The sequence below is a fragment of the Lissotriton helveticus genome, chromosome 7 (genome assembly GCF_964261635.1).
Source record: "Lissotriton helveticus chromosome 7, aLisHel1.1, whole genome shotgun sequence".
Lineage (NCBI taxonomy): Eukaryota > Metazoa > Chordata > Amphibia > Caudata > Salamandridae > Lissotriton > Lissotriton helveticus.
In genome coordinates, this window is record NC_136068.1 from 1,149,113,959 (window position 1) to 1,149,402,316 (window position 288,358).

A 288,358-nucleotide genomic window follows, 5' to 3' on the forward strand; every position below is an offset into this window, starting at 1 on the left:
CGACGACAGTACTTTCCGCAACGATGGCTTTGGAAGCGTAGAACTTGTTCTCTTAGGCTTTTGTCCTCCTTTGCGTTTGGAACAGCACATGTAGAATACTGTTCTATGAAACTCATCACTAAGTCTTCTGGATCTGTTCCAAATTTAGGTGCATCCTTGATCCACAGCAGCATATGTATATGAGGAGCACCTCTTGCTTGGTACTCCTTTCTCCAGAAGAAATCCAACACCTCTCCAAGAGGTGGATTTCTCTTGTTCATGATGAAAGACATCATAGCTTCAAATCTATGATTGAAGTACCTGCATACATTCACTGGATCCAAAGAGCACAGTTCTCCGGGTGTCTTGAATTCGATATTTTCAATGTTTCCATTTGCCTCTCGTAGAAATTCAAGTAAGTCTTCCCAGCCATACTCGGCACAGCTGAGAGTGAGGAACCATGTGGGAGTTCCTAAATTCCTCAGCATACATTTTAAATCACCATGACGACGGTACCAGTACTCATTAGTACCACGCTGACACGCCATGAGATTAATCAGGTGAGAATCCAAAATACTGTCTTGCACATTGACTTTATCCATAAAGTCACTTGCCGAGATATTTTGCAGCTGTACACCACTTTTCAAGATGTGGTTCACTGCATATGACAGTCCAGACAGATCGCTTTCAAACAGGAGATGAAACAAATAGGGAATGCATTGTCGAAACCTAGGATCTTCTGCATACAATCGTAAAGTCCGGAATTCAGAAGCAGGAATTTGATGAGTTCGCTCATCATATCTTCCTCCTTGACCTGTTGGAAATAGCTGTGGGAAACACCGACCTTCCAAACTTTCCTCCCAAACACTAATGGGACTCCCTTTGGCTTGTTTCATTTGAAACAACTCAATAGCATTCCCCATGACTTCCTTGGAATGCAAAGGATGAACACTATAATGTTCATATATTTCTTCACTTTTAGAGGGTTCTACTTTCTCAATTTGACCAGCACACAAATCGCTATCCTCTTCTTCACTTACTTCCTCTTCTGCAACATATACATTCTTATAGTACTTATTGTTTTTTTTTCAAATACAATGTTGCCTTTTTGACTTTCCTAACATCCACTAAATCTTGCCATATTTTCTTACTCTTTGTCGGAACCCCATTAACTAAGATAACCAGAGGTTCCTCTTCCACTTTTTCTACTCCAATTGTATTAATGTTTTTCTTCAAATCTAGAGGCAAATAAACAACTCTTCCCTTTAATCCTCTCTGTAAATCTGATGGAGGCAATTTCCCTGTCTTTGGCTCCATTCCTACAATAGCCTGAAAGGGATGGATACTTTGAATCAAAATAGATTCATAAGTATTTAAATCCTTCAATTCAGAAGGAATCTCAACCAATTCCAGATTATTATGAACCGCTCTAGCAGGCATCTGGTTTTGATTTAATTTGTTACAACAATAAGTACACACACGTTGATCCAATCCCAAATCAAAACAATTTTCTACCATCAAGTATGTTGCAAAATCCTTCCATTCACTATTATTTTCCCTTTCACTTTTTGCATATAAATCCACTAACTTAGTCTGATTCTTATAATAAGTGCGTCGACAACACACACAAGTGAAATTAGGCCTCTCACTTGATTTCACCTGAAACGTGGCAATTTCCTTCTGAAAATTATCTGTACTGGAAACCTGTACACTATCTTCCACATTACCCTCTTCTTCTGGGTCAATTTCAACATTCTCCTCTTTACTTCCAAAGTAACAAAACTCAATTTCTTCACAAATATTCTTCACATCTATTTCAGAACCATGCAAAAGAGCAGTGCATAATTGTTTAAGCATAACTGCTGGACTCTTAGCATAATACAACATTCTAACTAATTTCCTCACTTTATTATGATGCACTGCTAGCATCCTGAAATGATGAAAAACACTCTGGCATACTCTCCTGGAAAGACAAGCCAGTGAATGACCATGCAAACCTGTCACTTCTCTCACTCTGCAAGGATCTAATTCTAGCAACAACTTCATTTTCTGCTTCAAACTTTTCTTATTAAATGTCCGTACAAAATCACAAAGCAAATTGATGGAATCCTGTCGCACACTGCAAATACTACTACACTTCCAGGTGTACACAGGTCCCTTAGGACGTCTTCCTAAAACCTCATTACCTAACACCTCTTCTGCCTCTGTTGTCACAAGTTTTTCTTTTTCAACTGGACAACCATCTTTCACCTCATAAGCTCGACCACTGATGTCAACTGCATGCACCAAATCATTATCCTGGAAATAACTCTCCTCATTAAAAAATGCCTCACAACTTGAACTATGCATCCATTCTCCTGAAAAAACTTCACAAAAATTACTACGATTAACTGTTCTCTTCCATCTACTATTTCTTTTGAAATCATAAATTGCCTTGTTTAGCTTCCTAATTCTATTGATTATCAAAATAAATAACTTTCGCTTAATTTCAAATGCCTGATCAATAACTTTCTCAATTTTTTTTTTCTCTTATAAAAAACCACTTTCTGCTGACCTTTCTTAATATTTTTTAACAAATTGCCAATTATCCTGTTGCAGAACATTCATCTACGAATGTCCCTAAACTGATTTTTCCTTCTACTACCATGCACAGAGTTATCTCCTGCTCTAGCAGTAACATTTTTGATTGGCCTTCCCTTTCCGTTTAAATTGCTTCTCTTTTTCTGGACTAAAACATTTTCTGTATTACTACTTTTTTTTCTACAAATATTTCTTATGAATGATTTCTTTATCTTACCCGGACCTTTCTTGGTGACTTGACGAGTTTTTATTGTAGAGGTCTGCTGCAATAATTTTTTAAGCTGCTGTCTTTGATGTTTGGTAGCCTTTCGCCTTCTGTCCTTCGAAGGCATTCTTTAATTTTGAAATGATCTGCAGTTGAATCTGTGGTAAAATATAATAAAAAATGTTATTAACCACTATTAGCAAACAGTAAATCAATAACAATCATCAAAAATTTAACACACTAGTAATTTTTAGTGCATTGGCAAATTTAGTATTCACAATAGTAGCAAAGAAATTGAATGCTTCTACATTTGACCTGTGCTGTTTTATATGTGAATCTGTACTAATTTTATGAGCATATTTGAATATTTTATTAAAGACACTACACACAACCTATTTTTGAACTTTTGTTTAATTTTAAATGAAACGGTTTACATTTTTATTTTTCATTTTTCATTTCCAGTAACTTTCAAAAATAAATGTTTATAGTTCCATAGGCTCAAGCAGGTCAGCTTCCCACCCTATGTCATACAATTCTGACATATCGGCATCCTCATCATGTTCTTCATCATCCTCAGGATTTAAATCATCCAAGGGATCTACTTCCACTGACGTTTCAATCACAATTTCAATGATAATATCGAGATCAACGGATTGCTCATTATCACAACGGATTGCTCATTATCACTCATGGTTGATGTTGTCGTTATCTTTAAAGCAAGAGAACAACAATGAGATGTTGCAGAGTAAGAGATAAATCTCAGAGACTATAATATTAAAATTGTTTAACAAGAGTAACATTTTGCAATTATTATTTAGTCATGTCCAGCGATGCTGAGGAGGTGAGGCCTATGTCCAAGTTTTCAGTGAACAGGACTCATCTCTTCTTATCCTTCGATAAGCCTCACCAACTCTTTTTACCCTGCTCATACTTAAATTTAAAGGGGCAGATTTATGTTAACTGGCACATCCCCGGGGATGCACCAGTTAACGTGCACCGCTGCTCTGCCACCCATGATGTGCCGCATTTACAATGTGGAGCACCATTGAGCAAAAACAGCACAGATGCGTCACGCATCTGTGCCGCAAAAGCAGCACATTGCAGGAATCACGTCGTAAGCGCAACATGTCTACTGCAATGCACAGGAGGAAGCCTCACATTGCATGGTGCATCACTCCTTATGCCTGTTTCAAACAGGCGTAAGGATTTGATTCAGCAATGCTATAAAGCTGACTCAGTGAAATCTTCTAAATTTCACTGTGTTAGTTTTACAGGGCTTTCATGCAAATGAATGCCCACCCTGCAACAAAACACCTATATGAAACCTGACGCAGGTTTCATGTGGCACAGGACTTTACAGCATGACACATCTGCCTAGATGCATCAAGTTGTAAATATGTCACAACATAGCAAATCTTTTGCACCGCCGCTGCGTCACAAAAGTGACGCACAGCGGCGCAAAAGAGGCACACACCTATCATAAATCTGTCCCTAACATTTTAAATGATTGATTTAGGATGACGATAAGGTGTGGCCTATCCAGAGGTTTGTTTGAGGTGAGGCCTACTCAGGGTTGCAGATGAAATTTAGGCTTGTTGAAGAATACAGAGGAGATAATACATGTCCAGGCCTACCAATAAAGTGAGTCATGTCCACTGCACTCTTGAACAAAGGCCAGACCTCTTCTGTGTCTGTGGACAGGCCTAAACCTCATCTGCACAATGTCATTCATAAACTTAGGAAACACAGGTGATGTAATTGAAAAATGTGGAATTTCTTTTCCTCAGTTCACAATCACATCACCTGTGTTTCCTTTGCTTACGTATCTCATTGTGCAGATGGAGAGTAGCATATCAAAGACTACGCAGAAGGTGAGAACTGTATGGAACATGGCTATGTAAGTCAAATAATCAAAATCTAAATTTGCCAAGCACACATGGGGGTGTATTTACAAGGACCTTCCACCACGGGGAAATGTCTTTAATTAAAATGGGAAAAATAACATCAAAGGGACTCAAATGCCTTTTAAATATACCCCAAGCAACCTATGAAACTCTAGCACTACATATCAAGAAACCTAATTGATTTCAAAAATCGTTTTTAAACACATCATCTAAATCAATTATATACCTACATTCAAGGGGAAATGACTTAAAATGGCCTAAGACACATGAAAGCGTTTTTTTAAGGCCCTTGCAACATTTTTGGGTCACTTTTAACATGGCTATGTTAGTCAAAGAATTAAAATCTAAATTTGCCAAGCACAGATGGGGGCATATTTACAAGGACCTTGCACCACGGGGAAATGTCTTAAATTAAAATGGGAAAAATTACATCAAAGGAACTCAAAAGCCTTGAAAATATGCCCCAAGCAACCTATGAAACTCTAGCAGTACATATCAAGAAACCTAATTGATTTCAAAAAACGTTTTTAAACACATCTTGTAAAGCAATTATATTCATACATTCATGGGGAAGTGAGTTAAAATACCCTAAGACACATGAAAGCATTTTTGTAAGACCCTTGCTCCATTTTTGGATCACTTTTAACATAGCTATGTAAGTCAAATAATCAAGATCTAAATTTGCCAAGCACAGATGGGGGCGTATTTACAAGGACCTTGCACCACGGGGAAAGGTCTTAAATTAAAATGGGAAAAATAACATCAGAGAGACTCAAAGGCCTCATAAATATGCCCCAAGCAACCTATGAAGCTCTAGCAGTACATATCAAGAAACCTAATTGTTTTCAAAAATCGTTTTTAAACACATCATCTAAATCAATTATATACCTACATTCAAGGGGAAATGACTTAAAATGGCCTAAGACACATGAAAGCGTTTTTTAAGGCCCTTGCAACATTTTTGGGTCACTTTTAACATGGCTATGTTAGTCAAAGAATTAAAATCTAAATTTGCCAAGCACAGATGGGAGCATATTTACAAGGACCTTGCACCACGGGGAAAGGTCTTAAATTAAAATGGGAAAAATTACATCAAAGGAACTCAAAAGCCTTGAAAATATGCCCCAGCAACCTATGAAACTCTAGCAGTACATATCAAGAAACCTAATTGATTTCAAAAAACGTTTTTAAACACATCTTGTAAAGAAATTATATTCATACATTCATGGGGAAGTGAGTTAAAATACCCTAAGACACATGAAAGCATTTTTGTAAGACCCTTGCACTATTTTTGCGTCACTTTTAACATGGCTATGTAACGCAAAGAAACAACATCTATTTGTAAAACACTTGACACAAAGCAACATTTTAAATACACAACTTTCTTCATCATTTTCTCCCTAAACCATACTATTCTCTATCTAAATTAAATGAATCTTTTCTCACCTTAGCAAATACTTTATGAGTTTCAAAACAGTCTCAGAAACACACCAATTTGTCTTTAGCAGAGCAAAAGGTATGCACTCCAGATTCTGCAGCCATAAAAAGCACAGAAAAGCTGTAATTCATCACACATACCTCTCATGTCACCCAATCAAAACTCTTCCCTCACTTTTTTCAAATCAACACCCTTCCCCCCTCTTCCCTTTCTGCCTTTTTTGCATAGCAACCACCTCCTGAAAGACCTCTGATGTTTGCAAGTTCACACAACAATGTTTCAATTGAACTCTGAACTCTCAGTACACCTGCATATCCAGTGCAATCTTTCATAAAATGATTTTTTCTTGACCATTCAAATTACATCTTTCAAAGAACTCATCCATGCACCCTAACTTTCTGTTTTCAGCAATCAAAATCCACCAATCACTGCTACTGCTTCATTAACACAGAAACTCAACAGTTTTTTTCATTTTAAACTCTTATTTTTTCAACTGCCATTTCATTGCCACACTTCATCTGACTGCAGCAGAACCTCCTCTCACCATGTTTTCTGTCTGGATTGTTGGACATAGTTACAACTACTGGGCTCAAAGGTATACTGATAACAGAAATTTACCGAACCTCTATTTACAAAATGTGGAAATTAAGTGGATTAGCCACAGAGGATTAAAATGTCACCAATTGATACCATTGGTGAAAACCTTTATGCATTTGCCAAAACCTGACCTGTTAATTGTGCACTGTGGAGGAAATGACTTGGGCACTTTGACTGGGGTAGGTCTGGAAATGCTTTTAAAGGACACCTTTGACCAATTGATGGCACTTTTTCCTCAAACTGCCTTGGTATATTCAAATATATGCCAAAGACAGAAATGGAGGTGGTCGAACCAATTTTGTCCACAAATTGAGAAATCGAGGAAGCATGTAAATAAGTCTGTTTCAGCTTACATGAGAGACCATGGAATGGGCTCCATGTACAACAATAACTTGCGTTACTACATGCAAGATATCTACAGAGCAGATGGAGTTCACTTCTCAGATGAGGGGAACAGAATTTTCATCCTGAATTTAAGACTGTGCATTGGTACCTACTTGTAGGTACCTAAATCAGCCACAGGACCCAAAAGCTCTTTTCAGAGCTACCCTACATCTGATCACTCACAATTATTATTTTACTTTAACTTTTTTCACTAATTTTCACCAAAGTACGCTCCCCGGAGCGCTACCCGGTACGCGCACCGGACGCTAACCACGCGAATTTTTAAAAAAAAAAGGTTTTTTTTCGCACATATGGGCCTCCTCAACCACCCTCAGAAAACCTAGGGGGTCAGGATACGTGTACCTTGCCCCCTTCTACCCATTCTGATCATTATTTGCCCTCCATCTTGTATCTCAATTATACCGAAACACAAAATGGAGGACTCCCGTAACGCTGCCGGTTCGCGTACCGGGGCGCGCACCGGGAAGCGCTCGCTCAAAAAAAGGTGGGAAAGTAATATACAGAAAAACCACTGGAGACACTTTCACCAAATATAGATTAGCTCATACTACATACCAATCCCTACCATTTTCACAAATTTGATTGAAATTCCATTTAGCCATTTAGCCTGTAGACCTCTCTAAATACCCTGAGGTAAATTACTTCACAAAACACATCTGAAGTGTTGGAATTGACAACCAATTAAAATGTTACTTTCATTTTCTACTTTTTTTTACCTGACATTTGATTGGTTATGTACCTGAATATATATAAAGAAAGAGAGAGAAACACAGCCATTTTGACTACTACTTCCTGAACTACATTGCAAAATCATTTTCACTCACAACTTAAACTTGTTTTTAAAAGGTAAGATGTTATTTTATAAATTTGAAAACATTTTCAGATAGTTATATACTATCCCTCTGTAAGAGTTAGACATTAAGAAAGGCTTGTTTATTATAATTATGGATTGATTTAGGTTTCTGTGGTATAATTATGAATTTACTTAGGCTTTTTCACAGGCACTTTTTAATAGTACTACTTCACGCCTCAAAAGTACCTGTCTGAACTTAAACCCAACAGTGCCCTATCTCTACTGATATATTTATTTTTTATGCAAATTTCAGCACAAAAATGGAAGGAGAACAGAACGTTTCCTTTGAAATTGTCCTAGAGATTAACAATGAGGAAATCATTTAACCCATTGACTTGGAATTCATGGATGAATCACGGGACCATGAACTTCTACAATGTGTAGAATCTGTGGATTTCTTACTTCATTATCAGGACGGTCAAATGTGGGAAGTTATGTTCACTCAACAAGAGGACATATCGGACAGTCAAATGTTAGACGTTCTATTAAATTTTGAAAAAGAATCAGAAAAATAAAATTATATTCAATATTAAAAAATTATTTGAGTCTTTAATCATTTTTATATGTAATTCATAAACTAGTACCAAATTGATTATAATGTAAAGTCAGACTTATAGTATACTGTGCACAATCCCAAAAATAAATTTATATTTAATAATCATAAATACTGCTACTTAAATAAAAAATAAACAACAAAAAAAACAACAAAAAGAACAATCAATAAACCTACAATATTTAAAAATATCATAGTCTATCATTCTTTTTTCCTTATAGTACGCTCCCCAGACCGCTTCCCGGTGCGCGTACCGGGCGCTCCCCACGCAAAAAAAACAAAAAAATGTTTGTTTGTTTTTTGCCCCGCGGGGCCCTTTTAAAGCCTCCACATCAAACCTAGGGGGTCAGGGAGGATCTACTATGCCCCCTTATGGTCATTTCCCCCTTTGTTTTGGCCTCCTCTTGTCTCTCGATCCTACCAAGATGGCGGCCTCTCCGGACTGTTTAGAATGTTGACAGACACCAGAGAGCCAATCAGCTTCGCTTCGCGAAGTTCCGTTACGCGTCAGGTACGCGAACCGGGGCGCTGTCTGGAGCGCGCTTACAGATATATATATTTTTTTGAAGGTTAATTTATCAAAATCCACTGGAGCACCTATATTGAGACCTAGCAAAGGCACATCGGGCTACCAGTCCCTACAAGTTTCGTGCAAATCCATTCAGCCGTTCGGGCTAAAAGTGAGGCCAACCGCCCTATGGAAATTAACATGGGGAAAACGCGTTTTTGGGACCCCCCTTTTTTCTCGGCCCCTCTTGACGAACCCCCCCCCAAATTTTTAGTGGCTGTTCAGAAACAAAATGTTCCATTTTCCTGAAAATTTCAGCCAATTCCGTCCACAAACGCCAAAGTTATTAGACATAGAATTTTCAAAAATCCCATAGAGAAAAAATCCTAACTATATATACCTACTGGCGACCGCCAGTAGGTAATATATATATATTACCTACTGGCGGTCGCCAGTAGGTATATATAGTTAGGATTTTTTCTCTATGGGTTTTTTGAAAATTCTATGTCTAATAACTTTGGCGTTTGTGGACGGAATTGGCTGAAATTTTCAGAAAAATGGCACATTTTGTTTCTGAGCAGCCCCTGAAAATTTTGGGGGGGTTCGTCAAGGGGGGGCCGAGAAAAAAGGGGGGTCCCAAAACGCGTTTTTCCCATGTTAATTTCCATAGGGCGGTTGGCCTCACTTTTAGCCCGAACGGCTGAATGGATTTGCACGAAACTTGGCAAAATTGTAGGGACTGGTAGCCCGATGTGCCTTTTGTAGGTCTCAATATATGTGCTTCAGTGGATTTTGAGAAATTAATGTTCAAAAAAAGATATATATCTGTAGCAGCGGACTGGGCAGCGCTCCGCTACGCGTACTTTTCGCGCAACGGAGCTTTGTGAAGCGAAGCTGATTGGTTCTCCGGCGTCTGTCAACATTCCAAACAGTCCGTAGCGGCCGCCATCTTGTCTCTCGGTAGGATCGAGAGACAAGAGGAGGCCAAAGCGAAGGGGCAAATGACCATAAGGGGGCATAGTACATTGTCGCTCACCCCCTAGGTTTGATGTGGAGGTTTTAAAAGGGCCCCGCGGGGCAAAAAAAAATAAACATAATAATAATCGAACAGCTGAATGGATTTGCACGAAACTTGGCAAAATTGTAGGGACTGGTAGCCCGATGTGCCTTTGCTAGATCTCAGTATATGTGCTTCAGTGGATTTTGAGAAATTAATGTTCAAAAAAAGGTATATATCTGTAACAGCGGACTGGGCAGCGCTCCGCTACGCGTACTTTTCGCGCAACGGAGCTTTGTGAAGCGAAGCTGATTGGTTCTCCGGCGTCTGTCAACATTCCAAACAGTCCGTAGCGGCCGCCATCTTGTCTCTCGGTAGGATCGAGAGACAAGAGGAGGCCAAAGCGAAGGGGCAAATGACCATAAGGGGGCATAGTACATTGTCGCTCACCCCCTAGGTTTGATGTGGAGGTTTTAAAAGGGCCCCGCGGGGCAAAAAAAAATAAAAATAATAATAATCGAACAGCTGAATGGATTTGCACGAAACTTGGCAAAATTGTAGGGACTGGTAGCCCGATGTGCCTTTGCTAGATCTCAATATATGTGCTCCAGTGGATTTTGAGAAATTAACGTTCAAAAAAAGGTATATATCTGTAACAGCGCACCGCTTCGCGTACTTTTCGCGTTACGGAGCTTTGCGAAGCGAAGCTGATTGGCTCTCCGGTGTCTGTAAACATTCCAAACAGTCCGTAGCGGCCGCCATCTTGTCTCTCGGTAGGATCGAACAGCTGAATGGATTTGCACGAAACTTGGCAAAATTGTAGGGACTGGTAGCCCGATGTGCCTTTGCTAGGTCTCAATATATGTGCTTCAGTGCATTTTGAGAAATTAACGTTCAGAAACAAGATATATATCTGTAACAGCGCTCCGCTTCGCGGAGATAAAATTATATGTGTATTACCTAGCTGTTGCTAACACCAGTTAGCGACGGCTAGTAGAAGATAGCGACCATCTTGGGCCCCACTTTGCATGTGAGTGATATTTATCACTAATGACATGCAAAGTGGGCATGCCAAGATGTTAGCGACTGGAAACAGTCGCTAACATCGCTATCTCCTATTATCAACTTTTGGAAATATTCGAGATAAGGGCGAATATCTCCAAAAGCTACCACCTGCCCTGAGCAGTTCTTAGCCATGTTATCCAATGGGAGGTGGATAACATGGCTAAGAGCATTAGCTCGGTAATGCATGAATATCGCTGAGTTTTCAGCGATATTAATGCATTGCGGTCGTTTTTTATCGTATTTCCGATAAACCTTGATAATAGCAAGGTTTATCTGCGATAATTTCTGACGGTAAAAAAATCGTTGCTAAGCATCGTTAGGGATAAATATCGCTTAACTTTGGTAATATGCCCCAACGTCTGTTAACGTTCGATTCGAAGGAAATCAGGAAGTGTTGAAAAACATTGTCTGCGCCATCTTGTCTTTTTTCAAATGCCACACTTTTGTCGTGCACGGCAGCCATTTTAGATGCCTTGACCAGACCCACTCTGTGCACGCTGTCGATCCTTAGCATGGCTCCCCACCCTCGCAAGCATCTCCCCCAGGCAGTGGTCACCCCCGCTCTCTGTCTTATGCATGGGTAATAAACCTCCCCCATCTGCGCTGCTGTTCCCTGAGAATCACACCCTGTGCCCGCCCGACACCTCCCTTTCGCCCTATTCACTACCGCACCCTCTGACACTCCTTTTCCTCTGTGTCCGATTGTCCAGGCTGGTCCTAGGGTATCAGCTAGCCCTGCAGATGTAGTTTATGGCCACAGCTGTAAAGAATCACCCCTCTTCAAAGGAGTTATAGTAGATCAAGGCCCACACTCGATGAGATCCGTCACAGCAGAAGCGTTGCTATTATCTGAAAACCATCCTGTATTGTGATTGGGGAGGGGACCGAGCCTGAAGCGGAAGATTCCAGGGATGACTGTTTGTACATCAAAGTTTTTACAATTATGTGTCACATTAAAAATATATAGCACTCCGACAAAGTAGTAAGATTATAAAACTTTAATAATTTATAAATATATACAAGAAAACAAAAATAGTAATAACATATAAACATTTTTAGGGAAAAACAACGAAGTAGCGGTCGGCTGTGCGAATAGTCCCAACGCAGCACAACGTCCAGATTTCCGGCGTGGGGCGTCGCGGGGGGTGGGTCATCAGTAGCAAACTGTTGTGCGAATAGTTCCAAGGCAGCAGAACGCGCCGAAATCTAGATGACACGAAAGTGATGTCTAGTAAGTTGCCACCCAGCAAATAACGGCATGGGGCGTCGCGGGGGGTGGGTCATCAGTAGCAAACTGTTGCGCGAATAGTTCCAAGGCAGCAGAACGATGGCACCAAGGTGATGTCCAGTAAGTTGCCGCACTGGTTTTGGTATCCTACAATGCTGCTCCGAATAACGGCGTGGAGCGCCCCGGGGGAGGCGGCGTGAACGGGCCTCTCCAGGTGGAGTGTCATCTGTTGTAGTGGGGCGCCCCTTTACCGTTTCAGTTGCCATTCCGTCCGTTTTTGGTCCACTGTGTCAAAAGCCGCAATTCAGCTGAGTTGCGCCCACTCTTGCGGTGCAGCGATAGGCGGCTGTCACAGGACTCTCAAAATGGCGGCAGGCTGTTTCCTTTTTGGGCCTGGTCCACTGAAATGGCCCTGGGACACCTTGGAAATCGGACGCTTGTCTGCTAGGTCTTGGACCCCATTCTCGAAAGCGTCCCCTCCGCCTTGAGAATTCATCAAAAGTTTTGGGGGCTCCGACTCCTGCAGGCTTCTGGTGGGGAGCGGCTGCCATGATTGCTCGCGGAATGACCACGACGGAGCCACGAGATGGTGGTGCTTTCATGCTGACGCCAGCTTCAGTCTGAAACATCCAGAAACAAGGTGGGGCTTTCATCGTTTGGGAAAAAAAAAAAGTTTTCATCCTATGAAAAGTGTTGTTTTTAGGTCACATGATCATGCCTTCCATCATTAGGAAACCAAAAGTAAAATGAACCAATGAAAAGTTTTATAAACAAGTCACATGACCTGTTATGCGGCATAGGGTATAAAATGCGGAGAAAATACGTTGGCACGTGAGGCGGCGTCAGTAGCGGACCGATGTGCGAATAGGCCGAAGGCAACACAACGCGCCAAGATCCGGATGGCACCGAGGTGGTGTCCAGCAAGTTGCAGCACTGGTGTGGCCATCCTACAATGCTGAAAGTCGGCGTGGGGCGCCCCGTTGGCCTGTGAGTTTGCGTCAGTAGCGGACCGATGTGCGAATAGGCCGAAGGCAGCACAACGCGCCAAGATCCGGATGGCACCGAGGTGGTGTCTAGTAAGTTGCCGCACTGGTGTGGCTATCCAACAATGCTGAAAGTCGGCGTGGGGCGCCCCGTTGGCCTGTGAGTTTGCGTCAGTAGCGGACCGATGTGCGAATAGGCCGAAGGCAGCACAACGCGCCAAGATCCGGATGGCACCGAGGTGGTGTCTAGTAAGTTGCCGCACTGGTGTGGCCATCCTACAATGCTGAAAGTCGGCGTGGGGCGCCCCGTTGGCCTGTGAGATGGCGTCAGTAGCGGACCGATGTGCGAATGGGGCCAAAGGCAGCGCAACAATATTTTCTGATTTGAAGACACCACAAGGCGCTGAGATGCCAAGATCCGGATGGCACCGAGGTGGTGTCTAGCAAGTTGTGGCACTGGTGTGGCCATCGTACAATGGTAAAAGTCGGCGTGGGGCGCCCTGTTGGCCTGTGAGATGGTGTCAGTAGCGGACTGATGTGTGAATGGGGCCAAAGGCAGCGCAACAATATTTTCTACTATATTTTCGGAGTAGAAGACACCACAAGGCGCTGAGATGCCAAGATCCGGATGGCACCGAGGTGATGTGTAAGTTGCGGACCGATGTGCGAATGGGGCCAAAGGCAGCTCAACAATATTTTCTGAAGAGAATACACCACAAGGCGCTGAGATGCCAAGATCCGGATGGCACCGAGGTGATGTCTAAGTTGCGGACCGATGTGCGAATGGGGCCAAAGGTAGCGTAACAAGATTTTCTGTATGGAAGATACCACTAGGCGTTGAGATGCCAAGATTCGGATGGCACCGAGGTGATGTCTAGCAAGTTGTGCCACTGGTGTGGCCATCGTACAATGGTAAAAGTCGGCGTGGGGCGCCCTATTGGCCTGTGAGATGGTGTCAGTAGCGGACTGATGTGCGAATGGGGCCAAAGGCAGCGCAACAATATTTTCTGACTGACACCACAAGGCGCTGAGATGCCAAGATCCGGATGGCATCGAGGTGATGTCTAAGTTGCGGACTGATGTGCGAATGGGGCCAAAGGCAGCGTAACAATATTTTCTGTATGGAAGATACCACTAGGCGTTGAGATGCCAAGATTCGGATGGCACCGAGGTGATGTCTAGCAAGTTGGTGTGGTCATCCTACAATGCTGAAACTCGGCGTGGGTCACCCCATTAGCCTGTGAGATGGCGTCAGTAGCGGACCGATGTGCGAATAGGCCGAAGGCAGCACAACGCGCCAAGATCCGGATGTCACCGTGGTGGTTTCATAGTTGAGAGGCACTTCATCTGCAGTGGGGCGCCGAGATCCGGATGGCACCGAGGTGATGTCTAGCAAGTTGCTGTACTTGTGTGGTCATCCTACAATGCTGAAACTCGGCGTGGGTCGCCCCATTAGCCTGTGAGATAGCTGTTCTTTGGATTTGGGCCTGGTCCACTAAAATGGCCCTGGGACACCTAAGAACTCGAACGCTCGATTTTTTTTTCCTTTCCTGTACATGCAAAAAAAGGTAAATGCCCGGTATGTTACACGCTTCATCTGCCACGATGAACTCTCCAGAGGAACCGAAAAAATATATAGTTGTGGTAACTATACCATGCATCGTCATATGGAGAGGTGGCACCAATTAATTATAGTGCTGCATAAAAGAGAGATTTGGAGGAGAACCCCTGACCTGCTAGTACATTCATCAAAGAAGTGGCACTGAGAGCTTCAGAGGCAAGGGAAACGGTCCCAAATATTTAGAAGAACTTTGGAAAGATTAAAATGACATGTTTAGATTGTGGTAAATTAATTTCATGTGGGCAGATGAGTGTTACTCTAATAAATACAGCATATGAACATCATCATAGTCGATGGTTGGTAGAGACATTTTGACTATATCCTGGACCTGCCCGTCCTCGCCCAAAATGGCGCCGGAATAAATGGGACTCGTAACTCCTTGTTGTGTACTGGTTGCAGAACCTTGAAATCACGAGATACGTATGCAGTTTTGAAGCACATGGCGGGCGGGGACGAGAATTGATTGAATATTTCGACATCCCTATTGATATTAAGCTCTGATGTGTTATTGATTACTGTACTGTTGAAAATTCGAATTAACGTCACCCATGGTACTTGCCCGCAAATGTATATCTAGATAATTTTATTGTAACTGGCCCTGTCGTATTTTAATTATAAAATGTACGTCCACCGATTCCGTAACTGTTAGACACCTTAGTTTTTGCAACCTAATGGCCCGCCCGTTACGTTCCTCTACAGTGTAAATGTCTATTCATCATATACGATTACAGTTTGCTCCGTGGCAGGCCCACGTGGTTATAGGCTCGTATTTGTATAATGAAATTTTCACAATAAAGGTTTTTAAAAGAAAACATGGTAGTAGTGTATACATTGGTAAAGTTTTTAATAATAGTCACTGTTTTAGAATCATTAAAAGGCAAGTGAAATAAAGCAGACCAATTACATGAAGGGTAAAAGGTATAATACGAAGGAACGCAGTAAAGATAAATGGTCAAGGGCTGTTGTGTTTTCTATTCCTGCAACATAAAGTGATCGATAAGAATCTCATATTCAGGCGTATCGGCGACTAAGACAGCAGGTCGACCCTCTTTTGCTCAACGGCTCCGTCATGGGACGAAGAAACGCTCTTTTTCTCGAAAAAAGAATATATTTTACTTGCAGGACAGTTGTAAAATTTCCGGGAAAGTACATTAGCCTGGAACATTATAACATATATTTAAGAGAAAATAATGTTCGGAAGTAATTAAAAGCGTAATTTTTAGGTGATATGACCAAGGCTTTCATCATTAGAATAAGAAAAGTAAAATGAACCAATGAAAAGTTTTATTAACAAGTCACATGACTTGTTATGCTTACGTTACGCGCTGCGCGCCCCGGATGACTTCCGGATGCGCTAACGCGGCGCGTCATATGACGCATTACGCGACAACGCAGGTCCAGAATATAGTCAAAATGTCTCCACCAACCAGCGGTCGAAACACAACCCCTTTCAGCAGGCTAAATAGTTCTGTTAAATGACAACAGAAGGGACAGGCAACAAGAACCATCAGTCAAAGAGGGGAGGGCTAGTTCTTCTCTACCGGGTTACATTGGGGCGCTACCGGAACTGATCGAATTGGTAGTCTACAGTGTTTCTGGATGTTTCAGACCGAAGCTGGGGTTAGCATGAGAGCAGCACCATTTCGTAGCTCCGTTGTGGCCATTCCGCAACCAATCATGGCAGCCGCTCTTTATCGTTATTTTGGGCGGGGTGGGTGGCGGAGCCGAGCTGTTTTGCAGCCATCATTGTGTGGAGTTCAGTTCATCTCACTAGTTTTGTATTTGTCATGAGGGGTTGTTCCTAATGTTTCTATTTTAGCGAGGTCAAAAAGAGATCCCATTAGTGGCCTACTGATTTTGCTCGATTCCTTTTCTTTTTTTTTACACGATTTTTCGTTATCTGCAAAGACTAAACAGAGTATTGCGACTCTGTGTTTGTTTGTAAATAGAGAATGAACCAAAGAGAACTAATTCTAAAACAGTAAATACTTGGATAACAATCAATCAAATGGAGAGAGAAGCAGGCACGACGGATTACAACGGGGGCAAAGGCCTGCGTTAACTACCTTTCACTATCTGCAAAGAGAGAGTACTCCTAATAGAAATGAGGGGGGGGGCACCATTCAAAGCAGATCAGTGTGCATAAACACGAAAATGTTTTCACTTACCACGTACTTGACATTCGACAGCTTATGATATTTGCTATTAAAAAACCATTGAAATTCACTGAAAAAACCATAGGTTATAGACCATATATAGTTAGGAATTAGCATTTACAAAACCTTGAAAATTCACTGAAAAAACCATAGGTTATAGACCATATATAGTTAGGAATTAGCATTTAAAAAACCTTATTTTACTCACACAAAACCATTGAAATTCCATATATAGTTAGTTGCACTAACTATATATTGCGCACCCGCAATCCACTGCTGATCATGTCACATATTACATCATTCATGACATGGTCAGTGACATCACTGATGACATCACTGATGACATCTCAAATGACATCACTGATGACATCACTGATGACATCTCATTTGACATCAATGACCACATCACTGATGATATCATTCATGTGACAATACAATGCATCTCCTCACATTTTAATATAACCTCTGTTTCACCCAGTGTTAAATACAGAGTATAATTTTTGAAACCATTGACACACCAATACTAGTTACTACATACGTACTCACTGATTCCTACGTCTACACACACATTCACTCATTCACCCATACAATCATTCATACATACAATCACTCATCTTTACAACACTATCATATGCACTCATACACCTATACAGACACTCACACTCTGCCACTCATCCATGGAGTTACTCACACACCTAGTCAGTCCTGTAAAGAATCAATCACACTTCCATTTTCTTGTCTATACAGTTAAACATAGAGCACCTTACATTTTCAAACATATAGTAACACATACTTACTTTCTTATACAATCATTGATACAAGTACACATTGATCTGCACAGAGTCACACACCTCCCAGCCAGCCACACACACACTCAGTCTCCCATACAAATACTTGGACAATCAATCAATAACCCATATAGTTAATCATATAGCTACTGATCAACACATGCAGTAGTTTACAGAACAACAGACATAATGATGCACAAATTAAGACAGTTTAGTCACTAACCCATGCACTCAGTGAGACATATTTAATCACTCACTCATACATTCAGTCATGCACCTACTAAATCCTTCGTCCAGACAGTTATACATCTACTCATTCTTCAATATCTAAAACATATTTAAACTTTACAGAAACACACAGTCACTGGATGATGTCATCAGTGATGTCATCAGTGATGTCATTTGAGATGTCATCAGTGATGTCATCAGTGATGTCACTGACCATGTCATGAATGATGTAATATGTGACATGATCAGCAGTGGATTGCGGGTGCGCAATATATAGTTAGTGCAACTAACTATATATGGAATTTCAATGGTTTTGTGTGAGTAAAATAAGGTTTTTTAAATGCTAATTCCTAACTATATATGGTCTATAACCTATGGTTTTTTCAGTGAATTTTCAAGGTTTTGTAAATGCTAATTCCTAACTATATATGGTCTATAACCTATGGTTTTTTCAGTGAATATATATATATATATATTATAGTTAGGACCTATTATACATAGGAAATCTGCATCATTCTTTTTGGAATAACTTTAGTGCCGGTTGACGAATCTTCGCGTAATTTTAAAAACTTGTGGGGCCCTCCGGTTTGCGCCTATCCTGAACGTCTCGGGGTGATTCGTCAAGCGTGGAATAGAAAAAAGGGGGTCCCAAAATGTGTTTTCCCCATGCAATTTCCCTTAGGAACCTTTAATTGCAGCTACAGCCTGAACGGAATTACACCAAATTTGGCACAGAGGTAGCCCTTGGTTCAGAGTCGTGCCTTTTGGTTAAATGGTGTATATCCTTTCAGTAGTTCCTGAGAAAATGAAAAGTAAAATCATAATGATATCTATGGCGGCGCAGGATCCGCACACCCTGCCGAGCATGACCTGTATACTAATTGACTGTCAACACTCCAAACCAGTAAGTTGTTGGCAGCCATCTTGTGCCGACACAAGAAACCTAAGAAAAAAACATGCAGAACGCAAAAAGGGGGCAAGGTAGGAACACCCTGACTCCCCTAGGCCTGCCAAGGACCCCCAAAGCGCCCAAAAATGTTATTTTTTTTTTAAAAACTCGGCAAAATCCATGCTGGGTGCGCGGATCCTGCCGATACAAAAATAACAAAGCACCGCCTTCCGCGCTTTGTGAACATTCAGCCCCCATGGGGGGCCAAATCCCGGGGGACAATGTAAGAAATGGGTGGGGGGGCCAAAGGGGCCGCCCAGGCCCGGGGACCGCCACCCCTGGAGCTTTATATTAAAATGTGTGGGGGGTTGATAGCCCACCCCAGCCCCGGGAACCGCCACCCCCGGGGCATTGTAAATAAGAGGGTGGGGTGCTCAAAGGCCCCCCCAAGCCCCGGAGACTGCCACCCCCGGGGCTTTATCAGAATATATGCGGGGGGCTCATCCCCCCGCAGCCCAGGGGACCGCCAACCCGGGGCTTTTTTTAGAAAAAAAATACCCTGTGTGGGGGGCTGAAGCCCCCCCACACATACCCCAGGGACCACTTGCCCCCGGGGCTTTGTAAAATATGGCAGGGGGGCTGCGTGGCCCCCCTCCTGGAGCCTTGTCATGGCCCCAGGGACCGCCACCCCCAGGGAAGCTCCTGCAGTGTCTCGGGGTGCCCAACCCCGGGACACTGTAGTTGCAATGACAGGGTGGGAGCCTAGAGGCAAACTGCTTTGCTTCATTGAAACAAGCGCAGGGAAACCTGCTCTCGCATCAATGAAGCAAAGCAGATTGCTTTTCCACATGGGGAGTAGCAAATTAGCTGCTCCCCATGTGGAAAAGCAATGCTGGCTCCCACAGGACGCAAGAAGCCAACTGGGACCGTGGGGGGATTGGGGACCCCCCCACGGTCCCCAACGGTGAGTCCAGCCCCGGGGGATGGGGTTCTCGGGGCCATTAGTGGGCCGTTAGGGGGGCCATGCAGACCCCTCCCCAAAAGTTTAAAAAATAAAAAGGGCATGCCCCGGGGGATGGGTTCCCCAGGGACTATTAAGGCCTCAGGAGGGGGGCCAGACGTCCCCCCTTCCACATTTTTTAAATAAAAAAAAGAATTAGGGGCAGGCCCTGGGAGATGGGGTCCCCAGGGCTACACAGCCCCCTTCTTAAAAAAAACCGGCATCGCGCGTTTCCAGATGGGGAACAAATTTCCTTTGAATACTGGGGGTCCCTGGGGGCCAACTAGCCACCAGCAACCTCCAGTATGCGCCAGTGGGCTGCGTTGCAGAGAGGTGTTCTGAGGCCATGCCCCTTCTTACACCTCTCTGCAACGCAACTCTGTGGCACTTAGTGGAGGTAGCTGGTGGGCTAGTTGCACCCCAGGGACCCTCAGGATTCAAGGGGAGTTAATCCACCAACTTAAAATGCACCAAGGGGCACGTTTGCACAGTGGTGAAGGGAGGGGGCGGGCCAGAGTTCACATGTGTGCAAATACCCCCAGTGGCGTTGTTTAAGTTGGGGAATTAATTCCTCGTCAATCCTGAGGGTCCCTGGGGGCCAACTAGCCTCACGGAGCTGCGCAACGCAAGCGCAACGGAGCTGCTTTGCAGACTGTTGTAAAAAGGGGCATGGCCTCTGAACACCTCTCTGCAACGTAGCCCCCTGTCGCATACTGGAGGTACCTGGTGGGCTAGTTAGCCCCCAGGGACCCACAGGATTGAGGAGGAATTCATTCTCTAACTTAAAACGCACCACAGGGCGTGGTCACCTCAGGCCACGCACCTTCCTTCACCACTGTGCAAACGCACCACCCCGGTGCGTTTTAAGTTGGGGAATTAATTCTCTTTCAATACTGAGGGTCCCTGAGGGCCAACTAGCCCAAAAGGTATCTCCAGTATGCACCAGGGAGCTGCCTTGCAGACAGGTGTTCAGAGGCCATGCCCCTTTTTACACCTCTCTTGAACGCAGCTCTGTAGCGCTTAATGGAGGTAGCTGGTGGGCTAGTTGCACCCCAGGGACCCTCAGCACTTTCAGAGTACAGGGATGGGGTTCCCGGGCCTTAAGTGGCCTAAGGAGGGGGCAACGCATCTACTCTCCAAAATAATTTTTTATTAAAAAATAACGGCCATGGCCCGGGGATGGGGTCCCGGGGCCGATTAAGGCGTTGGGAGGGGAGCCTTGCGGCCCCTTCCAAAATATTTTTGAAGAAAAAAAATTAGGGGGCAGGCCCTGGGGGATGGGGTCCCAAGGGCCAAGAATATTAGGAAAAGAAGGGGGGCCACACAGCTCTCCTTCTTAAAAAACATATTTTTTAAAGAACGGAGTCGCGCAGGAGGCCACGCCCCCTCTTTTCAGCACTCTGTAAAATGCGCCCCCTGGTGCGTTTGCAGATGAGGAACGAATTTCCCTAGAAACTTTGTGGTACCTAGGGGCCAACTAGCCCAACAGGAACCTCCAGTATGCACCAGGGGACTGTGTTGCAGAGAGGTATTCTGAGGCCACGCCCCTTTTTACACCTCTCTGCAACGCAGCTCTGTGGCACTTAATCGAGGTAGCTGGTGGGCTAGTTGCATCCCAGGGACCCTCAGCACTTTCAGAGCACAGGAATGCAACATTTCTACAATGATATTTTGCATTCCAGTGCTCTCTCCTGCGCGGGCGCAGAAACAGCTGCCATGCGCCGGCGCAGGCACCCTTGCACCATGGTGCAAGGATGCCTGCACCATGGGGAGATTGCTTTTGTGAATGAAGGGGCCCCTTCCTGCACAAAAGCAATCACTGCAGGCATTTTCATTCTACAGCACACATTGAAAGAGGAAATAAATTAGGAGAAATGAAAAAATGTCTCCTCGTTTCGCTTGGCTACGCCACCCCTATGGTGGTGCAGCACACTGACTCATTTCCAGGTTTACGATTTCTCGTAAATGTGGAAATGCATCAGTGGACATGGGTGTTGCGTGGGAACACCCACAGCAACACCCATGTCCCGCCCCTAACACGCAAAGTGTTGCGTGAACAGGGGCGATATTTACAAGCACAGGTTAAGTCACGCAGGGTGACTTTATCTGTGCTTGTAAATATCCTTTAGCAGGCTGCGTCACTGGTGCGTCACGCAACGTGATGCACCGGCAGCTCATGGGGCTTATAAATCTGCCCACTGGTGGGCTAGTTCCCCCCCAGGGACCCTCAGGATTAAGGAGGAATTCATTCTTCAACTTAAAACAAGCCACAGGGCGTGTTTGCAGACATGTCACCTCAGGCCACGCCCCCTTCCTTCACCATTGTGCAAACGCGCCCTGTGGCGAGTTGTAAGTTGGGGAATTATTCTCTTTCAATACTGAGGGCCCCTCAGGGCCAACTAGCCCACCAGGTACCTCCAGTATGCGCCACGGAGCTGCGTTGCAGACAGGTGTTCAGAGACCACGCCCCTTTTTACTCTGCAACGCAGCTCTGTGGCGCTTACTGGAGGTACCTAGTGGGCTAGTTTGACCCGAGGGACCCTTAGGATTCAAGGGGACTTGATTTCCCAACTTAGAATGGACACAGGGCACGTTTACACAGTGGTGAAGGGAGGGAATGGGGCCTAAGGTGACGTGAGAAAACACGCCCTGTGATGCGTTTTAAGGTGGGGAAATACTCCCCCTGCAAACCTAAGATCCCCAGGGGGCCAACAAGCCCACCACATGCTTCCAGTAAGCTCCACTATGCTGTGTTTCAGAGAGGTGACCCAGGCCGTGCCCCTTTTTACACCTCTCTGCAACGCAGCTCTGTGGCGCTTACTGGAGGTACCTAGTGGGCTAGTTTGCAAGTTGGACCCGAGGGACACTCAGGATTCAAGGGGACTTCATCTCCCAACTTAAAACGGCCACAGGACGCGTTTACACAGTGGTGAAGGGAGGGAATGGGGCCTGAGGTCACGTATGAAAACATGCCCTGTGGTGCATTTTTACTTGGGGAAATGATTCCCCTTCAATCCTAAGGGCCCCTGGAGGCTAACTAGCCCACCAGTGCTTCCAGTAAGCGCCACTGCCCTGTGTTTCAGAGAGGTGGCCCAGGCCGTGCCCCTTTCTATATTTCTCTGAAACGCAGTGGGCTACTTGGACCCGAGGGACACCCAGGATTCAAGGGGACTTAATCTACCAAATTATAATGGACACCAGGCACGTTTACACAGTGGTGAAGGGAGGGGATGGAGCCTGAGGTGATGTGTAAAAACACGCCCTGTGGCTCGTTTTAAGTTGGGGAAATAATTCCTCTTCAATTCTGAGACCCCCAGGGGGGCAACTAGCCCACCAGGTGCTTCCAGTAAGTGCCACTGTGCTGTGTTTCAGAGAGGTGGCCCATCCGTGCCCCTTTTTACACCTCTATGCAACGCAGCTCTGTGGCGCTTACTGGAGGTATCTATGAGGCTACTTGGACCCTAGGGACACTCAGGATATAAGGGGACTTAATCTCCCAAATTAAAACGGACACAGGGCGTTTTTACACAGTGGTGAAGGGAGGGGATGGAGCCTGAGGTGATGTGGCGGGATTTAAGATGGGGAAATAATTCCCCTTCAATCCTGACGCACCCTTGGGGCCAACTAGTCCACCAGGTGCTTCCAGTAAGCACCACTGCGCTGGGTTGCACAGAAGTGGTCCAGGCTGTGCCCTTTTTTACACCTCTCTGCAATGCATCTCTGTGGCACTTACTGGAGTTACCTAGTGGGCTACTTGGACCCTAGGGACCCTCAGGATTCAAGGGGACTTAATCTTCCAAATTAAAATGGCCAGAGGGCGCGTTTACACAGTGGTGAAGGGAGGGGATGGGGCTTGAGGTGACGTATGCAAACATGCCCTGTTGGGCGTTTTAAGATGGGGAAATAATTTGCCTTCAATCCTGAATGCCCCTGGGGGCCAACTAGTCCACCAGGTGCTACCAGTAAGTGCCACTGCTCTGTCTTGCAGAGCGGTGGTCCAGGCCGTGCCACTTTTTACACCTCTCTGCAACACAGCTCTGTGGCACTAACTGGAGATACCTGATGGGCTAGTTGGACCCAAGGGACTCTCAGGATTCAAGATGACATTATCCCCAAAATTAAAACAGCCACAGCGCGTGTTTGCACACATCAGCTTAGCCCCCCCTCCCTTCACCAGTGTGAAAACATGCCCTGTGGTGCGTATTAAGACGTAGTTTAATCCCCCTGCCCTATTATGTACTAGGGGCTTACAGAGGAGGTAATTCTAATCACAGGGGTACCATAACGCATAGTGTTCCCTAGTGTATGTAGGTGTTTTAACTGTATTCTAAGTGTCTTTTAGCATAGCACTGGCTCTAAGACTGGTTAGTCAGAGTCAGTTACCACCAGAACCCATCTGAAAAATTGTAAAAACTGCACCAAAACCCCACCACTTATAAATTCACCCAGGCACTCTCCTTGCAGTACTCTAATCATTCAGATAGTACCCAAGTACTCATACACTGAGCCAGGCCTTAGCACATGGAATGCTTCAAATGCCTATCCACTATGCATGCAGTCATCTAACCACCTACACACTTGTCTTTCACACCTTCAATTCCCCAGTCAATATCCATACACTCCAACAAACACCCTGTCACTCCGCTTGCACTCCTCCAGTGACCCATTTAGCACCATGTACTAATCCAATCACTGCGCCAAAACCCAACCACTTATAAATTCACCCAGGCACTATCCTTGCAATACTCTAATCATTCAGTCAGTATCCAAGTACTCATGGAGCGCAGACGGGCCTCCTTGCAGTACTCTAATCATTCATTTAGCACATGGACTGCTTCAAACGCCTATCCACTATGCATGCAGTCATCTAACCACTTACACACTTGTCTTTCACACCTTCAATTCCCCAGTCAGTATCCATACACTCCAGCAAACACAGTCACTCGCCTTGCACTCCTCCAGTGAACCATTCAGCACCATGTACTAATCCATTCACTGCGCTAAAACCCAAACACTTATAAATTCACCCAGGCACTCTCCTTGCAGTACTCTAATCATTCAGTCAGTATCCAAGTACTCATGGAGCGCAGACGGGCCTCCTTGCTGTACTCTAATCATTCAGTCAGTACCCAAGTACTTAAGCCGTGAGCCAGGCCTTAGCACATAGATTGCTTCAAACCCCTATCCACTATGCATGCAGTGCTCTAACCATCTACACACTTCTTTTCACACTTTCAATACCCCAGTCAATATCCATATACTCCAGCAAACACCAGAGGGGGGCGCTAGGTGAGCCATATCCGAGATGGTCACACACCGGTGAGGCTCTGGACGCCCGGTGAAGAAATCTGACATAAATCCGAATATATGCCTGTCCTCTCTTCCTGTTGATGCCTGCTTTTGGTGCCTGAGATCCCCCGGAGCTCATGTAGGAAAGTTTGTTGCCTCTGCTTTTCTGCCTGAGTAGTTGCTGTGCTGCCCAATTCACTGGCCTGCGAGCACTCACTATTGCTGGTACTGCAGCTCGGCCGTGGAAACTACGTTACCCCCCGGTCTCCAACGAGGTGCCAGGCTGCTGCGGCCTCTGCAGGGACTGTACATCTGCCTTGGCGGGCCGCACGGAGCCAACCCGGACCTTCGCCACATTGGCCCGCTTCTAGGAGGTGAGCCACGCACTAGATCCTGTGGGCTCTGGCCTCCCCCCGCATGCTTCTCCATTGCGGCGTGTGCGGCAGCTCTGCTCCGGCCCCCGTCCTAAGTTACAGGACGTCTGGGCCCAGTGGTGGAGGCCCGCCATATTAATATGCTGTGCACTTTCTCCCGCACTTAACTGATCCTCATCGCGCCGGAGAAGGACCAACATTGCTACCCTGCTCATGCTGTGTGCAGAGCTTCGAACTGCCATTCTCCCTCGGCGCCACATTTGTGCCACCAGCGCCTCGGGGTGGATTTGCGACAGCCTGCTGCTACACGCCCTTGCTGATTCTTGATGTGAGGCAGGAGGGGGGCATTGATCAGTTCCCCCCCTGCTTTCCTTCTTATGTGCCTCTAGCAGTGTAGTTGATGCCTCATTGACACCAAGCCTGCACCTGGACACTAAGCCTCCCATCTCTTCTTTACACTGCCGAGGGTGGTGTGGGCCACGTCTTGAGGGGTGTAATCTTGGTGTGGCTGGCCCCAACGCGCCTTGTGGTGCCTTTGGCATTAAGCTGCTGCCTGCCTTTCTGCCAGCACTGTGCCCCCCTTCTATTAGTAGAGGCAGCTTCCCCTAACTGTTTCATCTGGTATCTCAGCTCTGCAGACTATTAGCCACCATCTTAATTTGTACTGGGACTTGCCTCTGCCATCACACTGCTCATATCATGTGCCAAAGACTTCGCCTTTCTGCACGCTATACGCATCTCTCGGCACCCCTCTGCCTGCTGCCATCATAGATACGAGGGGATTTGCCAGTGGTGCCCCAGCTGTGCACGAACAGGTGGGCTGACTAGCCGGCCTGACGCCTCTCCTCCAGGGCCTCACTCAGTAAACGGGAGGTACCGAACAACGTGTCTGGCCCTTAGGATCCTGTGATCTGCTTTCCTCTCTTTGGGCTTCGTGGCTATGGAGAAAACTGACGACCCCCAACCTCGGTTGACGTTTTACTCCAAGGAAGCCAACACACGCTCCACCTCGGTTGACTCCGAGACATCTGACATGGCATCTGGTCCGCCTGCCTCGCAATCCTCCGGGGACGAAGTTAAGTCAGTTCTCCTAGCAGTGCAGCACTGCTTGACAGACTTGTCTGGCAAAATGGACTCAATGAATAACCGCCTTGATTTTCTTGTTCATAAAGTCGACAAACACGATGGACAACTTACAGAGGCCGAACGTCGCATCTCTGAGATGGAAGACACCACATCTCATCTTCAAGCCGGTGTCACGACCATGGATAAGTTGCTGCAGGTTATCGCGGCCAGGAACGAGGACATCAAAGCACACGGACAACACAACAACATCCGCCTGGTTCGCACACCGGAATCGACCAACACAGGCCATCTAGAAGACTATGTTGAACGTCTCCTGAAAGGCTGCTTTGGCGCTGACTCCTACTCACCACACCTGGTCATGGAGCGTGCCCATCGTTCCCTGGGGCCGCGCCCGCCCCTTGGTGCCCCTCATCAACCAATTAGTGCCAGGCTGTTGAACTTTAGAGATCGCGATGTGACACTACAGAAAGCTCGTGAAACAAAACCTCTGCAATTCGACAGCAATGCCATTTCACTCTATCCAGATTTCACCCTCGCAGTCCAGGTGGCGCGTCAGAAATTTCTTCCCATGAAGCAAAAACTACGGAAGGCGAACATAGAATATGCACTCCTATACCCTGCAAAACTCTGGATCTTTCACGACGGTAAACACACCATTTGTGGAAATCCACAAGTTGACGACTTCTTGAAGAAACTGGCTCATGGATCACCTCGGCGCAATCAGGCCTCTGGACCTCCCTCGCCGTCTGACAGTTGAACTTTCACCATGCTGGCGGTCTCCCTGTCACCTGTCGTCTCTGGTCTTGCTCTCTGATCCTGTGAGGCACATGGCGGACTCATGATCATCCACATCTGGCCACCACGCAGGTTAATCCTGGCACGCTCCTGAACTTTTGGCGACGGTTCCTGTTCAGATAAGTGCTCTGGATGGCTCTGATTGTCAGGACTTTCATTGGTATATGTGTTGCAACCAAATCTCTGAACATTGGACAGGTATACTTACTGTTTCACCGGGCACCCCTCCCCCCCAAGCCGATGGTCTTCCCTCTGGCGAGAGGACATGGCTCTCCTCTTCCCCCCTGGGTGTATGACATAGTGTTGCTGGACATGGGAGTGGGTTTGTGCCCACCGGGCGCTCCCCTTATGGGAGCTCCCCACTGCTTGTTAGTCCTATTTATTTATTTATACTGCTATTCAATGGCGTTACGCCTGTTTTTCTGGGATACTGCAGTTTTATTGTTCTATTGGGTTTCTTCATTTGGGAGGTGGTATACCGGCACGTTTGGGGTGCTGCTGTGGGTGGGTTGGGTTTTAACTGATGATGGTCTTCATTGCTCCTGCACAGATGCTTTTTGTGTTTGGGTGGGCTGGGTGGGGGGGTTTTGGGATGGACGTTGATGGGGAGTTGTGGGTTCTTTTGATGTTTACTGCACCATCATGCATGCTGTACATGTATCTTGGTCTGCTGTTCAACACACAGGTACATACCATATTGCTCTACATTTGCCTATGTGACAGTTCCTCACTTCTCACTTTCTTATCAAGACACACTCTAACACCTTAGGCATAACATTGCTTACATGGAATGTTAGAGGTCTCTGTGACCCCCGCAAACGGAGACAAATTTTGGCATATTTGGACCGACACCAGGTACATATTGCACTGCTTCAGGAGACCCACATAGACCCCTGTTTGCCCCCAACTTTTGGCACCAGATGGGCCTCGGTCCGCGCCTTCTCCTCCTAATTCACCTATTCCAAGGGTACCGTCATTCTGATAAAAAAAGAATACACCGTTCATACTGGGTGGCACATACTGCGATGACTCCGGCCGTGTGTGGGGTACTCTATACACACAATCAGTGGCCCTGGCGTGTAGCTACGGCCCTAACCAGGATGACCCACAATATTTCTCCATCTTATTGGGTATGGGGTCTACACATGTGATTTTGGGGGGGAGATTTTAATATAGCATTGCCTCCATCAGCGGACTGCTCCAATCCTTTGCCTCACCATTACACAAGGGCATGTGAAACGCTTCAGTGGATACTGGAGGAACACGGGCTAGTGGATGCCTGTAGGTTTACACATCCTGCGGGGAGGGAGGGCACATACTATACCTCTGGTCAAGCCACTTGGTATTGCCTTGACTACTGGCTGTGCTCCCGGGGTGCGGCGCCTTGGATTCAGTCTGTAACTCATCTCGCCCGTACATACTCTGACCACGCTTCTGTGTGCCTTGAGATAGTCCCCCCAAGTGTAGTGGCCACACCTCGCCTCTGGCGTCTCCTCCCGGAGTCCCTTTTAGATACAGTCTTCCAGGCTGAACTTGGGGTAGAAATCAAAGATTTTTTCGATAGGAACAAGGTCTCTGTAGACCTTCTTTCCTCACTTTGGGAGGCCTTTAAAGTCACCGTCCGTGGCATAGGCATATCCAAGAGCGGTGGTGTCTTCAGGGACATTTGACGTAACTTGCTAAGCCTTGAAGTCGAGATACGGCAGCTAGAGGCTGACATGTGGAGGGAGGGTTCTGGCAATCATAGAGCACTGCTTCGAGAAAAAAATGACTGACTATGTTACTACTGCTGACCGAGGAGTGAAATTTCGTGCCAAATACTTCACGGATCGCCGTTATGGGGAGGGGGAGCGACCCTTCCAGGCTCTAGCTGCAGAGATTAAACAGCCTCGCTTCTCCAACTTTGTGCTGGAAGTGGTTGACAAGGATGGCGTACGACATAGGGACAGCTGTGACATATTGTACACATTCACCTCGTTCTATAAGGATTTATATGACACACCGCACTTCCCCACCAGACTTCATGCCCCCATTCAGTGACATCTATTTGGGATGGTTGGGGGACACGCAACATAAGTTTTTAGCCGCACCTTTTGAGGATGACGAATTAAGGGAAGCTAATATGCAGATGAGGTCGGGCAGATCCCCTGGCTCTGACGGCCGGCCTGTGGATTTTTACAAGTTATACATCGAACAGCTACTCCCTGTGTTGCAGGAAGTCTTCCAGGAAGCCAACGAGACCTAAATCCTTCCGTCTTCCATGAGGGAAGCCCTAATCACCTCTTTGTTAAAACCAGGTAAACCTCCTGACCGTTGCGAGTCCTATACACCGCAGTCTTTGCTGAATACAGATACAGAAATTCTTACTAAGCTTTTGGCGAACCGACTGTTTCTCCTGCTAGACAAATTGGTCCTTCCTGACCAGTCAGGTTTCATACCAGGCAGGGCGACGTCACACAATCTCCGTACCCTTTTTTCCATCTTGCAGACAGTTGTTCCCAAGCTGGCCCTGGCGGAGGTCTTTCTGGACCAAGGCCTTTGATTCTGTAGAATGGGATTATTTATTCGCCGTGCTTCAATGTATGGGACTACCCGTCGGTTTCCTCTCCTGGATTTGCTTGCTGTACACATCGCTCACAGCGAGAGTACTGATTAATGGACAAGCTTCACCATGCTTCACCCTATACATCGGCACCCGCCAGGGGTGTCCCCTCTCTCCCCTCCTTTTCGCCCTCATTATGGAGCCACTGGCAGCGAGAATTAGACAGCACTTCCAGCATGTAGGTCTTCGTTGTTTGCTACGCCCCATATCCCTATATGCTGACAACTTCACCCTTTATGTAAAAGAACCCCGTCAAAATGTGAATCCACTAATGTGTGAATTTGTAAAATTTGGTGGCCTATCAGATATTAACATTATTTGATCCAAATCGCAAATCTTCCCCTTGACGAGTGCTGCTGTTCCCTTTGAGATGGACGATCCAATAGTATGGTGCGAGGAAGAGGTCAAATATCTTGTGATCAAGATCACGACGAATTGCGAGGAACTCATGTTCCTCAATTATGGATGCGCCATGGAATACATTGCTAGTCATAGCACCCACTGGATAGCGTTACCCCTAACTATGGCGGGTCGCATTTCCCTTATTAAAATGATTATATTACCAAAATGTCTTTATCTATTCCTTAATATCCCTGATAATCCTAGGCGCCACTTCTTCTGCTCCCTCCAGTCAGAACTGACTAGATTAGTGTGAGATTCAATCGGACACACTTGCATGACCGTACGAGCAGGGAGGCTTGGACATCCCCAACTTTGAATTGTATTACATCAGTGCACAGGCACATTTTACTCGCTATTGGTTCCACCCTCCCCATTACACCCCTCACATAGCCGCTGAGCATTGGTTATCGGATCCCTTTGGATGGTGTTATACTATCGAGAGGGGTACCTCGTGAGACGGAGCCAACCTCAATTGATTGCACAAATGCAGCCTGGGCTCGTATTCTCACACACACGTCTGCACCCTATCTTTATTCTCCTCTCCAATCCTTGACTTACCACCCTGATGTGGCGTTGCTGCAAGAAGGCATTTTTAGAAACATAGCAAGAACATGGAACATTTGCACCTGGAGGGATCTCTTTGATAAAGGTAAATTTTGCACTCTCCAGCAGTTATGTCATGACCCTCCACCCTCTACCATGGACAGATTTTTGTATGCCCGTCTCAGGAATGGGGTACATGTGTGCCACGCCACGTTCCCCTCAGAACCTTCCACCCTGCCGTCTCTGCATTGTGTGCTTCAAGCGGATGGGGCTAGTCATCTGGTGTCTATACTTTACCGTCCTCTGTATGTCGATCATGACTATCCACCTTGTACTTCCTGCGCTAAGTGGGGATTAGATCTGAGTCAAGAGCTTACTGATGGGCAGTGGACATATTGCTGTCAGCAGACAGAGGGGGTCTCCTCGATCAGCAGGTTACACATTATCCATTACTGTTACCTTCAACGTTATTATGACACTCCTGTGCGGCTACACAGGTACGGGTTATGAGACTCTGACAGCTGTGCTAGGTGCCAGGTGGGACAGGCAGATTTCCTTGATCTTGCCTGGGCGTGTCCTGGGGTATATGACTACTGGCAGCTGGTATTTGATGCTCTTGATTCCATGACCACTGTACCCCTTCCTAGATCTCCACTCACTGCGCTCCTGGGCTATTCTGCACCCATCCCTACCACATACAGAAAGTTTGTTTCTTTCAACCTGGTCCTGGCGAAACGACGTGTGGCCTGCAGGTGAGGCCATGGCCGTGCGCCTAAATTCAAGGAATGGTTGGGAGATAGGATCCTTTAGCAGGACCAAATTTGCACGTATGCTGACTTATTACCTCACTCTTCATGGCCCGGGATATATGGGGTCTGCTGCAGTCCTATTTACTGGAACATCCTCTCACTGTTGATTCCTAAGCCTGCGTGCCTGAGTCCATTGTGCCAAAGATATTCTTGCCATTCTTGTTACTTCAGAGGTGGGACATATAGTCCTGTATTGTTACATATACGGTAATACACTGAGTAATACACCCTCTTTCCTCTATTGTCATCAAATGCCCAATATATGCTCTGCAGCTCTATTGTTGCCTTTGCATCTCATGTGTCGTAAATCTTCAAATGTTTGCATCCTTGAACGATGATAATGTAATTCGCTGTACCTCATGACTGCAATAGTTGTACTCTGCTGATGGTTGTTTAATAAAATATTTATAAAAAGAAGTACAGGCACAGAGGAATAAAAACAAGTCTGGGCAAGAAAGCAAGTACAGGCACAGAGGTATAAAAACAAGTCTGGGCAAGAAAGCAAGTTAGGCACAGTGGAAAAATACAAGATTAGGCAAAAACAATGCAGGCAGAGCCGTGCAGCAGCATGGGGAGTGACCTGCCTGCGAGCAGGGTTAGAGGTCACATACTTACACTCTAATACAATAACTAATACAAGCACACACTGATCCATACAAGCACTCTCACAATCATGCACTCTCACATATAGTCATGTATACAGTCCAACACTCATATATACTGCCTTTCACATATGCAGTTACTCACACATGTACCACTGAGGCATCCATTGACTCACCAAGACACTCATACACACACTCACCCAGCCATACAGCCCTTCACAGATACAGACTTGAACACATATACCCAGTGAATTATCCACTCACACATCTATGCACAGAGTCACCCCGCCCCACGCAGACAGACACTCAGGCACCCATACAGATACTCAGACAAGCAATCAATAGCTCATATAGATCCTCATTTAGCTGCTAACCAAACCATGCAACAGCTCAAACACCAACTGACAACCTAAACTGTGTGAATGTCTGTAGCAGTTGCTAACACATGCATTAAGCAAGACACAATTAATCACTCACTTATATAGTCAGTCACACAGCTACTTAATCATCCATCCCGACTCTTATACACCCATTCATTCTTCAATACACATTGGCATACACATACAAAACATATTTATATTTTATAGAAACACACATTCACTGGATGATGTCATCAGTGATGTCATTTGAGATGTCATCAGTGTTGTCACCAGTGATGTCACTGACCATGTCATGAATGATGTAATATGTGATGTCATCAATAGTGCATTGCGTGGGCGCAAGTTATAGTTAGCTCATTTACCTATAACAGGGGAATTTCTGTGTTTTTCTATGAGTGAAATATCCAACTATCTATAACGTCCCAGAAACCTATGGTTTTTTCAGTGAATTCGTAAGGTTTTTTAAATGCTAATTTCTAACTATAATGTCACAGAAACCTATGGTTTTTTCAGTGAATTTCAAAGGTTTTTTAAATGCTAATTTCTAACTATGCTACAGAGGTAGGACACGTGAAGAAAGAAGAAAAAACACACATAAGGATATGCAGAAAGAAGCAACAGAAATCCTCAAAGACGAAGAAAAGCGCAGGAAGAAGGAAGACGTGCAGAAAGACCAAACAGAGGAGCAGAAAGAGGCCTTGTTGCAATATCATCCTGTATCCTCAACTTTTTCAGATGGGTACTGGTGGTAACTGCCAGTGCTATGCTAAAACACACTCCAAATACAGTTAAAACACATACCTACACTAAGGAACACTATGCATTAGGGTACCCCTGTTATTAGCATGACCTCCTCTGTAAGCCTCTAGTACATAATAGGGCAGGGGGATTAAAACTACCTCTTAAAACGAACCACAGGGCGCATTTGCAAACTGATGAAGGGAGGGAGGTGGCTGAGCTGACATGTGCAAACACGCCCTGTGGGCGTTTTAATTTGGAGATAAAGTTCCCTTAAATCCTGAGTGTCCCTTGGGTACAACTAGCCCATCAGGTATCTCTGGTTAGCACCACAGAGCTGTGTTGCAGAAAAAATGGGCACGGCCTGGACCACCTCTCTGCAACGCAGCGCAGTGGTGCTTACTGGAAGCACCTGGTGGACTAGTTGGCCCCCATGAGCCCTCAGGATTGAAGGGGAGTTATTTCCCCAACTTAAAAACTCCATAGGGCGTCTTTCCACACGTCACCTCAGGCCCCATGCCCTCCCTTCACCACTGTGTAAACGCGTCCTGTGGCCGTTCGAAGTTGAGAGATTAAGTCCCCTTGAATCCTAATGGTCCCTAGGGGTAAACTAGCCCATGGTACCTCCAGTAAGCGCCACAGAGCTGCGTTGCAGAGATGTGCAAAAAGGGGCGTGGTCTCTGAACACCTGTCTGCAACGCAGCTCTGTGGTGCATACTGGAGGTACCTGGTGGGCTAGTTGGCCTTCAGGGACCCTCAGTATTGAAAGAGAATAATTCCCCAACTTACAACTCGCCACGGGGCGCGTTTGCACAATGGTGAAGGAAGGGGGCGTGGCCTGAGGTGACATGTCTGCAAACACTCCCTGTGGCGTGTTTTAATTTGAAGAATTAATTCCTCCTTAATCCTGAGGGTCCCTGGGGGCCAACTTGCCCACCAGTGGGCAGATTTATAAGCCCCATGAGATGCCGGTGCATCACGTTGCATGACGCACCAGTGACGCAGCCTGCTAAAGGATATTTACAAGCACAGATAAAGTCACCCTGCGTGTTTTAACCTGTGCTTGTAAATATCGCGCCTGTTCACGCAACACTTTGCGTGTTAGGGGCGGGACATGGGTGTTGCTGTGGGTGTCATCAGTGATGTCATTTGAGATGTCATCAGTGATGTCATCAGTGATGTCACTGACCATGTCATGAATGATGTAATATGTGACATCATCAGCAGTGGATTGCGGGCACGCGAGTTATAGTGAGTCCAACTAACTATAATGTCCAGCTAACTATAACTGGTGTGAAACCTATGGTTTTTTCAGTGAATTTCAAAGGTTTTTTAAATGCTAATTCCTAACTATAACGAGTGTTAAACCTATGGTGTTTTCAGTGAATTTCAAAGGTTTTTTAAAATCTAATTCCTAACTATAACGATTGTGAGACCTATGGTTTTTTCAGTGAATTTCAAAGGTTTTTTAAAAAACGAATTCCTTTATATATCGAGTTTGTAACCTACGATTTTTAAATAGTTTTTTTTTATTAGCTGTTTTTTATAACTATTAATTATTATTATTTAAAATATATATATATATATATATATATATATTTCAATGTATATTTCATGTTTTTTTTTATCATTTTGTTCTGGGGCACTCAGGGTGCGCGCACCGGTAAGCTTACCCGTATCATTTTGACTTGAAGCACTCAGGAGAGCGCAACGAGAGCGCTATTTCTGCGTTCGTAAAAAAAATATGTATGAAAACTAAATAATAATGCAAGACATTCAGTACCATACTTATAAAAGTAGTATTTTTGATTTACCAAATGAAAATGATTTTGTATTTCCGTAAAGCAACCAAAACGTCATTCAGGCGCGCCGCGTAAGCGCCCCCGGAAGCGCCTACGTTCGTGCCGCGTAAGCGCCCCCGGAAGCGCTCCGGTGCGCGCAGCGTAAGTGTGTCAGGTCATGTGACCTTAAAATAACTCTTTTCATTGGTTGTTAACAGTTTTTTTTTACAACTAATGAAAACCCCACCCTTTTCCTTCACTTCTTCTTTCACTTTGGTGACAGCAAGACCTGTTTTTTTCTGTCCTACCATTTTGTGGAAAGAATGGCTGCCAGAGCAAACAGCAGCAGTGAGGAGTCAGATGGTTTCATTTATGAAGAGCCTCCTCAGCCCAAGGTCAAGGAACATTTTATTTGGAAGTTTTTTTCAATACCTGAAGGATTAAAAGAGGTGAATGCTCCCAAAGTTGAATGTAAAATCTGCCAAACTTTGCTTTCCCGAGGAGACCCCAGAAGAAAGTACAGTTTTGAAAATTCAACCATGATTCGCCACGTTCAACGCAGGCATCCTAAGAACTATGCCCGGGAGAGTGTCCGAGACCTGGCACGTAATCCCCCAAGGGATGGGGCCTCTACATCAACAGGAGGAGCCACAACATCAGGGAGAGGACGTGCAGCGGAATTAGAGATGATTCTGAACATTCAACCTGTTTTTAATGATATTACTATAAAATGCAAGCAATGCGATGAATTGCTTTGCTATGGGGAGCAGAGCATCAAGCTCATTACACGCAAGAGGCAAGAACACCGCTGCCCTCCCCAGCCCTAATTTTTCCCCGTTTTTTGCTCCTGTTGAGCAGTTTTGCATTCCCTGTTTTTGTTTTTGTTGAGAAAAAAAACGAAAAAAGAGGAAAAAAACAGTTCTTTTTAGAACTACCTCCAATTCTCAAAAAAGAGCTGTATTCTTAACAAATTCAAAAGGAGTAACTGAAGTGGAGTGTAGTGAGAGAGGAAAGGAAAATGAGTGAGAAAGCAAAGAAAGGGACGAGAGGGGAAGGGAAGTGAAGTAGGGGGACTGAAAGAAGGTGAGTGTGGGAGGTGAGTGAGGAGAAGGAGAGTGAACAAGGGGAATGAGGATAAGTGAAGAAAATGTAGTAAAGGAACGGGGGTGTTGAAGGGTAAGAAAAGGGCAGTGATGTTGAGGAAAGAATGGAGATACAGACTGGATAAAGGCAAGAGAGTGTGAGACAAGGGGAGTAAGGGAGTGAAGAGACAGAGAAAGTGAAAGAAAAAGTGAGAGTAGAGGACTGAGTGAGGGAGGAAAGAAACATAAGTGAGGGAGTGTGGCTGTGTTATAGGAAGTGAACGTGATAGAAGAGGAGTGACAAACTAAGGGGTCAGAGAGAATGAGGCTAACAGAGAGAGAATGAGGGAAGGGGAGTATAGAAGTAAGAAGACAGAGGGAGTAAGAGAAGGAGTTAGTGAAGTGGGGTAAGGAGAGTAAGGGAAGAGAAAAGAGTGAAGGAGCAAAAGAAGGAGAGAGACAGGAAGGAAAGTAAAGGAGAAGGTTTGAAAAAAGGTCAGTGTGGGAGTATGGCTGAGTTATAGGGAGTGAGTGTGATAGAAGTGGTGTGAGAGACTAAGGGGACAGAGAGAATGAGGCTAACAGAGAGAGAATCAGGGAAGGAGAGTGTAGAAGTAAGAGGACAGAGGGAGTAAGAGAAGGAGTTAATGAAGTAGAGTAAGAAGAGTAAGGGAAGGGAAAAGAGTGAAGGAGCGAAAGAAGGGAAGAGGCAGAAAAGGAAGTAAAGGAGAAAGTTTAAAAGAAGGTGAGTCTGGGAGTGTAGCTGAGTTATAGGGAATGAGCGTGACAGAAGAGGTGTGAGAGACTAAGGGGACGGAGACAATGAGGCTAATAGAGAGAGAATGAGGGAAGGGGAGTGTAGAAGTAAGAGGACAGAGGGAAGGAGTTAGTGAAGTGGAGTAAGGAGAGTAAGTGAAGGGAAAAGGGTAAAAGAATGAAGGAAGTGAAGAGAGAGGAAGGAAACTAAAGGAGAAAGGCTGAAAGAAGGTGAGTGTGGGAGTGTGGCTGAGTTGTAGGGAGTGAGCGTGACAGAAGAGGAGTGACAGACTAAGGTGATGGAGACAATAAGGTTCACAGAGAGAGAATGAGGGAAGGAGAGTGTAGAACTAAGAGGACAGACGGAGTAAGAGAAGAAGTTAGTGAAGTGGAGTAAGCAGAATAGGGGAAGTGAAAAGAGTTAAGCAGCGAAAGAAGGGAAGAGAGTGGTAGAAAAGTAAAGGAAAAGGTTTGAAAGAAGGTGAGTGTGGGAGTATGGCTGAGTTATAAGGAGTGAGCGTGATAGAAGAGGAGTGAAAGACTAAGGGAATGGAGAGAATGAGGCTAACAGAGAGAGATTGAGGGAAGAGGAGTGTAGAAGTAAGAGGACAGAGGTAGTTAAAGAAGGAGTTAGTGAAGTGGACTAAGGAGAGTAGGGTAAGTGAAAAGAGTAAAGGAATGAAGTAAGGGAAGAGAGAGGAAGGAAAGTAAAGGAGAAGGTTAGAAAAAAGGTGAGTGTGGGTGTATGGCTGAATTAAACGGAGTGAGCGTGATAGAAGAGGAGTGAGAGACTAAGGGGACGGAGAGAATGAGGCTAACAGAGAGAGAATGAGGGAAGGGGAGTGTAGAAGTAAGAGGACAGAGGGAGTAAGAGAAGGAGTTAGTGAAGTGGAGTAATGAGAGTAAGGGAAGGGAAAAGAGTAAAGGAGTGAAGTGGGAGAAGAGAGAGTAAGGAAAGTAAGGGATAAGGTCTGAAAGAAGGTGAGTGTGGGAGTATGGCTGAGTTATAGGGAGTGAGTGTGACAGAAGAGGAGTGAGAGACTAAGGGGATGGAGAGAATGAGACTAACAAAGAGAGAATGAGGAGAAGGGGAGTGTAGAATGAAGAGCACAGAGGGAGTAAGAGAAGGAGTTAATGAAGTGCAGTAAGGAGAGTAAGGGAAGGGAAAAGAGTGAAGAAGCGAAAGAAGGGATGAGAGAGGAAGGAAAGTAAAGGAGAAAGTCTGAAAGAAGGTGAGTGTGGGAGTATGACTGAGTTATACGGAGTGAGTGTGACAGAAGAGGAGTGAGAGACTAAAGGGACGGAGAGAATGAGGGTAACAGAGAGAGAATGAGGGGAGGGGAGTGTCGAACTTACAGGACAGAGGGAGTAAGAGAAGGAGTTAATGAAGTGGAGTAAGGAGAGTAAGGGAAGGGAAAAGAGTGAAGAAGCGAAAGAAGGGAAGAGAGAGGAAGGAAAGTAAAGGAGAAGGTCTGAAAGAAGGTGAGTGTGGGAGTATGGCTGAGTTATAGGCAGTGAGCGTGACAGAAGAGGAGTGAGAGACTAAGGGGACGAAGAGAATGAGGCTAACAAAGAGAGATTGAGGGAAGGGGAGTGTAGAACTAAGAGGACAGAGGAAGAAAGAGAAGGAGTTAGTGAAGTGGAGTAAGGAGAGTAAGGGAAGGGAAAAGAGTAAAGGAGTGAAGTAAGAGAAGAGAGAGGAAAGAAATTAAAGGAGAAGGTCTGAAAGAAGGTGAGTGTGAGAGAGGAGTGAGGAAAAGGGGAGTAAACGTGGGGATTCTGAATAAGTGAGGCAAGCGCAATAAGGGAACAGAGGTGTGGGAGCATCAGAGAAGAGTAGTGAGGTTAAGGAAAAGAGTATAGGGAAAATAAATTTTGTACATCCAACTTACCTTATAAGTAATGTAAACTTAATTACATATTTTCATTAAAATTTATATCTGTGAAAGATAAAAAAAAATAAGTTAGAATATTAATAATATATATTTTACAATACACGAGACAAAGTAGGAGATTAAAAGTCATAAAAGGTTAGAAAGAGATAAAGTAGAAGTGAAGGACTCAGAAAGAAAAACAAAGGAATGGTGAAGGTCAGAGAGAGTTAAAAAAAATAGAGAGAGAGCAAATTACTAAAAGGATAATGACATGGATACATTCAGTGACATTGAACAAGAGCAGGAGAGAGAAATACACTGAAGGTGAGTAAGATCCTAAAGGAATATGCATTAGGAAAACTAACGGCAGAAAGAGGAGTAAAGAAAGGGGAGTGAGTGACAGTGAAGCAGGAGTGAATAACGGTGGATTAATGACAATGAGGCATGGAAGGTGAGTGAGGGTGAATGTAGGGTTGTAAGACAGTGAGGAGACAATGGGAGTGAAGGTAACAGAGAGGGAGTGAGGGAAGACAAGTGAGAATATGAGAGAACAGAGGTGAGTCAGAGAAAGAGTGACTAAACATCAGTAAGGTGAGTGAAGGAAGGAGAATGACTGAGGGAGCAAAGGAAGAAAAGAAAGGGAAGCAAACTGGAAAAAAAAGAACTGGGAAAAGGTGAGTGTGTGATGTGAGAAAGAAGAAGGGTAGTTAAAGATGATGAATGAGGATAACTGTAGGAACTGAAGTAAGGGAACAAGGGTAAGGGAGGGTGAGTGAAGGAGAGTGAGGTTGATGAAAAAGGGAATATAAAACAGGATAAAAGCAAGTGAGCTTGAGACAAAGGAAGTGAAGGAGTGAGAACATAAAGGTAGTGCAGGAAAGAGTGGCAGAAAGGAACTGAGTAAGAGAGCAAAGAATGATAAGTAAGGGAGTATGGGTGAGTTTTAGGGAGTAAGCATGACGGAAGAGGAGTGAGAGAGTGAGAGGATCGAGAGTCTGAAGATAAGAGACAGGGAGTGATGGAAAGGGAGTGAGGATGTGAGAGGACAGAGGAAGTGAGAAAAGGAGTGAGTGAAGTGTAATAAGGTGAGTGAGAGAAGGGGAATTATTGAGGGAACAAAGAAAGGAAACAAGGGGAAGGGGGGTGAAGTAGAGTGACTGACAGCTGGAAAGTAGTGGATGGGAGAGAGGGAAAGGGCCGTGAAGGAGTGGAGAATGAGGATAAGTGAGGAAAGTGGAATAAGGTAAGGGAGGTGAGGGAGAGTGAAAAAAGGCCAGTGAGGGTGAGTTAAGAGGAGTGATAGAGGGTGGAAATAGGTAAGTGAGCATAACAGAATGGAAAAATAATATATATTTAATAATACAAAATACAAAATAATTTCAACAACATGTTACATGGTTTATTTTTGCTGTTCTCAGAATATATTGAATTTCACTTAAAACAGTGACTTCAATAGTACTCATCATATAACAGCGGGAAAAAAAACACAATCAAAATGATTGTGTTTAAAAAACCCATACAAACTTTTCTTAAATAATGTAAAATTTTGAAAAAACATATCTAAACTCACTTTTGATCCATCCACTTTTCCACGAGGCCAAATAGTATATGGAAAGTCCCTTTCTTTGGAAATTAGTCAAGAGTCTTCTTAATCTCTCATTTACCTGAGTTTCTGAAAGAAAATCTCCAACATCTTTTACATTATGAAACAATAGTTTTATTTCCACCTCTAGCTTACTTTTTACTAATATTTTCTATAATACTCACAGCACATACTATGTGAAATACATATACTACCGCTATCAGAACTACATGTTGTTGATTATCTTCATCACTGTCGCTTTGAAAGTAATTTTGAACAGCAAACTAAATTTTAATAACTTCTGTAATCTTCATAGGCCAATTACCTTTCCCTAAAATTTCAGTTGTAAGAACACTAGGTAAGAATTTTGTAAGTCAGAAGGCAAACGTTGTTTAAAAGTCAATTGAGTATCATTACAGTGAATCCATCCTTTATGACACTTTAAATAAGCTGTGTAATGTCCTGATGTTGTTGAAGGACCATCATGGTAAATAATTGCTGTAGTTGTAAAGGCTCTTCCTGAAATTGATAATTGAGAAGCCACAATTTTTTTAATTAAAGTTGTCAATTTAGTTCCATCAGGTCTACATCGTTGGAACATTAAAATTACATACTGTCCATATCTTTGTATGAATAATGTTGATAGCATTGCAGATTTACATTGAGTACAGACCATGCTTTGATTCGCTTGTCTAACTAGATTATTAAATGACACTGATTTGCAGTCTGGTAAAGTCAAATATATAAATCTTTCAGTGTTTATTGTAGTACTACTTGAAAAGGAGCAATTGTCGCAGTCATGCTGCCATTTATAAGAAAGGCCAAAAAGATTTTCTACATCTACACCTTCATCTTGAAAAACAACAATCATATACATTAGAAATTCCTGACAATCTTGCTGAATATTCTGTGAAAATTGTTTTTGACCAGAACATATGTCTAAAACATTTTGAATTTCAGAAACACTTTGTATTTTTGTTCTATCACTGCTACATTTGTCAAACACAGAATTTAATAAAGAACAAAATGTTTGATCACGATTTTCAGCAATCTGTTCTTGTACAGTTTGGAGAAAATAAACAACGTTAACCACTACATTAGCATAGCAGTTGACACCAGAACTGTTTTCAAACTGAAATCCAACAACATCTTTACCTGAATCCTTTTCCTTTCTGCTTACAATTACTGGTTCATCTACTTTTTTTCTTTTTGCTACAACTTCACTACAATTTTTATCATTTCTTCTTTTTCGGGCTACCACGCGCTTTTCAAATGGAGGATATTGAGGTAAATTTGGAGCATACTCTCTTCTTAACCTATGATATTCTTTTACACAATTTAGATCTGCATTTATCTTTGTCTCATCAAAATCAATCAAGTACAATCCAGATAAAGTTCTGACTCGAGATAAAGCAAAATATGCCATACCCTACTTGAACACAGAACTTCCAATATTCACCAAAGCAGTATCCATACTTAAACATTGAGATTTCTGAATAGTCACTGCATATGCCAAAGAAACAGGAAACTGTTTTCGGCGGACATATAAATCTTTCACAAGCAAAAATCGAGCAGAACAACAACTGATTTGTTGTACTTCTTCAATACCATCAAATTTAATTTTTATAAATTCAATTCCATCTCTATTTCGGTAACTCACAAAATCAACAACATGACCCATTGCTCCATTTACTAAACCTCTTTCCACATGTAAATTACGTCGTAAAATTATACGACAATTTAAAGATGCATACAGAGTCTTTTCTAATCCAGCAGTTTTAGATATTGTCTTCTCTAAAGAATCCAATTTTGATTTCAACTTTTCAGACAAAACAATAGTTGCTCCTTCATGTTCTATTTTATCAATAGCTTCCAGTTTCACAATCTCTTGATTTTCCAACTTTAACATTTTGTTGTTGAAGATTAAACATTCTTTTAGAGTTGGCATCAAGCATATAACAGATTTGTTTTCAGGAATTTTCATAAAAATATTCTCTGGGAGAATGTTTTCTTTTGGAAACAAATTTGAAATTAATCGTCCATGTAAAGCTTCTTTGCCATGCTCAGTTAGTTTTCCAATTCTTACATCTTGTAGAATATTTTTATAACCTTCATCCTTTGCCTGTCGCATATTTTGAAGCAGTTCTGCATATTTGAAATGTAACCATATGTTAACATTTCCAATGCTTCCTAGGCACTTCCTGGTATCTTCATGCGTAAGCATTTTAAACACTGGCTGTCCTTTCACTGGAGTTAGTTGCAATAGATCTCCAAAAACGATGATGTGTTTGCCTCCAAATAACACATCATACTCTGGTTTAAGAATTTCTTGCATTCTTAAATGCACAAAAGCAAGCATTACATTTGATACCATGCTTACTTCATCAATGATAAGAAGTTTCATTTTCTTTAGGACTCTTGAAACTTCATAACAAGCTTCTCCAGATAGCTTGTGGTATTGTAATTTGTTATCATGCTCCACTGGCAGCATCAATAAGCGATGTAAAGTAATCCCTTTAATGTTGTGTGCTGCCAACCCAGTTGGAGCAGTAACAACACAAGAGAGCAATGACTCCGTTGTTTTCTGCAAATATGTTGCAATCGCTTTAATCAGGAAACTTTTTCCAGTTCCTGCTTCTCCACTCGCATACAGTCGGACAGGTATAAATTATGTACATGAGCACTCTTTTTGTCATGAGATAAACCATTCTCAATGTGTTCTGTGACTTCGTCATATAATTGTCTCTGCTCAACGTTTAGTTCTTTTTCCAAATCTTCTAAGTGAACTTCATCCTCCTGAGCTTGTTCCATGGCTCTTTCAACTTCATCCATGGCAGCAGCAGCTTCATTTTGTATAATTGGTCCCCCTAGTGGATCCTGACTCAATGAAGCAGAATTCTGACTATCTTGAGAACTGTCTCTAGCAATCTCTGCTGCAATTGTAGCTTCTTGCTGTATTTCCTCGTTCAACATTTGCAGATAATTTGAAACAACAGGACATTCTATGGTATCCTTGGTTGCATTGAACAAATCTTCATAAGTAAGAAAATCTCCAAGTAGTTCCTCTTCTCTACGCCAAGGCTTAAAGAGTTGCAAAAGAGCTAAGTAATAAAATTCTCTTTTGTCTGGAGAATCACAACTCAATTTTCGTTGATTAATCAAATGGCCTTTTCTTTGTTTCACTAGACAGCCTTCACAACCAATTACTGCATATACACCTTTATTGATGTCTTCTGTGACGTTGTTTTTAAAAGTATAGGTTTGCAGAACTTCATAAAGACAAACGTTCACAAGGTGAGTACTTCTATTTGGATAGTATGTATCCAACATGTTTGTCTTCAAAATATCTGTACTATCTGGTTCTTTCTCCGCCAAATACTCTATTTCTTGTACAGATTTCAAAACTCGGTTTCGTGTTGCAGCAAGACCTAGACTCACCCAAATGATGGTTCTAGATTTGCCATATAGACTTGCTGATGATAACCGATCAGAACATTCATATGCTCCAATTTCTCGATGCGACAACATCTTCAGACTGTAACTGTATAATTTCTTGCTTAGACTCTTTTCATGTGAAATTTCCTCCCACATTTCTTTCAGTTCCGTCTTTTCTGATTTTGTGATGTAAGACGTCACATATCGAGCCACAGCAATAGAGTTGTCAGCCACATATTGAATATCCATGTTAGCATTCCACATGGACAAAATGACTGGGTTGTAGTCATTTATGTATTTGGATTCCTTATTTCTTCTTAGGTTGTATGTATTTTTGGGTGATTTTCTTGTCACAGTATGTCGCAGAGAAGACATAAAATTGTTGACTCTTCCTTTCGATGTTACTGGACGTGGAAATGCAAAACGACATTTCGTGTAGAACATGTCCTTGGATTTGTATTTTTGACGACAGTATTTCCCACAACGATGGGTTTGAAAGCGTAAAACTTGATGTCTAAAATTATTTTCTTCTGTACTTTTCGGAACAGCACATGTAGAATACTGCTCAGTGAAACTCATCACTTTCTCATCTGAATCTGTTCCAAATGTTGGTGCATCTTTAATCTATAGCAGCATATGTATGTGAGGAGCACCTCTTGCTTGATACTCCTTTCTCCAAAAGAAATCCAACACCTCTCCAAGTGGAGGATTTTTTTTGTTTGTAATAAAAGACATCATAGCTTCAAACCTATGATTGAAATATCTGCATACATTAACTGGATCCAAAGAGCACAGTTCTCCAGGTATCTTGTATTCAATATTTTCAATGTTTTTATTTGCCTCTCGTAGAAATTCAAGTAAGTCTTCCCAAGCATACTCAGCACAGCTAAGAGTGAGGAACCATGTAGTAGTTCCTACGTTTCTTTGCATACATTTCAATTCCCCATGACGACGGTACCAATACTCGTTAGTACCACGCTGACATGCCATGAGATTAATTAGCTGAGATTCCAAAACACTGTCTTGCAGTTTCACTTTATCCATAAAATCCCTTGCCGAAACATTTTGAAGATGTGTTCCACTTTTCAGTATATGGTTTACTGCATAGGAAAGTCCAGACAAATCACTCTCAAACAGTAGATGGAACAAATATGGAATGCATTGACGAAACCTTGGATCTTCTGCATATAATCTTGAAGTCCGGTATTCAGATGCAGGAATTTGAACAGGTCGGCCGTCATATTGTCCACCTTCACCTGTTGGAAATAACTGTGGAAAACAACGAGCTTCCAAACTTTCTTCCCATACACTAATGGGACTTCCTTCTGCTTTTTTCATCTGAAACAAGTCAATAGCATTTCCCCATTACTTCTTTGGAATGCAATGGATGAACAGTATAATTTTCATAAATGTCTTCATTTCTAGAGACATCAACTTTTTCTATTCGCCCAGCAGAGACATCAGTGTCGTCTTGTACAGTTGTTTCCTCTTCTCCCACATACACATTTTTATAGTACTGATTATTTTTTACCAGATACAACGCTGCCTTTTTGACTTTCCTAACATCCACTAATTCTTGCCAGATTTTCTTACTTTTTGCCGGAACACCATTAACTAGAATAACCAGAGGTTCCTCTTCTACTTTTTCGACACCAATTGTGTCAATATTTTTCTTAAAATCTAGAGGCAAATAAACAACTCTTCCCTTTAATCCTCTCTGTAAATCTGAAGGAGGCAATTTCCCTGTTTTAGGCTCCATGCGAACAATAGCCTGAAAAGGATGCACACATTGAATCAGAATAGACTCATAGGTATTTAAATCCATCAATTCAGAAGGAATGTCTACCAACTCCAGAATATTATGAACAGCTCTAGCAGGCATTCTGTTTTCATTTAATTTATTATAGCAATATTTAAAAATAAGTTGATCAGAGCCCAAATCAAAACAGTTTTCTACCAACAAATAAGTTGCAAAATCCTTCCACTCATTATTATTTACCTTTTCGCTTTTTACATATAAATCAACTAATCTAGTCTGATGCTTATAATGAGTTCGTCGACAACACACACAAGAAAAATTAGGCCTTTCACTTGAATTGACCTTAAACTTTGTAATTTAATTTTCAAATTTTTCTGCACTTAAAATCTCTACATTCTCTTCTACATTACCTTCTATTACTGTATCAATTTCTGGACTGACCTCTTTTTCACCAAAGTAACAAAACTCAATTTCATCACTAATGTTTTTCACATCTAATTCAGTTCCATGCAAAAGAGCACTGTTTAACTGTTTTAGTTTAAGTGCTTGACTTTTTGCATAATACAACCTTCTCACTAATTTCCTCACTTTATTATGATGCACTGCTAACATCCTAAAATGGTGAAAAACACTCTGACACACTTTTCTTGAAAGACAAGCCAGTGAATGCCCTTGCAAACCTGTTTTTTCTCTCACTCTACAAGGATCTAACTCTTGTAAAATTTTAATTTTTTGTTTCACACTTTTCTTAGTATATGTCCGTAAGAAAGTGCGAAACAAATCAATTGAATCCTGTCGCACACTACAAATACTACTACAATTCCAAGTATACACTGGAGCCTTAGGACATCTCCCTAAAACTTCATCAGCTAACACATATTCTGTATTTCTAGGCACAATCTCTCTTTTTCAACCGGACAACCGTCCTTGACCTCATATGCTCGACCACTGGTGTCAACTGCATGCACCAAATCATTATCCTGAAAGTAACTTTCTTCATTAAAAAATGGCTCAGAACTTGAACTATGCTTCCATTCTCCAGAAAAAACATCACAAAAATGAGTCCGATTAATTACTCTCCTCCACTTACATTTTGATTTGAACACATTGATTACCTTATCGAGTGTACGAAGTCTATTCATTACTAAACTAAACAATTTATTTTTCACTTTAAATGCTTCATCCACAATCTTAACTATGTTTTTTTTTCTTGTAAAAAGCGGTCTTTTTTTGATACCTCTTTACATTTTTTAATAAATTTGATACTATTCTGTTATAAAACATTCGTCTACGAATTTCAATAAATTGATTTCTCCTTCTTTTGTTATAGAAAATATCATTTCCTTGTACAGGTCTAAAATTTTTAGAAGGACATCCTGTCTTCTTTCTAATTACAGGTGTTTCATTCTTGTTTGCAAAAAAACTTTTTTTTTCTTGATATTTCAATAAGTTCCTGAGAACATTTTTAGTTTGCTTACCAGGAGCATTTTCTTTTTCTCTGAAGATTTTATTTTGGTTGGTTCTTGATTTTCTTTTTCCTTAGACCTTAATTTTCTTTTATAAACTTTTGCACATCTTTCTTTCGAAGGTATTTTTTTCTTTGTTTGTATAGATGATTATAATCTGTGGTAAACAACAAAATAACATATTATAGACCACTACAAACATATTACATAGCAATTACAATAAGTAAACAATTTAAACACGATTATACAACAAAAGGCTGATTTACATTACACGTTCTTTGCTTTGTGTCAAAAATGATTTACTAATTAATGTTATGTCTTGCTTATATATAGGTGGCCTGTTTTTGGCCTGTAGATACAGTGAAATAATATGAGCAGAGACACACATACTGCTTGCAGAGACAGAGATGGTAGATTACATGTAATATTGTGGGCATGTGCCTAAGATCACACTGATGGGTGAATTAAGCTTCACTCACAGTGTGATCTTAGCCAGATTAGCAGGATGTTACATGTAATGAGAAATTAATTGTTATGTGTTGCATATATATATGGGTGGCCTGTTTTTGGTCTGTAGAGACAGTAAAATAATATGAGCAGAGACACACATACTGTTGACAGAGACAGACATGGTACAGTATATCTAACATTCTGATCATGTGCCTAAGATCACACTGTGAGTGAAGCTTGATTCACCCATCAGTGTGATCTTAGGCAGAGACACACATACTATTTGCAGAGAAAGACATGGTTCATTATATGTAACATTCTGATCATGTGCTTAAAATCACACTGTGAGTGAAGCTTGATTCACCCATCAGTGTGATCCTTAGGCAGAGACACACATACTGTTGGCAGACACAGACATGGTACATTATATGTAACATTCTGATCATGTGCCTAAGATCACACTGTGAGTGAAGCTTGATTCACCCATCAGTGTGATCTTAGGCACATGACCAGGATGTTACATGTAATCTACCATATCTTTAAAAAACATGTACTTCCATATTTTTAAAGACATCAACTAATCACATTATTCACCCACATCCATTTAAAATCAAGCTTGACTCACAGTGTGATCTTAGGCAGATGACCAGCATGTTACATGTAATCTACCATGTCTGTCTCTGCAAGCAGTATATGTGTCTCTGGTCATGTTATTTCCCTGTCTCTACAGGCCGAACACAGGCCACCTATATATAAACAAGATATAACATTAATTACTCATTACATGTAACATCCTGGGCATGTGCCTAAGATCACACTGTAAGTGAAGCTTGATTCACCCATCAGTGTGATCTTAGGCACATGACCAGGATGTAAAATGTAATCTACCATATCTTTAAAAAACATGTACTTCCATATTTTTAAAGACATCAACTAATCACATTATTCACCCACATCCATTTAAAATCAAGCTTGACGCACAGTGTGATCTTAGGCACATGACCAGCATGTTACATGTAATCTACCATGTCTGTCTCTGCAAGCAGTATAAGTGTTTCGGGTCATATTTTTTCCCTGTCTCTACAGGCCAAACACAGGCCACCTATATATCAGCAAGACATAACATTAATTTCTCATTACATATAACATCCTGGGCATGTGCCTAAGATCACACTGTAAGTGAAGCTTGATTCACCCATCAGTGTGATCTTAGGCACATGACCAGGATGTAAAATGTAATCTACCATATTTTTAAAAAACATGTACTTCCATATTTTTAAATACATCAACTAATCACATTATTCACCCACATCCATTTAAAATCAAACTTGACTCACAGTGTGATCTTAGGCACATGACCAGCATATTACATGTAATCTACCATGTCTGTCTCTGCAAGAAGTATATGTGTCTCTGGTCATGTTATTTCCCTGTCTCTACAGGCCAAACACAGGCCACCTATATATAAGCAAGACATACCATTAATTACTCATCACATGTAACATCCTGGGCATGTGCCTAAGATCACACTGTAAGTGGAGCTTGATTCACCCATCAGTGTGATCTTAGGCACATGACCAGGATGTAAAATGTAATGTACCATATCTTTAAAAAACATGTACTTCCATATTTTTAAAGACATCAACTAATCACATTATTCACCCACATCCATTTAAAATCAAGCTTGACTCACAGTGTGATCTTAGGCAGATGACCAGCATGTTACATGTAATCTACCATGTCTGTCTCTGCAAGCAGTATATGTGTCTCTGGTCATGTTATTTCCCTGTCTCTACAGGCCGAACACAGGCCACCTATATATAAACAAGATATAACATTAATTACTCATTACATGTAACATCCTGGGCATGTGCCTAAGATCACACTGTAAGTGAAGCTTGATTCACCCATCAGTGTGATCTTAGGCACATGACCAGGATGTAAAATGTAATCTACCATATCTTTAAAAAACATGTACTTCCATATTTTTAAAGACATCAACTAATCACATTATTCACCCACATCCATTTAAAATCAAGCTTGACGCACAGTGTGATCTTAGGCACATGACCAGCATGTTACATGTAATCTACCATGTCTGTCTCTGCAAGAAGTATATGTGTCTTTGGTCATGTTATTTCCCTGTCTCTACAGGCCAAACACAGGCCACCTATATATAAGCAAGACATACCATTAATTACTCATCACATGTAACATCCTGGGCATGTGCCTAAGATCACACTGTAAGTGGAGCTTGATTCACCCATCAGTGTGATCTTAGGCACATGACCAGGATGTTACATGTAATCTACCATATCTTTAAAAAACATGTACTTCCATATTTTTAAAGACATCAACTAATCACATTATTCACCCACATCCATTTAAAATCAAGCTTGACTCACAGTGTGATCTTAGGCAGATGACCAGCATGTTACATGTAATCTACCATGTCTGTCTCTGCAAGCAGTATATGTGTCTCTGGTCATGTTATTTCCCTGTCTCTACAGGCCGAACACAGGCCACCTATATATAAACAAGATATAACATTAATTACTCATTACATGTAACATCCTGGGCATGTGCCTAAGATCACACTGTAAGTGAAGCTTGATTCACCCATCAGTGTGATCTTAGGCACATGACCAGGATGTAAAATGTAATCTACCATATCTTTAAAAAACATGTACTTCCATATTTTTAAAGACATCAACTAATCACATTATTCACCCACATCCATTTAAAATCAAGCTTGACGCACAGTGTGATCTTAGGCACATGACCAGCATGTTACATGTAATCTACCATGTCTGTCTCTGCAAGCAGTATAAGTGTTTCGGGTCATATTTTTTCCCTGTCTCTACAGGCCAAACACAGGCCACCTATATATAAGCAAGACATAACATTAATTACTCATTACATGTAACATCCTGGGCATGTGCCTAAGATCACACTGTAAGTGAAGCTTGATTCACCCATCAGTGTGATCTTAGGCACATGACCAGGATGTAAAATGTAATCTACCATATCTTTAAAAAACATGTACTTCCGTATTTTTAAAGACATCTACTAATCACATTATTCACCCACATCCATTTAAAATCAAGCTTGACTCACAGTGTGATCTTAGGCACATGGCCAGCATGTTACATGTAATCTACCATGTCTGTCTCTGCAAGCAGTATATGTGTCTCTGGTCATGTTATTTCCCTGTCTCTACAGACCAAACACAGGCCACCTATATATAAGCAAGACATAACATTAATTTCTCATTACATGTAACATCCCGGGCATGTGCCTAAGATCACACTGTAAGTGAAGCTTGATTCACCCATCAGTGTGATCTTAGGCACATGACCAGGATGTTACATGTAATCTACCATGTCTGTCTCTGCAAGCAGTATATGTGTCTCTGGTCATGTTATTTCCCTGTCTCTACAGGCCAAACACAGGCCAACTATATATAAGCAAGACATGACAGTAATTACTCATTACATTTAACATCCAGGGCATGTGCCTAAGATCACACTGTGGGTGAAGCTTGATTCACCCATCAGTGTGGTCTTAGGCACATGACCAGCATGTAAAATGTAATCTACCATATTTTTAAAAAACATGTACTTTCATATTTTTAAAGACATCAACTAATCACATCATTCACCCACATCCATTTAAAATCCAGCTTGACGCACAGTGTGATCTTAGGCACATGACCAGCATGTCACATGTAATCTACCATGTCTGTCTCTGCAAGCAGTATATGTGTTTCTGGTCATATTATTTCCCTGTCTCTACAGGCCAAACACAGGCCACCTATCTATAAGCAAGACATAACATGAATTTCTCATTACATGTAACATTCTGGGCATGTGCCTAAGATCACACTGTAAGTGAAGCTTGATTCACCCATCAGTGTGATCTTAGGCACATGACCAGGATGTAAAATGTAATCTACCATATTTTTTTAAAAACATGTACTTGCATTTTTTTAAAGACATCAACTAATCACATTATTCACCCACAATCTTTTAAAATCAAACTTTACTCACAGTGTGATCTTAGGCACATGACCAGCATGTTACATGTAATCTACCATGTCTCTCTGCAAGCGGTATATGTGTCTCTGGTCCTGTTATTTCCCTGTCTCTACAGGCCAAACACAGGCCACATATATATAAGCAAGACATAACATTAATTACTCATTACATGTTACATCCTGGGCATGTGCCTAAGATCACACTGTAAGTGAAGCTTGATTCACCCATCAGTGTGCTCTTAGGCACATGACCAGGATGTAAAATGTAATCTACCATATTTTAAAAAAAACATGTACTTGCATTTTTTTAAAGACATCAACTAATCACATTATTCACCCACAATCTTTTAAAATCAAACTTGACTCACAGTGTGATCTTAGGCACATGACCAGCATGTTACATGTAATCTACCATGTCTCTCTGCAAGCGGTATATGTGTCTCTGGTCCTGTTATTTCCCTGTCTCTACAGGCCAAACACAGGCCACCTATATATAAGCAAGACATAACATTAATTACTCATTACATGTAACATCCTGGGCATGTGCCTAAGATCACACTGTAAGTGAAGCTTGATTCACCCACCAGTGTGCTCTTAGGCACATGACCAGGATGTAAAATGTAATCTACCATATCTTTAAAAAACATGTACTTCCATATTTTTAAAGACATCTACTAATCACATTATTCACCCACATCCATTTAAAATCAAGCTTGGCTCACAGTGTGATCTTAGGCACATGGCCATCATGTTACATGTAATCTACCATGTCTGTCTCTGCAAGCAGTATATGTGTCTCTGGTCATGTTATTTCCCTGTCTCTACAGGCCAAACACAGGCCACCTATATATAAGCAAGACATAACATTAATTACTCATTACATGTAACATCCTGGACATGTGCCTAAGATCACACTGTGGGTGAAGCTTGATTCACCCATCAGTGTGATCTTAGGCACATGACCAGGATGTAAAATGTAATCTACCATATCTTTAAAAAACATGTACTTCCATATTTTTAAAGACATCAGTTAATCACATTATTCACCCACATCCATTTAAAACCAAGCTTGACTCACAGTGTGATCTTAGGCACATGACCAGCATGTTGCATGTAATCTACCATGTCTGTCTCTGCAAGCAGTATATGTGTCTCTGGTCATGTTATTTCCCTGTCTCTACAGGCCAAACACAGGCCACCTATATATAAGCAAGACATAACATTAATTACTCATTACATGTAACATTCTGGGCATGTGCCTAAGATCACACTGTGGGTGAAGCTTGATACACCCATCAGTTTGATCTTAGGCACATGACCAGCATGTAAAATGTAATCTACCATATTTTTAAAAAACATGTACTTCCATATTTTTACAGACAACAACTAAGCACATTATTTACCCACATCCATTTAAAATCAAGCTTGGCGCACAGTGTGATCTTCGGCACATGACCAGCTTGTTACATGTAATCTACCATGTCTGTCTCTGCAAGCAGTATATGTGTTTCTGGTCATATTATTTCCCTGTCTCTACAGACCAAACACAGGCCACCTATATATAAGCAAGACATAACATTAATTTCTCATTACATGTAACATCCTGGGCATGTGCCTAAGATCACACTGTAAGTGAAGCTTGATTCACCCATCAGTGTGATCTTAGGGACATGACCAGGGTGTAAAATGTAATCTACCATATCTTTAAAAAACATGTACTTCCATATTTTTAAAGACATCAACTAATCACATTATTCACCCACATCCATTTAAAATCAAGCTTGACTCACAGTCTGATCTTAGGCACATGACCAGCATGTTACATGTAATCTACCATGTCTGTCTCTGCAAGCAGTATATGTGTCTCTGGGCATGTTATTTCGCTGTCTCTACAGGCCAAACACAGGCCACCTATATATAAGCAAGACATAACATTAATTACTCATTACATGTAACATCCTGGGCATGTGCCTAAGATCACACTGTAAGTGAAGCTTGATTCACCCATCAGTGTGATCTTAGGCACATGACCAGCATGTTACATGTAATCTACCATGTCTGACTCTACAAGCAGTATGTGTGTTTTAATTCATACAATTTCACAGTCTCATTAAATAAATCATATATCAGATTACACACAGGCACAAAGTAAAGTGAGACACAAGCAAAGAATACTATTTAAGCTAATTGAGGCAAACTGTTACAAGGCACAGGTGACATTATTGAAAAATGTGAAACAAACAGAAAGTCAGTGTAATGCTTCTCCAAAATTTAAAAAGCAGACTTTTTTCCAGAAAAGATTTTGCCTACTAAATCGTTTTTTGACACAAAGCACAGCTCATTTAAATGACCACTACAGAAACAAAGCAGAAACCTAACTCATTTTCAAAATACATTTCCAATATGCACCATTTTATTTTTTAAACAACATTAAAAAAAATGACACAAAATGCAAGAATAAAGAAGCACAATATGCTTCTTAATCTTTCCCATAGTGCCTACAGCACTCTATCTTTATTAAAAAAACATTACTCACCTTTAAAAATACTTTGAAAGATGTAAAACAGTGTCAGTCACACTCAACAGATTTTCTTAAACAGAATCTCTGAATAATGCTTCTATCACTGGAGCCTGAGAATAATGGCACAGATTCTTACTCATTTCAGACCCATATTCTTGTACATAACCAATCAAAATTGTTCCCACACAAATTCAAAACCAAACTGCACATTTTGATTGGTTGTACATTTCAAGACTATGAAACTCACATAACATTCACCCATCCCCCCCAGTGCTCATTCACCCTGTAACCATGGTAACTCCCTCCTAACCCAGCACACAGTTCACAAGTTCATCATACTATGTTGCAAAACAATACAGCAAGGGTGTTTGACCTCTCAATGTACTATCTAATTAAGTGCAATGTTTCTTTAAATGACTATTTCTCAACCATTGAAATGACTTCTTTAAAAAAAAAAGCATGCACCCTAATTTTCAGTGGTGAATTTTAAGAAAACACCAATCATTTCTTGTTTTTCAGCTGCACTGAATCTCAACCACTTTTTTCATAATTCCTACTTTCAAACTGCCATTTCATTCCACAACTCATCTGACTAGAAGCACATAAACCTTCAAGATGCCAAAAGTCTGGTTTGTGGGTCATAGCTATGTCTTCTGGAGTAAAAAATTTGCAAGCAACAGAGGGATTTACAACCTTGATTTACCAAATGTGGGCATTGTGTGGATTGGACAGAGAGGATTAAGAAGTCACCAATTGATACCATTGGTAAAATCCTTTATGCATTTACCACAGCCTGACCTCATAATTGTGCACTGTGGTGGAAATGACTTGGGCACTTTGACTGGGGTAGGTCTGGAAATGCTTTTAAAGGACATCTTTGGGCAATTGATGTCACTTTTTCCAAAAACTGCCTTGGTATTTTCTAATATATGCCAAAGGCAAAAATGGAACTGGTCCAACCAATTTTGTCCACAGATTGAGAAAGCAAGGAAACATGTAAATAAATCTGTTTCTGCTTTCCTCAGAGACTATGGTATGGGTTCCATTTACCATAACAACTTGCGTTACAACATGCAAGGCATCTATAGGAGAGATGGTGTTCATTTTACAGATGAGGGGAATAGAGTCTTCCTCTTGAATTTGAGACTCTGCATTGGTACCTACTTGTAGGTACAAAAAACACCCACATAACACAACAGCTCTTTTCAGAGCTAACTTACCTCTAAACACTCTACATTATTTTTTTACTCTATTTTTTTACACTGTTTTTCCCCGTGGTGCGCTCAGGGTGCACGTACCGGAGAGCGTACCCGGGAACGCACCCAGCGCTTACCCCGCGAAATTTTTAAAAATATTGTTTTTTGGCCCTTCAGGGCCCTTCTAAGCCTCCCTCAAAAAACCTAGGGGTCAGGGGGTGTCTAACCTGCCCCCTTTTAATCATTTCCCCCTTTTTTTTTTACCTCATGTGTCTCGATTTTCCCGAGACACAAGATGGCGTACTGTCCGGACTGTTAACAATGTTGACAAACATCATACAGCCAATCAGCTTTCCGCTCGTGCACTCCCGTAGCGCGCCGGGTGCGCTCCCCGGTACGTGTACCAGGGAGCGCTCGGAGCGCGCCTATTGATATATATATTTTTTTGAAGATATATATATTTTTTTGAAGTTGCCTTTCATAAAAACCTCAGGAGCAATTTCAAAGAAATATAAAAAAGGCCCTACTACATACCAGTACCTATCATTTTGCCTACTTTGGTGTAATTCCATTCATCCGTTCAGGCTGTAGCCGTGTCTAAATGTCCTATGGAAAATTGCAAGGGGAAAACACATTTGAAAGTATTGAAATGTACAACCAATCAAAATATTACTTTAGTTTGGAATTTGTGTGTGATGAAGTTTGATTGGTTATGTATATAACTTAAATGAGAGGAAAACACGGCCATTTTGTGATACCCCAGTCTGAGGTACTTTTGACAGAAAATTTGGGTGCTCAATTGCTGGACTTAAAATAACACAGTACTAACTCTCCTACTTTCAAAAAGGTGAGTTGTTAATTTGTAAGAGGAACTATGTTGTACACTTTAAGATAATTTTGAAAATGTTTTCTATTAGTTATTTACAGTCCTTCTGTTATAATTATTGTTTAAGATTGGCTTCATCACATGCAGTGCTTTATATTTCTAGTTCCTGTCTGATACTATACACTGCCCAATTAATTTTAAAGAACTAAATACTTGATTAAGCTACTTTTATGTTATGTATTACTAAAAACGATAATTGAAAGTGATTACTTTTTTCTGCAAATTACAGCTAGAAATTTGAAATTAAAATGAATCCAAATGAGGAGACCAAGAAAATTTCATTTGAAATTTCAACGATGTTTATTGAAATTCAAGATGACATGGATAATTTTTGGGATTAATCTCTTGACGAAGAATTAATCGAATGTTTGGATAAAATAGAATCCTCATGGCACACTTATAATGAGGACATTCCTGATCATATGATTGAAGAGGAAATTCCAGATGAAGATATGCTACAAGTTCTATTAAATTATGAAAATTCTGAACAATAAATTAATATTTACAAATTCAAAATTAGTTGACATATTATTCATTTTTATTTCTAATTTATGAAGTAGTAGCGAAGTGATTGTATTGAAGTGAATTTTAGACTCTGCATCGGTACCTACTTATAGGTACTTAAATCACTCACATAACACAACAGCTCTTTTTAGAGCTACCCTACCTCTAAGCACTCCAAATTCTTATTTTACACTATTTTCTTTCAATGTTTTTCCCTGTGGTACACTTTGGTGCGCGTACCTGTGAGCGTACATGGGAACGCACACAGCGCTTACCCCGCGAAAATTAAAAAAAAAAAATGTTTTTTCCCTTCAGGGTCCTTCTAGGCCCCCCTCAGAAAACCTAGGGGATCAGGGGGTGTCTACCCTGCCCTCTTTTAATCATTTCCCCTTTTTTTTTTACACCTCTTGTGTCTCGATTTTACCGAGACACAAGATGGCGGACTCTCCGGACTGTTTAGAATGTTGACAGACATTCGACAGCCAATCAGCTATACGCTCGCGCACTCCCGTAGCGCGCCGGGTGCGCTCCCCGGTACGTGTACCGGTGAGCGCTCGGAGCGCGCCTATAGATATATATGTGTTTTTGAAGTTAATTTAAAAAAAAAACACTGGAGCAATTTTCACCAAATATAGCAAAGGCACATCTGCGTACCAGTCCCTACAATTTGGCAAAGTTTCGCGTAATTCCGTTCAGCGGTTCTGGCTGTAGACTTGTCAGAACGTCCTATGGAAATTAACATGGGGAAAACACGTTTTGGGAACCCCTTTTTTCTCAGCCCCCACTTCACGAATCCCCCCGAAACTTTCAGGGAAGGAGCGGAGCGGAGCTGGCCAAAATTTTGGAAAATTACACGCAAATTCCTCAACCGGGGCCAGAGTTATTCCCAATAGAATGTTGCGGATTTCCTATGGTAGCTAGGTCCTAACTATAACTATCTACTGGCGACCGCCAGTAGTTAATTTAACAACGAGGCCACAAGTTCTGATAATGCATCTCTCACTTCTAATAGTGGGTCTGAGGATAACAGATCAGTGATCTCTATGGATGCCTGCGACTTGACAGATTTCTCCGTGGTGGATGAGCTGAATTTTGTCAGCGAGGACCGAAGGTATTCCCTGCGCCTCCGCAATCCTCAACAACAACAACAAAGCAGAGCAGCAGCCAAAAACGCCGCAACAGGAGGCGCAATTCCAAAGCGAGGCGCAGCGCGGGGCAATTCCCGGAGAAACTGGAACAACCCCCAATGAGGCACCAGAACACGGTAATCAACCTGACAGACCTCGTATTGTCTAAAGCAGAGGAGTAACTTTTGACGTTAGGCCTCTCTTTTTGCCCGAAGACTAATTTTTCTTACACTCAGGCACGCATAGATGTTTTTAAATTCATCAGGAAGATCAAATTGATGAAATATTTCCAACTACACCCCAAGCCTGATGATTCAGCAAGCATTAGTAGTAATACACAAACAGAACCAACTACTGCTTCCTTGCAAGTAAGAAATCTTGGAGGCCTTCAAGCACTTCTCTCCTTGGCCTACGATGACAACGAGGAAGAAACACCAACTGTGAGTCAAGTTGTCCCGGTTAATAAATCAGTTTCCAGTCCTTTCCGAAGTAAATCTACTTTCCTACCTCTTATGCCGAAAGACGCGGTCGACGTCTTCAGCGACTGAGTTATATCTGAACTGAACAACTTAACAGGACAACTTTGGGAAAGAAAAAACAATATGACCACAATAACAAACAATATTGGTTATTGATAAAGAAAATTCAAAGTGACCAATCAGTGATTGTCAAAAAAGCCGACAAGGGTGGTAACACGGTACTATGGGCCAAAGTGGATTATATCCGGGAAGCAAAAAGACAATTAGATGATCCCCAGTGTTACACCCAGACCACCAAATTTGCCATGCTAAAAAGCAATGACGTGACTAGAAACAGATCCATCAATGGCAAAGACAAAGTCTCGTCACCAAAGAAGAGGCCAAATTTCTCAGTGTTACACATCCTTTCACTCCTGTTTTCTATCTTCTTCCCAAAGTACACAAATGCATCACTCCTGTCCCTGGTCGTCCTATTATTTTGGCACGTGGTAGTATGAATGAAAATCTTTCTAAGTATATTGATTATTTTCTCCAACACCACATGTCTTCACTCCCTTCTTATCTCAAAGACACTACAGACTTTTTGGGTAAAATCAAACATGTTAATTGGTGTTCTGATTTCTGTTTTTTGGTGATGGACATAGAATCATTGTACACGAGCATTAATCATTCCCGAGGTTTGGAGGCAGCGAAATACTATTTAGATTCTCTCAATGCCATTTTGCGCAATCATAACATCATGCTGGTAGAAATGATGAACATCTGTCTAACCAACAATTACTTCCAATTTGAAAATGAGTTTTTCCATCAGGAACGGGGTGTTGCCATGGGTTCGTGCTTCTCCCCCAGCTATTCATGTTTACATGTTGGCTGGTGGGAGGAGCACGTGCTAGGCAAAACTCATATCCAGTGGCTTCCACATCTTGCCCATTACTGGCGTTTCATAGACGACATTTGCATCATATGGAAGGGTTCACAAGCTCAGGCCCAGCAATTCGTTAATGAGATTAACATCAATACTCGTAATTTGAAATTTACTGCTACCATCTCACTAGACTCGGCTGAGTTTTTAGATGTTCAGATGTACATTGATCAGGGTAGGCTCCACACCAAGCTTCACAGAAAAACAACGGCGGGCAATGCAATTTTGCATGCCCGGAGTGCCCATCCCTCCCACACAATTAACAGTATACCATTTGGTGAATTTGTTCTAATTAAAAGGATCTGTAGTGATTCTACTACAGCAGACCATTGCCTGAAGGAATCGACTAAGAGATTTCAAGAGCGCGGTTATAGTCCTGATCTTTTGCAACGCGCCCTCTCGAAAGTATCTTTACTTTCGAGGGATGAATTGCTGGCTCCCAAAATTGTGACCATTCCTGAGGAAAGTGATACCAAGTCAGTTCGTCTCATTACCACCTATTGATCACAACAACGCAAACTGAGACGTATCATTAACTCAGAATGGCCAATTATTCTGATGGATGTTATTCTAGGCCCCATTTTACCTCAGAAACCGGCGATCACCTTCAGGAGGGCCCCCTCTATGAAAGACGCCTTGGACTGGTCCCAACCTGAATTAACATCGAAACGAACTTGGTTAGCTAAAACAGGTTTCTTTAAATGCACGTCTTGTCGTGCTTGTAAATTTGCGGTAAATGGGACACACTACAAGTCAGCATTCACTGACAAATTAATTCTGATTACAGAATATTTGACATGCCGCAGTGACCATGTAATTTACGAACTTAAGTGTACTTGCAATCTTGCCTATATTGGCAGCACCAAATTACCAGCTAATCAACGTATTCTGCAGCATATACGTGCAATTTTTAATTCCGATAGCATTTACCCGGTGGCTTGCCACTTTAAGGCTGTTCATGATAACAGATTAAAAGATTTGCACTACACACTCTTAGGGTCAGTTCCCAACCCCTGATGGGGGGGAGACAGAGAGAAACTCCTCAGACAAGAAGAGACTTATTTCATCCTATTGCTTGACTCCAAGGCACCAAATGGTTTAAACGCTATTGATGAACTGCATAATTACTTATAAGATGGATCTAGTGTTTTTGAGTTTTCAAAGAAAGGTGGACCCCAAATTAGTCTAACTAAGCATACGATGATTAGACAATTTATTGGTTCAGTGCTATTTGAAATGAATGATGTTGATTTTCGATTCATGTGCTTCAGCCTTATCCGTTGAATATCACACGCTGTTTATAACTTTAGTTGTTTTCACCCTTATCACAATAACACTTTTTATCTCAGTTGGCATACCAAAATCATGCTTTATGGTTTGCTTAGCACAGTGATCACAAGGAGTTATACCATCTTCTAAATCATAGTTGGGTCCATAATTGAATTGTTGATATTTCTTCAATTTTTGTATTGAGCTCGCTGTATGATATATTAGACTGGTATTATACTTTTGAAGAAATCAGGCGATGCTTTAGAACTTTATTCTTAGAAATGAATTTGGACTATTTTGTCAATATTTTATACTTGATTGTGGAAATATTCATAATGAATTACAAATCATGTGTCCCAACTTTAAATGACGCTTATGAGCACTATGCTCATATTGCCTTGAAATGTGTTCTTTTTTACCTTGTTTTGTACTAAGCACATTATCTTTATAATGCTGACCTTTTTTCACATCTCGGACTCAAGCACTATGCTTTAATTTGTTTCGGTTGTGCAAATTGTTTCTATGACATACTAACAGAAAGAAACATTGAATTGATGAATTAATGTTATGCCTATTGATTTTGTTATGCTTTTAATCCTGTTTTCACGGGTGATAGAGCTCTTCATGCACTATTTATTGTTACACCTACTTTGGGCGCGTCATGTGACCAAGCTCCTCCCATGGAGCGAAACGCGTCGAGGAGAGCACTTGCTCTGCACTTTTGCAATTAAATTTTCCACTGCCTTTATCTGATGGTGTGATGGCGTTTTGCTTTTGAGCAAAATCAATTCATATTGTGAGGAGGTCTGCGCCTGCTGAGTTGCCGCTTCGAAAGCGGTCAGGAGTGCCGTTTGATATATATATATATATATATATATATATATATATATATATATATTCATATATATATATATATATACACCTTTCATAGAATTGAAGAGTGTGAGAGTATATACTCCCTCACTCTTCTATTCTATGGAAGGGATTATGATTTTCAAACTATTGTACAAGCTTTAGTTAAAGCTTATACAATATTATCTCATATCTCTCTCATATATCTCATAGAGATATATGAGAGAGTTCACAATACATAACCGCTTCTAATTATTTGAGAAAAAGCTCAAATAAATACTATACACAAATAAGTAAATATTTTAAGTGGAATGGCAAATCTAAACCCATCCTAAAGAGGTCTTGCAAAATCACAGGGTGCAAATCACATACCCCAGGTATTTAACATGATGGGTACTAATCCATTAGAACATGTTCTGTCTAATCCCAAATGACAATATGTCCACCAAGGCGCTCTAACACTAAAAATCAGCGATGCCCCTAGATGGCATTATAGCAACGCATACACCTTTTCATAATCAGAAAGGTTAGGCCTACAGACTTTGTCAAGTCGTTCACAATGTAAAATTAGTGACATATTGCCTTTGTCACCATATTTCAAAATGTTGGCTTTAACATGCAATTAGGCACAAGCATTGACAGAGACATATCACACACTTAGGCAGATCCAAAGTGTACATAGAGTGGAATATTAAGTCTCCCTCTTAAAACACCAAACAATTACTATGGCCAGGCCTAAAGATAGACCTATGTACTATAACCCCTCCTGTGGCATCTGTCAGATTTCACAGTAAAAAGTCCTTGCCTATGGTATTTGTCACATAATTGAACATCATAAGCCCCTGCCCATGGTATTTGTCTTGCCGTTCACACTGTAAATTCGCTTTCAATTGTATTTGACAGAGTTCAGAATGTAAAACCACCCTTGCTTTCACTTTTGTCAGAGATTTGACAATTTAAAACCCCGTCCAACTGCATTTGTCAGTGAGTTCACAATATAAAGCAACTTCTTATGGTATTTGACAAAGTTTTCAAAGAGGAAAATCCTTTCGTATTGCATTTGTGACAGAATTCACAGTGTAAAAACCCTTTCTATTGTGTTTGACTAATCCATTCAGGAGGTCCCTTGGCAGTCAGAAGTTACTAGTCCCAATTATATCAATATGGGTAGAGACCTCTGGTGTCTTTGTACCACAGACCCTCAAACTGGAGAGCAAGTGCTCCTTTTAAAACTTGTAACTAGACAGAAGAGTCTGGGCTGGCTCAGGGAGGTTCTGTGGGCTGTAACGGTAGAACACAGCAATGCACAGCATTAACACTCAATATATCAATGGCCAGCCTGCACTTTTGTCTTTTTTATAGGTGAAACTACATCAATGCACACAAAGAACTTACTATAAACAATATGAAAAATATTTACAAGATTTCAGGTGGAATTAGATATTGGAACCCCCGCAATTGCTGGATTAACTAAGGTGCAAATCACATTCCCCAGCAGGCCACCATCCCTTGGAGTGCCAGCCATTCCTTATGGGATCGCAAATACTACCTGATACATGAATATTAATGAGGCAGGCAATTTTGACCCCATTAGGAATCGCTGACAGTGTCTGAGACACTGTTGTAAATTGCATTTTGGGAGTTGTATATTGCAAGCCGCAAAGCGATGCAATTTGCGACTGTACATCTGGCCACAAATGAAGTCTGCGTACCATGTTACAATTTGACCACAAGCAGACTCTAATTATCAAAACAATTATTGGTCCTATATTGACCTATTCAAAATAATGAGGCTTTTCAAAACCAAAACGTTTCAGTTTGTAGGCTCTGTCAAGTCATTCACTGTGCAGAATGAGAGATCTACTGCCTTTTCCCCCACACTTAATAGAAACAAAGCAAGCCTGTTGACTTTAACATAAACATGACCATGTTGTCTCTACCTAGTGTGACCCATCAAACACTTTAGGCAGACCCAAAGTATACATTGACATCAACATTAAATCTTCTCAGGAGTTACCAAACATTTACAATGGCCAGACCTAAAAGGGGATAGGTACTAAACCCCTTCCTGTTACATTTGTCACAAGCTGCCATTGTAAAACTCATTCCTATTGTATTTGTCAAACAGTTCAAAACGTAAAGATTCTTCCAATGGTGTTTATTGTCGGGTCATAAATTAAAGCTGCCTCCGTTCTGCATTTAGCACTCAGTTCACAACATAAATTACCTTTTTATAATATTGGTTGACAAGTTCACAATCCAAAATCCCTCCCTTCTTTATTGGCCAAAGCGTCACCGCATGCAAAGCTCCTTTCTCCTGTTTTTGATCTGGAGCCGGTGTTGTGTAATATGTGGTATCCCCACGATATCCTGTATCCCCTGCTCTTCGGCACTTTTCGGAAATGAAACTCAGCCCGGGCAGGTTCAGACAGAAGCAGTTGATCACTGCTCGGGCTGAGTGCAGGGATACACGATTCAACAGGAAGCCAAACTCGGCTCTGGCAATAAATAATCAGAAACGTTTACACGAAGAGAGACAGACAGAAATAAATAGAATTAACCGTAATGGAAATGGCAATTAAGTTAATAAATGTGAACGCAAAGAAACTATTGCTGAAGCACATCTGTTAACGCGGGGTTTCTGGTCTCTAGTTACCTTACCAGATCCCTAATCATGTCGACTGAATCGTTGGTACCTGTCATTGAGTAAAAGACAATCTACTACTAGGTTAGTCAATTAGGAACTTAAACCACTCTAAAGAACCACTTACCACTGGGAAAGGTTAAAAAGTTTTAATTCAAAGTCAAAAGTATCTGGAGATACAAACATCTCAGAATAAGATTCAAAAGGTATACAGGTATTAGTACAAAAAGGTACTCTCTGAATATTCTCAATCGACAAAAGGAAATTATCAAAACTATCTCAAAAAGCATAAGTGTTGCAAGAATCGCTGTGAGTTGCAACTTGAGAGTCATTTACAGAAAGGAAAAATACAAGTTAATCTGTCCCTACACTAGACTAAGTGACATCCCTACTTAACAAGATCTTTACCTAAAAAGGTGTCAGCAGTGGTGACTTCCAAAGAAGATCACACACTTCCCTTAGTCTTTGTCTCCAAATTGAAGTCTGTTAGTTCTCTATCTGCCTACCCATCCGCTCTCTTAGGCTCCTCAGATCATCTGCCCTAACTCCACCCCGGGGTGCTATCCCTAATACAAAATCACATTTCCAATAGGAACGACCCTTGAGACGCCTCTCACGTGGTGCAGTTTTGAGCGGCAAATTCCGTCCTGGTGCTCCTCTGGACTCTTCATTAAAGTTGACCTTGCTTCCCAGGCTTCTCTCCGTCCAAGCGGTACCCCCTAAAATTCCTGAAGACTCCTACAGGCCTGTGCCTGGCACTTCTGAACAAGGGCCTATTCATTATTTCTGATTTAAGTTCCCCTTGCACCTGCAAACAGACACTCTCTCGGTAGGACCCAAATTCCAGTCTCTACCATATCTAAGAGTCATAAAACATCTTGAACAGACCTATCGTTCGTGCTCTGTGCGACTTCTCCTTAACGAGCTCTTGCAGATCAAAGAAGCAACTTTATCTATTCAGGCCTACTAAAATTACATGAAACGGGCCTCTGCAATATGCACATTTAATTTCTTTGTTTAAACGATATTTAACTAACACACATATACTAAAATATAACACATCTATGTAGAACATATATTTCAATACTATGCCTAATAATACATTTGCACTCAAATGACATTAGAATCCACGTCACTAAAAGTGTAGCAGCATCTTTCGTTTCCTGTGAAATGCCATGTGGCCTACACATTTTCATGGTTTGCAGAATTACATTTCGTTTTCACTTAGTCATCTAACGTGTGACTCCAACATCATTTTAACATTTCTACAACCTCTACATTAGTTTTTCACACTTATATATGCATCTATTCTAATTAAAACAAACACTCATATATTTTCACTATATAAGTTGACACTCTTGTATATTCCACACTAAGCTAATACTAAGTGCTTGTAAATATGGTGTACTTATACATTTTTCAGATTTGTGCTCTCTCAGTCCCCCCTTTGATGACTTTCAGGAGTCGTCACCATCAAAACACCATCTCTAAAATGTAGGATCTTTCAGACTGAAGTTGTTGCAATACCCCCACGTTTCATTGTCTCTAGAGCCTTCAGACTCTTATATTGTGTATCCTGCATCGCAGTCAGTCTTTTCTCCTGTTCCCTCATGGATCTCTGCAACCTGTTTGCTCTATACCATTGGTACAGTCGCACCAATCCCCACAAAGTGATTACACAAATCACAATTATGATGATGGGTTTCAATATGTACCAAATGATACCCTTTCCTAAATTGGAAAACCAACCTCCAACTTTACCCATTCCTTGACCTACTTTTTCCCATACATTTATCTTTGTCAGATCCTCAATCTCATGATGAATCGCAGTAATATTTCGTATGTACTTCTCTAAAGGTTTTGAATTGTCTGGAATGTAAGTGCAACATTCCTGGACCTTCAAAGCCTTACAGACTCCGCCCTCTTTGGCTAACAGAACATCTAAAGCAAGTCGGTTCTGAAGAACCATTGCTCTTATCGATTGCATCTCTCCCTCCACCAGCATTAGAGATCTAGCAGTACTGGCAGATAACCTATCTACGACTGTAGCCAATCTTCTAATTTTGATGTCATTCAGTATCAATCCCAAGAGAGGGAATGCAGCACCGAATACATCCCCAACTACCTCTTCAGCACCTAGATCTCTTCTCCCTCTTGTTGGTATTCCTCTCTTTGTCGTTTCTAAATTCTCAACATGGTATATTTTGGGGAAGACAATTGCTAAATAGCATGATCCGTACCAATTATCTGGTAGCTTCACATATGCATTTCTTCCACACACAAAATATACATTTGGAATTGCTTGCATCTCCTTCAAAAAATCTTTGGAGTAGTACTCCAATTGGAAAGCATGTTCACAACTGACTTGACCTACATACATATTCTCATAATAGGAGTAACTCCTGTGAATGCACAGTTTCCCCCGTGTCTCCTTGTCTAAAGCAATTGGACTAAGGCTACCCTTTCTTTGATGTATCCTTTCTTCCTTGGTCCAATCTGTTTCCCATTGTCCTGAAGCTTTTAGAATCTTTTGCCTCCTGTATCTAGTATCCACCTGCCCTATAAACTTTTTCTCAATTTCTGACACTTGACAAGTCAGATTATTTCTTCGGGCATGTGAAGTATCTAACGTTTTCCATGGAATGAAAAATTTCTGTAACCTGTCTTCGCACTTGTAATAGTCCCACTTATTCAGATGCTTACAATTTGGGACCTCTGGCAATGTCGAGTCAAAATTCGAGAAATAATACTCGAACCCATCTCGTCCATAGAATATGCTCAACAACAAACTACATGTGATTCCATACGTCAATGGAAGATGATGGTATCTGATACCCTCCTCCACAGAAGCTGGTAATTGCATACAAACGTAGCAATTCTTCGCCTCCATGACATCAATGTATTCGTAGAGCAATTTGGCTTAAGCATTTGACCTAAAGTTCCCCTGTGATTCGTCAACATGTAATCTTTTGATCTCAGCATCTAGCAAAGCCTTTTCTTTCTCAGTGTTTTCTCCTTTTACCTCAGCAACAGTGATAGGCTTTTGTGTTGATGCTTTCTTTGTTTCTGATCTTGTCTTTGTTTCGTTCTCATGTCCCATTATATATGATACAGTAACTACTAAAACTATAAGAGAAATAACTACCACTAAAAGTGTACCTACTATGCATTTTGCCCTGCGGTTCGGGTTGCCAGTCTCCATGATCTCAAACAGTGTAGCTCTGTTTGTCGTTCTCAGCAAAGTCCCTTACTTCTTCTCAATGTCCTTTTTGCTTTGCACAAAGACTCCCTTCATTTGAACCACAATGTCTTTCTTTGAACCACACTTGGAAGCTGACAATTCTCTCCCGCAAGAACAGTCATTAAGTTCTGTAGCAATAGACAACTCTAGCCCTTCTCCATCCACTAAAATGGAAGTCCATAGTTTCTGTCTTCTTACATTTGGCACTAGGTTATCCTTTTGATCTGTATTAAAAATATTCTTTATCAAAGTCTTTTTAGCAATCTGAAACTATGCGTGTTCCCAGAAGTTCCACCACTAGCTCAAATATTTCCATACGGAGAAGGACTCCCTCCAGTATTGGACTCCTTGAACAGCAACACGGAAACTCAACAGTCTCAAATATCAATTTTCTTATTCCGCTCAGGAGAGGAGGATAGACGATGTTGAGTGTCAGCAGTCTTTCGACCTCCAATCCTGGCAACAGGAATCTTACTTCCACTGTGATGATTGGGTCAGTTCTGGTCAGGGTCACTTCCCTCACCCTCCCAGCTCTGCGTCCCTCGGACATCTGCAGCGAGGTAGGTCCACTCAGGTGTAGAGTATCTTCTGCTAGGCACTCGTACTCTCCTTGATCTCCTTAGACCCTCCTGCTCTTGGTCCGATACACCTTCTTCCAGATCCGAATCTTCGGATATAGGAGCAAGAGTTTCTTCTCGAGCTAGCTTCAGGCTCGGCCTCCTTCTTCTTTCAGGCTAAGTAGCTGCCCCACTTCTTGTTCTCCTATTGCTTTCCCTCCTGCTCGGTTCCTGATCACTCTGTTCCTGATCTGTTTCCAAATCACATTCACAACTGCTCTCTCCTTCTGTTGCAGCTTCAGTTTCGCTACCGCCTTGCCCTTCTTCTTCTGGATCTGCAACGCTCCCAACTTCTTCAGACACCCCCACAGCTTGACTGATCCCCTCTAATGGTTCACCATCTTCAGCTGGATTCTCATCCGTGAGAGGAGCTGTTTCTTCCAGGGGTGCTGGAACTCTTCGGGTGTGGGAAGCGTGTATCCAATTCGGCAGGCCTCCACACTTGACAGCCGTATTCGTGGTCAGTATGACCTGAAAAGGTCCTCTCCAGCGTACGTCTAGGCAGTTTTTCCGGACGTGTTTCTTCACCAGCACCCACTCTCCTGGGCACAGGTCATGACACAACTCTCTTGAAGATGGGACCTCAGCAGCCTGCACCTGGAAGGACACAGAATGAATGGCGTCAGACAGTCCTTTGCAGTAATCCAGGATCAGGTCATCTGTAATGTTTAATAGTGTCGCAGTTGGTACAGAAGGAAGCCTCATTGCCCTCCCCATCAGCACCTCGTGTGGAGAGAGACCTGTCCTCCGGTCGGGTGTGCTGCGCATGCTCATCAACACTAAAGGCAAAGCATCTGGCCAACTCAAGGAAGTTGAAGAACACACTTTGGCAATTCGACACTTTAGTGTCCCATTTATCTGCTCCACAATTCCTGAAGCCTCTGGTCGATAGCTACGGTGCAACTTCTGATCAATGTTCAATGCGGCACAGAGCATCTTCACAATTTCACTGTTAAAATGTGTTCCTCGATCAGATTCCAGAGAGCCTGGCACCCCGTAGCGCGGGATCAATTCTCTAAGTAACAGTTTTGCTACGGTGAGTGTATCGCACCTACGTGTAGGGTATGCCTCAACCCACCTGGAAAATATGCATACGACCACCAACACATACCTAAGGCGGTTGACTCTAGGCATTTCAATGAAATCTAATTGCATTCTGTTGAAAGGCCCCCCAGACCTCCCAATGTGACTCATGGTAACTGGTGTTCTTTTCCCTACATTCAGTTGCTGGCATGTGACACATCTCCTACAGACTGCTTCTGCTGCAATCCTGAACTTTGGGCAATACCAAGTTTACCTAAATACTCTCAGCATGGCATCCCTTCCTAAGTGTGTTGGACCATGTATTTGTCGTGCCATTGGACTCACTAATTCCTCTGGTAACACTGCTCTTCCATCTGCTGAAACCCAAAAATCCATTTCACTTCTCACACAACCTGCTGCTTCCCAGGACCTTTTCTCTGACTCAGGTGCATTTTCTTGCATTTGTTTCAGATCTTCCCATGTATCTACGGTCTCTAACATCATATTGACTTCTGTTTTTTCCTTTGCCCCGCCTACTTCCACCTCCGTGAAAGTATACCCTTGCTCCGCACAATAGCGGGCAACTTCATCTGCATATCTGTTTCCTTGTGACACAAAATCTGTATTTTTAGTGTGAGCTGTACACTTGACCACTGCAATTTCAGCTGGACCTTGCAATGCTTCTAACAGCAGTCGTACAAATTCCCCATTTCTGATTGGCGAACCAGAGGAGGTCATGTAACCCCTCTGAGACCACAATTGCCCGAAATCATGAACTACACCGAAACCATATTGGCTATCGGTATAGATGGTGACTCTCTTTTTGCTACCTGCTATACAGGCACGTGTCAATGCAATGATTTCTGCTACCTGAGCGGAGTGTACTCCTTCCAGGCAAGCGGCTTCCACAACTCCAGTAATGGTGCAAACAGCATAAGCTGCTCTCAACCGACCAGTATCGTCTCTTAAGCATGAGTCATCAACAAAGTAAATTTCATCAGGGTCGATCAATGGCTCATCCACAATATCTGGTCGGGGCTTCGTGCATAGTTCAGTCACATCTAGGCAATCGTGATCTTCACATTCTTCGCCTTCTATATCATTAGGAAGTGGCATCAATGTAGCAGGATTCAAGACCGAGCACCTCTTAAGGGTCACGTTCTCTGCAGCAAGAATAACTTGCTCATAGCGCGTGAGCCTACTATTGGTCAAGTGCTGCGTCTTGGTCCTTGTCATTAACAATTCTACCGAATGCGGTACATACACCACTAATTGATGTCCCATTACTATGTTCTCACACCTCTCAATGCTGACACCTGTTGCAGCAACGGATTTGAGACATCCGGGCAACGCTGCGGCTACCGGATCTAATGTAGCCGAAAAATATGCAACTGGTCTGCGGGCATTTCCGTGTACTTGCACCAACACTGATAACGCACATCCTTCTCTTTCACAGCAGTATAATGAGAAAGTCTTCTCATAATCTGGCATTCCCAAAGCCGGAGCACGACACAAATCCTCTCTCAGCTGTAGGAACGCCATTAGGCACTCGTTGTCCCATGGTACCGGATCACTCACCTCCTTGTGCGTCAGTTTCTGTAAAGGTTTTGCTTTCAGTGAAAAGTTAGCTATCCACTGTCGGCAGTAACCAACCATTCCTAAGAACATCCTAACTTCTCTCTGTGTCGTTGGCGCATTCATTTTCATGATGGCCTCTATCCTGTCTGGAGACACCTTGCGCTTCCCCTTCTCTATTCGGTGACCCAGATACTGTACTTCTGTCAGACAGTGCTGTAATTTGTTCGGAGATACCTTATGTCCATTCTCAGCTAAATGATTCAGTAAAGCAATGGTGTCTTCCTTACAAGCTTCCTCTGTTTCTGACGCAACAAGTAGGTCGTCTATGTACTGGACCAGAACCGAGTTCTGTGGCAATACCAGACTTTCAAGGTTCTTCTTCAACAGCTGACTGAAGATCGAAGGGCTATCTGTGAACCCTTGTGGGATTCGACACCATGTTAAGGCGCGATCTTCCATTTTAAATGCGAAAAGATACTGACTGTCCTCATCTAATGGGATGGAAAAGAAGGCTTGACAAAGGTCTATCACTGTAAACCACTCAGCTTGGAATGGTATTTGAAACAGTATCACTGATGGATTCAGTACCACTGGACAACATGAAACCACAATGTTGTTAATCTTTCGAAGGTCCTGAACTATTCTGAACTTCCCACTAGGTTTCTGCAAACCCATAATCGGGGAGTTACATGGACTACCCACGATTTCTTTCAGTATTCCCTGTTGAATCATTGAGTCAATCACAGGTTTTATTCCTGCAATCGTTTCCTGGGACAGTTTATACTGAGGCGTTCTTGGAAATTCAGCGTTTGGTTTTATCATGATCTTCACTGGTTCCACCCCTTTGATCAGTCCTATCTCTTCCCCAGTAAAATCCCATACTTCAGCTGAGACAGCATCTCTTAGGTCACAAGGAAGGTCTTCCACAGTCAGAGTAGGATACAGTTCTATACATGTTCTCTCATTGGCAATCTTAAAGGTAGCATCATCATTTGCGGTCTGTACCTCCACACCCTGAGGGGTGCAGTATATGGTGCAATTCAATTTGCACAACAAATCCCTCCCTAACAGACATACAGGACTAGAATCACATACCACAAACTGATGTTCATTTGTGTAATTCCCTATTTTCACTGACACTGGTTCTGTCAAAGGACTAGTCATTCTTCTATTGGCGACTCCAACCACCTGAATTGTTTCCCCCGACATTGGTAGGTCAGGAACCACTGCTGATCTCAGAGTTGATCGAGTAGCTCCAGTATCCACCAAGAATGTCATCGGGCACCCTGCTACCTCTGCCTCAACAAATGGCCCTCTCTGATCTACTTCTAGAACTGCCCCGAGGGTACAGTCCTCTTCTCTGTTCACACGTTGACCGGTCATTGGGTCAATGTAATAACATTTTTCTTCTTCAATAAAAAGAGGCATTTGTTTATAGACTTTTCCCCCTGTCGCGATCTTTGGTGGCTGTGGAAACTGAGCTCGTGGAGCCGAAGTCCCCCCTTTGACCACCTTGCTTCCTGAGACTGTCGCCCTTTGAACTGGAACCTCCTGAACTTCCTGTTCTAATTCTAGTTCTCCACTTTCAGGGTTAAAGGGACACTCGCGTCTCCAATGTCCCACCTGGTGACACTGGTGGCACTTTGTCGTTTTCTTTAAAGTGGCAAAATCTATTCTAGGTCTCTGACTTTCTTCACTATCCTTGTTCTGACCATTCGACTTCCGTCCCATTGTCCCCGTTCCCTGTTTCTGCTGTCCGCCCTTTCCGGCTGACTGCATCTGCACCACCATCAGCTTCTCCTTCATTTTCTTTGTCTTGGAATCTATCTCATCGCTACAGTATCTGGCATACCTTAAAATTTCATCTAGTGGTTTGTTTTGCCAACAAATTAAATGTTGCTGAATCATCAAACAAATATCAGGTCTCAACCCCAAAACAAACTTTGACACAAACTGTCCTATATCTTTGGGATCCATTACATCGAGTCCACTGTATTGTTTGAATGTTTTCAACAACCTTTCATAGAACTCATGAACTGTCTCCGTTGGTTCTTGTCTTGTTCGGTCTATTTTTACCCAATCTATGTCCTGGGGTGGTACCTTATCTTTCAGCCAAGCTATTACCCTTTCATACTTTTGCATGACAATTTCAGACGGTCCATTTGTCTGAGCATCCCTCACTGGTTCAGTAGTTGGCCATTCAACACTAGTCTTGCACGATGTCCACAAGTCAGATGGGACCACAATGTCAAACAAAGTGTTCAAATCAATCCACAATACTTTCGAGATCTTTACAAACCTTTCTACCTGCTTATACCACTCTACTGGATTGTCCCTTAACTTCGGGAATGAGTTGGTAAATGCAGCTAAATCTCCTCTACTCCAGGGCACATGTACATAATTCCCATTTGATATTTCTCTCAAAGGGAATGCCTCCATCTGCATCAATCTTCCCTCAGGAGACGTCCCATTCGCACACCGCCTAACAGTTCCCCTTTTGGACCATCTCTCCTCCCATTTGTCCAGATCCCTCCACGCTCTTATTCCTGCTATTAGTTCCCTTATGTGTGTCTTTAACCCTGTAGTTCTTTTCTCATCTAAGTCTTGATCTGAGTATTGTAACCTATGGTTACTCTGTAGGGTCTTTGTTCTGGACAAATCTACCATGTACCTGTCTGCCAGTTCAGACAGTTTCTCATGAGTCGCTCTCGCCTTTCGAGTAACATCTTTCGCTATGAACAGCAACTATCTTGTTCATACAAGTCGATCCTTTCTAAGGCCAACGTACCATCTATGATCTTATCCAAATCAGATTTTAAACTGGTGACATCAAGTCTTTTTGTCCTTATTGTAGCTTTCAGTATACCATCTCTAGGGGGTCCATTTCCATCTTTCCCATCCCAGCTCTGAGTCCTACGTCTGGGCTCAGGTGAGTTACGTGGAGTCCTCCCATGCTCCCACCCCTCCAGGTCCCATGCTGTTCCGTCCTCTCTGGGTGGATGATGAAACACTCCATTGTGCCTCATAGCCCCACCTTCCCCTTTATGCCTGGATTCTCTGGGTTCATGGTAAGACATTCCATTACTCCCCCTTTCTTCACAATTGGTCTGTGACCTCTGATCACCCGATGTATGGCAAGATCTTTCATTGTTCCCCTTATTCCAGTGTTGCACATTCTCCCCTGGCGCGTGATGAGTGCACCTAAACCTATCTCTGTATGCTAGTACCATTTGGTCTCCACCCTTTTCAAAGAGCCGAGACATCTCTTCACACTCCATGCTTCTACCATCTCGCTCCTGCTGGTCCCTCCCATCATTAGGATGTATTACTCCTCTGTTCTCCTGGCTTTGACCCTCACGTCCCTGACTGCTTTCGCTAGCCCCGCAGTGAGATACTGTCCCATTGCCTCGATTTCCCCACTCAGCTTCTGCTCTTGACCTATTGCTCTGCGTTTCTGCGGACCCATCCCATTCTCTCAAGTCAACTCTTAACTCTTTAAAGGATTTCGGACGTGGTCCCCTTAGGTCCATCGGTCCTCTTTGACCCCCCTGCTCTGTTGCGGGACTCACTGTCGGTTCGAATGGGGTGTTCCACGTTACCGGTCCTGGCAATTGCTTCCAGGCATTTGTCGTGTTATTCCTCCTTTCCATCTCAACCCTTTCTCTGTCTAACCGTATCTGTTCTTCCTCTCTCCCATTCTCTGGGTTGTAAATCGATACTATGGGTCCTATGGTAACGGGTACTTGGAGAGCATCTGGCAATCTACAAGGTTCAGCCCTCTCTGCGGTTGGCGTTTTCTGTACCACAAACCTTCCGACTACACTCTGTGCTGTACTATGTTGAGGTGTCTCCCCACCTTTGATAGGTGTCCATTCCGATATAGGAAGTGGTACATACCCCTCTATGGCAGCCCCATCTTCCCTTGCGAGTCCTCTACTTTCTATCTCCCCAACTCTTGGAGGCGGTCTATCCATCAGTAATCTATTTATCAAGTTGTCCTCCGAGTCGCTCTCCTCATCTTCTTCCATGAGTGTCTTTTCACCTGCCACCTCTCTCACTGTGTACAACTTATCCACCTCAATAGCCTGTACCCTCCATCTCTTGGCGTCCTCATCCCATTTGGAATCTCTCACTGCTCTTACTGATCGCGTCAGCCTTTCTTGACGCCTATTCAGATTCCTATCGTGCGCCGCCCTAATCCATGCGTTAAGGGCCTCAAACTGGGTCGGTCTAGGCGGGGGTTTCAATGCGGACATGGTTGCTTTTAGCCGATGTAACACCTCTAACTTAAACGTCCCATACTTTGGGAACGACATTTCCTCATTCCCTTCCGTAAGCTTGTTCCAATCCCCAATCCATAATATAGTGTGTAGCCCAACATTTGCTGCCATATAATGAGCTGCTGTACCCTCTGGCGGTGCCTCTTGCCCGTAAAAAGACTCTCTCCTTTTTCTTTTAAAAATATCCTTCAAACATTTAAAACACTTCATTTTCAATCTACTAGTTTCTGTTTTCTCCGGTTTGTTTACTTCCTGATGACAATCCACCAATCTCAGCTCGGTTCTCGCCAACTGGCCTATCAGAACGCGACTTCTCACTGACGTCGCACCAGCCGCCCAATCCCGTCGCGGCTCTTGCCGACGTCACACCAACCAGCCTATCGCGTCGCGGCTCTTCACTATCCACCCTATCTCAGCGCGGCTCTTGCCGACGTCACTCGTCCCCCTTCGCAGCAGTTCCCCTCCTTTTTCAGCTCGTCTCCGCGTTTATGCATGCGTCCCATTCATACTTCGAAAAATTATTACTTCCGTCCAAGCGATCACTTTTCTTTGACTGTACGCCCACAGTCAATCTGTAATTGTCACCTTAACTGGCGAAATGTCTTTCCGTTTACGTCCAGACAATCGCCTTCTCTGATAGGTTACTTACACACAGTAACTTTCGACCAGCGTCCGTTACTCACACACTCACTCTTGCACTCCCCCTATCTCGGTTCTGCGGCGGTCAATGGTACCTCATGACCTCCTTACTCTGGTCGACAATTACTCTGGATGTTCGATACACCCGAACCACTTAAGCTCTACCTTGAACTTAAGATTTTTACCAGGTTGCGCGCGCTCACAACCTTCTCCCAATCACGCTACAGGCATTCAACTCCGCAAGACATTACAATACAAATACAACACAAAACACCGCAATCTGTTCACGCATGACCCTTGTTATACTCACTCTCCTCCGATACTGCTGCTTTTCTCGCACCGTCAGCACCCTCTTCGGCACGCAATTCTTCCGCTGCTCATCTCTCGATGTCTAGCTCTAGGGGCCTTGGGGTAAGCTAACCTAGTCTAGATTACCTTCCTGAAGAAGATAACCATCCTACACTGCTACCAACTGTTAACGCGGGGTTTCTGGTCTCTAGTTACCTTACCAGATCCCTAATCATGTCGACTGAATCGTTGGTACCTGTCATTGAGTAAAAGACAATCTACTACTAAGTTAGTCAATTAGGAACTTAAACCACTCTAAAGAACCACTTACCACTGGGAAAGGTTAAAAAGTTTTAATTCAAAGTCAAAAGTATCTGGAGATACAAACATCTCAGAATAAGATTCAAAAGGTATACAGGTATTAGTACAAAAAGGTACTCTCTGAATATTCTCAATCGACAAAAGGAAATTATCAAAACTATCTCAAAAAGCATAAGTGTTGCAAGAATCGCTGTGAGTTGCAACTTGAGAGTCATTTACAGAAAGGAAAAATACAAGTTAATCTGTCCCTACACTAGACTAAGTGACATCCCTACTTAACAAGATCTTTACCTAAAAAGGTGTCAGCAGTGGTGACTTCCAAAGAAGATCACACACTTCCCTTAGTCTTTGTCTCCAAATTGAAGTCTGTTAGTTCTCTATCTGCCTACCCATCCGCTCTCTTAGGCTCCTCAGATCATCTGCCCTAACTCCACCCCGGGGTGCTATCCCTAATACAAAATCACATTTCCAATAGGAACGCCCCTTGAGACGCCTCTCACGTGGTGCAGTTTTGAGCTGCAAATTCCGTCCTGGTGCTCCTCTGGACTCTTCATTAAAGTTGACCTTGCTTCCCAGGCTTCTCTCCGTCCAAGCGGTACCCCCTAAAATTCCTGAAGACTCCTACAGGCCTGTGCCTGGCACTTCTGAACAAGGGCCTATTCATTATTTCTGATTTAAGTTCCCCTTGCACCTGCAAACAGACACTCTCTCGGTAGGCCCCAAATTCCAGTCTCTACCATATCTAAGAGTCATAAAACATCTTGAACAGACCTATCGTTCGTGCTCTGTGCGACTTCTCCTTAACGAGCTCTTGCAGATCAAAGAAGCAACTTTATCTATTCAGGCCTACTAAAATTACACGAAACGGGCCTCTGCAATATGCACATTTAATTTCTTTGTTTAAACGATATTTAACTAACACACATATACTAAAATATAACACATCTATGTAAAACATATATTTCAATACTATGCCTAATAATACATTTGCACTCAAATGACATTAGAATCCACGTCACTAAAAGTGTAGCAGCATCTTTCGTTTCCTGTGAAATGCCATGTGGCCTACACATTTTCATGGTTTGCAGAATTACATTTCGTTTTCACTTAGTCATCTAACGTGTGACTCCAACATCATTTTAACATTTCTACAACCTCTACATTAGTTTTTCACACTTATATATGCATCTATTCTAATTAAAACAAACACTCATATATTTTCACTATATAAGTTGACACTCTTGTATATTCCACACTAAGCTAATACTACGTGCTTGTAAATATGGTGTACTTATACATTTTTCAGATTTGTGCTCTCTCACATCGAATTGTAACGAAATAACATGAGAGGAAGAGAATAAAAACTGGCAGAGGTTCAAATAAGGGGAAAAATAATATCAAAACGAGCGAAAGATTAAAGGGTAAAGGTAAAAAAAAAAGGCAATAAAAAAAGCAAAGTATTAAAATATGGAAAAGAAAACGGTTTAGCCTAACGGCTAAGGCGCTCGACCTCCGACCTGGGGATCTGGGTTCGAGTCTCGGTTAAGACGCTAAAACCTCCTGTGATTCTGGGCAAATCCCTTGATCTCCCCGTGCCTAAAAATGAAAGTGTGTGTCCTCATGTAAAAAAAAAAAAAACGTAACTTGTGCTTTGTAAAGCGCTCTGAAAAAAGTGTTTTGATTTTCATATAATGAATATGTCAGAAGGTGTTAATGACAAACATAACGTGCACAATAAGTTAAATAACAGTGCATGTTTAGTTTGACTCATACAACATAGTTGGCATTTTACCAGCTGCTCTATCTTTTTGTGTCCATGCTAATTAAACAAGCATTGGCAACACAATCGGTCTCATACTTTTGTGAAAGTTAGAGCTAATGGCATTGTAAATGGCAATGTTTTTTACTTATTTTTTAGGATGAGCCTGAGCAGCAGCGCATGCGCTACTCTGTGGCATGATGTATTGGAGCATGGAATAGAAGCCGCGCCCACTCCTCTCGTATTTGCCATTAGCTTTTGTCATTGTCCTTCGTATTGGCTTGTGTCATTGTCCTTCGTAAATGGTGGCTTCTTATTCGTTATTAGGCTTGTAAGTCCCTCCTTAGCACCGCCTTGTCTTCATTTGTAAATTCCCATGAGGACTGGCCCTTTTACTTCAGTTGTTACACGCTACGTCTTTTTTAGTCTTGAAGCTCTATTTTCTTTAATGAGTTTCCCCTACGTCAGGCACAACACGCTTTCCTGCTACATTCAGTGCGCCATGCATGTTTTCACTTTCCGAGCAGCCAGGGATAATAGGGGCCGCTTCTTTGAATAGGTCTTGCATTTACAAGAGTTTGAACTATTGGCATTGTAAATGACGATGCCTTTTATTTATGTGTTAATTAGCAAAACAGATAGATAAAAGTTATTTTCATTTACAATGCCATCAGCTTAAACTCTGGCAAATGCGACACCTACTGCATTGCAAATGCTTGTCATACATGGTTCCTGGTGCACACTGGTGGCACACATTCTGATGTTCGTTTCTCACCTTGCTGGTTTTCTAACCCAGATACTGGCGTACGCTCGTGTCTCAGGCTACACAGCACATATTCTGGGACTAGTTCCCCTACTGTCTTTGTTTGTACACGGATCCTGGTGCATGCTGGGGGCTCACAGCATCAATTCTGGTGCCAGCTACCTACGTGGCAGGTTTTTGTTCAGGAATTCTGGTTCACGCTCATGTCACTCACTGCACAGCACATTCTAATGCTGGTTTTCCACATAGCACGGCAGGTTTTCCTACACAAATCCATGTGCGCGCTTGTGTTGCATGCTGCACAGCACACTCTAATGCTACTTTTCCACATGTCTGGTTTTTATGCACAGATTCTGGTGCACGCTCATGTCTCATGCTGCACAGTACACACTAATGCTGGTTTTCCACAGGGGTATTTTTGCATGCACTTATCATGGTGCATGCTCGTGTCTCATGTAGCACTGCACATATTTTGATGCTGGCTTTCATACACGGATCCTGGTGCACGCTTGTGTCTCGCGCATCACAGCACATTCTAATGCAGGTTTCTCACATGGCTGGCTTTCGCGCACGGATCCTGGTGCACGCTCGTATCTCACGTTGCACAGCACACACTAATGCTGATTTTTCACAGGGCCAGTTTTAATGCAAGGGTCCTGGTGAACGCTCATGTCTCGTGCTGCACAGCAAACTCTAATAATAGTTTCCCACATGGCTGGGTTTTGCATACGGAGACTGGCGCATGCTCATGCCTCACGCTGCATAGCACACTCTAATGCTGGTTTCCCACACAGCTGGTTTTCGTGCACAGATCCTGGTGCACGCTCATGCCTCACGCTGCACAGCACACTCTAATGCTAGTTTCCCACATGGCTGGTTTTCGCACATGGATCCTTGTGCACTCTCATGCCTCACGCTACAAAGCACACACTAATGAAAGTTTTCATACATGGACCCTGGTGCACGCTCGTGTCTCATGCGGCACAGCACACTCTAATGTTGGTTTTCCATAATGCTGTTTTTAAGGCACAGGTCCTTGTGCACACCTTAATGCTGGTTTCCCACATGGCTTTTTTTCACGCACGGAACCTGTTGCGCGCTTATGCCTCATGCTGCACAGCACAATCTAATGCTGGTTTTCAAATGAGTTTCTCCTACCGCAGACAGAACAGGCTTTCCTGCAACATTCAGCGCGCCATGGGTGCTTTCACTTTCCAAGCAGCCCGGGACAATGGCGGCTGATTCTTTGCAAGGGAATAGGTCTCGTATTAACAAGAGTTTGAGCTATTAGCATTGTAAATTACAATATTTTTTATTTATGTGTTAATTACAAAACAGATAAAGAAAAGGCATTTTCATTTACAATGCCGATAGCTTAAACTCTCGCAAATGCGAGACCTATGGCATTGAAAATGCTTGTTTTTGTTTGCAGTGGAGTGATCACTTAGAAAAAGAGAGTTAGAGCTATTGGCATTGTAAATGTAAATATTTATGTGTTATAGAGTAAAGTCAGTGTATGTGGTTTGTAGTGGAATTATGTGGCTACCATCCAGGTAATGTGAGCATTTACGAAGCAGAGGTGCAGTTAGGATAGATGGGTTGGTGGAATGATGGCTATTTGTATAAATGCTTGGATGGATGGACAGCTGTATGAGTACATGCATGGATGTCTGGGTGATCAGTTGAATGAAAAGATGGTAGGTGATGCATGGGTAGGAAAGTTAAAGATGGTTGGTATGGAAAGAAAAAGATGGATACATATAGAAACTATTTATAAAAAGGAAAGTTTTGTACATTATTGGACCTTTGGTCAAGACTGTATGATATATCAGGCTACATTGTGGCCAAGATCTCATTAAACATAAAATCCCATTTACAATTCAGAAGTTGGTGGTGGTTTGGTCCCGTGACGCCGAAACTATGCTTCATTGTCAGCTTCTTGGATGCCTGCTTAATCTGCAGTCTTCCAACACAGTATTACATTTGGATGCTGGTTTAACCCATTCAAATCTTAAATGCTGTGCTCCATCAAACCTTACAAGAGACAGTTACTAATTATGACTGATGAAGTAAAAGTCTGATGACTGGTCCCATTGATAGAACTTGCATGTGGTGTTCTGCAAGTTGCAAGGACACGTTGACAATGCCCTGTTGATGAACACAATTATGCCACTCTGTGGCATTGAGACTGCTAAATAAAGGCCTATATGTAAACTCTCAGGTGCATGTCATGCACACAAAAGGCATGCTACATGTTTCCGGAGCCTTGCAACTTGTACCCGTGTGAGGCCAAAGAAGGGATGGCATGACTGGCACAGCAGGGGCAGCATTACAGTCTTTTTGTTCTGAGGACTGCAACATTTCTGAGTGAGCCTTCACAGCAGCAGCTTCCCAGTATCTCTGTTGCTTACTCGATTGTAAGACCAAACAAAAGATATCATATTCCGGGGCCGCATTACAGATGACTGCGCCAGCACTAATTGTCCCTGTGTGCCAGATTATGCTCCCAACGGCCTTACAGAGGATCAGTCTGTGGGGGGTGTGGCTGGACGCCGATGGAGCGGGGAGCCTGAACCGGAGCTCCTGCCCGATATAGAGGGGCCCTTCACCTAACAAAGTCATCCCCGGACAGGTGAAGATTGGGGGAGCAGGCAGGAATCGAAAATCGGGGCGCAACAGCTCACCTTCACTGTGAAATGAGCTGAAAGGAGGTGACGCGGGATAGCCCAGTTGGTGCTCGCTCTTTGAGCTACAACTCTGAGGGAGCAACGGGTGACCGTCTCCCGCACAATGGAGATTCGAGGGGCGATCTGAGCTGGTGGAGCGCTGGATGAGCAGGACTTCGCGGTCTCCAGAATGAAGAGGCGGGAGCTGGGCTTAGGTAGAGAGGGAGAAGCGGCCAGAGAAAATGACACCGAGGACCTGGGGGTGACCTCCGTTGCGAAGCCAGGTACCGAACGGATAACCGGCGCCAGTTTGGAGCGGGGGCCGCTGGGACTAATGCACGTGCTGGGGGCTCCGGACAGTGAAGAAGCAAGGAGGGGAGGCAGAGGTGCCCTGAGCCATTGAGGGTCCGTGTGTGGAGTACTGCGGGGCAGCCGACTGAGAGCGGGGGCCCACCTACCAGGGTCTAGGTGCCCGGGATACTCAGTGGAGCTGGTGGAACTGGCTGCATATCTGGGAGCCGGCAGTGTCGCTAATGGAGGGAGCACACCTCCTAAGCCTGGGACTGAGAGGTGGGTCGGACCGCATCAGCTGAGATCACAAGCCCCACCATTCAGGCGACTTGACAGATGGAGAGCAGGGGGCTGCTGCGCATGGAGCTGTGAGGAGAGGTGGCAGCGGGAGGTCTAGAGGATATTGGAGTGGCGAGGAGGGCCGGGACACTGTGACTTTGAACTTCTGGTGGAGGTGCTCTCCGACTGCAGCAGGTGACGAGCTAACACCCACACCGATGCGGGCTGAGTGAGGGGAGTAGGCCCAAGAGAGACAGGGACCGGGGTTGGGGGCTTTGCCCGTACCGACATACTGAGCAGCCACATGACCTCCGGCCACTTTGATCGAATGCCACTTGTGTGGAGAGTGGGGAACAGGTGCCAGGTTAGATTGTTCCCTTTTCGGGAACTCCTTGCGGCATCGCTTCTGCGCTGCCCCCGTGCATCGCATTTGGGCTCCACACCCCACGTGCTTGGACTCGACTGCCCTTGCCGCAGGAGAGGACTATATAAACCCGAAGTGGGTACCCGCTGGTGCCTTTACTAATCGGCCTGCTCCACACTGTTCCAGGTATGGGGAGAGTCAACAAAAGACGTACGTGAGGTGGAGCAGCGAGAATCAGTGGGCGAAGACAATTGGGAGTCGTGCATCGCCAGTCCACTGGATAAGGATTGGGAGAAATTACTCGAACATGCAGCCAAAGTCTCCAGAAATGCCCGCTATGACCTGATTAGCTTTTATACATTCCACCATGCTTATCTCCGTTAAATCGGGCTCCTTCACCGACCCTTGTCCTCCAGCTGTACTTTTACCAGACATTGAACAGGTTGCACCTGTTCTATCTAGCATCTGTAATGCTATGTTTATTTCAGGTATATACCCCGCAACCTAGAAGAAAATCATTATAAATCTGTTGCTAAAACAAACCTAGATCCATCTGACACTAAGAATTACAGGCCAGAGTGCGGGGAGGGGGGTGTTGGATAATGTTGATTGGAATTTTTGACCACTATTGCTCTTATATGCTCACTGTCTTTCTGCCATTTTGAAAGAAGTGTTCCTCTTGTATTCTGTCAACTGCCATAAAACTAATAAAATTTGTTCTGAAAAAAAAAAAAGAATTACAGGCCAATAGCCAGCCTGCCTTTCCCAGCCAAAATCTTTGAAAAGGTGATGAATACTCAACTCTCTAAGTACATTGAAGATCATCATCTGCTAGACGACACTCAATTCGGTTTCCGTAGGGACCACGGAACCGAGACTGCACTTATCAAAGCGTCTGAAGATATCAGAATCACTCTTGATGAGGGAGGTGCGCGGTTCTCATGCTACTGGACCTCTCAGCAGCATTTGACACGGTCTATCACACCATCCTGATCGACGGTGTCACCAAAATGGGCATCCAACATAATGCAAGAGCCCGACTGACTTCTTTCCTCATCAACCGCACCCAGTCGGTAAACCTTGGCACTTTTTACTCTGCCCAATTGTCCCTCCCGTGTGGGGTGCCGCAAGGATCATCCCTAAGCCTGACGTTTTTCAACATACATGTGTCTGACTTAGTCAGAGTCATCAACGCACACGGGATGGGCCTAACATCGTATGCTGATGATGCGCAACTGGTGCTGTCTATATACAATGATGGTGGTAAGGTAAGGTAGCAGCCAACTTTCAACAGGGCATGCTGGCCATTAGCAGTTGGATGTCCAGCAATTGCCTTAAGTTGAACTCTGATAAAACAGAGGTTATGACTTTCGGCAAGTTGTTCCCCATCTGGTCCTCTGCCTGGTGGCCGTCCTCACAGGATCCCCTCCTCTTCCAGTCACCAAGGTCAGGAATCTGGGCGTCATATTTGATGACAGGCTGACATTTGCTCCTCATGCTAATTCGGTGGTCTCAGCCTCATTCCATAAACTGTGAATGATCAAAAAGATTCTACAATTTTCACCCTTTACCGAGGGTTAAACTTTGGTCAGTACACTTGTTATGTCCACCATCAATTACTGTAATGGGCTACTTGTGAATGCCCAAAACAAGGTCATTCACAAACTACAATCAGTCCAGAACGCAGCGGCCAGAATGCTCTCAGGAACCCACAAATATAAGCCCATCTCACAAGTCATTCAGAAGTATCATTGGCTCCCTGTGAAAAATCGCATAAAGTTCAAGGCCTTGTGCATTGCGTACAAGGCTATACGTAACATTGGACCTCAGTTTTTAATTGAGAAGCTAGCTACTTATATTCCTCATAGGGCCCTTCACTCCTCTAATGCATTTCTGCTTAGGGTGCCACGTACCAAAACTGCCTCATGGGGCGACAAACGCTTAATCGTCGCCACTGCAAAACTCTGGAACTTCCTTCCATTAAATATCAGATCATGACAGTCTTTACTAGCATTCAGGAAAATGACAAACACCTGGCTGTTTAATCAATAATCCCCTCCGCTCTGGTAGATGCTGCTGTCGTCAGCACCGAGACACTCACGGGTATTTGCGCGCTTTATAAGTCTCATAAATAACTAAATAAATATCTAACCCCAGAACGTATTAACAGATATTTTGCAAGGGAGGACACCCGATGCCAGAGATGTACTACAGTGGGAGCGACCTACATCCACATGATGTGGAGCTGTACTTCTTTAACACATTATTGTCAGGAAGTGACACAGGATACGGCTAGGATCACGGAGAGGGTAATCCAATGCACACCAACACATGTACTGTTGAGTTTGTTTTCACACACAGCCAAAACTAGGACCACAGACGGGTTCCTAGACCTCGCCTTTGTCCTGGTGCAGGGGGAAATCACTTGTAACTGGAATGACCCGAGAGGCCCCAGTGTGCAAGGTTGGAAACGGGAGCTAGTAACGTGGGCATGATGCGAGAGCAGGGTCCTCTTGAGAAATGCGAGGCAAGGGATAGGCAAGGATGAGAGAGCCAGGGCTTGGGAGACGATGATGGGCGACATGCAGTGAGACGGACGGGAGTCTGACGCTTCTACCCCTGAGAGACCACCACAATAGGAGCATCCCTAGTGACCAAGGCAGGATGAGAGGGCACAGGGGGATCCCAGACATTGAGGGATATATACATTTCCATCACAGGGGAGGGTACATACAGAACAGGGGGCACCCGCGAAGGGCTTCCACAGACGGTCAGACACGAGAGAGGTTACCTTCAGAGCTCTAGGGATACAATGGGGAGACAGCAGTGCGGGGCATCTAGTTCACTGTTTTTGATTAGTTGGGTGTGGGGGGGACCACGGGGCCACCGCAACATTATTCCCACAGAAAATGAGAGTAGACAAGGACACATTCATTACAAACTGCAGTGGAATGCAGGATAGGGTGGGGGATACATTGCCAACAACTATGGCCATAATATTTTTGTATCAGGATATGTGGATAACCAGACTGATAATAAATGGCAATGAAGTGTGTTTAAAAAAACAAAAAAAAGAGGATCCGTGTATAATGCACCGTGATGTTGTTGAAGACTTTGAACTCTGTGTTTATAAGTGTTTGCGTCTGTGCGCATATTGTATTAGCGCACAGACGCAAATGCACAGACATAATCTGGCGCACAGCGACAATTAGCGCTGGCGCACTCATCTGTAGTACAGTCCCAGAATGTTTAATGTACTGCTATTGTTGATGGGCTAGGTGGAAGTCCTTATTCTCTCATCAAAAGCCTGACCCATAAATTCACTGAAGCACTACGAAGAAGAAATAAGGCTGCACTGCGCTCTGAAAAAACAATAGTCTAGCCTCTTAAATCAGAAGTATAACTATACCCAAAGCATGCTCCAGGAACATTTTGTATGCCTTGCAAAGATGCAGATAACAGTTTCAGGTGTTCAGCATGTATTGTATTAAAAAACACTCCTACCAAACTTGTGATACTGTACCTGCCCGGACAGCCCACCACCCCTGCCCTACCTGAACAAATGGAGCTCCAAGGCCATGTACGTTGCCTGCTCCAGCTTCGCCAGGCCCAGTTTCACCTGCTGCTGCTGCAGCAGCGTGGGCCCCATGGGCTCTTTGCTGCCTTCAGGGGCCTTCAGCAGCTCAGCAAGCACCGGAGACAGAAGGAAGGCAAAAAGTGGCTTATTTTGACCAGAGCAGCACCCGAACATTGTCCCCCTAAGGGCGCCATATTAGTTAAGATACTATCAAAGATGGAGATAATCAGGTTAGGATGCAGCATCTTTATTAAGGGATCGCAAACTGCGTAATCATGGTTGAGGGGTTGCAAATCTAATGCAGCGGCAGCAACACAAAACAAGTACTAGCGAAAGAAGCGAGACAGCTCTTAGCAGAGGAACTTTCACACAGAGGGCAGACTTCATGCACTTAAGTTCAAAGCATCCAGGTGAGCCTCCACTATTTTATTCTCACCACTGACTGTTGAGAGAAATGGGGGGTTGTGGGCTGGGAATGAGAGAAATGCAGGGGTGGGCGTCTGTACATACGAGCTGGGCTTTACATTTGTTGCACAGTGATAAAGCATGGCGTGCCGCGCTGCAAGAATAAGAAAGAATAGTTCTCCCCAACAACAGATGAAGAATGCAAGCAGAAAGAAACTGTATTTAGGAGGTATATTTCTACTGTTCTAGTTTCATAGACCATGCACACTGCCTTGTGGGCTATACGGCCTACACAGGAGTGACTTTTTGATATTTAAACAAAATGATTTTACCTAACAAAAAACGTTTTGTTGAATGAATGCACAGTAGATTTTTACAGTGAAGCAGTCAGGAATACACAGGGTAGGCCTGAAGCCATATTTGCCCTGCCGCTGTAGTTGATGGCACCATAGGCACTGCAGTCCTCTAATGCCATTACATTTCTGGATCCTGTGTTCACTTTCTACATCATATAGTAGGGACAGCCAATGAGGAATAAGCCAAATTAACCATATCTAAGAGGGGACACAGGCACTCTACTAGAAGGGGTACATTCCACAGAGTTGTAAAGCCAGCAAAAGGAGATATAGGAAAAATCTGGAGGGACGCCACACAAAATATGGTCATTTTCTACAATGATTATTAAAAGGAAGCGTAATTGTTACAAATGAATATAGGGCATTTTACACAAATACCTATTAATGTGTAAACACTGTTTCGGAATAGTAAACATAACCAAATGATATTTGTTTCAGGTGCAGCCCCAGTGTCAAGTCTCTCTTTATTATGAGAGATGTCAATTTTCTCTTTTTAATCTACATAGACATTCTGGGACTTTTAGTTTCTCTTTTAAGATTGACAGTATGGCTGAAAAATTTCAGCATACAAAGTGCTTTTGTAGTTTAAAAGAGAAGACTGACTGGCTTGGGAACACTAAAAGTGCTGTGTGGCAATGAATAGTGTTATGGTCAACAACCCAAAGAGAATCCAGACGTTCAAATACCTGCAGTGCAAGCTTCAGTTTAACACATAAAAGTTACAGTCAGAGTTTATAGGTGTGTTGCTTCAGGTGCAAAGGGAAGGGCAGGCCAATTTCAAGGGGAAATATTGCAAATAAAAAAAAACTGAAAGCTATAAAATATCCTTAGCCTTAATATGTTATTTGGTTGTAGGTGGTGGATACTCCCTATACTTAGTCTGGTTAGTGACTAGCAGCCAATCTTGGGTGCTACTGGTTACAGCACACTCTCCCTTTGCTCTATAGCATTTTGTATTTCACATTTAGAAAACATTTGAAATGGGTAAGTAACTAGACAGTTCCATATTGGTTAAGTGAACACAATATTTTTTTCTAACAATGCGTACCAATCTTTGTGTTTTCCAATATCGTTTTGTATGGGGGTAGCAAACAAAATTGCTCATGCATTAGTATATCTTTGTCCCCACTTTTCAAAGGTTTCTTTTTAGACACTGACCAGTGACCTTTTATTTGTTAGATGCCTACAGTCTTGATATAATTTCACAGCTTTCACATCTGGTTCATTTGGAGTATACCAAATATAATGGCCTGTACAGCCTAAAATATTTGGTAGCCCCTATTTTTATGAAGATTGAACTTGCCAGGATACAATTTGACATAGCCTTATGTAGGCTCCACGAACACATTACTTTTTCGACCAGATAGAATCTTTGCTTGAGTTTTCCAATATCTTTTCCGGAAGTGATACCACATATTACAGCTCATGCATTTCTGTAAAATTTATTTCCCCTACTTTTCAACTCAAATTGCCTTTTATTTGATAGCAGACTGAAGTACCTTTTCATAATTTGTCTTTTCATACCGTAAGCTTTCACATCAGGGTTCTTCTGGGGATATTAAATATAATGCTTTACAAGGGCTGTAATATTTGGTGTTCCCTCTGTTTCTCGGGTTAGAGCTTACCAGGACTCAATTTGACATGGCATATTTTGGGCTAGAAGAACACAGTATATTGCTGCCAAATAGCACCCTTTACTGTGTTTTCCAACATCTTTTACTCTGTGGATATCACATATTACTGCTCCTGCATTGCTGTAATTTCTGATATTCCCTACTTTTCAACAGGTTAGCTTTTAGCCACTGACCAATTCAAGTTACCTTTTATATGATAGTAGATTACGCTAATTCTTTGCATTTTTCATTTGATTCCACAAGCTTTCACATCTGGTTCCTTTCGGGAATACCAAATATAATGCCTTGTTTGGGCTATAATATTTGGTATCCCTTATATTTCTTGGGGTAGAGCTTACCAGGATTGCATTTGACATGGCATTCTGTGGACAAAGTATTTTCCTGCCAAATAGCACCATTCCCTGTGTTTTCCATAATAGTTTACTGTGGGGATACCGCATATTACATCTTCTGCAGTGCTGTAATATCTAGAATCCCCAACTTTTCAAACATTACCTGTTAGCCACATATTAACTTAAGTTGCTCTTTATTTGCTAGCAGACTGCTACATCTTTTCACATTTTTGATTTCATTGTGCAAGCTTTCAAATCTGGTTCCTTTGGAGGATACCAAATATAATGTCTCATAAGGGCTATATAATATTTGGTATCCCCTATGTTTCTCGGGATAGACCTTACCAGAATTCAATTGGACATGACATTCTGTTGTCTGGGTGAACAAAGTTTTCTCCTGCCAAATGTCATCCTTCCCTCCGTTTTCCATATAATTGAACTATGGGGATGCCACATATTACAGCTTCGGCATTGCTGTAATATCTGGTACCATATATAATGGACTCTACCGCCTATAACATTTGGTATTCCTTGTGTTTCTCGGGTAAGAACTTACAAAGATTCAATTTGATGTGGTCTAATGTTGAATGGCTTAGCACAGTATTCGTTTGCCAATAAGCACCCTTCCTTTTTCTTCAAAACATCATTTACTAAGGGGGTACCAAATATTTGGGCTCAAGCCATGCTGTAATGTCTCGCATCCCCTACGTTCCATGGGGTACCCTTTAGCCATTTACCACTTGAAGTTGCCTTTTATTAGATAGCAGATTACAGTATCTTTCCCCATTTTGTATATCATTCCGTAGGAATTGACATCCAGTACGCTTAGGGTATACCAAATATAATAGCCTATGCAGCCTATAATATATGGTATCCCCAGTGTTTCTCCTGTTAGAATTTATCAGGATTTCGTTTGACATTGCCTTATGTTGGCTGGGAGAGCACAGCATTTCTATACCAAATAACATCCTTCCTTTTGCTTTCCAACATCATTTACTAAGGGGATACTAAATATTATGGGTCACACATTGCCATAATATCTTGTATCCCCTATGTGTCAAGGGTTACCCTTAAGCCATTGACCAATGGAATTTGCCTTCTATTTGATAGCAGACTACAGTATCTTTTCAAATTTTGTACATCATTCCACAAGATTTTGCATCCGTGCCCTTAGGGGATACCACTTATAATAGCCTATACAGCCTAATGCTGTGGCGCTAGGGGCCCCTGTACCAAAGTCGTGGCAAGGGGCTGTTATAATTCCTGTGCACAAGAAAGGCGATAAAACATTGCCTTGGAACTATAGGCCTATTAGCCTAATAGACACGGTACAAAAGATGATAGGGAAAATGACCCTAGACAAAATAATGATCTGGGTCGAAGAAGAAAAAATTCTGTCTCCTTTTCAAGCAGGCTTTCGTAAGCTAACTAGCACCACAGATCAGATATTTCGCTTCACTTTACTTCATTGGAAGACGGTCCTGCTAGGGAAAGGTAGCCTCTATGCTGCTTTTATCGATTTACGAGCAGCATTTGACTTAGTTCCTCGGTCCCAGCTGTGGGAAGTCTTAAGCCAGATGGGTATGCCGCTGGAAATTTTATCATTAGTGATGAGGTTGCATGAGTCAAGCCATCGACCGATTTAATTTGCCTTCTATTTGATAGCAGACTACAGTATCTTTTCAAATTTTGTACATCATTCTACAAGATTTTGCATCCGTACCCTTAGGGGATACCAACTATAATAGCCTATACTACCTATAATATTTGGTATCCCCAGCGTTTCTCAGGTTAGAAGTTACCAGGAGTCAATTTGATCTCACCTTATGTTGGATGGAGGAGCACAGTGTTTTCATACCAAATAGCACCCTTCCTTTTGCTTTCCAAAATCATTTTCTATGGGGATACCAAATATTATGGCTCACCCACTGTGTAATATATTGTATCCCATATGTTTCATGGGTTACCCTTTAGCCATTGACCAATTGAATTAGCCTTTTATTTGATAGCAGACTACAGTATCTTTTCATATTTGTACATCATTCCACAAGATTTTGCATCCGTACCTTTAGGTGATACCAAATGTAATAGCGAATACAGCCTCTAATATTTGGTATCCCCAGTGTTTCTCGAGTTGGAAGTTACCAGGATTCAATTTGACTTCGCCATTTGTTGGATGGGGGATAACAGTGTACTGATACCAAGGAGCACCCTTCCTTTTGCTTTCCAACACCATTTACTATAGGGATACCAAATATCATGGCTCACGCATTGCTGTAATATCTAGTATCCCATTTGTTTCATGGGTTACCCTTGAGCCATTGAATAGTTGAAAGTGCCTTTTGTTTGATAGCAGACTGCAGTAGGTTTTCACATTTTGTACATCATTCCACAAGATTTTGCATCCATACCCATAGGTGAAACCAACTATATGAGCCTATACGGCCTATAATATTTGGTATCCCCAGTGTTTCTCGGGTTAGAACTAACCAGGATTCAATTTGACTTTGCCGTATGTAGGAAGGGGAAGCACAGTATTCCTATACCAAATAGCACCCATCCTTTTGCTTTCCAACATCATTTACTAAGGGGATACCGAATATTATGGGTCACACATTGCCATAATATCTTGTATTCCCTATGTGTCATGGGTTACCCTTAAGCCATTGACCAATTGAATTTGCCTTTTATTTGATAGCAGACTACAGTATCTTTTAAAATTTTGTACATCATTCCACAAGATTTTGCATCCATACCCTTAGGGGATACCAACTATAATAGCCTGTACGACCTATAATATTTGGTAACCCCAGCGTTTCTCGGGTTAGAAGTTACCAGGATTCAATTTGATCTCGCCTTGTGTTTGATGGAGGAGCACAGTGTTTTCATACCAAATAGCACCCTTCCTTTTGCTTTCCAAAATCATTTTCTATGGGGATACCAAATATTATGGCTCACCCATTGTGTAATATATTGTATTCCAAATGTTTCATGGGTTACCCTTTAGCCATTGACCAATTGAATTAGCCTTTTATTTGATAGCAGACTATAGGATCTTTTCATATTTGTACATCATTCCACAAGATTTTACATCCGTACCTTTAGGTGATACCAAATTTAATAGCATATACAGCCTATAATATTTGGTATCCCCAATGTTTCTCGGCTTGGAAGTTACCAGGATTCAATTTGACTTCGCCTTTTGTTGGATGGGGGAGCACAGTGTACTGATACCAAGGAGCACCGTTTCTTTTGCTTTCCAACACCATTTACTATGAGGATACCAAATATTACGGCTCACGCATTGCTGTAATATCTAGTAACCCATTTGTTTCATGGGTTACCCTTGCGCCATTGAATAGATGAAAGTGCCTTTTGTTTGATAGCAGACTACAGTATGTTTTCACAATTTGTACATCATTCCACAAGATTTTGCATCCGTACCCTAGGGGGAAAACCAACTATAATAGCCTATACGGCCTATAATATTTGGTATCCCCAGTGTTTCTCGGGTTAGAACTAACCAGGATTCAATTTGACTTTGCCGTATGTAGGATGGGGAAGCACAGTATTCCTATACCAAATAGAACCCTTCCTTTTGCTTTCCGACATCATTTACTAAGGGAAACAAAATATTATGGGTCACATATTGCCATAATATTTTGGACCCCCTATGTGCCATGGGTTACCCTTAAGCCATTGAACAATTGAATTAGCCTTTTATTTGATAGCAGACTATAGTATCTTTTCACATTTTGTACATCATTCCACAATATTTTGCATCTGATACCCTTAAGGGATACCAAATATAACATCCTGTGGGGCCTATAATATTTGGTATCCCCAGCATTTCTCTGGTTAGAAGTTACCATGACTCAATTTGCCATTGACTTATGTTGGCTGGAGGAGCACAATATTTCTATACCTAATAGCACCCTTCCTTATGCTTTCCAACATCATTTACTATAGGGATACCAAATATTATGGCTCATCCTTTGTTGTAATATGTCGTATCCTCGATGTTTCATTTGTTACGTTTTGAGCCATTGAATATTTGAAATTACCTTTTGTTTGATAGCAGACTACAGTATGTTTTCACATTTTGCACATCATTTCACAAGATTGTGCATCCGTACCCTTAGGAGATACCAACTATAATAGCTTATACGACCTATAATATTTGGTATCCCCATCGCTTCTCGGGTTAGAAGTTACCAGGATTCAATTTGACCTCGCCTTATGTTGGATGGAGGAGCACAGTATTTTCATACCAAATAACACCCTTCCTTTTGCTTTCCAAAATCATTTTCTAAGGGGATACCAAATATTATGGCTCACCCACTGTGTAATATATTGTATCCCATATGTTTCATGGGTTTCCCTTTAGCCATTGACCAATTGAATTAGCCTTTTATTTGATAGCAGACTACAGTAGCTTTTCATATTTGTACATCATTCCACAAGATTTTGCATCCGTACCTTTTGGTGATACCAAATGTAATAGCAAATACAGCCTATAATATTTGGTATCCCCAGTGTTTCTCGAGTTGGAAGTTACCAGGATTCAATTTGACTTCGCCTTTTGTTGGATGGGGGATAACAGTTTACTGATACCAAGGAGCACCTTTCCTTTTGCTTTCCAACACCATTTACTATAGGGATACCAAATATTATGGCTCACGCATTGCTGTAATATCTAGTATCCCATTTGTTTCATGGGTTACCCTTGAGCCATTGAATAGTTGAAAGTGCCTTTTGTTTGATAGCAGACTACAGTAGGTTTTCACATTTTGTACATCATTCCACAAGATTTTGCATCCATACCCATAGGGGAAACCAACTATAATAGCCTATACGGCCTATAATATTTGGTATCCCCAGTGTTTCTGGGGTTAGAACTTACCAGGATTCAATTTGACTTTGCCGTATGTAGGATGGGGAAGCACAGTGATCCTATACCAAATAGCACCCATCCTTTTGCTTTCCAACATCATTTACTAAGGGGATACCAAATATTATGGGTCACACATTGCCATAATATCTTGTATTCCCTATGTGTCATGGGTTACCCTTAAGCCATTGACCAATTGAATTTGCCTTTTATTTGATAGCAGACTACAGTATCTTTTCAAATTTTGTACATCATTCCACAAGATTTTGCAACCGTACCCTTAGGGGATGCCAACTATAATAGCCTATACGACCTATAATATTTGGTATCCCCAGCGTTGCTCTGGTTAGAAGTTACCAGGATTCAATTTGATCTCACCTTATGTTGGATGGAGGAGCACAGTGTTTTCATACTAAATAGCACCCTTCCTTTTGCTTTCCAAAATCATTTTCTATGGGGATACCAAATATTATGGCTCCTATATGTTTCATGGATTACCCTTTAGCCATTGACCAATTGAATTAGCCTTTTATTTGATAGCAGACTACAGTATCTTTTCATATTTGTACATCATTCCACAAGATTTTGCATCCGTACCTTTAGGTGATACCAAATTTAATAGCATATACAGCCTATAATATTTGGTATCCCCAGTGTTTCTCGGGTTGGAAGTTACCAGGATTCAATTTGACTTCGCGTTTTGTTGGATGGGGGATCACAGTGTACTGATACCAAGGAGCACCCTTCCTTTTGCTTTCCAACACCATTTACTATAGGGATACCAAATATTATGGTTCACGCATTGCTGTAATATCTAGTATCCCATTTGTTTCATGGGCTACCCTTGAGCCATTGAATAGTTGAAAGTGATTTTTGTTTGATATCAGACTACAGTAGGTTTTCACATTTTGTACATCATTCCACAAGATTTTGCACCCGTACCCATTGGGGAAACCAACTATAATAGCCTATATGGCCTATAATATTTGGTACCCCCAGTGTTTCTCGGGTTAGAACTTACCAGGATTCAATTTGACTCCGCCGTATGTGGGATGGGGAAGCACAGTATTCCTATACCAAATAGCACCCTTCCTTTTGCTTTCCAACATCATTTACTAAGGGGATACTAAATATTATGGGTCACGCATTGCCATAATATCTTGTATCCCCTATGTGTCATGGGTTACCCTTAAACCATTGGCCAATTGAATTAGCCTTTTATTTGATAGCAGACTACAGTATCTTTTCAAATTTTGTACATCATTCCACAAGATTTTGCAACCGTACCCTTAGGGGATACCAACTATAATAGCCTATACGACCTATAATATTTGGTATCCCCAGCGTTTCTCGGGTTAGAAGTTACCAGGATTCAATTTGATCTCGCCTTATGTTGGATGGAGGAGCACAGTGGTTTCATACTAAATAGAACCCTTCCTTTTGCTTTCCAAAATAATTTTCTATGGGGATACCAAATATTATGGCACACCCATTGTGTAATATATTGTATCCCATATGTTTCATGGGTTACCCTTTAGCCATTGACCAATTGAATTTGCCTTTTATTTGATAGCAGACTACAGTATCTTTTCAAATTTTGTACATCATTCCACAAGATTTTGCAACCGTACCCTTAGGGGATACCAACTATAATATCCTGTACGACCTATAATATTTGGTAACCCCAGCGTTTCTCGGGTTAGAAGTTACCAGGATTCAATTTGATCTCGCCTTGTATTTGATGGAGGAGCACAGTGTTTTCATACCAAATAGCACCCTTCCTTTTGCTTTCCAAAATCATTTTCTATGGGGATACCAAATATTATGGCTCACCCATTGTGTAATATATTGTATCCCATATGTTTCATGGGTTACCCTTTAGCCATTGACCAATTGAATTAGCCTTTTATTTGATAGCAGACTACAGTATCTTTTCATATTTGTACATCATTCCACAAGATTTTGCATCCGTACCTTTAGGTGATACCAAATGTAATAGCGAATACAGCCTATAATATTTGGTATCCCCAGTGTTTCTCGAGTTGGAAGTTACCAGGATTCAATTTGACTTCGCCATTTGTTGGATGGGGGATAACAGTGTACTGATACCAAGGGGCACCCTTCCTTTTGCTTTCCAACACCATTTACTATAGGGATACCAAATATTATGGCTCACGCATTGCTGTAATATCTAGTATCCCATTTGTTTCATGGGTTACCCTTGAGCCATTGAATAGTTGAAAGTGCCTTTTGTTTGATAGCAGACTACAGTAGGTTTTCAAATTTTGTACATCATTCCACAAGATTTTGCATCCATACCCATAGGGGAAACCAACTATAATAGCCTATACGGCCTATAATATTTTGTATCCCCAGTGTTTCTCGGGTTAGAACTAACCAGGATTCAATTTGACTTTGCCGTATGTAGGATGGGGAAGCACAGTATTCCTATACCAAATAGCACCTTTCCTTTTGCTTTCCAACATCATTTACTAAGGGGATACCAAATATTATGGGTCACATATTGCCATAATATTTTGGACCCCCTATGTGCCTTGGGTTACCCTTAAGCCATTGAACAATTGAATTAGCCTTTTATTTGATAGCAGACTATAGTATCTTTTCACATTTTGTACATCATTCCACAATATTTTGCATCTGATACCCTTAAGGGATACCAAATATAATATCCTGTGGGGCCTATAATATTTGGTATCCCCAGCATTTCTCTGGTTAGAAGTTACCATGATTCAATTTGCCATTGACTTATGTTGGCTGGAGGAGCACAATATTTCTATACCTAATAGCACCCTTCCTTATGCTTTCCAACATCATTTACTATTGGGATACCAAATATTATGGCTCATCCTTTGTTGTAATATGTCGTATCCTCGATGTTTCTTGTGTTACGTTTTGAGCCATTGAATATTTGAAATTACCTTTTGTTTGATAGCAGACTACAGTATGTTTTCACATTTTGCACATCATTTCACAAGATTGTGCATCCGTACCCTTAGGAGATACCAACTATAATAGCTTATACGACCTATAATATTTGGTATCCCCATCGTTTCTCGGGTTAGAAGTTACCAGGATTCAATTTGACCTCGCCTTATGTTGGATGGAGGAGCACAGTATTTTCATACCAAATAACACCCTTTCTTTTGCTTTCCAAAATCATTTTCTAAGGGGATACCAAATATTATGGCTCACCCATTGTGTAATATATTGTATCCTATATGTTTCATGAGTGACCCTTTAGCCAGTGACCAATTGAATTAGCCTTTTATTTGATAGCAGACTATAGTATCATTTCACATTTTGTACATCATTCCACAATATTTTGCATCTGATACCCTTAGGGATACCAAATATAATTGCCTATAGGGCCTTTGGTATCCCCAGCGTTTCTCGGGTTAGAAGTTACCAGGATTCAATTTGACATTGACTTATGTTGGCTGGAGGAGCATAGTATTATTTATACCTAATAGCACCCTATCTTTTGCTTTCCAATATCATTTACTATAGGGATACCAAATATTATGGCTCATTCATTGTTGTAATATCTCGTATCCCCGATGTTTCATGTGTTACCTTTTGAGCCATTGAATAGTTGAAATTACCTTTTGTTTGATAGCAGACTACAGTATGTTTTCACATTTTGTACATCATTCCACAAGAGTTTGCATCCGTACCCTTAGGAGATACCAACTATAATAGCCTACACAGCCTATAATATTTGGTATCCCCAGTGTTTCTCAGGTTAGAACTTGCCCAGATTCAATTTGACTTCGCCTTATGTTGGATGCGTGAGCAAGGTATTTCTATGCCCAACAGCACCCTTCCTTAAGCTTTGCAACATCATTTACTATGGAGATACCAAATATTATGGCTCACGCGTGGCTGTAATATCTCTTATCCCCTATGTTTAATGGCTAACCCTTGAGCCATTGAACAGTTGAAATTGCCTTTTGTTTGATAGCAGACTATAGTATCTTTTCATATTTTGTGTTTAATTCCACAAGATTTTGCCTTCAGTACCCTCAGGGGATACCAACTATAATAGCCTATATGGCCTATAATATGAAGTATCCACAGTGTTTCTCAGGTTAGAAGTTTCTCGGTTTCCATTTCACTTTGCCTTATGTTGGATGCGGGAGCACAGTATTTCTACAGCAAATGGCACCCTTCCTTTTGCTTTCCAACATCATTTACTAAGGGGATACCAAATATTATGGCTCACGCATTGCCATAATATCTTGTATCCCCTATGTTTCATGGGTTACCCTTTAGCCATTGACCAATTGAATTTACCTTTTATTTGTGAGCAGACTACAGTATCTTTTTATATTTTGTACATCATTCCACAAGATTTTGCATCCGTCCCCTTAGGGCAGAGGTCTTCAAACTTTTTGATGCCAGGACCCCTTGTAAAACCTTTTTAGGCGTAAGGACCCCCTTCCGACAAAAAGTTTAGAAACTGGTACTCCTCATCATCAACAACTATCTACAACCATAAATGCGCCTGTTAGACCTCATCACATCCATCCATCCATCCATCCATCCATCCATCATTCATCCATCCTTCACCCATCCACCCTTTCATCCTTCCTTCCATCCATACATCCATCATCCATCCATCCTTTCATCCTTCCCTCCATGCATCCATCCTTTACCTATCCACCCGTCCATACATCCACCCATTATTCATCCACCCGCCTTTTCACACATCCATCCATCATTCATCCATGCAACCTTTTATCCATCCATACATCCGTCCACCCTTTCATCCTTCCATCCATACATCCATCCTTTACCTATCCACCCGTCCATCCATCCATCCACCCATTATTCATCCACCCACCTTTTCACACATCCATCCATCATTCATCCATGCAACCTTTTATCCATCCTTCATCCATCCACCCTTTTATCCATCCTCCATCCATCCACCCTTTCATCCTTCCATCCATACATCATTCATCCAGCCTTTCATTATTCCATCCATATATCCATCCACCCTTTCATCCCTACATCCATCCTTCATCCATCCACCCTTTCATCCATCCATCCATCCTCCATCCACCTTTTCACACATCCATCCATCCTTCATCCATCCATCCACCCTTTCATCTTTACATCCATCCACTCATCTTTACATCCATCCACTCATCATTCATCCATCCAACTTTTCACACATCCATCCTTTCATCCTTACATCCATCCATCCTTCCTTCATCCTTCCTTGCTTCCATACATCCATCTACCCTTTCATCCTTCCATCCATCCTTCATCCATCCACCCTTTCATCCATCCACTCTTTCATCCATCCATCCTCAATCCACCTTTTCACACATCCATCCATCCTTTCATCCTTCCATCATCCTTCATTCCATCCATACATCCATCCACCCACCCTTTCATCCTTCAATCCTTACATACATTCATCCTTCATCCATCCACCCTTTCATCCATCCATCCATCCACCCACCATTCATCCCCCACCTTTTCACACATCCATCCATGCAACCTTTTATCCATCCATCCTTGATCCATCCACCCTTTCATCCATCCATTCATCCTCCACCCACCCACCTTTTCACACATCTATCCATATGTATATATATATATACATACATACATACATACATACATACATACACACACATGTACACACACACACACATGTATGCATGTGAACAACCCGAATGACAGAGTGCGGGCAGCTAATGTGCGTGTTTATTTAACACTTTTTTATGCACAAAATGCATCTTCCTGTCTAAAGCTACAAACATCATCAAATGCCAGTTTTGAATTCCGAACACAATTGCTGAAATTTCGCATAATTGTGCAAAGGAAGTTAAGCAGACTTTGAACACCCCCAGTTATAATGCGGAGAGGCTTGCAAAAGGACCACACATGTTTCACTCACCCCTTTTGCAGGTAATGTCATGCAACAGACAATCCAAAGGATGATTGAAAGGTTTTCTCCATGTCTGTTTGTTTCAAACGAGTGTTGTCATTCTCACACAGAAATCCCAATTATCATGCGGGCGGGGGGGGGGGCAAAAAATCACAGACAGCGGAGTGCTGGCAGGGGGAGGGTGGTGCGAAATCCATCCAAGGACAGCAGAATGCGGGCAGGGGTGTGCGAAAATGCACAGACAACGGAGTGCGAGGGGTGGTGGGACCCAGGAGAGGTGGCAGAAAGCGGGGGGGTGGGGGGGGTGGGACCCAGGAGAGGTGGCAGAAAGCAGGCGAGACCAGCAGCCACCATTCCACTGGCACACTAAGATACCTACAGGTTAAACTAGCGCTATATAAAACGTTACAAATTAAAATAAACTCCACAGCGAAGTCCATTGAACTCAAAGGGCTACAGCCTCCTCCCCCAGCCCCCCCAGCTCGTGTATGTGAGCCCTGCTGAAACAGCCTCAGGGACATATACAAAGGCACATCAGAGTACTTCACAGGTCTTCAAAAGACCTTTACTTGTTAATGAGGCTTTAATGTTTTTCACACCTTGGTGTGAATAAGGCCTCCGCCGTGAGCACCCTCAATCTGCCCGACGCCAGGAACTGCACTCTGACAGAATCGGCGACCCCCTTCCCAGGACTCCACGACCCCCCTGGGGGTCGCGCCCCACAGATTGAAGACCTCTGCCTTAGGGGATAGCAAATAAAGTAGCCTATATGGCCTATAATATTTTGTATCCCCAGTGTTTCTCGGTTTAGAAGTTACCAGGATTCAATTTGACTTCGCATTATGTTGGATGGGGGAGCACAGTAGTCCTATACTAAAGACCACCCTTAATTTTGCCTTCCAATATCATTTACTAGGGGGATACCAAATATGATGGCTCACACATTGCTGTAATATCTGGTATCCGCTATGTTTCATGGGTTACCCAGTAGCCATTGAATAGTTGAAATTGCCTTTTGTTTGATAGCAGACTACAGTATCTTTTCACATTTTGTATATCATTCCACAAAATCTACCATCCGTACCCTTAGGGGATACCAACTATAATAGCCTATGTGGCCTAAAATATTTTGTATCCCCAGTGTTTCTCCGGTTAGAAGTTACCAGGATTCGAGACTTTATGGACGGTAAACTTGCCGCCGATGAGGTAGCTTTGGCTGTGCGCTCCTTGAATGCTGGAAAGGCGATGGGTCCCAACGGTCTCCCTATCGAATTATATAAGCTCCGCCCCGATATAGTTGCCCCCATTTGAGAGATATGTTTTTGGAGTCTAGAGAGTGTGGTGTTCTCCCCCGAGATCAGAGACTGGCATCGATTGTGGTGATCCATAAGGAAGGGAAGCCGAAAACTAGCTGCGCTTCGTACAGACCGATCTCATTGTTGAATGCAGAGCCTAAGATATTGGCTAAGATACTGTCCAATAGACTGGTAAAAATTATCGGTGAACTCGTCCATCCCGATCAATCGGGATTTATTCCATATCGAAATACGGCCTTGAATCTGAGGCGATTGCATGGGGTTCTTGCGAGAGCACATACCCTGCAGGAGCCTGCTATCGTGGCGTCACTCGATGCGACAATGGCTTTTGATACGGTAGAGTGGTTGTATTTATGGGCTGTCTTGGCTAAGTTCGGTTTTGGTTCGGAGTTCATTAGCTGGGTGCATCTATTGTATACTGAGCCACTCACGCAGGTAGTCGTTAATGGTCGTGTCTCTGTGCCATTTTGTCTTGGGCGGGGGATTAGGCAGGGGTGCCCACTCTCCCCACTTCTGTTTTCACTGGCTCTCGAGCCGTTGGAGGCTTGGCTCCGCTGGGAGCCCTCGACCAAGGGTATTCGTTGGTCTCCTCAGTTTGAGGATCGCATATCTTGCTTTATCTTTCCTCTCCGAGGAAATCTCTAATTGTCCTCTGTGATGTTTTGGCGTCGTATGGCAGAAATTCGGGATTGGTTATAAATTGGACGAAGTCGTATTTGTATGTTTTACATGGCGACGCCCCAGTTTTGCCTTGGAACTGCCCCATTCAAGTTGTACGGGAAGGTTTCAAATATCTTGGTGTTTATATTCCCATGGATCCTACGATCCGGTTTGAGCGAAACCTTCTTCCTCCATTAGCTCGGCTGAAAAGTGACGTGATTGGGTGGCAGAGACTTCCACTTTCGATGTCGGGACGAGCGGCCCTTTTTAAAATGATGTCTCTGTCACGTTTCCTCTATGCCCTCCAAAACACCTTAGACGTAGTACCTGCAGGCTACTTCCGTGAAGTGGAAGCTTTGCAGCGTAAATTACTCTGGGACGGCAGGCCACGTATTGCGTTGGCCAAACTAACGCTTCCGTGGTATGACGGAGGGATTGCCCTCCCCGACATCAGGAGATATTATTGGGCGTCGCAACTGGGGGCTATAAATAATGGTATGTATGGATCTGCGACTGATCCCGGCTATGCCATGGATAGGTGGCTGCTTCCGGGTGTTACTACTTCGCTTGGTTGGAAAGACCGCCTGACTCTGGCTGTCCCACTCTTTAGTTCGGATAGATTTGGCAAACTATGGAACACGAAGGGTTTCGATAAATGGGAATTGATTGGAATAACCACTGTAGGTGATCTCTGGGTGAAGGGGAAGATTAAATCATTTGCTGACCTACAAAAGGAATATGAGATGGGTGGTACGGAGTATTTTTGTTATGCGCAGCTCAGACATGCACTGCGATCGGTCTTCCCCGAGGGGGAGAAGATACCGGAGGCATCCCCCTTGGAGGACCGTATACTAGATGGACATATGCCCGATAGCACCATTTCCCTGGTATATAAAAAACTGATTAATCATAGAGTTGATCTTTTGGTAGATTTGAGGGAGAGGTGGACCCGTGATGGCCTTGAAATAGATGACGAGGACTGGCAATCGGCGATCCCCTCTCCAAAGGAGGTCGCGATCACAGCAAGATTGCGACTTGTCTAGCTTAAGATACTCCATAGAATCTATATTACGGGTCCACGTTTAAAAGATGGGTCTATCAGAGGAGGGTTTGTGTAAGCGGGGATGTGGCCTATTGGCGACGTTCCTTCATATTATCTGGGAATGTCGACATATGGTGAATTATTGGGGCTCTATTTATGATGTTATGCATGAAGTTACAGGGGTGGCTATCTTGCCAGAGGCTAGGAGATGCCTGCTAAATATCTGAGAGCCCACGGATCTGAATACTGCACAGACCCAATGGGTCATGTTGGGGTCCATGATCGCTAAACGAAATGTAGCACAACTGTGGGGTTCTGATAGGCCGCCAATGATAGAGAGATGGAAAGAAAGTATGGATTGGTGTATGTTCCGTGAAAAAACTGTTTACCTGGCACGGGGTCGTCCTCGGAAGTGTAATGATATTTGGGGCCCCTGGAACGAATACAGGGGAAATATTTGTGCACCACCTGCAAATGTAGTCCTGGATGTTCCAACTTCCCCATAACACGATTGAATGTGCGTTTATGATATTGATGTATGGCTCCCCTCCCCCCCCGACCAAGAATTTTTGTATTTAATGTTGACGGTGATTGGCCCCCTTCTGTACTCTGCACCGATGTATTTAGTGATGCCTTGTTTTAACAAAAAGAAATTAAAAAAAAAGATTTTACTGAATAAAGATTTACTAATGCATAAATGTCAGACATGATAAAGTTTTGCGTTGAATAAAAATTAGATAAATGAAGAAGTAAAAGAAAAAAAAAAGAAGTTACTAGGATTCAATTTGACTTCGCCTTATGTTATATACAGTAGCACAGTATTTCTAAACTAAATAGCACACTTCATTTTGCTTTCCAACATCATTTACTATGGGGATACCAAAAATTATGGCTCATGTATTGCTGTGATATCTCGTATCCCCTATGTTTCATTTGTTACCCTTTACCTTTTGACCAGTTGAAATTGCCTTTTGTTTGATAGCAGACTACGGTATCTTTTCATATTTTGTACATCATTCCACAAGATTTTGCCTCCGTACTCTTAGGGGAAATCAACTATAATAGCGTACACGGCCTATAATATTCGATATCACCAGTATTTCTCCAGTTGGAAGTTACCAGGATTCAATTTGACTTCACCTTATGTTGGATGCGGGAGCACAGTATTTCATTCCCAAATTACACCATTCCTTTTGCTTTCAAACGTCATTTACATTGGGGATACCAAATATTGTGTCTCACCCATTGCCGTAATATCTTGTATCCCCTATGTTTCATGGGTCACCCTTTAGCCGTTGACCATAATTTGATAGCAAACTACAGTATATTCTCACATTTTGTACATCATTCCACAAGATTTTGCCTGTGGTACCCTTAGGGGATACCAAATATAATAGCCGATACAGCCTATAATATTTGATATCCTCAGTGTTTCTCGGGTTAGAAGTTACCAGGATTCAATTTTACATCGCCTTATGTTGGATGGGTGAGCACAGTATATCTATGCAAAATAGCACCCTTCCTTTTGTTTTCCAACATCGTTTACTATGGGGATACCAAATATTATGGCTCACGCATTGCTTTAATATCTCGTATCCCTTACGTTTCTCGAGTTACCCTTTAATCATTCAACAGTTGAAGTTGCCATGTATTTGATAGCAGACTACAGTATCTCTTCACATTTTTTTATATAATTCCCCAAGATTTCACATTAGCTTCCTTTGGGGGATACCATACATAACGGACTCTACCGCCTATAATATTTGGTATCCTCTGTGTTTCTTAGGTAAGAATTTACCAGGATTCAATTTGACATGGTCTAATGTTGGATGGGTGAGCACTGTATTCCTATGCCAAAAAGCACCCTTCCTTTTCCTTTCCTACATCATTTAGTATGGGGATACCAAATATTATGGCTCATGCACTTCTGTAATATCTTGTATCCCCTTTAGCCACTGACCAATTGAAGTTTCCTTTTTGTTAAAAAACAGACTACAATCCCTTCTCATATTTTTTACATACTGTTCCCTTAGGAATACCAAACATAATGGCCTATAAAGCCTATAATATTTGGTATCCCCTGTTTCTCAAGTTAGAACTTGCCAGGATTCCTTTTGACATGATCTGATTTTGGGTGGGTGAGCACAGTATTTTAATGCCAAATAGCACCCTTCCTTTTGCTTTCCAACATTGTTTACTATGGGGATACCAAATATTATGGCTCACGCATGCAGTAATATCTTTTATCTCCAATGTTTCTCGAGTTACCCTTCAGCCATTCACCCCTTGAAGTTGCCATGTATTTGATAGTAGACTACAGTAGACTACACATTTTTTATATAATTCCCCAAGACTTCACATCTCTTTCCTTTAAGGGATACCATATATAATGGACTCTACCACCTATAATATTTGGTATCCCTTGTGTTTCTCAAGTTAGAACTTACCAGGATTCACTTTGACATGGTCTAATGTTGGATGGGTGAGCACAGTATTCCTATGCCAAAAACAGCACCCTTCTTTTTCCTTTCCAACATCATTTACTATGGGGATACTAAAAATTATGGCTCATGCATTGCTGTATTATCTTGTATCCCCTACGTTCCATGGTTACCCTTTAGCCATTGACCACTTGAATGAATGAATGATTTATTTATTTGTTGATTAATTAAAACCATTACAACAAAGAACAAAAATAAATAAAAAAACAACACATTACCAAATTAAATATTCCAGGATACAATGCATAATATTGGCCACAATCAATTAACTTTTTCCAGATCGAGATAATTTAAAATTATTATTTAATTTTTAAAATAGACTATAGGGCTTGGCTTTTTTCAGGGATAAAGTGCACGTGTATCATTCAATAAAAATAATTATCATAATAAATAGAACATTGTCTAAAAAATATTACTCTAAAAGCAAACTATTAATACATTAAAAAGAGCCATAGAAATAATTCATCATAACCTAAGAAACAACAGCATCCTCATTTCACTGCCGTAATAAATTTAACATATACTTTGGGTGTCAACCTTACATAATTTCATTTCCACTGTAAGCATAAATTTTACAAATTGGTGTATTATATGGACGTTGACACCACTTAAGCAAAATATTAATGCCGATCTACATGTCCTAATTCCCATTTCTATAAAAATAGGTTTTAAAATTGTTTTCCGTTCCTTCATCATTTTTGGGCATAGTGTTACCATATGCAGCAAGGTTTCATCATATTGCCCACATAGCCGACAAATATTTGATTCCCATTTGGACTTCCATTTGGGGGTTCCATCTTTGGTTGGATAAATTCCAAACCTTAATAACATGAATTTGTTCTTAATTAAGGATTTTTGATGAAAAAGTAAAAAGGGTTGGACCATCATTTTATCGAAGCCATTGGCAATGGTCCAAAAGTTTTTTTTTTCCCAACTCATATTTATCCAACACTTCTGACAGCAAGACAACGGTTGAATTAATACATTTTTTATAAACCATTTTACTCCTTGTTTCGTCTTCCAATTTGGGACATTTGAATTTTAGGAGACACTCGGCTAAGTAATCCTGCCAGCTTCTAGAATATTCGCTTGTTGAGATCTCGATCCAACACATATTGGCCAACGTGCCCTCCTCGGCTCGAGATAATGCCAATAGAGTTTTAACAAATGCAGCTTTACGTACCAGGAGCTGTTGCCGTAAGCCAAATTCCAATCTTAAATTGGCACGTGAAATCTGCCTGGGAATCCTAAATACTGATTTATATGTCCTTGCAACTATGTCCTCCAATACTTTCACGTCTCTACCCTTAAAAATAATGGATCCATAGTCCAGGGAGGGGATACGTTTTGCTTTCATGACTTTAAGTAGATGGTCATAATTGGGGCATACTAATTTATCTCTTAATTTATGAAATGCGAAAGCAAGTGAGGTACCTTTAGCTTCTAAGTTATTAAAATGCTGTCTAAATGATAGTCGATCATCAAATGTTATTCCCAAATATTTATAGATTTTTACACAATCCACAGACAAACCATTGATATTCAATTCCTTTACTCGAGTTACCCTTTAATCATTCAACAGTTGAAGTTGCCATGTATTTGATAGCAGACTACAGTATCTCTTCACATTTTTTTATATAATTCCCCAAGATTTCACATTAGCTTCCTTTGGGGGATACCATACATAACGGACTCTACCGCCTATAATATTTGGTATCCTCTGTGTTTCTTAGGTAAGAATTTACCAGGATTCAATTTGACATGGTCTAATGTTGGATGGGTGAGCACTGTATTCCTATGCCAAAAAGCACCCTTCCTTTTCCTTTCCTACATCATTTAGTATGGGGATACCAAATATTATGGCTCATGCACTTCTGTAATATCTTGTATCCCCTTTAGCCACTGACCAATTGAAGTTTCCTTTTTGTTAAAAAACAGACTACAATCCCTTCTCATATTTTTTACATACTGTTCCCTTAGGAATACCAAACATAATGGCCTATAAAGCCTATAATATTTGGTATCCCCTGTTTCTCAAGTTAGAACTTGCCAGGATTCCCTTTGACATGATCTGATTTTGGGTGGGTGAGCACAGTATTTTAATGCCAAATAGCACCCTTCCTTTTGCTTTCCAACATTGTTTACTATGGGGATACCAAATATTATGGCTCACGCATGCAGTAATATCTTTTATCTCCAATGTTTCTCGAGTTACCCTTCAGCCATTCACCCCTTGAAGTTGCCATGTATTTGATAGTAGACTACAGTAGACTACACATTTTTTATATAATTCCCCAAGACTTCACATCTCTTTCCTTTAAGGGATACCATATATAATGGACTCTACCACCTATAATATTTGGTATCCCTTGTGTTTCTCAAGTTAGAACTTACCAGGATTCACTTTGACATGGTCTAATGTTGGATGGGTGAGCACAGTATTCCTATGCCAAAAACAGCACCCTTCTTTTTCCTTTCCAACATCATTTACTATGGGGATACTAAAAATTATGGCTCATGCATTGCTGTATTATCTTGTATCCCCTACGTTCCATGGTTACCCTTTAGCCATTGACCACTTGAATGAATGAATGATTTATTTATTTGTTGATTAATTAAAACCATTACAACAAAGAACAAAAATAAATAAAAAAACAACACATTACCAAATTAAATATTCCAGGATACAATGCATAATATTGGCCACAATCAATTAACTTTTTCCAGATCGAGATAATTTAAAATTATTATTTAATTTTTAAAATAGAGTATAGGGCTTGGCTTTTTTCAGGGATAAAGTGCACGTGTATCATTCAATAAAAATAATTATCATAATAAATAGAACATTGTCTAAAAAATATTACTCTAAAAGCAAACTATTAATACATTAAAAAGAGCCATAGAAATAATTCATCATAACCTAAGAAACAACAGCATCCTCATTTCACTGCCGTAATAAATTTAACATATACTTTGGGTGTCAACCTTACATAATTTCATTTCCACTGTAAGCATAAATTTTACAAATTGGTGTATTATATGGACGTTGACACCACTTAAGCAAAATATTAATGCCGATCTACATGTCCTAATTCCCAATTCTATAAAAATAGGTTTTAAAATTGTTTTCCGTTCCTTCATCATTTTTGGGCATAGTGTTACCATATGCAGCAAGGTTTCATCATATTGCCCACATAGCCGACAAATATTTGATTCCCATTTGGACTTCCATTTGGGGGTTCCATCTTTGGTTGGATAAATTCCAAACCTTAATAACATGAATTTGTTCTTAATTAAGGATTTTTGATGAAAAAGTAAATAGGGTTGGACCATCATTTTATCGAAGCCATTGGCAATGGTCCAAAAGTTTTTTTTTTCCCAACTCATATTTATCCAACACTTCTGACAGCAAGACAACGGTTGAATTAATACATTTTTTATAAACCATTTTACTCCTTGTTTCGTCTTCCAATTTGGGACATTTGAATTTTAGGAGACACTCGGCTAAGTAATCCTGCCAGCTTCTAGAATATTCGCTTGTTGAGATCTCGATCCAACACATATTGGCCAACGTGCCCTCCTCGGCTCGAGATAATGCCAATAGAGTTTTAACAAATGCAGCTTTACGTACCAGGAGCTGTTGCCGTAAGCCAAATTCCAATCTTAAATTGGCACGTGAAATCTGCCTGGGAATCCTAAATACTGATTTATATGTCCTTGCAACTATGTCCTCCAATACTTTCACGTCTCTACCCTTAAAAATAATGGATCCATAGTCCAGGGAGGGGATACGTTTTGCTTTCATGACTTTAAGTAGATGGTCATAATTGGGGCATACTAATTTATCTCTTAATTTATGAAATGCGAAAGCAAGTGAGGTACCTTTAGCTTCTAAGTTATTAAAATGCTGTCTAAATGATAGTCGATCATCAAATGTTATTCCCAAATATTTATAGATTTTTACACAATCCACAGACAAACCATTGATATTCAATTCCTTTACTCCAAGTTTGCCATTCCCTATTAACATTATTTTTGTTATTTTAATATTAATTGTTAAACCATTTTGGGTTGCATATATATTAAAAGAATGTATTAATCTTTTTAGTCCTATCATAGTTTGGCTAAGTAAAATAGTATCATCCGCATACTGTAAGTATTTAATTTCTTTACCCATTACAGAAGGGGAATGTGAATTTACATCATTAAAATGGCTTGGGAGATCAGACATAAATAAATTAAAAAGACAAGGAGCAAGCACACATCCTTGTTTTAAGCCTAGATTTGTTTTAAGGCGGCGAGTAGTATGTCTACCATCGCCTATTTTGACCTGAACCCAAGTATTTGAATACAATAATTTAATCATTTTTATTAGGGTTTCTGATATACCCCAATTCATTAACTTTTTCCAAAGAATATTTCTGGGTACAGAATCAAATGCGGCTTTTAAATCAATAAAACAGATGTATAATTTTTGTTTCCTACATATGGCTCTTTCTCCTAATAAAGACAATAAAATCAGATTGGTAAGCGTCGATTCTCCCTTCCTAAATCCTGTTTGAAAGATTGGCATCAATTCTTCTCTTTCCGCCCAAGACTCTAACTCCTCTAACAGACAACTTGCGAATATTTTTGCATCTACATCTGTTAGGGTAATTAATCGATAATTTGCAGGGTTCTCCTGGGGCCCACTTTTGTAGATCGGCTGTATAATACTTCCTCTCCATGAATCCGGGATACAACCAGTTATAAGAATTTAATTAAAAAGGGCCGTTAATATCTCTGGCCAATGCTCAATTTTAGCTTTAAAAATAGCGTTCGGCATTCCATTAGGACCAGGTGCTCCATTTGATCTAATTTTAAATAAAACTTTTTTAACTTTGTCTACCGACCATAACTTAGTAGTCCTAGAGCCTGATGTATCCCTTGAGCCTGATGTATTCCTTGTGACGGGAGGGTCGCATTCTTCACCTATCTCCAATTCACACTTGGTGTCAGAACATTCAAGCTCCTTTATCATGTGGCTTTGGGAAGTTAATTTATTATTAAAAAAGTGTATCCAACTTAATTCATCTATATTAGCGCTTGTATTTCTAAAATTACCATTTTCTAAGTTATTAATTATACTCCAAAACATTCTTAAATTCTTAGACTTACATGCGAAATGGAGTTTGGCCCAGGTCGCTTCATAATACAATTGTTTAGCCCTCCAGATTTCATTCTTATAACTCCTCTTTAGATTTCTAATTTTAAGCGACATTAAAAAGTAGGAAGATCCCTTTGCTTTTTTGTATACTAATCTTATTGATTTGTTAAGAGACCGTTTCAAATACAGTAAGTGGTGGGAGAACCAACCTGGGTTCCTAGGATTCAAAATTACAGCCCCAGATGGTTCCCTATTGGGAAATTTATTCAATAGGGAGCCGCATAAGGTGGGCCATAGGTCAAGCATTGGAGTTCCGTCAGAGTATTTGACCTGCGCATCAAGCATTAGAAGAGAGAGAAAGTCAATAATATCTTTCTCTGTTTTCTCATTCCAAATTAACCTTTTTAAATTAAAAGCGACCGGGCCCGTTCCCAATATTTTAGTCTCTGGTAAATACTCGAAGGATAAATTGATCGCAATAACTTGCGGATTGTGGTCGCTCTCCATCCTTGGTACAATCTCATAACTTTGAACTTGTTCTGAGAGTTTATCTGACAATATCGTATAGTCGATTACGATAAAAGATGGGTTTTAAAATCTCCCGAAATAATTATCTGAGCATCCCTATTATCATAATATAGCACTTTCACCATTTCCCATAACTGGGTAAGTTGGAGTGATCGCACCTTTTTTTTCGAGCTTAAATAGACATTTAAAATGATCAACGATTGACTGGCTATTAATTTAACACATTGAATCCATTTAACTTGGAGGTCTATTTCATAATGTTCAACATTAAGACTTAAAGAAACATAAATTGATAGTCCCCCACTAGGTCGACCATATGCAGCGTCCCTGCATGCTGCATTCAAATATTCGTAATAGCCGATCAGCGGGGTGCTGATCAAATTCCACGTTTCTTGCAAAAGTAACAAATCAAACAATTTAAAAAAACCTACGACATTTACTTCTTCTACAAGTGTGTTAAAACCATTAGTATTCCAAGAGCAAATTCTAACTGCTGTCGGTGCATTGGACGAAGTACCCCAGCATCAGTCCATATTTGCTGTCTTTTTTCCAGATAGCGTAGCCGGGAGCCAACTCCAATCATCCGCTGCCACATGAATCTCTTTTAGCTTCTCACACACTCGAGACCCTGGCTGACAGCTTTTGATTTTAATGCCACCTAGCCTATTTACAGCTAAAGATGGACCTGAAGCGCCTTTCAATACTCTAAATTGATTAGCATCGGTTTGTTTTGGAGTCTCCTTCTTCACTATGGGTATTAGTGGGGTCGGATATTGCAGACCGTGAAGTCTCCATACTTTAATTCCCCAACCTTTAAATTTGTTAGAGTTTGCTAATATTTTCTTTACAATATCATCCTTTAACCACGTCGTGATGGTTATCTCCCTATTATCACCCTCTAATTTAAACTCTACAGAGTCCAGGTCCTCAGTTGCAACGTCTTTAAGATCAGAGGTTGCTTTTAGTAATTTCAAAATATTCCCTCTGTTCAAAATATCATGTGAACCGCGGGACGAGTATTGGGGACAGAAAACCTCTTGTCGATTTTCAACCTGCAGTTTGGGGGATTCAATATTACTCCTAGGCCCTTCTCCGGATCGATCAGTATTATTCCTAAGCACTGAATACGATCGATCCATATTCCCGGCAGACACCGACAGGGAGTTATCTTGCAGTTTGGGGGATTCAATATTACTCCTACGCCCTGGAACAGATCGACCAGTATTACTCCTAGGCCCTAAATCAGATCGATCCATATTCCCAGCAATCACCAGCGTGGGGTTATCCGGGCAATTAAAACGATCAGGTTGCTCTGATTTAGGTTGAGCCAGAATACTGGAATCCTTAACCTGTTCATTCTTGTTAGGATGGAAAGGGGAGGGATTTACTAATTTTCCATAAGACAGCTTCTGGTCTTGTACACAGAGCTGTACTCCCTGACTAATTTGATCCTTATATGTAAGGGAAGGGTTTACAATTGTATCATTGGACATATATTGCTCTCCTTTTGAGACCACTCCATCATTTCTAGACCAGACGGACCCTATTTCTTTTAAATCGGTGTGTTTATTATTATTGGACCCTATTAATTCTTGAACTGTGATAATCTCATTCTGGGAAAAGTTTTCGATAAACTGATAAGAGTTTAGATCTTGCATTGGCTTTTCTTGCTCTACCCTGTTTTCTCGGATTGGCAGAATCTGGTTTATTGGCCCCACATTAAGAATAGGCTCTTCCTTTGGCCCTTCACTTCCGGCTTTACCGCATGGCATAACCTTTTTATTAACTTGAGGTGCAATCGAAGGTCTAAAAATTGGGAAAAAAGCTACTGGACCAGAATTCAAGTTTAATGGGCCGCTATTGTTTACTACCCCGGTAACTATTTTTTTATCCCGGGCTGCCTTATTATGAGCTTTTCTCAATCTTTTTCTCGCCCTTTTTGTTAAGACTTCAGGTACTCCTATTTCTTCAGTGGCCAGTGATACTGTTGAGCTGCTCGTATTTGACTCCCGATTTATCTTTAATTTAGGGGAGTGAGATGTCTCTAAAGGTACAAAGACCAGAGGATTTTTTTCTATAGTTCCAGTATTTCTTAATTCTTCACTCCTCCCAACTTCCCTAACGGATAATAATTTTACTTCGTGGACCATAGAACCAACAATTGATGGCAGATCAGAGATTTTATCAATCAATTGAGCACACGTGCAGGATATTAACTGATTTTCTTTATCAGCTTGAACTTTAGAAATCAAATTAGTCAGTTGGAGAAGCTTAGCGTCAATTCCTGCAACGTGAGTTGATAAAGTATTTAGAATGTCAACCTGAATGTCTAACTTATCAGAATGGAAATTAAGAGCTTTTGTTATAGAATCCATTGTATTAAGCAAACAATCCCATACTCCATGCTCAGAATTACTAACAATATTTTCCAAGGTGTCTGGTTTTACCTGAAAATTTCCATGAAACTTTGTTAGAAAAGATAGATCTGCGAAGTTAAAAGAATTACAATGTTCATTAATATCCAACTTAACATTATTGCTCCTACGAGCCGCACCTGGAATCAATACAGACTTATTGATACAAAAGCTATTTTCCAAAATTATACTAGATTTATCCAGATTAATAGGACGAGCCTCCCCAGTTGGGGAAAGATGATCAATCAGGCTTAATACTAAATCGTCTCTGCCACTCTTAATATGTGGCTTAAAAACATTATAATCAGCCTCTACGACCCCATCACTGACATTATGATTCGAACCCGAAGAAATTTCAATTACCGAGCAGACACCAGATCTACTCTCTTTAGATCTTTTGTTTGCCTCTTCCATTCCTAATTTTTGTTGATTCTCCATCACAATTAAATCGGTAGACTGGTCAGTTTGCTGATCCACCGTATTCGGACGGTGAATTTGTGCCTGCGTCTGCAACTTTCCGATGTACACTGGTAAGTTTTCCGACAGGTTAAGCGCTGGGTCTTGTATGAAGTTGTCATTTATTTGATTGCAGACTACAGTATTTTTTCATACTTTGTATATCATTCCACAAGATTTCACATCCGGTTCCCATATGGATACCAAACATAATGGCCTATACCGTCAGTAATATTTGGTATCCCCTATGTTTCTCAAGTTAGAACTGGCCAGGATTCAATTTGACATGGTCTTGTGTTGGATTGGTGAGCACTGTATTTTTGTGCCAAATAGCACCCTCCCTTTTGCTTTCCAACATTGTTTACTTTGGGGATACCAAATATTATGGCTTACGCATTGCTGTAATATATCGTATACCTTACATTTCTTGAGTTACCCATTAGCCATTTCCCAGTTGAAGTTGCCATGTATTTGTTAGCAGACTACAGTATCTTGTCACATTTTTCATGTAATTCCCCAATACTTCAGATCTGTTTACTTTAGGGGATACCATATATAATGGACTCTACCGCCTATAATATTTGGTATCATCTATGTTTCTCTGGTTAGAGCTTATCAGGATTCAATTTGACATGTTCTTATTTTGGCTGGGTGAGCACAGTATTTTTCTGCCCACTGGCATCCTTTCTTGAGTTTTCTAACATCTCTTACTATGAGGATACCAAATATTACGGATTATGCAAGGCTATAATATCTTGTATCCCCTACTTTTAATGGGTTACCCTTTAGCTATTGACCAACTGAAATTGTCTTGTAATTAATAGCCAATTACTGTATCTTTCCGTATTTTTGATTTCCTTCCACAAACATTCACATAAGGTTCCTTTGGGGATACCAAAAATAATGGCCCATACAGGCTATAATATTTAAGGTTCACTGACAGAATATCGATGTACAAAATATAGGGCCCGATTCCTATGTCATTTGGAAGGCTTCCTAGTCTGATTTGGCTTTCCCAGATCCGATTCGTAGCCCTTGTTTATGACCGAATCGTACACAGGTCTGAACGGCAAAGTACAATGCGAAGATCACGTACGCATTGGCCAAATCGTTTCCGGGACCCAAACCTGTTCGTATGACTCGTTGTTATCTGAATCATGCAGCGCTATGGAGCCGAATTTCGACTGAGAGAGCACGATGGACGATTCAGACAGCTGCTTGTCCTCGGTCTCAGCAAGATGAAAAGGCTGTCGGTATCGTACTTCGGGAGCCGTAGCAGGTCCCCCTTCACCCCAGGTACTCTGAATCTGTCACAGGGATGTGCACATGGGTCCCCCCTGATCCAGGCAAGCACAGTGGTCATGGTGCCTGCCACAGGGTGTAGGCTTTTCCCCACCCACCCCTTTTTGCTATGTGAGCCGATGTACGCGTCTTTACATGTGCTCCAGAATGCAGCACACATAGAAAGACAAAAGCAAGGAGAAATAAAAGTATTTCTCCTTGTATTACCATTCTCACGCCTGCTCTTGGATGGCGTTGGTTTTTGCCGCTGCCTCAGATGTACACCTCCTTGAAAATCTGGGTCAGCTTTAAAAGCAATGGGTATTGCAGTTGATCGCCCACAGCAACTCACATTGCACACCCCTTTCACACTAAGTGATGAGTGTAAAGGGGCCTTGTTAGACCTGGCACCATTGGCATGGGTTTCCCGTGTATTTGTGCCTTTGCTTCCTGTGTTTTTGCTGCGTGTTGGAATTTGTTTTTGCTGGTCTAGATGCTTTGGGCACTTTGCCACTGCTGTTCAGTGCCAAAGTCCAAGTGCTCCCTTTGTATTGTTATGGATTAGTGATTCCCTGTTTGGCATATTTGATTTACTAATCAGTCCCTAGTACAGTACACTGTGTGTGCCCAGGGCCTGTCAATCAAATGCTTCTAGTGGACCTGCAGCACTGATTGTTCCACCCACAGAAGCAGCCTGTAAATGTAACTCAGGCCTGCCATTGCAGAGCCTGTGTGCAGTCTAGTACTACCATGTCGACTTGGCAAGTATGCTCACTTGCCAGGCCCTACCCTTCCCTTTTCTTACCTGTCAGTCACCCCTAAGTTAAGCCCAAGGTACCCCTGTGGCACGGTGCAGTGTATGTAAAAGAGTTGTCACTCGGCTCTGGGTGTATGTGTGCCTGGGAAGGGTACAATTCAGGAATTGGGCAGCCCTGAGAAATGCATCCATGGTGAGTGTATGTGCTGGGTGTGTGTGTACCTGCGAGGAGAACAGTACATGAGGATGGAGTGCTATGCAGTGCATGCATGGTGAATGCATGTAGGGGGTGTATGTGTACCCACAAGAAGTACAGTACAGGAAGGAAATAGTGTTGTGCAGTGTGTACATGGTGAATGTGTGTGCTGGCTGTATGCGTCCCAGTGGAGGCACGATACATATAGGTAACAGTGCTGGACAGTGAGTACAGGTTTGTCTGTAATTGAGGACCTTAGGTTCCCTTTTGGAAGACCCGGGCATGTATGGTAAAGACATGAGGTGGTAGAGGAATCTTCCCAGACAGATTTGTGTATTGCTGCATTTATGTGAGCTGGGTGGGACACACTTGGGAGAGGAGAGCTAGGCCCCACCTATACACTTCAAATGATGCTCTTTGATTCAGTGACACAGTGACTTTGTACAGAGGTACATAATTTAGGGTTTGGTAGAGGAGTAAAGAGAGAGTGATGAGATAGAAGAGGTGATATGATGATTGAAAGAGAGACATAGGACAGAAAGTTTATTCTTTAACTTAATGACCACAAATTACCTGGGAGCATGAGGGTTAGATGGGGTAGTTAGGTATGTGGTTTAAGATTCTCTGAAGCGTGCATGCCCATCTGACAAACACAAATCTGTTCTTCTGGCTATCTTGATCACTTTACCAAGGGCCCTTTGGATGCTGGAGGTCTTGTGCAATCAGCCAATTTGCTCATGCCTTAAAATGACCCTGCAACAAGCACCAGAAATCCAAGAAAGATCAGACTGGTGCAATTTCTCACATAATGATATGGAAGAACATGAGTGCACTCAAGAGCAAGGGCGAAATCTATTTATATCAGGGGAGCATAGTGTGGTGTGCAACAAAGCCTCAAAGATGATATGCAGCAGGTTGTGGTCAACAATAGGAATTCAGGGGTATTTGCTCTGGTTAGTGGGACCCGCCAGGACTGTCCGTTTTCGCCCTTACTCTTCACTGCCTCCCTAGAGCGGTTAGCGGCATGGATCCGTAGGGATCCAATGATTAGGGGACTCAGGTGGATGGAGGGATGGGAAGACCGCATCACATTATACGACATTCTTCTGTACCTAGCCTCCCTAGAAAAATTGCTTCATATAGTGCTCCATATCTTCACAAACTTTGGGTAAAACTCATGGTACACGATTAAGTGGAGCAAGTCCCTGCTGTATGTTCTTCATGTGGACCCTCCCTCTCCACTCAGGGGTTTTCCTATTCAAATAACAAAAGTGGACTTAAAGTATCTGGGAGTCTTCATTACCTCAGACCCCAAACATCGATACGGACGCAATCTTCTTCCCCCATTGCAGAGACTGATGCGAGATGTCGTGAACTGGAAGGCACTGCCACTTTCATTGCTGGGAAGAGCAGCACTTTTTAAAATGATGTTGTTACAGTGCTTCCTCTATATCTTGCAGGACTCCCCAGATCTGGTCCCAGTGAAATATTTCAAGGAGATAGAGAGCCTGCAGAGAGAACTGCTGTGGGATGGTAGACCCCAATAGCTTAGCACAAACTTGTACTTGGGTGGTATGACGGGGGACTTGGGCTTCTGGACATCAAAAAGTACTATTGGGCCACCCACCTGGCCGCCATCAATCATTGTACCTATCGCCTCAGGGACGACCCACAGAATGGATAAATGGCTACTCCCTGGCGGAAACCACTACATATCGATTCATTCTAGACCCCGATGGTATCCCCTAACAGGACCAACAAAGCATTCAGTTCAGGTCTGGCATGAAGCGAACCGAAGCCTGGGGTGGGACCAGAAACTCACACTAGCAACTCCCCTTTGGGACTCAGAACAGCTGGGCACCCTGGGGACCTCAAGGGGGTTTGACAAATGGAACCTCATTGGGATTTCAAAATTTGGGGACCTAAGGGAAAAGTGTGAGGTGGTGTCATTCGCATCATTCCAGCACGAACAAGAGCTAGCCGACAACAAGAATTTTAGATACCTACAGGTCTGGCATGCCCTCCAGTCAAATGTTCCAGAGGTGACCTCCCCTCCGGAATCCTCCCCTTTGAAGGACAGTCTATAAGATGGCTACCTTCCAAAAAAAGCAATAGCCCTGACTTGCAAAAAGTTAATTAATAACACTGCTGATCCCCTCGGACCGAAACGAGAGCACTGCGAGGGGTATGGGCTGGAGCTGGATGACGAGGAGTAGCAGGAGGTGGTGGCTTCCCCACAGGAAGTTGCGATCTGGTCTAGGTTATGTCTCATCCAACTCAAAATTTTACATAGAGTATACGTCTCTGGACCCAGATTAGCGCTAATGGGAAGGGTGACTGAGGGACAATGCAAAGACAGTGTGGCCAAGTGGGCACCTTTATACACATAATATGGGAGTGTGGGGGTGTTCAGAAATACTGGAAGAAGATACATGACTGTATGGTTGAGGTGTTCGAAACCGTAATTAAGCCCAAAGCAAAAAGATGCCTCTTAAATGTGTTGGAACCCATGGACCTCAACAGTAAAGACAAATTATGGGTCACTCTGGGTCTAATGGTGGCCAACAGGAATACAGTGCAGTTGTGGGGGGGCAGCAGTGTCGCCAAAACTTGAGACTTGGAAAGCGGATATGGACTGGTGTATGGTCAGAGTAAAAACAGTGTATGTTGCATGTGACTGCCCCCAAAAATGGTCCGTGTTAGATTTGGCACAGGTAGGTACTTGTGACAAATAGGGACCCTTGCCTCTAGTCAGGATAAGGGTGTACACTCCTAAAATAACCCCTGCTCACCCCCTTGGTAACTTGGCACAAGCAGACAGGCTTATCTCAGAGGCAGTGTGTAAAGCATTTGTGACCACATACAGTAAGCCAGTGACAACACTACAGATGGACACCACACAGTTGTATATTAAAAATAAGTATTCTTTATATAGACTTAACACAAGACCACAAACGACAAAAATCCACAATACTATACTTAAAATGGTAGTTTTAGCTTAGTTCAGTTGAGATCTTAGGATGCGACACTTTAAATCAATGTAGCTTTCGATGCGAACAGTGTTGCAGCGATGGAAATGCGGCAAAGTTCTGGTGCAAAGAAATAAAGACATGAAGATCTTCCAGATGCTGCACGCTTCTCCGATGATGTGAGAAGTCTCGGATCGATGCGTCAACTGCAGCGGTGACACCCTTGTTCAGCGATGCGACAGCAACTGCCTCGGCTGCAACACTCTTCTCTGACGTTGCGAGAGGCTTCCGCACAATGCGACAACTACAGCGGCGACATCCAAGATGCGACGGCAGCAGCTCCAACGGCGGTGCGCTTCTCCATGGATGCGTGGCACTTTTCTTGATGCAGTGCAATACGGCAGCTACAGCGGCGACATTCACGAAGCGACGGCAACATCAGCGACGGCGACACGCTTCTTCCTCGTTGCGTGACGCTTCTCTCGATGCGGTGCAATGCGTCAGGTACAGCAGCGACACTCTCCTTCAGAGTTGCAACGGCAGCGGCTGCGATGGCGACACGCTTCTTCTTCGTTGCGAGATGCTTCTCTCGATGTGGTGCAATGCGTCAGCTACAGCGGCGACACCTTCCTTCAGAGTTGCACGCTTCTTCCTCTTGAGTCGTGCTTCCAGCTCCTAGCGACACGCAGTCCCTCAGAAGGCCCAAAAAACAGCAGCAGGCACTTCCAAAGAACTCTGGGGAGCTGGGATTTGAAGTCTGGTGTCCCTGAGACTTCAGCAGGAGGCAAGCTCTGTTCCAAGCCCTTGGAGATCCATCACAAGTTGAAAATAAAGCACACAAAGTTATTTTTCCTTTCTTTGGCAGTCCGGAAACCACTGCAGGCCAATCCCCCAAACAGCACTTCAGCTTAGGGATAGTCTCTCCTCAGTTTCTTCTGGTTCCACTCCTCAGCAAGGGTTGTCCAAAAGTGATCTAATTTCATGGGATCAGGGTCCCAATATTTATACCCCAAAATCCTTTGTCCTCTGAAGGCAGAGGGTCCTTTGCCTAGTTGGAACCAATTCTGGAGTACTCTGTTTACATGACTCTTTCTTTCCTTTCACAGTGCAGGGCAGAAACATCAGACGCACCACAGGGGGTGGAACCAGCACTGTGGGGAGCAGGCACAGTCCTATTAAGGTCCCAGGTGCAACTCCTCCCTCCCATCTAGATGCAGATCTCTCTATTCACCACTGGGCTGACTCATCCTGTCTCTTGGAATCCCCAAGCCCTGTCACTCAAACTCCAGACAAGGAATACACAACCCAGCAGAGGCAGGTTTGGATAGTTAGACAAGAAAATAACTACTTTCTAAAAGTGCTTTTTTCAAACACAGAATGTTAAAACCAACTCCACTAAAAGATGCATTTTATCATTCTGAGTTCAGGCGTACTAAACTCGAATTTCTACCATGTTCCCTGAGTCAGTTAGGATTATACATCTGCTACTAAACCTACCTCTCCCCTCCTGAGGCGGAAAGCCGGGAGGTCTCCTTACTTTTCTTTTGGCTGTGAAACTCTGCTCGTGTATTTTAATATTGCTATTTTAACTGTGTGCTTTTTGCAGCTTGTGCTCGCGCTTAAAAGCGTGTAGGAGCACAGCGCTGCCTGCCACTTGATCTCCCAGCGCTTGTAAGCGCTTTGCTTTCCCCCCCTCCTCCCTTGCCTGGGACTCTGAGACCGCCCTCGGCCGAGTATTGACGCCGAGGGCTGGGATCTCATTTTGGCCGCCATCTTGGGGGTAGGACTATTTACCCTCGCGCTCTAGCAGCGCTATAAAAAGCTCACCCTCTCCTCCGCGCCGGATCTGCGCCGGATCTGCGCCGGAGTCGTGCCAGAGTCCTGCCCGTCTGCGCCCGTCAGCGTCCCGGAGGCGTTTGGCGTGGCAGGTACTTCTGGCCACTATGCTTTCCTACTCCACTCAGGAGCTCCTTTCGCTGCGCAATCGGAATGTGTCGTGTCTGTCAGTTTTTCCAGGCAGATATAGGGGTAAACATAATTGCCCTGTTTGTCTCTGGCACCCTGTCCGCTTACTACCTTCCCCTGCTCCTGTTAAGGAGAGTGGCTTAAAACATCATTGCCTACTCCTTAATACGAGGTCGTTGCATCGTCACACTCAAGAGATCTTTGATCTCCTGTCAACGACTAGTCCCACCTGCTTGATGCTTACGGAGACATGGACCAATGATTCCTCCCACCCGGACATTGTGGCTGCCATTCCCACTGATTATACCATCTATCGACAGGATAGAGTCAAGGGTAGGGGAGGAGGAGTTGCCTTAGTTGTGAAGAACTCTCTTTCGTGCTTGGTCACGCATACTTACACCATCGAAGGGGCTGACTCATTGGCTTTTACCATCTCCCTATCGCCGCAACAAGCACTGAAGGGCCTGATTGTCTATAGATCTCCGGGCCCAGTGGGTTCCTTTCTTGATGATCTCCAACAGGTCATGTCGGTCCTTGTCCTGAGATCGGAGCATTGTTTACTTGCGGGAGATTTTAATTTCCACATGGACGACCACAATGACCAAAATGCTATCAAATTGTTAGATCTCGCATCCACCCTGGGTCTTTCCCCTTATCTTTCTGGTCCGACCCACGATAAAGGCCATACACTTGATCAGGTTTTTTCCACCATACCTATCATGAATGTAACACTTCTGCCAATCGTTTGGTCTGACCATTTCCTTGCCCATTTTGAAATACCTTCTACCTTGGCTTCCCCGGCTAGTGCCACGAGACAGCAGGGCAGCAGTTATAGGGCACTTCATCGGGTGTCCCCAGATATGCTTACTCATGCTCTGGATGATCACCCTGTGGCTTGTACTGGGGACTTGGAGAAAGATCTGGAGAGCCTGCAATCCTGGCTTGTGGCCAGATTAAATGAGCTCGCTCCCTTACAGTCACCCAGGTCCGCTGCTCGACGGGTTTCTGCCCCCTGGTTCACGGAGGAATTAGCCCATGCCCGTAGGCAATGTGAAGTGGTGGAGCGGGCCTGGAGAGTCCAGTATGAGCCCGAGGCCAAACAACGGTATAAAACCATGATGAAGTCATACCATGAACTAGTCCTTCAGAGCAAGAAACGGTATCTTGCCAAAAGGATTGATGATGCTGCCAATTCCTGCAAGGAGATCTTCTCAATCGTGCGCGAATTCACTAGCCCCCGGTCCATCTCCACTCAGGGTGCTCCAGCGGAGACCTGGGCTAACACTATTGCCAATTTCTTTACCACCAAAATTAGGCAAATCCAGGTCTCCTTTTCACCGAAAGCCCCAGATGATGTGTCTGTGATGTCGATCGAGACAGTGTCTCTATCTCCCTCAGGCCCAGCTCTGCTTGATTTTCCTCCCCTCTCGGTTGCTACATCTTTAGCCTTGATGAGAAACCTCAAGTCGGGCTCACCACTAGATCCATGCCCGGCAACATTTCTGGCAAAAATGGCAGATGCCATCAACCCCATAGCCAATCCCATTCTTAATTTATCCCTGAGCGAAGGCTTTCTGCCCCAGACCTGGAAGCAAGCCATGGTCATCCCTCTGATTAAGAAGCCCAATCTTGACCCAGAGGCACCCTCCAACTATAGGCCAATCTCGCTCCTTCCAGCACTAACTAAGATCTTGGAGAAACACGTGCACAGCGTGCTTTCCAACTTCCTGGAGTCCAATGATTTACTTCATGAATCCCAATCGGGCTTTCGCTCCAACTTAAGTACCGAGACGGCGCTCTTGGAAGTCTCGGAGATCGTAAAAGAGGTGCTGGACATGGGAGGCAGGGTGATGTTAGTTATGCTAGATCTGTCGGCGGCATTTGACACCGTCCCCCATGAGGATCTCCTCACCAGGCTCCGTGACATCGGGCTAGGGGGGACGGTGTTCAACTGGTTTTCTTCCTTTCTGGCCAACCGCCGCCAGACGGTCTGGGTCCCACCCGGATCCGCCGAGATGCCGCCATTGGGAGTCGGAGTGCCTCAGGGCTCTATTTTGAGCCCCACTCTATTTAACATCCTTATGACCCCTCTGGCGACATTGGCGGAGTCCTATGGGGCCCGGATCGTCTCTTATGCTGACGACACTCAGCTCCTTTTCACCTGTCGCAAGAGCGAAGAGTTCGATGGAGAAAGGATCCGTGAGTGCCTTGGGGCTGTTTTTAGCTGGTTTTCACATAACAGCCTTAAGTGCAACTCGGACAAATCCGAAATACTATTCTTCGGATGCCCATCAGAACCAGACTGGCAAGGATGGTGGCCTGCCGACATGTTCCCTCCCACACAGTCCTCTAAGTGGGCCAAGAACCTGGGAGTCAAAATTGACAACGAGCTTTCGCTCAAATCCCAGGTTTCCACTCTTACGGGAACATGCTTTGGGATTCTCAGAATGTTGCGCAAGTTCTTTCCCCTTCTTTCGGAGCAACATCGGAGGATCACTGTTCAGGCCCTTATAGGGTCCAGATTGGACTATGCCAACGTCCTATATCTGGGCTTGCCTGAATATCTCCTCCAACGTCTGCAGGTCACCCAGAACGCTGCTGCGCGTGCCATTTTTGGCCTTCATCGCCGTACTAGCGCCTCTAATCTCCTTGTATCCCTCCATTGGCTTCCGGTGCGGAAGAGGATACTGTTTAAGGCCATGACCCTTGCCCACAAGGCCTTGCATGGCAATGGCGCCAAGTATCTCCAGAGGAGGCTGGACTTCTATCGACCTGCACGTTCCCTCAGGTCAGAAGCCTTGGCTTTGGCTCGGGTACCACGCATTAAAAAGGCTCGGCTAGGTGGCCGGTCTTTTAGCTTCCTTGCTCCTCAGCTATGGAACTCGTTACCGTTGTCCCTGCGAAACACCTCAAATTTGCTTGTCTTCAGGAAGGACTTGAAAACCTGGTTGTTTGCTGGATAATTCTTCCCCTTCCTTGGGCCTTGTTCTGCTACTGTTATGTTTCTTGCTCTTTTCCATGGTTTGGAGCTCAAAGCGCCGGGACACTCCTTCGGAGTAGCCGTTGCGCTATAAAAGTCCCATTTTAACATAACATAACATAACATAAAATGTAATAATCTAACTGCCCATTTTGGCCTATGGAGAACAGGTAGCCTTGCAATAGTGAAAAACGAAAATGGCTGTAATTCACTACTAGGACATGCTACACAAACCAGGGCATGTCCTACCTTATTCGTACAATGCACCCTGTCCTTGGGCCTACCATAGGGGTGTCTGATATGAAGAAAAGGGAAGATTTAGGGACTGGCAAGTGGGTGCACTTGCCCAGTCAGCATGACAGTACCAGACTGCACACAGGCTCTGCAATGGCAGGCCTTAGACACACTTTTACAGGCTGCTTCTGTGGGTGGTACAACCAGTGCGGCAAGCCCACTAGCAGCATTTGGTTCACAAGCCCTGGGCACACTCAATGCACTATACTAGGGACTGATAAGTAAACTAAACCAGCCAATCATGGAATCACTAATCCATACAACAATTTACAATAGGGGCAGCATATGCACTTTAGCACTGATCAGCAGTGGTAAAGTGCCCAGAGTCATAAATCCAACAAAAACAGGTCAGAGAAACTACAGGAGGAAGGCAAAAAGTTCAGGGATGGCCCTGCAAAAAGGGCCAAGTCCAACAGTCCGCTGTATGGGGCAAATGGAATGCCTATTGGGGAAATATTTGTGTTGCACCTGCTCTGCCCCCCCATGATTTACCAACATCACCGTACTATAATACTGTAACTTGCCTTGTCTCTTTGAAAGGTGCTCTGTAAAAAACTGTTGTCAGCTCTTTGTTGTCGTACAACTCTCATATTTGTAATACTCAATGTCGAACTCATTAAGGTTAATAAATATAATTTTTTTTTCAAATGATAATATGCAGCAAAAGACTAACCAGTATTCTGCAAGATGGAAGTGAAAGATAGCGTGCTTCAGCCCAGGAAAGTGAAAGCGGATGTACATTGGGAGCAAGGAATGGTGTGCATTTAGGAGAACAGGGTGATTGACAGTAAAGGGCACAGACTGGTATACATTGCAGACATAGCGTGATGAGGAGAAGTGAGCACAGGCTGATGTGCACATGCTTAATGTCCATTGGTAGATGTACACATGGTGATATCAGAGCCTTCTGCAGAACAAAATAGTATATATGTTGGCCTGTGCACATGGAGCCTGTGTGTCTGCATGCTTGTGAGGATGAGTGTCTATATATTTGTTGATCAGCAGCAAGCATAAATACCTTATCTCTTTGACAGGAAAGACTGCACCCCCATCCATGACATTTATTAGATTTTAACAAAGAAGAGATTTCAGCTATAGAAGTTTGTAAGATCAAAATGTATAGACGGAAAGACGGACCTCCAACTTTAAACCAACACTCCCCTTTATCAGTAGTGCATTCTTTCAAAACAATGGCTCCATCTTTTAGAAACAATATTTATTGAAGGTTTTTAAATACCACTTCCAGTTCCACAAGAATTTGCTACCAGAGGCATTCTACATAGCGACATACTCACACATTGATCAGACTGTTGGTAGGTGTGCATAGGGCCTGTATCTGTTAGTCTGTCTGCTTGGATGGTATTTGTGACTATATATATACTGCATGTTGGTCTGTGTGATCGGATACCTTTATATTTGTGGTTCTCTTCGCTCTACACAGGTGGCTTTATGTATGTATGTATGGCTGTCCATATTTTTCTGTGTAAGTGTCTATATCTGATGTCTCTAGAGAAAGTTGTACTGAGGTTCTGTGCGAGATAGGGAAGTAAATTTACAAGATGTCAAGCGTGGCTCTTGCTCAAGCTGGTATAACAAATTGAGCTGAGGCTCAGACCCCAATCCACCAGCCTGACTGGGATCCTACTGCTGTCAAAGTTGAGTGCCTAACTGTTTTATGGCAGAGTTGGTTGAAGTCTACTATTTATGTAAGATCAGCAGAGTGAGTGAGGGTTTCATAAGGCAAGTGTACATGTACATGTACACTGTTCTTCCACTGCAGTCTTGTAGTTCTGGCTGTTTAATCAGCCTGTCTACAGACTGAAACACACCTTTAATAGAAATATAGTGCACATACACAGCCCAACATGTTAACCCTTACAATGGCTTGACAACAGAGGGTCAGTGACAGCATTTTATTTTATCTGTTTTGTTTTAGATGTGCGGTTAAAAATACACAGCTGTTACATAGAAAACTAATGCCATGGGACTGTCCCGACCACATATCAATTGCCCATTTTGACCATGCTTTAAAACATGATGACTCCTCTACCATCTTTGCTGGATGGATAAGGGAGGCCGCCCAGAAGCAGTGTGTTCATGCTGCATGTCAACCTGCTGCATGCATGCAGTGCCCTCACTGATGGTAGTGAAGCTTCAGGAGAGGCATTTTTATGATTCATAAATCATATTAGTATCATTCAGTGCACCAGGGTGTGCATGACAGCCTATGCTCAGCCCCCCCTCCCCTCTGCCTGTCTCCTTACCTCACTCTTAATCTAGAGACAGCAACGGTTCTTTAAGTTTCAGTATGAGGAATGCAGGCAGAGTTGAGGCCGCAGATCATGTGCACTGTCACAAATGTCAAGCGTAACCATATTATTATCAAATAACAGATACAGAAAGGTGTGGGTTTTCAGTTGGGGGGCCAGAGCACATCATAGTCTGGCCAGGCCCCGCTCGTAATCCCATCCGTGGCTACGACTCTGAAGCGTCATTTTGGATCCTGCACATCATGCAAAACTGACGCTGGCTGGACTGAAGCCATGGACAATGCTCACCGAGTGCACAACTCAATGACCTTGACTTTGCCTTACAACAAAGCCCCAACTTTGCCGCAGCACCTCCGAACAACTGCTTTTGCGTGAGTCTCAGACTCCACATCACCGACATCTGTGATGCACCGTCCCGGCTCAGATGCATTACTGGCCCTGTGTGGCTGTCGACCGGCGCATCGCCCTCAGCCCAGTGGTTCGACTACAAATTCGACTCACTGCACTCTTAACATTGACACATCACTGGCACTGCACTGCCTTTGCTAACCAAAGCCTCAAACCCGCAACTGGGACATCACCTACTTTGCACAGTGCATCACCCCTGAGTGGCAACACCTCAACGACCTTGCACTTCCTGCAGAACCGACACATCACCTGCACCTTAAATGCATCCTCTCCATTGAGCATTGGATTGTCACAAGCATCGACGTATCCAAGGTACTGTCAGAGGGTCTGTATGACTCCTGTCTCTGGCCCGTTCTCCATCACGTTCGGACACAACCTTTGGGTTTGCCCCAGTCAAGCACTACTAGATGGCCCCAGTACAAGAGGAGGCATGACCAACCCCACTTCCTGTACAACTACCAATGCAGCAAGCAATCAAATGAAACCGATAGTCAAACAGGGAGGGAGGGATGGGAACTCATGTGGCGAGGAAGACTATACTCAGAGTAATAAAGATTACTGGTAAGTAACTGGGGCATTACCTCCTTGTAAGTCTTCCTCGCTGCCTGAGTTACACAGTGAGCATATCCTAAAGCCAAGCAGCTTCATGGTCACCAACAAGAAACCATATGCCAAAGGCTGAGGCAAACACCACGATTTAATCCAAACAGTAAAACAGAGGAAAAAAACAAACAGACACCCAACAGAAGGAGCTGCAGTCAAGTGCAGGCAGGGCTAGCCTGTAGAACAGCCTCAGCAAAACCCTCAGAAGCAGGACTACCCTACACCACACAATAGTGGTACATGAACATGTGTGGCGAGGTTCACGTAGAGGCCCTACAGATATTCACAATCAATACCCCCTTGAAAGAGGCCCAGGAGACAGAAATACCCCAGGTAGACCGACCCTGGATACAGCCCAGCACCTCCGACCACTGAGAGCCATAGGCCAGAAGGATTGTCTGCTTAATCCATCTACTCAGGGTAGAAAGAGAAAGCTTATGACCCGATCTAACAGGGCCAAAAGTGACAGACTATCACACTTGCAAAAAGCCAAAGTCCGCTCCAGATAAACCAACACTTCCAGAAGGGGGAGATCAGCTTCCACCCCAGACTCAGGCACCGGGGAGAAAGTCAGCAGAATGACCTCCCTAGAATGGTTGGCAACTGAGGAGACCTTGGGCAAGAACTTAGGGACCGGCAAAGGACAGCATAATCCAGCAAGATACGCAAGAAAGGAGGAGACCGCAAAAACGACCCCAACTCTCCAATCTGAGCAAATGACACAATGGCCATCAGAATCACCACCTTCATGGTCAAGAATTTAATGTCCACAAAACCCAAGGGCTTAAAAGGAGCCACCAGAAGGGCCTGTAACACCAACGGGAGATCCCAGGCTGGGGCATGACAAATCACTCTAGGACGTTGAAGAAAACAACTGCGTGTCAACCGGGCCACCAATGGATCCAGACAATCCAAATGAGGACTGCAGAGCGCCCGCAAAGCCGTCAACAGAGCCCGAAATATAGAAAGAGCTAGGCCCAATGTAAAGCCATCCAACAGAAAATCCAGCACCCAGAACGGGTCCACTGAACCAGACTCTAGGCCTTTAGAAACACACCACCTAGAAAAGGACCCCCAATGTCGGAAATAAGACTGAAGAGTCGCCAGATGTCTGGAACCCTGAAGAAAATCAACCATTTCCCCGTCTAGCCACGGAACAAGATGCTCACTCTCTCAAGATCCAGGCCTGAAGATGGAGCCAACCCAGAACCCCCACAGGAAGACTCAAACCCCTCAGCGTATAAGGAAGATTAGGAATCACCCAACACTCCTGAATGGCCAGCTCCCTCTGAAGATTATACCACGAGCTGTGAGCTCAGCCCAGCACAATCAGCAGAACAAATGCCTTGCACACAACTTGGGCAATCAAATGGATCAGAGGAAATGCATAAAGCAGGATGTCTGGCCACTTGAATGACATTGCATCCACCCGCCATGCCTCTGGACAGGGAATAATCGTGCAGAAGCAGGGCAGCTATGCATTGCCCTTGGCCGCAAACAAGTCCCCTGTCGGACACCCAAACTGCATTTGCAATACATGGAACACCTCCCCAGACAGTGAAATCAAAAACATAGGGGGAAAAACCCTGCTCAGGTGATCTGCCACACAATTCTCTCTCCCTGGGAGAAACACTGCCAGCAGAGACAACACAGTGCTTTCCGTCCAAGTGAGAATTTACTGAACCAGGAGCCACAGGGACCGAACCCTGCAGCCCCCCTGGTGATTGAGGTAACCCATCACCACCTGATTATCCATCCGGACCAGAACTAGATGCCCCTGAATGGCTGATGCAAACTCCAGACAAGCCATCTGAACTGCCTTCAGCTCCTCCTTGAAGTTGGGTGAACAACCAGCCTGCAGGCGATCCCAAAGACCCTGCAAAGACCAGGAATCCAACGTCAATCCCCAGCCCAACTGGCTGGCATCTGTCATCCCCACCCGGTAGGAGGACACCTGAAAAGGAAGACCCCTGGTCAGATTGGATTCCACCATCCGCCAACCAAGGGCAATCTGATTCTGAGGGGACACTACCACTGACTGATTGTAAGCAGCGGAACAAGGGGACCAATGGGACAGGAGATGGTTTACCAACGGGTACGGATGCAAATGAGCCCACAGCAGTACACTTATTGCTTCTGACATCAAACCCTGCAACCTCAACCGCTCATGCACTGGGGCAGAATCCAAGGCCAGCAGACAACCCAGGTCCCTCCTCAAGGCTGCCCTCCTCACGGCGGGCAAAAACACCAGCCCCATGACCATGTCCAGGTGACCCCTAATAAACACTAACTCCTGGGTGGGAACCAGATGCAACTCTTTGTGGTTAATCAGAAAGCCGTGCCTTTCCAGAATCTCACAGACACTCTGGACTTGAAGAGTCCAATTGGAAAAAGAAGAGGCAGAAATCAGTCAGTCATCAAGGTACGGGAATACCCAAATTCCCTCCCTATGGATGATCCCAACCAAGGGAGCCAGGACGTTAATGAAGACCAGCAGGGCAGAAGACAATCCAAATGGCAATGCCTGCAATTGGAAATGCTCTGGCCCCACACAAAACCTGAGGAACTGCTGGAACGCAGGGTGAATGGGCACTTGGAGGTAGGCATCAAGCAGATCCAAGGAAGATACCATGTTGTGTATCGATTTAGATTCCGTATGAATTTCCCGATTCATGCCCTTATATAGGTACATTTCACATTGCCCTTATATAGGCATAGAAATCCAGTCCTTATTTAGGCATAGTCCACGCTACCCAAATACAGGCATGGCTACTTACATCTGTTCATCTTCGTCACAATTATTTCTTGGAAAACTAGACTCTTAAGCTTCAGGGACTTCCCCTTGCCTGGATATTGATTTCTCCAAAAACTCATTTATTATGCATGAACATATATTCCATAGGAGTTCATTTATGACGTTCATATGACCGACTTTTACGTCAATACCAGCATTCCTAAACACCTTCAAGGTATAAATATACCTTCACTTGCTATGGTGAAGCACGGTGTGGTTCGGTGCAGTTCGACTACCTACTTGCACGATGCAGCTCGCCACAGCAAGTATCGAAGGAAGCCAACTCCCCAGCTGACGCACTGACTAGACACTGTCATCCTCCTGCCGAGAATCCAGCTCCAGTGTTTCTGATTCCAACCTCTCTCATTCTAAGGTATGGAGCTGATTAGAACCAAGAGAAACCTTGGGTAATTATTGGCAAAACTAAACCTATGCTAAACCAGGACCTACTTCTTCCCCATACTAGACCTAGGTTAGGTACAATGTTGTAGGCATATTTTAGAAGCACTAGTTGAGTATTTTAGCCTGTGTTCTTTATGTATGTCTTTTTATATATGTCATAGCAACAGACAATGCTATTACAGTATTATTTTATATTACTGTTTACGCTGTACGCATTATACTTCACACTTTGTCTAATGATTGTAGCAGTTCATATCTCTTGCATGAGAAATAAGACTGTTCAATAAGACCCTTTTATTGAAACGCCCGTCTCTCTATTTCTATACAACTCGTTAGAAGCGAAGCATGCACGATTGACTTAGTGAAATAGTTATCTATTGTTTCCACGACTGAAGATATTGTTCCGGCTCTAAGGGAAACAAAGTTGTCATGTTTATGCGGTTGTCAGATATTAATCTCTTCTTTTTCATTTGAGAACATTTCTAGTGACCTCTGAGTTAGCTGGCATACACAATTAAGTTGAATATACTTGATAGAGACACACCGACCTCAGATCTATGCCAAATCTCTAGTGTATATTATTCCAATGTGCAGAGCCTAATAGGGATATTGGAACTACACTACAACCACATCCCCCTGAACGAGTAAAGGAAGGATCTCCTGCACAGACAGCATTTTAAACTTAACATGAAGGACAAACAAGTTCAGCCTTTTCAAATCCAGCACAGGACGAAAGTCCCCTGAAACCTTCCTTACCAGAAAAAGAATGGAGTGGACCCCTTGACCCCTTTTACAGGACGGAGCAGGACGAATAGCCCCTTTCTCAAGAAGATCCCCAACACCCACCAAAGTGCCTCCCGCTTTGGCGGAGGGGATGGTGAGAGAGTGTGGACAAAGAATTCTGGGGGTGAGAGTTTAAGACAATTGAGTAACCCTCCCTGACAATACGCAGGATCCAGTCGTCGGAGACAGACCTTTCCCAAGTCTCCACAAAAGTCAACAATTGCAGGCCACCTCGGATAGTCTGGACTTGTCTATGAAAAAAAAGGGGCAGGTTTTGGGGCAGTGCCACAACCACCGACTGCGGTGCATGGTCCACACACCCCAGAATTAGCCCGCTGTAGCAGGGCTTCCAACCTCCACGATGAGCTTGCTCTGCCGAGCCTTCACCGAAAACCCAGTAGAATAAGGTAAAAGAAAGGGGTACAACAAGAGCCCGCTTTGCAGGGCCTCCATCCTGGGCATTAGGGCCAGCTAAGGCGTAACCTCACCCCAATTGCCTGAAAATCGTGCTCAGAGAGTCTGCAGGCCAGAAAAAAAAAACAGGAAGTGCGGTGTGTCGTGCTTTCTCTTGTACTGGGTCATGGGTGAACGTGGCCGGCTATTTTGGGGAGGGATGGGAGGACTGGTGCATAAAATTACTTTGAAAGTTCTGTTGCGGAGCTGAAGATCATTGTGTAACTCAGGTGGTGAGGAAGACTTATGAGGAGGTAATGACTTCTAAGCACTGCATTTTGAGCTAATCTTGAAAAATTCATATCTTGACTTGGTCTTGTTTTACCCAGATAAATATTGGCTATTTGTCTAAACTGGTGTGGAGTACTTTTGTGATGTTTTTGCTGTGTTACTGTATGTGTGCGCAAATAATTTACACATTGCCTCTTTAGTTTAGCCTGACTGCTCTGTGCCAAGCTACCAGAGGGTGAGCATAGGTAAACTTTAAGTGTGTACTACCCTTACCCTGACTGGGACTGTGGTTCCTGCTTGGACAGGGTGCATACCTCTGACAACCAGAAACCCCATTTCTAACAGTGTGGACGAAGCATATTGGCTTCAAGCTATAATGAAGAACATATTTTAGCGTAAGAATATGAACAGGTCATCGCCCTGCTTCTTTAGAAGTAGAGTAGAATGTCTGTTTAAAATACTGAGTTACAATACTGTAAGAAATAGGGTTATTGTTTGAGTTGGATGAAATGCTACTCAAGCAACAACCAGAATCATTGTCAGCATGAACCACAATTGGCGATTTCTTTCTCAAAAGTCTGGAGAAAAGTAAAACAACTTGCTGTAACAAGAAGTATCACACCAAAGAACCTGCTTCTGCGTTTTCCTTTTACTGTTGGTCATTGAACCTTGTCTTGATATATACATATGTAGTTGCGAGAGCCTTTTTCAATGAACCACAAAAGTCACTGAATTAACCTGTGCTTAGCCATCTGGTAGCTTGGTGCAAAAGCTTTAATCGCTTCCGTGCGGTGCCGATTCCGCCCCTGTGCTGGACATTCCAGAACAGGGCGCGGTCGTGACGGAACCGTTCCGTCATCAGCACAGCTCAGCTGTGACTGATGACGGAACGGTTCCGTCACAAGCATGGAAGGGGTTAAAACTTAGAGTCACTGTGTAAAGTTTTTATGCAGCAAACAGTAATAAAGTGAAAACACACCACAAGAAAAATACCAACCCAATTTTAAAAAATAAGATACATTTTAATAAATAAAATAACACCAAAACAAAATTAGATCCTATCAGGGGCGTGGCTTGGCAGGCCAGCATGGCGGATGTGAGCTGAGTGTGCTCCGTCCAGCCTCACATTGATCCTTACTATAGCCTGCCTCTTCGGCTTTCAACTTGGTCCCTGGGCTGCCCCGCTAACATCTCCCGCTGAGGACTACCCCCGGAGCTGATTTTTGGAGCCGCCGTAGGTTCGCAGGTGGAGGTGCGGTGATTGGCAGCAGCCTGCGTGCGATGCGGGCGTATCCTTCGCCGCGGCGTCGCTTGGATTTCCTTGCCACATTGCCTGGCCGCAGCCGCGGCCACAGTGAGGTGTAGGGCTTGCGGTGTGGGGCTCGCCCTGCAACATTGGCGGTCCTTCGGTTCCCAGCTGAGGGAGTGGATTCTGTCGGCGGCCTGCTCCGGTCGCAGTGCTGAGCTGTGGAGACATTGGGAGTGCGGGATGCGGCCGGCTGGCCGCCATCTTGGTGCCTCAGCTCCGGCCTGGGCAGCTCCTGGTGGAGAGGGGGCCTCCTGGGACAGCCGGGGTTTCTACTAATCCGGCACCCAGCACATGAGTACCGCCGCACTGCCTGGGCAGGCAGCCCGGCAGCGGTGGGCTTCTCCTGCTCCTTCATCTCCCCCCTCCTCTCATACCCCCCATTTTGTAATCTCTTCGGGGGTAGCACCACCAGGGGTTCGGCGGCCGTGTCGGGCCGCAGGGGGGGGTACCACATTTCGGGGTGCCTCAAAAGGTGGTTTGGGGGCGGGCTGCCTCCACCTAGACGACACCGGGAGTGGAACCCCGACCTCCATCGGAATGGCTACATAGTCACCTCCTGGAGGTTTTCCGGCCGGTGTCGGTGGCAGTGATTGGGCCACTATGACCAGAGACAAGCACGGTGGTGGCTCAGCTAAACAGAGTACCATGGATAAATTCACGGGCCAGGGGGTCCGGCGGCGCTGCCCGGGGGGTTTGAAAATGGTATACCAGATAATGCAGCCCTCATGGCTGTCATTACGCAATCAAGAGATGCCTTGGAAGCCAAGATTGGGGTGGTCGGCTCCGATGTAATGCACCTACACCAGGACCTGAGGAATGCAGTAGCTCGCATTTCAGAGACAGAGAAAAGAATCTCGGGTATGGAAGATGTGGTCGCCACTCTGCAGCAGAAAGTATCGTCACCAGAGACTACTCAACGTGGCCTAGCACTGAGAGTGGAAGTCGTGGAGGGGAGGACGCAACTCAACAACCTGCGCTTTGTTGGTTTTCCGCAGGACTGCGAAAAGGGGAATATGGAGCAGTTTCTTACGGACTGGCTCGTGGGCTGGCTCCCTTCTGGGGAACTATCGACTTGCTTTGTGGTGGAACGTGCACACAGGGCTTTGAAGCAGAAGCCCCCCACTCCGGGTGCCCGCGGCCTGTCATTCCCAAGCTCCTCAATTACCACGACAGGGACACCATCCTGAAACAGGCCCGGGCAAAGGAGCTATTGCTGTTCAATAACTCACGCATCTTAATTTTTCTGGACTATACTAAGTTGGTGCAGCAGTGGCGGGGGCAGTTGTTCCTAGCCGCCAAGGTTAGCGTCCGTGAACTTAAGCTCCCTTATGCTCTACTTTATCCGGCCAGGCTGTGTGTAGTATACCGGTCCCAACCCCACTTCTTTGACACACCGGAGGAGGTATTTCACTGGACAGATGAAACTGTGCGGCTGCATCCTCACTCTCCCCTGGTAAGAGAATCCCACTCCTCTTCAGGTGGGCCTGCCCGGAATCAGCACGGGCCGATGGGAAGAAGGGGTAGACGCTCCAAATCCAGGTGCCGCTCACAGTCTGCAGGTCCCACGGCCCGGGAAGGGTCAGTTTATCGGCCATGTGTCTTATCGGACTGATACCAGGATGACCATGCTACTTAAATTCGAGTGTTGTTTATAGGCCGAAGGGGCATGTAGGTTGGCCAGTCTCTCCATAGGGCTCCACAGAGGGAGAGAAGGCCACTAGACAATGGGCTGTGACTTGGGGATCAGTTGGTGGGTGTGGGGTGGGACCTCCTGTTGGGGTCAGGCTGCTCTGCCTGCCGCAACAGGTACTTCATTGTTTTGGAGGTACAGGGTGGGGGGGAGTTGTGGGGTGTGTTTTTGGGGGGGGGGTTTGTGGGGTCGCTGCACTGTCTACTTGTGTTCTGGACTCTGTTACGTCTTGTGGAAGATTCTTGCTGCTGCCATGGTACTGTTAGTATACAGGAGGCCCCTGGTCTTATTCAGGTTCTTAGCTGGAATGTTAGAGTGGCACCAGACAAGAACAAATTGGGGCTATTTTGAAGTCAGCCAAGCGAGCCTGCACAGATGTATTATTGTTGCAGGAGATGCATCTCATGGGGACCAAGGCAGTATACTTTCAGTGCCTCGGATTTACACAGGTATTTCATTCCGCGTTTGTGAGGAGTTCCAGAGGGGTTGCTATTTTAATACACCGTAGGATTGCATACACACATATGTTAAGACTTGGGGAGATCTGCAGGGCAGATACTTGTTTGTACAGGGGGTGAGATTTGGTACTGGGGAGCGTCTATGCCCCCCCTCTTTCCTTAGGGTTGGCAGAAAAGATTCTGACCCTGTGGACAGATATACCCGAGGGCCTTGCGATGGTGGGAGGGGATTGGAATGGTGTGATGGATGTGCCCAGAGATAGATGGAGGTTGATGTTTATCTGAGGCCCGCCATCCTACTAAACAGTACTCCTCAGTGATGAGTCTTGATTGGGTCGACCCATGGTGCAGAATGCATGGTAATACGCAGGGCTATACATATCTTTCTGCAGTCCATGGTTCCTTTTCCGGCCTAGATTATCTGTTCATCCCACGAGTCTTTGACAGCAGAGTGGCAGCGGTGGACATTCTGCCGTGGGGACTTTCTGACCACTCTCCAGTGGCACTTACTATATGTGCCGGGGGAGCCTGTGGGCCATTCGGATGGCGCCTATCAATCTGGAAACTTCAGAAGGAGGACTACAAGGAACGAATCGAAGATGGCCTTGATCAATATTTGGCCATTAACTTGGGCTGGGTCTCGGGGAATGGGACTCTTTGGGAGGCCTTGAAGCCCATCATTCAAGGGGTAGATATTTCATTTTGCGCTGCAGCCCAAAGACAGCATAAAGAGGCCCTGGTTCGAGCGGAAGCTACTATTCTTAAGTTGGAAATGCACGCCAGAGAGGAAGGTGGGCGGCTGGCTCAACATCGGTTACTGCTAGCGCAGCAGAAATATTCTTATATCCGCTTACTGACCTGTGTTGCTGAACTGGAGTCTGGCTGCCGTTTTTCAGAAGAGGAGAACTTTCGTTGTGCTGCCATAACTGCAACGCTCCTGTTTACTTTGTAGCGCTATCTGGCAGCGCTTGTACTCTGTAGCGCTATTTGGCAGCGCTAGTGCTTCACTGCTCGCGTTTCCCGCGGGAAACACTCGTTCTTGAGGGCTATTGGCAAGTAAGGAGGCCAGGAAACATCAGCGCCCACAAGCCATCTGGGCCTGGAGAACCTCCCCGCCACGCCCCCCTCACCTGGCTCAAATTGCGCTGCAGAACCGCTGAAGAGCGGAGACCTGTGTTGCTGAACTGGAGTCTGGCTGCCGTTTTTCAGAAGAGGAGAACTTTCGTTGTGCTGCCATAACTGCAACGCTCCTGTTTACTTTGTAGCGCTATCTGGCAGCGCTTGTACTCTGTAGCGCTATTTGGCAGCGCTAGTGCTTCACTGCTCGCGTTTCCCGCTTCGCGGGAAACACTCGTTCTTGAGGGCTATTGGCAAGTAAGGAGGCCAGGAAACATCAGCGCCCACAAGCCATCTGGGCCTGGAGAACCTCCCCGCCACGCCCCCCTCACCTGGCTCAAATTGCGCTGCAGAACCGCTGAAGAGCGGAGACCTGTGTTGCTGAACTGGAGTCTGGCTGCCGTTTTTCAGAAGAGGAGAACTTTCGTTGTGCTGCCATAACTGCAACGCTCCTGTTTACTTTGTAGCGCTATCTGGCAGCGCTTGTACTCTGTAGCGCTATTTGGCAGCGCTAGTGCTTCACTGCTCGCGTTTCCCGCTTCGCGGGAAACACTCGTTCTTGAGGGCTATTGGCAAGTAAGGAGGCCAGGAAACATCAGCGCCCACAAGCCATCTGGGCCTGGAGAACCTCCCCGCCACGCCCCCCTCACCTGGCTCAAATTGCGCTGCAGAACCGCGCATCGCGGGACGCGCGCGGGCGGCGCCGGGCTAAGCCCGGGCAAAGGGCGGGCCCTCTGTGGCCCTCAGTGGCCGAGGTAGGCCGGGCTGGGCCCCGGTATTTACATTTCTTATCTTGTTTTAGCTCATTATTGTTTCTGTTTGTATGAAAACACGCAGATTGGTTTACTGCTACAAAGTACGCTATCTGCCTGTATGAGCGTCGCCCTCTCGCCCTGTGGATTCATATTTTATTAATTGTGTGTATTTATTCAGGACTGTGAATCCTGCTGTAGGGCTAGACTTTTTTCTGGTATCATGGCGGCAAAGAAATTACGCTCTGGGAAAGTTTTAGTGGAGAAACCTTGTATTACCTCAGGATCTATTCCCCTGAGGAAAAAGCACGAAAATAGTGCACTATTGAAAGGTCAGATGCAGTTGGTACAAATTTGGGAAAAAAGTATGAATAAATCCCTAGAAGTTCCTACAAAAACTGACATAGACACATTACCACAATCGGAACTGCAATCTAATGTGGAGAAAGATTACCAGCTAGACCCTACGACGGAAATAAATATGCCTTTTCAGAGTCAGCCAGATGAAGTAATCCTCCCATTATATACATTAAATGGAGATGATTCTGATCCCATGTTAATAAATTCGCAAGCACCTTATCATAATACTCTTAAGGGAAAAGACAACGTGGAGGAAGACATGGGTGATGCATCTATTGCTACTAGTATCGATCTGGAACTCTGTGGTCGCTATGTGGACAAGAGATCTTTGACTCATCTTGCGGACAGTAAAACACCAGCTAGAGTAACGCCTTCAGGATTGCTGCTATATAGCAGCACTGCTTCCATCAAATCCAATGATAACCTCTCAATGCAGAGTGATTTGAAATCTCCGCAATTTAATCTATCGGGGATCTGTGCTTTTACTTCATCTAGCTACCCAAAAAATGAGAAACCTATCTCTGAGTCACTAATAGCACTTGAGCAAATTTTGTCTTCTATATTACTCTTACTTGGTAAATTTGCTGTGAGTTCCGACTGTATTTTGTCTTCAGTTACCGAGATATTGCAGGTATTGCTGGCTAAAAATGTTGAGAATGTGATTACTCCTCCTATTGATCCTATTGTCCAAAAAGTCGTCGATAACACTAATGCTCTGGGGGGAAATGCACCTTTGGGATTGTCCATAAAGGTTGATATTCATAAGCCCCTTAAGACCTCTACCTCATCTTCCTCTTTACAGAGAAAAGATTCAGTGCTCACTGTGAAGGAAGATAGTTTGGTAGAAGTATCACAAACGGTTGGTAATGAACTCTTTCCCATCTTTATCCAGGATAAAAAAGAACCGGAAGGATCTTTGACGACTATTAAAGCCATAAAAGTAAAATCTAGAGGGGAAAACAGGAAGCAGTTACGCAAATACAAAAAGAAAAGACCAAGGCAAATCATTTTTCAAAAACATATAATACCTGAAGTGCCTGATGCTATTGAAAGTGGACACAATTCACTATCGGATACCTCCGTTAAAGAGGGAGTTGAGTGTATTACTAACGATGTATGTGTGGGTACCCCGGCTGAACCAACTATGAGGGGGGTAGCTCCATGCTCCGTGGTAAATGTTCCTGAACCCCTAGCTTTAATTGTTGAAGATGCAGGAAACACGCCGATGGTAGCAAGGGTATTTAATCCATCTGCACCCATTTTTCGGCCACAACCTGAAGTAGCTAGGAGTTCAATTATTCAGCCAGTAAAAAGTTCTATTTTAAGTGTGGATACTTTGTCATTGGATTTTCTCCCGTTATTTGATTTAGACCTAAAATTGAACAGATCTTGGTTGCTTAACTGCTTTAAAGAGATAGAAAGTTTAAAACTAATTTTATCCAATGATATTGATTTAGTTCTCCCAATAAGATCTATAAATGGGCAACGAACAAGGGTAAAGTTTTACTCTAAAATAATTGCTAATCTTGTTTTTCAACAAGCGGAAGTTTTTCAATGTAGAGGAATTGACGTGCTACCTTATGTTAATAGTGATCTGTGTATTTCCTCTAGAGAAAGAAATGCAAAGTTGGCTTCTGGGCAGGATGATTACTCTACCTGCAACAAAGATCTAAAAATTTGGGTCTCCAGAGGTAAACGAATGGTCTCTCAGGTACTTCCATTACCTGATAGCATAGATATTCCTTTAACAGAAGACAATCAGATGTGGAACTGGTTACCAGGAGTTCTATCAAATACTACATCGAATAACCCACGACTATTTTCACATCTTTAACACTCACTTAAAAATTGTCTCCTGGAATGCTGCTGGCTTGTACAATTGCCCAGAGAAATTTGATTTTCTACTTTCTTTAAACGCAGATGTGCTATGTATCCAGGAAACATGGTGTAAAAATCTCCCATGTGGAGGGAAAGATTATTTTGTCCTGGAGGCCCCTGCTATTCCCTCTAAAAAAGGCCACGCAAAAGGTGGAATTGCCTGTTTGTTATCTAACTCTTTACAATGGCAATTCTCCCACTATACGGACATTAGTAATCTTTTCCAATCTATAACCATTACTAATCTAGCCTCAGTGGGCATACGGTCTTCGTTTATAATTTTAAATGCTTATATTCCCCATGAAGATAATTTTATCACAGTTCTAAAGCGAATGTTTTCCTATGTCAAACAATTATTAGAGGTTGATCACCCCCCATATATATTACTGGTGGGGGACTTAAATAGCAAAGTGTCTAATTTAACTTTAGACATGTTTAGAAATAAACCTAAGGAAGAAGCATACAATATACCTCAAGCACTCCTGCCTACTAAAATAAAAACTAATAAAAGAGGTAAGATTCTCCTTGAGGAACTTAGTTACCTAGAGGGGCTTATCGTAAATGGCAGGATGCCCTCTGATACTCCCGCTAACTATACACATGGATCCGTTAGGGGTGAATCTATTTTGGATTACGCAATTACGGACTATGATACGTTCTCTTTCATTAAAGATATGGTGATCTCTCACTCTTCCTTGAGTGACCATAAAATCATTAATATAACTGTCTCATTAATTCCCCCAGAAACTAACTCCTGGTCCTTAAAGAATAGAGGTTTCTCTATCAAGTGTAAGTCGGGTAGATGTTATTGGGGATCTACCAATATGAAGGATGTACAAAATATTCTTGCCCAAACGTTACTAGAACTAGATCATTGGCAAGGTATGGAATTCCTTCATCTCGAAAATCTTATCAAAAAAGTCATCGCGATGGCTAAGAAAACAGGAAATCCTAAAAAGACACATTTCTCTCCTAGCTCACTACTAATATTAAATAAGGAGATAAACAAACTCGTTAGGAAACAATACCTTAATAGATCTGGGGAAAATGAGCATCAGCTAGCCGTATTAAAAAGAAGGAGGGTAAGATTGAGATCTAAGCTAAAAAGAGAAAAAGAAGATTCTCTATGGATCAAGTTAAGAGAGGCTTCGACCCACAATAAATCTAGAGATTTTTGGTCCATAATAAGGAAAGGATGTGGCTCAATAACAACTCCCACTCCAATCGCTATTGCAGAAGATGTCTGGACTCTATTTGTGACTACCTTATATGTACCCAATGGCGCAGGGGGGGATACATGGGATCCAGGCCCAAATAGTGACCATAAAATGGAACTTCCTACTGAGAAATCCATAGCTACCGTGATAAAGAGTATGCGCTCTTCCGGAGCTATGGGTCCTGACGAACTGCCCATGTCTATAATTAAGCAAGATGTTACCATCTGGAGTAGGATTCTTCTTCCAGTATTTCAAGCATGCTTTAAATCACGAACAGTCCCCGACTCTTGGAGGGGAAGTATATTAATCCCTATATTTAAAAAGGGTGACCGGGATAAACCTTCTAACTATCGTCTAATAGCTTTATTGGACTCAATAGGAAAAATTTTCGCTAAATGTCTTTTAATGTTAATAATGGAATGGGCAGATCTAAATAGTATTTTACCCATGGAACAGACAGGATTTCGAAAAGAGCATGGAACTTTAGATAACTTGACACTATTACAGGTGATTATGGACAAATATGCTCGTGTTCGAGGTGGTGGCGTATACGCAGCATTTATAGATTTCTCCACGGCGTTTGACAAGGTGGATCGTCCAACGCTGTGGAGAAAGCTGGCTGCATTGGGTATGCCAGGATATTTACTCGAACTAGTTAGGTCTCTACACTCGAACACATGGTGTAAGGTGCTACAAGGTGGAGAGAGGCGTCTCTCTCAATCTATCCCCTCTCTGAATGGATTAAAACAAGGGTGTATATTGGCGCCCATATTGTTTTCTTTATATACGGCCGACCTACCATCTTCCATTGCAGTCTGTGAGGGACTAGCTCCGTCAATTGGAGGGTCAGCTATATCGATTCTAATGTATGCGGACGATATACTTGTTTTAGATTTGACCCCGAAGGGTCTATCTAATCGTCTACACGCATTGAACCAATTTGCTGAAGCACACTATATGAAAATTAATAGTTCGAAAAGTAAAATCATGTGCATTTTTGGTAAGAAAAAATGCAGGTCTGGTAGTTATAATTGGACTATTGGCGGACAAAAACTCGAGGTGGTTAAAACCTATACCTTTTTAGGCAAAATAATATCTGCTAATCTTAGTGAGAATCCCCATATTGAACATAACTCACGTAAAGCGCTGGCCCATGGTACGGGGTTATGTTCTTTGTACAACGCTACCGGGAAGAGGCATTTCTCCCTCTTTCTGGATGTATTTAGAGCGAAAATTCCTGCAACTCTTCTATATGGAATTGAATTAGTGGAGTTGAAACAATGGGGTTTTATGCAAAAAATGGAAGGAAAGGTATTAAGAAAAATCTCTTCTCTTAACACAGCATGTTCTATATCTTCATGCAGGCTGGAATTCGGACTCCGAAGTTGTTGGGTACAGGGGTTGGTTGCCCTCGTAAGATGGGTAGCCTGCTTGGCCAGAGGTAAACCGGGTACCTTAAGAGAAACTATTAAAAAGGAACTCCTGGGCAACTTTAACGAGTTCTCGCTGTTGGTAAAAAACTTTAGAAAAGCGGTATCTCTGCTTGAACTGGATGAAAGCACGTTATTCTTACTTTCACCATCTGAGCTAAAGTTTAAACTAAAAAGTACATCTTGGGAACTCTGTTATAAGTTGGATATACTTGCCCAACCTAGACAAAAAGAAAGGGAAGCCCTGGTAAAAACATATATCCCAAAACTAGCCCAACAATATCTCATTTGGAATATTCCCCATAGAGTCCGTAGATTATGGTACCTTTTAAGACATGATTTGCTTCCACTCAATATACTTTTAGCAAAATGGTATGGGGTATCTCCAATATGCAATTTCTGTAATAATGCTGTACAGGATCATAATCACGTCTTGTTTATTTGTCCTGTATTGCGCCCACTGCGCCATAAATGGTTAAAACCAATTTGTTTACAATTGGGAATTGTAAATGTAAAAATGTTCTTCCATGCACTTTACTGCCCCCCAAATGAAATGTTTTGTTCCAGAATTTTTAAATTTTTTAAAGGGATTTTAGATATTTATTAATGAAGTACAGGGAGACGTTGATGATTGCTTTACTCGCAGATAAGTAGTGTTTTCTTCTTGCTTTATGTCGTCATTTATTCACTATTTGTATGAATAATTGTGTGTATAATTTTATGTGGCCCTCAATGAGAGCCAAAACATAATAAACTTTGACATTGACTGTATGAGGTTGACATTATATCCGCTTATATGAGGCTCAACAGGCCTGGCTTACTATCCGTAGTAGGATCTACCAATGGGGTGACAAATATAGTAAAATGCTGCACCGATTGTGTCAGGGTTCAATTCGCCCCCAGGCCCTTCCGGGTGTCGCGGGGACGGATGGGCTACCTGTGTCAGGCATGTCAGCTATTGCATGCAGTTTTGCTGTGTATTATGCTCAGTTATATACCCCTACGGAATGCCTCCCAGCGGAAGTCATTGATCGTTTCTTGGAAGATCTCCGACCGAAGGCACTCTCGGATGTGGTTAGGGAAAAATTGGAAGGCTCGCTTACTGAAGAAGAACTGGGGCGGCCATGGGTGATCCTAATTCTGGCAAGGCCCCAGGCCCTAAAGGCTTTCCCTGCGAATTAAAAATTATATATATTTTTTGCAGCTGGGACCCCACTACCGCACGGTGGTGGAGGAGACCAGGGACTGGGGTTATCTGCCCAGCGACTGGAAATATGCGGAGATAGTAGTTTTTCATAAGCCTGGTAGACCGCCGGAGCACCATGCCTCGTATCGCCCTATCTCCCTCCTGAACCTGGAGGACAAGATATTAGCTAAAGCTTTGTCGAACCGCCTCTGCCTTCACATAGCCTTACTGGTAAACCCGGATCAAGCTGGGTTTATGTCCCAGCGTGCAACACGCCATAATATTAGGCAGGCTCATGTGGCAGTCTCAACGATCCAGGGACTGGGGGAACGGGCTGCATTACTATTGGCAGATATGGACCAGGCGTTTGACTCCTTAAGTTGGGTCTATATATTTGTGCTACTGCGGTGGCTGAATATTGGACCATGTTTTTTGTCCTACCTCACCCTCTTGTATACTGACTTAACAGCCTTGGTGCAAGTGGCAGGTTTCAATTCTTCTGCATTCCCTATTGGGCGGGGCACCAGGCAGTGGTGTCCATTAGCCCCATATCTTTTTGCTTTAGCAATGGAACCCTTGGCTGCTTGAGTTCGGATGGACGTTCAGGTGTCCTCCTTTGAATGGGCGCATGGACTGTCCGATCGCATCGCCCTTTATGCTGACGATGTTTTGTTCTTTCTTACCAATCTGGAACGAACGGGCCCACGGCTGTTGCGTAATATGCAGATCTTCGGGGAAACGTCTGGTTTATATACAAACCCTCGGAAGTCCACCCTGTGGGTGTTGGGAGGTCGGGCGAGCTTGGTTCTTAGGCGTCATCTGTACAGGTGGTACAAGGGGGCCTGAAATATTTGGGGGTGTATTTGTCCGATTCTCCCACCAAATAATCTTGCACCTGTATAGGAGCGGGTGCATGAGGACATTAAGACCCGGTCCCACATGACCCTGTCCATCTACGGCCGGTCAGCCATCTTTAAGATGGTGTCACTCCCGCGACTACTGTATCAATTACAAAATCATACCTATCCAATTCACCCACGGTGGTTCCGGCAGGCGAATTCAGTTCTGGGACAGTTCCTTTGGGAGGGTGGGGCGGTGAGGGTGGCGGTCTGGACGTGCTTCCTATCTACATATAGCGGGGGACTGGCAACCTCCGATATTTGGTCCTATTATGTTGCATTGCATCTACTTGTCTTAAACGAGTGGTGGTATGGAGACAGGGCAGACCCAGCGTACTCCATGGAGCGGCGCTGCATGGGGGACCAGTCCCTACACACTATTCTTTACTCTGCTCCATTGAGGCGTCTCCTTCTGCCTGTCACACAGATTGTTTTATAGATCTGGAGGCAGGCATTGCGGAAGATGGGCTGGTGGAATAGATTGACTAGGGAGACCCCATTATGGAATAACAGAAGTTTTCAGCAGTTGCTGAGTCTCTCCGGGTTTCGCGATTGGGATAACATCGGGATATCTACTCTGGGGGATGTTATGCACGGCATGTTGTTGAAATCCTTTCAAGACATCCAGACGGCTTTCAGTTCTTTAAATATTTATAATTTTGGCATGTTTTTGCTCCCAGCCTGGAGGGTCTCGACTTGCCTCCAGAGTTTAGCCCGGCTAAGGTTTTTATGGGTGACCTCCTAGACCATAAGATCTCCAAAATCTATCAGTCCCTGGTTATGCATAGTTCCCCCTCTTTGCAGCGCCTGTGGGAGGCCTCGGAGGGTGATGTGGGCCAGATGGAAGAAAAGGACTGGACAGAAGCTTTGGCTTCCCCGGTGTGGGGCCACTATTGCAGTGCGCCTGCGGCTTATTCAATTTAAATACCTCCACCCGGTTTATTTTACCAGGGTTAGGATCTGGAGGGCGGGCTTGGTGGCTTCCCCGGTGTGTCTTCGCTGCGGGCATGAAGAGGGGACCTTCATACATAATATATGTCACTGCACAACGCACGCATGCTTCTGGAGGGGCGTACTGGCCTGCCTCTCTGAAGTTCTGGGGTGGAGCTTCCTCACTCACCGAAGCTTGTTCTCCTTCATGTGATGGAAGGGATCGGGTGCAACATCTAAAAGCGACATCTCATGCTTCTGGACTTTACCTCAGCGAAGACAGATATAGCTAGAGCCTGGAAGGCAGTTGTTGCCCCCTCAGTCTCGATTTGGAAAAATGGTCTGGACTTTTGTGTGGGCCTTGAGCTCCCCATTTTTGATGCTAGAGGGTGCCCTAGGAAGCACTATAAGATCTGGAGGCGCTGGGCGGATCATCGAGGGCTAGAGCCGGAGCCGCCACAGGGGCCAGAGTCGAGATCTAGAGTAACCAGTTGGCCTCTCCCGTTCCTTGCACTCCCTTATGTGTGGCTCACGATTCCTCAGTGGAAAATGGTATTGTGATGTTGAGCTCTTGTGTAGATTGATGGCAGCCTGGGTCAGTAATATGTTGTTCCGGAATATGGAGACGGTGCGCTGGGAGGTGGGGAAGTTGGTTGTTTGCAGGAATTGATTTTATTTGTATTGCCTTTCATATTCTCCTGTCCTTAAATATGCAAAAAGGTCAAAGTCAATGTTTTGTATTTTACATGTGGCAGCTGTCTCTTTGATTCAGAGGTCTGCATTACCTGTGCTATTTTGACAAATAATATCTGTTTACAATTAAAAAAAAATCCTATCAATACAACCAGATTACTTTTAAGATTTCAGTGAAATCTAGCACCTAAAAGACCAACATGTCAACCACGAGTATCTTGTTGTGTGAGACCGGGAAAAAGTCAAAAGTTAAGGTTGACCACAATGGAGCACAAGTCAGATACTCAAAGTGGATTAGGCCTGGTTGTGGCTGAACTTCAGACTGAGAATACATTTTGAAGTAAAAGTCCAGAAGAAGGTAGAGTTCACAGGGGCAAGGCAGCAGGCTGCATTCAAAGAGGAGTTGTCAACACCAGGGAGCACTGTACAAAGTCTCGGTAAAGCCATTGACAATGGCAGGAAAAAGCTTTGAGCCAAAGAAGCAGGATGTTTGTCGTTGTAGGAAAGTGCTCTCTTTTTGCATGGTTGACCCCCCCTTTTTTGGTCAATGCTGATGTGCTTTGACCGAGTGCGCTCTGGGTTCCTGCCACCCGATTATTATTATTATTATTTTACTCATTTGTAGGGCGCAGCGAATCATCCTCAGGGGGTCTCTTGGCACCAAAGAAGAGAACACCAATGAGCAGAATAATCCTAAAACAGCCAGGTCTTGAGCATTTTCTTAAATCGAGACAGATCGGAACAGGCTCGGATCTCCTCAGGAAGACTGTTCCAGTGGCTGGGGGCTAGATGAGAAAAAGCTCGACCACCCATTTTAAAGCAGATTGCGATTACTGGATCTTAAATGATGCACGGGTCAATACAGGGTCAGTTTCTTTTTCAAATAGGCTGGGCCATTCCCCTGCAGAGACTTGAAGACCATATATAGCAGCTTGAAAACAGCTCTTTTCCGAATAGGAAGCTAATGTAGTTGGCGTAGGAGAGGGAGAGAAGGAGTGCTGAGGGCGAGGCGGGCTGCTGTGTTTTGCACCACCTGTAGTTTTGATAATAAGTCTTCCCTTATTCCAACCAGCAGAGAGTTGCAATAATCCAGTCGACTAACCAAGAGCGACTGAATGAGTGTTTTCTTGCCGAAAGTGGGATTCAAGGGGAGATCTTTCTAAGCATCTGCATTGTTCCAAAACAGGTGCCTGACAACGTCTTCACCTGTCCCTCCATTGATAACTTATACAGATACCCAGGGCCTATGCTCTTTCCCTAAAATATAATGTCACCAAACCCAATTGACAACTCTCTGGCCACATGTGGTTCCCTTGTAAAAGGCACTCAAGGTACCAAGGGCACTGTGATCATGGAAAGCCTCTGTCGGCTGCAGTACTAATTGTGCCATCTTCTTAGGCCCTGTGCCTTTACACTCTGACACTGCCATTGCATGCTGCTTGTTTTGGTGCAGAGCAAAAGTGAAGAGTTGGCATGGCCCACATCCCTGTGAGCCATGCCTACAAACCACGGCCCAGGCAAGCCACCCCTCTAGCTGGGTGCACTGTGCCAGTGGTAAGGGTGCGTGTTCATGAGCCCTGTACCCCTACAGTGTCCAAGTCCATTCTTGGGCATTGTAAGTGCAGCAATGCCATTAAGTGTATATGGTATGGGAGGTCGTCATTACGAACTCCACAGCGCCATAATGACCTTACCGAAAATTGGGAAGTTGGTTATCAAACTTCTCAACACATTGAACCCATACTGATGCCAGTGTAGGATTTAATGAGAAATGCACTAAGAAGGCATCTTAGAGATGTCCTGGCTGAGTGGCTGCTTGCCAGCTGCCACCACCAGACATGTTTCTGGACCCCTGGGTCAAGAGCCTGCGACTCTCTGGGTCCTGAAACAAAGCCATCCTGGGGTGAGGTACCAAGCCTCCTACCCCAAGGAACGGCTGGGTCCACGAAGGGGAATCTTCAAAGGTCTGCCGCCTTTGGTGGGCTCCCCCAACCATTTGCTGCTTTCAGTAAATGGACCCCATCGGTTCGAACCCCCACTCCGTGCGGGAAAGTTGGTGGGAAAACCAAGACAGGAACAGAGGTGTGACCACCTTTGCCAACGCCACACCTCGGGGGGGAGGCGGGGTGAAGCACAACTTTCAGTCCCCGCCATCTTGCAGATAGGGGGACCCCACCAACCAGAAAGAGGCCTGAGTCCTACTCCCACTGGAGGGTGGTACAATAGGAGTTGTACCCACCCCAAGGAAGATGCCCATTGGCCCGAACTGTCCCTACCAGTAACACCCCAAAATGTAGTATTTAGGGGCAACCCCAAACTTTGCCTCCTCAGACTAGATCCGAATAGGAGAAAAGAAGAAGAAGGACCGAAAAGCCATGCGATGAGGAGGACAACTACTGACTTGGCCCCAACCCTACCAACCTTTCCCAACCTCAGACTCCTCCAAAAGAACTTTGGTGTGTCCTGCAATCAGCAGTCCTCAAAAACCCAGAGAACTCACCCTGCCTTCAAATCCTAAAACTGTGTCAACTGTGAGCATCCGACTTGCTCAAACCAAACCAACATTGACTCTGGCCGACTCCGTGGGTCACCTTCACTCTGTACCTGACAGCCCGAGCAGGAGTAAATTAAACTCTCAAGGAGGTCCTACCAGTGATCCAAGCCTGAATCATAGTGACACCCGACAAGCAAGCTCCTGAAAACCAACAAGCAGTCGTCAACTGAAGATCTCCCCTCAACCGCAGCCGAAGGCAAACACACCAAACGACTCTGAGTCAAAGCAGTCCAGAGGAACCAACCACAACTGTCCAACTGATTCTGTCATCAAACGAAGCAGGCCCAAAATCAGAAACTCCTAAATATCTCATTCGCCTACCGCCACTGACCGATTCAGAAGAATCCTTGACCAGTGCCTGCAACCACAGCCAGAACTGCATCCTACACCCAGCCGCCTCTGTGCCACTGGCGGTGTAGTTCTTGTGTGGGCCATTTTTCCTTTGTGTTGTCCCTAACCCCAGGAGGCCTTGTTTATCCAACTTGGTGGTCTGCTTGCCACTGTCCACCACTCCCACATCCATGCTAGTCCATTGGCTAACATAAGGGCACTCCACACCTGGTCGCCTCGGTGCCGCTGGTGGTGCAACTTGCTGCCACACTGTGAACCTATTCTTACCCATGGACCCGTAAACCCCAGTTCTGCTTTCAGAGAACTAAATATTTGCTCATGAGTACATTATAAAAACTGAAACAAATTTGCAGAAACATTGACCTTGTTCTTCCTTCCCACAGGAAATGTACCAGCCTGGTATCTTGCGATACCTGACTGAGCAGCAAAAGTTATTACAAAGTAATCCAACTGTATATTGATTCACACATTTGAACTGTCATTTGATTGCATACATTTCTACAAAGTATTGGTATACATACCTGTACCAAACCTGGCTTGGATCTAGAAAAATAAACTACAACTAAATAATATTTTTATACAAATAAATTGGTCTGAGTTCAGTCCTTGAGTGTGTGAAATCATTCTCCTTGCATGAGTGTGTACAATAAATGCTTAGCACTACCCTCTGATAAGGCCTTGTTGCTCGACAACACAACCACAAATAGAGAGTAAGGTACTATTTACTTTTACCTCTGCCTACCTTTGGGGATCCACTGGACTCTGTGCACACTATACCTCACTTTGGTATAATATATACAGAGCCAGCTTCCTACAGCTGTTATAAATTGGGAGCTGGTCACCATCGAGCCCAGTGAAAATGTTTACCTTCAGACTTAGACAACATTTTGGAAGCATGACAGAGCTACAATCTGTAGCAGAAGAGGGCCCCATGAGGCCAGAGACTATCACTGAGAGGTCCTGGTGAGCAGGATTTGCTGCTACATAGAATAAAGTGGTACAAAAGGGGGTGGCAGAGTGGGCTAAAGAACGGTGATGGATCAAATCCAGATCTTTTGACTGGGTGTGAGTGTTTGATTGGTTCAGATGCTCCGTCCATCACCACCCCCTTTTGTACCGCATAGAATAAAGTAGCAGGAGCTACTGCACAGTCAGACTAACTGGCAATTCACCTTGGGTGGATCCACTGTCAGGTAGCTCCTAGTCTTCTGTCAGTTCTTCTAGTACTTTCAGTGAAACTTTTTAGAAGTCCCAGGTTTAGGGCTAGGCAGGAGCAGGACCTCTAATACCACTTCCAAGAGTGCAAGACCTCGAAGACACCATTTGGTGGGGTGGGGATTAACACTCAGTCCAGCAGAGATGAGGTGTAGAGTTCAAGGTCTCTGGAGCTTGTTATGCCCCTGTAGCTCACACAGAAGGCTAGCCAACTATCCCTTGTACTCATGTTTGGTGGTCCTGTGTTCATGGAGATGGTCCAGTTCTCCTTCAAGCATCAAGGTAGGCCTCTAGCAGCAGGGAAGTCCTCTGGGAAGCAAGGTCCTCAAGCAGCAGAACAGTCCTCTAGTAGCAGCAGTACAGACCTCTGGAACCAAGGCAGGCATATAGCAACAGGGTGGTCACTTGGTGTCCAGGAATTCCTTCTGAAGTCTTCCACAAGGTCAGAAATGTCCTGAAGAGGTATTCTGGGGGGGGGTGCAATATTTATACTTAGTGCCAGCCTTTGAAGTGGGGGAATTTCCCAAGCTACCCCCACATCTGGTTCTGAAAAGTTCTTCACTTAACCTACCAAGGCTCCCAGAAGTCTGGGGTAAAAAAGGCCAGTACCAGGTTCCTTAGTGTGTGTGTGCTGGAGACAGCCCTTTGAACTGTAGGTGGGCAGGAGATAGCTCTGGCCCCAGCAATCCTGGCAGGCTGACGAAGTCTGCCAACGCCTAATCCCCTTTTTTCTCACTGAGAGGAATACACAAAGACCAACTGCAAGTAAATCACAGTCATATGACCAGCCCAGCCAAGTACCACGCATAAGGCAGTAGATTAAGGCATTTCAGTGTGGTGGTCCACATCTCCGCACTAAAATGCATTGTCATGCATTTATAGCGCCTCCTTATGTTATGTTATGTTAACTGGGTACTTAAAAGCGCACAGCTACTTAATAGAGTGTCGCACCTCTGAGGCGTGAGAATAAACAGTTTGCTATGCAGTGTGACAACCATGGTCATTGCTGGAATAGCCAGGTTTTCAGTGATTTCCTAAACGCTAGATCTTGCGTCAGACTTAATTCCACCGGTAGATTGTTCCACAGTTGCGCCGCCTGAACCTGGAAGGAGCGCCCCCACCACCCCCTTATCCGCGCTCAGTGGTATTTAGGGCACGTGCCAACTGAAGTGTTATGGGCCTTAATGTACGGTAAGGGCAATAGAACTGGACTCTCTTCATGATGTACCCTGCACCTATGCCGTGGAGAGCATTAAAAGCCAGGACCATGGCCTTAAAATTGATCCTCTTGCGGATTGGGAGCCAATGAAGGGATTGCAAACATGTGGACGTCCGTGCTCTTGGGCCCAGCATGAGTATTGCTCTGGCTGCCGCATTCTGGGCCACTTCCAGCCTTGACAATAAATACCTCGGCAACCCTAGGTGTTCACGTAGTCCAACCTAGAGACTATCATATCTTGGACTACTGTTTTTCTATGAATGATAGGCAGGAGAGGCAGGAACTGCTTTAGCTTCTTCAACACGCCAAAGCAAGAGCCAACCACTGCCTGAATCTGGGCCTTTATAGAGAGGTTCTCGTCCTGCTTCACCCCTAGATTTTTCACTGTTATGACGGAAGTGGAAAGGGGAGACATATCATCTGGCCACCAAATACCCCATACACTGCTGGGGGGGTGGCTGAAGAAAATGATCTCCGACTTTTTGGGATTACATTTAAGCTGATTAGCATGTAGCCAGGAGAACACTTCAGTCAGACCGGAGTTAATCATATCTCCTATAAAATCTGAGTCTTTATCGCAGGTGAAGAGAAGCTGTGTGTCATCCGCATACAACACAATTTTTGAATCATGAGCCTCAGCCAAAGATGCTAGTGGTGCCATATATATATTAAAAAGGGTGGGGCTCAACATTGAGCCCTGTGGAACTCCCACCACAAAAGGGGGTATGGGGGCCCCAAAAGGCGGGGACCAAACTTTTTCATTGCGGCCTTTTAGAAAGGAGGCAAACCAGTTGAGTACCGTACCCCCAAAACCGCATTCCTTTAAGTCTCGCTAGGATTCGGTCATGGGGGACAGTATCAAAGGCCGCAGATAAGTCCAATAATATCAATGCAGCCTTGCCGCCTTCATCCAAAACTTTCTTTATGGCTTCCGACACTTCCAGCAGTGCTGTTTCAGTGCTGAAGTTCACCGTGAAACCAGACGGACTCTGGTGAAGAATTGAATTTGTTTCAACAGAAGTGGTAGTGACCTGGTTCACAACTTTTTCTAAGGCCTTAGGAAAAAAAAGGAAGCAAAGATATTGGCCTGTAATTAGAGGCCAATTCTGGGTCCAAAGTTGAGTTTTTTAATAGGGGAATCATTTTCGCCCTTTTCCACCTATTGGGGACCAGGCCCGACTGCAAAGACAGGTTAAGGATCCGGTTAACCACAGGAATGATAATCTCCTCTATTGATGCTATAATGATGGCCGGGCATGAGTCAGAGGCAGAGCCGGATTTAAGGCCTTTCATGATTTCTAATGATTTCTCCAAAGGAACCAATGGAAACTGATTCAAAGATGGTTCTCTCACATGAGTTTAGGGGACGTTATCAGGAAGGTCTCCTGAATATTTTTAAACTTGTCATGGAAATAGTTGGCCAAACTGTCCGTCCATGCCTCAGTAGGGATGAATGACTTGGCCACCGCTATAGGAGAGGAGAATTCTGAAAATGTCCTTATTTTTGTTCTTTGCTAGGTCTTTTTTGAAGAGAAAAACTGTTTTTTCTCTTCAAGGACCTTATTTATAGTGGGTCTTTAGCGCCGGAGCTGAGCACTGCTAATTAAACCACACTGACAGAGTAAAGCCGGTTAGCTGGCAGCAGCATGTCTGCACTGCTTTTGGCAGGCTTGGGGTCTGAGTCAACTCGCTCAGCTGCCTACAAAGTATAACATGATATTCACCTGACACTTCGGCGCAGCACCTCTGATTAACTCAGGATGTCTTGAGTGCCATTGCCCAATCGCTACTGCTGAGAAAGCCTTGCAGGACACACTTTGTGATACCCAGAACTGTAGGACAGATGCAGCATAGTTTAACTTTGGAAGCCTGCCAGCCCAGCTGGGAGCCTGCTGCCAGTGCTGCAACTCCTACTGCATTGTATCTCTTGGGCTATACGAGACCCAGCAGCGTAATGATCACCTGGATTGCCTCCCAGCGTATTTGCGGCTGCTGCTGGAGTGGTGGTCTGGTGCCTTATCACTGCAACCTCGCTCCCAGGTATGTGATTTTCACAGCTTCAGAGCCTGGCAGCTTTCTGTAATGTCATTCCTTTTGTAATTAATTTCTCTTCCTCTGATGTCAAGGTACAAGGTCCTGTGTCTTTCATAAAGCTACCAATTCCTTTGGGCAATGCTCCCTGATGTAATTTTGGTCACTGTGTTGCTACAATACACTGCGAAGGCCTCGGGGTGAGCTAAGGAGAAGCCAGTGACAGGAGATCCTTGGGAGGGGGCGAAATGCGTTCGACTTCTGCTTCTGAATCCCCGGTGTAATGTAGCACCTCCTCATTCTGTTGGAGTAGGTACTGCAGGGGCAGAGTGCATTATCCTGCAGCCTAGTCTGGTGCCATTGAATGGTCTAGAGGAACCCTTGCTCGCCTCTGAGGGGTGAGAAAGGCCACTGTGGAGCAATCGATCCCCAGCGGCTGGCTCCACCTGGCCGAAGCTGTCAGCAGAACTCTGGGTTAGTCCGTACCCATGTGTACGCCCCCAACAAGAGGATCCCTCTGCAACCCCCAGGAAGGTGAGAGATGCCACAGATGTTGCAAGGGTTGCAAGCAGTAGCACCTATATATAAGGGCAGTGACCTGTCTGTGATGTTATATGTGCAGGAAGGGAGAACGGCGTACTCTAATTAATAACCAGGATACCTAGTGGGAGGTAATAAGGGGCCATGCACAGGCAATAGGAACATGCTGAGTTAATTCTTTCTCAGAATAAAGGATATGCATGCTTTGAAGAACCAAAGATGTGGCCTCAATGCTGTGGTGTAAGCAACATGTACAAATAGGCTCTCTCATGAGTACACAATATGCGGAGCATCATGTTTCAATAACGGAATACATTCCATGTCTTCTTGTCTTTAAAACAACTTTTATTTACCATTGCGTAATCTGTCGTATCAAACATATTCAGGAAGGTCTGGCTTTTTAGTCAACAGTACAAAGAAAAGTTATACTACATGTCCCGTAATGCAATTTTATATTGGATAAGAAATGTCATCAATGGTTGAAAATGAAACACATTATAAGGCTACTTTCGGAAAGCAGTTCACCTGCATTGGCACAACTTAATGTTGCTCTATAGCCATCAGCTCAGGCCTAACTCCCTGACCTTCACATGTGTGCAGCCAGCTCCTGAAGGTGATCGAAATCAGCAATGCAGCTTTTGTTTGTACTTTATGCTGTAGTTCATATTTGCAGTTTCCAGAAATTATTTGATGCTACTCATCTGTTCACATCACTAATCCTGCAGTCTGTTAATATCATGATTACACATTTGTTTAACTACAATCAAGGTGCATGGTCACTAACACTCTTCCATTTCTGGTGCCTTCCAGCAGTTTACAGATCTTTTTAGAGTTTCTTGTTGCTCATTTCTTTTTTTTTTTTTCCAAAACCTTTATTGACAAGTTCAATGCAGTCAAAATACAGTTTGCATCAGATCGGAACGACAAACACAGCACATTTTGAGTCAAATAACAAAAATGTAAAGATATTCCCAACATGCAAGAGAGAGATTCCATGATTCACTACCATGTTACCAAAATTATCATGATAATTTGCACACTAGAGGAGGTGTGGCGCAGCCGCAGTGATGGTGACGAGTGCAGTGAACAGGGGAGACAGAAGGATAGAGGGAGGCAGTTACTGACCAGCACCAGAGCCCACAATGGGCGAGGTGCCGGCGGGGTGCGCGGGAGAGACAGCACAGCTCAAAGAATTTCTGGAATGAAGGTATGTCACTGAAGGTCCCCCTATGTCAATTGGGCGAGACCTCGCAGGGAGTAAGTCCCAGAATTCCGATACAAAGGTCTGGCATCTCGAGGCGTCCTCGAGCCAGTGAGTGAACCTGGGCACTGCTCTACGACCCCAGCACATGGCCACCCTACGCCTAGCCAAGACAAGCAGCATTGCAATCAGGCGGTGAGAAGCATCCGGGCAGAATTTTACAAAGCCCAGCAGACACAATGGTGGTTCAGGCTGCACCGGCACGGAGGTAATCTCGGAGATAGTGGTGCCTACCGTCTGTCAGAACTCCGACACCTTGGGGCACAGCCATGCTTGGGCAGCTCAGAGCATGCAACTATCGCACGGCATTAGTAACTGGAAGTTGGAGAGTCGGCGTAGTCCAAACCAGGCCCAAAGCAATGTCTCAACCGTGTCCACTTCCACATGCGGGCGACTCACCGGGGCAAAAAAGGCTGTGGCCAGCGGCCAGGGGGACGCAATGTAAGTCTCCACAGCCACGTGCGGTTGATAAGGAGAGGGATAGATCCAGAAATGCAGAAAACTGGCCTGAGCGCATAGGGCATATAGCTTAAAATTAGGAGCACCCATACCCCCTACCGACATAGAAAGAGTGAGAATATCATACGCGACTCTAGGTTGTTTACCGGCCCAGACAAGTGAGAGAGATCAAAGAACGTAGTTTGTGAAAGAAATGAGCAGTGAGGAGAATAGGGATATTCAAAAAAAGGTAAAGGAATTTCGGCAGAACAACCATCTTAGCACTGGCTATGCAATCGGCAAGAGACAATGGAAGCCGACTCCAATGCGGAATTTTGGATTCCAACCAGTCCACCGCACGCCCGAAGTTAGACCTCCAAAGGTCATCCAAGTCCCTACTCAGCCAGATACCCAGGTAGTGGGTGGGGTCGGAGGCCCAAATAAAGGAAAAGTCTGGTGTAAATGGTCTGGTGGCATCCGTAAGAGGAAACAGCACGGACTTACTCCAATTCAAATGTATCCCAGACAATCCACGAAAGCGTACTATCTCACGTACAAGAGGGCTAAGATTGTCTTGGGGGTGGCGAACATACAGAGTGATGTTGTCCGCATACATAGGGACCAGGAGGGAGCGGGCCGAGAAACATATGACCCTCTGAGTGTGATGCTGCCGGAGTCTGGCCGCCAGAGGCTCCATCGCAATGCAAAGAGATTAGGTGATGAAGGACACCCCTGCCGGGTGCCGTGTTCAATGCAGATGGGATCCGACATCTGCCCATTCATTCGGAGACGAGCTGAGGGGCGCAGTATAAAGAAGAGATATCTTTCATATAACCATATTGCTACAACCGATGTAAGGTAGGAGAAAAAATAAAAAGGGCCATTCAAGCATGTTGAACACCTTAGTGGCGTCTAGAAGTGCGGCAACTGCAGGGAGAATAGGGTTGATCTAGTGAAGCACCGAGAAAATGGTCTGGAGATTGTGTGAGGTGGCCAAGCCAGGAATGAAACCAAACTGGTCAGGGAGAGCAATGAGAGGCATAAGTAGTAGAAGGCGAGAGGCAATTAATTTAACGAAAATGTTATTGTCAGTATTAATAAGAGAGAGGGGGCGATTGGAGTCGCGACAATCGGATGGCTTGTCCGGGCCAGCAGTATAGAGCTGTGAGTAAAAATCCTTGAAACTGGCCTTAATTTCTTCAGGAGAGGTGGTTCTAGTGGGACCCCATCACTAAGAGCCGTAATATACGATGCAGCACTGGAAGGGCGCAAGAGGTTGGCTAAGGTCTTTCCAGGCCGATCACCCTCCCCGAAGCTCCTGGCTCGGGCCTCTCTGCCCAGGAAGGAATGCTCTCTATCAGCCTCTTCCGTAAAATCAGTGTGTTTTTGTCTTAGAAGTGCGAGGTTCTTGGGCCTGGGGTGTGCAGCCTGAGCGGCATCCAGAGTCCTAATTTCAATTTCCAACTTTGCCAGAGTGGTACAGACAGAACGGAGGACACCGGCCTTGTTAGAAATACACTTGCCCCGTATTACTGTTTTGAAGCCTTCCCAAAGTACGGAAGGAGAGTCTACCGAACCGACATTTAGCTCGAAATAATTGGTGGTGGCTGTTTGGATCTCATCGAAGAAGACTGTGTCGCGGAACGCATTCGGAGGGAGTCGCCATGTGGGGAGTGAGGGAGACGAAGACCGATTTAAACTGGTACGAGTAGGTATGCACCATATGAGTGACAGAGTTAAGCCAGGTAAGGACATCCGGGGAGGCGAGACAAAAATCAATGCGCGACCAGCAGCTCCGAACCCCCGAGACGCAAGTTCCCTCGCGGGCGTCGGGCCACATATGACGCCAGGCATCATAAAGCGAGTTGTCAGTAAGTATGGACTAAAGTAAAGCGGTAGCACGCTGATGGGATCATGGGGACCAGAACGGTCCATTTCCACTGAAAGAGTAACATTAAAATCCCCCCTCCAGAGTATAGCCGTCGGGCCACAGGAAGAGATAAGATGCCAAATGTGAGTAAAGAAATCGGGATCGTCTGAGTTAGGGCTGTACACAGCAGCGATCGTCATGGGTTGAGTCAACAAGGAGCCATTCAGAATTACGTATCTACCATCAGGGTCCGTAATTGCCTGAGTAGTTTGCCAGGGGAGACCCCTGCATACCAAAATGGAGACCCCCCTTGCGTTAGAGGAATAAAACAAGGAATGTGATTCTCCCACGTAACACGACTGGAGTCTGGAGGCAGGCTCAGGCAAGAGGTGCGTCTCCTCTAGGAAACATATGTCTACCCTGTGTCGCTGCAAGTGAGAGTGAATGTGCCTACTTTTTCCGTGATCGTTCAGACCAAGGACGTTCAAGGTCCAAAAAATGGTGTCAGCCATGTCATACTATATCTGAATGAAAAGTGGTGCAGTGCAAGTAGGACAGACATCGTACAGAACTAAATAGTGTGCAGCCGCGCTGGACCACCCACCGACAAGGGAGCAAGGCAGGCGCCCACAGCAAGAGGCAAGGCAAATTGGAAGCAGGTTGCTTGGACAGGCCAGGAGTTGGAGGAAGCCCCCAATACACTAAGACCCGGAAGGAAAAATAAAAAGAGAGGGGAAAGGGAAGAGCAGTACCATTCGGACAAGGGGGAATGTTGTGCACGACCTTGCAGCAGAAGGGAACGATAAACACAGTACAGTGAAGCAATCTGACCACACAGAACCAATAAAAATTAAACGAAAGGTAACGTACCAAAACCCCCCCACCCAGCTAACCCTTCCATGATATCAACTCAAAAAACAATCCCAGATGCTTTTCAAATGTCTCAACCACCACCCAGCAATCCCACCCCAACAGACCAAACAGCAGCATCAAGAGGACCCTAAGCCCCACACCCACTCCCTCCCCCAAATCAGACCCCAGTAGACCCACCACCCCGACAACCACTCCAACTCCCCAATCAGGCCGAGATACCACCCCTTCCCACCCCAGGAGCCCACAACTTGAAGGGAAACCATAAGGAGAAAGGGAATTATCCTGTGAGGGCATGGCAGAGCTCGGAGTACACCCCTGCAGTTAAGCAGGGTGGCCAAGCTACCAGAACATCAGACAACAACCAGTGATTATTAAACCTAGAAAGTACAACCAGTCAGTCATTGTCGCTAAGGCGATCATCCCGAGCAGGCTAGGAGCTGGATGGAGAGGGGCGTGTTGATTTGTCGAGTTTCTTTGCAAAGGCAAGGGCATCTCTGGGATCCGGGAAAATAAGCGTTTTTGCGCTCTGCCGAACTCTCAGCTTTGCTGGGTATGCCAATGAGTAGGAGACCTTGTGTTTTTGCAAAATTCGCTTTGCAGAAAGGAATTCACGTCTGGCAGCCTGAACAGTGAGAGTGTAGTCTGGAAAGAAAGAGAGCTTATTGCCTTGATGATTTATTTTGCCCATGTCCCGCGCAGCACGGAGAATGGCATCACGGTCTCGGAAATTTAGTATTTTTGCGATGATAGGGCAAGGAGGTAGTCCGGGACCGGGGCGTGGACCAAGGGAGCGGTGTGCGCGTTCAACAATAAAAATTGAGGAGAGCACATCACTGAAGAGTTCCTTGACCAGTTACTCTACGAAGTCCTCTATAAAGGCTATGTTGGTGGACTCTGGAAAGCCAGTTATGCTTAGGTTACTCCGACGGGAGCGCGCCTCCAAGTCCTCGTTTTTCTCCCAAACAAGAGCAGGAATTTTGTCCATCTGTAGCAGCTTCTGATGATCCTGCATAGCAGCATCCTCAGCGTCCGAGACCCTGGATTCGACGTGCAGGAGACAATTGTCGTGGGAGTCAACACTGGCCTTCACAGAGTCCAGCCAGGCAGAAAGCTGGTCCTGTTGAGTCGCTATTCCTGTTACCGTCGATTTGACATCCAAAATGATAGCTTTTAGGTCATCATCGCGGGAGGGGGGCAAGTCCATAGTTGCTGCGGGGCCACCAACGTCCAAGCCAGCGCCGTCCTGGCGGGTCGACCTGTGATTTTCGAATGCAATTTTGGGCTGTTTGGGGTCGGCCTTCGCCATGGCGGAGGAGTCTCACAGCAGGCGCCACCAAGAGATGAGGGAGCAACAGAGCGCCCAAGATGAGCAGAGTTGGCACCAGGAGGAACTGCTAACCCACCTCCGAGCACCCACAGTGACTTGAACAGAGGGCACCTGGACAGAGGAGAACGGCCTGCAGGGTGGACCTCAGGTTGGCAGCCCGGTCGGGACGGGCTCCACCGTCGAGACTCTTCAGTGAACAAAACCTGGGAGAAAGACATATGGGCAGGTAGAGAGCAGATGGAAAATTTGAAGGATCCACAGGTCCCCAAGAAGGATGTACAATCACCCAGCTCGACGGGGGCCCAGAGATCAAGACGTGCGCCACACTGCGCCCAGGCCCTACAGATGAAGCCTCCACCGAGATGGGCTCAAGAGGAAAGAGGCCACCGCAATGCCAGGAGTTCAAATGCGGCACCTCAGCAGGGGTGTGGTGGACCAGTCTCAAGAGGCACCAGAAAGCAGCTCCGAAGTGGTACTGTGGTGATACAAGATCCAGCTAAAAGGCAGAACCCCAGCAGCAGCTTAGCCGTGGGCTCCAAATGGCCAACGGCGGGAGCACCACCAATCGCTCGGGGCCAATTCCTAGGGGAGCGGGCAAACCCCGCCTCCAATATCAGCAGCAGCAGATGTGGCGGAGTGGGCAGGCCAGCCACAGGATGCACCCGGCCCGCAAAGATCCAGCATGCAGCGTCAGGGCACAGGTTGGGCACGGGGAGACATAATAAGAATCTGTGAGGCTAGGTCTCTGATGTCGTGTGTGGTGGGGAAGGTGGCGTCACAATCTGCCGTGAGAGGCCACAGAGGTGAGAGCGGGACCAGAGATCCACGCACAGCACCGCAGCAGTGGGGCGAAGAGCGCACACAACCAGGGGCAAACGCGACGGGGAAGCGCGGGGGGCACACCGCTCGTGTGTTACCAGGCCCAGGCACTGAAAGCGAGCAGGGGTGGCGCCAAGCAAGAGTGAGGGTGGAATATGGTGCCGGAGCACCCTAGGCCCGGGCCAGGCAGTTCAGCGTGTGCGCCCCCAGCCCCGCCACAGAGAGCCCCTGGCTGCAGCAACACTCACCGGATGGCAGCGAAAAACCACCAACAACCCTCAGGCTGCACAGAGCCCCAGGCAGCCCTGCTGGTGGCAGAAGCGAAGTGGTCAGGCCCCCACAGGCCCGCGAGGCGAAAGCCCAGCACCTCAGACGGGCGGGAGCTCCCAGTCTGTGAACAATCTTGGGAGGCGAACACAGCTCAAAGCGATGCCGCAGGTGAGGATCTTACAGGGTGCAGAGCCCACTTAGAGTGAGGCCATCTTGCAGCTGGCCAAGCCACGCCCCCATCGGTGTCATTTCTGATATTTATATATGTTTCCCTCATTTTCATTGCTTGATTTTGCTCGTGAGAAAGTGTCACTCATGGTCGTTGAATGTCACTCATAATTACACTGAAATTATGAAAGTGTCACACATACGCAATCTGAAACCTTGGCGGCTTTATTTGACCCAGGACACAGGCAGCAGGCACCAAATGCTCTACCCTTCTGCTCGTCTCTGCTCTACCCTGACATTTACGGCCAGAGCTGTCGGCATTGGAACTGAGTAACCAGGTTCAAGTCTCAACACCTGCTCAACGTCTGGGATTCTAGGCAAATCACTTAACCTACCTATGCCAAAAGAAACGAGACCATGTTTAATGTAAATATTGCTGATACAAAGCGCTCCAGTATCTTAGGGGTTGAGTTTGCGTTATATAAAAATTGCAGAAAAATGTACATAGTGGTCAAAACAAAGCCTTAACGTAATAAGGGGACAAAATTATACCCATTTAGTGACTGATTTTCTCAAAGTGAAACCAGAAAGCCTGGATAAATCACGGCTTCCCTGCTTACAATTTCAATCTTCAGCATAGCACTTTTAAATATGTGATTTCAGAATACCAGCTGCACAAAAGCCTACTCTGATTGATTTAATAAACCATAATGCTGCTTGATAGTTATCTAGGACACAGCCAGGGTTCAAATAAAAACTACCCTGCCTCTTATTTTACTAATGGTACTGTCACCAGTTTAAGGGCGGAGAGAAATGGTTCTAAATCTATGTTGAAGGAACTCTCACTTTTAAGAAGTACCTCTCAGTGCAGCGCAGTCATGTGACCTATTAATGTCTAAGCGTACAAATGTTAATTCAAATATTTTCACGGTCCAGCTCATGCACAGGCTCTTCTTTCCATGTATTATCTTTAAGGCTTTGAGTATGTTTTTTTTATTAAAAAGCCAAAATGTTTTTTTCTCCATTTTCCTGTCATGCATTCTCTCTGTTGTTTTCCAATCCTGAAATTATTATGTGTTCCCTGTTTAATGTTTGCATTATTTCCGTGCATTTTCCATTACTGTGAAACTGTCATTTCCCTTTTAATTGTGTTTAACTCATATAGATTTCATTTCATTTCATTTCCTTGAAGTAAAGTTTTCGTTTCGTTTTGCATTCGATATATCCTGTTATTTTTGTCCTTTGTTTTTACAAGTAGTTAATATCTCGAGGGTGTCCGTTTAAATAGTCAGAGGTCACGGCAGAGTAAAGAAATAAAAGGGTTAACTTATATATTGACACCCTTTTCGAGTGTCCCAGTAGGCGTGTAAAGCAGAGAGATGCATTCATTACAGGCGGCTCGGTGCGCTGCTGCTTCTGCCTTGCTAAAGCCGAGGCTGCCTCTCCTGACTTGGGCGGGGCTGCTTGTGGGCTCGTCCGAGGTGTCCAATAGGCAGGACGTCCGGAATCTGCCGAAGCAAGGGGATACAGGATCCCGAGGGGATACCACATATTACACAACACCTGTTTTTGGGAATGGATTTTAAATGGCACGCATTTTAAGAGCACTCATCTTGCAAGAAAGATAGGCCTGCACATTTTTCCCTGTTTGCCACATATGTCCTAGCGCTTACAGGGCTCTGCGCATTTCAACCCCTCCCAAACAATGTGCATGAATGAACATGTTTGAGAGTTGGCAGAATATAAATTTTTCTGCACAGATGCACGTTTGGACCAAGTGACTATTTTATCTCCTATAACTGCTTTCTGAACCCGCCTCTTTCTGTGCATGAACAGCTGATCTGAATCTGGGAATATGCCTTCTCTTTCAGACACCATTTAAAAAAAATATAATTTCTTTATTTGCATTTTTAGGTCGAGCGTAAGCGTACGACCTCTTGTATACATTAGTGTACATATATTTCTATGGGCTATTCCTTGCTTCTTATTTGTTTGTTTCAATGTAGTTTAAAAAATCCTCGCTTACTAGTGGCCACTCCTGCCTCTTCATTCCTCCTTTTTCCTCAAGGAGTAATTATCATTATGCTTTGTTCTGTTGATCTGCTTGTGGGGGACTATTTAATAAATGTTTTCAACCGCGTGTTACACTGTGGCTGCTCAGACCAGTAGCTGCTTACATTTTACTGCAGCATTAACCCTCTAAGAGCATTCCATGTAGCTGGCATTCTTTTGTATTCTTCCTGGAGACAGCCCCGCAGGCTGGCTTGGAATGTTAGCAACAGCACTAGTTAAGTTACAGACAGACACATTAATTAGGTCTTGCCTACGCAACACGCATGCGCTGCTTAGGAAAGAGACCTTTAGCCATCGGCACAGCTTTGAGGGCAAAATCGTGCACGCGTTGCATTGCTTCCAATGGTAACGCGTGCACGTCTGGCGATTCCCATGCGGGAGCGCGCGCTTGTTTTTTCCTCGTCCCCGTGGTGCGGTGCTGCCCGGCTGTGAGTGAGGTACATGCCCCGGCTTGTTGAGTATGGAAATGTCTGTGGCAAGCAACACGACTGTGCTGGATGAAGTAAATTGCACCAAAAACACTTGGAAAAGCTTATAATGAACTGTGACTTTTGGCCTTTCCTTAAGTAGGCAGTCATGAAACAGACACGTGAATTTATATGACATTCATTTAAAAAAGTGCTAGACCTCAATCCTGGTAAGGTAAAATTGCTTCCACGCACGTGCACATTCAGCCGGGATTAACAGAGTGTGTGTCACCTTACGTCAGCCCTGTAGGCACACCCCTAGACATTCTTCAGTGGTTTAGCCTTGCCTTAATGCTTGCATACAATGCGGACTTTGCGTGAGCTAAACCTTTCAAAACGACTTTGCGCCCAATCTAAATCAGCATTAGTATTACCTGTAGGTCTGGGATTTAATGTGCTGCACTCTACACTCAACACAGGCACATCCCCCACTGCACTCTCACCTCTCATGCTGCGCGCGAACATACTCTCTTCCAGCACTCACAGAGGCTCCTCTGCAGTCACTATAGAAATCAGCAACTTTCACACACTACAGGCACCACCTGCACTCACACAAGAAACCTCTGCACTCCTCTTCTGGGAGAACCTTCGGCACTAAACTCCTATAGGCACTCAACAAATATAGGCACCCCCTGCATTCACCTACTGGAGGCACCCTTTACACTGACAGGCACACACACAAACACAGGCACCCCTGAACTGTCCCGATGCACTCACCCACTACAGGCACTCCCTGCAGTTAGTTAGGCACCACCATTTTCATGAAGGGTATGATTAAAGGGTTACCTGAAAAGCTTAGGCGAAGATGGGACCCTCGACCTCCTCTTCACTACAGGAAACTCCATCACCTTCAGCCACACCACCGAACTCCCATGGACCGCCCATCGTTGCGTCCACTTCACCTTCAGAACACCCACCATCCACAGACACCAGCACCTGCTTCCACAAAGAAACTGGACCAAAATCACCGACGACCAGCTCACCTCCTCACTCAACAATTCAACCCCAACCATCGCGGAAAACGACGACCCCAACACCGCAGCCCGAACCCTGCATAGATGGATCTCGGACAGCACCAACACCATAGGCCCCCTCAAGAAAAACAACAATACCCGTGCCAAGAAAGCCAGATGGTTTACCACCGAACTTCGAGAGTCCAGGCGCACATGCCGCCGCCTCGAAAAGGCCTGGAGAAACACCAAATCCACAGAAGCCCACAACAACTTTAGAGCCGCCACCAACGCCCACCATCAACTCATCAGAGAAACGAGGAAAAAAGCGATTAAAGACCGAATCCCCACCCACGCACACAACAGCAAGGAACTCTTCAGCATCATCAAGGAGTTCGCCTAACCCACCAGCGAGTCTACCGACATCCCTCCCTCACAAGACCTCTGCGACGAACTCAGCACCTTTTTCCACCACAAAATCAAGAGCATCTACGACAACTTCGACGAAGATAATCAACACTCTGAACCTTCACCAACCACCCCCGACACCCGGAAACCAGCGATTGATGACTGGACAGCCCTCACCACCGAAGACACACTGAAGACAATGAAGTCAATCCACTAAGGGGCCCCCACGGACCCCTGCCCCCACCACATCTTCAACAGAGCCGCCGACACCATCGCACCCATGCTCCGCCACACCATCAACCGCTCCCTGGCGACCGCCTCGTTGCCCGATGACTGGAAACACGCCGAGGTCAACCCCCTCCTAAAGAAACCCTCAGCGGACCACACCGACCTCAAAAACTACAGACCCATCTCCCTGCTCCCTTTCCCAGCGAAAGTCATCGAGAAAGCCACCAACAGCCAACTCGCCACATTCATTGAAGAACACAACTTCCTCGACTCCTCCCAATCCGGCTTCAGAAAAAACCACAGTACGGAAACCGCCCTCCTCGCCGCAACAGACGACATCCGCACCCTACTGGACAAAGGAGAAACAGTAGCCCTCATCCTCCTAGACCTATCAGCGGCATTCGAGACAGTCTCCCACCGCACCCTAATATGCAGACTCTACGACGCAGGAATCCAGGGCAAGACCCTCGACTGGATCTGCTCCTTCCTCTCCGGCAGGACGCAACGGGTCAGACTCCCCCCTTTCCTCTCAGACCCCATACCTACCACCTGCGGAGTCCCCCAGGACTCCTCCGTCAGCCCGACGCTCTTCAACGTCTACATGGCTCCACTTGCTCCTATCGTCAGAACCTACGGACTCAACATCGTGTCATACGCAGACGACACCCAGCTCATCCTCTTCCTATCCAACGATCCCAACACCGCCAGACGCAACTTCCGAGAAGGCATGGAAGCCGTCGCCAAATGGATGAAAAACAGCAGCCTAAAACTAAACACCAACAAAACAGAAGTACTCATCATGGGCCCAAACCCCGACGCCTGGAGCGACACCTGGTGGCCCACCGCCCTCGGAAACCCGCCAACCCCCACAGACCACGCACGCAACCTGGGAATCATCCTGGACTCCGAGCTCAAAATGGACCGTCAGATCAACTCTGTCTCATCTTCCTGCTTCCACACCCTCCGCCTCCTTCGTAAGACCTTCAAATGGATCCCCTCGAACACCAAAAGACAGTCACTCACGCCCTGGTCACCAGCACACTCGACTACGGCAACGCACTCTACGCCGGAATAAACAAAAACCTCATCCGCAAGCTACAGAACATCCAGAACGCTGCCGCAAGACTGGTCCGCAACCTGCCAAAACACTGCCACATCTCCCAACACCTGTGCACACTCCACTGGCTCCCCGTCGAGGAGAGAATCAGCTTTAAGATGCTCACCCACGCACACAAGGCCCTCCACGGCACCGGACCAGCATACCTGAACAGCCGGCTCAAATTCCACTCACCCCAAAGGACCCTATGATCAGCCCAGCTCTCCTACGCCGTGGTCCCCCACACCAGAAAGACCAGATCGGGAGGCAGCTCCTTCTCCTTCCTCGCGGCCAAAGCATGGAACGCCCTTCCGCTCCACCTCAGACAGACAACATCGCTCCCCATCTTCGCAAGAAACCTCAAACCCTGGCTCTTCGACAGACCCCCTCCTTGATGGAATGGAACCTGCAACCCCCCCCCCCCCCGTGGGGCCTTGAGACCCTTACGGATGAGTAGTCGCGCTTTAACAAACTCCTGATTGATTGATTGACATCCTTCTACCCTGCCTTCTGTTTGCTTACAGAGAGGTTCCACAGAAGGGGGCTGGCTACAGCCCTTTTGAGCTTCTGTTCTGTTTGGGCATCCTGTAAGGGGACCCCTATGTCTAGTAAGGGAAGGATGGGAGTTACCTCTCAAACAACCTAAACAGGATATAGTGGACTATGTACTTGGTCTCCGCTCCAGGATGGCTGAGTACATGAAGAAGGCCACTAAAAACCTTGAGGCTAGCCAGGAACTCCAAAAAGCCTGGCATGACCAAAAGGCTGTCTTGATTGAGTATCAGCCAGGACAGAAAGTGTGGGTGTTGGAGCCAGCGGCCCCAGCAGCACTCCAAGACAAATGGTCTGGACCCCACACAATTGTTGAAAAGAAGGGATAGGTTACCTACTTGGTGGACCTAGGCACTCCCAGGAGCCCCCACAGGGTGCTCCATGTCAACAGACTAAAGGCATATGTCGACAGGGAAGACATATGCTTGTTCATGGCTACAGATGAGGGGCTGGAGGAAGAGAGTGACCCTCTCCCAGACCTGTTATCTCAGAACCCTGAAGATGGGTCAGTTGATGGTGTGCCCATAGGTGGCAGCCTCACTGACCATCAGCAAAATGACTGTAGGCAAGTCTTACAGTCATTCAGACATATGTTCTCATTGACACCCAGTCAGACTAACTGGTGTACCCATGTGATGGACACTGGTGACAGTCTTCCTGTGAAAAGCAAAATTTACAGGCAACCTGACCATGTCAGGGACTGTATAAAGACTGAGGTGCAGAAAATGCTGGAGTTAGGTGTCATGGAGCCTTCAGAGACTCCCTGGGCTAGCCCAGTGGTTTTGGTCCCCAAACCTCACACACAAGATGCCAAGAGAGAGATGAGGTTCTGTGTGGATTAAAGAGGACTCAATGCTGTCACCAGGACAGATGCACACACAATTCCAAGGGCAGATGAGCTCATTGATAGACTGGCTTCTGCCAAGTTTTTGAGCACGTTTGATTTGACAGCTGGCTATTGGCAAATCAGGTTAGCTGAGGAGTCTAAGGCCAAGACAGCATTCTCAACCCCAGGAGGTCATTACCAATTTGTGGTAATGCCCTTTGGTCTGAAGAATGCACCTGCCATTTTTCAAAGGTTGGTGAACCAAGTCCTTACTGGGTTGGATGACTTTTGTGCAGCATATCTAGATGATATAGCTGTCTTTAGCTCCACCTGGGAGGATCACCTGATCCACCTGAGAAAAGTACTTGTGGCTCTGCAAAAGGCAGGCCTCACTATCAAGGCTACTAAGTGCCAGATAGGGCAGAGTAAAGTTGAATACCTGGGCCACCTTGTAGGTGGAGGACAGGTTCAACCACTGGAGAGTAAGATCCAGACCATCAAGGACTGGGCCCCTCCAACTACCCAGACTCAGGTCAGAGCTTTCTTAGGTCTGACTGGGTACTACAGAAAGCTTGTTAAGAACTATGGGTCCATTGTGACTCCTCTTAATAACTTGTCATCCAAGAAGATGCCCAAAAAGGTTCAGTGGACAGGGAACTGTCAAAAGGCATTTGATGACCTGAAGAAGGCCATGTGCTCTGCACCTATCTTTAAGAGTCCTGACTACTCCAAAGAGTTCATTGTCCAAACAGATGCTTCTGAGTTGGGGTGGGAGCTGTGCTTTCACAACTTAATGTAGATGGTCAAGACCAGCCCATCGCTTTCATTAGCAGAAGGCTGACCCCTAGAGAGAAACGTTGGTCAGCCATTGAGAGGGAGGCCTTTGCTGTGGTATGGGCCCTGAAGAAGCTGAGACCATACTTATTTGGAACTCACTTCAAGATTCAGACCGACCATAAGCCCCTCGTGTGGCTAAATCAGATGAAGGGTGAAAACCCCAAACTGCTCAGGTGGTCCATTTCCCTACAGGGGATGGACTTTACAGTGGAGCACCACCCAGGGACTGACCATGGTAATGCAGATGGTCTCTCCAGGTACTTCCACTTAGAACAAGAAGACACAACTGGTCAAGGTTAGTCTATTGTCCCTGCGTTTGGGGGGGTTGTGTAGGAGAGTAGGGTCTGCTATCCTATGGTCACCCCAATTTTTGCTTCACTGGTTTTCGATTTAATGTGGCTGTGGGCCTGCCAATTAGACCCACAGCCTGCTGTTCTCTCTCTAAATGTATGTCAATGCACTTTAGGTGCATTACCAATTGGAACATGGATCACCTTGTGAGCCCCTGTACAGTGTAACCTAGGTACCCAGGGCATAGGTGCATCCAAGGCCTACCAGGGGCTGCAGCACGTATTGTGCCACCCCTGGCCTGGCCTTACTATTTGACACAACTGGCTGATCAGCTGGGGCAAGCTGGTGTAATCACCCTTTGCTTTAGGTATAGTATCTCTATATCTAACATATACAAGGACACACAGTAACCTATAAGTCACTCCTATGGCAGGCCTTATCGATCCTGGAGGCAGAGTGCTTGGTTATGTGTGAGATGGTGCTCTAGCACAAGCTGAGCCTGTCTGCAGCTTTTGGAACAATGTCCTTTAGCTGTTTCCTGATAGCGTCATACCATATACTCTTAAGTGCATCATGAACCTCGCGGTTAAATGCTAACTCTGGTTTGACATTATCAAAACATGTCGAGTAAGTTGTCATACAAATTGGAATACTACCCCCTCGCCAATTCTGGCGACGGGGGTAGCATTCCACCCTTCTAGAGGGACACGATATGTACAGAACCTGAACCCCGGTTAAAGTTAAACGGAGCCTCAGCATCACAAAATGGATGCTGCCACCACAGACACAAGTCTGACCTCCTGCTGCTGGGAGTCCTTCCAGCAAGGGAGGCTTGGATAAAGGGTTTCCTGCATTGGGAGGTGCTAGCACCACCCCAGACAGGATTTTGTGTATCTGGTTAGGTAGGGCTGAATAGAATCAGACATGCCCGGGGCACACAAGGTGTCCCCGTGTATAGGCCAGTTCAAACCGATGCTGGGGCACTCCAGTCCCAGCTCTGGCGTGAAACTGGACAAAGGAAAGGGGGTGTAACCACCCCCCTTCCTGGTCCCACCCATAGGAGGGACCTAGTAGGTAGTCCAGCCCCTAGAATTGGTTTAAAAGTAGGAGCTGAGTACCAAGACAGCAGATTACCCTGAAATTCGACTACACAAGTAGAAACTCTGGACCTTCAACGTTCTGCTGCTCAGAAAACTGAAGAATCTCCCTTGTGGCCAAGGAGTGGCCACCCTGTGAGCACAGGTACCATCCAGCGATCAACGACTTGCTTTGCCGCCGCCTCCCGCCGGAGCCGGAGCCCAGAGCCTGACAAGAACCAGACTCCCAGACATCTAACAGCCCGATCCACAGTCCCTGCAAAGCTGAGACGAGTGGAGGCGACCTGAGACGTGGGACCGGACCTCTTGAAAAGTCCATGAGAAGCTGACTGCGCAGCACCTGAGGCACCCTCACCGATGTGCTTGGGATCTTGAGAAGCCCCACCACCGAACTACATTTGCACCAAGGACCAGCCCTCCAGCTCACACGAGATCTGCGTGGGGCCAATTTGCTTTGTTCCATTCGACGCGCATAACCGGTTACTAGTCCGTTGGCTAGTGGCCATCTTGGCGACCAAATGACATCTTTACACCACTGGTCTGGTTGCTCCTGACTGGCCCTTACTGCTCCCAAAAGCAGTAACCCCTCTGACCTTGCGGGTTAGAGTGAGAAGCCTGCTTTGTTTCCTGTGTGGCTTGCTTTAGCCAATGCCTGTTTGCTCCGATCAAGAAGCCGACTCCGCCATCAATTAGAGCCTACGTGGGACAGCTCGTGAGTGACTCCTGGTCGTCGTCCTCGTCGTCTAGTCCACGATGCTGAAGAGACAAGCTTCACGACTTCACCTGTTGGCACCCGAAAACGCCTGGTTCCTTCCTGGTTCCACGCCGGTCACTGACTTTGAACATTGTCCCCTCTGCTTTCAGGTCTTCATCACCCCAGATCCTCCCTTGGATCCACCGGAACTCTTTACATCAGGTCGCCTGCAGCATCAACACTCCAAGACTCCATCTGAACTCCTGCAGAATCCCGACACACTTTGGCACCACTGCACCCGCTTCCTGTGGGTGAGGTAACGCCGGCACCCCGGTGCCCCCGAGTAGTTTCCTACCTTCACCTTTTTAACTTTTACGCATCCTTTGACTTCAATGTAAATTGCTTCTAACTTTGCGCACTGCAAACCAGATCCCGTGGGCCTCCTAGTTCCTAACTTGCGTTAGTACAGCATAGCCCCAGCGATTCCCAAGGCCCTAGTCCTTACTTCCTTTCGACTCCTGGTACTTATACCACTTCTTTAGTATATGGTTTTAGGGGCCACCAGGGCCTATCCATAATTGTGCAACTTTGTATACTTATCAATTGTATTGTTTTAATGTGTTTGCTCTTGTGCTCATAAAGAGTTCAGGGGACTATTTGTAGTAATAAATACAAATATATTTTGAATATATATCCTGTGTGGTGTCCTTTCACTTGGTGTTCAAGGGGTTACATATGGTAATACAGCCGGCTTCACATGCCAAAAGAGTTTAGCTTAAGACTGCGTTGTCCACGCTACCAATAGGATAGCTGGTCTATAAGGTTGACTTACAACCAGTCACCATAAGGGTTGCTTGGACTGATACAAGGTGGTCACTAGAACTAGTGAAAATCATATATCAGGCCAACTTCTCACAGCCTGGACCTGTCATCCTTCGGGTGGTCTTCCCCAGCTTTCTGCCTGCTTACCTCCAATTTTTGCTTGAGAACGAGGAGAACGACGAACGATGAGGAAGATGCCGGCCTCCCGCCTGCTCTGCCTCCGCCTAACGGCCTCGGTTACCTGCTTCATCCTCCTGCATTTACCCGTCCCCTGCCCTCATTAGCGGTCGTAAGTTCACAACGGGGTGAACCCTAAGACAACCTGACCTGGGTCAGTAAGGTAGGTATGTATATATTGGTCAGTGTCTATTTAGTTATGGATCAAGAATTCATCATGAGCAATCTTTACATCACAAACTTCTTAGAAAATTACTTAGGTGTAGTACAAGGGATTTATTCCAATTTTTCAAAAATTAATATACATGGTAATGTATTTACCGGAATCCCACAAGTTATGCCTCATTCAGGCAAACAATTTCTTCATTAAATCAAACAAAGTAAGCCAGACAAAAGGCTCAACACAATTGTTTCAACATAGTCCTTGTGGATTCATACAACCATATTAGAAATTCACACATAATAATACAATGAAAATAGCGCTCAAAGTGAAAGAGAGAGGAGACAGTTTGAGAGGGATGGGTGTGATTGGGTGGTGGTGGGGACTGGGTAAAGGATGTTGTGACCATGTAACAATCACAGTGGTTAATGCAACCTTTCCAGACTAATTTTGTTCATTAGTTCCGTACAACAACTCTAACATAGGTTTTGTCTGTATCAACGGGTTACTTCCTATGTTAAGTAAATGGAAACAATGCGGTCTACGTTTCGACCCCTAAGGAGCAAGGGTTGATTGAAGCCTCATACTGGGGTCTTCTTCAGGACAAGAGTACATGGAGCGCTTAAAAACGGGCCGTTCAGTGACCTCATGTTAGTGGACCTATTTCGGTTCCTCAGGCATGGCCATTCATTAGGGCATCCGGGGCTTTCCAATCTGGCACACCGTTATGGCTTGGTTTCCGCTCCTCCAGATGAAAAGTATCCTCGACTCCACATCTGCGCGGGTGTTAGCATCAACACAGCCTGACCATTAGCGGTCGGCGGGGGGACCGTGGCAGCCCGGCTGCAGTGAACAGTGACCCAGCGAACCAGAGGCGGCAGAGGCGGGAGCGGCGCCTGTAGTGTACCGCTTTGAGTGACCCGTGCTCCAGGCGTTGAGCAGAGATTGGCGGAGGAGTGGAGGGGCAAGGAATCTGCCTGGTTGCAGGTCGCAGCTCACTCGTGCTGACTCCCTGACTCCCGTGAGCTGCAGGAGCCGGAGCCGGAGCAGCAAGGAGCAGCAAGCAGCAGCAACTATCCCCAGGCCAGGTAGGGGTCACTGGAGCCCCCCAGTACGGCGGAGAGTCACGACTTGCTTCCCTGAGTGGAGGGAACTGGGGGGGGGCGGCCGTCTGGGTTTTTATCGTGGCAGCACAAGTTGTTTTCTTCACGGCAGGAGCCGCAATTGAATTGCAGAACGCGGCAGAAAACCGTGAGAACCTTTCCATCGTGGCAGGAGCCACAAAATATATGTAAACGCAGTGGAAAGTCGCTCCTCAGCACAAGTTGCTCCCCAAACTTAGCCAGACCTGAGAAATCGTCTTATCAGTCAAGTCCATGTAAGCCGAGAGTCCGTAGTGGCTGCAGTCAGTAGAGTTCAAAGGAGAACACAGTTTGGAAAAAGCATAACTGCAGCAGCAGCGGCGTTGGTGTTGGCGAGAGAGAGTGCAATTTAAGCACCATATGAAGGAGAGTGAGTCTGAGAGTCGCCTGTGGCAAGCTTGTTCTGGCAGGTTGTGAATTCTGCTGGCCAGGGACACGGTGACCCCGGGTGTGAGCAGGGAGCTACGGGTCGTGGGAGCTGCAAGCAGGCTGCAAGAGCTGCAGAGCCCTCTATCAGCACTACAGCCACCCCAAAAAAAATAATATAAATAAAAGGAATAAGCTAAAAAAGCTCTAAAAAACAGCCGTCACTAGCCGTTATCAGTGCCAACTTGCTGGTCGGCCGATCGGCCTGTTAGAAAGGGAAGCTTGATGTAGGAAGCGTGGGGATTGTTTACTTAAACAAACTGTACGGCAGAGAGACCTACCTACCTACCATCCGGTTGAGGCATTCACCTGCTGCCTAACTGTTGCTCCATATATGATTGTCGAAAGAGGGAGTCATAGGATAGGCTACAAGGAGGGAACAAGCGCAACTAGGGCTTTGGCAACGGTGAGCAGAAGCAGTAGCTGGACCTTGGGAATGACTACCAAATCGTTGAAATGAGATCAGGAAGAGTCAGACAGACCCCTGCCCAGAAAACCAGGAGTGAAAAACAAATCTATAAGAAAAAACAAGGTTTAAAATCCAAAGGTAGTGACTCTAAGCAAAAAAGTCCACTCTTATCGCCTCTCTTAACAATGTTTAGAAGCATAGAGGAAGGTACTAAAAGAAAGCCAGCCCCGAGTGACAGATTGCTACTACTCAAGGATCCTGGAGCGGCCATTTACTCCACATCAGCGGAGATTCCCGGCCTAATGAATCCTTTAGCACCTCAGACAGCCTTATCGGCCCGGCCCAGAAAAAACAGGATACAAAATAAATCAGCGCTAAACCTAAAAAGTACAATTGATCAATGGCTGTGGCAAAAACCGAGCCAGAGTATGGGAAAGCCTGGCACAAATCTGGCAGACAAGGCGGTGTCATGTAATAGTACTTGCTTTGGCATGACATGTAAAGAGGACACATGCCTGAGCATGGATCAGGTTCAAGTGGACAGAAATAAAAGTGATGATATTATACACAACATTAATGGAGAAAGTTTAGATCATTTGAATCAAACAGAAGGCCTGCAAAACTTTAGACAAAAGATCTCTAGCCACACGAAAAATCTAATTCTCCAACAACAAGCTTTAAAACACCTTAAGGGGAGCACACATGCTCAACCCCTAGCCAGCCACCAACATCGCAAGAATATCAAGGCTCCAGATAGCCGCTCAGGTGCACCAGGCGGATCAAGGTGGATCAAGGTGACCAGGAGGTGATAGCAAAGGATATCATGCAAACACTAATTTTGGAAACCATCTTCCAAGCGGGAAGTAAGCACAATTTCAATGCTCAAAATAACATGGACCATCAAGGAAAAACAAGCATTAACAACAATCCCTTTAGGGAGACTAACGATACCAGGTATCAAGTTAATCAAGACCAAAAACTCAACCAAGAATCTGAATCACAGCTTCAACAAGGAGAGATAGCCATCGATCAAAGTGTGTTCTCGGAGATCTCTAAATCCTTACTGAACACATTACAGACAACAATAACGGCATTTAACATGCAAAATGATAAAATGGACATACAAATTGACCTCATGAATCTAATTGCATCACTAATTGCAGGGATTAACACCAAAATGGAAAATATGAACAACTTTATTTCAAGAGTTCAGGCAAAGTACTCTGCTCAGTGCGCTTGTTGCCCAATAATAGACAAATTAAGTCTCCTGCCTACACTTCTCGAACAGATAATATTAATTAATAAATCAAGCTTGGGAGGTAACAAAAACAAGGTGAACAAATAAACGATAAGGGAGAAAACATCAAAGTTCTCCTAAATTCGGAATCTAATAAGGAAGAAACTGGTAACCAGTGATCCGGAAATAGTGACATACTCAACCAGGAGGAAATAAGTAATACAGGACAAAGCTGTCAAGGAAACAAAAAAAACGTAATAGAAAAGCACGGAACAAACAGTCTCTAACTACAGAACAGCAAAAAACTAAGATCTATCCAATGTTCTGTAGTGCAAAGATAAGTAATGCAACTACGGACTCGGACAGCTTTATAGATGAAGACTTGTTAGGCAACAAGAACTCAGAAATTGTAGATAAGGATAAACCAGTAGAAGTTAATCAGACAACAGAATGTGGTGGAGAGTCAACCCGGGAACCAAGCAAACATACCGGGGACCAAAAGAACATTACGAAAAGAAAAGCAGATAACAAACATGGGCCTAAGAAAAAACCCACTCGGGCGTGGAATACAACCGGAAATTCTCAAACAACGACGTTAAAGGAGTCTAAAGATTCCCAGAGCAAAAGTGGTCAAGGCACTGACTCCATCAAAGGTGATCGGATAAATCTCGAACAACTCAGACTCAGGGCGACCAACATACCACCTCGTAATGCCCAGCTCGAAATAGAACTGGGAGATAAAGCTGTAAATACACCAGGTCAACACAAAACCCACACAATAAACAGGGAACATAACATTATAGCAATTTGTGAGGTTGGAAGGCGTGAGAATAAAAGTGTTGACAAACAAGAAAACCCAAACCTGAAGACCCAAAGGCGCGGAGATAGCATGATTGAAGGTAAAAAAATAGATATCTCCAAAGTGTCTGGTCATGCAGAAACCCAGCCATGGGTAGAAAATCAAACAATCCCTCTACCCAAAAAGAAAGGTGATAACACCCAAACAAATTTGCACCAGGAATCGGTAACTCCCGAACATTCAGGATGCGGTCTTGATGACATCTATGCCTTGCACTCTGAGTCGGGAGACAATAACCAACACGTAAACATAAAAGTAGAAATAAAAGACAATATAAAGCAAATTAAAATCGAAAAAAAAGTGTGAAGACGCAATACATCAGACCCATGACCGCAACATCTCATCAAAATGGCAATTATTGCTAACTCCAGAATATGAGTCAAAAGGTTTGCATGACATTCTGAATTGGAGGAATATACTGAAATAACAGCAAATATACTAGCCTTATATTATTTGACCACAGCAAATCTACTGGCAGTAGAATTCATAGCAATGACAGACCAGAAAAATAAGGACCAAACACTGACAACTTGGCAGACTGAAATGGACGTTCAGCACATCATGAACGCTAAGGCGCAATTCCAAGCCTGGGGAATGAAACTATCAAGACCAATAAAACCTCGCTACCCGGGACCTTTAAACAGCAATTTAAACATCAATTATATCGGTCAAAAGCAAAAAGGAACCTCGTCGAATAATCAAACACTACTTAAAGGAGCAATTGGCAGCAGCCTTCCTACAGCACTGAATAGAGCCCGACAGAATGACCTGGCACCCAGAATGGACGGGTCCAAGGATAACTGGGGCTGGCTGCCAGGAGCGCTAAATACGAACTCATGCAATTGACCGATGGAAAAGGAACTAGCTGCTCAAGACTCAAGAAACATACAAACGCTCTCATGGAACATCGCAGGAGCAAAAAAAATGGTTCGAAAACGGGTCCCGACCAGACAAATGGGAAAAATACGACATAATAGCATTGCAAGAAACTTGGGCACTAGAAGACCTTCCTCTAATACATTTTTATACACTATACAGTACCAGCAACCAAATCTAAATCTTATGGTCGGCCGAAAGTTGGCCTGGCTGTGTACATATCCACATAGCTACAAATTGATTCCGAACAGATGGACCCAGTAGGACCAAACATCCAACTGATCAAACTAACTTCCGGGTCTGCGCAGAGATCAAAAGCTGTCCTGCTGATAAATACATACGCGCATCCGTCGGCCAAGCGAAAAGCAGAGCACAATACGCAATTAATTACGACCATCACAAACATCAGGAGTACTTTTCCCTCATGGGACCTGATACTTACAGGAGATTTTAACCCCTTACTTAATTCATACCCTGGATGAGGATGACCTGCTAGTATCGGACAACATATGTTGGAATGTGCCACAACAATACCAGCCAACGATGTTTAAAAAGGATCACACAGGACAAGGCTTGGTAAATGCTCTTGAGTTTCTCGGATTAAAAGTAATAAATGGCAGAACTACAGATGACTTCCCACCTAAATATACATTTCACGGGGGAAAGATAAGATCAAGACTAGACTATACAGCCATTTCAGTATCATTGATGCCAATCATCTCCCACTTTTCTATTGAGTACACAACCAAGAGTGATCACTCATTACAACTCATACACTTCAGGCTAAAAATCACTAAACACCAGGCAAATACAATAGTTGAAGGAAACACACAAACGGTTGACCTAAAGCGCCTCAAATGGTCAAATGAAACAATGGAAACACTTCAGCAACAACTAAAAGAAGATAGGCGCCAGCAAAGCAGAAGCCCAGACTATCATCCAAGCCTGGGAAAAATTTACAGCAGACTTATCTTCTCTAATGTCTTCTGGATAAAGGCAGACAAGAAATCATGGCCAAAAAAAGTACCCGGTAAAAACAACAACTGCAGGACTACGAGCCTTGAAATGCAATCTCAAAAAAGAAATAAGGAGGCTAAAAAGAACAGTACCTGACACAGCAGCCTGGGACAGCGTACGGAGGCTAAGGAAACAATATAAAAAAGAACTCTGGGAAGAAAAAAGAAAAATGAATGACACATTCGGGGCCGAACTGCTTTGTATCTCTAAGAAATCAAATTCAAAACAGTTTTGGATTACCATAAATAAACTGCAGAGACCAGTGAATGTATTATCGTCAAATATCCAAGAAGGGGATTGGGCGGAATTCCTGACCTCGAGGTTTTTCGAAATAAATACCCAAGATACAGCAGAAAGAAACCGCCAGACTTTAGCCGAGGAAAATGACAATCCCATCGGGATCAAAGGAACCACCAGCTCAGAAGAAGTAAACCCCATATAAGGAAAAGAAATCGAACGATTGGTTAAAGAGTATAGAGGATAATGGCCCATCGCAACTAGCGACAAGTTACTCGCTCCTGTCAAGCGAAGGAGTTAGACGCACAATAAAGAAAGCCCGAAATGACGGCGCTCCTGGCCCCAACGGAATCCCCCAAGCAATCTTTAAACATGACACATCATTTTGGAGTAATTATCTACTTGGTCTATATCAAGAGGTAGAGCTCTTAAACTATATACCAGCAAATTGGCAAGGCTCGATATTGACCCCTATATTTAAAGGAGGAGACAGATCAAATCCAGCAAACTACAGGTTGATAGCTCTCCTGGATGTTGAAGCCACATACTATGCTACTCTGGTGTTAGAAGAGCTTAAGGATTGGTCTGATAACCTCAATCTTATCCCGGCCAACCAGACATGGTTCAGGCATGGTATAGGGACGACAACAAATATCTTAGGTCTATCAATAATGGCAAACATATGTATGCAGAGGAAACAACATCTCTACCTCTGCTTTATAGACCTAAAAGCTGCTTTTGATAGTGTTGATCGCCACCTCCTGTGGAAAAAGCTTAGAGCATGGGACATTCCTGAAAGGCTATTAAAGGGCATATTGTTATTCTATTCAAACACGTGGCTAAGAATTAAGATAGGTGATGGATCCAGGTTATCGAGGAAGTTAACAACTACCAGAGGCCTTAAACAAGGGTGTGTCGTGGCCCCTCACCTTTTTAACTTGTTTTTGTCGGATCTTTCGCAAAGGCTGGACTGTACGAACTCCCATCCACCGAAACTCGGAAAATTGAGACTCTCTCATCTCTCATATGCCGATGATGTGGTGCTAATGAGCAACACAAACGTTGGTCTTCAAAGAAGTGTGAATGAAATGTCAGCTTACATTTCAGAAAACAAACTTGAAATAAACACATCGAAGACCAAAATAATGGTGATTGGGAGCCAACTGAGACGTAAACAGACAATCTGGCTTAACGGTAACCAACTAGAGGAGGTAAAAAAATACAAGTATCTGGGTTTCTATATCGACAACTCAAGAAATCACGCTGAGCAAAAAGGTTATATGGCACAGAGAACAAACGCCCTTACATTTGCCTTTAGCCTATTGGCTAAGAACTTCATGGGTCCTTCATATAAACCTCTGCTTGCCGTAATGAAGGCAAAAATTCTCCAACAATAACGTATGCCAGCGTTGCTTTCCATGGAGAAGACGGAGAGGTTTAAAACCAACTGGTAGCCGCCATCTACAAAAAAACATTCCAGATACAATCAATCAATCAATCAATCAGGGGAATTTATAATGCGCGATACTCACCCGTTAGGGTCTCAAGGCGCTGGGATGGGGGGGTCCGCTACTGCTCAAATAGCCAGGTCTTGAGTTGTTTCCTGAAGGAGAGATGGTCCTGGGTCAGCCGTAGGTGGAAGGGGAGAGAGTTCCATGTCTTGGCCGCCAGGTAGGAGAAGGATCTTCGTCCGGTGGTGGTTCTGCGGATCCGTGGGACGGTGGCAAAGCTGGTCGAGCGGAGCTGGCGGGTGGGTGTGTAGAATGTGAGGCGGTTGTTGAGGTACTTGGGTCCCAAGTCGTAGAGAGCCTTGTGTGCATGGGTGAGGAGTCTGAACGTGATCCTCTTGCTGACGGGGAGCCAGTGCAGGTCTCTCAGATGATCAGAGATGTGGTCGTGGCGGGGGATGTCCAGGATGAGTTGTGCAGAAGCGTTCTGTATGCGCTGGAGTCTTTTCGGGAGTTTGGCTGTTGTTCCCGCATAGAGGGTGTTCCCGTAGTCCAGTTGGCTGGTGACGAGGGCCTGGGTGATCGTCTCCCTTGTTTCGGTAGGGATCCACCGGAAGATCTTTCGGAGCATGCGCAGGGTGTTGAAACAGGATGACGAGACGGCGTTGACTTGTTTGGTCTTCGCGAGGGAGGAGTCCAGGATGAAGCCCAGGTTGTGTGCATGGTCCGTTGGCTTGGGTGCGGTGCCCAGGGCAGGGGGCCACCAGGAGTCGTCCCAGGCAGAGGGGGATGGTCCCAGGATGAGGACTTCGTCTTGTCTGAGTTCAGTTTCAGGCGGCTGGTCTTTATCCACTCTGCGACGTCTTTCATTCCTTCCTGGAGGCTGGCTCTGGCGGTGGCGGGGTCGTTGGTGAGGGAGAGGATCAACTGGGTGTCGTCAGCATCGGAAATGATGTTTAGGGTGTGTTGACGTGCGATGGCTGCGAGGGGACTCATGTAGACGTTGAAGAGAGTGGGGCTGAGCGAGGATCCTTGAGGTACGCCGCAGATGAGTTCGGTGGCCGCGGATCGGAACGGGGGCGGCGGACTCTCTGGGTTCTTCCTGCGAGGAGCGAGATGATCCACTCCAGTGCCTTCCCTTGGGATCCGGTGTTGCTGAGGCGCTGTATTAGTGTGCGGTGGCATACTGTGTCGAATGCTGCTGAGAGATCCAGAAGGATGAGGGCAGCTGTTCCCCGTTGTCCAGCAGGGATCTGATGTCGCCGGTGGCTGCGATGAGGGCGGTCTCGTTGCTGTGGTTAGCTCGGAAACCGGACTGTGAGGGGTCGAGGGATCCGTTCGTTTCGAGGAAGGTGGCGAGTTGTTTGTTGACGGTTTTCTCGATGGCTTTGGCAGGGAAAGGTAGGAGCGAGATGGGTCGGAAGTTCTTGAGGCCCGTGGGGTCCGCGGTGGGTTTTTTCAGGAGAGCGCTGAGCTCGGCATGTTTCCAGCTTTCCGGAAAGGTGGCGGTGGCGAAGGAGATGTTGATGATGTCCCGGAGCTGGGGTGCGATGATGGAGTCAGCCTTGTTGCAGACGTGGTGAGGGAAGGGGTCAGTTGGGGATCCGGAGTGGATGGTGTTCATCGTGTGGGTGGTGTCTTCGGTGCTGACCGGGGTCCAGTTGCAGAGGGTGGTGGTGAGGGGCGCCGGTTCGGTGGTTGGGTGCGTGGTCTGTGCGCCGAAGCTGTTGTGTATATCGGCGATCTTGCGGTGGAAGAACAAGGCGAGTGAGTCGCAGAGGTCTTGCGAGGGTGTGATGTCGTTGTTGCAGGCGCTGGGGTTGGAGAGCTCTTTCACGATGCTGAAGAGTTCTTTGCTGTTGTGGGTGTTGTTGTCCAGACGTTCTTTGAAAGTAGTCCTTTTGATGATGCGGATCAGCTGGTAGTGTTTGTGGGTGGCATTCTTGAGGGCTGTCATGTTTTCTGTTGTCTGGTCGTGGCGCCAGGCTTTCTCGAGGCTGCGGCAGTTTTTCTTGGAGGTTTTGAGTTCGCTGGTGAACCACGAGGCTTTCTTGCTACCTGGTCTGCTGGGGGGGATCTTCAGTGGAGCGAGGTCATTGACGCAGTTGGTGAGCCACTGTGTGAGGTTGCGTGCTGCTTCGTTGGGGTCCGTTGTGGTGGCGGGGGGTTCTGGCTGAGAGAGGTGGTGAGCTGGTCGGTGGTGATCTTGCTCCAGCTTCTGTGGGGAACCTGTTGCGGGTGGTGGTGAGTTGTGGTTCTCCTGAAGTTGAAGTGGACGCAGCTGTGATCAGTCCAGTGTAGTCCGGTGGAGTGGCTGAAGGCGATGTGCTTGCTGGAGGAGAAGACGGGGTCAAGCGTGTGGCCGGCGTAGTGGGTGGGGGTGGTCACCAGTTGCTTGAGGCTGAAGTTGGCGAGGTTGTCCTCAGGGTGGCGGTGTTGCTGTCATTGTTGTTCTCCAGGTGGAAGTTGAGGTCCCCTAGGAGGATGTAGTCTGAGGAGGTGAGGCGTGCGGGCTGATGAAGTCTGCGATGGCTTCGCTGAATTGAGTGCGTGGTACCGGGGGTCTGTAGATGAGGGTGCCTCTGAGGGTGGTCTTGGGGTTGGTGTGTATCTGGAAGTGAAGGTGCTCGGCGGCGGCGAGGGTGTCATCGGAGTTGGTCGTGATTCGGATGGTGTTTTTGTTGACGATGGCGATGCCTCCTCCGGTTTGGTTGACGCGGTCCCTCCGGGTGATCTTGTAGCCATCCAGGATGGCTATGGCGATGTCGGGGGCTCAGGAGGTGTTCTTCCAGGTTTCTGTGAGGAAGGCGATGTCTGGTGCTGTTGTGTCGAGGAGGTTCCAGAGTTTGACGGCGTGTCTGTGGACGGAGCGGGTGTTGAGCAGGATGCACTTGAGGTGAGTGCTGCTGGTGCCTGACCTTGCGGGTGCGGTGCTTGTCCGGAGGCAGGTGAATTTGCAGGCTTGGCAGGTGAAGGGTCCGTGGGTGCATTTTGGGGTTGCTCGGTAGCAGGTGGGGTTCCGACCTGGGTTGAGTGCATTGAGGGTGGCGGCATCGTAAGTTCGTCGTATGGGCTTGCGTCGTCGGGGGCCAGGGGTCTTGGCGCTGGGCGAGGTCCAGGCGCGGACAGGCGTAGACAGGCTTGCCTTTGGCGCACCTTCGGTGCGCAATTGGCGCACCCTCTGTGCGAACGTGTGGGCTCCGCCATAAATGGCAAAGTGGGAGGGAGGAGCAGCTGAGAGGCAGGAGCGGGGCGGCGAATGGGGAGGAGGAACAGAAAACAAAGGGGCGGGGCAGCAGGGGAGCAGCGGCGGGGAGCGGGCGGGATGAACGGGAAAACGGAGGCGAGGGGGCAGCAAAAACAACGAAAAATAAAATTAGACAGTCATAGGTGGCAGAAAGGTAATCAGAACAGTAAGAACAGGCACAACACAATACCAAAAGCGAGTGATCCTCAGCTGCAGGAGCAGCGGCGAATCACGGGCAGAAAAGACACGGACTATCAGCCCCAGAATCCTCAGCTGCGGGGCAGTGGCAAACTCGTGGCAGTAGCGGGGGACCTTGGGCACACTCACGGGGTCCGCGCAGTGTGTGGAGCGACCGGCCCTGGAGCAGGGTCAGGGGTCACAGCTCGCCACTGCGTGGGCTCCCCCCATAAATGGCCAAGTGGGAGAGAGGAGCAGCTGGGAGGCGGGAGCGGGGCGGCGAATGGGGAGGGGTAACAGAAAACAAAGGGGCGGGGTGGCAGGGGAGCAGCGGCGGGGAGCGGGGGGATGAGCGGGAAAACGGAGGCGAGGGGGCAGCAAAAAACAGCGAAAAATAAAATTAGACAGTACAGGTGGCAGAAAAGTAATCAGAACAGTAACAACAGGCACAACACAATACCAAAAGCGAGTGATCCTCAGCTGCAGGAGCAGCGGCGATTCACGGGCAGAAAAGACACGGACTATCAGCCCCAGAATCCTCAGCTGCGGGGCAGCGGCAAACTCGTGGCAGTAGCGGGGGACCTTGGGCACACTCACGGGGGTCCGCGCAGTGTGTGGAGCGACCGGCCCTGGAGCAGGGTCAGGGTCGGCCTCCCCAGCGTAGGTGCGTCTGGAATTCGGCATACTAAATGAAGACTTGGGCAGAATGTATGCGACAGTCAAAACCTGGTATCGTTTGAAACTAAACGTAGCTACCTCACAAATCAATGGTCGGAAGTAAATGAGGACAAAACTTCCCCTTTTCATCAATATCTGTTTAAATCTCTCTCAATTACATGTACAACAGAATTATGGAATAACAATCTCCCATACCAATCATTTAAACAAGCAATAAATAAAGCTTCAAAAATTCATTCATCGCAGCTGGACAAAAACATCTTTAGAACAAGGTCACACGCTTGGATGGTGATAAATAACTATAAGTACCTTGTTCCGGCACCTTATTTGAGCATACCGTTCTCAATGAATGTAAAAAAACAATTAATGACATTACTCTTTAGTAAACTACCATCTTTGGCAGACCAGCCAGCCTGGGTGTACACAGGTTCTAAACTTTGCAGGCTGTGCCACTGCCACAAAGAAGATTTCATTCATATAATCTGTATATATAACAAACTGTACAATGAACGAGTTATGCTCCTAAAATCAAGTTTTAATGTAAGAGGTATTAGGTCATGCAGAGTGGCAATAACAGCGTGCCTAAATCGGGAAGATCCCCCTCTGAACGGCAGACTGATCAAATTCCTTAAAGCATTTACTAAGCTCTGTTAAAAAGACTGAAAACTCGGCTAAAGAGGAAGACGGTTGACCCTACTGTACTGTATTTTTTATAACGAATTTTTTAAGAACCAGAAGAGATGAAATGAATGTATGGTTATTTTTCTTGTACGATAATGATTTGCTTTTTTTAATTTTGTTCTGAAATGCTGGTTTTAAATTGTTATGATTTTAACTAACTAAACAATAAACTTTTGATTTGATTTGCAACACCATCCTGGTCTCTGATGAGGTTAATAATAGCTGGTGGCGCCATAATTTAATCAGCGAATTGATTTTTATTAAATTGCTCAATGTGTCTTTTTGAAAAAAAATTACACTCTGCGGCCGAATTGTGACCCCTAGATATGTGTCTGCCCTTCCATTTCTGGTGCTTTCCGGCAATTTTAACATCTTCTTAGAGTTTCTTGTTGCTCTAATGGGTGTAGTTTCCTAATATTTATATGTTTCCCTCGTCTTCATTGCTTGATTTTGTTCGGGAGAAAGTGTCACTCATAGTTGTTGGAATGTCAATCATAATTACACTGACATTATAAAAATGTCACACATAGTAATCTGAAACCTAGGCAGCTATGGTGTAGATAGACGTGCACGAGGGATGCATTACCTTTTCGTGTGGCGCAGTGGTGGGAGCGTCTTGAAAAGTTTTACGTGTGCTTTACAACTCCGGCGGAAGTCCACCAGAATTACGTTTTTTAATGTTTCCTGTACCAAGAGGCACCGGCATATTTGTTTGCTGTTTGTCCTAGCAGTGCTCTTCTGCTTGTTTCGAGGCATGTTTCAAAATCTTGTGTTTCAACCTAATACATTGTTTCAACTTCCTGGCCGCCGTTTTTTAGGTGTTCACATTATGGGAAGTGAGGCAGGGGGCACTCTGACATACTAACGGTTCGTTTAGTTAAGCGCTGCCGCTGACGTCCGGTGTGACCTGTAGATCACGAGTTCTAATCCTGGCAAGGCTGAGAAATTGTGTTGAAGTATATCGTGTGATGATCTCGATATACATTTTTTCTTCATGTTATATTGGATTGTTACAGTCCTGGCAAGTATCACGCATCAGACATGACACTAACACATTTCAGTGTGGTGCTACGCATCACCGCACTGAAATGCATTGTCACGCATAATGCACGAGAGCTGTCACAGAAAGCATGCTGTAAGCAGTGTGTTGCAGTTGGCTGCTCGCATCAGTGCTTGCACAGGTTGCTCAGCTCCTGTAGGTTTGGGAGTGCTCCTAGCAACTCAAGCTTAGCCTCCGAGAGTGGCAGCCAGTGCTGCTACAATGTATATTTTGTTATTCCTGCGGGGGCGCCCAGCGGGGCTCTGAGTCACTAGACAGCCTGAGTGGCGTCATAGCCCGCCCAGCGTTCAGTGTAGCGCGTTACAGAAGGACGTCATGTAACGTCCTGCTTCCAGAAAGTGCAGCCGGGAGCTAGTTAATAACTTGTTCGTGGGCCACTCAGGGTAATCATGGTGCTGCTCTGCCCCGCAGTACGCTGCTCTTCGCACTGACCAGTCACTTAGACTGCCCTGCCCTGCCGGGACGCCCGCGATATGGTGGGGAGGCAAGCTCAGGAGCTAAATGGACACGCCGCTTGGGCTGGCCAACACGAGGCAACATGATGCAGTTAAGCGCAGGGAGAGGCTGAGGGCCTGTCTTCACCGGTGCAGTCACACTGCCTTAGCCTGGGTAGAGAAGAGAGTGAAACAACGAACTGTAAGTGAACTCACTATGATTTAACAGTCACTAACACTATCGAATTTAATTTCAGGAGTGCGGAATTTGTAGTCTAATATTGCTGCAGCAAGCGCAGGTACATTCATTATGGAGGCCGAACAACTTGGGACAGGCACAGCAGCAGTCGGGCGCCGCGGCTCCCCAGGACAGGCACCAGCAGCATTCAGTGGTGCATAGCCAGGAGTGGGGAGTTACGTAGAGCCTGATTATAGGGTTTATTCCCAGCCAGGTGCGAAGAGGGGTTCTGTGTGGGGGATCATAGCAGGCATATTTAATTTTGGTGTTTCCGTCCCTGGGAGAGATGAAGAGCAGGTCTACCCAGGGGTTGGTGGAAGGTGGCAAGGCAAGTTCACAAAGAGGCCCCCCCGCAAACTGTGTACACGCAGGACAGCTAGGAGGGCGTGGTATGCAGTGTGCAGAAGTAAGCAGTTCGAGGACACAAGCATGTTCTCTAGACTCTAGCAAAGCAGCAGACACCACTGCAGGTTCGGGCATAGGAGCTCCCTGGGAGTGCTCAATGACACCATTCTGCCTGGTAGCACGGGGTACTGGCCCGGTCCAGTGGCAGTTCAACATGTTTCTGGCAAATAGCTGGAATATCTTAAAATAAACAATTCTGTGCCATATATGTTTTTCAGACTAGACTTACAGCCTGCTGCATGACACACATTGGTACACTCGTAGGTCATAGCGCGGGGCAACTTACCGGACCCTGACCAGGGTGGTCGGACGCTGAGCTTTAGAATTATTACTGCTAGTCAGTGTCTCAGAAAAGGTATTTTTTATATAATACAGCCTACATAGGTAGGCTATGTGTACCTCAGTCAGCCTCTTCTCCTGAGGCTTGTCCTAACCCCACTCCCAATCATGCCTCATTGTACTGTTATGTGCTTAAAAATGCCATGCAACTTACTCTCAGCCACAGGTTAGTAATAGCTGGTGGCTCCTTACTGTAATCAGCAAATTGATTTTTATTACATGGCTCAATGTGTCTTTTATGATAAAAATTACACTTTCAGCCGAATTGTGACCCCTAGCTATGTGTCGGCCCTTCCATTTCTGGTGCTTTCTGGCTATTTCAACATCTTCTTAGAGTTTCTTGTTGCTCTAATCTGTGTAATTTCCTAATATTAATATGTTTCCCTCGTTTTCATTGCTTGATTTTGTTCGGGAGAAAGTGTCACTCATAGTAGTTGGAATGTTACTCATAATTACACTGACATTATAAAAATGTCACACATAGCAATCTGAAAACCTTGGCAGCTATGTTGTCACTGGCCTTTGTGTAGCGCTACTGGCATGATTATAAAGAGCCTTGAGACAATTAATTTACAATGGAAGAAGCTGGAGTTCATTTGTGCAACAAAGCTGATGATTTTCAGGCTGTCGACATCAAATTATCCCCTTAAAAACATGAGTTGTCAGTTTGGGTACATAACAGCAAATTATATTTTTATTTGTTTACTAGCGTTTTTGAGCTTGGGCACGGCAGAGAGAAGTTGAGTGTGCGGCAGAGAGAAGTTGAGTGTGCGACGCCATCCATTTGTAATGTTCTACACACTAATAAACGGCACCGTGAACAAAATGCACAAAGGGCCGTTCACATTTCTGAAATATAAATCCTAGTGATTACTATCGACTCCTTGTTTTTATAGGTTTCCTGTGGGGAAAGGAGTATGACTGGCAATTCTGCTAAGAGATACAGAGCATATGCTTTAAGAACTGTGCGCACTGATTAAAAGCCCAAACAATGGCTTCCTGTTGGTTTGGTCCTATGGACAACTGACCCGATGACCCCATGGCATTGTTAGCACAGCTGGCTAGCCTTCTGTAGCAGTGAGGCCGGGTAAGGGGTGTAGGAGGCGGGGGGGGTGTCTGTGGGGGAGGACGGTTGTTAGATGAGCTGTCCCCTCTCTACTCAATACAAATTAGCATGTGGTCAAATGAGGTTGGGTGTATCCATTCTTTTACAACAAATGAAATCGACTCACCCCTGTACAAGACACTGGATCCACCCCCTCTCCAAGCTGTACACATCACAACACGAACACTGAAATGGAAAACTTTTAAAATTTACTTAGCGCACTTTTGAGCACATGTTTGAGAACAGGCCAGGGGATGATTTTGTGGCTGACGGGATTTGTCATTCTCTTGCTTTTGTTACTTCTTTCAGGGGTACAGACAATAGTAGAGTAATAGAAACATTTTTGTTTGAAAAAAAGACCTCTTTTCCAAACTGGAATTAAATACGTGTTGGTGCAAAACCCCTGCTTGAATGAAACACATGATGGTAGTTTACATAAACTGAAGCAATCAAAACACAACAACATGTTGTGCTTTCCCCGTGCACTGTTCTTGGCCTAGGCCAGCACCTATCCTTTGTCATTCTTTCCATTTTCGCTTCCGCCTATGTGAATCTTTTCGCTAACCTTTCAACCCCACCAGGCCTGACTTTCTTTATGTTCCAATACTGCTACCACCCCACCTCCCTCACCAACACCAACCACTGTATTAGTCACAATGGCTCGCAAGCTACAAGCACAACTAGGGAAGAGGCAACATTATAAAGACTTCCCGGACTTATGAAGTTTGTTTTTTTGTTTTACACGGATCAGAAACCTACCACCCCAGAGTGCATGGAGCGCGCGCACAAGGAGAAGGATGCACCACCCTGCCACATTTTTGTCTTTCTTTGGCAGACTCTGCCTCGGGCGTGGGCGTCCGCAGGGGGGGCAAGGGGAGGCACTTGCCCTCCCTGGATCTCCAGTGCATCCGGTGTGGGCCCGGTCAGGGCCAGCCCTAGTACATAATGCTTTTGAAATAGTGCCATTGTTCCAGGTGGCAGCCTCCTCCATTTGGGTTTGCAGACTTGGTGAACTGTGAAAGACACAAGGCGGGGGTGGGGGGGGGCCTCTCCTGGGCCCGGCTGCCATGGGCTGAAACGGCAACATGACACCGCAACCCTTTGAGGAGCTGCAGACCGGGCAGGGCAGGGTTTGTGGCAGTGATTAGCTTTCCCTGCATCTCTTTCTCTTAGCTTAATCGCTGTATCTGCATGATAACAGCGTTAGGCAGACACTTGAACTGGTGTGAAGTGTTAAATGAGCCCTGCCTCTGCATGAATGAAACTCAGAGCATCCTGCAGGGCTCACAACAAAACAAGCATTGGCATAGCAAATAGGTCTGGCCTTTGGGACCTTATAAGTATTTAGTTATGCAGCGCAATATCATTGGTGCAACATCAACTGTAGCATGTCTAAACACTTATAAAGTCCCAAAGGCGAGACCTATTGGCTATGCCAATGCTTGTTTTTGGATAGGCACAGTGAGATTGTCTGAGCCTCTCATCTCTCCACCCCTCTTCAATTCTGACCCACTTCCCTTGTGCTGTATCCTCAGCGCGCTCGCTCACTGGTAATAGCAGGGGCACTAGATGAAGCCGAGACCGTCCCTCCCTCCCTCCCTCGGTTCCTGCCATAAAGCACAACCCATCCATCCTGCACTGAGAGCCCCTGCAGATGGAGGTGAAGCCGTGGGTCCTGCTACAGCACTGAGTGCAGAGAGCTCTTTTTAATAACGACTTTCAAACAGGCTTCATTTGATGACACTCGTGAAACTGACAGCAATGTACCTAACAATACTTCCTTCAAAATGTGCCTTTAACTAATTTTTTCCAATTTGAAAATGTAAATATACATTTGCAGACATTTTCCTGGCTCCATATAATTAACACATGCTGAATTGTTCTCGTGGCAACACCCACTGCACCATTGTTAGTATTTTATTGTGCTTTTTTTATGCACTCTGTGGGACAGATTTACAAGCCCCGTACGCCACATTTGCGCAGCCGTTGCGTCACTTTTGTGACACAGCGGCGGCGCAAAACCAGCGCCATGCTGCGGGGTATCTACAACGTGACACATCGGGAGATGCATCACATTGTACAGCCCTGCGCCACATGTGGGCGTTCCTGCACGTGGGGGGCGTTCCGGCGCAGGAACTCCTCCAAAAAGTGGCTGAGCAGTCACTTTTATGGCCATGCTGCGTCAAAACTCTGTGCCTGCTTGAAGCAGGCTTAAGGATTGATGCAGCATGTTAGGCATAGGGGCCCTCCGAGCCTTGCTGGAGCTGCGTCGCGCTTGCGACACAACTCCAGCAATGCGCCGCCTTTCCGCCGGGGAATACAACACGCATCTGCCCATCCGTGGGCCATGGTGCGCCACATTGTAAATGCGGCGCATCAGTGGTGGCGCATGGGTGGTTTGGCATGTCGCAATCCCTGCTGCTTAGCAGAGATGCGCCAGAAGTTGTAAATCTGCCCCTGTGTTTTTAAAGATGTGTTGCAACCATTGTTAAAACATGCTTTTAACTAACTTTTTGCATTTACCATATTTACACCCACATTTTCTAACCATTCCCTGTCTGCACAAATTTAAAGTGTGCACAATTCTTCTTCTATCATCACACACAGACTTGTGTTATTTATGTACGTATTTTCTAATATTACCCTACCTGGTTATATTCAATATATGCTGAATTGTTCTGTTGGCAGCACGCACAGCAAATTATGTTTATTTTATTGAGCATTTTGTAAGTGGCAAGTATTCAGCTCACCTAGCCACCTTTCTTTCCTGCGTTTAGATGGGTGGAACTCGCTCTCAACTCTTGTAACAATAAGGTGCCCAAAACCTCTTTAAGCACCTATTAACCTGCAAAAATATAAGGAAGGTAAAGTGCACAATGTGATTACCATAGTTAGGTACTCAAAACTACCACTACTGCCCATGCTGAAATAAGTTCTATTGCATTGAGATAATGCTTATGCAGTGCTTACTACTTCCATTGAGGCATTAAAGCACTTAAGTTATTGCACGTTTCTAATTTTACACCACTGTTTGTAAGTGGCAAGTATTCAGCTCACTGAGCCACCTTTCTTTCCTGTGTTTAGATGGGCGGAACTCTCTCTCCACTCATACAAAAAGGTGCCCAAAACCTCTTTAAGCACCTTTTAACCTGCAAATATATAAGGAAGGCAAAGTGCACACAGCAATTAACTTGGTTAGGTACTGACAAATACCACTACTGCTCATGCTGAAATAAGTTCTATTGCTTTGAGATTGGTTTTATATAGCGCTTATTACTCCTATCGAGTCATTAAAGCTATTGAGCAATTGGGTGTTTCCAAATTTACACCGCAGTTTGTAAGTAGCAAGATTTCAGCTCACTGAGCCACCTTTCTTTCCTAAAATTAGATGGGCAGAACTCTCTCTCCACTCTTACAACAACAAGGTGCCCACAACCTCTTTTTTTTTTTTTTACTTTTTATTTGCAGGATAGAAGTGCAGAAAATTATACAGTACAATCTGGTCTTATAGGTTGCGAAGCAATGAAATGTTCACAGTACTGTGCATGCATATGTAATATTTTGTTTTCATATTTTTCTTGTGTTGCATTCCCAACTCAACCCACCCAACTCCCCCCACCCAATACCCTCCCCAGGCACTCATATATAGTCATATCAGTTGTTATATCTACATGGCGGTACTTCTCGCGGTAGTCTTTCATTTAGTCTGGATAGGTGTCGTATCACCTTTCGGGAACATACAAAGCACAGTCCAAATACATCTCGTCCACCTCTATGCGGGGTGCACCCGTGCCAACCCCGAACCTCTTCCATCCGGGACCGCTGCGTGGTCAGGGAGTCTGACCAGATATCGTCCCGCAACCATCACCACATCTCAGTCAGCCTCAGACAATGACTCAGACGCCTCCTCCCCACCAATCATTTCAAAGGACAACATCATGGCATTCCATTCTAACGATATAGGAGTCTTTCTCAGGCCTTTACACTCCTCTAGCTGCAGTGCCAACCCCTCTGCCTTACCCCTTTTCTCACCACTTCCGTCCTCCATACATCAGTGTCAGACGGCCTTCTCGACTTCCACCTCATGGTAATAGTTCGCTTAGCTAGCAGCAGTGCAAGATCAGCGAACCGTGTGGCTACACTTTTCTTCCTCTCCGGAGGCCCTAGGCCCAGTAAGCTAAAGACTATGGTGTCATATGGCCTATTAGGGGCTACCCTGCGCAGTTCATTGTGTATTGTCTTCCAGTAATATCCTATTTTCGGGCAATCCCACAACATGTGTACTAGCCTCGCATCTTCTAAACCACACCGGGGGCATGAGTCAGGTGTGTCTGGGAACATTACATGTAGTCGGTGTGGTGTGAGGTATGCACGGTGCAGAATCATGAGTTGGATGAACTTAAACTTCGGATTTCGCGATACTTTCTTGGGGAATTTAAGTATACGTTCCCATTCCTTCTCTCGAAACTCCCGTCCCACATCCCTTTCCCATGTTTCTCTCAGTGGTTGTAGCGATATCGCTCTCCCGGCGCGCATACCATTCGTGATCCACTTTGTTAAATGACTACCCGATCCCATCAGGTACTGCATGGTGAGTAATGTATTTGTACCTGGTTCAACACCGTCTGGCGACCAAGTCTGTGTAAGGTATCGGCGTACCCCCGCATGTAGCAGGAACGATCCCCCAGGAGTGCGGTGTGCCCCGCGGAAATCGTCAAAGGTCACCAGAACACCCTCGCCGAAAAAGTCACCTACCTGCGACACACCCGCGTCAGCCCATACTGCGAGCTCCCGAGTGGATAACAGTCTCGTACCCAGCGGGATCCCCAGCAGTGGTATAGTTGGAGCATAGCAGGAGGCAGAGGAGGTGTATCGTACAGCCCTTCTCCAGCAGGTAATGGCGATCCTGAGTAGGGGGGAGACTGCCCGGGGATCACAGCTTTCGGGAGCAACAGAGTGTGTATGACACCTTTCTTCCTGTCAGTTTCAGTCATATCTATTTCATGCAGGTTGCGACCCGCAATCCAATAACCCAGCCACTGCAGCTGGCATGCATAATAATATGCCAATAGATCCGGGACTCCCATCCCGCCTTCCGCTGTAGGTAGCTGCAGCTTGGCCAGGCCAATACGGCGTCTACCCCGCCCCACACCAGCTCCGTCAACATTGTGTTCAAGGCCCGAAATATAACAGCTGGCACCAACAAGGGTAAATTCGTAAAATAGTAAAGGAGCCTGGGGAGTACCACCATCTTAGCAATGGCCACCCTGCCCGCCACCGACAAAGGTAACGTGGTCCAAAATTGCACCTGCGCTTTCAGCGCTGTTACGGCTCTGCCCAGGTTGCCGTCAAGCATGTCTTGCGCTTCTCTATAAATCTGTATCCCTAGGTAACGGAAGGTCGTCTCGGCCATCTCAAAGTTGTAGGGGGGAAAGGACAAGGGGTCACGTGCCTCAAGGGCAGCGAAACTGTACCCGTACGATTTAGACTCGCTGATCGTAAGGCCCGGAAGTGCACTAAAGGCCTGGAACATATCCAGGATGGGGTCTAGATCCCCCTGTAGGTCTCTCAAGTGAAGGACAATATCATCTGCGTAAGCCGACACCACATGGGTCGTTCCGCCTCTCCTGATTCCCCTGTGTTGCGCTTTTTGTCAAAGTTTGCACAGCAACGGTTCTAGTGCTAGTATGAACAATAAAGGGGATAGCGGGCAGCCTTGCCTGGTTCCCTTCGCTATGTCCAGTTGGGTGATATACATCTGTTTGTGCGTACCCGAGCCGTAGGGCGGGTGTATAATAATCGGACCCACGCAATAAAATCAGCCGGGATTCCAAACCTCTCAAGCGCCGCAAACATATAATCCCACCGGAGTGAGTCGAATGCCTGACGTAAATCCAGGGAGATGCAGCCCTCAGCTGCAGTGGGTGAATGTTCATGGAGCATAAGTTGGCTGAGCCTCCTCAGGTTCATCGCCGTGCTTCTGCCAGGCACAAAACCGCATTGGTCTGGGTGGACCAATCTCGGAATATGCTGAGCTAGTCTCGTCGCTAATACCTTGCTCAGGATCTTGTGATCGGTATTCAACAAGGACAAAGGCCTATAGTTAGCTAGGCATAGACTATCCCTACCCGGTTTAGGCAGTGAAACAATTAGGGCCTGTATTGTGGTCTGCGGCAGTCCTTGTGCTTTCTTCGCTTCATTGAGCACCACGTGCAAGCGTGGAGCCAACAGGTCTATATACGCCCCGTAAAACTCCGCAGGCAGACCGTCGGTGCCAGGGGTCTTATTCCTCGGGAGAGCTCTCATAGCCTGTCGTATCTCTGTGATCGCGATGGGTCGTGCTAGTCCCTCACTCTGTGCCCCCTCCAGGCACGGTATCTCAAGCCCAGTCATAAACTCCTCGAACGCGTCTTCCGACATACGTTGGTGCGGTCCATACAATGTTCCATAGTATTCTCAAAAGGCAGTGTTTATATCAAATTGTGTCGTGGCCAGCGTCCCTGTCTGGTCCCTAACCTCTAATATGGGAGTGGGAGCAGGGTCGTCTCTTATCAGTCGTGCCAATAGGGGCCCTGATTTCTCTGCGTGCATATGCTGTTTGCAAGTGTATTCCCTGTAATTCAGGACACGTAGTTCCTCCAATAGCTCAGCGTGTTGAATGTGGGCCTCCTGTAGCGGTGTAAAGGGCAGATTCGCACCCGCCACCTCTCTCTCCAACATGGCCAGCCGGCCCTCTACCTCACTAAGTCTCTCCATTACCATGCGCCTCATGCCCGTTCTTATGTTCATTGCCTCCCCCCTGATAGATACCTTAAAGGCATCCCACTCAATTTGTCTCGTGCTAGCCGTGCCAGTATTTATATGGAAATATTGTGTGATTGCGTCTGCGAGGGTTGCCTTAAAGACAGTATCCTCAAGTAAGACCGGGGACATGCGCCATGTTGGTATAGGCGTGGGCAGTCTGCCCCACTGTACCGCGACCTCCACTGGATTGTGGTCTGAGAAGGTCTTACCCATGTGCTCCGACGTGGTCACCGCATCCAGCAATGTCGTGGTGCAAAACATATGGTCTATTCTTGTGTGTAAGTTATGGGGAGGGGAAAAAAAGGTATACTCTTTATCCAGTGGGTGCATGCGCCTCCAAATGTCAGCCAGGTCCCATCCCACCGCACACTGTGAGAGTGCATCCGCCTGTCTCCTACATTCAGTAGCCTGTAATGGTGGGTGCGACCTATCTAGAGTTTTATCGAGTACTGCATTAAAGTCCCCCCCAATTATCCATGTGTATTCCGACCAGTCTGCTATCACCCTATTAAGCGCAGCTAGAAATTCCAACTGGCCTGTATTCAGCGCATACACGCATCCAAACACCACAGGGGAACCATCCAGCAATCCTCTGACTAGCACATACCTGCCCTCGGGGTCTAGCCTCTCCTCCACCAATTTAAAAGGAACCGAGTTCCTAAACCATATAGCCGCCCCTCTGGAGAACACAGAGTAAGTAGTAGCAAACAGTTTCCCCTTCCACTTCTTTAGCAATTTCGCACTTTCGTCCTTGTTCAAATGCGTTTCCTGTAAGCATGCCACTGCGACACGCCACCTGTTGAGTTGTGCTAACACCCGGTGTCTCTTATGGATCGAGCCCATGCCCCGCACATTCCAGGTGCACACCGTGTATTCGCTAAGAGTCCCCATGGTGATCTGCGACAGACATGAACAGCATTTCCCGCCCTGTTCCAAGTGTATATACGAAGCAAGTCATGAGTGCAAGAAAAACACGTAATCCCCAAACTTCAAGGTCCCCACTCAAAAAAACATGAGGTCCAAACACAGGCACCCAACCGGGGTGACAAACAAACTGAACCATTGCTGCGCCCTGGGGGTGTGGTTCCGCTCTTCCTTGCCTGGAACCCGCCGAAGTCATTACAGCGCGCCCTGGCAAGTATACATCCCCCCCAGCCCCACCCGTCCCACCCAAGGCCTACATATATCCTGTACATTACCAGTCGGAGTCTTCTAGAGTCCCGTTCAGAGTTCATCCGCCTCTTGTGCAGTTATTTTCGGGAAAAGCAGCAGGCTATCCGCAGAGCCCGACACCTCAGTGCGGGCGTCAGAGGCATTATCCAGGGCCGGCTCGCCTCCGGCGTTGTGGGCAGCCAACGCAGCCTCCGTCAGTCGTGCTCCCTCCTGGGTCCTCCTCATCTCGGGGCGTGGTCTCCGTACCGTGCGCTTCATCCTCCTCCTCGTGCGTGTCGCTCACAGTGGTCCGCTGCTCCTCCCGGCGCGACGGCTGCCCCGTCCGGTCCTCCACAAGCGGGTCTTGCGAAGTAGTCGGCGTCAGTGTCACCTCCATCCATTCTGCTGCCTCCTCAGGCGTGTCAAAGAAGAGTGATTTGTTGTTATGAATTATTTTCAGGCGGGCTGGGAACAGCAAAGTATATTTCAGATTTCTGTCTCTCAGTCGTCTTTTCACACCCATGAACATTGACCTGGCCCTTTGCACCGTCGGGGTGAAGTCCGGGTATATCGACACCGTCTTATCCTCAAATCGCAATGGCGCCTTTTCCCGTGCCACTCTCAGTACTATGTCTCTGTCTTTATAATTCAGCAAACGTGCTATTAGAGGACGCGGTGGCGCCCCCGGCCGTGGTGGTCTAGCCGGTATCCTGTGCGCCCTCTCCACACTATACAGGGGTGTGAGTGCCTGTGGTCCCACAAGTTTCCTCAGCCAGTCTTCGACAAACTGCGTTGGGTTCCTCCCCTCGCTGCGCTCCGGAACACCTAAGATGCGCACATTATTGCGGTGTGCCCTCCCTTCCGCATCGTCCATCCTCTGCCAAATTAGCTTCAGCTGCTTCTCCATGTTTTCCATTTTCGTGGTGTGCTCCGTCTGTTGCGGTATGAGGTCATTTAGCGCTATCTTGTGTTCCGTGACTCTCTCCGCAAGCTTGTTATGATCAGCACGCAACAACGACATACCAGTTGCCATGTTGTCCATTTGTGTTTCGAGCGCCTCTCTGGAAGCCCTGATCTCAGTCAGGATGAGGTCCAGTTTGGCCTCTTGGGAGTCCTTGGCCGTTGGAGGCACCATTTCCACATTCGAGGAGGCCAGCGGGTCCTCAGAGCCAGTAGACTGTAACACCAGACCGGCACCTCTCTCTGGCATCTTGGTCCTGTTTCTGCCCATAATTCTCGCAGCCAGTTTGGCGGCGTTTATCCACCCCGGGTGATCCCGTCCCAGTCCACCGCAAATCGCCGTAGATGCCAAACGTTCCCTATGTCCAGCCGTTAGTGGCTCGTGGTCCCGCGTGTGGGTGAGCGCAGCGTCGCACTGGTTGTCCGTTCCGGGCCCACCTCGGGTATCTCTCAGATCTGCCCAGGGGGTCCTCCACCCAAGAAGCGGGGCCCAGCCGCCCGCCACACAGGAAGGCTCAGTGTGTAGTATCCTCCCCTCCTCCGATATATGCTATGTAATCCTCTCCGCCACTTCGCCGTCGCCTCAGGGCCATAGACAGGAGGAGTCGCCCTCACCTGCAGTGGAGCCACCAGCCGCAATGGGCAGCGTCGGTGGTATTCAGCCCAGCGCCCGTGTGCACTAGCGTTAACGGCCGGTCTCCCTCGCTAGTTCCAGTGTCCATCGGGGCAAACACCCCCTAGTGCCAACAGCGTCCTCCGCACTCTCAGGGTATATGCCACCTCAGTGCGCGCCTCCAACAAACCTCTCCGTGACCACCACGTAAGGGCGCCGTCCTGCTTGCAGTCAGTAGGGTCACCCCAGCGCCACTCACCCACAATGTCCAGGTTGCCGCTTGTTATTCTGGCAGTCCCCTGACCATGCCACGTGCAATCCAGTGGTGCACCCGGTGGAGTTACACGCACACACACTATGCCTGTCTTACGCAGTCTGCCAACGCAGATCGGCTCATTCTCTGCAATGCCTCGTGGACAATGGCGTCTGCAGCACCCAGTGAAGCCCCGGAAGGGTCCGGAGACGTCGTGTCAGGTGCGTAGCGAAATGCCAGGGATCCAGGCCGTCCGGTGCTCCGGCGTATGTGGTTACCTCTCTTCTCCGCCGCCCACTGTAGTGGTCCCCCCAGCAGGGCTCACCTCGTGCTGCCTTTCACGCTACCGGAGACCGCGGCTCTGTCTGCGTCACCAGGCCCCTCCAATCTCGGGCACTTCGAGCGCTGTTCGCTGGGCTCCGGTGGTAAATTGCAGCAGTAGATGACGAATGTTGGTACCAGGCTCCAGATGTGCTTGGCAGGAGCGCCCCGGCATAGGCGACTTTTCCTACGCTCCACTGCCCTTCGCGTCGCCGTCCTGGTAGGGCTCACTCTGCTCGGCCGTTCTCGTTACGGGAGACCGCGGCTGCATGTCTGACGGTAGGCCTCATTCACCTCGGGAGCTCCGACTGCCCGTGTGAAATCTCGCCGGACTCAAGGCTCCGACTGTGCGCTCTAGGGTCCCTCACTTGTCATCGGACCCGGGTGGGACGAAGGGGCCGTCCGGGGTACGGGATATACAGCTTGTATTACCGGGCAGAGGACGGAGCTAACTCAAGAAGCGTCCGCCATGCTCGGCTCTCGGCCACGCCCCCGTGCCCACAACCTCTTTAAGCACCTTTTAACCTGCAAAAATATAAGGAAGGAAAGTGCAGACACCAAATAGCATTGGTAGGTACTCAAAACTATCACTACTGCCCATTCTGAAATAGGTTCTGTTGAGATTGCATTTAAATAGTGCTTACTATTCCTAAAGAGGCATTAAAACACTTAAGATATTGCATGTTTCTAATTGTACACCGCACTTTCTAAGTGGAAATTATTCAGCTCACTGAGCAATCTTTTTACTCCATTTGTAAAAAATTCACGTTTAAATTATATCACAAATATACAAACATTAAGGATTTATATGCTATTTTACAATATGTGAACACCACTATACAACATTATTTTTTTATGCAGCATGACTTTCTGAAAAGTTGTCCTGTCACCGGTATTTTAATTCTTCACATATACAACAGTGTATCTTGTCATTGCACAACATTCACATTACTAAGAGACCTTTCTTTTGTTTGTTACATAGAGGGAAAAGTCTATTCCCGATACATTTATCTTTGGTGTACTGCCTTAGCCTCTACAACTAAAATATTAGATGCATTTGATTTTAGATATGTTTTGTCCAGCCCCTGCCCTTTTATGCCTATGAACCAATGTATCAAAAATAACAACATGCTACTTTTGTGGGAAAGTGGCTTTTTTAGGCGCTGCCTTTCTAAGCGTCTAACACAGCCTATAAAAAATTAACATAACAAAAAAAGATTAATAAACAGAAACACTAGCACAGGTGCGCAAGCGTGCACAAATGGAAACTGGAGTTCTCTGTCCATCAGAAGTGTCTGTTTTGTAATCCGCCTAACACAAAGGCCAGGGCACATTGTTTATGCAGGACTCGCTCTCTTTGGGTTGTTTCGGGAATGCGCATCTACATATACTTTTGGACATTTGCACATTATATCTGAAACCATAAGATAAATTACTGTGCGGTACTCCATCCTTCCCATAACTGCTTTCCACTTTATATTTAAAATATTGCCAGGCACTTCTACAGATTACAGCACATTTGTTTACACCAACATAAACAGCTTATTTTCTTTCTTTATTTAATCAATTTCTCTCAGCACATATTTTAAGCGTGGTGTCCAGCTGCATTACAATATCCATATAAAGCAACAGCAAAAAATTATAAAAAGACAAGCTCCCTTTACAAATTTTAGATACAATGCAGCTGTAAACTGGTGTTCTCGTTCCATGTTAAAATAGAGGGTGAAGCAGCTCTTTTGTCATTAGCATAACACTGATGACCTGCACACATTTTTGCTCGCTTTTACAGATCATTCATTCTTTACATAATGCATAATACTGCTTCGCCTACTACATTTACATCGCTAACAAGCACATCTGGTATTAGGATGTAACACAACTACTTTTATAAAGCACATACCATAGCTGTTTCTTTGCAAAGTCTCAGACAGTAATTTACTGTTGGCATCACTTCAACATAGGTTAATTCACAGTACCTCACACCGTTTACAAGCTATTCACTATAAAGCCCTTATTCAGTTTTTGGAAACCTGATAGCATCTTTTCACAGGATAGAACTGGCGACACTTGTAACAAAAGCTTCAGTTTCTTTTTCAGGGAAGAAAAAGGAAACTACTGCAATAGGTTTCACATTTGCAAGAGTTTGAGCTATTTGCATTGTAAATTAAATGCCTTTTATTTATGTGTTTTGAAAATCTGCAAGCAGTGCGTAAACACACACTTTGTACTTATAGTCCTTGCTTGCAAGAAGCAAGGCTGGCAGTAAAAGAGGCGCAGTTACTCTCTCTTGTTTCTGAGAACCATGTTTTTTATCAAAGAACAAGTATCAACAGATTTGGTGTAAATGTGCTAACTCATCCATACACATGAATGCATAAATGTATCAAAATATTAGTACACTATCTCTAGACAGAGCACTGGTATTTTTCCTCTTTCTGCTGCCTCCTATATTTGTGCCCCTATTTTCATTCTCTTAAGCTTGGAGTTCTGCTTGGCCCCATCGCCACCATCTCCACTGCTGATACTAGGACCGCTATTAACACCATCAACACTACCACCACCAATTTTACTACTTTATCACCTCTATCATGACCATTGTTACTGCCTTTAATACAATCACACCTACTATCACCATCACCATTGTCATCATTACTATCACTACTATAATCATCACCACTCATACAACCACTACTAACATCACCAGCATCACCATCAGCACTACTACCAACCTATCGCCACTGCTAACACTATCATTACATTAGGTATTTGTGGGTAAAAGAAAGACTGGTGTGGGTGTGTTTGCCTACAGTTATAAGAGGGAAATTGTTTGTTTTCTTTGAAAGCATGTGCTACCCCCTTTCCAACATCAGCGTTTTAAAGTTTTTTGTAACGTATTTTTATTTTTAAATTTATATATGGCAAATGTTGCAAATGTTTGCCCCCTTGGAAAGGAATTTGCTTTACCAATGCTTTTTTAGGTGTTGCAGTGGAGTGTCTATACAAGCGATCGTGTTATCTGTTCATTGATGGCGAGATGTGCTGAATGTAGGACGTATTCCAATTTATTTTGTGCTCTGCCGTCTATGTTGTGAATCTGTGCACCATATTTTATCTTAATGTGCTCTTTTTGCTCAGCAAAAAGAAACTTTTTATTTCAAACTGTTTCGTGTGTTGTGGTAGTGACTTTGCAAATCGTTTCATGTGTGCTTATTTTTGACTTGGTGGGAATTCAAAACTTTGGAGCATATTCTCAAGGACTTATCGGTGAGTTATCGGCACTAGCACAGCAAAATTGGAGAAAGAATTATCACCCCATTCTCAAGCTGTTGCAAACTGCTGATATCGCCAGTTATCCAGCCATATCTTCCGCAAAAATCATCGCCACGGATGAGAACGACAGCTAACGCTAATGATGTGCAGAGTAGGCGTTCCCATGCAAAAAACCACTAAAAAACCACTTCATGATATTCACAACGACCAGCCAGATCTGCGATGTGATCCGAAAACAGGCGAAACTGCATGTTAGTAGCAGGGATTTAACACCTGCCTTTTAATGGTGTAAAGCAGGACGACTACTTGCAGTATGAAAGGGAGCCCATCCCAGAGCCACATCTGAAGACCAACAAATGTCATGGAGACACTGATCATGCAGCTCGGAGACCCAAGAGGTCCACAACACACACCGCCACCACCCTCATGCACCCCCCCGACCACACACCACCTCCCTGACTACCACTGAGGCAGCGCAGAACAGGACAGCGGACGTTCCGAAAATGTTTTGGCCCCTCAGCCGCACGATAGCAGAATGTGGGGAGAGGTGGGAACCAACAATGTGTGAAGGCGGCAAGTCACCCATGAATAAGAATGCACACAATGCCAAGTGTGGCGGTGATATGCTGGACAGACCTCAGTATGCAGAGAACAGACCTGTCCATGTGGACATAAACTGCTGGTGTGTGTAGTGTTGTGGACAGTGGATGCAACAATGATACCTCAGGCAATGGGAGAGACCTCGGTCATGTAGCTGTGTGTCCCCCCCTGTAAGCGTAAGTGGAGTGGGCTGGTCTGGCGTACTCGAGCCCAGCATAGGAGTGTGAATAAATGGGCCGTTTCTCTGGGCGTGGTCCACTTTCAGGAAGGCCAATGCGTCTGCCAGGGTGGTGCACCTAAGCCTGCCACGAGGCTGCCGCCGCGACTGCCAGCCTCCTCAACACAGGCCCCCTGCGAATCCAGTGGCACAGCACAGTGGAGGTATATCTGTGCTGACTACATCCTTCGACCCACACTGCGGTCAGCAGGGCTCACAATTCAGATCGAGTCGCGATTGCAGATGACGCAGTCCAGTAACTGACATTGCTACCAGTGTAGCCCGCACAGACCATGCATCATCTTAGGCTGTGCACCCACTGAGCACCACAGGTGCACCACGAGTCAACGCCACATGGCTGTGGGCCCCTGCTGACCTCTGCCTCCTGCCTACACTCCGGTCAGCAGGGATCACACATCCAATCCATATCTGACCTTCACGGACGATGCATCATCTCAGGCTGCGCACCCGCTGAGCGCCACAGGTGCCACTAACTCAGTGCAGCCCGAATCAAGGCCACATGGCTGTTGGATCCTGCTGACCTCTGCTCCGGCCTACACTGCAGTCAGCAGGGAGCACACACATCCAATCCATTCCTGACCTTCACGGACGATGTATCATCACTGGCTGAGCACCCGCTGAGCGCCACAGGTACCACTAACTCTGTGCACCACAACCCATGGACCCTTTATGATTGAGTTATGTACTGCGGATGCAACCATGTCACCTCAGGCAGTGTGGAAGACCTGGGACGATGATGATGAAGATGAGGCAGGTGTAACACAACTGACTGCAGCTGCAGCAGGAATATCCCGAAGGGACACATTCATTGACAATTTCTTCACATGAGCACGCTCAGCTCTGGTGCCCCTACCTCAGTGCACCAGAAGTCATGGCCCCTTTTGATTGAATATTTGGTGACATCTGTACTTGCTCCGGCTACCTCCATGATGTTTCGCTGTTGTTTGTGTTATGTTGGTGTTTTCTGTTTCCTCTTTAATAGTGATCACTGTTTAAGTTGTAGCCAGCACCAACTACTCCCTGAGGGCTAGCTCACACTCACCCCACACCCATCCAGCACAGGCGTCACTGGATATGTGATCCTGGTAATAAAAAGGGGCCGGGCGCATGTGCCCATAGCCAGTACCACTACCCATCCAAGTGTGTCTGTGTGGTCATTATGTATAAATGATGGCCCCGGGCCCTACCAAATTGCATTGTGCTGTGGACAGTGAACACAACCATGTCACCTCAGGCAGTGGGTAAGAGCTGGGACATGTAGCTAAGTAGTCCCCCCCCTGTAAACGACAATGTTGCAATGTAGCATGCACCCCGAGGGCGGGCTCGCACAAACGGAGTAATGAAGGAGCGCAAGATCGCTCGCGGTCCAGGATCATACATGCCAAGTTCTGTGTGTATCTGTATTGCCGCAGCATGAGCCAGATGCCAAGCCACATTAGCAGCGCCAGTTCAGCCAGGCATGCACTCTACATCTGTGTCCACCCTATCCTCACCATACGCCTACACTCATGTGGCCCATCACCTTCAACGGCCATCATCACAGTGTCGTTGTCAGGCTTGTGGACATGCGCAGACAGGCATGACAATATTGTGCCGTAGGAGTGCAAGTGATGCAATAGCGCAGTGCACATAAGTAAATGGGTTCGGGGGAGGGAGGAGCAGCTGTGAGGCAATGTAACACACAGTGATGCCGCTCATATGCCACATGCAAGACATGTCAAAAATGAATCCCAAAGTCGCACACATCCAAAACCCCACCCCCAACAAGCCACAATACATTTCCTGAATTCAAGCAGATGACAAACTTAAACTAGGGATGAAAGCTCCTTTGTTTGAACTATCAGGCGGGAGCACATCTGTACCTCTGACCCCAGAACTGCATGTGCCCAGCACCCCCGACAGATACCATAGCAGCTGATGACAACTCTCACACTACACACAGTCCGGCTAAGGAACAACATATACACACCCCACAGACAGAAGTCCTTGCTCAAAGTTATCTTGCATGGAATGGCCTTCACACTTACTCCCACACCATCTTAGGTGTACAACTGTTGCACACTAAAACAACTCATTCTTCTGAGCTGTGGTTTTTCATCCACAGAATTGGCACAGGTCAGAACAGTGCCGCTTCAACCAGAGCCACTGCACAATGGCAGAACATACCGGACACATGCACAATCCCTGTCACGTGGACCTGTACTGTGCCCGTATGCTACATTTACTGGGGGCACTGCTATTGGCAGTGATGTGGATCAGTTACCGGCTAAGCTTTCGCCTTGCCATCATCACCTGCGCTCAGCCTGTGTTGCATTGTCGGTTGTGCATATTCGAGTGGTGCATGGATGTCTGCCTACCCTACAGGACGGTAGATGAACTGGATTTTGACATGTTTGTGTGCCCCCTGTTGGCACACGACCAGGAGTGTCACTGTGATACCTGTTTATGGGATGCCTTGATACTTGGCATACATGCTGGCAGCTGGACCTGGTGGATTGCATAAATCATCGTGTGTGCAATGACCGCATTGAACCGCTCCCCTATTGGGCTGTGGTGCAAGTTAGTGAAAGGGGGTGGACAGCTGGTCACCAAGATTGATCGACGGAGCGTCATATGGAATGAAGGAGTACCGCGAATAAGAGGAATGGCTGGATGCATGCAACTTCCCAAATTGAACAGGACAACTACAACATACAGTTAGAGTATCCTCTTCACTTTTCCTTATCTTTTAAATAATTTTATTATTGTGAACATCTATGAGTGTGAATCTGTGCGTTTGCTCTGTGCTTCAAATTCATCTCTACAGCTATTTGATGAGTTTCTTTGCTATTTTTTAAAACTAATTTAATGTACTAATACGTGTTTATTCTCTCTGAGGGCAGATAGGCAAATGAAATTGCATAATTACTGCAGCCCTGTACTGTCAAATTGTTTATTCATAGTTAGTAAGTTGTAGTAAGTACTACTTTTCAGTAACCTAACCATCCATTTAGCAAACAACTTCATGCATGCACTTCCTTTATGTCCCTTAAAAGACTTATGGATATCTTCGTATCCAAAGATTTGTTTTTCTTCATTTGTTGTTTCTCCATGCTGTTTTTTTCTCTTTCCACAAAACATTCCCAAAAAACCCCATTCCCATCCAATTTTCAAACCCTAGCCCTCTTCCCCCGGGCTGTGTGGTTTTCATTGAGGTGTGACTAAATGACAACAATAATTCGACACACTTGCTGGGGAGGATAAGGTTAAAAGCAATAGAAAATCAATTTCAAGGTATTTGCAAATCAAATCAGAATTTCATGTGTGACATCGAGTGGATTCATCATCAACAACATCCTCCTCCTACATGTGACGAATGCTTACCCTGCTGTGACCTTCAGTACTATTTCTTGTAGTAGCCATACTCCACGCAACTAGTAGTTAACTTTCGATGGAATACTTTAGCATTGCTTAGGCAACAATTTATGGCACTGTTCTTGTGTACTGTACTATCTATCATACTGTTCTAATGCTCCTCTCAGGCCACTCAATGTTTCATTTCCTTTTTTTTCATATGCTGCTACTGCCAGTGTGTACCACTACCACTACCACCACAACGATGACATTTCATCCGTCCAGGATTCCATAGCCAACCTTAATCGCCATTTGCCATGCAGCCAGCCCTGTGCTTAGCCCTATTCTCAAACTCAAACCACAGGTAAGATAAGCATTTTGGGGGAGGAAGAATAATGGAGTAGGAGGAGAGGAGAGAGTGACGGTAGTACTAGTAAAGTAGTAGGACAATTGAATTCACTAACTCTGTCAGTGGCACTTTTGTACAAATTTTGGCGATTAGACAATTTGAATCAATCCGCCAGTTAAGTTTCAGGAAAACAAACGTACAGTTAACCCCCCCTGCCTCCCCCACAAAACAGTAAAAACGTATATCCTATGTTTAAGTTGAAAATAAATAATTATTTTGACCCTAACAAAAATAAACTATCCCACAAGACCCGACCCACCCCCCTCTATAACCCCAACCAATGTCCATGAAATCATGTCCCCAAAAGTCCAAAAACCCCAAAGCCCAATTCCTACCCCCTCCCAAAAGTCTTTAAAAAAGGGGCAAAGGACAGTCTCTCTTTCTCTACTTTCGCAGGTGGTGTCCTCTGGCCAGGTGGTCACACAGCTCTCTCCGGAGGTCCTTGAGAAGGGCTTTCTGCCTCGCCACCTCCTGCTCAAGGTAGGCCACTCGCAGGGTCAATCGGTGCCTACCAGCCTTGCTGGTACTGTGGGGGGCAGCTGTTGTTTTCGCTGCTCGGCTGCAGCGGGTGGCTGCCGGACCACGGCGCCGTACCGCTGGACTATTGCGCTGGTTGTATGACCTAGGGGCAGCGGAGGAGGATGCAGCTGTTGTGGATGTTGACTGCGAGTCATATTCCTCCTCCTGAGCCACCAGCCACTGATATTCGGCGACAATTGCCTCCAGCTTCCGTTGCCGGGCCCGGATAGCCAACTCCTTCCTTGTTAGTTTAGAAGGAGTATCTATATGAAGGAAGAAAAACATACTGTAACCAATACTCTTTAAGATTAACACAAAATAATGCAACAGAAAGTTGTGTCACAGTAGCACTAGCAACTTGCAAGCACAGAACATAACATTTGTGGCATGTATCTATCTAACCTCCCACTTCGTCAGCCTCTGCTCTAACATTAGTGGGAGTTTCAGGAATTCTACGAGCACTATATGGACTCACTACATTAGACTCAGACAGTACACCAGTCTTCTTCTTCTCTCTTGTTTAGCGAAATTAGTACGTAAACTTGTGGAAGCCGGCATAATGCCAGCACAGTCAGCTTGCACCCAAGAAAAACAGACGCAAGCTATGATGACGCAGACTTGCGTTACTGTTACCAGTCCAGTACATGCAGGTGGTGAAGCTCTTACTTTTCTATTATGGGTGGCACTGGCCATACTCTGTTACAATGGCTACTGCTCAATTAATTTAACTTTCACTCTGCCCTGCCCCTGACTACTACAAAAGGAAAATGAAGAAGATACATAATATGATCATCTATCCTTTCACAGGATATTTGCTTATATAAGGGATGACTTAGGTGCTTTGTTTTTATTGATTGAGTGAACACCGATAGGCCACACATGAATGACAGAGTTGTAAAAAAAATATTAACAGAGGTAGTGAGCGGTCCCCGTAATCGCCTGAGGAAGGCACTTGTGAGTTGGACTTGCCTTGATAATGTGAACTATACAATATAGATACACAATATATGCTGTGCTTGCAAACTACTGTTAGTCAAGGGAGTATTCTGAAAAATTAAAACTTCTACTTTCCTCGGCTTTGATACTCTGGCACGGACGTGCGGTGTTACATGCTCTTCAAAGTAACACTCTTCATCCAGTGACCGTCTACTCTCTCTACATACACCTATGCTATCTATGAGGAAGATACCATCCAGGCATCCATCCATTCAAAGTAAATGTCAATCATTTTTCTTAATGTCTCAACTGGACAAACCTTACTGAAAAACACCCATTTTATTTTGTAAACCGCCAGCCATGCATCCATGCTTGACTTGCATTTGAATTTGAACCAAAGGATATATTATGCACACATACAGTTTCTGTTTCACCCACCCAGGCAGTTTCCTTTTCTTTCTCCTTCCACCCATCCTTGCTTCAGCCTTCATCAGATTCCCAGCCACCTGTGCCTGCATTCAAAAACACGTATCGTTCTTTGCCAGTCATTAATTTAACTCGCCCGTCCTTCCTTACACCCTTCTTTCCCTTTTTGTTCATCCCATCCATCAAGTTCATCTCTGATCTGACTTGGCTTCTCGATAACACTTTCACAGCTGAGTTGAAGTCAAATTTAGAGGAGGCCATTGGTTACTCGTCAACTCCACCCGCTAATGCTATTGCTAATGCAAAGTCAAGGGTGACTGTCTTCTACCTAGTTGACAAAAACTTAGTTCTAAATTTGTAAGTATTCCTTAATAGTAAAGTGTACTTGTACTGTACAACATATACACCCCTGCAGCGAGCCTACTCTGCAATCTCAATAAGTAAGGAATATAATAGCTTACCACTGCCCACCACTACCGTGGCATACCCCACAGCAGTTCCTGCTGGCACCGCATCCGCCCCTGGAGTGACCACCTCCGCGCTGGCCCCGGCACTGGTGGTGGGCTGTGCTGATGGTGTTACGCCTAGAAAATACATTTAATATTTTTAGATGTCATATACACCACTCCCTATTTTGTCTAGGAATAAAAAAAATGTTACTACATAAACAAATTTAATTATTTGTGACTCTCTAGTCTAAATTAAAAATTCCCCTTTCATAAGGGGAGAGTGTTTTTTATTTGTGCTTAGCCATAACATGTTACACTTTTTGGCACAACTGATGAATGCTTGCTTTTTACCACGCACCATTTTTCTCATAACAGACAGAAGCTTCCCTTCTACGAACAAGAGCAATATCTACTCGGAGTCATCATCATCAACACTTTAAGTTCCAACCAGGTGAAGGCTCTCCCACAATTAATGTGTAAAAACAGCGTCTGTTCAGTTTTCAAAAGTTCACTGTTTATCTTAAATGAAGTTGATTTTAATAAATATTTTTATATAATGCACAATTGAAATTTAATATACAGAGTACACACAGAGCTAGTTGTTTTACTTTTAATAAAGCTTTAAAACTTACATAGACTCTGTGGTTTTTGGTCATGAGTGAGTGAGCGAAAGGGTTTGCAATTTGCAAGCATGAGTCCCTGACTCTGAGAGGTCGGGACTCTGACTCCGTAGTCTTATGTTCTGGGTTGTATAATCATTGGGGATCATTGCTCCATTCGGGAGCTAAATAATGACTCTGACACACTAGCTAGTCAGTAAGGAGATTGGGAATTCAACTTCTGTTATGACTGAGGTATGTGGAAAGTCTAACTGCGCCTATTATCAATCCAATGCCCTATTTCTTGTCCATAGTTCTGTATGTGCAGAATAGTCCCTGCAACAGTAGTAGTATGTCCTCCTATCCAATCAAAAAGTAAACTAGTATCTTACTAAAAAAACATTAAAAAATTATTTCGGGGAAATAGACAACAATTGAAATAAATGTATTGACCTATCTGATGTGGTCTATTAGGATATTAGTATTGCGGGATTCGCGGACCGTCTACTTGGAAAGTTATGTAACTCACTAAACCAACTACAAAAAGGTTCTACTAGGACTGGCAGGCAGCACTCCGCAGCACGCGAAGTGACAGACACAGTCCGTCATGATTGCAGACCACTAAAAAGTTTCCTACTAAATAACAAGTCATAATATACTCAAACTATCAATCCACCACCACTATCTCTTCTTAGTGGGAGGAGTACAAAGGAAGGACTGGACTTGAGTCTCTAGTGTCTAGCATTACGCAGTTCTGTAAAGTAAACTCATACATAATCACTCAGGCCAAATGAGCACAAAATTGAAAACAAGTAAGCATAGTAGCACCGCCAGTGACCAGGCGAGCACCTGCGGTCACAGAAGCTTTTGACACATAATTTACCTGCAATGTAATCTCTAGTGTCTAGCATTACGCACTTCTGTAAAGTACACTCATACATAATCATTCAGGCCAAATGAGCACAAAATTGAAAACAAGTATGTATAGTAGCAGCGCCAGTGAGCAGGCAAGCACGTGCAATCACAGAAGCTTTTGAAACATAATTTACCTGCAATGTAATCTTGAGTGTCTAGCATTACGCAGTTCTGTAAAGTACACTCATACATAATCACTCAGGCCAAATGAGCACAAAATGGAAAACAAGTAAGCATAGTAGCACCGCCAGTGAGCAGGCGAGCACCTGCAATCACAGAAGCATTGAAACATAATTTAACTGCAATGTAATCGGCAGCATTCTTGCTCTTCGGAAAAAACATATATTTGCAATATCATAACACAGAGCAGAAGAAAACAAAGTAGTGATTAAATAGCTATTAGTACTCACCAAGCCCAGGGATCTCGATGCCAAGCAGGTCGAGCAGGTCTTGTTCCCGGTCCAGTATGTCCGACCACCAGTGCGTCACCTGGTTGTAGGTGCGCCGGACCCCAGACCCCCGATACATGGCCCGGCACACCTTACCCCATAGCTGGCAACGCTCCCGGAGGCCGTACCCGGTACCGGGCCTGCCGCCTGCTGAGATGGTCTTGGGGAGGTGGCGCTGCACAAAGAAGACCAGTGCAGCCACCTCTACCGCACTGAAGATCTCCCTGGGACTTACAGACTCCCCCCTTAAGCGCCCACGGACCCTTCCCCTTCAGGTTTTCGCCGGCTCCCTTTGCCATGGTCCTGGACAGTTAAAGGAAAATAAAATAGGAAAGAATAGGGAAAAAGTAAATAAAAGAAAAGAGAGTTAAAAAAGTAGTTTTAAAGTAACGAAAAGTAGAAAAAAAACACAAAATATAGATGTACAAAAATAGAGAGATAGATAATGAGTAAAAAAGATTTTAAAAAGTTCAAACAAACAAAGGATTACAAAGATTGAAGGAGGATTGAAAAAGCATGCCCAGAACCATAGCAATGAATGAAAAACAAGATGGCGCGGCCATTGCTACCACGTGGGTAAGTTCGCAGGATATTTCCCCAGCGAGAACGCAAAAACGGACGCGAACACGCAATTGTGTCCCGCAAGTAGGAAATGCACAACGCGAGCATGCAACTAGCACCCGGAAACGGAAATACGCAATGCGAACACTGAAAACAAGATGGCCACGCCCATGTACTATCGCATGGGTAACTTCGCGGTAGCCGTGCTGAAAAAAATTCCCGCGAACACACAAAAATAAAAAATCCGCAATCTCGCAAAGGTTCACGGATTTTGCGGACTGCGAGTACACTTTTGCACGAATTTGCGTACTGGGAATTCGCAAAATTCGCCCATACTTAATATATAGGAAGGTCTGGAATTGGTGGTTACTAAGATATCAACATAATATGAGGTGTACAGAGAAAAGAGAGGAGGAACCAGGACTGAGCTTTGTGGGACTCCTGCTGATATGGAGAGTGAGCAGCACCAAGTGGGAGGTAAACCAGTTAAATGCTACCTGGGGTATCAAGATTCGATAGGGTGGACAGTAGATTGAGGTGATCTAGAGTATCAAACACAATGGAGATTGAAAAGAGGGCAAACAGATAAAAGGTGACATGGGTATGGGCAGAAGGTATGAAGGTGGGAAAATGAGAGAGAGAGAGATGCATATATGTGGATTGAAGATGACAGAAACCATATTGATGGGGTCTAGCAGACTATTAATAGTGAGGCAATTAAACATTAATCAATCAAGACATTTAGGGACTACAGACAGGACTTTAGCATAGTTTTAAGCATCTGCTATTTGTCAGCAGGGGAAATAGTACTTCGGATTTAAAGCAAGGTGGATTGATATCTGCATTTAGAAAGTGATCAGGTAAGATAGGATATTAGATGCGAGAGCCTTGTGTGTGATAGTTTAGGGACTGTATGTGTCAGAAAGTAAACACTGTTGGTTAAATTACGACTTTGCCATAACTCCACAAGGGGTGCCTTCCCACCCATGGGTGACACAGGTGAACTTGGTTCAATTCACCAGTAATGAATGTAAAAGACAAGTTATTGTAGCTCTGCAAAACACTATTCAATTGACATAGAAGTATTGCTTTTGGAATACTAACAATGCCTTAAAGCATCTGCTATTTTTCAGCAGGGGAAATAGTACTTCGGATTTAAAGCAAGGTGGATTGATATCTCAATTTAGAAAGTGATCAGGTAAGATAGGATATTAGATGCGAGAGCCTTGTGTGTGATAGTTTAGGGACTGTATGTGTCAGAAAGTAAACACTGTTGGTTAAATTACGACTTTGCCATAACTCCACAAGGGGTGCCTTCCCACCCACGGGTGACACAGGTGAACTTGGTTCAATTCACCAGTAATGAATGTAAAAGACAAGTTATTGTAGCTCTGAAAACACTATTCAATTGACATAGAAGTATTGCTTTTGGAATACTAACAATGCCTTAAAGCATCTGCTATTTTTCAGCAGGGGAAATAGTACTTCGGATTTAAAGCAAGGTGGATTGATATCTCAATTTAGAAAGTGATCAGGTAAGATAGGATATTAGATGCGAGAGCCTTGTGTGTGATAGTTTAGGGACTGTATGTGTCAGAAAGTAAACACTGTTGGTTAAATTACGACTTTGCCATAACTCCACAAGGGGTGCCTTCCCACTCACGGGTGACACAGGTGAACTTGGTTCAATTCACCAGTGATGAATGTAAAAGACAAGTTATTGTAGCTATTGTAGCTCTGTTCAATTGATATAGAAGTATTGCTTTTGGAATACTAACAATGCCTTAAAGGGATCAGGGGCACCGTGGAAACATTAAATAGACAGTATTCAGTACCCACAGCATCACATACACTGTACTAAGAAGAATGAACACTTTCACGTTAAAAGTATTTATTAAAACAGGGACAGTCCGTTTCTTAGTACATCTAAAACAACTGCACAGAATATATTAAAAACTGCAAAACGATACGTTATAAATAACGAGAATAAAATGAACATTTTCATCATCGTTATTTAAAATATTTTTTAGAACCTAACACTCTAATGCTTACTTCTATGCGCTATACTATGAGAGCATGAAAGACAGAGCAACTTGCAAATTTAGAGATTTGTGCGCTGAAGAGATGCACCGCATACCTTGCTGAAAAAAGGCTGTCTTTGTGAGTGGAGATGTTAAGACTTTGTTGCTCGCGAAGGGCAAACACTCACTGCGGTATCAGTCAGTCTGTCTTCCTCCGGAATTTGTCTTTATTAGCTTTATTTTTCAGGCAAAATGTATCATCTGCGAAGTGTGCTGGCAGCAGGTGTGACCATCTCTGGCAGAATCATGGGCGATAGTCTGGGCGAAGGACCTCTCCTGACAAATGGTCAAGTGGCAGTCATTATATTCTAAATTATATCAGAAATTGGAACTTCTGACATAAGTTTAGCAATGTCTGATATAGATTATGTCCATCAAGTTATGTGTCCCAGATGTTTCCTTCTACACATATTAGACAAAAGGACATCAATTAAGAGTACAATCTTTTTGTTATATGTCTGTATATGTTCTTATTTAACCTTGTCATGATGAGGAGTAGAAATTTGACCCAGACGAATGTCGCATTGGATTTAATATCTATGTCATTAATCGAAGAACTTGACGCTATCACAGTTCCTAGAAAGATAAGGTCTGGCAACACCAACATTAAAAGGCAGACATGGCAATGATTCTGCCTAAATCAGGGAATATGGAGGTTTAGACTAAGTTAAGGAAGTGGCATGTGGAGGTATTAGATCCTGTTAAGAAATCGCCATTTTATATGCAGTTGCCTTCTCTCCCTAAACACAATGACATTTGACACACATTAATTTGCATGCACATATGGGATAACATTATCAATAACAAAAAGGGGAGAGAGAGACAAATAAATGGATCCGATCTCCCTAAGTATATGTAAATAAACAATAAGAATCCACTTGTTTTTGGGGTGTATCCTCAACAGTTGGGGAACACCTTCCTTGTTTTTAGGTCCCCTCACATACCAACAGGCCCCTTGGTGTCATGCTTCATCATCGGGGTCATCGTACCCCTCTACGGAGTACGGCGTGCTGCGACCTACGGATACGCGGGAGCACTTAGTGGACTATGTGTGGTGTGGGTGAGGGGGTGATTTTTATGTGAGTGTATGGTGAGGTTATTATACTAAGTGAGGGTTAAAAAGGACCTGGCTCGTGGGGTGACTTAAAAAATATTTAATATGCCCACGGGCTGGTGCTGTTAAAATTAAAGTGTAGGAGGTTGTAGTGCAAATCATGTGCATTACCTCCTCTCTGTGTGCGTCAGTCTGTGAACTCCGTTCTGCTTACAACATCATTTTTTAGGCACTCTATCAGAACACCTTGAACATTCTGTACAAGGGCTAAGTTCAGCACACAAGATGTTATTTGTTTTTGGCTTCTTGGCAACTGAGCTATCACAATAGCAGCCTGACTGGGGCTTCCCCATGGCAACATAGAGGATATATACAAATATATAATATATATGACATCAAGCCTTTGTTTATTCAGAGGAGTATTTCACTAGCACTGAGGAGTCGGTCCATGCAGAAATTCCAGCTCAGCTGATTTCCTATTACCTCATGCGAGGGATGCTGTAAAATCCACACCAAGACAGGCATCTTGGTTAAATTATATCACAAATACACAAACATTAAGGATTTATATGCTATTTTACAATATGTGAACAACACTACAGAACATATTTTTTTTTATTTATGCAGCATGATTTTCTAAAAAGTTGACCTGTCACCGGTATTTTAATTCCTCACACATACAACAGTGTATTTTGTCATTGGAAAACATTCACATTACTAAGAGACCTTTCTTTTGTTTGTTACATAGAGGGAACAGTCTAATCCCGGTACATTTATCTTTGGTCTACTGCCTTAGCCTCTACAACTAAAATATTGGATGCATTTGATTTTAGATATGTTTTGTCCAGACCCTGCCCTTTTATGCCTATGAACCAGTGTATCAAAAATAGCAAAAAAAAATCAATATCGAAAAAACTTGCAAGCGTGCACGGATGGATACTGGGGGCCCCTTTATATGCTACTTTTGTGGGAAAGTGGCTTTTTTCAGGCGCTGCCTTTCTAAGCGTCTAACACAGCCTATAAAAGAGTAAGATAACAAAAAAGATTAAGAAACATAAACACTCGCACAGCTGCGCAAGCGTGCACAAATGGAAACTGGAGTTCTCTGTCCATCAGAAGTGGCTGTTTTGTAGTCCACCTAACACAAAGGCCAGGGCACATTGTTTATGCAGGACTCGCTCTCTTTGGGTTGTTTCGGGAATGCGCATCTACATATACTTTTGGACATTTGCACAATATATCTGAAACCATAAGATAAATTACTGTGCGGTACTCCATCCTTCCCATGACTGCTTCCCACTTTATATTTAAAATATTACCAGGCACTTCTACAGATTACAGCACATTTGTTTACACCAACATAAACAGCTATATTTCTTTCTTTATTTAATCAATTTCTCTCAGCACATATTTTAAGCGTGGTGTCCAGCTGCATTACAATATCCATATAAAGCAACAGCAAAAAATTATAAAAAGACAAGCTCCCTTTACAAATTTTAGATACAATGCAGCTGTAAACTGGTGATCTCGAGCCATGTTAAAATAGCGGGGGAAGCAGCTCTTTTGTCATTAGCATAACACAGAGAGCCTGCGCACGTTGTTTCGGAGGTCTCGCAGTCAAGGGGTTATTTTGGAAAAGCGCATCTATAAACACTTCTGCCTATTCGCAATTATATGTAAAGATATATTTGAAATTAGTCTGTGCAGTACTTTAACCTGCCTGCAGCAGCTTACTACTTTATATTTAAAACGTACAAATAACTGCTCGCTTTTACAGATCATTCATTCTTTACATAATGCATAATACTGCTTCACCTGCTACATTTACATCTCTAACATAGCACATAGTTGCTTCTTTTCAAAGTCTCAGACAGCAATTTACATTTGGCATTACTTCAACATATGTTAATTCACAGTACTTCACACTGTTTACAAGCTATTCACTATAAAGCCCTTAGTCAGTTTTTAGAAACCTGATAGCATCTTTTCACAGGAAAGAACGGGGACACTTGTAACAAATGCTTCAGTTTCTTTTTCAGGGAATAAAACTCAAACACTACTGCAATAGGTTTCACATTTGCAAGAGTTTGAGCTATTTGCATTGTAAATTAAATGCCTTTTATTTATGTGTTTTGAAAATCTGCAAGCAGTGAGTAAACACGCACTTTTGTACTTATAGTCCTTGAAGAAGCAAGGCCGACAGTTAATGAGGCGCAGTTACTGTCTCTTGTTTCTGAGAACCATGTTTTTATCAAAGAACATGTATCAACAGATTTGGTGTAAATGTGCCAACTCATCCATACACATGAATGCATACATGTATTAAAATATTAGTACAATATCTCTAAACAGAGCACTAATATCTTCCTCTTTCTGCTGCCTCCTATATTTGTGCTATTTTAATTCTCTTAAGCTTGCAGTTCTGCATGGCCCCATCGCCACCATCTCCACTGCTGATACTAGGACCGCTATTAACACCATCACCACCACCACCACTTTTACTACTTCCTCACCTCTATCATGACCATTGTTACTGCGTCTAATAAAATCACAGCTACTACCACGATCACCACTGTCATCATTACTATCACTGCTATAATCATCACCACTCATGCATCCACTACTAACATCACCAGTATCACCATCAGCACTACTACCAACATATCGCCACTATCATCACATTAGGTATTTGTGGGTAAAAGAAATACTGATGTGGGTGTGTTTGCCAACAGTTATAAGAGGGAAATTGTTTGATTTCTTTGAAAGCATATGCTACCCCCTTTCCAACATCAGCGTTTTAAAGTTTTATCTAATGTATTTTTATTTTTAAATTTACATTACAAATGTTTGCCCCCTTGGAAAGGGATTTGCTTTACCAATGCTTTTTTAGGTGTTGCAGTGGAGTATCCGTCTATACATTTGTTCATTGAAGGCAAGATGTGCTGAATGTAGGACGTATTCCAATTTATTTTGTGCTCTGCCGTCTTTGTTGTGAATCTGTGCACCATATTTTATCTTAATGTGTTCTCTTTGCTCAGCAAAAAGAAACTTTTTATTTCAATCTGTTTTGTGTGTTGTGGTAGTGACTTTGCAAATCGTTTCGTGTGTGCTTCTTTTTGACTTGGTGGGAATTCAAAACTTTGGAGCATATTCTCAAGGACCTATTGACGAGTTATCGGCACTTTAGCGCAGCAAAATTGGCGAAAGAATTATCGTTCCATTATCAAGCTGGTGCAAACTGCCGATTTCGCCATTTTTCCAGTGATAGCTTCCGCAAAAAACATTGCCACAGATGAGAACGACAACTCTTGCTAATGATATGCAGAGTAGGCGTTCCCGTGCAAAAAAACACAAAAACATCACTTCATGATATTCACAGCGACCAGCCAGATCTCCGATGTGATCCAAAAACAGACGAAAAGGCGTGTTAGCAGCAGGGATTTAACACCTGCCTTTTACTGGTGTAAAGCAGGACGACTACTTGCAGTATGAAAGGGAGCTCAGCCCAGAGCCACATCTGAAGACCAACACATGTCATGGAGACACTGATCATGCAGCTCGGAGACCCAAGAGGTCCACCACACCCACCATCACCACCCCCATGCACCCCGCCGGACCATACCCCACCTCCCCAACTACCACTGAGGCAGCGCAGTACAGGACAGCGGACGTTCCGAAAATGGTAGGGACCCTCAGCCAAACAATAGCAGAATGATGGGAGAGGTGGGAACCTAGCATGTGTGAAGGAAGCAAGTCAACAATGAATAAGAATGAACACAATGCCAAGTGTGGCGGTGATATGCTGGACAGACCTCAGTATGCAGAGCACAGACCTGTCCATGTGGACATATACTGCTGGGGTTTGTATTTTTGTGGACAGTGGATGCAACAATGATACCTCAGGCAGTGGGGAAGACCTCAGTCATGTAGCTGTGTGTCCCCCTGTAAGCGTAAGCGGAGTGGGCTGGGATGGCGTACTCCAGTCCAGCATAGGAGTGTGAATAAATATGCTGGGGCTCTGGGCGTGGTCCACTTCCGGGAAGTCCAACGCATCTGCCACCCTGCCAGGATGTCGCCGCCGTGACCGCCGGCCTCCCCGACACAACCCCCTGCGAACCCAGCGGCACAGCACCGCGGAGTTATGTCTGTGCTGACTACTGCCTTCGAACCACACTGTGGTCAGGAGGGCTCACAACTCAGATCGAGTCACTATTGCAGTTGACGCAGTCCAGTAGGCAACAGACATTGCTACCAGTGCGGCCCACACGGACCACGCATCATCTCAGGCTGCGCACCCGCTGAGCGCCACAGGTGCCACTAACTCAGTGCACCACGAGTCAAGGCCACATGGTTGTGGGATCATGCTGACCTCTGCTCCGGCCTACACTGCAGTCAGCAGGGAGCACACACATCCAATCCATTCCTGGCCTTCACGGATGATGCATCATCACTGGCTGAGCACCCGCTGAGCACCACAGGTACCACTAACTCTCTGCACCACAACCCATGGACCCTTTATGATTGAGTTATGTACTGCGGACGCAACCGTGTCACCTTAGGCAGTGTGGAAGACCTGGGACGCTGATGATGAAGATGAGGCAGGTGTAACACAACCGACTGCAGCTGTAGCAGGAATATCCCTAAGGGACACATTCATTGACAATTTCTTCACATGAGCATGCTCAGCTCTGGTGCCCCTACCTTAGTGCACCACAAGTCATGGCCCCCTTCTGATTGAATATTTGTACTTTCTCTGGCTACCTCCTTGATGCTTCGCAGTTGTTTGTGTAATGTTGGTATTTTCTGTTTCCTCTTTAATAGTGATCACTGTTCAAGTTGTTGCCAGCACCAACCACTCCCTGAGGGCTGGCTCACACTCACTCCACACCCATCCAGCACAGGCGTCACTGGATATGTGATTCTGGTAATAAAAAGGGGCCAGGCGCATGTGCCCGTAGCCAGTTCCAATACTTATCCAAGTGTGTCTGTGTGGTCATTATGTATAAATGATGGCCCCTGGCCCTACCACATTGCATTGTGCTGTGGACAGTGAACGCAACCATGTCACCTCAGGCAGTGGGTAAGAGCTGGCACATGTAGCTAAGTAGTCCCCCCTGTAAGCGACAATGTTGCAATGTAGCCTGCACCCCGAGGGCGGGCTTGCACAAACAGAGGAATGAAGGAGCGCAAGATCGCTCGCGGTCCAGGATCATACATGCCAAGTTCTGTGTGTATCTGTGTTGCCGCAGCATGAGCCAAATGCCAAGCCACATTAGCAGCGCCAGTTCAGGCAGGCATGACCTCTACATCTGTGTCAACCCTATCCTTACCATAGGCCTACACTCAGGTGGCCCACCACCTTCAACGGCCAACATCACAGTGTCGGTGTCAGGCTTGTGGACATGCGCAGACAGGCATGACAATATTGTGCCGTAGGAGTGCAAGTGATGCAATAGCGCAGTGCACATAAGTAAATGGGTTCGGGGGAGGGAGGAGCAGCTGTGAGGCAATGTAACACACAGTGATGCTGCTCATATGCCACATGCAAGACATGTAAAAAATGAATCCCAAAGTCGCACACCCCAAGGGCGGGCTTGCACAAACCGAGGAATGAAGGTGCGCAAGATCGCTTGCGGTCCAGGATCATACATGCCAAGTTCTGTGTGTATCTGTATTGCCGCAGCATGAGCCAAATGCCAAGCCACATTAGCAGCGCCAGTTCAGACAGGCATGACCTCTCCATCTGTGTCCACCCTATCCTTACCATAGGCCTACACTCAGGTGGCCCACCACCTTCAACGGCCAACATCACAGTGTCGTTGTCAGGCTTGTGACAATGTAACACACAGTGATGCGGCTCATATGCCACATGCAAGACATGTCAAAAATGAATCCCAAAGTCGCACACATCCCAAACCTAACCCTCAACAAGCCAAAATACATTTCCTGAATGCATGCAGATGACAAACTAACACTAGGAATGAAAGCTCCTTTGTTTGAACTATCAGGCGGGAGCACATCTGTACCTCTGACCTCAGAACTGCATATGCCCGGCACCCCCTGACAGATACCATAGCATCTGATGACAACTCCCATCAGACAGAAGTCCTTGCTCAAAGTCATCTTGCATTGAATGGCCTTCACACTTAATCCCACACCATCCCAGGTGTTCAACTGTTGCACACTAAAACAACTCATTCTTCTGAGCTGTGGCATTTCATCCACAGAATTGGCGCAGGTCAGAACAGTGCTGCTTCAACCAGAGCCACTGACACAATGGCAGAACATTCTAGACACATGCACAACCCCTGTCACGTGGAACTGTACCCTGCCCGTATGCTACATTTACTGGGGGCAGTGGCATTGACGGTGATGCGGATCAGTTACCGGCTAAGCTTCCGCCTTGCCAACATCACCTGCATTCAGCCTGTGTTGCATTGTCGGTCGTGCATATTCGAGTGGTGCATGGATATCTGCCTATCTAACAGGATGGTAGGTGAACTGGGTTTTGACATGTTTGTGCGCCCCATGTTGGCACACGACCAGGAGTGTCACTGTGATACCCATTTATAGAATGCCTTGATACTTGGCATACATGCTGGCAGCTGGACCAGGTAGATTGCACAAATCATCGTGTGTACAGTGACCACATTGAACCGCTCACCTATTGGGCTGTGGTGCAAGTTGGTGAAAGGGGGTAGACGCAGCACATCTGTCTGGACCTGCTAATGGGTCGACTCGCTGTCCTGTTTGATGAAGTCATCAACGACCTCATGTTGGAAATACTACCCTACGAAGCTGCAACACATTGCACATGTCCCGACACCTTGTTGCATCTTGGAGATCTGGTCACATATTTCATGAGAACAGTGGACATGGCTGCATTTTCCTGGACTCCGACCACATGAGAGGACAACAACACGGCTTAACACACACCTGCAAAAAGTAAAGCACTCCCCCGTAGTGGACAGCGATGCTTGGCAACGTTCCTCATTCTGACATACTGCTGCATTGGTCTTCATGTTGTGGCACTTATCTTGCCCGTACTGACACATATATGCTAATATGTCTACTCACCTTCACTTGTGTTCAACTGTGATGAGTGTTGATTGAATGGCAATTTGTGTCTCAATGCCTATCTGGGTCACGGCTATACAAGCACATTGATTGCATTACCCAGGGAGTACCTTTTTGTGGAATCACTGTCCCTACATTCATCCATACTTCCATTCTTGATTGATCATGGCCATGACTCATCTGTGTGAATTGGAATGTTTTATTCACATTCAGTGGAGTGTTGAAGCTGGAGCAGTACAGGGCAATGCAAACCCTGAGGTGCCGGGTTTTTAGGAACCCGGTGGTGCCAGGGGATAGCACCCGAGGACCTCTGAGTTCTCCCTTGTTCCGGACCACAGAAACACGGAGTCTTCTAGTTACCGTCAAAGATCAAGTTTTATTGGTAGCTACCAAGTAACACGTGTCCCAGAAGTACACCACACGGAGTGTAGGTTCTCGGGAGACTGTTCGTTTTTACAGAACCAGCCGTCTCCTTATATACAAAAATAATAGCTGCAAGCAAGAATTCCTGAGTTTATGATATGGCTATACACATATTTCTACAATAATACAAAGAGCAGAGTCATGTAAGCAAGCCCATATTTTTAGATGTCCAGTTTGTTGATAGATTACCCAGTTAGGCCTGGAACTCCCATCAGATATCGATGAAACCTTAATAAAGGAAGGTACAACCCAGTCATAAAACTGGCCATAAACAAGGAGTGTGGACAGGTGCGTGTTTGCAGAAAGCATGGTCTGTATGTCGTGAATGGTTCGTGGAATGTTATGTATTGATGCTATCGTATTCGGCCACTGGGCGAGGAGCTGCCCAATCAGGTTTGGCCGAAGGCAATGGAGTCAGTTGGGACAGGTCAGGGGGAAGTCACGAAAAGGTGGACGTGTCCCTCTTGATCAAGCTCGACCTTTAATTGACTTAACATGAGGGCAAGATACAAGATGGATGCCGTTCACAAAATGGAGTTTAAGGGATGGGGACGGTAACTACGATTTTGGGGTGTTGGCAACCCTCGATTGTGACGCAAATACATAGGAATGATGTCCTAATTATTATCGGTTCATAGACACCAAAATCGTCTTGGTGCATTGAGGTTTTGTGACACGGGTATTGGACCTCGATATCGTGAAAACAGCAGGGTCTGGATTTTTGAGAACCACAGACCCTCCTTTTGCCCTCATATAAGGCAATAACTCATGCTAATCTGAGTCCAAATCGGTATGAAGAAATTCGTGGAGATGTTGCTGTAGCATCATTCTGTTACTCAGCTCGTCCTGTGACACAGGCTTCCGTACACACGAGGTAGCACAGAGGCCACATAGTGCAGGAGCACACTGTATACATAGGCAAAACATGAACAGAAGTGCCAATGTCATCCCAATGAAGATCAAAATTTTCCATCCCCAGGCAGTGATCAACTCCCAGAACCACCCCAGCAGGGACCAGTCCCCTTTCTCAACGTGAAGGGAACCAGATATTTCGTGTAGTTTGGAGATGGCCTGGTATACTGTTGGTGCGTTATCAGGGATGAATATGCAACAACTGGATTGGATGACTCTACACACACCACCACGATCGGCGAGTATGATGTCTAAGGCAATTCGGTTCTGAAGGGTCATAAGTCGATCCGACTGAAGCTCGGTTGTCAGATTGCCAAGTGCTCCGGCCGTCGTAGTCACGGCGGATTCAACTATCCTCGATAACTGGCGAATATTTCTGCTGTTCACCATAGGCCCCCAAAATGGCAGAAAACCCTTTGCGAAGTCAGCGAATTCCTGACCCGCGGTGTCGTCTTTACTCACGACACCCCTAGCTGTCCTTGTCCGATGGTAATCTGCTCTGGCCGTGTAGGTGGGAGGCAGCAGAAATGAGATAAAACATGTACCTGAGAAATCAGGGGGCAACCACGTGTAGGCTTGGTCGTGGCAAACGAAATACGTGCCTTTGGCTGCCAAAAGTATAGGGGAAGTCCGGGAAGTAAATACGTATGTTTCCATGCAAATGCTCTTTCCTAACTGTGCTGTGGGGTCCCTACCAATACCCTGTAAGCATAAGTGACCTCGGTGGGGCACTATCCAAACTGGGCGGGATTTCTTTGCTGCCTGGCTCTTGACCAGGTAAACCCCATGTTTAGTCACGTTCCAACGGGTGTAGGGACTGAGTTCGTCTTTGGGCATTGTCAGATATGTGTCGATATCCCTACTCATATTCCTTATCCCTGCAATTAGTGCCTTGTTATTGGAATCGCTTGCAGTGGAACGGGTCGGGTATGGTTCTAGGGCGAATAGGAACATGGTCTGGAAAGCCCACAGAGAACCATAGTAGCTGAATGGCAAAATGAAGTATGGGATCCCCTTATCGGTTGTGTGTGGCATAAGTCCGCATATCCAACAGTTTGATATGTTCATTACGGACTGGTGTTGGTGTAGGAGCTGAATGAAAGAATTGTTTACAAATTCGAGTCTTCGGGCAGACTCGTGTTCAGGTAGAGGGTGAAAGTAGTGTGGAGAAATAGTGGGAGGAGATGGTGGCTGGGTGTCATTCGAAAAGGTAACTTTAAATACGAACAGAGTATAACCAGTAAAAAACACAAGTATGCTACATAACATTAAAACACATAGCATCAGGAATCTTCTTTTGGACAGTATTGTGCATAACTGTTTTTCGAAGTTCGTGAGTCTCATAGGTCTCTCTACCCTTGGAAACTCCATCCTCTAGTTGCTGCCCGCGGTGGTTGATTGATTCTCCCAGGGAGCGCGCTCTGCTCAGTCCGGGGTAACTCCCATGGACCAATCAGAACCGTGGACCTAGAACTTCCCAGTTGCACTCCCCAGACTTCAACCGCGACCCTAGCAGCAGAACCGGATGGCGGTTCAAAAAATCAAAAATGAGCTAGTTCCCCTGGGACGAGAGAGCTGAAAAATCAAAAAATATAGTTCTTAGGGGAAAAGGGAAATCACATTAGTTCAATCGTTTATTAGTCTCTTTGTTTAGACCGCAGGTCTTATCGTCGTTTCCCAGGTACGGTGTGGTCTTCAAACAGCGTCTCAGGTTCGGTAGTGTCCAATTGCATAGACGGTGACACAAGTCCTTGTAAAATACGATCACTCTCCTTTTCAGTACTAGTTTCTTTCAAACGTGCATCGCTGAAAGGGATGAAGCGAGGTACGGATTCGGTCTCGGAGTCGGCAAGTCCTTTGTTGACCCACCGGTCGTATGGAAGGGGTAGAGGGACCCGTTTGCAGTGGGTCCCATGTACCCAATTCTTCTTGCCTTCCACCCGAACAGCAGATCTCGTTGAAAGCAGCACTAGGTGCGGTCCGGTCCACCTCGGCTGTCCGTTGTTGGTGCGCTGGAAATTCCGCACCAAAATCCACGAACCGGGCTCGATGAGGTGACCTGGATCGTCAGAGGCTGGTGGAGAGGAACTGTGAACCTGTTGGTGTAAAACACGCAATTTAGTTGTCAATTCGCACAAATAGTCAAGTAGTACGGGGTGTTCTATCTCACTTAGTTTCTTGGGTCTTGGCACGCCCCAGACGTTGGCTGGGCGGCCAAACACGATTTCATGGGGGCTAAGTCCTAATCTGGAGTGGACAGTCATTCTGGTTGACAAAAGCGCTAGAGGCAGTGCGTCAGGCAATTTAAGACCTGTACTGGCTTGGATCTTGGCTAGTTTGAGTTTTAGAGTGCCATTGTAGCACTCTACTAATCCAGCTGATTGGGGGTGATTTGCAGCGTGGAATTTTTGGTGGATGCCTAAACACTCACACACTCTCTTCATCACGCATCCTACGAATTCACTTCCGTTGTCACTCCAGACAATTCTAGGCATTCCGAACCTCGGAAAGAACTCTTTGACGAGTGCTTTGGCAGTTGATAAGGCGGTATTGTCCTTAAGGGGGTACGCTTCCACCCACCTTGAAAAGGCGCAGACAACAACGAGCACATACTTTAGGTTGTTGCACCTCTCCATGTGGATGAAGTCGAGCTGTAAAACCTCGAACGGGTATGTTGGAGGCGCAAAATGACCAGTTGGAGTTGGGGTTCCCCTCCCGGGATTGTACTTCAAACACACCATACACTTTTTAACCACATTCCTTGCATATGTTGGGATATTGCTATTCTGCCATACTGGGGCCAATAGTTTACAGATTCCTTTCGAACTGATGTGTGCAATTCCATGAGCCATCGTTACTACTGCAAGTACGTATGCATTAGGTAATAGCCATCGCTGGTGTTCTGATAGTTCGACCCAACAACCATTCGCATCCAATCTACCTGTGCTTTCTCTCCATTCATTCACCTCGTTCTCAGTTGCTTCGGCTTGTATCGATTTTACGCTTTCAATGGTGTCCTCACACATTCCCACGTCAGTAGTCCATCTAGCGGGACCCATAACATACATCCGACTCATTGTGTTCCTTGCAGTTTCTTTCGCAACCTCATCTGCCAATGCATTTCCGCGGCCAACATCATCCTGAATCTTTTTGTGTGCACTGCATTTTATAATGGCGACTTGTAGGGGCAAGGTGAGTGACTCAAGGAGCTCATTAACTAGCTGGCCATGTTGTATCTTCGTACCATGGGACGTAAGGAACCCACGTTCACGCCACAATCTCCCAAAACTGTGAGCCACACCAAAGGCATATTGGCTGTCAGTGTACACATTCACTCGCTTTCCTTTCGCCAACACACATGCTCTAGTAAGCGCAATCAGCTCTGCAGCTTGTGCAGAATTGTGGGAAATGCGTGCAGTCTCTACAATGGTGTGTAATGTCGTTACGGCGTATGCTGTGGTCGTATCACCATTCGGCAACTTGAAACATGAACCATCAACCCATAAAGTATCATTGCATTCGGGAAGGGGAGTGTCCTGTAAGTCTACTCTCCCTTTTGTCTCTTCTTCTGTCCTGAAACAGCAGTCGTGTTTGTCAATCTTGTCTGTCTCTGTCTGACTAATCCAGCAGACTGTCGAATGCAGACAGCTGCTGCGGCGGTTGCTCTTAGACAACTTGGCAGTGCCTTAGCCACTGGATCCAGAGTTGCCGAAAAATACGCGCATGGGCGCTGTTTGTCCCCAAAGTGTTGCGTTAAGACTGATAATGCACAACCTTCCTTTTCGTGGACATACAATGTAAAAGGCTTACTGTAGTTGGGGTTTCCCAACACAGGGGCCGAACACAATGCATCACGCAACTCGTGGAAACTCGTCTGACAATCTTCAGACCAAGGCATAGGATTAGGCGTGTCTTTGCGGAGTAGTGCCAGCAAGGGCTTGGCTAGTAGTGAGAAATTCGGTATCCATTGTCTACAGTACGATGTAATGCCCAAGAAGGCTCGAACCTCTCTCTGTGTCCTTGGGGCACTTAGTTCTGTAATTGCCTGTATTCTTTCTGGTGTCAGTCTCCTTCCCTCCTTCGATAAGATGTGACCTAGGTAGGTTACTTCTTGTCGGCAAAATTGCAGCTTTGAAAGAGAGACTTTGTGCTTCATGTCACATAAGTGACGCAATAGTAACAACGTGGCTTGTTTGCAAATCTCCTCAGTGTCTGCGGCGATCAGTAGATCGTCTACGTACTGGATCAAAGTTGACCCATCTGGCAGCACAATTGTGTCTAGTTGGGTTTTCAGTGCCTGACTGAATATAGATGGGCTTTCGCAGTAGCCTTGAGGAGCGCATTTGAAGCGGAAGCTTCGTCCTCCTAAATTGAAGCCAAAAAGGTCTCTACTCTCTTCGGCGATCGGGATGCTGAAGAAAGCGTTCTTCAGGTCAATCACCGAGAACCAGTCTGCTGAAGCTGGAACCATTGTCAATAAAGCAGTAATGTTGGGGACAACTGGAAACTGTGGGATAACTACCTTATTTACCTCTCTGAGGTCAATCACAAACCTATACACAGGGGGCTGTGAAGGATCAGTACGTTTTAAGACCGGTAAAACTGGACTGTTACAAACGTTCCCTGTTGTTTCTTCAATAACATCTTTATCGATCAAATCATAAATGATCGTTAACAACGCCTTCTCGCATTCGTTAGATATTTTGTATTGGGGAATACGTGGCAATCCGACGTTGGCTTTCAACGTTATGACATACGGTGCTATCTCCAAACGACCTACGTCATTGGAACCATTAGCCCACAGTATATCAGGAAGTGATGACAATTCAGTTGGAATACCTTCTTTCGACAAATACATTGGAGAAATGATTTTTTTCCCTAAGGTAAGTTGTACTCCCGAGGGAGAACAGTACAAAGTCGCATACAACCTTTTTAGCAAATCCAATCCTAACAAATTTTCACCGCAACCTGTTGTAAGAATGAGGGGTGCTTCTAATTCACAGGGGCCAACAGAAAGGGGTATAGGACTAGAGATCGGGTTCCTAACAGGGGCGCCAGAGAAGCCTACTGAGACATTCATTTCGCCAGACAAAGGTGCGCCAGGAAGTTTTGAGTGCATAATAGAACTTTTCGTAGCACCAGTATCCAGCAGAAATGGCTCTGACACTCCTGAGGTAATTACCTTGACATAAGGTCCATCTTGGTCTACTGGAACTGAAACAACTCCCTCTCTTTGTCCATGGCTGTCCTAGCAATCGTTAACCTCATTGTTGTGTTCGGTGTAATAGTCGTCAGCATAGTACTGAGCTGACCGAGACGATGCGTTATTCTGTTGGTCAAAGCTGTTCATGGAATTCTGAGGCGGAAAAGAAACTGTGTTCTGGGAGAAATTTCCACGGCCCCTACCTCTGGGGGCATGTTGAACACCTCTCCCTCTTACACCTGAAACACCGTTTAAGCGTCGCGCAAGAGCCGGACAATTACTCCTAAAATGACCCTCTTCCTTGCAATACGCACATTGATTCGGGCCATACGGAACACGCTGGTGGGAAGACTCGTTTCCCTGCGCGTCTCTACAATACTGCTTATTCTGTTGATAATTGGGCTGGCTAGCCATACGAGGCGGATAGGCCTGTTGGAGAAGAACTTTAGTTTTAAAATCTTTCGTCTTTTTGTCTGCCTTGTCTAGCTCGTCTTTGCGCCTGTTTTCGTAGTACTGAGCTGTTGCTAGAATCTGCGCTGACGTAGAGACAGCCCAAGCACTCTCTGAATCTTTTAGTTTAGCACATAGTTCGGGAAGCAAATTGTGTACAAATTTGTCTACAAACAATCTTTGGCCACCCTCGGTAGCCATATCCTGACCACTATGGTCAGTGAAAGTTTCCTCAAATCTCGTGAAAAAGTCAGACACATTCTCGTCTTTCTTCTGCTTGCACGCTGATAGCTTGTCCCAGTTTACGCGTACTTCAGGCATAATTGTCTTCATGTACGCAATAATTCTACCGGGAAGTTCAGCTATTAACGGCTGAGGCTTGAAACCACCGACTTGTCTAGCATCTGTAGTCGCAATGTTCGCCCACGAGTCACCTAATTCTTGGTCATGATCTGTATGACGTATCTTACTCCATAAAGGATGTGGAACAACGTTCCCAAACAACATGTCTATATCCGCTAAATTCATTATACATGAGCTGGCAGTTTGGGATAACTCCTTATAATACCCAGTCGGGTTTTTACGGGGATCGGGTAGTGTCTGTTTGAGTGCTAAAACTTCGGATCTTTTCCAGGGGACATGTACCCATACACGCTGGAAATGAGGCAGAACCGGTGGAACTGCAGTTGCGTCACCTTCCCTCCAGACCTGAGGAACCTCTCTCATGGGGTACTGTCTCGCTCTTTTCCTGCTGGATGTACCACTGTCAGAGGATGACCCAGAATTACCACCCGTACTTCTATGTGATAATAATATCTCAACTGCTTTTTCAACGTCGGGACCTACAATCATACCCTCCCCAAATTTAAATCGTACACTACACAACTCTTGCTGGTTGGTCTTCTGACCATTATCTACCAAATCCTCACACAGAAAAACACACATCTGCTCAAAGACGTATCTTTGCGTTGGTTCATCCCATTGACGGAAAACGTTCATGACAGACTCTACATCATATCTTGCTGTGTCCATAGCCCAATTTCGTGCTAACTTATTCAAACATTCCCTTTCCTGATAATCGGGCATTTGGCTTCGTAATTGTCTTCGTTCCGTGTTAGGGGTCATTTTAGGCGACCGAAAAAGTGGTGAAGGAAGGTTAGTAACAATGCTGGTCATTTTATGCCAGACGGAGGGTGAAAGTGGGGGAATAACTGGTGGTAGAACAGAGTCACGCAAAGTAGAAACAGAAATGTTCGTAGAACGAGTATCAGAAAGACTAGAAGATGTGCTAGGCGAAATTTTAGAAGGAACAGTAGGAGAAGTAGATGTGATCGGTGAGCCTTGAAGAGGCTGCGCCAGAGAAACAGGAGCCAGCTGAAGAGTAGCCGGCGAGTGTGGAAAAGGAGCCTGTATAACAGCTACCAGAGGTGCAACTAAAGGTTGCGGAGGTGCTGTGGCATTTTGTGCATAGGGTGGTGGCGAACTTAGCAAATGAGCCATTAATGGATCTTTCTCACGCTCTTTTACTGTCTCTCGCTGAAGAGATGGCAAAACGGGATAGCATTTATCTATTGCCATTTTATGTTGCCTGTGCAACTGCTCACTTATTTGATCCTCTTAGTTGTCTTTAAATGTTATCGCGGTTTGCATTACTGAAATACCTCTTTCCCTCTTATTCTTCTTTTCTAATTTAATTTCCTTCTGTTTGGCCTCTTTACGCCATAAGCGGAAAGAGTCAAACATCGCCGGTCGGGCTTTCTTCTTGAATAGTTTGACCTCTAGGTTATCTAAAACTTCTGAGTCGAAACTACCGTATTGGGGCCATTTTAAAACACCATCCTTGCGGGTGTATTTTATCCATACTTCGTTATATGTTATAGGACCTACGCCGTGCTTTACATAGAGCTAATACGTTGGAGTTCCAATTGGAGGAACCGGACAAGATTCCTCTAATCGGGAGTCCTTACTACAACCAAGACAAAACAAGTTTCCAAGTCTGCTAAAACCAGGCATCTTCGCTCACTAGTCTAGCTTCAAACTTCAAAGGATTATCTGTTACGATATATCTCGTGAATACACGAGTCCTTCGGCTTTGGGGCTTGCAAGTACCAAATCAAAGCGTATCTCAAGGATACCAAAAACTAAGGACAAACTAAGGACTGGGAGACGCTCCACTTATACTTAACTGAAGTATTTGAAGATCTGTGACGTCGCTAGAAGACTCGTCTATCGTTTCGCTCTACCAAGGATCACTGGGTCCAAAACAAGGCGATAGTCAGGGCAGCAGTCCTTCGTAGCCGTCGGGACGTGGGGAACCTCGCAGCAAAGACCTTCGGAACCACGTCGACATACAGGGGTCGCTGAAGTGGCTGGCCGTCCTCCGGAATTTTCACACGAAGCTCCTCACGAACATCTGGCTTGGACCGTCACCGCTTGATATCGCCCCGAGTTGGGCGCCAACTGAGGTGCCGGGTTTTTAGGAACCCGGTGGTGCCAGGGGGTAGCACCCGAGGACCTCTGAGTTCTCCCTTGTTCCGGACCACAGAAACACGGAGTCTTCTAGTTACCGTCAAAGATCAAGTTTTATTGGTAGCTACCAAGTAACACGTGTCCCAGAAGTACACCACACGGAGTGTAGGTTCTCGGGAGACTGTTCGTTTTTACAGAACCAGCCGTCTCCTTATATACAAAAATAATAGCTGCAAGCTAGAATTCCTGAGTTTATGATATGGCTATACACATATTTCTACAATAATACAAAGAGCAGAGTCATGTAAGCAAGCCCATATTTTTAGATGTCCAGTTTGTTGATAGATTACCCAGTTAGGCCTGGAACTCCCATCAGATATCGATGAAACCTTAATAAAGGAAGGTACAACCCAGTCATAAAACTGGCCATAAACAAGGAGTGTGGACAGGTGCGTGTTTGCAGAAAGCATGGTCTGTATGTCGTGAATGGTTCGTGGAATGTTATGTATTGATGCTATCGTATTCGGCCACTGGGCGAGGAGCTGCCCAAACAGGTTTGGCCGAAGGCAATGGAGTCAGTTGGGACAGGTCAGGGGGAAGTCACGAAAAGGTGGACGTGTCCCTCTTGATCAAGCTCGACCTTTAATTGACTTAACATGAGGGCAAGATACAAGATGGATGCCGTTCACAAAATGGAGTTTAAGGGATGGGGACGGTAACTACGATTTTGGGGTGTTGGCAACCCTCGATTGTGACGCAAATACATAGGAATGATGTCCTAATTATTATCGGTTCATAGACACCAAAATCGTCTTGGTGCGTTGAGGTTTTGTGACACGGGTATTGGACCTCGATATCGTGAAAACACCAGGGTCCGGATTTTTGAGAACCACAACCCCACTTTACATTGTTGGCCCATGGCGGGCCAGCCAGAGTCCTTTTGGGATTGACAAGTTCATAAGAAGTGGAAGACTACAGTCCGCAGTGTGATTGCTGTGTCATTGGTAACCAAACCAAATATGGCAGTCCATGTCGAGATCCAAGGTGAGAATCGCTCAGGGTATAGGGGGACAGTGGGAGGTGTTATTCCAGGGAATGATGCAGAGGGCAGGACCTAGCTGAACCCGGACATATGGCAGAGAGGAATGCTACCACTTCATTTTTACCACAAAGCCAGATTCATCATCATCTTCGTCCTCTGGTGTGTCAGTGACACATTAGGGGCTGGAGGTGGAATGTCTGCCACACTGTGTGACACTGACATTTCAGGGGGCAGAGATGTAGATGGAGTAGTAGCGTGTCAACAAGGAGAGAGGTAGGGAGAAGGGAACACTCTTCTTCCCCACTAATCATCATAAATAACAACAAAAGAGTGTTCAAGCTCGTCGGGAAGGACGGGTTTCAGAGCACAAAGACAAGAAAATAGGGACACCCTCTTGGTGTTTACAGAAAGCCCTCACTCACCGACCTGGTCGGTGACATGCTTTATCATCGGGCCCCACTGGGAGTGGCCTAATGCCACCCCAGTGTGCTTCAACGCCAGAATTACTGCGGAGCGGGTAATGTGAAGTCGTGAGTGGCTAAGTGGTTGTGTGAGTGACTAGAAAAAGTGTAGGTGGTGAGATTAAACATGCCTTAATTGTATGAAAAATATCTTTATTACCTGATCAATAAGACATATTAAAAATATGTGTGGGAAAACTCAGCCAGATAAATTAGGTGGCTTGTTTCCTCTAGATTTATGTGCTGGTCAACATGTTTCTGCCAATGTCGGTGTTAACTTACCTGGCATTCGTCAGGACCTATGGTGTAATAAACCCCGGCGGTATGGACGCGCTAAGGCCCACCCTACCAATGGACGTGAAAGTAAAAATAAAAAATACTGTCAAAAAGAAGTGCAAACGATGGTAGGTACTCGCAGTTTTGGAGACCACACAAAAATTTAAATTCACCTGTAAAAAGAAAGAGACAAACACACATGAAAAGACATACACACAATTAGATATCTTAGAACAGAGGTGTGGCAATTGTCAACAGTGACTCTGTGCTCTGGTGATCCGACCCACACAATCCCACGTGGGGTGCTAGCGGTAAATTCGGGGCCCCGACTGTGGGTGTGCACAAGTCTGCGATAGAGTGCTGCAGACCAGAAGATGTCTTAGTCGTCGAACTAAGCTATTATAGATAGGCACGAGAGAGCGCCGGTCGAGGCGCGTGTGTGTCTGAGGGCGCCTGTAGCCGGTGAACTATTGGTGAACATGAAATGATATCGTTACATATCCGAAAAAGCGCTAGGATCTAGCGTGTGGGAGCGGGAGAAGGATCAATCGGCCAATGGCCAGTGAACCCAGTTATGTTCAAAACAATTAAACAGACAACAAAAAGATATAAAATGTTTCTCACTTGACAGGTGTGAAGCTATCACACCATAGACCTCGGGAGGGGGGTGGTGATGCAATTGGCACACCCTAGGGGGAGGGAAAGGGAACACAAGGATTAAACTACAAAGAGATACGAAAGCGGGGAGGTTATCCACTGTCCTGGTGGCGATTCCGTCGCTATGTTAGTACTCACGCCCTCGGCATCTAGCACCCACTTGGTACCTGCGTCTGCCCTCGGTAACCGGGTCTCATGGATGCAGGGCTGGGACTGCTGCCCGATTAATATTGACCAAGAGCAAAGCGTTTCCTGGTTGGGCGGGGCCCGAGTGGAAGCGCGTGATGAGAGCCAATCAGAGGCCGCGCTATAGTGAGGATGGAAAGGCGGCTGTGTGAAGACTAGAACGCTACGGAATCACACAAACTTTATTGAATCCCGGTAGCGAGAGACATTCGTACACTCGGAGACGTATCTATTAGATGCGCGTGGGTTTCTAAAGACGGAAAGGGATGAGCAATACTAGTATATCGCCATAAACATTCTGCAATAGGTGGAGCCCAAATAATCTGGTCGTAATAAAGTGTAAACACCTTGATTAGTAGCGCATGTCTTATCAGAGGTTAATTATAAACGTATGTTAGATAGTATGCCGAGATGATCACTATGCCATCTATCACCTCTGTTAGCAGATCGGCACAAGGGAAGCAGTTCAAAAAAGGGGGTGGAATACGTGCAGTGATTTCATAGCGTATGACTAAATTGGAGTGCCAGAAGGTTGGACACATGTAGAAAGGGTAGCAGATAATGGTGGTGCTACAAGGAAGAATGAGTTATTTAAAGATAGATGCCCACGTTATATCATCATTTAGTCCATGGATGTGGGTACCCAACCGGTACACCCACCTCTGCTCTTTCTCAAAAAGTCTCTCAGAAATGTTCGTTCCTCCGTTTATTTGCTCAATTATGGTCCACCTGAGGTCGTTAGTGGTATGGTTGGACTGTAAAAAATGGTCACTCATTTTCGTTGTCGATTTTCTGCATCTTATGTTGCTTCTATGCTCACAAATCCTCTGTTTAGCTTTCCTTGTTGTCAGCCCGATATATCGTAGCTGGCAGGGACATGTGATTAGATATACGACATTGACAGAGTTGCAGTTGGTGTGGGTTTTCTGAGTCCAGGTTTTGCCTTGATCTAAAGAAAGGGATTTGGTGGCCACCGTCAGGTGGCACACACTACAGTTAGAGCAAGGGAAGTGTCCCGTGATTTTTGGTAGACCCCATGCATCTGTGATGCTACGGGTTGGAGTTTCCGTGGTCTCCTTCGGTCGGGTATGTACTTGGGCGTCCTTCAGGCTGTGTCCCTTTCTGAAAGAAAACAGAGGTTTTTCCCATGTTTTCTTTGTACCTGTGATGATTTTCCAGTTTTTATTGATGGATTTTTTCATCTGGTTCGAAAGACTGCTGTAGGTAGTCATGCAAGTTAATGGTGGTTCCTCTGGGATTCTTACAGGAGTCTCGAGGAGGGCTTCACGTGGTTGATTCCGTGCCCGTTTAAAGCCCTTGCTGAGGATATGCCTTGGGTATCCTCTTGCTTGCAGTTTGTCAGTGAGACTTGAAGACTGTTGTTTAAAGTCTTCAATGTTGCTGCAATTTCGCCTGATCCTCAGATACTGGCCGTAGGGTAGATTCTCTTTCAGGGGACGGGGGTGGAAACTGGTGAATTCTAGCAGGTTCTTTTTTGCAGTAGGTTTGTAATGAGTCCTGGTCATGAGCGAGGTACCCGTGTTAATGATGACCACGTCCAGGAAGACCACTTCTGTCAGACTGATTGTGTTGGTGAACCTAAGGTTTTTATCAGCCGTGTTGATCCATTTAAGAAACTCATCAAGGTGGGCTCTACTCCCTTTCCAAATTAGGAGGATGTCGTCAATGTATCGCCTCCAAAAATAAATATTAGGAGCGAATGGTTGGGTAGTCAGCAAGATGTGTTTGGTCTCAAAATCATAGACATATAAACCCGCACACACTAGGGGCGAAGGTGCTGCCCATAGAAGTGCCAGAGCACTGGATATAGAGCTGCCCTTTGTACGCAAAAAAAATTCTTTAAGTGCGATGGTTGCACAGTCCAGGATAAACTTCTTAGGGGTGTTGTATTCCCAAGTTATTGAATCCAAAGCGGAGCCTAGTACCCTGATGGTGTCATCCTGTGGGATGCTGGTGTGTAGGCTCTCTATATCCAGGGTAGCCAAAATCACTGTGTCCTCTTCAAAGGACAAGGTTTGTAAGAGCTAGAGAAGACTTTTTGTATCCTTCAAGTAAGTAGGTGTGTCTTGGATGATAGGTTTCAGGAACTGATCGCAAAAGGTCGAGAGTGGTTCGAGTATGGAACCAATGCCTGACACTATTGGGCGTCCAGGAGGCGGAGACTTATTTTTGTGTGTCTTAGGCAGTGTATAAAAATACGGGACGGTGCCCTTGCTTGTCGTCAAAAAATCTGCCTCGTTTTTAGATAGATGTCCATTCTCTTCTGCTTCCTTAACCAGGCCAGTAATACGACTCTGGAGTTCCGCGGATGGGTCTTGGTTAAGGGGGGTGTAGTTCCTAGTGTCGTCCAATAGTTCCTGGCAGACTTTGTCATAGTCAGCAGTGTTCTGAACTACTACCCCGCCACCCTTATCTACGGGTTTCAACGTGATCGTCCTGTTGTTCTTCAGGGTTTCCAAGGCTTGGTACTCAGCAGTGCTGAAGTTCCCAATTGTAGTTGGTTCCTGACATGCCTCAAGATTCTGGAAGACAGCTTGTTCAAAGCTGTGATAGCCGCGGGTATAGAGTGGGGTGGTGGTGTGAAAGTCGACTTGGTCCGGAGACCAATGTCCCCATTCCGAAGAGTCGCATTGGGATCCTCCTTACCTTCGAAGAAGGCCTTCAGTTTAAGTTTCCTGAAGAAATCGATGAGTTTGCAGTGTAATTTAAACTTGTCTGGGCGGGCCGTAGGAACGAACCCAAGACCTTTTTCAAGGACCTTTAATTGAATTGGGGTTAGTACTGTGTCTGATAGGTTGGGCACAAAACTAACTGCGTTTACATGCTGCTTGTTCCTGGGAGCGGTGTCTTGCTTCTGGTGTGGTTGCCTACCGGTTATTCTGGGGCCCAGGACAACTGGTTGTTGGTTCCTCTCCTCTTGCCCCTTCCTCTCCGGCAACTCTCTAAAAAAGGCGGCTGGTACTGAGCCTGGAACTGAGGTGGTTGCCAGGCGGGATTCCATCCCATTAGTGGAAATTGTGGTTGGTGGAAGGGGAAGGGGGGCGATGGTCCGCAACCTGGTGGAAAAGCTGCTGGCCAACTGGGTTGTTGATTGTAGTACCCAGATCTTCCACGATTGCCTCTATTTCCTCGTCTCCGTCCTTGACGGTTGGGGCCATTTCTCGACCCACTACTATTCGAGGAGTTGTCATCAGAGGAGTCAATGTCCTTGTTGTTCCTTACTGGTGGGGTGAAATTGGGGTCAGCATAAGGGTAAATTTTGTTGAATTCAAAATGTTTCAGGTCTTTTTGGAACTTGCTAACTTTCGACTGCATCAAGTTCTCCTTATACTCGATCAGTTCGCGGTTGATCTCATCAAGCTTTTTCTTGTAGCCAGTCACAGTGGTCCGGAACTGGGATTCCGCCTCCTGAATTTCAATCATCAGGGCCTCAGAGCGGTCTTGATTATTAGAACGAGCCAATCACGCGTGCAGTGCCACGCGATCATGGCCCATTCCTTGCGGAAGGTGGCGTAATTGAGAAAAATCCGGGGGACATTGGTTACCAGGAGCCCTCGTGGTGCCGTATTAGATGTCAAGTATTGTTTGAGAATAGTTCCATGCAGAATGGTGCAAATGCGATCTCGTTTCTGCTCGGTGAGTTTGTCCCAATCCGAAGTATGGGCAATGGCTTGTGAGATAGCAGGGTCAGCGAAAAGGGAGGAATCGGACATGATTGCCTCTATTTCGGCCTCAGAATAGGTAAGTCCCAGGTTCGCCATGATGTAGAGGTCAAAAGTGGTTTCGTGAGAAAAATGCTTGCGGTTGGGGATGGATAGATATAGCCACCAACCTAGGTTGAGAAAGGCTCTCACAGCTGTGCGCTGCTAATTACGTGTCAACAAGGAGAGAGGTAGGGAGAAGGGAAAACTCTTATTCCCCACTAATCATCATAAATAACAACAAAAGAGTGTTCAAGCTTGTCGGGAAGGACGGGTTTCAGAGCACAAAGACAAGAAAATAGGGACACCCTCTTGGTGTTTACAGAAAGCCCTCACTCACCGACCTGGTCGGTGACATGCTTCATCATCGGGCCCCACTGGGAGTGGCCGAATGCCACCCCAGTGTGCTTCAACGCCAGAATTACTGCGGAGCAGGTAATGTGAAGTAGTGAGTGGCTAAGTGGTGTTAATTTACCTGGCATTCGTCAGGACCTATGGTGTAATAAACCACGGCTGTTTAATTGTTTTGAACGTAACTGGGTTCACTGGCCATCGGCCAATTGATCCTTCTCCCGCTCTCACGCGCTAGATCCTAGCGCTTTTTCGGATATGTAACGATATCATTTCATGTTCACCAATAGTTCACCGGCTACAGGCGCCCTCAGACACACACGCGCCTCGACTGGCGCTCTCTCGTGCCTATCGATAATAGCTTAGTTCGACGTCTAAGACATCTTCTGGTCTGCAGCACTCTATCGCAGACTTGGGCACACCCACAGTAGGGGCCCCGAATTTACCGCTAGCACCCCACGTGGGATTGTGTGGGTCGGATCACCAGAGCACAGAGTCACTGTTGACAATTGACATGCCTCTGATCTAAGATATCTAATTGTGTGTATGTCTTTTCATGTGTGTTTGTCTCTTTCTTTTTACAGGTGCATTTTAATTTTTGTGTGGTCTCCAAAACTGCAAGTACCTACCATCGTTTGCACTTCTTTTTGACAGTATTTTTAATTTTAACTTTCACATCCCTTGGTAGGGTGGGCCTTAGCGCGTCCATACCGCCGGGGTTTATTACACCATAGGTCCTGACGAATGCCAGGTAAATTAACACCGACATTGGCAGAAACATGTTGACCAGCACATAAATCTAGAGGAAACAAGCCACCTAATTTATCTGGCTGAGTTTTCCCACGCATATTTTTAATATGTCTTATTGATCAGGTAATAAAGATATTTTTGATACAATTAAGGCATTTTTAATCTCACCACCTACACTTTTTCTAGTCACTCACACAACCACTTAGCCACTCACGACTTCACATTACCCGCTCCGCAGTAATTCTGGCGTTGAAGCACACTGGGGTGGCATTCGGCCACTCCCAGTGGGGCCCGATGATGAAGCATGTCACCGACAAGGTCGGTGAGTGAGGGCTTTCTGTAAACACCAAGAGGGTGTCCCTATTTTCTTGTGTTTGTGCTCTGAAACCCGTCCTTCCCGATGGAGTAGTAGCACCAGCATCCATCCGTGGACATTTGACACGTTATTGTGAGACTATTGCATGTGACCGCCGTGTTTTAAATAGGATGTTAACACAGAGTTATTTTCCCATGATAGACGGCGATATGAAACATTGCGTTAACCGATTTTGGCGATATTGCACATTCTTGAGAATATCCCCCTTTGTTGTTTGTTTTAAATGTCCTTGTCTCTTTCTGGACGGTTACAGATTAGAGCTTCGGTCCTCTGTTTTGTGTGGTGTTTTGTCCATGTAAATCTGAAGCTAAGTGTAGGACATAGTCTCGCCTGATGTTTGGTGTGATTGGCATATTCTAGCTCGATTTTGCTCGATTTGCAAGCTTCTTAATTTTGGAATGCGGATGAATGTTGAGACTGTGTAGGATGATTCCTCCACGTTGACTAGTTTTGCCTCCTGATCTGGACCAGAGATATGGACACGTGTTTAAATATGAGTTAAAGGCTTCCTTTAACTATGTAGGATGTGGATAAATGAATAAGGCTAATTTCGTATCCTGGCACTGCCAACTAAACCCTTTCAAGGTGCTTCTTTCTTGAAGAACTGATGATTGATTCAGAAAATCATTTTTCATTTAATTCCCACGTCCCTAATTATATCACAGAATATATTAAGTGTAAAGCTCGATGGTAGAAGCATTACACATTGCAGGTCAGATTAAGATTAAAAGGGTTTTACATGCCAATGCAATTATAGAACAACACTGATAACCCCTTAACATTGGGAGTAAGGAGGTGCTACACAGAGTTTACATATGTTTAGTGTTGAATGAGACTGTGTTCACGTGGTATATTGTTTGCACACTCAATAGACTCTGTAAGAGAAATTGATTCTTTCTGTAATGGGATAGTGTGACCAGTGCAAAGATGCTTGGAACTTATATATGCATTTATTTGATGTAGTCTTCAGGAAGGAAATAGTTTTATATTTATATACAAAGCTCTCTTCACTCTCCTATTTCATATGAACTGGTTGTGCTCCACAAAAGGTCATTTCTTTTTCCCTTTGGCTCCTCTGACTTTATTCTATTCTGGTAATAGAACAAGCTGAAATTCTGTGCGGTAATTTTATCCAGATGTGCGTCCCGTTCCTGGGTAACACAAGAGGGAATTTTTCGGTAGCAAAATGATACATGTAGCAGAGACTTCTCAAAGGCCCAGGATTGTTTAGATGTGACCTGTATTTCCTCGCATTCAAACCACAGCATTGAAAACAATGCGCTAAAACGCCTTTTGACGAACAGTTTAGAACTCAGTGTTTACGTTTATTTATCTGGGATCCAGGGAAGGGTATCCTTCAGAGGGCCCCCTACCATACAGGGCCCCCCTATTCAGCTATAGTCTCTGATATATGAGAGAACCAGGAGCCCCTTATCGCATTTTGCAGGTGGGGCAGGGAGAACATTATTTTGCGTTACGCCACTGTTGGGATCTGCAAAGATGTAATCAACTTTCGTGGATTTACGAAACCTGAAGACGTACTACAGGGAAACTATAGCTTTCATGGTTTCCTTAGCTTATTCCCACCATCCATATTCTTACGTCTGCGGACCGTTGACAGGTGCAGATCTCGGTCTTAACTAATGATTCTATTTTATACTTTACTTGGAAAACATTTACCCATGTAGCCATGTGCCGTCTGCTAGATCCTCTCAAAAATGGAATAAATAGCGCTCTTTGCCAGTACCCAGACCTATGTGAAGGTGCACGTTTAGAACTCCATTGCAAGTTTAACAAGCATTGCGAAAGCCAATGGGTCTCACCTATGAGACCTACTGTCTTTGACAATTCTCTTTAGCCTTGCTGTAAAGCAGCATGACTGAAAGCAGTGGAGGGCGCCTCCTATCTAGTGTGGTAGGGTGGCTGCTGAGTAAAGGCAGAGGTTTAGGGGTCAAGAAATAATATAAAAGAAAAGAAATTAAAGACTTACCTGCCGCTCCGATCCTCTCCGATGGTGGCCTGCCTGCTGCTCCTCTCGTCAGGCCAGAAGAGGATGGGCCCTCAGGACACAGGCTCCACACCCAATCAAGACGCTGCTCTCATAGCATGAGAGCAGTGCCAGGGTTGGTCTGAGAGGCCTTGTTTGCTTCTCAGACAGTGAATTGAAGCCTGTGGCCTTTCTCCAATCTGACTGTGTAACACAGCTGGGTTGGAGAAACATAAGTGCGCATGTCTATTTGGCCAACCTAGGACGGCCGGCAAAACACACATGCGCACTTATAAGATCACACTACTCCTCCTCCCTGCCCTTTACTTATTTAGGCGGTACAAAAGGGGGTGGTGATGGACGGAGCATCTGAACCAATCAAACACTCACACCCAGCCAACAGATCTGGGTTTAATCCATCACTGTTCTTTAGCCCACTCTGCCACCCCAGTTCAGACATGGCCATATGCACATCAGTCCGACCCTGTGCCTCATGGGAACAGTCCAGCCCGAACTGCCAAGCCATGCCTTCCCTGGACCGGAATCAAGCTTCGTAGGACCGGTTTCTGGCATTACAGCCGTCTTCAGCCAGGCTTGCTTGAATCCAGTGGCAAAGTAAGCAAGGGACTCACGTCTGAGCATACCCTGCCAACTTATGGCGAACAAAGCGGTACAAAGGGGGGTGGTGATGGAGGGAGCATCTGAACCAATCAAACACTCACACCCAGTCAACAGATCTGGGTTTAATCCATCAAAACACTATTCAATTGACATAGAAGTATTGCTTTTAAGATACTAATAATGCCATAAAGGGATCAGGGACACCGTGGAAAAATTAAATGGACAGTATTCAGTACCCACAGCATCACATACACTGTACTAAGAAGAATGAACACTTTTACGTTAAAAGTATTTATTAAAACAGAGTCAGTCCCCCCAGCACTTACCTGTGCTGGGGGGACGAGGGGAGTCCTCTTCCGCTGCCGCCACCGCCAGGAGTCACTTCACTGTTGAGACAGCGCCGCCGCCCCGGGACTGCAACTCTCGGCTGCCTCAGCGGCGGCGCTGCTTTGCCACGCACCGCAAGCGCCAGGAGGCGCCTACAAACAGCGCTCTGCTTGGCGGAGCAGGGGGGACCATTACTTACCTGTGCTGGGGGGACGAGGGGAGTCCTCTTCCGCCACCGCCAGGAGTCACTTCACTGTTGAGACAGCGCCGCCGCCCCGGGACTGCAACTCCCGGCTGCCTCAGCGGCGGCGCTGCTTTGCCACGCACCGCAAGCGCCAGGAGGCGCCTACAAACAGCGCTCTGCTTGGCGGAGCAGGGGGGACCATTACTTACCTGTGCTGAGGGGAGTCCTCTTCCGCTGCCGCCACCGCCAGGAGTCACTTCACTGTTGAGACAGCGCCGCCGCCCCGGGACTGCAACTCCCGGCTGCCTCAGCGGCGGCGCTGCTTTGCCACGCACCGCAAGCGCCAGGAGGCGCCTACAAACAGCGCTCTGCTTTGCTTCGTGGGACGCCGAGCGAAGCCCGGGCAAAGGGCGGGCCCTCTAAGGCCCTCAAAGGTCCGAGGAGGACGGGACGGGCCACCCCCCTTGGTGCAGCAACCTGTGGTAGTACTTTGTTTGATATATACTCCAATTAATTATTGTTTAGTGTGACTGTTTCCTTCGCAGGTTGCACTATGTCATTTAAGCGGACTAATAAGAAATCATCTCATACACTTGACCCAGGACAGGGGACCCTAAACTTCACGGTGACTAATGGACTACTGCCCACTCTTTGTGAAGAAGCTAATGAGCCGTTACCATTGATAGACATTAGGCAACCTTCCCCACTGAATCTTGTTAGCTCACAGAATTTATCTTTTTGGGAGGAAATTAATTCTCTATGTGGTACCAAGTATGCCCTAGTGGCATCCCCATTCCATGTTAAATCCACTAGCAGTTCTTCCCCAATTAAGAAACCATGTGACCTACTACTACCATCTTTAATAGACAATACCCAAGGTGTTGCCTCGCCTCAGGGAACAAATGAGAAAAGGAACCATGATGAGATTATTGGAAGTGGGAATCATTTAAACATACCAAAATCATGCGATGGTCTTATAGCGCCAGTCACCAATCCCCCCTTAACTACGGTAGAGAATGGGACTTATGTAGACCAAGTACTTTTACTGTCTCAGATAGAGCTATTATTTAAGTCTATCGTATCACCATTGGTAGGAAAAATCAACGCCCTGGGTGATAGGATAACGGGGATTGAGAGAATTGTTTTAGCCAATCTCAAACCACCTAATAACGATCCATCTATCGGGGAAAGACCCCTTATGGCTATCCCCAAAACAAAAGAGATAAATACTACTATTAATTCCCCTTCTACCCTCAAGAAGGCAACACCCAATGGCTCTGATTTGTCCACCTCAAATAAAGTTTCTTTGTCTACTAATCAAACTAAATACTCCCAAACTTCCCCACAGCTCCATAAAAAACCTACCATACCCGAAGCTGTTCCTAAACCAGGGTTTAATAGGCATATTGCCGCCAGAGAGGACCCAACCCCAAGTAGTTTAGAATCGATACACTTGCCCCCTGAAGCTGCCCCATTTGTTCTCGTTTTATCAGGAACACCTGCACCTTGCCGTGGGAAATTTGAAAGCCGTCAGGAACTTTTAAATAAAGTCATATTCTGGCTTTCCAAAAACAGACCTCTTGCACATGATTATGACGGAGGTATCCTGAATGTTAGAAGGATAGGCTGGCTAGGGTCTCAAACTAAAGATATTAGTGGGGATCTGGTCCTAGTAAAATTTAGAGATAGGAACATAGTCCCCCTTTTACGAGCTTACCCACCCTAAAAAAGAGACGGCCCTATATCCGTTTGGGATTTACACGATTTTTATCCAAAGTAAACCATTTATAAATGCTTTTATCTGTCGTCCTGTTGATAAATCAACTTAAGGTTATTCTTAACGTACTGTAAATTTTAAATATGAACATATGTATTGTGGTTTTATGATATTAATGTATACTTTTATGACTCCTCTGTGGAATCGAATAAAGTTATTTGATTTGAGTCAGTTTCTTAGTACATCTAAAACAACTGCACAGAATATTATAAAAATTGCAACAAGATACTTTATAAATAACGAGAATAAAATGAACATCATCACCGTCATTTAAAATATTATTTCGATCCTAACACTCTAATGCTTACTTCTATGCGCTATACTATGAGAGCATGAAAGACAGAGCAACTTGCAAATTTAGATATTTTTGCGCAGAATAGATGCACCGCATACCTTGTTAAAAAAGGCTGTCTTTGTGAGTGGAGATGGGAAGACTTTGTTGCTCGCGAAGGGCAAGCACTCACTGAGGTATCAGTCAGTCTGTTTTCCTCCTGAATTTGGCTTTATTAGCTTTCTTCTTCAGGTGAAACGTATCATCTGCGAAGTGTGCTGGCAGCAGGTGTGACCATCTCTGCAGAATCATGGGCGATAATCTGGGCTAAAGACCTCTCCTGACCAATGGTCAAGTGGCAGTCATTATATTCAAAAAAATTTTAGAAAATGGAATTTCTGACATAAGTTTAGGAATGTCTGATATAGATTATGACCATCAAGTTATGTGTCCCAGACGTTTTCTTCTACACATTTTAGACAAAAGGACATCAATTCAGACCACAATATTTTTGTTATATGTCTATATATGTTCTTATTTAAACTTGACATGATGAGGAGTAGACATTTGACCCAGACGCATGTTGCATTAGATTTAATATCTATGTCATTAATCGAACAACTTGGCGCTATCACAGTTCCTAGAAAGATAAGGTCTGGCGACATCTGCATTAAAAGGCAGACATGGCAATGATTCTGCCTAAATCAGGTAATATGGTGGTTTTGACTAAGTTAAGGAAGTGGCATGTGGAGGTATTAGATCCCATTAAGAAATCACCATTTTATATGCAGTTACCTTCTCTCCCTAAACACGATGACATTTGACACACATTAATTTGCATGCAGATATGGGATAACATTCTGTGAACTCAGTCCTGCTTACAACATAATTTTGTAAGCACTCTATCAAAACACCTTGCACATTCTGTACAGGGGCTAAGTTCAGCACACAAGATGTTATTTGTTTTTGGCTTTTTGGCGACTGAGCTAGCACAATAGAAAAAACAATAGCAGCCTGACTGGGGCTTTGCCATGGCAACGTAGAGGATTTATACACATATATAATATATATGACATCAAGTCTTTGTTTATTTAGAGGAGTATTTCGCTAGCATTGAGGGGTTGGTCCATGCAGAAATTCCAGCTCAGCTGATTCTTATTACCTCATGCGAGGGATGCTGTCTAATCCACACCAAGACGGGCAGCTTGCTGACACTTACCCACAGGCAATGCAGAGTTAGACCACCCGACAGGGATTTGGCAGACACACTCACCTTAGACATGACAGGGTAGGATGATCTAGGTAGGAGTACGCTATATCACGGTACTTATATGCAAGCATGTTGTTCCTTGTAATCAGGAAAATAGTTGGATTGTTCAACTTCTTCACCATTCATTTAATGTTAATTGCATTATTCTGTTTCCTTCTAATTAATCATAGTAGAGCTTATATTTTACTCAAGAATAACAATGCATCAATAAATATTGAAACGATGTACTGTGAATTTCTTGTGTATCTCTTGAGTATGCATAAGTGACTGAGCAAAAGGCTTCTAGATCTGTTGCCACGATTTCCTTGGGGAGTCAAGTTTGGCATGTTTTGAGGATGGACATCCATTTTTTACTTTCTAAGGTTAGGGGTACAGATTGTGCACTGTGAGCTAGCAGGACTATATGCCAACATATCCTGAGGAGTGCTCGGAATCAGGGGAGAGGATGTGGCCTAATGGCTAGAGCAGGCAAACTCGAAGCAGGGGGACCGGGTTTGAGTCTTGGCAGGGACACTCAACATCCTGAGATTCTGGACAAATCACTTAATCTCCCTGTACCCCTCAAAAATGAATGTGTCCGTCTGTAACGCAACTGGTGCTCATGTAAAGCACTCTGATACCTTCGGGTTGAGTTCGCACTATATAAAACTCCGAAAAAAAAGTCTAGCACCAGTCCAAAGTTCATGTTGTTCAACAAATGCACAGTTTTACTTAAGAAAGTATAATCTGTGTTAGAAATGGGGGTCTCTAGTTGGCAGAGGTAGGCACCTTTGTCCAAATAGGGACCCTTGTTTCTAGTCAGGGTAAGGGGGATACACTCCTAAAATAACACTGCTCACCCCCTTGGTAGCTTGGCACAAGCAGACAGGCTTATCTCAGAGGCAGTGTGTTAAACATTTGTTAACACATACAGTAATAAAGTGAAAGCACTACAAATGGACACCACACCAGTTTAGAAGAATAGCAAGCCTTTATCTAAACCAGCAAGACAAAATGCAAAATCAAACACACAATACTCTTGGCAAATATTACTTGTGCAAAATAACCTTTAAATTGCAGGTAAATCAGTAAAACACAGTTATTCTGACTCAGTATAACGCAATACTGAATACGACAGGGTCTAACAGTTCCAGCCAACCGCGTCGATATGGGCCAGCTAAAGCATCAACAGATTTGGACACAGTACCTTTCTTGTTGCGGCCAACACGTCGGTGCAAGTCTGTCAGGGCAAATGTTGCGGTTGCGTAGTGAAGCGGAGCATTGTAGCAGGTGGTGTCCTCACGATGTGGTGCAGGCAGCGGCTTATTGAAGGAGTCGGTGAGATCAGGGCTTGCGTTGTATCGTGAGGCGGTGCTCGCTGCGGTGCTGGCAGGTCACGGTGCGGCAACAGAGTCGGTCGATGTTCGGGGAGGCAGCGACTGAGTCGGTGACGTTCTGGCAGAGTGCAGTGCCCTCAGGACGCAGTGCAAGCAGCGGCTCATTGACGGAGTCGATTAAACCAGGGTTGCATTGCCAAGTGAAGCGTTGCTCTCGGCGGTGTTTTCAGGACACTGAATCCTGCGACGGTCTCGATGACAGTGTCGGTTACCCTCTTCTTCTGAGGTGACGGTCAGAGACGGTGCCCACAGACTCGGTTAGGTCTTTGCTGTTTCTGAGACCTCTAGAACAGGGGGCAAGCTCAGTTTCAAGCCCTTGGAGATCTTCTCTTCAAGCAGGGGACAAAGCAAGTAGCAAAGTCCTTCTCTTCTTTCCTTGGCTGTACACAGCCACTGCAGGCGAACCCCCTCTGGCTCTTCTCCTTGGCAAGGATCCTCTTGAGTTCCCAGAAATGATCTAAAAGTCTAAGGTCTGGGCCCCTCTTTTTATACACAAAAATCCTTTGTTCTCTGAAGGCAGAGAATGTCTGTACCCAGCCAAAACCAGTTCTGTCCTCATGGGTGCACTTCCTGGCAGGAGGTGGAGACAGCATTGTTGAAGGTAGACCAGGCCCAATCCCCCTACTCTAAATGCAGCCCAGGTCTATTCAGCCCAGCCCTGACTCATCAGACTTCTGGAGCCACTGTCCCTCTCCAGCCCCTGTCATCCAAAAGCCAGACATCAATACACAAACGTAGGCGAGGCACACTGGATAGTTAGCCACGAAAATACCAATACCTACTTTCTAAAAGTGGTATTTTCAAACACAGAATGTAAAACTCACCCTCACTGAAAGATGCATTTTAACATTCTGAGTTCAGGCACACTAAACTTTATTTTCCTACCTTGTTCCCAGGGCCAGATATGTTATAAACAAACTCCGTATTCTTGGGCAGGGGTGACTAACATGTAAGAAAAGGGAAGGTTAGGGCCTGGCAAGTGGGTGCCCTTGCCAAGTGACATGGCAGAACTAGACTGCTAACAGGCTCTGCAATGGCAGGCCTGAGTCACATTTTACAGGCTGCTTCTGTGGGTGGCACAATCCGAGCTGTGGCTCACTAGCATCATTTGATTTACAGGCCCTGGGCACACATAGTGCACTGTACTAGGGACTGACTAGTAAATCAAATCAGCCAATCATGGAAACACTAATCTATAACAACAATGTACAAAGGGAGCACTTGCACTTTGGCACTGAACAGCAGTGGCAAAGTGCCAAAAGCATCTAGGCCACCAAATCGGAGTTCAACACACATAAAAAAGAAAGGAGGCAATGGCAAAAAATGCAAAGCATGAATATTTGTAGTCCTTACATTACAGCTAAAAATAACAAAACATATTTCATAATCTATCTAGCATGCGATGTGTGTTGACAAATAAACATATCAGTGATAGTTCAGTAAAAAATAAAAAGAGACCATTATAAAGAAGGGAACAAAAATATTTGTATGGCTGGCCAGGGTCTAACCCACAGCAAGTTCCATTTTTTAAAATAAGTAAGAGACGTTATTTTACAGTTCATAATGTACAGGTATAAATACAAGGGGGAAACAGATAAGATGCAACTTTACCCTGTCATCAATGAGCTACACATTCCGTGCAAAGATATGGTGTCACACAGAAGGGAGTGTCCAAGAGGATTTCAGCAATTTGCTGTATTGATATATGCAGGGTCATCCTCCTTTTCATTGAAACAGATGTGGGTGAAAGGGAATTTCCATGAATGGAACAGTTATGAACTGTGCATGGTTTCATACCAATCCAAAAACAACAGGTGATGGACAGAATGCAGAACAATGTCATACATTCACCCCAGTACAGAGATCTGGGCCTAAATCCATCGTTTTTTTGCTCACCATGCCTTTCCAGTTTGAACCCAGCTATATGCAAATCAGTCTTGACCCTGTACCCCATGGGAACAGTCCAGCCCGAACTGCCAAGCCAGATCCTCCCTGGACTGGAAACAAGCATCCAAGGACCTGTTTCGGGCTTTCAGCCCTCATCAGCCTGGATAGCTTGATTCCAGTGGCATGGAGAGCACGGGAGTCACGTCTGAGCATACCCGTCCCACTCGGGGTGACGAATGCAAAAACAACAGGTGATGGACAGAATGCAGAACAATGTCATACATTCACCCCAGTACAAAGATCTGGGCCTAAATCCATCGTTTTTTTTCTCACCATGCCTTTCCAGTTTGAACCCAGCTATATGCAAATCAGTCTTGACCCTGTGCCCCATGGGAACAGTCCAGCCCTAACTGCCAAGCCAGGCCCTCCCTGGACTGGAAACAAGCATCCAAGGACCGGTTTCGGGCTATCAGCCCTCATCAGCCTGGATAGCTTGATTCCAGTGGCATGGAGAGCACGGGACTGACGTCTGAGCATACCCGTCCCACTCGGGGTGACAAATGCAAAAATAACAGGTGATGGACAGAATTCAGAACAATGTCATGCATTCACCCCAGTACAGAGATCTGGGCCTAAATCCATCGTTTTTTTGCTCACCATGCCTTTCCAGTTTGAACCCAGCTATATGCAAATCGTCTTGACCCTGTGCCCCATGGGAACAGTCCAGCCCGAACTGCCAAGCCAGGTCCTCCCTGGACTGGAAACAAGCATCCAAGGACCGGTTTCGGGCTATCAGCCCTCATCAGCCTGGATAGCTTGATTCCAGTGGCATGGAGAGCACAGGACTCACGTCTGAGCATACCCGTCCCACTCGGGGTGACAAATGCAAAAACAACAGGTGATGGACAGAATGCAGAACAATGTCATACATTCACCCCAGTACAGAGATCTGGGCCTAAATCCATCGTTTTTTTGCTCACCATGCCTTTCCAGTTTGAACCCAGCTATATGCAAATCAGTCTTGACCCTGTGCCCCATGAGAACAGTCCAGCCCGAACTGCCAAGCCAGGTCCTCCCTGGACTGGAAACAAGCATCCAAGGACCGGTTTCGGGCTTTCAGCCCTCATCAGCCTGGATAGCTTGATTCCAGTGGCATGGAGAGCACGGGACTCACATCTGAGCATACCCACCCCACTCGGGGTGACAAATGCAAAAACAACAATTGATGGACAGAATGCAGAACAATGTCATACATTCACCCCAGTACAGAGATCTGGGCCTAAATCCATCGTTTTTTTGCACTCCACACCACCCCAGGTCAGACATGGCCATATGCAAATCAGCCTTGACCCTGTGCCTCATGGGAACAGTCCATCCCGAACTGCCAAGCCATGTCTTTCCTGGACCGGAATCAAGCATCCAAGGACTGGTTTCTGGCTATCAGCCTTCATCAGCCTGGATAGCTTGACTCCAGTGGTGTGGAGAGCATGAGACTCTCGTCTGAGTATACCCATCCCACTCGGGGTGACAAATGCAAAAACAACAATTGATGGACAGAATGCAGAACAATGTCATACATTCACCCCAGTACAGAGATCTGGTCCTAAATCCATCGTTGTTTTTTTGCACTCCACACCCCCCCAGGTCAGACATGGCCATATGCAAATCAGCCTTGACCCTGTGCCTCATGGGAACAGTCCAGCCCGAACTGCCAAGCCATGTCTTTCCTGGACCGGAATCAAGCATCCAAGGACCGGTTTCTGGCTATCAGCCCTCATCAGCCTGGATAGCTTGATTCCAGTGGCATGGAGAGCACGGGACTGACGTCTGAGCATACCCGTCCCACTCGGGGTGACAAATGCAAAAACAACAGGTGATGGACAGAATTCAGAACAATGTCATGCATTCACCCCAGTACAGAGATCTGGGCCTAAATCCATCGTTTTTTTGCTCACCATGCCTTTCCAGTTTGAACCCAGCTATATGCAAATCGTCTTGACCCTGTGCCCCATGGGAACAGTCCAGCCCGAACTGCTAAGCCAGGTCCTCCCTGGACTGGAAACAAGCATCCAAGGACCGGTTTCGGGCTATCAGCCCTCATCAGCCTGGATAGCTTGATTCCAGTGGCATGGAGAGCACAGGACTCACGTCTGAGCATACCCGTCCCACTCGGGGTGACAAATGCAAAAACAACAGGTGATGGACAGAATGCAGAACAATGTCATACATTCACCCCAGTACAGAGATCTGGGCCTAAATCCATCGTTTTTTTGCTCACCATGCCTTTCCAGTTTGAACCCAGCTATATGCAAATCAGTCTTGACCCTGTGCCCCATTAGAACAGTCCAGCCCGAACTGCCAAGCCAGGTCCTCCCTGGACTGGAAACAAGCATCCAAGGACCGGTTTCGGGCTTTCAGCCCTCATCAGCCTGGATAGCTTGATTCCAGTGGCATGGAGAGCACGGGACTCACATCTGAGCATACCCGTCCCAATCGGGGTGACAAATGCAAAAACAACAGGTGATGGACAGAATGCAGAACACTGTCATACATTCACCCAAGTACAGAGATCTGGGCCTAAATCCATCGTTTTTTTGCTCACCGTGGCTTTCCAGTTTGAACCCAGCTATATGCAAATCAGTCTTGACCCTGTGCCCCATGGGAACAGTCCAGCCCGAACTGCCAAGCCAGGTCCTCCCTGGACTGGAAACAAGCATCCAAGGATCGGTTTCGGGATTTCAGCCCTCATCAGCCTGGATAGCTTGACTCCAGTGGCATGGAGAGCACGGGACTCACGTCTGAGCATACCCGTCCCACTCGAGGTAACAAATGCAAAAACAACAGGCAATGGACAGAATGCAGAACAATGTCATACATTCACCCCAGTACAGAGATCTGGGCCTAAATCCATAGTTTTTTTGCTCACCATGCCTTTCCAGTTTGAACCCAGCTATATGCAAATCAGTCTTGACCCTGTGCCCCATGGGAACAGTCCAACCCGAACTGCCAAGCCAGGTCCTCCCTGGACTGGAAACAAGCATCCAAGGACCGGTTTCGGGCTATCAGCCCTCATCAGCCTGGATAGCTTGATTCCAGTGGCATGGAGAACACAGGACTCACATCTGAGCATATGCGTCCCACTCGGGGTGACAAATGCAAAAACAACAGGTGATGGACAGAATGCAGAACAATGTCATACATTCACCACAGTACAGAGATCTGGGCCTAAATCAATCGTTTTTTTGCTCACCATGCCTTTCCGGTCCAGGAAAGACATGGCTTGGCAGTTCGGGCTGGACTGTTCCCATGAGGCACAGGGTCAAGGCTGATTTGCATATGGCCATGTCTGACCTGGGGTGGTGTGGAGTGCATAAAAACAATGGATTTAGGCCCAGATCTCTGTACTGGGGTGAATGTATGACATTGTTCTGCATTCTGTCCATCAATTGTTGTTTTTGCATTTGTCACCCCGAGTGGGATGGGTATGCTCAGACGTGAGTCTCATGCTCTCCACACTACTGGAGTCAAGCTATCCAGGGCGTTGAAGGCTGATAGCCAGAAATCGGTCCTTGGATGCTTGATTCCGCTCCAGGAAAGACATGGCTTGGCAGTTCAGGCTGGACCGTTCCCATGAGGCACAGGGTCAAGGCTGATTTGCATATGGCCATGTCTGACCTGGGGTGGTGTGGAGTGCAAAAAACGATGGATTTAGGACCAGATCTCTGTACTGGGGTGAATGTATGACATTGTTCTGCATTCTGTCCATCAATTGTTGTTTTTGAATTTGTCACCCCGAGTGGGATGGGTATGCTCAGACGTGAGTCCCATGCTCTCCACACCACTGGAGTCAAGCTATCCAGGCTGATGAAGGCTGATAGCCAGAAACCGGTACTTGGATGCTTGATTCCGGTCCAGGAAAGGGATGGATTGGCAGTTTGGGCTGGACTGTTCCCATGTGGCACAGGGTCAAGGCTGATTTGCATATGGCCATGTCTGACCTGGGGTGGTGTGGAGTGCAAAAAAACGATGGATTTAGGCCCAGATCTCTGTACTGGGGTGAATGTATGACATTGGTCTGCATTCTGTCCATCAATTGTTGTTTTTGCATTTGTCACCCCGAGTGGGATGGGTATGCTCAGACGTGAGTCCCATGCTCTCCACACCACTGGAGTCAAGCCATCCAGGCTGATGAAGGCTGATACCCAGAAACCGGTCCTTGGATGCTTGATTCCGGTCCAGGAAAGACATGGCTTGGCAGTTCGGGCTGGACTGTTCCCATGAGGCACAGGGTCAAGGCTGATTTGCATATGGCCATGTCTGACCTGGGGTGGTATGGAGTGTAAAAAAACGATGGATTTAGGCCCAGATCTCTGTACTGGGGTGAATGTATGACATTGTTCTGCATTCTGTCCATCAATTGTTGTTTTTGCATTTGTCACCCGGAGTGGGATGGGTATGCTCAGACGTGAGTCCCATGCTCTCCACACCACTGGAGTCAAGCTATCCAGGCTGATGAAGGCTGATAGCCAGACACCGGTCTTGGATGCTTTATTCCGGTCCAGGAAAGACATGGCTTGGCAGTTCGTGCTGGACTGTTCCCATGAGGCACAGGGTCAAGGCTGATTTGCATATGGCCATGTCTGACGTGATGTGGAGTGCAAAAAAACGATGGATTTAGGCCCAGATCTCTGTACTGGGGTGAATGTATGACATTGTTCTGCATTCTGTCCATCAATTGTTTTTGCATTTGTCACCCCGAGTGGGATGGTTATGCTCAGATGTGAGTCCCATGCTCTCCACACCACTGGAGTCAAGCTATCCAGGCTGATGAAGGCTGATAGCCAGAAACCGGTCCTTGGATGCTTGATTACGGTCCAGGAAAGACATGGCTTGGCAGTTCGGGCTGGACGGTTTCCATGAGGCACAGGGTCAAGGCTGATTTGCATATGGCCATGTCTGACCTGGGGTGGTGTGGATTGCAAAAAAACGATGGATTTAGGCCCAGATCTCTGTACTGGGGTGAATGTATGACATTGTTCTGCATTCTGTCCGTCAATTGTTGTTTTTGCATTTGTCACCCCGAGTGGGATGGGTATGCTCAGACGTGAGTCCCATGCTCTCCACACCACTGGAGTCAAGCTATCCAGGCTGATGAAGGCTGATAGCCAGAAACCGGTCCTTGGATGCTTGATTCCGGTCCAGGAAAGACATGGCTTGGCAGTTCGGGCTGGACTGTTTCCATGCGGCACAGGGTCAAGGCTGATTTGCATATGGCCATGTCTGACCTGGGGTGGTGTGGAGTGCAAAAAAACGATGGATTTAGGCCCAGATCTCTGTACTGGGGTGAATGTATGACATCGTTCTGCATTCTGTTCATCAATTGTTGTTTTTGCATGGTTTCATACCAACCAATAGATTTATATTTTTGACAATTATGCAAATGAAAGGTTGTCATAGGTAAAGAAATAAAACCAAGTATTAATCAGGTAATGGGTGGCATGTCACTGATCGTAAGTTGTGCATCTTCAACTTATTCTATATTTAATAGAGTATATGTGCATTTTTTCCAAGCTATTGTTATTTGCGCAAGTGTCAAATTACATGGTGTCACATACACAACCATTTTATTTTGCGACTAGCAAATTGCAATTTTTTGCAACTCGCGTTTTGTGAGCCGCAAAATGAAATGTAGAACGGTGTCGCAGACACTGTTTGCGATTCCCAAATGGGTTGCAAGAGACCTGTCTCCTTAATATTCATGAGGGAGGTCGCAATTTGCGACCCATTGGGAATGACCAACACTCACAGGGATGGTGGCCTGCTGGGTTCAGTAGATCACCATGTCTGTGATTGCTTTATCATTAAAGCATTTTTTTTAATTTAGCCTATTTTCCTTAAATGAAAACGGGATGTATTTAAAAAGAAAAATGAAAGTTTTTGCTTAATTTTTTAAGAGAAGGCAGGGGTCCGTGCCTGCTCTTAAAAATCTTTTTTGTGCCAATCACACCGGGGAAGGGGTCCCCTGAGGACCCCTCCCAGTTTGCGACTAGCTTATCACCTACTTGAAGTAGGCAGTAAACTGTTTTGCGACTGCATTCCGATCACAAAACAATCGTACATCCAGGCCTTTAAGTGGGCCGGGTCTCAACGGGTCTGAGCACCGGCAGTTATTTAAAGACGGCCTCGAAACGGGTCTCTATCGGGCTCTGTTTTGAAGCCTGGCACAGGCGGTCCGTTTTTTTTTTCCGGACTGCAGTGACAGCAGTTTGTTGTCACTGCAGTCCGGAACAAAGTACCAGGGCACAAAACAGCCCGATTGAGACAGCAGGCACATCGATGCTCGCACTGCTAACTTCTCACTAGTGGAGAAGTAACGGCATGTCGTCATGCCAGGTGAGCATTGTGGGGGAAGGGAAATCCTTTAAAGAGTCATTTTCTCTCTGGATTTCTCTTCTCTTTTTGAAACTCAGGAGCAGCAACATTGTCGTGGTGTCACCAGGGCTTTAATTGGAAGCTTTTTCAATATTATATGTAACAAGCCATAGTTGCAGCTTATTTATCTTATGCAACTAACAACCATTGGCAAAGCCAATAGTCCTTACTTGTAGGTATGATGTTACTTGTTGTATCACATATCTGGATACAATGACAGAAACAGCAAAATACCAGTCGGGCGGCACACCATGCTAAACACAGATTTTTAGCGTGTTTTAAAGCCACGCCCCTAATTACACTGACCACGCCCATTTGAGAGACCCCCCAGTTTTTTCATCCCACTTAAACCCCTGCGTACATCCCCCTACGACTCGCTATTAGGAAGGGTCGCCCTTGGTTTCCGCTTCCTAATAGTGACTCGCGAACCGTATTTTGAGAGTCGGTACAGGTTACCGACTCGCAAATTAGGATTGATACATGCTACAGGCCGTTTTAGCAGTCGCAAACAGCCCAAGTCAATTTTTTCAACTGCTAAAAATGACCATACATGTGGCCCATTGTTCATATAAGGCTGGTTCATTGAGAAGTTACCAAAGCACGAATCCTGATCTAAGTGTTTGTAATGTCCAATTTAGTTGTATAATCCCTCGTAACTGTGCCTGTCCATGTTGTATCAATTTTGAGATATCTTTTCATGAGGTCTAAGGCTGAGGACTTTTAGAATGTGGGTGCATTCGATTGCCAATAACTTTAAAAACTGTTTGCATGTTTTCCTGTTCTATTTGCCTAATTCTTTCTGCAGCTTCTTTTTCAGAATACTTTTTTAAATCATTATAGATGGACTATATTCCTGTGGTAAGAAATTATTTGTTTCATTGAGAACGTAGCCCCAGAAGAAAGTCAGAAAAAAATCATATTTTCATTAATGGAGAAGTATTCCTTCACAGCTGAGAGACTAGAGTGTTCCAGTCATCATTGGCATAACTTTCCCACACTGTATGTGGTAACCACTATAGGTGTTTGTGTATTGTAATATGGATCAGGACAGTTACGTTTGGGTCCATGAGTGTGGGAAAGAAAACGCTGCATGCATGTTTTAGAATTATAAGGCCATAAGTCCAATCTTTCAACAGAAAATTGGGTTGAATTATACGTTCCATTCTGTATCAAATCATTTATATCTGACTCAGACATATTCATTGGCAATTATTGAACATAGTCAGATTGACTTTTGGAATAGATGTTTTTTTTAAATCCTTCATTGTTCTGAATCCCAGACAAGTATTCTGCTGAATAGTTTTGCTTTGAATGATCATTACATTTGCTACAATACAGGCTCAAATCTACCTGAAATTGCTTCCCCAAATGCCTTTCTCATTAAAATCTGCTTTCCAATACTTGTATCCTTGAATAGCCTGGTTTTGACTAAAGTCAGTGGAGTAAATCAACTTGTTGGTAGTGATTGGGTTTTTCGGACCCTGCTGGGGTTTCTGTGTGAAAGAGAAGGCTGAAGAGTAAGACCTATCAGCACTCCGAAAGTAAGGGAATTTTCTCAAGAAATTAGAATGGCTCTTAGGAGGTGGACCCTTGAAATGTTCTCATTGTATGTAAGTGTGTATTTCTCAAGGATAACAAGTTCTATGAATGAAATAACATGTATAATGATGATAAAAATACATTTCTTCATAGTTTTCTAGTATCAAATAAGGAACTTCATAGTTCAAAGTACCATATGCCTGCAAATTAGACATCATTATTTTACCTGTGTCAGTGTCCCAATTATCTGATAGAGAACTGGGTATTATAACATCGTTCATTTAATCTTTTATCACATAAGGTAATTGCAATGTCTCGGTGGGTTCTATAATTTGATATGGAACTTTTTCCCAGGCTATGCCCTTGGGCACAGGATAGGCTGTAATGTTTGCAGCATAGAAAACTCTTTGGGTTCTGTGGGATGAGAGTGGGGCCATAGTTCATGAACCACAACGGATTCAATTGTTGTTGCAGGGGCAAAATGCTAATAGAGTAGCAGTAGAATATCGCTGACAATCAATGATGAGAAGAAAAGTTCCTAAAGCGGAGAAATCAAATGCTTGTTATGATACTACTGACAAGTGGAAAACAGCCCCTGGTGATGAGTGATTGTGAAAGGGGTTGATAAATCCCTTGAGAAATATCAAGAGTCATTTTTTTAAGCATTGTTGGTCCCGCGGCACTCTCAAAAAGATAACAGTTCAAATGACGTAGCCTCACATGGAATTTCATAGACGGCCATGGAATTACGATGGACAGTAGTCACAGTCATATCGGCAGCATCAGCTATGTTTGTTGTACTCAGTGCTCTGCATAGAGTGGTAAGCTCAAACATCCCTGACCGGGAAGCAGAGCTAGACATGTTATTTCTTTGTTCAGGTGAAATGGTATTCAGAGTAGGAAGAGGTTGGGAGGCACTGATCCTAATCTTTAATGGAGTCTACGGTGGCCGGATGTAGATGACTGCCACATAATACTTTTTAATGTGGCTGATTGATACTTATCTGTTTCTTTTTGATCCAGGCAGTGGAGGCAGAATAACTGTTATGTTGCCTTTTACCGTAAGAACAGTGACGAGTGGCTCAAAAGCTTGCTTGTTATTGATTTTCTCCTGAACTAGATCCCCAACTTTGGGGACCCCACCCATCTGTCATTCGGTTCCTATGAATTAAGTAGGACTATGTATCAGAACAACATAACCATCAGAATATGAGAAATTATACCACACATATCATCAGAGTATGTTGGCCTAATTCATAGCTAGCCACAGTGCCCCATCTGAACCCCTTACCTTACCAGGCCACCAGATGGTATCTGCAGCCTCAGAACATGACCACTCTAATTCCCCAAGGAGATCGTGAAAAGAAATCTACACTTTAATTTTTGGTAAGGCAAGCCTAAGGGAGACACAAGGAAGATACAAATTAGTTTTTCAAACATTCATTGAAATAATTGTATTCTTGTGTAAAAAGCATGAGCTGCAATTATTAGTATGATCAAACAAAGCATTGTAACCAGGATTACAAGAATGGTGAAAAAGATAAATAGTTAAACCATTATAACATTACAGTATGATTATGATTATTTGTATATAATCCTATCCTATTCCTACCTACAATATCAAGAGCAAAGTGGCAGTATCCTCTGCCAGATCACTTGGGACAAACAAAACCTTCATACCTGAGTATTGTATCAGGTAGTCAATCTGGTGTAGAACAGGCTACAGTCTTCAGTGGGATTAAGGCAAAACTCAGCGGGCTACATTTCAGGCACATCATTCCAGGATAATATCAGTAGAAGTGCTCATTTGTCTAATTTGGTTCAGAGGCATTATATATAACATAAGCACTGTTCCCAATCGCACTGGTCAAAGGTGCAGCTACAATGTAATTGTTCATTTTGAGACTCAGAGCTGTCTCCAACTGGACAACTAAATGCAAGGGCATCATGTACAGTGTTCCTTATCCTTGGACCGAATGTACGAACAACATGATAATATGCTCCTTGCAGAATAGTATCTAAGTAAGTTATCATGCAAGTGCAGGACATGTAAAAAGTAGAACGTCACAGTTTAGAAAAAGAAGTCAAGTTCAAAACATGAAACTAAAAGGGAGACTTGTGCACGGACCCTTTCGTCACTCACAACAGTTGGCAGCAGTAATAACCTTTGCTCGGCGTCAGAGAAGTTTGTTTTAGCTAGCTTGTCTCTGACTACTTGAATACTCTGTAAAATATTGAAATGTTTTTCCAAGTCAAATTCTTCCTCATCCGCCGCCTTCCCAGATTTATCTAAGCCAGGCACATAACTAGGAACTCCAAAGAGAGCCTTGAATGGAGTGCATCCTCCCAATACTCGTCTATGCATATTATTCAATGCTGAACTCCAAACAGATTATGATACCAACTAAGACCTGTACTTAACAACCTAGCAGTCAAAGCGTGTTTAATCAGGCCATTGGGCCTCTCTGCAACTACGGGTGAGTGGAATTTTTAATTTCGCCTGCGGTATTGGAGGAATTTAGTAAATCTGCACTACTCTTGTGACATGGAATTACTAATAAATTCCATCGCTCCGCTTCACCGGAGGAATTAATCAGCACTAGACATGGGGGAAGGACTGCGTGTGGGGAAGTGCCATCATGAAATGGCTGCAGAGATCTTGCATTTTCTTGCACTCATCTTCAGCATATCTTGCTGGTGGTGCACATGTAAAGTGGGGGCGTGGCCATCAGACATTGCTGTTACGCTGGGTAGCCCTTGCTAATATTAGAGCGTCCACCTTGCGTTCTTTGAGACATGTATCTCTGCCGTGTGTAGAGGTGCATTGCAGGCAGCAGTGTGTGTGGGACGGAGCATGGAGAGGGGATGGGCGGCCTTTCTTGGGGCTCTGGCCGCCGGCTGTGATTGTGCCCTCCTGTTAGGAGGCATCTAACTGGTTCCGTTCATTGTTCCGAGAGGCGCACCAGCCGCAGAATGGGAATCATTGACTCAGTGAGTGCTGACTTGCCCTCTGTCAGCTGTAACATCTCCCCCACACACAGCGGTGTCCTTACTCTTGCCATATTTGTTTGACCACAATCATGAGCACAGAAATTGGTTTGCAGCACGGTGAGCCACATTGCTGGGTCAATTTGGGAATTCTTTGAGTATTCAGGAGGGAATGAAGTGTTACTGGAGTTGAATGTTTGCAGCTGAGGAGTGAATGGGTGTGTGTATGTGTGCTTGTAGGCATGCATGCTAGCAGAACAGCACAGACTGTTCTTTCCTGCCCTCCCCAGATGCTTCCTTGTGGTCCACGGTCTCCTGTGTTTTCAATGGTGAGATCGGTAGGCCTCTGCTGGGTCTCTGCTTGGTTGGATGTTGCCTTCAGGTTGCGCGTTGTCTGAGGACACCATGTGCAACACTGGAGCTGCAAGTGTTTGGTTGTGTTGCAAGTGCCTGGTCTTCAAGTACAAATAGATACCTTGTGTATGCCTGCCCAGCTGTGCTCAAGGACCTGGTATTTGTGTGTGCAAGAGTATATAGCATGAGCTTTCCGCGGGGGTCAAGCATGCCCCACGCTGTGAGTGAGGGTGGCGCAAGCTATTTTTGGAACTGGTACATACACACAACCAGCTCTCCATTGCTCAGGTTCTGGAGATGGAACCCATGTGGACATGTGCATAGTGGTACCTAACCTTTGTCTCGTGTTCTGTTTTGTTGCGCAAGCTGTGGTAATTGTGCAGCAGCGCAGATGCAGTTTTGTATTGTCATGTGGGCCACCCATTTTTGCACAGTTTGTGTGATTCAGGGCCTGTGGAGGTTTGTGGCAAACTCTGGGCATGTTGATTGATTTCATGTATGGTTTTGATGCAGCACATGTGGGTGGAGGGAGTGGACTAGAAAGTGAAATTTGCACCAAGATACCATTCTGTTATCAGTCGCAAATTCTCCATCTGCTCTTTTGGGCGAACCTTAGAATTGAAGTTAAAAGTTCTCCAGTTTATGTCCTTAGTAGGAAGTGCACCCAATATGACCTGCAGTTGTTTTATCATGATGTAAGTTCCACTGCAAAGGTCCCAAAATTGTGATGTAATCCTGTGCATTTTTAAAAGTTACAACTGGGGCCGCCAATCCTTACTAGGCAGGCAACCTTTCGATTGAGCTCACTCGGACAAAGTAATCGTTAAAAAAGACACAGGATATTCATTGACACCTGTTTGGTATGAAAGTGAACAAATCTGCAGAGCTACAAAAAGAACAAATAAAAGCTTTTTGTTTATGTTTTAAAGAACCCAGTTATAAAACATAATTGCCCGCAGCACTGTCACAGCTAAATAATAACCTCCCAAGAGGATCATACGCCGTTATTACGTGTTGGTGGAACTCTGTGGAATTTCACTGAGTTTGTATGTAACTCCACGGCAATTCCGTTTAGTACAACTCCACGAGTTCCGCCCAACCCTATCTACAACGCTATTTGATTCATTTTGAACTGGTTGCTATATTGCAGACAAGCACCCAGAGCAGACATTGAATCCCTGTAAGCCATTGAGGCAAATGTAGGACCACTATCTGAATAAAATTAATAAACAGCCCCATTAACACCAGGCACTGCAAAAACCTTTATGACTGCTGCATTATTTGGATTGCTCTGTGGCCAGAGTACGTAAGAGCATTGAGTGGTACCTATTCCAGTGCATGCCCCTCAATGCCCTCACATATTTATCTAACGGCACGAGGGATATGTAGTGCACTACAGGTTATGGCCCCTGCCTCTCTCTAAACTTGCTCTCCATGTGTGTGCTCCTACACCCTCCCTCCCTGGTTCATTGGGCTACCACTGCCCATGTGCTGTCACTGCCCTCTGCTCAAATTATTAGCAATATTATTATTATTTTTAAATGTACTGGGAGGTACCTGTCCCATTCTATGTGCTTTAAAAAAGAAATCAGGACTTGTGGCATGAGTCCATGAGTCCTGTAATGGTGGCTGCAGCTGTTTATTTGTAGTTTGTCCAGCCTATCAAATTGTTTGCTACCAGTCTAGGTACCACAGTCCCAGTATAGCCCAAGGAAGAGAATGCTCCCAAGGCTAATCATAGGGGCAATTTTTTTTAAATGATGGTCCCGCTTAGCTCCTGTGGGACCAACTGTTCATTCATCACTATCTTTTTAACCCCTTCATAACCATCTGAAGCACACCTTTAAAAGTGAATTTCTCAAAAAGGGCGGAACAGATATACACCCAGTTTTGAAATGCACACTTTCTGAATAAAGTTATAACTTTTTCCTAGATTTGGTGTTATTCTGTTCTGCCGTATTTTTCCGCATCACTTCTAACCCTGGCCGTAGTTGGCGTAGCGGGAATACGCAGAGGTCCACCAAGTTGGGAACAAACTCCGCTGAACTCTGTTCTGCTCTGCTCCGGCACCCGCCTCTTCTCCTCCTCTTAACAATGAATTAAACTTACTGTAAAGTAAAATAAAAAAACACTTACCTGTACTGCGGCATCCCCAGGCTGCCCTCCTCCTCTTCTGTGCCGTCTATGCCAATCCTTACAAAAGCTGCACATGCACGCGCGCCCTCGCACGCACATTTCTTTATTTTTTTTTTTTACAGAGTTTTATATAGCGCGAACTAGACCCAAACTGAATCGGATATCAGAGCGCTTTACATAGCACCAGTTACGTTACATGAGGACAGCATTCATTTTAGGCACAGAGAGATTAAGTGATTTGCCCAGAATCACAGGAGGTTTTTTGGCGTCGTTACCGAGACTCAAACCCAGATCCGCAGGTCCGAGGTCGAACGCCCTAGCCGTTAGGCCAGCTCCTCTCACATTTCTTGTGAGAAATATATATAGTTCATATAGTCTTGTGCAAGGCAGCAAGACAATGTTAGGCATAAAGAGTTGAGAAAAATATTGCAAAGAAATTGGAATATACTACAAGCACATGAACAGCTCACCCAAATCAACTTCATGAAACTACTATCCACATGAAACATTACTGCACAAATTCACTTGCACGATTAAAGCAAAAAGAGAGCGGCATTGTTGTCTCAGAGACCGAACTGATTTTGGAAGTATGGGGTTATATGCATCCTGAAAGTGAAAAAGCATGTCAGAATATGGGCTAGCATTCTTTCTCAGTCAACAGCTGGGAAAATACTGGATGTGAACAAGTGGGATGTTGACGATCTGCCTACCCAGAGCCGTGGCAAAGAGCCAAGGTCTGGGGAAGAGGAGGGCTCGGAGTGACACCATCTTCCTAGATTTTATACCTCTTTTTGACCCAGATCTTATTTTAAATAGATCCGCATTGGTTAAATGTTTGGGTGAAATAGAGAGTTTAAAACTAATCCAATCTGTAGACTTGGATACAATAACACTAATAAATGTAGAGGGTGGAAAGATAGCACGGGCAAAATTCTACTCCAAATTGGTAGCAAATTATGTTCTCCAACGGGCTGAGGAACTTCAAATAAGGGGGATTGATGTTGTCCCTTTCTTTCAGGTTAAAATAGGAAGTAAAAAACCCCAAAAAATGGCATTGTTTCAGGGTATAAATTCCGGTCCTTCAGATGGATCATTTGTAATGCCTGAGGAATTAAAAATATGTATACTAAAAAATGAGCGACAGGTGGTTATAAATAACCCTCAGGCTATAAAACAAATTATGGCAAAGGACGCCGATTTGGAGTGGAATTGGCTCCCCGCAATCTTATCAAATAAATCCGGCCTCTCCTCAAGAATGAATTCCCATTTTTAACGGTGAATTAAAAATATTATCGTGGAATATTGCTGGACTATCACAGAGCCAAGAGAAGTTGTTATTTCTGCAATCTATAGAGGCAGATGTGATCTGCTTGCAGGAAACTTGGTTGGCGGGGAAATTCCCGGGGGTAAAAGATTTTTATGTATTAGAGGGTAGAGCCACCCCTTCTACGAGAGGGCGTGCAAAGGGAGGACTAGCTTGTTTATTGTCCAACAAAATTAATTGGAATTATTCTCATTATATGGATCCGAATAAATTATTTCAGGTAATAACTCTGACGAACTCAGCTAAGGATGTCCCTCAGAACTCATTTGTGCTAATAAATGCCTATATACCACCAGATTTATGTTATAATACTGGTATAAAGACTATTTGTTCTTTTATACAGAATCTTCAGGAATCTAAGTCTCCCCCTCATATTTTATTATTGGGAGATTTAAATGGTAAAATATCCAATAGAGCCCTGGATTTATTCAGGACTAAGCTAAAGGAGGAAACACTCCTGATACCAGAAGCTGTATTCCCAGAGAATATTAAAACTAATAAAAGAGGGAAAATAATCTTGGAGAGTTTATCCGAAGTAGATTGTATTATAATTAATGGTAGGCTTCCCTCAGATAGTCCCGCTCATTGTACTCATAAATCAAGGAATGGTGGCTCAATCCTTGATTATATGATAGTAGATAGCTCTTTTTGTAGTTCTTTGAAGGATTTGAGTGTACTTATCACTGATCTCAGTGATCATAATGTCTTGTCTGTCAAATTAAATGTAATACCATTCCAAAGGGAAGCATGGAATATCGGGGAAGACTTATTGAATCTTAATACTAAAAAAGGGATTTGTTATTGGCACCCAGGGGCTATTAAAAGCTTAGTCAGGATATTGGAATACACAGTAGAGAACTTACACCTTTGGGAAGGGAATGAACTACTGTGTTTCGTTTCCTTTCTACATACTTTACAATCTAAAGCAAAAAAGTCCCCTCCCGGGAGAATAACTCCAAAAACCCCTTCTGACCTTCGTTATTTAAACATAGAAATAAATAAATTGGTTAGGGATCAGTATCTCTCCCATATACCCGAACGCAATCAAAGGATAACTCTCTTAAGAAGAAGGAGAAATAGAATTAAGGCCAGATTAAAACGAGAGAAAGAAGATGCCCTATGGGTTAAACTCCGTGAGGCATCCAGAAGTGGGCAGGTTAAGACTTTCTGGTCATTAATCGGAGAAGGATGTGGGCAAAGGTCTAGACCCTTGTCGATATCTATTAATGAGCAGTCTTGGGTTGACTTCATTCAGCATCTATATAGCGGCAATGATGTGATGTTTGACCCAGGTAAGCTACAGGACGATTTGTTACCTTATGGACCTCCGTCCGAATTGGAAATTGTTTCCGCCATTAAGAGTCTGCGCACATCCGGTGCAATGGGCCCTGATGAAGTCCCAATCTCTGTGCTAAAATCTCATAGTATTTTATGGGGAAAAATGTTATATCCAGTCTTTAGACTCTGCTTCACCAAAGGCATTGTTCCGCAATCTTGGAAGGGAAGTTTATTGGTCCCCCTCTTTAAAAAGGGGGCAAGAGGTTCACCCCAAAACTACCGACAAATCGCCCTCCTAGATGCCATCGGTAAGGTTTTCGCCAAATGCTTACTTAATTCTCTAAATGACTGGGTATCCTCGACAGAAATACTACCACTTGAGCAGACTGGCTTTAGAAAACAACACGGTACCCTAGATAATCTTACTGCACTCCAGGTTTTAACAGAAAAATATATCAAAGTCCGTGGAGGAGGTGTATATGGTGCTTTTATTGACTTCTCTACGGCCTTTGATAAGGTGGACAGATCTCTGCTGTGGAGGGAGTTATCTGATCTAGGGATGCCCTCAAGTTTATTAAGGTTAGTTATTGCCCTACATACAGACACTTGGTGCAGAGTATTAATGGGAGGGGAGAGAGGTCTTTCTAGGGTTATTCCTACGATTAATGGACTTAAACAAGGATGCTTATTGGCTCCCCTTTTGTTCTCACTATACATAGCTGATCTCCCCCAGGCCTTATTGCTATCCAGCAGTGGCATTGCTCCAGTTTTAGGGGGAACTCCAATAGTATGCCTAATGTACGCGGATGACATTTTAATTTTGGACCTTACCCAAAAAGGCTTGAATTGTCGCTTATATGCCCTAAATACATACGCTGAGACCCATTTCCTAAAAATAAACATTTCAAAAAGTAAAATAATGTGTTTCCGGGGAAGGAAAAAACCTAAATATGATAATTACTGCTGGTCTGTTGGAGGGGAAAGACTAGAAGTAGTGAAATCTTACCCTTTCCTTGGAAAAGTTGTCACGAGTAGTTTAAGTGACACAGCCCATATTGAGAACAATAGCAGGAAAGCCCTTGTTCAAGGAAAGAGCCTAGGGGCATATTATCAAGGGGGTTTATCTCCGCTTTTTTGGCTTTAAAAGCCAAGAAAGCGGAGATAAAATGATCTCCCTATTACCTAGCTGTCGCTAACACCAGTTAGCGACAGCTAGTAGGAGATAGCGACCATCTTGGGCCCCACTTTGCATGTCAGTGATATTTATCACTAATGACATGCAAAGTGGGCTTGCCAAGATGTTAGAGACTGGAAACAGTCACTAACATCGCTATCTCCTATTACCAACTTTTGGAGATATTCGCGCTAAGCGCGAATATCTCCAAAAGCTAACACCTGCCCTGAGCAGTTCTTAGCCATGTTATCCAATGGGAGGTGGATAACATGGCTAAGAGCATTAGCTCAGTAATGCATGAATATCGCTGACTTTTCAGCGATATTCATGCATTGCGGCCGTTTTTTATCGCATTTGCAATAAACCTTGGTAATACCAAGGTTTATCTGCGATAAAAATCGCTGCAGCTTAGCGGTAAATTTTTGTCTCTAACCAAGCAATAGCGATAATTATCGCTATTGCTTGGTAATATGCCCCCTAGTTTCTCTCTATAAGGCGACAGGCAGAAGGCACTTTTCCATTTTGCTCGAGGTATTCCGAGCAAAAATTCCCGCTTCCCTCACATACGGACTAGAAACAGTGGATATGACAAGTTGGAATTTTTTAGATTCAACTGAAGGAAAAATATTAAGCAACCTCACCTCTGTAAGTACAGCGAATTCTACATCCTCTTTGAGACTGGAATTCGGTCTACGTAGTTCCTGGGCCCACGCAGTTGCGAGTGTGGTGCGTTGGGTTTTTAACCTAGCCAAAGCAATGCCGGGTACGTTGAGACATCTCATAAAACATGAACTATTAGGTACCTTTAATGTTTATTCTTCAATTGTAAGGAACTTTCGACAGGCAGTTGTATTATTACAGTTAGATGAATTAGACCTTTTCTCACTATCCGCAGCACAATTGAAGTCGATATTAAAGTCGGCTTCTTGGGAGCTAGGCTATAGAATAGACAGAGGGGCGAGTAAATTGAAGAGAGGAATATTGCTTACTAATAGCTCTTGTCAAATGAAAAAACCTCAGCTATATATATCCTGGAATCTCCCTCATGGAGTCCGGTGATTTACCTTAGTGCTAAGGCATAATTTACTCCCTTTGAATTGTCTTCTGTCTAAATGGTATGGCCGCTCCGATATCTGCGATTTTTGTAATTTAAATTCCCAGGACGTGCATCATGTCATTTTTGTCTGTCCGGCACTCATGGTTTTTAGACGCGAATGGTTAAGACCTATGTGTCTTCAAATGGGTATCTTTACAGCCTCTGATTTTATTGAAGCAATGTTTAACCCGCCAAATGAAATGTTTTGTTTTAAATTGTTTCATTATTTTAAATGTTTTTTGCCGCTATGTTGACAAATTGATATTATGCACTTTCTCCTATGGAATATTATCGCCTTTTTCTGTTTGTTGAATTATTATGTGGACCTCAATTGAGTTCCGTTATCATAAATAAATAAACTTAAACTTAAACTTAAACTCCTGTCACTAATATAGTGGTAGTAGTTAGTTAGTTAGTATTATTTGGTAATTTAGCAGCCTGCGTGACGCGTCCTCCCACATGACTTCAGTCCTAGTGGAACCTGTTGTAGTTATAAGAGTGAATAGCAAGCAACCAATTAAGTATATGCAATATGCATGTCTCAATCAATAAGAAGAATAAATACAGACTTAGTAATTGGCCAGTCAAAGGGGGTTGTTGGAGTTGAGAAATGATTGGGAATGAGATTGGAACTTAGAAGCAAATATAATATTTTTGCAATTTGTTCCAAAGTCTGGAATAGGTCGGCCAGGCATGTTTAGGATTCAGGAATAGGAATTGAACTGTGGAATAATAATGATCGGATGGTACTCGACTGTGATACATACTAGTCAATTACTACTAGTTGATCTGATTGATTTACTATAGGTCAATGGTATTGCACTTGCTGTTTCCTGTCTTAAAATATTTTTAGAGTAATTATATTTATTTATTTTACACAAATCATTTTTTGTCTCTTTAGATGATCAGCATCCAGGGGCAAGAATAAGGCTGGGGCAGCTGGCAGTGCATGGGCGCGGGAGCTGGAGGGGCCTCCCAGGAGCAGCAGGAAGTGGCCTCAGGTGCAGATGGCTCTGCTGCTGGCCCCAGTAAGTCCAACTGGTGTTGTTATATATTGCAAGCAATTTTATTCGATCAAGAAGAAATTGATCATTTTATAGGAATAAAAACCATCATAATACAATTTCAAGAACATCATGTTCCAAATGAGAATAAAAATAGTTAAGAAGTAATAATAGTTCATTTCAATAAATACTTTTATACATATACTAAAATTAAGTTAATAAAAACTTCATACATTTCTGCCACGCGTACAAAAGATACCTAGTTAGTGCAAATACAAGCCATCTGGTATTATCAGACGTAAATATCCTAATGGCATCAGAGGGGCGAATGCAAGATAAAATGCGACACACAGGGATGATCAATTTTTTCCGATAATCATTATATGCAGTACAGAAAAAGAGAAAATGTTCTATGGTCTCTGGTTTATCCAAACACACAGGGCATATAGATGAAACAAGTGCATTAGCCCAGGTACTTCTTCTAGCGTACAATGGTAAAATCCCATATCTGAACTGCAAATATATAGCTCTGGCCTGAAGGGGCTCAATGTCATCTAAAAATTGTTCAAAGGTAAGGTTGCATTTAAAGTTAAGAAAATGTATTGTAAGCGGGCCATTAAATTATTTATCAAGTATTCATGGTCCATAAAAGCCCAGAACCTTTTTTTTAAAAACGGAATAGTCGCCTTCTGAATACACCCTGGTTCATCCCATAGATAACTCATACTAAGCTTGGTCAACCAATCCCTCAATTGTTTGAGCCATTTGACCCGCCCCGTTTTTTTTAATGTAAATCAAGGAGTTCGCCCATAGCACACCTTAGGGGTACTTTTGTTCTACTCACCCAGATTCTTAGCCAAAAGGTGAGCGCCCTTAGGATAGCATAGTATCCTATTCATCTTAACCCTGAATCAGATCTAAGGGGTATTAAGGGTGTGCATCCTGGGAGGTTCACGATTGCCCTTATAAACTTATTTTCGGCCCAGGTCAACTCTTTTACATTATCCAGTCCCCACAGCTCAGCCCCATAGAGGGCCGCTCCTAAGCCCTTTGCCTTGTGAATTTATAATATAGGGGCTAGTGGTCTATAAGGGGAGGGTCTGAACTTACACAGTAGGACTCTATCAACGTGTTGAAGATTCAAAGTACTCTTTCTAATCTGGTTTAACCAGATGTTATGTATTATTGTTTCCCTAACTTTTACCGCTCTATTTTTTCCATTTCCTAGTTTAAAGTTTTCCAAAATCCTCTTCAATCTCTCTGTTTCTAAATTTTCTCCATTACCTACTACTGAGTACCAGTGCTACTACTAACATTGTTTCTTCTAGTGTCTGTTTTTTTTTTTACATCAAATCAAACAACATCTGACTAACTTCTGCTCTGACTCTGTATTTGTTTGTTGCTTGCTTTCTTCTGTGTTTCACTCAGCTTTCCCTCTCACCTTATATGTGCATTGCCTAGTAGTGGTACTGTATGATTTAGAGAACCCATTGGTCCTAGGCTACTACGAGTACTAGTACTAGTAAGGACTCCTTACTATTATTAGTAACACTAATGAGCTGTGCAGATTGTATTCCCAAGTAAGGTATTATTCGTCAAGTTCGTGAATTGTGAGATGAGAAGGCTTTATTATTTGTTTTTACTGTCTCATCATGCTCAATCAGTAATGGTGGTCTCTCACATTGGACAGGGCCAAAGTCGTGTATTTTACTTTTTCCAATCCAGGCCTAGTACTTTTATTAGTAGCAGCAATTGATGCTGAATACTGAACAAATGTTACCGTGCACCATGGCTGGAAGGTCATATGAGGATTAGGAGGACGGCACCAATATTTTCCAACTAAGAGAGAGCTCATATCCGCCCAGTTGGCCACTTTTTCTTCTTTTCAAAAAATGAGATGAACCAATAGCCCCGTCCTTTGGGTTGTCCTCTTCTTGGGAGGCTTTTTAAAAATTGCCACCAACAAAATGCCCAACCGGATATTATTTATCCTTTTTGATGAGAAGGGTAATTACCAGCTACAAAAAAGGGATATACAACGGAAGGCGAACGCATTGACTGCAGCGTTTAGAATCATACAGAAGTTACTTAGTAACCTCATTTATGGGCCGCTTCTGAAGATTATAGGGGCAAGACTGCTACCAACCATCACGTATGGCAGTGAAGCATTAATGGGAAAGGATACCAAAATAATAAATAAGGCCCTATCTAAAACATATAAGGCACTATTTCATCTCCCACCGAATGCATCGTCTGCACAAATTAGACTGGAGTTTGGATTAACGAACCAATACTATGCGAGACAGGGGCATTTTATTAAAACCTGGAACCGGATAAAAAATGACCATGATAATGAGATATCAGTTATTATGGAAATAAATAAATAATAACGTAAAGTCAACTGCATGGAACTATCTTAAGGAAGCGATAGATGAGTTTGCGGTTACTGCACTCTGGGAAAATACTATAAACAATGCATCATTCAAAAAAATAATCAATAGAACTGCTAACCAACTGTCCCTTTTAAATGACAAAGACAACCTGACAAAGAGAAAACATGCTTGGACAATAATAAATGGTTAAAAAAAAAAGGAAATACAACTATACTTGGAATCACCCTGGTCTGAAAAAAATAAACAAGTGCTTCTTAAAGCGAGATTTGGAAGTATGCCGGGACTTTGTCATCTTCCCCCGTGGAAAAATATTGGAAAATGTACACAATGCAGACTGTGTAATAAGGGTGAGGAGAATATTGTCCACCTTTTATGTATCTGTCCTGAACTCCAAAATGAAAGAAGATCCCTCCTCAAATTACTGCTTAATGCACGTGGAATAAGGACATGTAGGCAGGCCGTGATACGCTGTGTCCATTCGACCGATATAAGCTTGAACGCTACCTTTGTCAGGTTCCTTCTAATAGCGAAAAGAAAACTAGGAGAGTAAACTTTTAAAATGTAAATTTTTCGATGAAATCAAATGAATTTTATGGTGTAACGGTTTTTATCAATTGGTTTTTAATTACCCCAGCAATTTTTATGAATTTGTAATATTGTAAGGATATTAATTAGTTATTTTTGATAGGACATACTGTCTACTGTACTCGAGAATCCGAATTGTAGAAAGTGATGTGTGTGGTGTATATGTATTATTAAATATGTATTTTCAATCTTGCTAATGAAAAAAAGAAATAGGGTAGGCGTATAAGGCATCTATAAAAAATTGACTTTTTTCCTAGGCTTACCGACCACCAGTGCCAGCGGCGAGGCCATGCCATTCCGGAATGAGTGGATGCGGCAGCCACAGGGGATGAGCCAGCAGCAGTGGCGGGTGATGGTAAATCATATTCCTTACTTGCTGCAAAGTGTACTCTCAGTACTAGTACGCTGTACTTCTGCTGATGCTAAGTTGATGTGAACACTGAACAGTTGAAGAAGATACCCTTTACTTAAACATTAGCACTAGCAGCAGGGGTTGAGTAACTAATGGCATATTCTATCTTCAACTCAGCAAAGACAGTTTTATGATGAAGACAAACAGTCAGACAACAAGTGTAACTGGAAGAGAAGGATGCATGGGTGAAGGAAGGGGCCCCAGGAGGCATATAGGTGGCAGATGAAGATGATAGGAATAGGATGCATGGGTAGTTGAAGGATGGGTGAAAGGTGAAAGAGAAAGCAGAAAAGATGCCTTTCTGGGTGGGTGAAAATGTATGGGTGAAAGTAATCCTCCGGGGGGGTTCGAGGGGTAAAACTCTCAGGCACGCAACAACGCATGGCATGTGTGGTGGTTGGTTATATCTATGAAAAATGTATGTTGCCAGTGAAAGCCGGTTTATGATAGTCATGTTTGGATGGATGGATGCCTAGATGGTATCATAGTAGGTGAAAACAGAGTCAGACTGGATAAAGAGAATGTAAAAGAAAATTAAACCGTGCCAGACTACCAAAGCTAAGGGTGAAGATTAAGAATAAAATAATAATAATGCTAGAAGAGCAATGCACTGATAAATGAAAAAACAAGCCCTGGAAAGAACAAGGACTGTTTATTGCACGGTTTTTGATTCAAAGGTTTGAGGTTGTACTTGTATTTCAGAATGGAATACTCTCTTGACTCACAGTAGTTTGCAAGCACAACACATATATTGCGCATGACTATTACTTACCCTACCCATAATCTCCTCCCTCTGACTCCGAGGCCCACTTCCTCTCCAGTCCACTACCTGTGTCAGCCATAGGTGGCCTATCGGCTGAATGGTAACTAGTACTTACAGATCACTCAGTATGTCATCATCATCATCACGTGAGTGACATGATGTTGTGCTGCCGTTTCTTATCATTCATAGCATGTCTTCATTAACCATCATCATGTGCCTTATTGCAATAGTCAGGGTGAAAGTGAAATTGTCTGAGCATTTGCCATTGATTTAACAGAGTATAGCGGTAATGGAACTATATAATTGAGAATTACTGCTGCTCCACATGGAGACAGTAGTAAAGTACATGTCTGCGACACAAGTATGTCTCTCTAGGACACAAGCTGACTGACCTGGCATGCCTACAAGATTAATTGTGCAAATAAAGAGAGAGAAAAAGAATACTTCTACTCTACTCTATAGTAGCCTGAAAGTATAATCATCACATCAAAATCTTTGGGGCAGAGGAAGTGAAGTGAGTAGGAGAGTATACCACAACTGCTAGTGCTACTACTGCGCCACTATAATTCCTATGTGTGTAATTTAATTTTCTGTTACTGTTTTGTTAAGAGTATTGGTTACGATTGTCTTTTTTTCCTTTCTAGATATAGCACTCCTTCCCATCCCACTAGGCAGGAGTTGGCGGCCAGGGCCCGGCAAAGGAAGCTGGAGGCCATCAAGGATAAATATTGCCGGCTGGTTCCCCTGGCAGAGGAGGAGGCAGCAGCTGCAGCTTCTTCCCCCAATGCCCCGGGGCCCAGCCAGCCCCCCCTGTGCCTCCGGTGGTACAGCGTCATGCTTTAGCAGCCGCCCTCCGCCCATCATCAATACCTACTGCTGCCCACCCCTGGTGTTCCTTCAGGAACATTTGGCACCGCATGATCCTCAGGGTGGCGCGCCTGGAGGCCAAGCTGGAGGAGGTCCTGGAGAAAACTAATGGGCACCCTCGCCACTAGATGTCATCATCACCTCAGTCTTTGACTGTTGCCCCTTTTTTAATCTTTTTTTTGGTGGGTGGGATGTTAGGGACTAGTTGGGAACCTTGGGGTTTACTTTTTCTTCAACTTCGATATGGACATTTATTTAATTTACTGGACCTTGGTAGGGATTAGGGGTGGGTCAGGTGTTGTGTTTTTTTTCTAGTTTATATTTGTTAGGGTAATACATTTATAGTTTTTCAATACAAATGATGCAAATCTTTTCTTGGGGGGTTACTCTTTTACGGGCGGCCGCGCATGCGCATTGGTTAGCAGACGGCGGCGTGAACGAGCAGAGGGAGCCCCGGATGCCGCAGACAAGGTAAGTGCCTTTTATTTATTTTTATGTGCCCATTTACTAAAATTAGGTATGTTCGGGAGAGCGGGAGGGAGGCGGGTGGCGGGCAACTTCGCTACGCCCACGCTACGCTACGGCATAGTGTTGCATGCTTCGCCTACTTTGCAAAGGGCGAAGTAGGCAACACTACGTAGGGAAGTCCTTCGCCCAGGGTTAGTATATAAGTGAGTATATGTGAGAGCGAGAGATTGTAAGAGTTCCTGTATAAATAAGTATGTGTTTCTATAAGTTATTGTTTAAGAGAGTAAGTATGTGTACGATTCTGTAGAAGTAAGTGTAGTGGTGGGTGTATAGCTGCATATGCAAGTAAATGGATGTTTGGTAGTTTATTTGCATGTGTGAGTTTGTGTGAGAGTAACTCTATAGATGAATGTCCATGTGTAATAAGATGTATAGGTGTATGAGTACATATGATGAGTGAGTACATGTATGAGTGCCTATATAGAAATGTTAGTGAATGACTGGATGTGTATGTAGATTTTGGAATTACTGAATAGGTTGTTCTAACTGGAATTGGTATCCATTTTTTTGAAAATTTTTGTTTCTATTTTTGAATATGTGTATCAAGGGTTATATTACGCTGAGAGGAGGTCTGCCACTCTTTCACAAGGATGATGTCATCAGTGATGTCATCAATGATGTAACTTGAGATGTCATCAGTGATGTCATGAGTGATGTCACTGACCATGTCATAAGTGATGTAATATGTGACGTCATCAGCAGTGCATTGCGGGCGCGCAAGTTATAGTTAGCTGAATTACCTGTTTCGGGGGAATTTCAATGGTTTTGTATGAGTGAAATGTCCAGCTTACTATAACATGTGTGAAACCTATGGTTTTTTCAGTGAATTTCTAAGGTTTTTTAAATGCTAATTCCTAACTATAACGTGTGTGAAACCTATGGTTTTTTCAGCGAATTTCTAAGGTTTTTTAAATGCTAACTTTTAACTATAACATGGCTGAAACCTATGGTTTTTTCAGTGAATTTCTAAGGTTTTTTAAATGCTAATTTTTAACTATAACGTGGCTGAAACCTATGGTTTTTTGAGTGAATTTCAAAGGTTTTGTAAATGATAATTTTTAAATGTATTAATTGTTATATTTTTTTATACTGATTTACTACATTATTTTAAACTATTTATTTTTAGATATTTTATTTTTTTAATTACATTACACATTTTTAATACAAAATATTGAAATTGTAATATATATTTTTTTATGTTATATTTTTTTAATTTATATATATTTTATATAGCAGGCACTGATATCCTATGGAAGGAAATTCAAGTTACTGGTAAGTACAGTTAAATTTACTTTTCAGGAATAGTAGTGAGCTAGATTGGGGAATTAATTCCTCTTCAATCCTGAGGTCCCCTGTGAGCCAACTAGCCCACCGGGTACCTCCAGTATGAGCCAGGCAGCTGTGTTGCAGAGAGTCGTTCAAAGGGCACGCCCCCTTTTTACAAAACTCTGCAACACAGCTCTGTGGTGCTTACTGGAGATACCTGTTGGACTAGTTGCCCCCTAGGGGACCTCTGGATTGAACAGGAATTAATTCCCCAACTTAAAACGCGCCTCAGGGCATGTTTGCACTCACATCACCTCAAGCCCCGCCCCCACCTTCACCACTGTGCTAACGTGCCCTGTAGAGTGCTCTAAGTTGGGGGATTGACACAACATAGGTGTATCCCCCACATATGGCATTAAAGCGAATTGACCTTTGGACACCCGTCACACTTTTTATTGATGTCAGTGCCAAGCGCTCTCTGCCCCAGACTCCTCTGCGGCAAGAGGTTGCTAAACCCCCATGACTTCCTTTTTTACTCTTATCTTTCAACTCCGTTTTATTCTGTTTATTCTTCTTTTGCAAACTTACCTAATAAGTTAGTTTTTTTATATTAATTTGTTTATGACTTTTCAATCCTGTATTGCTTTGATATGCATAATTTGTTTCTTTTTTTCAAATTTATTGTATAATTACTTTTCCTGACTGTTATACTGTATTTATCTTCTCCTTTAAATTGCCGTTGTATTGTATTAGTTCTGCTATTAATTTGTAAGCATGGGCGGATTTTGCGGATTCGCAATCTGCGGATTTGCGGATTGCGAAAATCCGCAAACTCCGCGAATTCTCGCGGATTTTGCGGATTTTTTTTGGGATGTGTGTTCGCACGGGTTTCTGCAAGTTCGCGAGGGTTTTGTAGAATTTCGCAAATTGCGAACTTACTTGTCGGGTCGCCAGTTTTGCGAACTTGTTGTTTCTACGTGCCCAGCCTGTTTGCAAGGCTTTCTTCATCACTGCCACCCTCTGTCACCACTGGCACTCTCTTTGTTCACCCATGCCACCCTCTGGCTCACCCATGTCACCCTCAGTGTCATCACAGCACCCTCTGGTTCACCAGTGTACATTATTGGGGCAAAGCAAAATACTGCCATCCTCTGTCAACACTGGCACTCTGGTTCACCCATGCCACCCTCTGGCTGGCACACCCATGCCACCCTCGGTGTCATCACAGCACCCTCTGGTTGACCAGTGAGTGTACATTATTGTAGCAAAGCAAAGCACACCTGGTAATTGCTTCAAGTTTTGCAAACAAAAACACCTGCCCTGACCCAACTGACATTAAAGAAGGCTGTCACCTGCTTGTCTGCTCCCTTTCCTTTTTGTTGCAATGTAAATTTTTTTTTAACAGGATGCAATGGCATACTTCTAACTATTCTGTGACTGTCAAAGCAGGGTCACACAATAGTTGCAAGTAGGCAACCGGATTCTGGAGGGCCCCTTCAGGAAGCTCTACAGGGAAATGGTTACAAATGATGAGCTTGAACTTTTGCACCTGCTCGTTGGTTTTGCTTTTGCAAAACTCTTTTTTCGGTAATTTCGCCCTATTCGCGAGGCGCGCCGTCGTGCGAACTCGACCGTGGAAGCCGCGAACTCGTGCGAGTTACCCGAAGGTTGAGTATGGGCGCCGCCATTTTGTTTACGTGACTTATTTCCGTTTCCGCCCGCTATGTGTAATCTCGCGGAATGAGCGCATTGCGAATGCAAGTTCGCACGAGTTCGCGAGAGAAATCGCGTGCGAACTTACTTACGCGCACGTGATCGGGCCGCCATCTTGTTTTTCATTCATTCCTATGTGTCTGGGCATGGTGTTTCTATCCTCTTTATATCTCTGCCATCCTTTGCTTGTTTTAATATTTTTTTGATCTATTTAACTTATTTTCTATCCCTCTATTTTTCTAGGTCTATATTTTTGTGTTTTAGTCTACTTTTGTTTACTTTTCAACTACTTTTTTAAACTTTTATTTTCTTCTTCCCTAATCTTATTCTTTTTCATTTTGTCTCCTTGCTGCTAACACCTGCCCAGACCATGGTGAAGACAGCTGTGAAGCTGCCCAAGACGGCCCCCGCAGCCCGTGCCCGGCTCCCGTGTGACCGTTTGAGGGCAGAAATGGTGGTGCCCAGTGAGATCTTCAGCCCTGAGGAGGTGGGCGCACTCGTTTTTTATGTACAGCGCCGCCTCCCCAGGACCATCGCGGCAGGCGGCAGGATCGCTGGTGGCTACACCAACCGCCAGGAGCGATGGAAGCGGTGGGAGCAGGTGTGCCGGGCCCTGTTTCACATCTCGGGGGTCCAGCGCACCTACAATCAGGTGACCCACCGCTGGACCGATATCCTGGACCGGGAGCGCGACCTGCTCGACCTGCTGGGAGTGGAGGTCCCCGGGCTTGGTGAGTAGTATTAGCAATTTTTTCATCACTCACTACTCTGTTTTTTCTCCTGCTCTGTGTGTTATATTGCAAATGTTTGCTTTAACTTTTTTACAAAGAGCAATAATGCTGCCGATTACATTGATAGGAGAGGTAAATTAATATTTCAAAATCTTCTGTGCATTTCAGGTGAACTGCTCTCCTTCTCTGTGGCGGTGCCACTGCTTATTTGTTTTCTATTTTGTGTTCATTTAATTGGGCTGAGTAATGTATGAGTGTACTTTACAGAACTGCGTAATGCTAGACACAAAGGGGCAGATTTACAAGCCCCTTGCGCCACGTTTACGCTGCCTTACGTGGCGCATCCCTGCGAGTCATTTACAACATGATGCATCTAAGGAGATGCGCCACGTTAAGGCCTGTGCCTGCGCCACAATGGGTGCGTTCCCACGCAGGGGGGGGTGGGAGGGTGGGTGGCGGTCAGGCAGCTGTGCGCCTCGCAAAAGTGCCTGCGTGAAATCTACAAGATTTAACGCAGGCACTTCCGCGACGCTGCTACGTCAATTCTTTATGCCTGCTTGCTTGAAGCAGGCGTAAGGACTGATGCGGTATGTTGAGTATTGGGCAGCCCTGAGCATTGCTAGAGTTGCATCGCGCCTGCGACGCGACTCTAGAGATGCACCCCTCTTTCATCACGAGATGCGTCACGCATCTGCCTACCCTTGCGCCAGGGTTTGCCGCATTGTAATTGCGGCGCATCTGCCGTGACGCAAGGTTAGTTTTGCGTTACTCATTTGTTCTGGTGCACCTCTGAGTAGAGGCTCAGGTGCAGTTCTTCCTTTGTAGCCCTCTTTTTGGCTGAAATAGTTGGTTCTTGTTCTTTCTAAATGTTTGATTTGGTTGACAAGGACATCGACAAGCAGCAATCATCAATGTTTTCTGTTCTTTTTTTCATGTTGTACGTCAGGTCCGCCCAGGGGCAAGCGGACGGAAAAGGAGGATGCTGTGGCTCCAAAGGAGGAGGATGCAGGCCAGGGCGGCGAGTGCTCCTTTGCTGGCCCCAGTAAGTTTTCATTTAAATATAGAGGACCTATTGTTGTCCAAGCGTTCCTAATTTAATTTTTTTGACATAGTGTTTAGATAGGAGCAAAATCCATAATACTACTGTTGCAGGGACAATTCTCCACAAACCGAACTATGGACACCAAAAACCAGAGTAATAATATTTCAGAGTGGCGTGTTTGGCACACTGTATAAACATGGTAGTGTCAGCGGCTCGGACTCCTCCTTGCAAAAATTGCAAAACCTTTCGCTCAGTCACTCGAGTCTGGAGGACCAAAAACCACAGAGTCTATTCAAGTTTAAAAGCTTTATTAAAAGTAAAAGTAAACACATATATTAAAATAAAGTTAGCTAGAAATGGAAAAGTGCTTGGTGCTGAGTTGACGAGTAATGGAACATATTTCTTGTGGTCGAGCCGAGCTTGCACCTGGTTTGAAGTTGATGTTGCTCTTGTCCTTAGAAGTCCAGCTTCTGTCTGTTCAGAGAAAAATGGTGTGTGTTAAAATTAAGCAAGCATTCATCAATTGTGACAAAAAAGTGCAGCAAGACAACAGCCTTCCCTGGAAGGAGGGACATTTTTACTTTAGACTAGAGTAGACAGTCAATTACTTTTTCTGTTGTTTTCACATTTCTTCATTCCTAGACCAAATACTAGTGAGTGGTGTAATCTAACATTCTTAAATCTACTTTGTAGGTGGAACATCTGGTGGCGGGGCCAGCTCGGATGAGGTGGTGGTGATAGACTCCGATGACAGCTCTGGGGAGGAGGCGGCGCAAGAACAGACTGTGAGGAAGCAGACAGTGGCGGTGGCGGGTACAGGTAAGCTGGATCATGGTACTATCTGACTCTTAGATAGCATATGATGTGTATCTACAGAGAGTAGACGGTCACTGGATGAACTACGAACATACTATGAAATGTTTCCGGGGGGGGTGCAACATCATCACCATCTCCTGAGTCCTACTCCTGACATGATTGAGCACAAGTATTAAAAACATTTTTTTTAAATCTAACACGACATAGAGCTTAAATAAACAAAGAACCCCATAGGGAGAAGAGAAAAATCTTGTGCAGCACCACAGCAGACGACCTGGCAACTAAATTAAAACAGAGGGAAAAACAAAAAATGCCAGAAAAAAAAATTTCTATCTAAATCAAGAGGATGTGGTTATAGAGCATGGGTCCTCACAAACTTTCTCTCGGGGCCAAATTGATAGTGTGGTTTGTGGCCAAGGGCCGCACCGAAGGGGGCAGGGTCAGTGGGGGAGGGGGGTGGATCTAGAGGAACAAAAAAAAATATGACCATGAAATTGAACTCATGCCCCTGCAGCGGATGCCTTCGTCCACTGAGCCACCAGACCTGGCATACACATTACACACATCTTTCTTTCTCTATCCCCCTCCCTCTCTCTCTGTCTCCCTCCCTCATCCTCCCTCTGTCACCCTCTGGCTCCCTCCCTCTCTCTCTCTCTCCTTCTGTCTTCCTCTCTCTCGGTCTCTGCCTCTATCTGTCTGTCGGTCCCAGCCTGCTGTAATTACCATATTGTAATTTGTCACTGGGCCAGCACTGGATGGACCTGCGATCCAGGGGGGGGCAATCGCGCCCCCTCTTGCCCATCCCTGCGGACGCCCATGATATTGGCCTGAATAGTTTCTTTTGTACTGCGCTGGCTAGTTGCTAGTTGTACTGTGACACAACTTCCTGCTGAATCATTTTGTGTTAATCATATTCTTAAAGAGCATTGGTTACAGATTATGTCTTTCTTTCTTCATATAGTTGGTCATACTAAAACAACAAAACCCACAAGGAGTATGCAGGCTGTACTGGCCCGGCAACGGAGGCTGGATGCAACTGTTGCCCAATATCGGCGGCTGGTGGAACTGGAGGGGGACGACACGCAGTCCAGTACTTCGAATGTAACATCTGCATCCTCCTCCGTGACCCCACGTTCTGCCGGTCAGCGCAATGCTCCAGCCAAATGGAGCCGTGCTGGCAGACGCCACCGCCGAGCAGCAAAGGCTGCACCTCACAGTACTGTAAAGGCTCTCTTGCGCCGTGCAATCCGCAGAGTGTCGGACCTGGAGGCGGAGGTCCGGAAATGGAAAGAGTACCAAAATTTGTTGGAGGGCCTCCGTTTAGATCACGCCACACTCCGGGAGCAGTATGATGCCCTGGCCCTAAGGCATGATGCCCTGGAGGCCAAAGTCAACACCATGCATCCCTAGAGTGTCCCTTGCCCCTTTTTTAGAGACTTTTGGGGGGTGGGAATTGGGAGTTGGGTTTTTTGGGGACTTTTGAGGGACTATTTATTTGTTGGGGTTAGGGAGGGTCTTGCGGGAGAATATTTTGTTAGGGATATAAAAATATACTTGTTCAAACTTTATCTGAGCATATCTTTTTTTTTACTACTTTTGAGCCTGGTGGGTGGTGGTTTTGCAGTAAGTTTGTTTTACTGAACACTGTCATCGTGTTGGTTCACGTGTAATTGGCCAAATGTTTTCCAAAGTAAATGCCTGTCACAGAGTTTGTTAATTGAAGAGTCCTAGGACTTTACTACTAGTACCACTGTCACTCTCTCGCCTCTCCTAATACTCCATTATACTACCTCCCATCCAAACGCTTATCTTACCTGTAATTTGTGTTTGAGGGCTGGCTCCACCTGGAATTCACAGTGTCCTAAAGCGTTCTGCAGCAGGGCCCCAACTGGAGTTTCCCGGCGTCAACATTAGAAATATGGCAGCGGTGCTCACAGACCCCAAAATCCTAGAAGCCCCACAGACAGCACCCCTAAGACAGGCAAGCGAGCAATAATAACGCCTAAACGTTCACGTGTAATAGGCCAAATGTTTTCCAAAGTAAATGCCTAACCAATTTCATCCCTTAATAGACCTTGCCAGCAATGGCCCAGCCAAGACCCGTAAACCCAAACGCAAAAAAGTCACACTTAGCAAAATGTATTTAAATGAGGACTCACTACTTCCAGACAGTCCCTCTTTAGGGGACTCATCAACGTAAGTTTCTTCATTGTGCAAAATCCAGGCATCAGCATTACGGGAAATGGATAGGGTGAGTCTGGAGGAGGAGGATAGACGACCAGGACTGAGTTCTTGTCAACTAAATATTGTGAACCTGAGGAATGCTGCGGCATCAAAATCAAGACAGTTCTGTTGATGGGTTTGTTGTTTGATTGGGTGATTACAGTTTTGTTGTGAATGTGATGAAGCACTTGCTAAAAAAAGAAAGACAGACACACAGGAATAAAAGTGAATAAGGACTAATATTAAAGTTAATGAATCATTGACTCATTTTCAGAACTCGCTGTCAGGGAAGCAGAGCTCGTCCTCAAACTCTGCAAATCGAGTCGTTAGTACTTCTGGTAACTGAGGAGAACTTTCCTCAGGTAGGTCGGTGTCCTCTTCTTCCTGCGTGCATTCTCGTACTTTGTAATCTGGTGGTATGAAGTGCTGGTTCATCTTTATCATGGTGAGCCGCTCCACATTTGCGGGCAAGAGGCGGGACCTTTTGCAAGTCACAATGCCACCAGCAGAACTAAAAACACGTTCTGAAGACACGCTTGCGAGTGGGCAAGACAAGTAATTGATAGCCAGGTTGGTGAGCTCTCGCCATATGTTTCTTTTCCCATGCCAATACGCCAATGGGTCCTCAGTAATATTGACCGCTGTTGAGTCATCCAGATAGGCCTGCACCATTGAAAGAATGTCCTCCCGGATTCCTGTACTTTGCACTTCTGTGTCCTTTCTGGGACAAGGAAACCCTAGCTCACTTAGCCAATCCGCTTCAGACATATCGCCTGGGCCTGGTGCAGATGATACGGTTGCTGGTGTGGTTAACGGCTCAGAGGAAAAGTCACTCACTTCTGCCACAGGCACAGATGCAGCAGTGTTTTTTTGGGACGCCTGATGGCCTGCTGATTCACTAGTAGTACTGTCTTCTCCTACAGTTTTCTTCCGCTCTCTTTCAAAACAAATGGCTGACTGAGCTAGCCAACCTTTGTACTCTGTAACATCTGATGTTTCAAAAGGAATTATTACTTTGCCAAACAATGGCTTTTTGTAACGTGGATCCAGAATAGTAGCACAAATGTAGTGCTGTTGTTTCTTGATATTTACAAGCCGTTTATTGCTAACTAAGCGTTGTAATAATCTCTGCGCCAACTCATATGCTTCATTCTTTCCAGCATCTTTTAATTCTGAAGACACCACCTTGACTTGGTGCTCGAGCTTCAGCAACAATGGGATAGCTTTGCTCAAAGAACAGTCCTCCCTGCTGACGTCACGCGTGAAGACCTCAAAAGGACAAAGCATGTCTGTCAGGCTTTTAACTAGCTGCCATTGCTCCACCGCTAGCATCATTTCTGTCGTATCACCACCCAGGTTGTAGAAATACTCATTGACTACTGGAAACAGCTCATGCAGACGCTCAAGCATGTAGAAGGTTGAGTTCCAACGTGTTGCCACCTCCTGGATAAGTGCTTTCACTGGCATTCTACGTACATTTTGCTGGCGCCTCAGCTCCTTCCGGGCCTTAAAAGAATGGTTGAAATGTGTGCATATTCTTCTGCAGATGATCAGTATTTTGTCGACTGCAAGTTCTTTTTTCAAGAACTTTTGCACGACAAGGTTCATACAGATCGCCAAACACGGCACTCTGAAATAGTAACCGTTCTCCATGGGCTTAACTACATTGCTGCCATTATCAGTAGAAACATAACCAACCTTGCAATTTCTTGGGGGCAGCCATTGCGAGACCTTTTTGTTAAAGTCATCCAAAATGTTGGCTGCAGTATGACTTTTCTCCATGCCAAACATGGCTAATGTTGCATGTTTACGAGCACCCTTAAAAATCTCGACCAAGTCACCACCTGCATTTATCTGTTTTGCAACCCCTGAAAAAGAGACCCAGTGTGCAGTGATGCACATGTAATCAAGGGCTTGGCAACTGGTCCACATGTCTGTTGTCAGGTGTATAGTGTGAACAGCACTCTTCTGCAAAGCTGCCCCAACCAACTCAAGCACCTCTTTATGTAGTGCTGGAACAGCAACCCTGGCAAAATAGAACCGGCTAGGAACCTTCCATTTAGGGGCCAGTGTTGCCACGAGTTCAAGAAAACCCACACCTTCGACAAACGAAAAAGGGAGAAGGTCCACCGCTAGCATTTTAGCCAGTTTAGTGTTATACAGGCGTACAATTGGGTGGTTGCGTTGAAATTGCGCATCTGAGGAGAACATGGCTGAAATGGTGCGCTGGACAAATTTACTGGATGATGCTGATGCCTTCTTCGACCCACTTCTGCTCAGTGTTGACATTTTCCGCATTGGTGTGTCTCCCAGACTCTCAGTGTGCCTCCTATGTGTTCCGGAGGGTGTGGTGCTGCCAGGGGTACTGGGTGCAACCGGACAAATGTCTGACGCTTCTTCTACCTCCCCGTCATCTTCAGATGAAACACCTAGTATGGGTATATTTTGGTCACTTGCCCTTTGGGATTGCTTTCCCTTGATGTTTGCTAGGTGCGCAAACCATTCGACAGCGTGCCTTCTTTGAAGATGACCTATCTGGCCTCCGGTTCCATAGTTGGTACCAGTCTTACCACGGCTAACTCTAGTCTTACAAATGCAACAAACGGCTATGTTATCATACTTTGCATGGACACTAAAAAAGTTCCAAACTAGGGACTGGAAACTTCTGGTTTTGCCGCACGAGATGATACTGCCAATGCCAGATGAAGCAGTGGTGGATGAGCCTTGCAGACATCTACTGGGTTGTGCAATTATTGCAGCAACCCTACTTGAGGGAGTCGAGCTGGATGGAGTCCCCCTCTGGGGAGAAAATATGGGAGCTGTAGGTTTTGTTGAACTTGTTGTACTACTTGACTGCGTTGGTGGTGCTACCAGTGCCAGGTCGCCAGGGTCACGCTCAGCATGACGTCGGGATAGGGTATAAATGTCTGTCTGCTGCATGGCCGGTGTGGCTGGAATGACGTGTGTGATGACTAGGTCATTGCTGTCATCCTGTTCAACAACATCAGAATGCACCAATTCATCAAGTCCGACGTTCGGATCCATAGTATGAGCTTTCCGGGGTCCTTCCTTTTAACATTTGATACCTTTCGCAGCTCATGGTGTGCCTCCCTCTCAGACGTCGGAGATGGTTGCCAATCTAGATCCAGATCATCATCTGATGGAGCGGGGCTTGAAGAGGAACTTCTACACACACTCCTTGATCTTTTCCTTGGTGGGGAGCTGGGAGAAAATGAATCATCAGGAGGAATGCCTTCGTCTTCCTGACATGATACCCCGGCTCCAAAGTCAATTTCCTCCTGTGCCCCTACTTCTGGAAGAACAACCATTGTGGGCACTTGCACCGCTCCATGCGCCGCTACATGGGCCTCTTCACTGACCTCTACTTACAACTCTCCATGGACCTCTCCTTCTCGGCCTTCTCCTTCTCGGCCTTCTCCTTCTCGGCCTTCTCCTTCTCGGAATTCTCCTTCTCGGCCAGCTACTTCTCGGCCAACTCCTTCTCGGCCAGCTCCTTCTCGGCCAGCTCCTTCTAGGCCTTCTCCTTCTCCTTCTCGGCCAGCTCCTTCTCGACCAGCTCCTTCTCGGCCAGCTCCTTCTCTGCCAGCTCCTTGCGCATGTACTTGTGCTTGTACTAGTAGCCCATGCAGTTGTTGTTGCGGTTTTGGTTGTTGAATAGTACTTGTGAGATGAGTTACAACCTGTGTTGATGGTGTGCTGCTACTTTCTTGCGATGAGGCAACATCACTGGTCGTTGGTGATTGAACCACTAAACAGGCTACCTGTGCAGCACTCATGGAGGGCCTTTGTTTTTTCCACAAAAATTTAGTGGTCGAGCCACCAGTCTCCTTGGTAAGTGGTGCCACTTGCTTCTTCTTCTCCTTAGTAGAGACATCTTTCTTGCAAGAGGAGCTACGGGCACCTCTTTTTGGAGCCATCTTCTTCAGATGTCGGAACAACAGGCCGCAGCAGGACTTCTTCCTGGCACTGATGCTCAACGATGATGCGGAGTTATTGACTTTGTGCACCTAAAAGCAAACGAAGACAGAGGAACATCAGTAAATATATGTTGCATATGTAGCGCTTCAATAAATAGTTTGCAAGTAGGCATTTATGAATACACACGTGCACACCACACAATATGGAAATTTCAAAATTAGGAATTGCTAAATTTTTGGGAAACAGGAATTTAACATTGATCCAAGAGAGCACACACAGAGAGGGTTATAGTTTCATGTACCACTGACTCCCCCTGGGCACAATGGGTGAAAGCAAGGCAAAATGGGTGCAGGCCTATGGCACAAAGCTCACTGCCTGCCTTCAAAATGGCCGCTTGACCCCCATCCACATGGCCAGGACCATGCCTCAAAATGGCCCCCACCAACATAGCCAGCCCCCAACCCCTACTCCAAAAAGTCAAAAAACACAACACCAATCAAATCACCACAATCCAATGCCATCCATCAAGTTTCAGAAGGTTTAGGCTGCCTGCTGGTGGTTTTCAGGTGCAGAATTGCAATTTTTGCAATTTCGCAAGTGCGAGATTGTTCCTTCACGACGCGAACGTGGCAAAAAACCAGCAAAATCCGCGAACAGACGGATTCTGGGCCCCCTGGGCATGATAAAATCACAGCACACTGGGTGCAGGCCTATGGCACAAAGCACACAAACTGCCTTAAAATGGCCCCTAGACCCCCACCCACACAGGACCAGGCAATAAACTGGCCCCCACCCACATAGCAAGCCCCCAACACCACCCCAAAAAGTCGTAAAACACACAAAAATCACAACAATCCAATGCCATCCATGCCCTGGCCAGAATAATGTTAAAATTAAAAAAAACAGTTGTATCATGCATGCACCCATAACTAAGCCTGGTAGTTTTCAATTCATGTGCAGAATTGTAATTTTTACAATTTTGCGAGTGCGAGATTGTTGCTGCGCGGGACGCGAGCAGTGCGAACACAGGCAATTTTTTTTTTATAAAATCCGATTTTCGGGTAATCCGCGGGAGTTCGAGGCCCCCTGGGCATAATGAAAGCAATCAGAGCAGACTGGGTGGGCATAGGGCACAAAGCACACTGCCTGACTTCAAAATGGCCGATTGACCCCATCCACATGGCCAGGACCTGCAGGACCATGCCTCAAAATGGCCTCCCACACATAGCCAGCCCCCAAACCCACCCAAAAAGTCGAAAAACACACACAAAAATCACCACAAACAAACAACATCAACTTATCAACTTACTTGTAAATCAAATTTCTAATCAAAAAGTAATCCAAAAGGCCTCAAAGCCAAATCTCCAGCAGCATCCACAAAAAGTAATCCTTCCCAGTCAAGATCGAATTCAAAGTGGCCAGGAAATGGACTAAGCAATGGGAGGAGCTTGCTGGACAGGAAGAGGAAGTTGGAGACTGGGTCACTTCCTTCACCCCTCCCCAATTGTAATTTTTGTAATTTCGCGAGTGCGAGATTGTTGCTGCCCGCGCCGCGGCCCGCGAGCAGTGCGAACACAAGCAAAAAATCCGCCGCGCGCGGATTTGCGGATTTTCGCCACATCCGCGAGAGTTCGCGGATTGCGGATTTACCGAAAATCCGAAAAATCAGCGAGCGGAACGGATTTTACGCCCATGCTTATTAATTTGTATCAATAAATTTACATTGAAACTAAGTTGGGGGATTAAGTCCCCTTGCATTCTGGGGGTCCCTGGGGGCCAACTAGCCCACCGGGAACCTCCAGTATGCGCCAGGAGGCTGCCTTGCAGAGACGTGTAATGAGACCATGCCCCTTTTTACACCTCTCTGCAACGCAGCCCCCGGGCGCGTTTGCAGAGGAGGAACTAATTCCCCTTGCATACTGGGGGTCACTGGGGGATAACTAGTCCACCAGTAATCTCCAGTATGCGCCAGGGGGCTGCATTGCAGAGAGGTGTAATGAGGCTACACACCTTTTTACACCGCTATGCAATGCATCCCCCGGGCGCGTTTGCAGATGGGTAACTAATTCCCCTTGCATACCGGTGGTCCATGGGGGCCAACTAGCCCACAAGGAACCTCCAGTATGCACCAGGGGGCTGCATTGCAGAGAGGTGTTATGATGCCACCCTCCTTTTTACACCTCTCTGCAACGCAGCCCCCTGGCACGTTTGCAGAGGGGGAACCAATTCCCCTTGCATACTGTGGGTCCATGGGGGCCAACTAGCCCACCTGGAACCTACAGTATGCGCCAGGGGGCTGCGTTGCTTTGCCCCGGGGGGTGGTGGTCCCCGGGGCATTGTGGGGGGGATTGGGCCCAACCCCACACTTCTTTTTCACTATGCCCCCGGGATTTGGTCCCCCTGGGGGGTAATTTGAAAAAAAGCAGACCGAGTTTAAAAAAAAAAAATTGGGGCCTTGGGGGTCCTTGTGGGACCACCTGAGCAGGCCTAGGGGGTCAAGCTGTTTCTACCCTGCCCCCTTTTTGCGTTCCACATGTTTGTTGTTCTGCTTTCTTGTGCCTCGGTCTACCGAGCACAAGATGGCTGCCAACACTTCCTGGTTTGGAGTGTTTACAGCCAATGAGCATTCAGCTCATACTCGTAAAGGTACACGTACGGTACTCGTACCCCGAGACTTTTGTCAAAAAAATAAATTGGGGAGGCCTTGGGGGTCCTTGTGGGATCCCCTGAGCAGGCCTAGGGGATCAGGGTGTTTCTACCCTGCCCCATTTTTGCGTTCTACACGTTTGTTTTTCTGCTTTCTTGTGCCTCGGTTTACCGAGCACAAGATGGCTGCCAACACTTCCTGGTTTGCAGTGTTCACAGCCAATGAGCATGCAGCTCATACTCGGAAAGGTACGCGTACGGTACTCATATGGTACTCGTACCCCGCGATCTTTGACAAAAAAAAAATATGGTGGGGAGCCTTGGGGGTCCTTGTGGTACCCCCTGAGCAGGTCTAGGGCGTCAGGGTGTTTCTACCCTGCCCCCTTTTTGCTTTCTACACATTTGTTTTTCTGCTTTCTTGTGCCTCAGTCTACCGAGGCACAAGATGGCTGCCAACACTTTCTGGTTTGGAGTATTGACAGACAGTTGACAGCCAATTAGCATTCAGCTTGTGCTCGGGAAGGTACAGAGTACAGTAAGCTTACAGTAAGCTCCTCTATATATACTTATGATTTTACTTATGATTTTCTCAGGAACTACTGAACGGATTTACACTATTCAATAAAAGGGTCATCTGCCATCCAAACTCTACCTTTTTGCCAAATTTGGTGTAATTCCGTTCAGCCTGTTGCCCTGCCTAAAGGTCCTATGGAAAACTGCATGGAGAAAACACGTTTTGGGACCCCCCTTTTTTCTCGGCCCCTGCTTCACAAATTACCCCCAAACTTTCAGGGAAGGAGCTGAGCGGAGCAGGCCATTTTCTTGGAGAAATTCGAGAAGATTTGTCTACCGGCGCCAAAGTTGTTCCAAATGGAATGTTGCGAATTTCCTATGGAAACTATAACTACCTACTGGCGACCACCAGTGGGTTATATATATATATATATAACTTAACCCCGCATTGGGTGAGACGCACTGCGGACTTACCCCCGTGAAGGAATTTTCTGCAAGCCCAGGTGGTGCAGTTGGGGACTCGAGGAGGCTACTAACTTCTGGGGACACGGCAACTATGAGACACTGGGACTAGTGCCACTTTGCAGATCACGCATCCACTTGGCCGCCCTTTCCTGGCAGACTGTTGCATGCTGGGACATGCAGTGCATCGAACTACTGGGATGCTGTGTATGGCCATTAAAAAAGAGGGAGGAGTGATCTTCGAGCATTTCAACGGGTGAACTTTCAAATCAATTAGCGGCACTAGACTTTCCTTTTAACTACGCTGGGCGCTGAGGAGGCTACACGACAGCCGAAATGCATACGCCCGACGTGCCTTCCTTTTGAAATAAAGAAACCTTCATGATGTTCCCCGTTGTGGCCTCTGCCTTTCTATTCAGAGGGATTCTAGTGATATATATATATATATTACCTACTGATGGTCGCCAGTAGGTAGTTATAGTTAGGACCTAGCTACCATAGGAAATCCGCAACATTCTTGGAATAACTTTGGCGCCGGTTGAGGAATTTGTGTGTAATTTTCAAAAATTTTGGCCAGCTCCGCTCTGCTCCTTCCCTGTAAGGGGATTCGTGAAGTGGGGGCCGAAAAACAGGGGGGTCCCAAAACATGTTTTCCCCATGTTAATTTCCATAGAACGTTCTGACACGACTACAGCC